The following is a 288,358-nucleotide window of genomic DNA, read 5'->3' on the forward strand; positions in this document are numbered from 1 at the left end:
CCACAAAATATTAGATTTTGCTGGATAAACATCCTCTGACAGAAAAATTCTTACTTTGGATGCAGTCTAGATTGCGTACGAGAGTAGCTTGAGTCTAAGGAGTGCTTTTTTTTCCTCTGAAGACATGACTTTGGCACCCCATAGTGAAAATTCAGATTTTATTCTATTAAATCTAAGCCGGAGAGGGAGGGTCACAGTCAGAGGCAGCTGCCCAGTGCAAAGTGCCTCTATTATCAGCTCTCCAGAAGCCCCGAGTAGCGTTCGTGGCCCTGGATGTCCAAAAGGGAACCCAGCTATGGGATTAATACTTCTCAGTGTTAGCAATAAACAAGCCTAACAGCCAAATATCAAGTGCTTAGACAGCAGTTGGCAGATCTGAGCCCCTACACCATTTCTTCATGAACCTTCATCATGGAAAACCCCATGCCTACCGGGAAAACTGCAGGTAGGTACAATATAGAGGTTGAAAGATGAGAGGATTCTCTAGATGGTAAATTACTCTCTGCTCCAACACTTTAGCAAGTGGCAACATTCCTGCCTGGACTTCTTGTTTGTTCGAATTCCTGGCCAAGAGCTACTGTTTAGCAGCTGAGCTATCTTTGTGGGTAATGGGTAGAAATTGCCTAAATTCAGTTAATAAGAACTGTAATTCACTAGCATTCATATGCTCACTGCCAAAAAGATGAAAAACAAATCAGCTTACACAGCACAATGAGTATAAAGGCAACCTGGTAATTGTGTTACTTATTATTTACATCACATTAAGAAAACCCTTAAAATTATTATTGGTTCACTCTCAAAATCCCTCATTTCAGTAATAAGGTGTACCATGGCATATAAAAAAGAAATCTGTGACAGATTATTAAAGTGTTCTCTCAGATACTGGAACTATTCGTGTTTAATCCAAACTAACATACTGAGTATCACTGATACTCTTGTTCAAGGAATTTTTACATCTTGTATTAACTATACTTATGTATGTATGTATGGTTTATGTTGTAGATCATCTCTGCTACTACCAGAAATGAGAGGGCCAGCATCACCTATACTGAGATTCCGGCATTTAGAAAATTTCAGATAAAATACTCCACTTTTTTCACAAATGGCAGAACATCTAAATGCTTAAGGTAACCTGGAACATTTTGAAAAAAAATAAGGCAACACTCGTGGAATTCAAACTTAAGACTTGAAACCAAAAGCACAAACCTGAAAATTTGCATATTTGCAACTGGAAAAATTCTTGTGCCCTCCACAATATTCTGTAAGAAAACTGCCAAGTTTGTGCAAGAGAGAAACCAATGGGAATACACTGAACAGCAGTAAGGGTCTTCAAAGAAACCAAGAATCTAAATGCAAAAACATTTTATGGGAGGAAAAACTAAAAACCATTTGTCCCAGTTCTTCAAAGAATCTCCTTGCACTGCTTAAATCTACCTTATAGGATAATACGTTGAAACCATGGTATAGGCAATTTCCAAGAGAGTAGGATGAAAAAAATTACCGCTCATTAATGCAGAAAACACAACTTACGTGAACAGACAAGCAGGGAGCAATCTTGAGGCCCAGCACCAACAGTATGAGATGCTTCAGAAGGTGGAAGAAGTTTGAATGTGGACAAGTGTAGAATAGGCTGACTCTCGCTGAGAAAGTAAGTATTCAAAGTGGTAAATGCATGAGAAGTTTAACTTAGCCCAGGTACTAGAGCTGCCAGCATCCTTCAAAGGTGGGTCAAAACGCCGAGTCTGTTTTGCCAAACACTTTGACATCTTTTTTGTAAATTTGAGAAAATATTACCGAGGGCATTTACATTTTCCTTCTGCATACTTTTGATGCATGCTTTTCCTTACTCATCTGCCCCTACATTTAAGAGCAATTTCAAATTTCTCATTGTATCACAGACTCCGAAGTGATTTTGATCCCTTCCGTTATGTGCAATTACTTTTCTGCTATATCCTTCTTGAACTGAAAACATTTTAGATTTTTCTTCCTGTTTTTGTTGTTACTTTGCTGAAATGAAAGACTACATAACACACACAGAATCAGCCACCCAGTACTAGACTGCCTGCCTGATGGTGTTGACTGTGGCCCAGACAACCTGATGTGAGCGGTTTGTTGCGTGTTGTTTTGAGCTGTGCAAAATGAAGATAACTCCAGGTTGAAAAGGCACCCCGAGTCCCTGCACTGCCGGGATGTACTGTGTTTGGTACTGGAAGGACGGAGATCAACACGACCCACGAGCCAACCTGTACCTTGCAGCAGCCAGAGAGGTGCTCTGAAGACAGTCAGTGCTGAAGATGGGTGGGCACAATCCAGCAAGGGGGCAGCTGACTCCAGGGCTCTGCGGGAACTCTGATGCATGGAAAATTTAGGACCTGTATCTTTTAATGGGGAAGGAAGTTAAGGCCCCAATCTGCAAACACTTGCACGCAGGCTTATTTTTAGACCTATGTAGTACTTCACATCTTGAAGTCACTAGATGTGTTTATGCGCAGAAAATATTACCTATCTCACAGCCTTCATCAGTGGCCCTTCATCAGCTTGCGGCCACTGGAAGGAGAGGAGCCAACACAACAGCCTGCCCAGGCTGAAGAAACTTCAAGTTTCCAGTGTCAAAATCTCTTACAACTGACGAAGGCAACAGTAAGATATTCAGAAAACTGGCCTAGGGAGGTACTGAGGAACAACTTCCCCAGCCTAGCAGAAATGATGGAAAATACTGAATGGTACCACTTCGCACATACATGAATGAGATAACACTTTAAGAGAGAAACACTGGTTATTATCACTTAAAACATATATAGGGTTACACTTTTTCACAAAAATGGACAAATATTAAGAATGAAAGACAACACTAAGGACAAGGCACAATTAAATTGAGCATCTCTATGATAAAATATTCTGAAAGATAATATTTTAATGAGCTCACATAATTAATCAGTGTGACTATGTTACAATAAAATATACATTCCTCAGAGACTAATGTCTTATATTCACCGTTTCAGAAGTCAGAGTCCCCTGTTCTTAGACTCATCATAGCAATGCTATAAGCAGTTGGGCAAAATCATAACTTTCTACAGGTGGAATACCTCTTATTAATTCAAACCACTTTTCATAGCTGTTAATAAACACAGTTCTCGTAGGTGCAGTTTACAGAATCTCAGTGATTTTCAGCCTTTTACTTAAAGACTGAATCTTGCAATAAAATCAATATACCATCATGGTCAACATATCTCCCAACATGCGTTTTGTTGTAGAAGAAGGGAACCATAGGAAGCCCAAACCCTATTTCCACTAGAGTTACTTACTACCAGTCAGTCATGAAATGTTTGTTGCTGTTGTAGTCTTCCACAATAACTTAAAAGCACACCTACATTAAAAAAGTTTGTTGATAGTTTTACTGTACAAACTCTCTTATAGCTTAGTAGATACAGCCTATATCAATCTATGCTGGTAAAGTTTTTATGTAGTTCTATTTAGCAAAACACCCCTCCTCAGACAAGGACAACTTCCATGCTGAAATTGCTGCACCTCCTCAAGACTTTTTCCAGTGTAGCGAAGTCATTAAAAAACAAAAAAATATCCCAGTCTTAAATACTGTACCTGCAAAAAACCCCCGCTTGACCACAATAAAACCTTTTCCAGGGAGAATTCAAAGCAAAACCATATAGCAATCTTTAAAAATGCCATTTTCCCTTTCAACATTTTGCGTTAGCTTTACAGCTGGACTACAGGTTGATAAAAGAAATGATTTACACTGCGTCTTTTCAGACTGAACACACACACTGCCCTTAGGTATGGGACTCTACTGTAGGTAACTCAGTTATGCAATTGCTGTGTGCTAACTATGCCACCACTTCTGAAAACGCTGCTAGGGATGGAAGTCTAATTAAAAAGTCTCTTGATTTTAGAGTATGAGGGAAGGGATCCTCATTTATGATATGCCTTTACTGCCCTGGGAGCATGGGGAGAGGGAAAGTAAACCAAAGGCTGTGTGAGAGTTCTCTTTGGAGGAACAGTTTTGGAGAACTGCTTGAAGAGAAAGCACAAAGTCCTGTCACAGTTATCAAAGTGTACACATACTTAAAGAGTGAAGGGAACTTGTATTTAAACGCCTCAGAAGAATACGATAATACAAGTACTGCAAACATCCTAAATGAGGCATTTCCTGACATCGTGGTGTAACCTTTTCAGATGGATAATAATAACCTAGAAAAGTACTAATAAAAAGGTACATATAAGGTAGTATAGTAGCTTTAGCATAATATGCATCTGCTCAGTACAAGATATTAGCAACCTTAATTATATTTTCAGAAACAGCATGTTTTTTACTCCCCTGTGCAGTAACGATGTTATCGATCAGGGCACTTTGAAGAAAAGAACATACAAACCCCATGAAGAACAGTCTATTTATTTTATTTCATCTTGCATTTGTGCTGTTAAAGCAAAGCATTCTACACATATTATTTAGCTATTTACTGCCGTTCTACACCCATCATTGACCTAATTGCAGAAAGACAAATGCAGGGACAAACTTGTTAAAATGAGCATATTGATAACGCTTCTCTGACTTCGACAAATATTTATTTAAAAATAAGATACTGCTCATGGGTTTCTTTTATTAACAGTTAATGGCTCAATTCACAGAACTTTGAGACACCATGGAACATGTAGCAAAATGCAATGCTGATAATACATAATGTCTCCTCACCAAACATTCTGCAGAGGAAGAATATTATGGTAACAGCTGAGCTACTGGTTAATAAAACACCTAGATGGAAAGAATCTGACAAGTGATTGACGGTAACTTTTAGATACAAGATGATCCCATATTTATTTATATAGGCAAAAAAACCTTCAGTGTCACAACTATTAAGAATTATTATCTGAAAAACTTGCATATGTATTTTAAAATAACATGTGCCAGCTTTACAGTAGGTATCATGGTATGATTGTAAGTTAGGTATGAGGAGGACCTGAAGAAAAAACCCCAATAAATCCAAGTACTTTGCCCTGTTTCAAAGGCAACTAACATTGCAACAGCTCAAAAAAGAAAAAAATACAATTAATTCTTGTTTTGTTTCTTAACACTAGTTTTAACTGTGCAAAAATCACACTACTGGAGTATCTTTTAAAACCACTCCTACGACATGTGGAAAAACAGAAATAAAATGATACTGTGAGTCAGAATGGGAATTCTAGAGCAACAAAAAAAATCTCTTTAAACTCTAAAGTATGTTAATAAATCAATTTGTTCTACAGCTTCTAACAGGTAACACTGACTGTCAGCTGTGGCATCTATGAGAATACCTGCTGGAAAACAGACAAACTATATCTATCGCTATATCAAAATCAATTTGACTATTCTTAATGTCTAATAGTTTCTCACTAATGGAGTATTTTAAAACAAAAAGTTGTAAGATTTCCAATCAGACTAAGTAGTTCTTCCACTATGGCTGTTTACTAGGCTGGCTGCTTCACTGTATCTGTCTGTATGCATGGATGAATGAAGAGTTGAATGGACTAAAGAGTTTTTCTCTCAACATGTATCCATTATTTCCCTCTCATCTTTTTAAAACAGAAAACTTTTTCAAGTACTTTCGGAGCTGCAGACTGATTTCTTCAGAATCTACTGCTACGGTAAATTGCACAGAAATACTTCAAACAAGTGCTATATGTGCTGTACTTAGAATTTCCAGCCCAAGATATGTAGGGGTTGTAACCAAAGCAAAACAATGGATTTTAATAGGGAATGAACATTCCTTTACATATTTGCAAACAAAGCTAGAACAACCAGAACTTAAAGATTCACTTTCACAATTTAAATTTTAAAAATTATTTGAAGGAATTTTTGATTGTGGTGTACAACACAAAGAGCTCTTTAGAATTCCCTTGCTCTCAATAGCACACTGCATAGCAAGAACCGAAGCATGCCAGGTAAATTCGTTATTGTAAATAATGCTTATACAAGTGGGCACCTCTGCTAGCCGCAGAATTTCAGGCTCTCAGCCCTTTGCAATTATGTGGCCCTGAAATCCTTTGGATATGGAATGTTTTTAACTCAGTTTAGTTGTGCAAGAGATAATTGAAGTGGGAAACACACGTTATGCTATGCCCCAGAACCTTTCAATAAAAAGCGTTATGTGTTGATTAAAATCCCAAGTCTGTTTAAAATGTCTTGCTATTTCAAAAAGCAAAGCCACACAATCATATCAAGTATTTAAACAGCAATAAATAGTTCTCCTGAAACTCAGAGAACATGCATTCAGCTATCATTAAAAACAGTATCAAGTACCAAAGTTTTACTCGGCACTACATGTACGGTGAAACCATGTTCCCAAACCAACAGTACTCACAGTGGAAAGCACAAACATTTCTTTTAAGCAAACTCAATGCTATAATGCTGCTACTTTTTTTCCTAGTATTAATTTTTCTGGAAAAACAGGTGAAGTTGAAAGAAAAAGTAATAAAAGCACTTAAAATTCATCACTGTATTTCACAGTCACATCAAGGAAGCTGTGTTCTTTTTGTTCTAAGGAAATATCTTTGCAAGCATCTGGAAGTAAGTATTTTTCTCTGCAGTTTGGGAGCAGAGGAAGAGAAAGATCCTCCTCTCAAAGAAAAAAGAAAGACTGGAGAATCAAATCCTGTTACCTCTGCAGTGAGGGTAAATATTGCCGGCTACTCCAGGGGTGGGAGGGGAGGGAGGCAGGATTTTCTCCTTAGTCCACCTGAACAACAGTTTCCTTCAGCCCTATCATTTAATTTTAAAGTGGAATTTGTTTTATACGGCAGACCAATAAGTACCCTAGGAGCTTGATTGGTTGGTGCTTAATGAAATTGCTTCTGCTGACATTAGATACATTAGGATACTGATTAAAACACTTAATGATCCCTCTTGATTTTAAATTGCTAGCTTAGATTTGTGAGATGCCATCAAAGTACCTTTTTCCTTCCTTTCCTTCACCCTAATCCTGCTCCTCCTTGCCCTTTTTCTGTCCATGATCCTTAAGGGTTGTGGCTCACTGGCACCAGCATGATCACAAACCCAATGGTAACATGTTGAACACTGCATTGTTTAAAACATGCCAAACCCCAGAATATAAACACTGAAAAGGCAGTCGTCTTTAAAATACAATTTCCTGGTTCAAAGCTCAAACTGTTCTTAAAAGTAGAAACACTGAGGATTATTAATATAAAGGGAAAGCCAAGTCAGAATAATCTTTAACTTTTTAAAATATTTGATGAAAAAAGATCATCCCGTAAATGTGAAAACAAGTATAAAAGCTTTACTTTTGAGCTTGAATGTGGAAGACAGTGATACATTGCCAGATAAACATGTTGGAATGGCATCCTACCAAAAGAAAGCCATTTTTCATGCTCTTATACAAAACTGCACCCCATATCACCTTCCAGTGGGAAATGTGTACACCTTATGGGCAAAATGTCATCTTTTAACAATCAAATATTGTTAATCGCTAGAAACACCAGGTTTGGAAACTTTGCCTGAAAAGGGGAAAAACACAACAGCTGTAGAAAGTTCCATTTTCCTTGACAAATTCTTATCAAGACTCTCGAGATGAAATCATACTTACAAAAAAAAATAAATTTGCTTATATACTAAAACCTGCTGGGTTAGAAGCTTTCATGAAAAAAGGTGAATATACTGAATTTTATGCTTAATACAAACTTTAAGACCAGAGAAAATAAAAAAGTAGAAGTTTTTGTACATTTTAGCACCATTATAAAGTCAGACTCGAATGCCAGTTGTGTCACTGTGGCTGCACCTTGCAGCTGGTGTAGCTAATGTGAAGCACATCGACTTCCATCATCCCGGAGAGAGGAATAACTGGATTTGCTGATCACAACAAATAATATGTTTGCCATTTTTCCTTTTTTTTTTTTTTTTTTTTTTTTTTTCTCCTTTCAAAATTAATTCTAGGCTTTATTTTTATTGGGCAGCCAGAGTGCATTTCTGTCAGCTAAATCCAAGTCCAAGTCCTTTTGGTCTCTGGACAGCTCGTATCGGCTCTGCCATCCCTTTGCCGTCTGGTCCAAGGCCCGTGCCAGGGGTCCAGCCCATACTCTGAAGCATTCTGTTTCCAATGTTGTTTTCTGGGATTGGTTGGGTGTTTTCACCTACAAACCCTGAGATTAAAGAAACACACAGCATTAATCAGCGCTGCCCGCCATGTGGAGAAGAGCAGGATAATCTCCCTTAAAGCCTTAAACCTTCTTATTCTCCTAATTCACCTAACAGGTTGCTAGAACGGGCTGTTTTTGCACATGTTGACCTTATATGCATGACTGCATATGAATCTAAATAATACAGTCTTAAGCTCTGCTTTATTTTTGATGTTTTTAAAGACTCATTCAGTTTTTAAGTATGAAATACTGTCACAAATCTTTTTTACACCAATATAGTGGATTCTACATTTCCATCAAAGAACACACATCACCTGCACAAGTCCACCAAAACACCAATACAAGGCAAGATTACCTGAATTTCTTGTCCTATACAGTCACATCATATTAACATGACCATTTCTCCATTCTTAGCAATACTTATCAATGCTTAAGATCTCATTCAGTAAAACACAATTTTCTGATTAAACAGTTATAGCTGTTACAGAAACAGTACAGACAAGTGGTCTAGTATTCCAAATTCAGCTACACCTTTACTCAGTTTCTCTTTTACTGATCATGTAAGAGAGAGTTGATATATCCAAGTCTACTTTCGGTATTTTCAATACCATTAAGTGTTTATACACTTTTCTCTCTGTACCATCAGGATGTCTGAGAAAAGCTGCACACATACTGCAGAAAAGATCATCAAGATTGCAAGTGTTAATGTAACAGATGCATTTTTTCAGTAACAGATTATTTTTTTTTCCATGAATGTGTCATAAAAAAAGAAAGTGAAGTCAAGTAACAAAGCTGTTCCCCCCGCCATCCACCAAACTCCTCAAGATAGAATTTGGAGGTGAAGCACGGATAAGCCTTCCCATACAAAACCATCCTGCATAAGGGATATAAATGATATTTATTTAAACAATCCGCATTGAAACTTATCAAGTTACATCATACAAGATTTTAAAAAGCTGAAGTTTTTGAACTAACACAAGCAGTTGCATGTAGGCAGCTGGATTTTGTTTTCAGCTTTGTTCAGCATCTCCCACCCCCGCTGACAAAAGAACAAAAAAAGAACCCCAACATGTGCCCAGCTTCAAATATTCTCTGTTTAACATTGTACCTGTTTATTCTGGACTGCTACTTTTTGAAAAATACTGCAGGAGGAGACTGTGTTTTTGGAGAGTACAATGTCTTCAATCAAGAGTTTACCATTGATGAGCAGCTGGCTCATGATTATATTACCTTACTAAAGAAGAACACAATAAAAGTTGAACATGCACTTCTGAAAAGCTTCAATTATCACACATATACAAAAAAAGCAAAGCCCCACAGTGGAAACTGCATACACATAAGTTCAAAATGAGAGGTGCACATTAAAAAACTCATGATAGTGATGATGAATTTATAGTACTCCAGCATTATCCACCACAGATCTGTTCATATTCAGTAAAACGCTGGCTACATAAAAGGTAGACAGCTTTCTAGTATCTCAGCTCCTCAGACAAAGAAAAAGGGAAATGCATTGAGAGAAGGCATCCTTTAATACTGGTTTGAAGCTATGCTTAATGCTAGGCTTAAAATAAAGGCTTTTAAGTCAGCAGCCTCCGGTCCCCAAGAGGGTTCCTCTTGAACTGACCAGCACAAAATTCAATGTCCAAGACTTCTTTTCTTTTCAGGCCCCCACAGGCAGAGGCAATTTTCATACAGATGAGTCCCTGACACTGCCTGGCATACACAACACAGGCTTTGCAACCTTCTTAGTTATACTTTCTAGCTCAAAAAAAAAAAAAAAAAAAGGGGGAAAGAAAAAAGGCTACTGTTCAACAAAAGTTCTGGTAAACCTCACAGGTAAAACCCTGGAATTGTGTTTTGGTCCACTTTTCACAACAAGTGATGGTAAGAAATGAAGCATCACTTCAATGAATGCCTGTGGAATAATTAAGGGGGAAACTTAGAAGAAAGATCCAACAGCTCCACCAAGCAGGAAAGAGCAAGGCTAAGAGTATATTTTGTGACATCTAGATATCTAAAATATTAAAGTATTCATAATGCTGCTTAGGCAAAGCCAGCAATGCTGCTGGAATGGTATGCAAGGCATAGCCTGAGACAACGTAAACAGCTTTTTCGTTAGTGTATTTGGGGGAAAACCCCCCAAAGCTTTTCTTCTAATACATGTACCATTCTATATGAATTTCAATTCTCAAAAACAGCCAGAGCAACCTCACAAAAAGAGATACGTGAAAGAACAATTTGTACCCTGATGTGGTTTTTAGTACATCGATGTTTCTATTTTTGATACTTTCTGAAGTAGCTTGATGGTGTTTTTTTTTTTTTTCTGTGACTGACAGGATAATTGGAGTATTTTGTTTTTAAAGACATACAAGTCCTTCTAGAATGTATACTGTAACTATTTTTCCCTCCACTAACACCTTGCGTTAGAAGACAAACCTCTCCTGAACAGTTTGTTTTATTCTCAGATGTCACCAGATTAAAAAAAAAAACAACTACAAGAAACCACCACAATCTTGACTTCACAACCCACTTTTGGGCAATCAAACAACATATGCTGTCCAAAGGATGATGTGTTTGGAGGCTTTTTATTGCAGCAAGAATAAGGCAAAAGCAAAACCTGACCCAACTTGCTTATATTACTAATCGACTAATTACTGAATTAAATGTGAATATGGATAGCTTTTAATTCTGAAAAATATTTAATATATGCAGGCCACTCTTTTGCAGTACAGTCAGTTTTTATATGAATGCTATCTATATCTGTCTTTAATATTTCTGCAGTTTTCACTCATTGCTTGAAAAAATTATCTGTAATGCAACATATTTTACTTGACTCAGAAGAATATGGATAGTGGCATTGCCATCTTCCTCCACTCCACGTCCCTTCAGCATTTGGGGGAAAAAAAAAAATTTGCATTGCTGATTGACTGCATGACGGGAGAGACCTCTTAAAAATCATGCTACACTGTGTGCTATTCCCCCGACCCCCATTCTTGTGCTTTGGGCTTTTATTTTCTAATTAAAAGCAGTAATTGTCCTTGCAATATTCATCTTCAAGTTCAGTTTGTAATTCATGCCTACGGCACACTTCTTGGAGTAGCCAGTAGGGCCTGTTAGGCAGCACGGTCCAAGCACGCTGGCCTTGGAAACAGCTGCGCTACCTGTGGGACGTGTTCAGCCTCGACCCACCCAGGAGCAAGAGCAAAATCAACTCAATTGCGCCGTCCCACAAAAAACAAATACGGAAAATTGGGCTAAGAAAAAAAGTGGGGATGCATTTTTCTAAGTTTATTGCCATCTGAAGCTTTGTGGGGTTCCAGGAGTTACGAGGAAGTCTCTGTACTAATAATTAGTAGGAATCTCCTGTGCAGAGCCTTTTTACTCTATAGACTGAAAATGTTTTTAGCAACTGTTAACAACTTGGCTCTTGATCTACCAGATGAGTAGTCCTGCAGCAGAAGTGGCTGCCGTTACACAAGCGAGGAGCAAACACCGAGGAACAGTAACTTGCTTGAACAGACAGCACTGTAAAATACCCTCACTTATGTTCCTTCCCTTTGCCATACTGCCAGCTGAAATAATAAAGGCCAATCCTCAAATGTTTGTGTATATGAATAAACACACTACAAGGTGTACACATATTATGCATATGACCTTACATACATGGAACATGGAACCTATGAGCAGAAAGAGGCAAAACTGGGAAGGGGAAAACAAAACCTCATCACATTAGTTTAATTTTGGTATGATATTTATTATGGCATTAAAGGCAGGTTTCAATGAAAAATAAAGGTAAGTAATCTTTTCTTAACAGCTGTTGAGACAGGTATGTCCTGGTTAAAGAGTACACTAGTATTCAGTGCCATACCCTTGATTTTACAGTGATTGCCATGAATTAATTTAATTCCATCTGTAAGCTAAAATCAGATCAGAGGTCTAATGCTGCTGCAGGCTCCACATCTGTTTAATCATTTTTGGATACAACAGCTTGCAAAAGTTCAGGTTTTAAATTCGCTTCATATTTAAGAAACAATGTTACACCACTGCACATCATCTTCAGCAAGAAACAAATGAGCCTCTGCACAGTTTTGATCTGACAGATCCATTTTGTTTGCAAAATGCTTCTAAAGACTAAAAGCTCATCATTTAAGTTATCATTTATTACAGAATAATAAAGGAACTGTGACCCCACAAACCATACTGTGACAATATTTATTTGTATGGTCCAATTGCTGGATGAGACCAACATCAAGCATGTTTGGTTTATATTGGGGTGAATAAAATCAGAATACAGCCGGGTTCAATCTCTTCAATAACACTTGTTTAAGAAAATGTTGGTTTTTTTTTTTTTTTTTTTTTTTTTTTTTTTCCCTTCCCCCCAGCTGTAAGAAACAAATGAAGGCATATTGAAGTAATTTCATCTCCGGCCACCGAACTATTTTTGATGTTAAGAAAACGGGTTTTTAAACAGTTCTGAAGAAAATGACACTGTACATAAATATAGCCTTGGCCTTTCATCTTTCTTTTATATGATTAAGACTTGTGAGCAGAACAGCAATGCCTTTGCAGACCATACCACAACTATTATTTCCTCTTCTATCGCTCCCAGCAGCCTTAAATCCTTTAAATCCTTTCCTAGAAGGATCTCTCTTTGCTTGGGTAATTTTTGCAATACATGGCCTGCTAACCCTTACCCCCTACCCTGGATCTCACTTATGTCTATCACAGCAGAGTCAGTCTTTCTACTTCAAATCTTCCAAGGAGCATTGTGGATGGTAATTCACTTGCGTAATTGGCTCAAGAGATGAAAATCTTGTATCTGCCTCTCTTAGCCACTAATCTATCCAGCTGACTGCAAGCCTAATTGGCAGCTTGTTTAGTAATTTGGCTCCTAAAGTGTTGTATTGATGTTGGATAAACAGCCAATGGAAGGAGAAACGATACATGCTGCTTTACTTTAAAAGCCAGTGCACTTTCCCCCTCATTTTCTGAAAGCATTTAATATTCCATCTATTCTTTTTCTTTTCTGACTCCTCACTAGGCAGATGAGCTTGGAACAGTAGGGACTGATCCTGATACATAAGACAATTTTACAAGGAATGTAATTAGAATAACACACTGCTGTAGCATATCTTTTTATGCCAGCTCTAAGTAGCAAAATGGGAATCAGACTGCCTAGATGCTTACATTAAAACTGTTTTGGATAATTGCGTGCTCAACATTGTGAGCATAGCCAACAGCCATATTGTGATTTTTAAAATCAGTACCTGCAGTTGTTTTCAAAATTCAGTATGCTGTGGCTGTATATCTAAAAAAAAAAAAGTTACAAAAATCCTACATTACTTAGCTAAATATTTGAAATTGCATTTTTACACCAGACTTTCATATATATTCCTCACACCAAGCTATTTAAGATTGTGTCTAAAGAATAACCTTAGAATGATTATAGTTCAAGTGAGCCTGCTTGCATTGTATTTTACCCTAGCTAGCAGAGAGAGAGAAATAGTAGAGAGGACAGAGCTACGGCTTCAGCAGGCGTTGGAAATCTCAGTGTTTACCCACACCCACTATTAAAGCAATAGTCGCGGAATGGCAGCATGGGCAAATGCATTCTTTCTTGCAGCTCAGACCCTAGATTTAAATCTGTTTTCAACTGTCCTGAATATATAAACATAAATCCATGAACTGATGAAAATTGAGACACCGAACTTTAGGGTCAGCTGGTCACCCAGCATCACTTGAACATGGATCTGCAGGTGCTCTGCTCCTGCCATGCTTTACTGCACTGCACTGTGTGTAAAGTGTAACTTCACGCCCGTTCAGTCTCTGCTACTATTAAAATTGGTTGGGAAGAGTTGGAATTACTAGATTCCCATTTATCCCTCTGTAAGGGGAATCTCTTGAATACCCAAGACTGTCTTTTCACTTGGCTCCAGAGGAGGTCAGTTTTACGCCTGCCACCGGACGGCATTTAGGAAGAAGCACTCTCACAGGGGACCATTCCAAAGTTCTCCTCAAACCCCTGGAAACTCGGCAAATTGCTCCCTTCTGATAAGCATTCCCTGACTTTTACAAAAAGGCTTGTAACCTTATACTGAAAGCCACAGGGAAAGGATTTAAATCACAGTAATACTCTCAAAACGGACAGCACAGTTGTTAATTTCAGCAGAAAGATTGAGGATTAAACTGATACTAGGCCCAGGCACACCATGGTAGCTCTATCTGACCCTAACTCAAGTTGGGATGGATTGCCAGGACACTGGAGATGTGCCTATTGCCTATTCTCTGCCTGTACGGTTGGAGTATTCCCTTCTGTCAAATTATCTTAATTTAAAGATGAAGACTAACTCATTAAAACCAGGCAAATATATCTGCATATTTTTTACTATGGGCTAAATAACCATTTGCCTATTTATTTATGCAAACAATGCCCACTGTGATCCCTCTGTTAGTAATGAAGGCATCAGAACACAAATCTTACTTACCACATTAGCACTGGCAGTGTCAATCTATAGGCTGAAAGGTAAACTTCTTTTACAATCAATAAATCCAAATTTCCTCTGACTGTAGAGGAAATCAAAAGCAAAAATTTTCTTTATGAAATCCACAGTATAACAGGTATCTACAACAGCTTTTATCAGAAACCTTTCTACTGATTGCGAAGCTTTTATAGAAAGATAGAAAACAGAAATCCAAACTTGCCTGTACTGAAAACCTGGTCAATTAATTTTATATTCTCACATCATGAAAATATTTTCTCACATCTTAAACAGTTAGTTTTACTCCTCTGAAGTGGTAAAAAAACCTTCTGCATAAAGCTATCAGGTTTATGCATAGGTGGCCTTTCTTATTCAAAAATAAATTACACGCTATCAAACCTTTGAGAAAAGTGACTTTTGCATAATCTATAGCAGGGCCTATTTGCAGCAGCGCTTCCTATACCCTCAGGAGAAAGTAAAACTAGCCACCATCCACTGAGAGGTTGTTACGGAGAGCTGGGAATAGAAGTTAGATTGACTGGGGAAAAACTAGACATATTTCCTCCTTGCACATTTTAATTCCCAAACTTTCTCTGGTTAACAAATGTCCTTTGGTATTACCAATCTAAACCACACTGTCAGAAATATCAGGTACTGCTTTTACTGGTTGAGTTCTAGGAAAACTGCACAATGTACATCAGCCCTTCTGAAAAAGGTGACGCTTCTAACAAACTGCATCCAAAATGAAGGCAGCTCCTCTCTGTGGGGAACCACTTCATTATGGCATCTGGTAGAGAATGAGCAGAATTTCCAGAGCACATAACTGATCTGGAGGATGAGTCTCCCTGCTGACACCTCTCAGTTTCATTCAAAACCATTCCTCAAGTATACAACCATCTAATGAGACATACCTTTGGAACTGGAAAAAAAATGCCTGGTTTAGCTTCTTTTGAGCAGCAATTTCGTATATATTAAGGATGCTCTCAGTGGTGATATTCTCTGTTAAGCTGGTTTATAATTCTTGACAGCAAAGTCCAAAAAAATTAATAGAATCACAGAATGTCTCAAGCTGGAAGGGAACCATGAAGATCAAGTCCAGCTCCCAATGGAGGCAATGTGAATGCTTTCCACAACCAGGAACAGCTACCTTAGGAAACACTCCTAGAGTAAGTTGAGGAATTATTTTTGAACCTTCCGTATTTCAGAAGACAACAGCATTTAGAAAAGACTGGCAGAGTCATCTATCAACCTCAAGGCTGACTTTATATTGGCTATGTGTACAGCCTGAAGAATACTGTCTTCTCTCTAGATCACAAGAAATCCATCAGCAAATTCTCAGTATAAGCTTGGCTCTTGTCGTATTGTGGATCTTTTCTTCTGAACTTTGTTACTGAGCTCTCCTCATTACTCTGGAATTTACATGCAAGGGGTCCCACCTGAACCAATGACCTCAAGCTCAACATGGAAGGCCTTTTGCTCTGAAGGGACAGCAGCTTCCAACGCTGGATGGCACCCTGTGATCTTTCCATTTTTGAACTGCTTTAGTGAGACAATATGGTTGGAAAAACAAAGAAACAAAAAGGGGTCCCTAGAATTTAATCTGCTGCAGAAACCAACGAAAGAAAAAAGTATCCATAGGCTGGATGATCAAGCAGATATACCGCGTGCGCCAGAAAGGACTTTGGTAGACTAAGGATAACAAGTGGTGCAACGCAACAAGGGAAAGCATTCACAACACATGCCAGTGTCAGACTGTCCTGTGACAAGGGATTTCTGTCTATGGAGTTGTAACATTTAGTAGATAGAAAAGCAGGGAACCCAGCCAAAAAGAAAATAGGCATATAACAGTTCGTCTAGAGTTTTGGAAATTTACTGCCAGTTCACCCAAGTACACAAAAGTCTACCCTTTCACTGCAACTGTCTAAGTTGACCTTCACCACAAACTTAGCCTCAGCACCCTCTGTTATCACAGTGTAATCACAATCCTTTTCAAATCATCATTTTGGTACTGCAGATATTCAGGTCTGATTTTTAATCACTGACATATTAAGCATCAGCAAAATAGTTTGCTTAGCTGTTCTGCTGGCAATTTTTAAAAAGGAATGAAAACATGTACCCTTTTGATTACCTTGTTAAAGTGAGTCATGATGGCATTATAGCAGTGCTCAGTATTTCTGCTGTAATTAAGAATCTGTCATATTTTTCATTAAAACACATTCTTTAAAATGAGACTTTTAACTTGGTCATTTCAATCAGTACCAGCCTGAAGTGTAGCATGCAACATGCCAACTAGATAAAGAAAATGACATCTGAAATTTGCTTTTGCAAAATAGAAGTATCAAAGTCCCCATAACATGCACAGTAAATTTATACATTTTATATGCACACTCTCTTTTGTATTTTAAGTACACCATAGCTTTCTCTTTTTGAAGTTACTTTTTGCAGGTTTTCCATGCTGCTCCAAACTGTAAACCATGCTATGTAAGCAACAGAGCAAAGATTGTTTCCAAATAGAAATAAATAGCCATTTACAAGGCACGCAAGTAAAACTTAAATTTTTTTGTTCTGAATCAAACTCCCTATGTTCTGAAAATTAAGTTATTAACATCCCACTGATGTGAAGCAGAATTTCATGTTTTTTCTTCCAACATTTAAGATTTAGAGGTTTTTTATTAAAAAAGAAATCTAAAAGATCTTGGGGATTTAACAGAAGCTGATTGAGAAAAAAAGCTTGTACAGAAGAAGATGGAGAGTCAATAGGAAAGGAACTGGGGTAAACATATTCGGTGTATGAACATGGCTTCTAAAATTCTGTAGCATCTGCTGGTTTGATACGAGACGTAAACTAGGTAATCTGACTGAAATTACTGTAAATATTCCCAATGTGTCTGTTTCAAATAGTAGTAATACTTTGCAGAGAATGACCTTTCTCTTGCATGCAAATTTTGTTGTTGTTTTTTTGTTATTATTTTCATTAATGCTGGACCCAGTTTTTCTAGGGCTAGTTCTGTGAGAATGAATTAGTTTGTCTAAGAGGTTTTTATACAAACTTGAGGGTACTGTATTGCTGCAATGAAATATGTCAGGGTGTCACGTGAAATAGCTCTACCACTCAGGTAGTCAAAGAGGGCATAAAGTCATTGAGAATGACCTGGTCCCAAATCTGACTAGAATCACTGAAATAATACTGGTTTCATGGAAAGAAGCTGTGCAAAATGTAGGTATTTATAATGTATGACACCTAATTCTTCAAAGAAATCACAGTAAGGAAAGAATTTTTACTAGTATCTTTTTTTAGTCAATAAACTAATTAACTATCCAGGTTCACAACACACAGATGGAGCTATATCAAGCATCCATAAACCAGAAAATTTATCTTAGTAGAAAAGGCAGAATAGGACACTCCTGCCTCAGTACTGTCAGCTCCTAACAATCTGTACCTATATTATCTCCCATTTTCTTCACTGCTTTTCAACACAGCTTTTCTTCACCTTTACAAATGACATTTCTGAAACTATAAAATGCTCTGTGCTGCTCAAACTTTCTTGCTTCAATAGTTCCTCATCGCTGTACAAGTAAATCTACATCCTTTGTTACTAATATACACAAACCTATTGGTATGTGACTTTGACTCCAGGCTGAGAACAGACTATAAATTTAGAAATCAATATCTAACTCTATCAATATTCATTTTACTTTTTCAATACAAAATACAAAGGTGAAAGAGCAGTAAATAAGCTGGAGTACTGAAATAAATTGGGTGTTCTTGTCACAATTAATAAATGTTTAACCAATAACACTGCTTGCTACAGAAGTCTGCGGCTTTGTAAGGTGTCTGAAAGTAGCAGGTGCTACCCTTGTGAGACTCAAAACCAGAGAACACGTTTCGATACCTCATTAGGATCACCAGTCCTTCTCTTCAGTACTACTGAAGCTAAACGTATAAATGACCATTTCTCAACACTGTGCATAGTGCTACAGGAATTTAATATAATGTATTTCTTTCACATTTCTGAACAATGCAATTTATTCAAAAAATGCAGACGGGATTTTTTTTTTTTCAATGGATTGGCTCATAGTTGGTAAAACTTTGCTTATTTGCAACACATACAGCTCAAGAAAATGTTCGCAATTAATGACTCATTTAGAGACAGCCTTTCAGATTTCACTATGATGTTAAGTATGTCAATTACTAACAATGCCTTTTTCATTTCCAACTTCTGTTCCTGTAAATACGCAACTTTTGCCTTTTTTTTATTTCAAGAAAAAATTTTACAAATTCTTCTATATAAAATCTAGTTCTTCTGTTCCTATACCTCAGCTAATACTGAAAGAATAATCAAATGGTGATCTTTCTTCTTAATGAAATTTCCAAATGTATTTCCCTTCTAAAAGGAAACCTGTCATAAAATGTTATGAAATACTGACAAAGACAAACAAGGAATGCGATGGATAAACAGCAGTTCAGCTGTAGGAGGGTTAGCTTTTGTGAAAACTTACAATTTATAATATGTTATGCATTACCTACACATATCTGTAAGTTTACTCAGAAGTTTACCAAAGTTTCCATTTGCATACAAATTTACAATGATGAAACGTAGAAAAAACCTTTTATAAGACCACATAAATAATTCTCAGTCCTCCTGCCCAGATCAAAATTGAAAATATTACCTTGAACTTGAAAAACCCCACATAGTAGTTAAAAAGGCATGTCACATAACAGCGTTAGCCACTGTTATTCTCTGTTGCTCTCCGCGTAAAGGCAAACTTTGGGGGCAAAACAATCTCTAAATCTGTGAATATATAGACACGTAACTTTGAATGACCACATAATGTATTTGCCTTAGTATCAAAATATTGGCTTTGCAAAGTTACGCAGAGGAGCCAGCTTATAAAATAAAATACTGAACGCTGAAAGCCCAAGATAAAATGAATAATAAAATTAATTTCATGATACTTCATCCCCTCTCAGTACAAAATGACATCCTCTAGTACTTGAAAGTTGTGAAGTGAAAATCACCTTGTAGAAATAATGATATTATTCTCTCTTCAGCTATTAAGTATTTTTCTTTCTCACTTCACATATGTTCAGAGTCTTAGAAACTGACCCATACATTCTCTTTTTCCATATTGCTGCCACTAAGGTGCTCTTATAACATTTTAAATGTTATTCTAGGTCTGTTTCTGCCACTGAGCTTTGAAACAAAGACTTTTCAGGAGGGGGTATTCAGCTGGAATACAAATACTAGGCTTCTCTAAAGACATCTATTTGAAGAACAGTATATGTTGCATATGTTACTATAGTAATTGATATACGACTAGGACATGCAATCCAGATTTCCATATTAACAATATATAAAAAGCCTCACACCAGCACACACGCAATCTAATCCTTCCAGTACGCACGTATATAATTAAAACAACAAACTGATGAGGGTCCTATAAATCACTGCTAAGTATTGAAAAAGTCATTTTCCAGCTGTGACATCAGCAGAATGCATCCAGGGCTGTGACCTCGCATCTGTAAAATTCAGAAATGTGCTTCCAAGTGCCTCCTATATAATCTACAGCACTACTTTTAAAGCTGTGTTTCACAGCCTTATCTCCACATTTTCAATTGTTTGCCCAAGTATTCACATCCTATCTTTATTGTGCAGGGTATTTATAGTATTCATATGCATTCCTCACAGAAAAAAAAAAAGTTGCCTCATGGCTTCTACCTTGTAAGGCTTGAACAGACATAAGCGGTAATCTTCACTGTCTACAGTTCTCAGTATATGAAAAAAGATTTATTCTCTTTAAAGAATGGTGTGCAACAAAGGACTAGAAATTGGAAATATTTGGGGGAGAATTAGGAGACCCTAGTTATTTCCTAATCTCTATTAATAAATAAGGATAGGACACATCTGAAGTTATACGGGAAGTTACTGAATTTATGAAGCATTTCCTCAGGTCGCTGACCTACTGCTTTGTATTTAGAGATTTAACATCTTGTATTTTGTGTTCTGTCCCAGGGAAATTGGTTACCTGTGGGTCCTGGCAGGGGAGCAGCTTTCCTTCTCCGTTTGATGTCTCCCATGCACAAGGATCCTAAATGTACGCTGGTTTGCCTGCAAGTAATTATAGGAGAAAACTATTAACAAAGGAAGAAAACCGCCAAATACACAGCTTGTATAATCTGAACCTATATCAAAACATTCTCAACCAAGATGAAACTGCACCGTCGAGCCACCAATCTTGTTTATATCGAAGCATAATTATGTTTGTTGACAAGTGCTCAGTATCTAAATGCAGCATCATAAATTGTTGCCGGAATGAATAATATAAAGGGAATGCTTCTTAATTTTCAAAACCGGCAATCTTTGTAGCTCAACATAAAACAAACTCGCTGTTGCTCCTGACAGGAAAATAGCTAAGATTAATTATCTAAAGAGATCACAATACTCCTGGTAGGTTATCAATTGGCTAGTAATGCCTGACTGTCAGAACAACGTTTATTACATGAAAAGTATTATATTTTTTTTTTTTAAAGGTAACATGAAGAATGAATCAGAAAACACAAAACAGTAAACTCTTCAAAGTTGCGTGAAATAAACTTATAGCACAGCAATTTATCCTTTTCTAAGTCACTGGCAGGTTGTGATAATGGTAACATGAAAGCATACTATCTGGTATACTCATTAAACAATTATGACCTTACACCTGGAGACTGGAAAATCAGTGGATCTGCAGAGGATGGCAAACAAGCAAATCTTAGTGCATTAAAGCCAGGTATCAGAAGTCAGGTACCACAGAAAAGGATAAATTTGGAATTTCCAAATATTGGATTTTGGAATATAAAAAGTCTTAAAGGACAATTATATTTATTATTTTTCTTAAAGCAATGTGCGGTGCCTGTGGAATAGATTATACGTAGCTGGCATTTTTCTGGAAAGAACTAGAACAGAAGGGGGAAAAATGCAGCAATTTCTACACTTTACAATTTTAATCTGTCTCCATAAATGTTGCTGAGAAGTATGATTCTTGCCACAGAAATGTAGTGAATTTTGATAAAAATACAAGTTGAGGATTAAATCTGACTGTCTGCTGTAGCATAGTAACACTGTCACTCATGGGATCTGGTTTCAGTGTGGATATATGACTTGTCCTTTACTGCATTTATAAACTTTTAAAAGCTCTGCTGCTTCTAAATGAATAACAAATAGTCATATAATGTTGAGAGACCTCCGATCTGCTCAATAATGTAAAAGAGTGACAACGCTTTGATGAAAAAGACAATGTACAATCCTCTACACACTTCTTCTAGAACGTTAAAGTAAATTAGCAAGTACCAGAACGTTTTCATTCAAACTGTAAAATTTTCCAAGAAATTTAAGTTTCACACAGACGTGTAATGTAACGTCCCCCAGTGAACGCTTATTTCAAGAGTTATTTCTTTTTGTTTTAAACCAGACATTTTCCTTGCAAGCCTTCCAAGTTGAAATTGTGCCCTATTCTAACATCTGGAAACTAAAACACTGTTGAACTGGTACATTAACATGGTGATAAATTTCAGTGATAAATTTAGAAATAAATCAAAAAATGTAATCCTTTGATAACTGATTGTACAATAAAGGAAATTTGTATTTAAATATAATATGGGGAAAATTATTAGAGCAAAAATATTTAGGATATGTTTAATCATTAATAGATCAATGGTTAATGTTGATATTGAACACACAGAATAAGTTGTGTGGTAAATTATACGTTAAAAAGCATGCAGCTCTCCGGTTTCTCTTCCGAATGAAAAAGGGACAAAGTCTCTAGGAATACAAGTAGGATGAAAGATAAAAATTAATAAAGTCAGGCAATTGAACCTGAAGACCTGAGCCACAGCAGTAACAGCTAGCAGCATTTGAGTTATTTTACCCAGAATTGATTATCTGTTACACTACATTGAGATATCTAAATTATTGATCTGTAAGATTATGGTACTGGGGTCTCCCCACTTTTCCTCCAGGCACACCGAATGGAGTTGCAACAAATAACAATAAGTAAGGACTACTTTGTTATTGTTGTCACCCTTCATGTAGAACATAGCAGTTACTTTTTAATTTAAAATCAATGAGTGTCTGAAAGGCAGCCTTGTTCCTTCAGCATAAATGAATCATTCGCCTTTGCTGAGCACAACCACCTGATCACCAGCCAAGGTGAGAGTGGGTATTTCTTTGTTATCGTTGAAAATTCTGTACACCACAAATAAATAACAATATGTCAGAGCACTAATTAAGCTTTGTCAAACCTAATTTTACGGCCACTACCATCAAACATTAAGCTAACTCATGATGCTGAAGTAGCATTTGCTTTCACCAGGTCTTAACATTTGATATGTGCTGCCCATGTAGATCATAGCAAAAAACCCCACAAAATCAAACAACAAAACAGCAACAAAAAAAGGCAAGCTTTTTAATTTTTTTTTTTTTTTTTGAGGAAAAGACAGAAACTATCACTGCTCTGGAACTGGCAGGTTAGACAAAATAAGTAGTATTCTGAAGCTGCACAGTACATTTTGAAACGTTTGTAACGGGGGTATTATAAAGCAGTGAGAACTCTGACCCTCAATCAGGCTGAGTTTGGCATTATGTTTCTTAGCATTAAATCAGAAAAGCGTGGATTACAGAAAAACAGCAAGCTATTTGCCTGACTTCTCTCTACTTACCCCTAGCTTGCTTCCAGCTATCATTTATAAATAGTGCTCTGGAGGGAAGCTAGGCATTTTATTAGGGAAAAAAATAAAACTTGTTAAGACCACCTTGCCTGAAAACTTGGCTTTTGACGTGCTGGTGACAGGCACTGGAGCAAGCAGTGTCAAATGGAATAATTTTTAAGGAAAGACAACAGGAACTTGTCGCCTCATTTTATGCATTTACAAATAGAGGCTTTTCAGAGTATTAGGCCTAGTTAAAGCTGCCCTCTGGATAAAAAGTGTTCCCAAGCAGCCTCAGACAAGCTTGGGAGACAAACAGATGTGACTATGGTCCCTGGCGTTTGGCAAGAACACTCACTGTCAATACAAAAGATATGAGCATGGACAGGGCATCAGCTGCACCACGGCCGAGCAGGCCTGCAAGTGCCATAGCGGCGGCAAAGTTGGGGCAGGGGGAATCGGAGGGCTGCAAAAGCCCGGCTGGTGTGAACTTAGGCTAGCATGCCAAGAATTGTTGTTGTTGCTGTTGTGTCATGCCTCAGCGTATTAAAACAAAAACACTGGAAAAGCCACTGTCAATTTTTATTTGTTTTCCATCTTGCACGGTGTTTAGAGTCTCCTTTTTACATGGTAAATAGCCTCAAAACCGGAGGCAGACAGGGAAGGCAGCAACTAAACCCAACAACTACATATTAATAAATAAATAAATAAAATAAAACATAATAAACAATAAAAATAGTTTTGATACAGCAAATACTTTTATAGAAGCAATGACATGCAAAGCAATTCACAAGCGTCTATGCACGCTTCTGACAAACATTCATTCTGACAGAAATTTTGTTATCTCCTCCTTAAATATTTAGTCTCCCTATCACTTCTTTTTTCAAGGCAATTGCCCTTACTATGGTAACATGCCTGAATTGTCTCTAAGCTCCTCAAACATTTCTATCCATGCTTACACAACACAATGTCTTTTACTGTAATTTTCATAGCTTAGTAAGGAATATTTTTTGATGAGTGCCTTTTCTGCAGTTACAAATGTTCGCTTCTCCAGGGCATTTGTAATAGGCTATGTCGGATTTTTATCTGCCCTGACCTTTGCAGCCGATGGACCATTTGGTCACATTCCCCAAATAAACATCTTGTTCTGCAGGGGAACCTACAGCAGCGCTGCTTTAATTGCAATTCACCTTCTGAGCAACTGAGCACACAAAGTGGTTCCTAACTCTTTCACTAGTAGTTACCAGCCCTGCACTATCGAGTTCCAAGTTCACCAGTCCAGCCACTGGTGATAATACCATGGAACGGGTGCAGAATGGCAGATACTCTCTGGTTTATTACATGCTTCTGTAATCACTGTCATCCCATGTGTAAAAAAGATGAAAACAAAACCTCAAATGCCCAGAACCCCACGAAAATGCAAGAACCCCCCTATCTCCCAAATTAAAAAACCCTATTTCAATTCAGCAATTTTTCCAGTCTCTTCAGAAAGATGCAACGAAGCCATTAGTCTTGCAGGCACCAATACAACAGCCTAAACTAGCGAGACTGTCTCATCTCACTTGGGGGAACCCTGGGTACTAGTGTATTCGATACACAAAGTTTGCATGTGTATTTTATATCCTTGTAACAACACGTCCATTGGTCACTTCACTTTGTCTGCCGCCAGCAGCTGTCCCTTTCCTTGCAAGCTGCAATGCTTTACTTGGTGTCAGTGCAGTTGCTTTTGTTTGTGCACTGTAATCGTGCCAACGGTTACAACATCATTGAAGGCAAACTTAATTTTATCTCTTAGTATATTTAGCGTCAAACCACTTACCAGATGACACTACAACATTGCTCAGATTGCTTGTAAGCAATGGAGGTGATGGCTTTATGTTCTGGTTGTGGCAAAACCGTTAGTAATCAGTACTTTCATGCAAAGGCAGACGTGGAAGAATGCGTGTTTTTTGTTTAACAATATTTATTAAATTTCTGTACTCTAACTTGGAAAATCCTGTATGTTTTTGAGAAGAAAGAATGTTTTCAAGAAGACAGATTTCTATTTCATAATTAGATGAACCAGTAATGATCAATACCTGCATAACCCTTATATTCCAATTAACACCTCTCTCACCTGAGGAACAAATCCACAGTAAATAGCGACACACACCGTTCTGCCACAGTATCAATGCATTCCTGCAGATGGCTGTAGAACTCTGCAAGTTTATCACCACTGAATGCTTCAGCTAATGAAGAGGTTTGATAAAAGTTTGTAAGTGAACTTTCTGCGCAAGAGATTACAATAAGGCAAGAGCTGACTGCTTTGCAATTTAGAAGGGACCCAAGAGAATTATTTTGAAGGGGAAATCAAACTGTCAGTTCTCTGTCTTAAAATATAGGTACAGAATAGATTTAAATACGGATATGATTGAAGAAAAAATGCAGAAGACCACAACTCACCATAAGCTTGAAATGACTGGACAATTTCTTATAAACTGAAATTGAGTAGGGAGTGTGTGAAGCAATGTTCAGAGTAGCAGTTAAAAATGAAAAAAACACAACTCACAATTGCATAACACAGAAGCAAGCCAATAAAATAAAAAAAAATAATTGAATGTGTAGAATAGCTCAACTTCATAAAAATCAAAGAATAATCTGAGCAGATTTTCCATTATTTAAGTACCTTTTACAGAAAAGTATCACAGAAATAGTTCTTATATCCTTACACAGGATGGACCTGTAGTGCAGATTCTCTCATTTCTTACATGGTTTAAAATGCAGACACCAGTTATCTGGTGGCCCAAGGAACTGCATCCATTAGCATTGCTTAAGTAAGGGAGCCTGGATGAACTTTAACTCCTACTATACATTCCTAAATGTCCAGAAGTGGCAGACAATGGCTTCAAAAGCATCCAGGTCCATGGAACAGTTTATGATCCCCTTAGACATAAACACCATCAAAAACCTGTGGTTTTTATATATATATTTTTAAACATCCAATCATCTTATTAGCTAATCAGATAAGATGAACACAAAATTCTACACTTCTATTAGACTGATTCTCCAGAAGTATGGACTTAATCAAAAGCTATCAATTCAAATACAGATACTACACACTTGGTGCTGTAAATACGGGAAGACTCTTCTGTGTTATCTGGGTATAACATACACTTCTAATCTTTGCCTCTGGCACATATCTTAATATAACCACAGAAAAGATGCGTGATGATTTCATAGTATTACACTGAAATGTGCAAGGCACGTTTGTTTTTGAGGATAAATATATGAAAAGCAATGGCTAAGGAATTTTGTAAGGAGAGATCTCCTCTTTCCCTTGTAGCACACAGCTTGGCCAGAACACGGACACAGCCTCTGGTCTCCATCTGAATGCCCAGAGAACAGTAACACACGTGGTAAGGCATGTGCCCTGTGGACAGTTAGGGGAGGGATGGCTCCTTAACTGTTCTGAAGAAGGTACCTACGTTCTTTTGCTTTCTAAAATATGCACAGTGCATGTGCACTTCCAGGAGATGCACAAGACACTACTTTGAGGTCAAAGCTTCTGGGGAGTAAATGAAGGCAGTTAAAAATGAACAAAACAGGTGCTTTAAGAATGAAAATTTGGATTCCACATCTTAGTATTACGATAGAGGGCAATCTTGAAAAACTATCCAGCAATGTTTGTTAAGAACATTTGAGATGAACCTCACTCAGTACAAGTTTACTTGACTTTAGATCAAATCCACGTCTGAAATTTATTTTGTTACAGAGACATTACATGCACGTGTGCCTGGTGGCAACCTGGGAAGTCAGTATACTAAGTGTCTACAACAAAGCTGCCGAGACAGATGCATTCTTGGTGAACACTTCCTCACCTGAGCGTTTTCTCCAGAAAAAAAAACCAAACCAAAAAAACTTTTGATAATGGGACACAGAGATCATATGCTTAGACTGTACATAAGGGTACCTCTACTTCCATGAAACCCTCTCAAGTGAATTGTGGAAATTTTCACAGCTTTTACGGAATCCTCAAAAGCAGCGTTGGTGATACACAGCATCAGGAGACAGATTCCTGGAAATCAGAAACTTAATCTCTTTTGATATTTCGCTTGATTTTTTTTTTTAATGTGTGAAGTAATTCAGAAATTCATACATCTTCCCTCATGCTAACTTTCTGCAGGTTGTAGAAAGAACCACCCCCACCCCATGCAACACTAGAATGTTGGCGGTGTTGAAAGGATTATCTCTTGTCAAGGAGTGGTAGACCAGTACTGCTGCAAACGAGTCTTGTCTATAAACTAAAATCTTTATGGAAACTTTTCATTCAGTGCTAAAGAACTGGCAATATAATAATGAAATATAATGCATATGCAGCATATATATTAGTTTTTAATGATTATGAAGATGAATATGTATTTCTTCTTGGTATCACTTCTCAGACATTCAGGTGCAATCAGTTCCACACTTGATACCTTCACACCCTTTACAAACAGTAAAGCTTTTCTTCAGACTTTTCTGAAGAATGACATCATCGATACAACAGATTGCTTCATCTGCCACCACAAGTGTGAAAACCACCATTACATTTAACCGGAAGAGCTATGCATTTTATTTTCCTTTTATTAAAACTTAAACAGATGTGATGAAACCATGCAACTCTACTGAACTCCTTTCATACTATGCCAATCTGTTCACAATGTAACTTTAAACATAAGGGTGACATACCTGTATTACTGGAAGTCCTAGTGTAATCCTATTATGAGGTGAACACGATCTTCCCCGGCCCCATCAGATTACCTCATCACCTAACACTATATCCTAATACGTTCTTCTCCTTTATCTTTTTCAGCACTTTTAAGTGTCATTCAGACACAGCAGTAGTCCAAAATTTACCTGACCCCTACATACTGACACATTCAACTCCACACTGGCATAATTTTAGCAAACACAATGGAAAGTAAAAACTTACATCACTACATATGTTTTGACATCCAATCTCAAGTCACTTACGTACTTTATTTGTGAATTGAGTCTCTCAGATATTTTTTTGTAGCAGAGGCCTACTGCCCTCAGAAAGGATAATGCATTGTTTTTTCTTGTTTCTAATTAGTAATTTAAGCATATGTTCAGCATTTAACTCTAAATGTTTGCCTTTTCCCCAAGCTCTAAGACAGCTGTCCAAGATGTGAATGCCAGAAAACATTTAAATATCAACATCTGTTGAATTATGTTAATTTAGTGTAATATAATTGGGCATGAGTTGGAATTGATCAAAAGTATATGAATTACACAAAGGCAAATCCAAACCAGTATCTTGGTGTACAAATAAGTCACCAAGGAACACTGAGGGCACAAACCCAAAAAATCCACTTCTGTTAAAAATGAAGTAGCTAAATCCTACAGTTTTCTTCAAGAAATGACATGATTCCATATTTTCGAGACAGAAAATGAATATACTCATTCAGAATATAAACTTTATACTAATTCCGAATATTTTAAATATTTTTGACAGCAAGTTCCGTTATTGTTTTGTGTCAAGCAACACCCAATACAAACAATTCTCATAATCACGTAATGGTGAAATGTAGTTAGAAAATAGGTTGCAGTAACAGAATACCATCCTGTTACAGGACAATATTATTTGCTTTAGAATTTGTGAAACATTCTTTAGCTTCTCCTTCATCTTGCAACAACACTGTTGATATCCAAGAGATATAGGCCCCGATCCAGCTTTGAAGTGATTTGGAAAATACCTTTATGACTTGACTTGAGCAATAACCATGGGCTTGAACAGACATTTTAATGGAAGGACTCAATAAGTTTACTCAGCTATATTATTTCTTCCAGATACTTCTGGATACATACTTGTTTACTACAAATGACATTAATTAAATAAACTCATTGCAGGACAAATATATTTTGTTGAAAAGACTTCGAAAAACACCTCTTAGAGTTCTGGATTACACTTATATGGAGTTAGGGTAAAATATGGAGAACAGTAGCATCATATTAAAAATCCTTTCCTTTTAAAACAGGTACGGAACAAGAAGCAACACTAAAAATCTAAATATCTAATATAACAGCTCAAAAATGGAAGAAAGAAAATGTTTTATTGGGTTGGAAGCACTCAATACTCAACCTGTATGCCAGTTTATTTACCTCTGTGCTGGTAAAGGGCGCAAGCATGGCCAACTGGAATGAATGCCATCCACCCGACCAATAATTCAATTAATGCAGAAAAACACCCAGCACAATGTTATGTTTTTTAATCAGTCATTCAGACCTAGATCTCGACCAGTGATCCAGAAGCTTTTTGTCATATAACAATCATTGTGGTCAGTCCTTAACCTACTGCCTTCCAATAGGTTCCAAGAAAACAGCAGCTCTGCAGCTGGACCCCAGCATCATTCTCCTCCTTAGCCCCTTTCACTTCCCAATTTTTAATACTATGCTTGAGAAACAACTCTTCAAAACATATTTTCTGGCCAAGTTAGTACAGTTGTAATTCAGTCAAGAAACTGATGAACAAAGACACAATGGTATGCAAGTTGGAAAAAAAGTAATTACTAAAGCTGAGACTGAAAATTAAGCAAATAGTGCTTCCTAACACTGCACTCATTCCCCACAGTAACTTCATGCAACTCTGTTGAGTACAAGGGGTCTGCATGTGTAGGAGTGAATACAAAAATGGACTTTCTAATAACAAAGGAGAGAAGTAAGAGATAATTAAAGAAAAAATGACTTTTATTTGGTCCTTTTTAATTTTGAAATTCTTTAATAGCAAAACCTTATGTCTTTCTGCTCTATGTTATTAATTAGCAATATCAACACTTTAAAAACATGCATAAAAAGTAAGAGGAGAATGGCAAAACTAATTCCAAAATCAAAAAATCAGTGGACTGAACAGTGTCTTTTGCTTCCTTTTGGCTAGGACTGTATCTGAGTCTTAGTTTCCAGAAAGGCTGAAATGTATTGCTACAATAAATGATCACAATTTCAAAATATCAAGAAAGAAAATAAACATAAAAATTTTAAGTAATTTGAAACAAACTACTCAGATTTTCTTCTGAACTTCCTTTCCTTACACAAAACCACAGTCTGGATAGAAGCCAGCATGCCTATGCCTCAGTTTTAGTGAACATGCATCACTGGATGCTGATTTACTTATATGAGGACCAGGGATCCCTTGAAGATTAGTAGGAAACTGGTGTAAAAATGGCACAAACAGTTTAACTCACAAAAAGAACTGGAAGAATCAAACCCACCCTTCCTTCACAGATGGGTATTCATCATTATGCCTGTGGTATGTAGCATTCATGTGCCTGTGTGGTGAACCACGCAGAGAAAATCCAAATTTCTCATGGTGGGGGAAGATGCTGGGACAACTGAGCAGTGGAAAAACAGGTGGAAAACCCCCTCTTTCGCTTGCAATGCTGCTTAACAGCAGGTTAAGCAGTTTGTGGAACTTACAGTGGAAGTTACAGCGCATAGCTCTTGCTTAAACAGCAGGAAGAGTCTTCACGCCTCTGAAGCCCAAAATAACTTCACCCTTGTCCTGTTAGCATTTTAACTGGTAAGCTGAGACAAGCAAAGCTTGAGCTCTGGAGCACAAACTTGAGTAAAAATGAAAGTCTAATGCAGTTAAGCCTAAGAAACAAGCGTACCATGTGCTAAAATTCAGGTACTTGAAAATGAGAAATCTGCTATCAATTTATTCAAGGGAAAATTCAATCCACTTGGTACATCAGGAGGATCCAGAAGTACATAATGTCTGGAGGTTGTGTGATTTACTTTAATATATATATATATATTTAAAATCAGAATTAACCAACTTTCTGTTAATTAACATACTCATGTGTACCTGGAATTTAATTTTAAATGACAAATTTTCAGTATCATTTAGCAGCTTACATATGTACAATATTACAAAGTGTATTAGATTTTAGTGCAGTAACAACAAAATTCAGCTTGTGGCTTTGTACTTAATTAGCTTTGCGTTAAAGATGCAATGAAACTCCTCAGATCATATGGAAAAATGTATTTTCAAAACAGAGCATGGTCTCTGCAAATTTTCTGCTACTTTGTAACTTCTAATATTCATTTAATCAATGGATACTTTAAAACTACCCACAAACCGAGGCTTGAAGATTTCCATAAAATTAAAAGCATCACATACTAGCTACATTTTGAAATAACAATCAAACTGTTGTCGCCCCATCCCCCTCTCCCAAATGAAAATCTTTTTGGGACCTTAAAAATAAGGCTGTAGTATAAAAAACTCAATCAGGAATGGCCTTTTCCAAAATGGCACCATCTTTTATTCTTCCCAGAGAAAAAAAAAAAAACAACCAACTACCAAACTGATGGAATAATGTTGTCCCTGAGGGTGACAGCAAGGGAGGAAAGCAATGTGTCCTCAAACATTCACATAATTTAATCTGGAACTGCAAATATTATTAGGCACCAATCATAACAGTAGAGTTACTGCTTCATGGCACTCCAAAGAGGAGATAAAACTGCTTAGTTGTTAATTTCTAATGATGTAAACACATTTGGATTTTAGCATTATATCTGAATCTCCTGCATTATTAGCTCTGGGGTTACAAGATGTTAACTCACTACCTTGAATAATTTTACACTTGATTTAAAGGCTGTGTTTAAATATTACTTTCTTTTAAAGTATTTTTGCTGAGAATACGTGTTCATGAGATGGCAGAAGTGAATCACCTAGTAAAACCGCTATGCATTCCTCAGCTTTACTGCAGTGTAAATGCATGCATGTTTGCATGCGTAATTTTCAAAAACTGGCTGAATTTACCTCCTCTGGTATTGTAATTTCATTCCGCAAAAGCCACATTAAACAATTACAGTTCTTGTAATTAACCAGTAGTCTAATGTACAGTTTTCTTATCCCGATCCATTAACAGCTGCTCAAAAAATGTAGTAATTAATGGTTTCATTTATTTTTGGCAAACCTGCAACTCAACAAATAGTTTTGTATCTGCTGCAAATTAGGACTCTTTCCCAAACAACAGATGACACGGTGGGAAAGAGGGAGCAGGCAGAATCCTTGCACATCCTTGTCTCTTTATAAGATCAAATAAAGAGCAGCTGTAATGCGATTTGTCACATCTGTGTAAAAAAGTGCCATGATCCGTATCATTAAATGAAAATGAACAAGTGCTGTAAAATAGGGGTTTCCCTTCCAAACTGAGGAGGACATAAAGTTCCGCATCAAACTAAAACAGTAACATGCTTTTGAAAAAGGTCTCATCAGGTCTGGTGGTGTTTTTCCTCTTAGAATCTTTCTGTAAATGTGATTCCCAGAGAATACTTGGTTACAAAAAATGAAATTACTGGAGAGTCACCCTCTTGTACCAACACAAGGCACATACTTAAACACGACTGAGACCAATGAGGGAAAGGAGGGAAAAGAGACAGTTGCAGCAAACATGGAGAAGTTATGACTGATGCTCAGGGGTTTTATTGACACTTATCACCATTTAGTAGCATCTGACATATTTCCTTTATGGAACCCATCTACTACTTCCAGAGCCTGCTTTCCTGAACGCCTCCTCCACATGTGCAAAGACCCATATTTCAGCCTGTGCTGTTCGCCATGGCAGGAGAAGACTTCAAAGACTTCTTGCCAGCTCAAAATAGAGCAGCAACAGGTGACCACTGGATGACTGGCACACAGGCCTCTGGCCACATTATAGAAAGTTGAATAGGTGGCTTCTGCTGATGTTTAAAGAAATATCAAGGTACTACCTCTTCCCTCAAGCTATGGTCTGCTTTGCAGCCACAGGAGATGACTAACTAGTTCATACTATGCTGCTGCTACATTGACTAACTTGTTAACACAACATTAGTTAGCTAGTTGAAACCTACCTTGTGTAATTCTACTCTACCTTGAAATCACTTTTATGAGCATGACTTCTTTCAAGCCACGACTGAACTGCATAAAAATTACAAACAGCTATTTTTTTTTCTTTAAAAGATTTGGGAGAGCATAGAGCTCTTCACATTTGCATGTGAAAAGCCAACACAGAATTATCAAGATATGACCAAAAAAAATATTGGTAAGCAGTACAAATTTGGGCACTATTTTCTTTGCAGTTTCTCAATTCATGTGTGCGCTGAATTCCACTTACAGTACAGTAAGAAAAAAAAAAGTAGATAAAATAATTAATGCTATTTAACAGCAACACACTGTAAAATAAATACGACACAAGACCATTAAGTATAGTAACGGAAATAATTACACACAGAAACCCAGAATGGCTGGGGTTGGAAGGGACCTCTGGAGATCATCTAGTACAACCCCTGCTAAAGCAGGTTCCCCTCGGGCAGGTTGTACAGAGTGTGTCCAGGTGGGTTTTGAGTGTCTCCAGACAAGAAGACAGCCTCTCTGGGCAGCCTTTTCCAGTTCTGTGAAGTTTAACTTATTCTATAAACTGTAAATTTAACACAACTTTAACGTATTCCATAGTCTGCTGTTTTCCCAATCTGCAAAAATCTGTCATTTCTAGATTATGGCATAAATTAACTAGTTATGGCATTGACTGTATGAACAAAGGCAAAATATTAACTTGCGTTAAGTATTCTGGTTATTCTGTCAAATGAGGATAAAAGTACTTCCTAACTTCATAAAGGTATTCTGAGGATAAATGCATTCAATATTAATAGACAGGCAGACATGGTGTGATGGAGGTCCCCCATATATTTAACGATATAATCACACATTCAAAATCATGTTATAGCAGCTCAGCAAAACCCTTCAACGCTGTCTCCATTGCTGACCAAAAGAATCTCTCAGCCCTGGGGAGACTTCTTGAGGTAGAACTCATTTTTATAAAATCTTACAAAGGTGACTTAAGAAAACTGCTTTACCTTATGACGGGAGCAGGGAAACCAGGAGCGCGTGATCAGCTCCGGCAGCTCAGCTGCCAAGCAGCAACTTGTTAACTCGCCATAACTCAATCATGTTCAATTGTTTGCCCACAGCCTCGGGCTACAGACAGACATTTGGTCTGCTAACAACTGCGCCAGATGAAGACATTACTATCCCAAGCTATTTGTTATCACACATCTGCTGGAGATTATCATCTCCACAGCTCTGCTGGAGGAAGAAATCATGTGAGCACTCCTTAATATGGCTCGTACAAAACCAGCCAATTTAATTTAAATAGGTGAGTTGAGCTAACCAGGCTGGTTTTGCCCAAAGCATGTTAAAAAGTGCAGACAAAACCCCTTTCTTTACTGGCAAAAAGAGCACAGGATGGAAACAAGCAGCTGGAAGAATTAACAACTTGGTGTGGCTGAACTGGGGAGGGAACTGTTCCTGTCCTAATGCAGAGAGACAAGGTAGAGAACTTTTTCAAGGCTATACAGGAGAAATAAATGTAGCTTCTAAACCAGTATTGTTTAATAATGTTTATATAGTTTAAATAATTAACGGGGAAACTATGTCTTTGTAGATTAAAGCTTATCTGTAAAGGTAGCTTAAAACATATATCTATGTAAATACACTGAATACAGAAGATCACATGTTGAACTGTATCAGGTTCTAAGTTTTGTGGTGCAGGACTGTTTCCCTCCTTAACATTTGGTTCGCGAGTAGCCATATCAACAGTTCTCAACAACCTACTTATCTTGCCACTAGTACAAGTTCGTGTTAGTTTATATAGAGTTGGCTCATTATTATAGATTTTGACAGAAGACACCCAATACAAGCAGCCCAGGAAAGCAAAGCTCACCCAAAGAGTATCAGTATTATTCCACTACGAAGACACAGCTGCAGACCACTGCCATGCTTAGAGCTCCTCACCTTTTTGATGTATTTACAGAGTAAATTATTCCACAAGTCACTGATCTAATGTAGCATGGGTATTTACATATTGTCTACATGCTGAGACAAGAACTGTGTTCAGTCATCCAAAAGGGGTAAGAAAAGTCAAGGCAAGCACAGAAGAAGCTGTGGGTACGTACACCTTGTATACACACGAAAAACTGAAGAAAGGTCTTCCAGAACAGCAAACAAAAAAGATAGACCCACAATAACAAATACAGTTGCATGATAACTATACCAAGAAAGACACAGAGAAATTCAGTCTTGCAAAAAAAGCAGATTAAACTGTATTCTGGAAAAGCACAATAATTTTATACAATGTCCAGTACTTAGGCACAGCTGCTGTTCTATCACTGCATTATAGCAATGAACAGTAAGAATACAAGGTCCCAGCCATTACTTTTCGTCTGCCTTTTTTTAAGGGGCTCCTGAATTACCTTTATGTGTCAGCTCCAATAGTTTAACACGTGCAAGCACCAATTTAGAGCCCATTTTCAAAAGCTTTAGACTTTCAGGTGTGAGTAAACACTTTCATTCAACAGAAGATTTAACTGCATATGCATACTGTGCACTGAAATAATGACAGATTTACTACAGTGTTACTTCACTCTGTAACTTAACCTTGTAACATTTGGTTGGTACCACTGTAGTTTACTGGGTTTTAAACTGTTTGTGCACATGCAAAAGTCTAAAGGACAGATTTCCATTTTAAGATTTCATACACATTTGCAGCTAAGGTGACGTTCACCATTTCGTTAACTCTGTGAGCAATATTTGCTATTAATTTGTCATGCTAATAATTTCTGTAAGTACCTTGTCAAGCAGAAACCTTTTCCTTCTCTGTACTATCTGGTGAAACTAAGATTAACCCTTTTGGTAGAAGTGATAATTGGAAATTATGTCATAACAAAATCAGCCTTCAGTATTAACTACAGATAAATCTGATATACGTCACTATGCACCACAAATTTTATTTGTAAGGAACAGAATACCAGAGGAATTCTCCTGAATCAAACGAGGATAGGTACTATGAACATATGAGGAGATGAAAAAAAAAAAAAAAATATATATATATATATAATGTCATGTGTTGTTCCTATATATCTGAAATTCAGTGTCTATTTTGGTTGTAACAGCTTTTGATAAATAGCAAAATATTAGGTTATAGAACACAGAAACTATAGGAAGAAAGTAGTCACCAGGAATGCTATTGGCCTGACAGAGAACAAGTTTGCACGTTGTACAAATTAAATTCTTATTTTCAGCAGCTAAACTGTAGCAAGGACATTAAAATTTGTTCAATATGCCTTGATATTTTAAGATAGCAGATGGCCTGTTAAAAATATCATTTTCATAGAAGTTTGAGAATTTCTCAAGTAATTTTAAGGAACTAACAATAAAAGTTTCTGTGGTAGGCAAAGAAAATGGTGGTTTTCTGAAAAAGCACAAATAATTTTGAAATAACCTATCTAGAGGGAAAAGCCTTTGAAAACAAAGATGATGGTACCAGGAGATGTTAGCAGGTGAACCTGCTCTTTTTAGTGTATTACAGCATGATAATATACTGTAGATTTATGTACATCATAATAATGGTTTATGTAAGTCGTTCTTTAATATTACAGGTATTTTACGGAAAATGCCAGTTTTCAGTCTTGGATTTGCCACCTATTGCTTCTACACAACCCTGGCCAGATGTTGATTGGGATAACAATCTAACAACATACTGCTGATTGGACATGAAGAGAGGTTGAAGATCACTTCAAGTATTTAACACTATTTTAAAAATCTGTTCTAACTGCTTCTGTAGGTAGCCATCACTTCACAAGAGCATCACTAGTCAGAATAATAAACACACAAGTTATGATTCTGCATTCCTCAGACACCAATTTACATTGCTACAGTATAAAAAAGATCCTAAAATGACTTTAAATATAATCTGTTTCTTAATGCTCACTTTATATCTACTTTATACTCTCAGTTTCATCTAAGCAGCCTGATAGTAAGAGTGCATTTATGGTGAAAATTCATATCCAACGTGAACTTATTCTAAAATTCTGAGCAAAAATATGATTTAACAAATGTGCTCTCCAGAAGACATATGCAGAAATTTTCAAAGTTTTTTTGCTTAATATAAAAGGATTAATAGACAAAGATAACCACAATTTCTGAATGCAATGCACCTGGATAACTGACGGTTGACAGCATATAACCAGAAGTTGCATACAATCAAATAGAATCATCTTTAATATGCATGTTTTTGAAAGAAGTGCTCCTTTCCCTTTCTATCCAGGTATTCCGTCAAAAATATTCAACAATATTGAAAACTTATTTCAGGATGATAACATACATACTAAAAGACTGATCACATATATACTAAAAGACTGCCTGAAAGACAACTGTCTCACTCAAAGCCACAGTATTACATGACCATATAAATTGATTACCGCTATTTGAAAAAAGTAATTTGATAGCACGTTGCCTAATTTACAGAACAACTCAAAAATTGTGTAAGGTGGTTGTACATAGTCAGGGCAACATTTTTTGTAGTTTCTCATTTAGAAAAAAAACAGACCCTAGAATTAAAATAATTATTTAGCAGAGTATATTCAACAGGTATCATGTACATTAAAAACCCTCTAGGAACAGACTCCTAGACCAGTGCCCATCCGTTCAGTGTTGATTTTTTTGTCTTTTGAAGGGGAGGGAAAAAAGCTGGAGGATAGAACTAGATTTGTTTTTTAGTAAGTCCTCACAATGAAATTTTTATTGTCAAAATACAATATAAGAACAACTTAAGTGATACAGTATTTGAGTTTTCTTCTTGATTTCAAAAGCATGTAGGCATAACGGTCGTTTTATATATTTTCAGAACTTAACTCACATGCCAGAAGCACTTTGGCATCCATTTAATTCTGATGTTTACTAAAGAGATTAAGTTTAGTGAGTATAGTTGGATATAGTCACCAATACAGTCTAACACTCATATTTTAGGCAAAGGTTATGCATGTAAAAGAAATTCTTGCAAGTAAATCACAAAAAACCAGAAGACCTCTGAAAATACCGCAAAAGAATGGTGGTGTCATTTTTTACATAAAAAATTGAGAGTTAAGAAATCAACACACTCATAAACAGTATTAATGACAGCTGCAGCATTAACTTACCTACTAGCTGTTTTTACAGAGCTGTTCTTCTTGTGTCCTCTCTCCGATCGGTTTGTCTCGCAACAGCTGAAGCTATTGAAAAAAAAAGTGTTCAGAACAGTCTCACAAGCAATACCTTTATTTGCTTTTTAGAAATCTTATCCTGACAATGCCATTTCTTTCTGTCTTGAGTAATCTTTCAATAGTTTTCATCCAAGACTCTAAAAGACATGGACATTAATAGAATTTTACAATAAAAGTCAATATTTCAAGATATATCCACCAATTTAAAATTCCTAAATAATTGAAAAATGTAAAAATGAAAGCATGCTCAAAGCAGATTAGAAAGACATGCAATTCACAATTTCATAATTAACTTACCTGTATAATTTTATAATTTTCACAATATCAATTTTCAAAATTGTTTAATGAAAAGTGCTGGAGAACACTTAAGTTATGAAAAACTACTCAGGTTGGCACTTGTATCTAAGCAGTTATGACACAGTTACACTATTCTAAGCCCCAGGAGCTTTTGTAATTTTGAAAATTGCAGAATGAACAAACCCATGGTATTAAACCTTCCTATAACAGGAATAATGAAGGACTCATTTAACTGAAACAGTGACTCAGCTTCTGGAACAAGCTCTGATTTACTCCATTTATCTTTAGAGAAATAACTTTTTCATTCAGGCTATCTCCAATACTCAGAAATCTGTTTCCAGCATTTTGGTATTTGTCAGGATGAGTAAAGTAGCAATAACAGTAACAAACGACTGTCAAAAAGTTGCACTAAAGAAAACTAGACAGTATTAAACAATGGAACTGTTTCCTGAAATTAATCATATATTGAAGAAAGCATAGAACAAAAGACTGTTTAGAAACAGACCACAGATAAATGGCTCTAACAGTCACAAACAAACACACGTAAACATCCACTGGAAATTAGGAAATTATGAACATTATGACTTGGCCAACCACACCTTAATGTTGTACCTGAGCACAGACTCCACAAAATGACACTATCTAGAATAACACTTCATTAATTTGTCCCCCAACTGTCTGTAGCTTGCTTCTTGTATAAGGAACGCTCCCTGTCATTTCAACCATCTAGTTCTCAGATGCAGTAAAACAGCAGAGTCTGGTTTCAAAAGGCAACCTGAAGGATACATAACGGTAGGTCACCTTATTCTGATGCATTTTCGCAAAATACTTTATCATTTTCTTAACGTCAGTGAATCAGAGCACTTACAAGTCACATTTAAATGTAGCCACAGTTTTTACCCGCATGACATTCATACAATGTGTATCTATTTCATGGTCAAGCTAAGGAGAACAGTCTCACTGTTATCAGTATTCACTTGCTGGTAAGTAAACTGTAGTTATAGCATGTACAAACACAGATCACCTGCCAGACCTTAAATCTGGCAAGTTAGTTACATGTGTTCTAACAAAAAAACCTTCAACTCCAGAAATCATTTAAAAGACAAAGTAGTAAACTCATGCAACCAATAGTTATGCACTACAGATCTTAACAAATTTAGTGAGAATTTTATAGGCTGTCAAAATCATCACAGTTACATTGCACCATCACTCTAAACTCCTTTACTTGTCTAAAAAAAACCCAAAGAACTCATTATGGGCCAGTAACACCTATATTACATGGTAACATTAGCTTTACTTCAAAATACATTAGTAATCTCTAAGTTATAAATACAGTGAACTTCAGATAAGCTCTGAAAACACAGGTCTTAAGAAATATGAAATAAACACAGAAAATTTAAAATTAATTCAAATCTACTATTATCTGTGAAAAATGAATTAACTTGTCCTTATATTCCAGCTAAGCAGACTTTTTTCACACTGTATGTGGAATGGATATTGCCAGTATCTATGATGCAGATTGATGTATTTCTCAGCATGGAAATTTCCATAGTGTTTTAAGCTTATAATCTTTTAAAGAAGTAAACGATACATCTTCAGTTAACTATTATGTTATGCGAGACAATCAAGGGTATTAAAAAATCCAATATAAAAAAAAATAATCAGTCAAACTCATTCTAACGTAGCAAATTTGACTACTTAGAGCATCAAAATTTCAGCAATAGGATAAAGATTAGCCCAGGAGAACTTTTTATCATGATTAATTAAGACAAAGCATGGTCATATTTGAAAAGCTCTTTGTTACGTGTTTCTTCTACTAGGAAATGTGTTTCAAAATGATGAGTTAAATGCGAATTATATAAAGCCATCTATTTGGATGTTATGTGTCAGTCAGTTTACTGTAACATGTTAGAAGTTCACAATTTACAGCTAAAACTGTACTATGTTCTGGCAGTTTTGGGTAAATAACATCACTTTTGAGAGACTGAGCTTGCTCTGGAATTCAAAAGAAGGGGGAGAGGACATGAAAGAGTATTTCCTTTCTGATATCAACTGATATTTCAACTATGACTTATTGGAGCTACAAGTGTTCATGATGGATCATCCTCAGATGAACCTTCCAAAGATTCTACAGATCTTGTTTCCTTTTGAAGATTGAAATCTGTTCAAGTTTGTAAATGTACTAGTGAACTGGCATAGATCTAATTAAATCAACTACATTGTATCCATTTTTAGCAACTTAAAAAACATACTATGGAACTTTAGTCTTAAATTCCAATGCATTGATGGTATATTCAACTACTTTTACTGAATAGTCCAAGTTAACTATATATTGATGAAATGAAACCAAATTTATTTTCACATTTTTTTATAGTTCTTGGACAGTATGCTCTGTTTAGACCCTTACTACCATCCATAAGGAAAGGTATTCCTCCATGTCAGAAGACAAGCTAAAGGAGTAAGTGTCATGTCGCTAATCAAATATTAAACGTTCCCTCAACCACATCTCTAGGCTTGGACCTCCTAGGGTAGGGGCTCAACAGACAAACTAGTGGAATATTTTCACCAATATCTGCACCATGATGGAGATTTAACAGTTCCTTTTTTACTGCTGTGGTGAAATGCAGAAAAATGGAATTGAAGTCCTTCCTGCAGAAGCCTACCTGCTCTCGTCACTGCTCTGTACTTCTTGATTTTGTAAGTTAAACGCTTTGCTTTCCAGCGTTTTGAGACACACAACATTTGGAGATACTAGGATTAACAAAATCATTATTAATAATAATAATAATCAGACTTTCCATTTAACCTGTTAAAACTCAAAGATAATTTAACTGAAATTAAATGAGTAATTAAAGATTTTTAATTAAGGGACCTTTTTGAAATGCACTGCTGTTAATGTATTTCCTTACAAGAAAATATGAAATCATACCTGCTTTGTTTATATTTTCTTAAAACATTAGCCCACTACCTCTGGAGCAGAGGTAGTTAAATTCCTTTATACATCTCAAGTAAACTGTTCTTAATCAAAGCAGTTCTTACCTGGCTATGTTCCTTCCTAGCCCCAGGGCTAAACCAGTGGCTGTGGGAGAAAAAGAAAAGTTTAACAATATAACTAACAAAGCACATGCTGTCATATGACCAGTCTGTGCGTGCTTTTGGGTATTTTATTGTCTGCCAGGAAAATACAGCCTTTGGCGATGCTTTATTTTAATGGGATATTTTTATTGAACTCTCTAAGTATGTAACAGTTTTGAAAGAATGCACCACAAATTTCGCTTCTGAGCAGCTATTGGCTTTATAGGCAATTATATTTTGTCAAACAAGCTAAAATAATATATAAGTGATAGCATTTTAATATACTGTAATGTATGTGCTATAAATAAAAGTAAATCCATATTTAGTACTGAAGTGTTACATATTAATGATTATAGCTGAAAAGATTTTTAAGTACTGTGGGCTACCTGGTAGTTGTTAGTGCATTACTGCACAGGCTGAGGTCTGAGTTTGAATCTAAAGTGAAATCCAAAGTCCATAAATGCAATGACTTCTTATCTCCATACACTTGTACAACTTTGAGTATTGGCAGCCTTATTTCATAGAGGTGAGAATTTTGACCAAGACATTGACATGCAGGGACAAGAACTCACGACGTGACTTTTCCCTCAGTAGCAGTAAAAGCATATTAATACTGGTTCACACACACACTGTGAGCACACAGAACTGAATTACCATCTGAATGTAGCTGTAGTAAGCATTATACAAACCTGGGGCAAATCTTGATACTTGCAAATACAAAGAAGGAAAAACAATTAAAACAAGGGGGAGCTGATATTACATATAGTACTTACATATTACTCACATAAACAAGCAGTAGGTTTTAGGCAAAGCATAAAATAATTCCATCCATTATAATATTGCACAAAACGGCCATCACATTACCTGCTATTATGTTTGTGAATTCCTCTGGAAGTGTAACCAAAGATTATAAGCTTAATCTAGTCACGCTTTTTCATATGTAGTTCAAATATTTTTTTCCCTACAGCAGCCATATGACACTCAAATTTTTACTTCAATTAATAAACTGAGAAGAAGCAAATTCAATAGAATTGTCAGGTTTAAATGACTTTTGTTGTTTTTTAAAAGTCACAAATCTGAAAATTTTGTGGCTTTTTGTCACTTTTTGTGAGTTTGCTGCTGAGCAGTCAACCCTGTAATTCTTGCATACAAGACCAGCTGTCACCAAAACCTGTATACTCCTAACTCCTTTTTCTAATTTTAAGTTGAGTAAGGAAAAGAATGACAGCAATAAAGTTAAAAGTATACCTTGGGATAAGGTAGACATTTATATATTTTGGACATGAGATGTTTATCAACTGCACGGAACAGTTCAAAAGTCTGAGGAAAAGGGGGGAGATCTCATGCACACACAACTTTGATGTTGGCAGCATGTGAAAAGAAAAAACATCACATTTGCAAGTGACCCAGCAAATATGGTCACAAACATCCAGAAGCTGATAAAGACAAGAAATATAATGGGTTAGATCTAAATTCCACAAAAACGAGTGTCTTGTCTCTGAGCAGTGTCAACAGCAAACACTCAAGGAGGAGCAGCAAACTGGGGTATTTTCCTCCACATAAATTCTGCTGCTTTGTGGCAAATTAGTGGATTACAGACTAAATTATTAGTAAAACATATTTCTATTGAAAAAAAAAAAATCAAACTAATTTGAATACGTCTCGTACTTAAGCATTAAAACCCCTTCATAAAGAATAAGATCTTGTAACGGGAAAGTGATATTCATATCACACTGATTTTTAGGATTTTGTCCATTTGCTTTAGTATTATTTGATTACTTGTTTTTTTTTAATAAAAAAACCCCCATAAAATACCAGCTGAATTACTGTAGGGTAGAAGTAACATAGAATCAAAACCTCTTTAGTTAACACACATGCTAGCAAGTTATGGGCTGCAAGAGAAGTGGATTAGTAGCATAAAACAGTTTATACTGAGGATCTGATTTATGTAGCATATTCGGCAAATTTTGTTTCAAGCTGTGCATGCTACATCTATTAGCAGTTAGACACAGAAATGTATCCCCAAATATTTGATATCTAGCCTTAAGAAGTGTAGCATTTTAGTAAAGCATATACTTAGCAGTTTAATAAAAATAAATTTACAAAGCACTGAACTTCATGGTTCCTTAAGAAACATAAAATTAATTACAAAGGATTATAAATATTATTATTGAAGATCATTACGTAACTGAGCTGAGGCTCTCTTATCACATTTGTACAGTTGCAAAAATGTGGCCTTGGGGCAGAGGTAGTACTGTAAGGCAAACAATAATAAAAAGTTATAACTCCCATCACTGACACTCACTCATGGTGAAGAGAATCCTGGGACAAGTGAACCGTTTTCCTGCTACCGCCTGGTCCTGGAGTTATCTAATGCGAAAAAGTAGGGGGGGGGGAAAGAGTTAGAATAATGAGGCAGCATACACACAGAGTGATTGTTTATTAAGAAAATTTATCACCAATACTAAATACAAAATACAGACCGTACACTAGACACAGTAAATGCAATCAGCAATATCTGCAATTTTGAAGTAAAGTCCGAGTGCAGAAAGTGCTATACAAGATCTACCGAAATCATTTAAGTGTAATCCTGATTGGATGTCAGACATCAGACATTTACAGATGCCAGGGGCTCAAGTTACTTTTGAAAAATCCATGAAGCACTTTATCTCCAAAAAATGAAAGTTAGATGTTTTGAAAATCATATTCAACATACTATCCTTATTTATGGATAATACAGCAATGAATGTATTCAAAAATGCTCCCCATCTTTGTATCCCAACACAAAACTTTTGAAATTCACGTTGATGTGGGATAGAAAGCAAAGATAAAATAGGCTTTACCACACTGTACTGCAGTGCTTGCCTAGTGCTTTATACGTACCAAAACCACACATAATATGCTCAATTTAAGAATGATCTTAAGAATGCAGGACAGCACATGCCCAGTTCTGCACATGATGATATTCTGGTATTGCTCAAGAATGCATTCAAAGAGCTTTATTTTATTTTTTGTTTTAAGAACCTGCTTAATTTTCTGCACATGTAGACAGCTAAAAGCAGAAGAACAAGAGACCACCCTGACGAAACTCATGCTTGAAGAACCAGAGCAGAAGACACACTTTTCCTGTTTCAAAGATTGCAAGGCCAAGTTTTCAGTTCTTTGCAGATAGTTTTATAGTCAGTAGATGACCAGAAGCAGGAATGAAATCAGATGTTCTGCCAGTTTTGAAAGCAGGCCACAAAACCTCAATGATAACACATTTATATGGTTCAGGCTTGCCAAAAATACATAAGCAAAAGATTCACAGATAAAAGGGGCCTACTCGTTACTAAAACAACGCACTCATTAAAGAGTACTATCCCTATTCATCTGGTGTCACAATGGAGAAAAGCCAGGGCAGTTGGAGCTCCAAGTCTGGAAAACTCTTGAAAGCACACACACTGAATAATTTGAAAGCTCTACGATGGTTGAAGTACTTGACCAAAATCTGTTTCTTTGGCCTGAAGAATGATGTCACTAAGGGCTGAACTGAGAAACCCTAAAGCGTTGTCACTCTTCTGGCTGATGGCAGCTGAGAAGAACTGGCTATACTTTACCGCAGAAAAACGTATGCAGACATCCAAGTCCCTAGTAGAGGAAACCATGGCAGCTACGTGGGGGAACAGCACCTAGTGCTTTATCCACGTTCGGAATTCCCTGTTTTACCGGTCGTATTGAAGCCTGACAGAGCCACATGCTAAACAATAAACCAGCGACCAAACGTTACTTTTTCAATGTCATAGTTCACCTAATAATAAGGGCAAGAAATGTCAATTCACAAAGACGCAGCTAGAAATACAAACAAGTATTTTAATATGTCATTTCCAAATTTCAAGATTAATACGTAAACTGTTACTTTAACACTGTAAGTAAACATGTAGCTCGGCTCTTGAGAGTTACATCCCGCATTAATCTCAAAATGAGGTTTTCATGCTATTCCAGTGGGTATCCCTGGAATATAGTAATCCATTTTCTACACTCTGGCTATAAGAAAAGCCGACTGTGCCTATGTCATGCTTTGTTAGAGGTTCATGATCACATTATCTCATGGTGGACCTGACACTTTTATTCAGTTTACAGTATGTTCAGTGTACAGGCAACTTATTTCCTTTGCCAGGGCTGCTGACAACCTTTTCCACACTATATTAATCTTGTTTACAGACTTTATCTTGGTACAAATATCAGAAAACTGAACTTTTTATCTCCGGGAGAAAATAAACAACATGTTGACAGAAGCAAAAGCTATTTTCTGGACCAAAATTGGTTGTTTACCTGTAGCCATACTTATGGAAACAAGTTTAAGCTTCCAGCTTACTCAAAATACATAATCTCAAATTTAATAAGCATGGAAACTTCAAGAAAAATCACTTGATAAATTGCCAGTTTTAAAATATATAAACTACAGAAGCATGTTTTTCCACTAATTTGTAAGAGACTATGAACTTGCTTGGAATACAGTTACAACTGATCACAAAGTACACTGCTCAGGTTTCTCTTGCACACCCCCAGACAGCTGCAGTAGTCGCAAAATATTTATAAAACCAAACTCATAATGCATGCTTATAGATTCTCTGAATAAAACTGAATGCTGATTATTGTAAGATTCACAATATGTTAATGCAAATGAATTCCTATTTGCAAAACTTACCTAGGGTGTAAAAAGCCAGAGACCCTATTGCCCATCTTTATCTGCCAGCTCACAGTTAGAAAAATATACTCCAAAGATCTGCTGACTCGCTACAGAAGACAGCGCCAACTGCTCCAGAAAGCGGCAGCAGATTGCAAGACACTAAAATAAAAATAAATACCCTCTCAACTGTTCAGATTCTTTATTCATGCAAAAAAACCTCCAAAAAGCGTAATTATCTAGAATTGCTTTAGGTGATGAAATACCAGTGCACAAGAAGAATTCGGGGGTAAAGTAAGTACTACCTTCCCGTTTGGAAACAGCACTGAAGGTTTGCACAAGTAAGACTTGGTTGGGTTTTTTTTCCCTCTTTTCCTTCACAGTTGAATGTATGCTGGCACGCATGTCAGCGCACACACGTGTATCAGGGAATCTGAACTGCTGTGATGAGTGTTCAGAAATCTAACAGATCAGGCCTCTTTTAAGCTTTAAGTTCATTCATTAACATCGCTCCTCTTGGTAACGGTCAATTCTTACACACTATTAAACATCTCCCTTATATATACCAAGAGTGTTAGTTTTTAACTAATTTGTATGCTAAATTAGCTGTGCGTACTTAATTTCGGAGCTGACACTGTAGAGTTAGCACTGACGGCTACGGTCCTTAATGGCTCTTAGCCACAGGGGTGAAGGTGCCCAGGACTAAGCCATCTGAGAAAAGACACTGGAATTGAAATGGGCTTGTCTTCCTTCTCGTCAAATTCTCCTTGCCTATGTCTGATGTCTTTATGTTACCGCTCCCTCTGAAAAAGAGAGGGAGGGTGCACCTTCTCTTTTTTTGTAGCAAGCACCTGAGCCATGGGCAAGTTAAAGTGCAATCTGAAAAAGCATGCTTTGATAACAAGTGCTGTAGACCACTTTTGCCACATACTTCGCAGGAAAAACATGCAGCAGGTGTTTTTCTAATAATATAAATACAATAGTTTGGGTTTTTTTCCCAAATCTTTTGAAGGATAAACCTTTGGAAATGATGTCATGGCACACTATAGCTCATATAGACACAAACAGAATTCTGCCTTCAAAAGTTCATTTCTATGAGACATGAAAAGGCCTAGGAAACGCCCAATAACCTCTTTCAAGCTTTTTAGCAGTATATTTAATAGTCTGTGTTTCTAGAACTTGTACTACCCCATAACTGAACATAACCATACTGGAACATAGGTAACTATAATATAAAAATTGGAAGTATTTCTATTTCCTCTATTTAAGAATATCTGCTTTTTAAAAGTTTACTAGATGTAGCAAATGACTAGGAATGATGTCTTAGAGGATGAGGAACAATATCAACCTTCAAAAAGTACAAAAGAACTACCACAGGTCTTCACACAGCCCAACTGAGTTGCAATCTGTCCTGTGGCTTAGTTGCATAAAGCAGAAAATAAGTAGGAGTGTAAAGGGAAACCAGGGAAACCTTTGACCCTCCTTGCTTGTCAGCTTCCTCCTGTGCAAAGTCTCCCCAGCAACACATTGCCCAAGAGATACCGTAATCTACAATTGATTTAACTGTTTTAATATGAATAAACTTTAGGGTTATCTTTGGAACTCTTTAATTTCTTCCGGCTGCAAGTCCTTTTACTATTGCTTGAATAAGACAAGGTGGTGGTGGCTGCATACTGTTTAGAGGGTCCCTGAAACACAGGTATTACAACTCAGAGAAAAAGGAATCCTGTTTTGCAAAGATTGCTTTGCCTGAGAAATTGTGACCTATACTGATAAGACACAGTAAAATAGAAAAGTATTCAAGACCAAGGAGTTTTGCATCAAAATACACAACATAGTACACTGCTGCCTGAGATACCACATACCACAAACTTCAGAAGTGATACATGGAAACACAGTGGGATTAAACAGAAAAAGGACAAGAGAGGATTTCACTCTGCAGCAACGTCGAGCACAGCAACTGTTGTTAAGTGCTAATAATATAAAAAGACTATTTCATTTGGAAGGGATCTGCAATGAACGTTTAGTCCAACAGCCTGTGTGATTCAGGGCTGACCAAAAGTTAAAGCATGTTATTAAGGGTGATACAGATGTACGGATGTGTTCCAAACACAGTACTTTCTTAATACTTAAAATGCATACCCAGCTATACCTCTTTTCCCTTATTTTTCCCCATGCTATCACACAATCAAGTGAACAAGTACACTTCCTCTTTATGTTTAGCTTAGGAAATAACATTTTTGAAAAAATACAGATTGTGTCCTATTCATAATTGTACCTCAGCTATGTTTTCCATTACTGAAAAAATAAATTTCTTAAATTTCAAGTGATTTTTAAATACGAAAAATGACACTTTTGTATTTTAAATTGGATTTTATGCCAAATAATCCATAGCACATGCAGCGAAAAAGACATTACCAAGCTCGTGTTTTACAGGATGCTGTTTCCTCGCTATGATTTGGTAGACTTGGCAGTGTTAGGTTTATGCTTGGACTCAATGATATTACAGGTCTTTTCCAATCTATATAATTTTGATGTGTTTAAAGAATCCACATAAATAATTATGGAAGCATTTGACTTGAATGCTTAACTTAGCCATCACGGCATGTCACATTCATAGTATGCAAACGCAGTAAAACCGCGGCAAAATTTTGCTGAACGCTAGTTGCACAAATGAGCTAACCACTTTTCTAAATGAAAGAATATGTTCCTTTTTCCACTCTATAAATTAACTGCTATGATCAACAACAGATTAATACATGTGAAAAGTAATTATACTAAAAAAATCTTTAAAATTCCAGAAGAAGAAAACATACTTTTTTCTGGGTTCACATATTTGTAGTATGTTTCCCTAAAAACACTATATTGACAAATACAATTTGAAAAGTTCAGTAGCAAACCTGATTTTTTCAGGCAGCATTTTCCACAAAACAAGTTGTCCAAAACAAAGCGCAACTAAAATGATATCCTGGACGACAGGATTTTGCACTAGAAATTACAGCATCACAATGGCACTCCCATAAGTCACAGTTCTGTAATTGCCAATTTATAGGAAATTAAATCAAACTGTATTAAAGGGAAGAGATAGAGAAAAATGTATTCTTTATGTATTATTGCGCTGATTACAAGCTATTTTTCATAATTTCAGACATCAATTTGTTATCACTCATTTTATACCCTTCTTCACTAGAAGTATTGGGAAGCACCTACACTAAACAAAGCTCTGGATTTAAAATACATCTTTAAAAAAACCACAGATACAAATTCTTTTACTTGGAGCAAAATAAAAATCTAAGAAAATAAAACCAGCTTTCACAGTATACATTACTGAATCATTGCCATAACCCTAGCTTGACACTACCATCACATTTTTATTCCCTCTAGAAGCGCACTCTTGCTGAAGGGCCCAAACTGACCATTCCAGAGAAGCATCTCTTTAATGTACAGGTTAACTTTACACGATGCTCAGTCAAACTCAGCGAAGTCTTCATGAAGACATGGTTCACTGGCACAATAGTTCTGTTCCAGTTTCTTGCTACTCTAATTTTAATTCTTGAAAATCGGCCCCTTACTAACACAGTGTTGCAAAAATCAATGGATCATTGCCATTCTGCTTGCAAAATATACGCAAGTGATAAGGAAGGAGCAAAACCTCGAGAAAAATAGGTCAAAAGACAAGGACTTTAATCCTAAAGCAAACACACATCTCCCTGTACATGTGTTACTGTTTTCTCTTAGTAACAACAAAGAAAAAAAGACCTACGCACCCTAGGTAAAATGTGAATCACTAAGTTTCTTGGAGTTAAAATATATGTTCCAGTTCCTCAATCTCTCCAGTGGTTTCACACACTGTTAAGAGTTTTCTCTAAATTTCCTTTCACACAACTGATCAGAATATGTTTCTCTCTTCATATATGGTTTTCAATTGAATGATTAACAGATAGAAAAAAACCCACTATCGTATCAGAGATTAAAAGGTGGAAAGTGCTATTAAACACAGCTCCTTCAGGAAAAGATGGAAAATTTTCTGACTTACAAAAGCAGAACAATGAATTTCTCTGTAAATCTTCGCTGTTACACAATTTTTCTCTGCTTTTATAGTAACATGAATTTGAAATTAAATAATTATAAATTTTAAACAAAAAAGACTTTTGTAAAGTGACTGGCCTGGGCATAAAGTTTTTTGTTTGTTTTAAAGGGTAACACTAGCAGAAAATACTACAGACTATGCTTTGTCCTAAATCTTTGTCAAAGGGACAAGCTTTTATATACTGTAGAATAGGTAACACAATAAGTGTGATGATGCACTGTGATGATATACATCAGTGCATACATGCTGCCTTTACGTATGTGATATGGTGATGCCGGAACAGCTATTAAAGCAGAGAAAATAAGTACTCGTGTATCATGTTAAAAAAAAAAAAAAAAATTATATGGTGTCTGGAGAAAGTATCAGGTAAAATGAAACGTGTAAGTGTCCCATCTGTAAGGAGGTCAGTAAGAAAGCTGCTTTTGAGATAACTAATATTTAATATGAAATACTACTATGTGGCACCATTGCCAAAACAGCAGCTCACAGCACTGCAACAAACTGGCTGATTTGTAAGTCTCAAGAAGAAATATAAACCAGATTTTATTTTGTTTTTAGTTAAACCTGGTGGTAAAAGGCAAATGTAAGATCCTCAGGATGGCATTAACACACCACACAGCACCGCCTTTTCACTTTTTATATTAGGAAAGGGAAAATCTTCCGGACAGTTGTCTGAACTGTATTAGTTATGGCAAAAAAACCCCACAAAACAATGGCGAAAATTTTGCTACCTCACTAGTCTGTAAATAACAATATTCAAGAAATTTTATTTAAATGCAACCAATTTTTCCTTAGTACATAGAGCTACTAATTAAATGCTGCAGGAATATACTGCGTATAAAAAAAGTCTCTATTATGATGGTTTAGCTGTCTCTTTTATTCTAGGGTGAAAGCTTCACTAAGTCAACAGGATTTTGATTTCAGTAGTGCTGGGACTGTATCCTTATGAGTTAAGTATGATCTAAAATGCAGAAATAATATTTTTACTTGTAAAATTATCGTCACTAAGTGAAGTTACCCACACGGCAATACAGACAGTAGGAAGGAGCGAGGCAGCGATTAGGATACCAGCCTTGCCCTGGGAGATGCAGGTTCAACTCCTCACTCTGCTGCAGGCTTGCTGTTTTGACTTTTGGTCAGTTGTTTTCTGCAGCTCAGTTCCTCGTTTGAGAAAAACGTGAAAAACAGACAAACAAGACCCTCCTGCCCTTCCCTCAGCAAAGTAATCTGTAATACTTTTCCCTTACTTCATTAAAGTAAGGTAATATAAAGACAGTACAGATTGTACCAACAACAAAGGATGTCATCAAAAAACATTTTCTTTAAGACTGCTTGAGGTATACTACTGAAGGTGATTTTTATTCCTGCTGCCATGGGACTTATTACAGGAAACAGAAAAAAGTCAATATTAAATGCATTTACATACATAAGCAGAATTACTCATAACAGAACTCTGTGCAGGTACAAGTCATACTATGACAGTTCGTGGCAGCACAAGGTTTCTCAGAGCGGATTAAAAAAACCAACCCTGCACACAAACCCCCCATTTTCAAATGACTGCCCAGCTTCAGTAGCAAGCTATGAGTGGCCTCTACTGGCTGACCAAAGGCTACAGAAGTCACTAAGCTTTTGCTATGAGTAACAACCGTGGTTATCAGCTGCGTGAAGAAATGCTAACAGAAAGAGCATGTTCGTCAGTGCTAAATAATTCACTTATGCTATGGCTAAAACTGACGGCAAACATGAGATGAATGATACAATAGACAGTGAGAAAAACCACGTCTAATACCGGTGATCCCAAGACCTGTCGATATCTAGACTGTAAATATATACATGCAAAAGTCCATTTTCCAAAAGCTGATAAAGGAATTCAACAGTATATATATACTGTGGTAGCTCTGAAGGTGGAAACAAACCTGAAACTCAAGCAGTTTATAATTTGTTTCTACATTTTGTATGAAGACTGAATTACCTCAATTATGGTATCACTGGTTTGATTTAGACGTGCAATTAGGAAGCCTATTGCGTCATCTGAGAAGGTATGAAACCAGAGACAATCTAATTATTCTTCTCATAAATGTGCAACAAATTTGTCCTTTTTTTTTATTTATAAATATATTTATAAATAAATTTCTTATTTATAAAATTAAAACCAGTAAAATACAGAATAATAAAAAATGAAAAACCTGAAGTATGGAAGTGTGTCTATTGCCACAAAGCCGATCTACAATTTCCTCAAAGTACATAAAAAATTACATTTTTATTAAAAGAATAAACCATAATTAATTTGTTAACACACAATAATTGTGGACAGCATAACTTGAAGAGGAGAGTAAAAGCTGTCCAAAACACGGAAAAAATACTTATTAGATTTATCATGCAGTATCTCTGTTCAAATAAAAAATGATTAGATAAACAAAATAGCACCAGTAGCAAGGAAGTAATTATTTTACTTCACCTTTCTTTGCTATAGGAATATGTACCTGATTTGCCATTCTCCCACATTTTAATTGTACCCTATCAAGAAGGATTATTGTAAAACATAAGTGACTACTGATGCCAAAAGGTGACTGCCTTCAGAAGCAGCCGTACGGTGCTCACACCGCGCTGTACTGTGTGAGATTTCCAGCTCCTGTTCTGAATTCTGCCCCATTCCGGAGTTCTACCTCATTTCAGAATTCAGTCCCATTATCTCCACCGCTCAAAACTGTTCACAGGGTTATCTAGCTGACATAGAAGATAACCCTCCGTCTCACTAGACACCACTGGGATATGACATGCTGACCCACGGTAAGCCCTGATTATTAGCTTGAAACATACACCGTATAAATGGAGCTTCGAGCCAAATAACTTGTTAAAAAGTATTTTCATTTTACTCTTACATTAAAACTAATTTTAAACATGCTGACATCAGTTCCATTAATCTACGTAGCCATGAACATATTTAAACACGTTAATGTTAGATTGTTACTATTATCCATAACCAGATGAAAAATGCTATGATTAGAATGCAAACTGCAAGTAATGCCTTTTTCTTTTCAAAAGGGAAAGGGATTTTAGTTTAATAAATTATAGCTAAATGAAAAACAAATGGCCAGCCGCTGCAATTAAAGAGAATGCCCCATTTTCTGCATTGCACTGCAGGCCACAGTGTTATCTTACTGATGGAAGGCTCACAGCCGATGGTACAGCGAGGTCCCATTCTTTCCATCCCATCTTTTCCACACCACTACGCTTCCAGCGACTGGGAGAGCAGTTTGGATTAGCAGCCCCAGACAGAGGTAGGCAGAAGCGACCTGCTCGGCTAAGTCTCCCTCTCGGCTGGGATGTTTTCCTATCATAGCACCCGCAGCTCTGCGCAGTCTTGAAGTCTTCAACCAGTCAAGTTTCATTTGCATGAAAACCTCGTTACCTTTTGTTTTTCACAGGGGCACCCAACGAGCTATATCACAGCCTGGGAAACACAAGCCAGACAGCATCTAAACTATTTTCAGGAGAATGTGACAAGAGGAAGACTAGGCACAAGGGGATGCAGATAGCAGCATACTAACAGCCTCCCACATGAAGAAAATAACTCAGGTATCAGAAAATTTTGGTTTAAAACATTACACTTTGGTAATATCTGGGATAAAATACCTTTTAAAATTTGTACAGTTTGATCAGTAACAGACCTTACAAAATTTACATACTTGAACTGCTAAAATAAAATTACCTTTTCCCCTTCAGGTTAGGCAACATATAAATAATTAGTGGCCACAAAACAATTTTCCTGCATTTCAAGTGAAATTCTCACCAGAAGGTGGTGAAACAGCAGGAAAAAGGCTTTAGGGGAGTTTCAGGTACAAAGCTGGCCAGTTTCACTGTTGACAGTATTATGTACACACATGACACTTCTCATTACTTTGCGCTTGCCTGTACACACATGTACACCGGGCAAGCTTGCACAATTGGTAGATTTTAGAAATCCTTTATTTCCCACTTTTTTCTCTGCAATCTGAACTTCTAGCGCCTAACTATAACCATTGTTCCAAATTGTAAATGCCAGCAGAGATAAACATAAGCAAGCTGGAAGCTCAGAAATCAACTTTTCATTGGGTACTTTTAAGGTCAAGCTAAATTCAGGCTTAAGATAACTTTTTTTTTTCTCCCTAAGCAAAATGATTTAGAAAAAAAGTAAGTTTTAAGATACGTCACAATAAATATATTTTTTCCTAGCAGGACATTCTCAAGCTTTTCCATCATCTTGCCTTCAAATATCAAATGTAAATAATTCATGACTTCTATTACAGAAGAAATGGAAACAAGTAGGTTCTAATAGGGAAGAAAAAAAAAAAGTGGGAATTCCACTCATACATTTTAAAAGAAACTGTCAAGCTTGTTAGGCTTGATAGCAGTCCCACACTGGAATATCAAACATATCAAACACATGACATTTCAAAACTAACATAATGTAGATACTAAAGATGTATCCTACCAAAAGCTCATGAATGGATTCTGCAAAGCCACCATTAACTTTGATTGGAAGACTAAACTGTATTATCTTACTCTCAAAATCCCTCCTTATCAGTAAGAGTGTTCCAAGGTTCTCTTTGTACGATATCAAGCCCTACATAATGGAAAACATCACAGTGCACTCTTAAGGGCGAGCCCATAGTTCCTTATAGTAATTTACATTTGTAATGCATTAAAATGATAGCCATCCCCAAACACTATTCATAAAGGAAGGCAAAGCCTGTGGTCTAGGAGCAGAACGCAGCTTCTCTCCGCTATCCACTCCTCCAGCAAGATGAAATACCATTGCTGTGTGTTGTCCTGGCACACAACGTGCATTTCCTTGGTAGTTTTATGCTATTTTGTTCATGGGGGAAAGACCGTTCACTTTCCCCTAATGTCTCTGGCTGCATCAATTTTATTTTTTTGGCCAGATCCGCAATAGTAAGTTTTGGTCTCTATGTAACACTTTAGCTGCCTCAGGCTTCTGAAATTCCTGATAAAACCATGTATAGGCAACTTTTGGCTACCAAATGCATAACCCTCTACGTATGAAGCATCGTGGTAGAGATAAAGACAAGAGGAGTAACTGGCTTGTTGGGTCCTGACTACACAGGGAATCCAGTAAAGAACACTTTTCTCTCTGTTGTATTTTATGTGTTTCAGGGCACAGAGAGCAACATCATTTTTTCACATGCAAAGCTGTAAAGCACATTTTGCCAGGTCCTGGAGAAGACTGACTTTCCACCCACCTTGGGTAGAGACCATACTTCACAGAATCACAGCCTGTGGCTATCAGCAACTCCTTGCAAAATGATAAGGGAATTTTAAGCAGCCCTTGAGGAGTGAGAAAGTTATTTTCCCTGTTACTAAGGGAGGAAAAAAAATCAGGAGAAGCCAAAAAGAGGGTCTTTGTCACAGAGAAGATCTTGAACCAAATACTGACATTTTACATTTATATGTATATGTTATTCCAGACACACAGAGTTAATTTAGTCCCTAATAAAGACAAATTGACCTAAAAGCTTACCACTTAGATGTATAAGAGCACGATGTAACTCACCAAGAAAACAGCCAAGGTGAGATGGAAGGAGAAGAGTATGGACATGGAAATACATTGCATCCAGCTATGAGTGACAGCCTTGGTGCTCAAAATTTCTACATGTCCGGAAGTTTTCAGAGACTATTTCTGGGTCAATCTGATGGTCTCCAAGATGCAAACTTCACTTTCAGTCAAGGGAAGTATTTTCACTACCAGTACAAAAAGTAAGCATTCTTCTATGGGATGCTGGAATACATATTTGATTTTAGTTTGGGAAGGAAGAGGAAAATGAGCAAAAATGAAAGGAGAAGGTACCATGTGTAGAGAATATCATAAAAGTATTTTTGTATGTGGAAAAGCACACCTTCACAGAATTCTACTGCAAGATAAAACCCAAGAATCTGCTGAAAGATAATAGTGACTATCCCTTCAAGAAATGGTGCTTGGGGAATTGTGTGAATCTCTCTGCTTTGTTCAAAGCTTGAAGACACCAGCTTAATATAACCTGACTCATCTTCTTCCCATCCCCAAGATGGTTGAATAAACACTACCAACACAAAGCCTCGCTGAACCCACCACTTGCCATTCAAGTCGGTTGTAGTGTGATCCTGGGCACAATTTATAAAGTGAGTTATTAAGTTTGCATTTCATTTGCTGCCAATGCCTGTCTGTGATTGCTTAATAAACACAAGTTTCTGGATCAGTACCTTTTATTTAGCTGCTGAAGCAATACTATGATGATGGGCTATTCCATTTCCTACCAAACACCTAGACTTTATACTGTACCAGAATGGAGGCTGAATTAAGAGCACCCAGCATGTTATAGGCCTGGTTTGGTTTGCAGGTAGGTTTAACACTAGAAAGTGTGGTAAGCTCCCAACTGTTAATAAGATGCTCAGATTTCTCCTAGAAAAATGAAAATTGCTGTTCAAGACAAAGCTCATTTATTTTGTTAATAACTGGATACCAACAGGGTAAATGTTGCATTCCACAAGCTTAACTGGAAACAGTGAATTTAAGAGGAGTGAGAGAAAATAAAAAGCTCAAGTAATGGATACCATCCCCCCCCAAAAAAACCAAAACACAACAAACCTCAACCAACAACCAAACAAACTCAAAACAAAAAAACCCAACAAACTGGCACACTTGTAACTTTGGTTGAATCTCTAAAGAAATTGCATTTGGTGGCAGCATTCAAGAAACTGTATATATTGGCAGAAAGCACTGTTGTGTATATCATACCCTCGATAGCATTAAATTGTGCAGGTGGCCGAGAAAAAAAAATTATGGAAAGAGCCATCTGAATTTGGCATTACGACCCACAAATATTTAAGTAGCACAGAAGAAAATACATATTGAGTTATTTTAAAAAAATAACTTTAAAAGTCATAAACACATAGTGATATATTAATTAGGAAGAATGGTGTTGGCAAGAAATTCACGTTCGCTGAAAAGGTGCTGTAAGTGCCATGAAATATCTGGGAACGTTTTCAAGTTCTTCCTGCATATAGCCACGTGCTGAGGAAAATAATCAACTGAACAAAGAATACGTACAGAAAATTCTGGAAAGTTATCAAAGCAGTTTGTATTCAAAAGCAATGATTCGGCTTACTATTAAATCAGAGGTCGTCTGTCCGATACTGCATCAAAAGATGGGAACTACTGAGGAAGTGCCTGTTCCTTGGGGTGGTGGGGAAGTGGTACTAGCTGCATGGTTCAAGATGCCTTCTTGGAAAAGCAACAGACACAACAATCCTTAGGAAAAAAAGTCTTAGTAACTCTGAAATCGAGTGACACAGGCATACTTGACCTACTCCAGTTTTGTCTAGCTCATCCTTAACCTCAACTAAATCAGGTTCAAACAATATTAAGTGTCCTGAACCTTGAAAATTTCCTATTCACCCAAGCTGATACACAAAGAAATGCTGTTTTTTTTAAAGACACCATTAAAAATACTTAACTCCTTCCACACCTAAATAGTTTACCTGAATCTCTGGTGCCAGGGTAAAAGCAGCAGGTAAATTCCTATTCCCACAAGACAAACCTTTGCAGAAATATCTTTGACTTCAGTCCACTACATTTTTATTTCCTGCTTTTTCTTGCAGACCTGTGAGATCAGCTTTGAAAGTTTCTCCTCTAACGAAAGTCTTACTTTATCATAAGATACGGGGAAAGAACTATGGTTTTAATTCATTCAAAGTGAAAGCCTATCAGCTCCAGAAGTTTTCATACCAAACTACTTAAGACAGATTTTTGTGGCTAAAATTAACAAAAGTATATTTCCCATTTGTACTGTAGCCTAAAATTTCTGAAGTTACTTCCTATAATTTTGTATGGTCCACTGTTATAGCACCATTTAACCCTGATGAACTATTCCTCTTTCCTGTTGTGGGACTTTTCCACGCCCCTTGAATTCTTTGAACGGACTTCACCTTTATGGCAAGAGTTTATAGTGTGAAAAAACAGTTCTAATAAAAGGCAACATAAGCAAAGAATGCATTTCAGTGCTCTTGATTGATTCAAGAATTACATACCACTGTATTTTGTGAAACCTAAATATTGATGCAATTTCTGCCCTTTAAAAATATTTAAGGGGAATATTATCTCCAAGGTTTAGTTTTAGAAGTCAAATGATACACGTATGAACAGACAACAGCAGAGGAAAAAATCCTTGATACCTGAAAACAGATATGACATGCTTCCAGATCATCCTTAGGCAACCGGAGTATGTTTTATTCATTACACCATCAGACTTAACATTCCAAAATTTACAAGACCTAGGTAGGGGAGAAAGGGGTGGGACGACCAATGGTTTCTGTAGGTATATCTGCATTAACAGAGTTTTTCAAAATATATTACACGCTTGTAAATTACTGCAGTTTAAAAACAGGAGCAATGTTCTAAATCCAAACATTTCAGTGCCTGTCTCCTTCTACGTGACATCAGTCAACCACCAACGAATGCCTCCGTGGCAGAAGAACAGACCTAGCCTCCCCACGAATAACACTTTCTGCACAACGTGCCTAAGGATTCTGATCTATGGAGAAGTAATTGCCCTTTTTTTCCATTATACAAGCGGCTACCTATGCTTTTGGTTTCTATTATATTTATTTTTTAAACCGGGTACAATACTGTGAGAGATTTGTGACAGGGTTTCAAAATTACTACTGATGAAACCAAGTAAAATATTACAAATAAAAATCCTCAATAAAGAAACTTGAGGCTTAGGTTCAGTGTTAGCCCCTCATCGCCCCCCAGTTAAACACAATTCTGGAAAAGCAGCTCCTAGAAGTTGAAGTTTTCACAGTTCCTTGGGAATCCTCATGAAAGTAAACGACTAACAACATCTGAGCTGAAAAATCTCACCCCTAATAAAACAGAGCTCTTTCCTTCCAACTTCCGAACACATTTCTTGACATAGCAAAAACAAACTTGCAGACAACCGTGCAAATAACAAAATGTGTGGTTGACTAAAAAGATCTAGCAAAACCAAACAAAAGCCCTGCTAATTCCCCCAAAGCTGCAGCCATTCATTTTAATGGAGCACTTAGGTTCTCGCTAGATGTCTAAAAGGGGAATAAATACCGGAGATGAGACAATATGCCTCACGATTGTTTTGAAAGTTTGCTGACTTCAGAATCCATAAAACTTCAGGCTGATTAGGACAGGATGTACTTACTTTGCAAGCATTAAAACAGTCCTCATCTATTATTGAATCATCACTTGAATTCAGCTCATAGAAGTGAAGATCTAGAGTTTAAAACATGAAGTTTTAAAGATGCCACACAGCAGCAGAACAATAGGATGGGTAATCTTTAAGCCCTCTGGAAATGGAAAGCCCGAGGAACCCTAAGGGTCAACGTCATTTTTACTTCGTGCTATACACATCTTAAAAGCTGGATTTTTCTTAATATACACAAAATGCATTCTCACTGAGAGTATTTAGTATTTCTCAGCCATATAACTCAGATACATAAATAAAAATGTCTCATTTGACAGTAAGCTCCCAAATCAAACATTGTTGGAGGTCTTAAACATACCTGTACGCACTTCTTCAGGGCTAGAGCAAATATTAACTTTGTTTTCTGAAGTCTGCCCTGCCTGCTGACTGTTCGGAGTGACTTCAGTCCAGATTGCTGCAGCCCATGTGTCAAACAAGCCTTTTTCTGTATCAGAAATGGTATTTCATTTCCACTTGTCCCCTCTTTTTAATAGAATCATTTGGGGATATAGTTGTGACATCAGCACATTCCCGACCAAAGCGTTTTCTGATGAAACAATTCAGTATATTTTCCTTAACAGGAAACTAAAAATCAAATAAATCGTTAACAAATGTACTGGGTGCATCGTCACTGTAGCATTTCTGCTTGTACTAAGTTAAGGGTCAGAATGCGCCCATGTAAAGACAACAAACGTCTTGTTTTAGAGACAGCTTTGTGCACCACTGCATGGCACACTGTTTGTAGACCTGCTATCACTACCTGACGAGCAGGTATGGACTTGCATTCACTGAATTTAATTACCTTACACTTACACTAAATATAACGTTTCTTCCAAACCAGAGTAGAAATACTTTTAAGTAGTAAATTATGTGTCTCGCACATTGACACCTCAGACTAAGCCTATGAAACTGCCAAATCAGACGTTTTAAAGTGTAAAAGTGTAAGTTGCACTTATTTGACAAAATCTCCTCTTTTAGCATTTCACAAGAAAGTGAATGCTGCTGCAGAGACTCTGTACAGATACAGATACTGTACAGATACACTTCCAGCTCTATTAGTTCCAATTTCTTTTATTTACTTTTCTGAAGGGACTAGCCTTTCAGCTAGTATAAATATGAACACTAAATGAGCTACAATTAATTAATTGATAAACCTACCATCCTTCTCCTAGCTGAGGAGCCAGTTCTAAAATGTACACTCATAAATATTTATGTTTCCAGGACAGTAAACTTCAAATAAGCTTGAAAAAGGAAATGTTAAAATCCAGAATACCGCATGTCTCCTTCCATATTGCTAGACTGTAACATTTGTATTAAACAGTTAATTATCTCATGGTGAGAAAAGGCTCATTGGCTTCCATTTTCAAAGCAGTTATATATATATTTAAACTATAAGCATCTTTTGGTTCTTCATCAAGAACAGACTGCTAGATATTTGAAAAGGGCAGCTGCCACATTGTTCCCTGGGTGCAACACAACGGCAGGTCAAACTTTTGTTCCTCTTGTCCTACAAACAATTTTCAAGCCCATGTTCAATAAATAAATTTGGTCTCAGCACTCCCAATCAGGGCTGCACAATCCCCTCAGTAGCAGACCTATGATAAATGGACTTATTTTCCCAAATCAAACACTTGAATTTAAATTCAGATGAGTTAATGCAAAGGTCAACATTGTAATCAGTTCTTTTGATCTTTATAGAATTTCTAGAGTAATACATAATAAATCTGAAACAAGGCAATTTGCAGCTCTGTATGTGTGGCTGGTAATAAAAATCTTAACGATTAGAGCCTTTATGTACTTAGGGAACGTTTTATAGTAATAGCTATAGTGAGAGCCTCAATGCATGGGGAATGATGGCAATAGATAACACTGAAAGACATGATTGCTTGATTCTTTATATAGTTTATACAGTATGTATAGATTATACATTATAAATTAAAGCACAATGTATCTGAAGAGTCTCCCAATGTTTTTCAAATATTCTATTCTGGATTTGTATCCTCCACAAAATATGGCCTTGATAAAAACATGTGAAATTAATCTCGTATTTTGAGAATTTTATTGTTTCACATACTAGTATGTTACTTCAGCTAAGAAAAGCACAAATGAAAATGTTTTGCACAAGTGTGTGTGTCTTGATGTCTTTTTGATAGAGGAAGATTCATTTTCTTGGAAGTATATATTTAGAAGTACATTATGTCACATCTCCCATGCACAAATAAAAGGTTATTAGACAAAATTTATTCCAATTAAAACCAGAAACATGTACTAGGAGTAGATTTCAATGTCACCAGTCATATGAGGAAATTCTTAAAATCAAAAGGGTAAAAACTGATTTTTTGAAAATAATCCCTTAATTTTAAAGTTTTCTTGATAACAATCTTAGAACTACCTAATCACTAAAAGCCGTAAAAACATCTTCCTTTGCAATACTGATAAAATGAGACATTTAAGAACTGGTGTCAGAGTACACCTTCCATAAACATGCAATTATGTAGTAGAGTGAATACAGGCTATAATTTAGGAACTGCAGAAAGATTACTTCTTCTGGAAAACCAAGACTAAGTAACTGTCAGCAATGACTGCGCAGGAAGGACCAAGAGTTCACCCACGGAAACAGTGACTGAAGATCCCACTATCAGGGCAGATCAGTTGTCCACATCTATTCCGTGAAGTTGAGATATACAAAAAATAGATCGCTTGTTTACTTTTCCTATTCAAAAGTCTCCTGTTCTCACAGAACACATACACGATCTCCAGCAAAAATAGAATTATTCTTAATCTCACTCCAAATTCATTTAGGTGTTAATTATACAACTACCATCACACAGAAGCATTACTGACATTAAACTGCGTTCATGAAAAACCAGTAAGGCTTATTGCTGGGTTTTGGGTGCAAAACACCATCTCTTTCTAATAAACACAGTACACGACAGTGATCCTCTTGGCATGCTTGGAAGAACGTCTTAAGCCTCATCAACCGAGATAACACAACTGTTTTAAGGTGAATACACTTGCTGCATCATAGAGGGGTTATGAAGTACATCTAAGCCTATAGAATTCTCTAAAGAATCCGACTTGATACTGCATGACAGGTCTATTAAAAGTTATCATTAGTCAAAAATCAATACACCACCTAGTATATATATAATGGATTAAAATCACAGCTGATCATCTTCAGCAATAATTACATATGGGGAATCTTCTTCCAATAGACATATTCCTAGAGGCACTCCACAGGAGTCTGACAGAGATACTAAACAGCAAAAAGCTAAGAATGCAAAATTGGTAAAAAAAACCCAGTAGGTAAGAGCAGCTGGCATGCAGGCAATGTAAAAGAAAGATGCTATCATGGCAAGTATAGACAGATCAGTTTTCACAGCTCAAGCTGTCCTTTTGAAAGCGGCTGCTGGGTTTTGGTGACTCAATTATTCCGTTAAACTCCCATCTCCCCTCCTTGGAAAATACTGGTTTATCAAAACTCTGTTCCAGGGGATGGACTGACATTTGTAAAACTGTCACAGTGAAAGCTTTCTCCAGTCTTTCACTGCCATTTCTTATAAAAACCAGAGGAAACCATGTGCTACAAAACAACCAGTAATGTCACGAAGTGGACACCTTCTGGGAACACATCACCTGAACAGTGGTGATAAGATATGAGGAACCAAAGTCCTAACTCACAGATCGTACTGGTGGCTTAGTATGAACAAGACAGAGGAAAAGCATGACATACAGGACTTCAAAGAGAGTAAGTTACTACAAAGAAAAGCACATAAATTCTCACCTATGATTATTACAGCAATAAGGTCAAGACTGCAAGAAGGTGGATTTAGACCAAAAACAATTTTCCTAGGATAAGATCATGGACCGCTGGAGCAAAACGCATCGGGTGGCCCAAGGATGGAGATTCTTCGGCTTTATAGAAAAACACCCAAGAAGCGACCTTGTGGTTTTGAAACAGAAGGCAAGTGACAATACAAGCAAGTATGACTGAAGACCACATCCTCATACTGGAGGAACTGCCTTTGCTTTTGGTGTTAAAGTGACAGTTTGACTGCATCCATATTAAAGATACCTGAAGAACCACAAGGCAGCACGATGAAATTGTCATCTTAGTACCTTGTATACAGAGCTACACGGCACAAGAAAAAAAAACAACTAACAACAAACTCATATAAATTTCCCAAAAGCAAGGTGAGAATCTTAAAACACATTTTTTAAGTCAGATACCTTGCTGTACTGGATTGTTGGCTACAAAAATAGATCTGGAAGGATCTTAAAGAAAAGCACCTCAAGTCTGAAAAGATTGGGAAAGGGAAGGCAGTGGAAGGATGATACTGCAAAGACATTTGGCTACAAAAACAATCTTCCTAACCACATTCTAGATGTATATAAACAGGCAAGAATTATGTCAAGGCTAGACAAGAAACTGTAACTGAAAATACAGAAAGATGGGAGCCTGAGCAAAAGATTAAAACTGTGTAGAAAAGACAGAAAAAAAAAAGAGGCTGTTTCTTAGCAAGACAGCCAAATAACACGATTTAGAACGAAAGCTAAGGCAAACTGACACACACTATTGACTGATATGACAAAGGCTGGGAGCATTCTCCACACTGATTAAATAAGGGAGTGCCATATATATTTAAAAAAAAAAAAAAGAAAAAAGAAAAAAAGAAAAAAAAAGATAGCCCAGATGGGATACTGGAATATTAGAGGTGAGAGTGAAGGACTGTGTGATGTGGGGATAAAGAGAAGTTATGGATAATGTCTGGTTATAAAAACTTGTTTTATTTGTGCTTTGCTATAACAATTAAAACCCCAATACTGTATACCACATTCTTTCTACTATTCCATCTGCTGGTATATACCAATTTTGTCTTTAGCTATACCATCATGAATATTTCTCTCAGTCAACCATTTTCTTATTTCTGTTCAAACCAAGACCGCCACAATAGTATACCATCATTTTCCTGGTAAATACATGTGTTTTAAACAAAACTATGTTTGTAAAATGCTAGCTACAAACTTGCTTTCAGCTGGCAGATTAGAGCTACACACCCCCCACCCCACCCCCCCACCCCCCCCCAATATGCAACTATAATTTAGTAATTAAACATTTTGGGACTATAATTAGTGCAAATACATATAACTTGATAAGGAGGAAATATAATAATTAAGATGTGCAATTATACAATTATCATGTGTAATTACACAGGCTTTCTAGAAACTTTGCTTGAAATGATGAAAGACCATGTTATGAGATTCCAGTTTCACAATTTATCTTGTGGATTACATCCAAATAACCAGTTCATATCAGAGATTTAAATGATGGAATGTTTTTCCTCTAGAAATACCTGTCTGCAAAAGCAAACAGTTAAAATGACAGGCCAGTCATGCAATTAAAAAGCTCTGCAATAATACCTGAATTAAGAGTCTGAGCTTCATAGTGTAACTGTATTTTCAAGAGAGTTTCTGGTGCAGAAATGCTCATATTATAAAAGGTGCTTTTGCTCTCCCATATTAAAGAAAAACTAAGTTGAGCTGCAACACATCTGTACCAAATGGGCCAAATGAAGCATGACCATAAGTTTCCATCTATTCTTTGGTTACCATTATTTGTTTTTTTAAAATATAAGCACAACTGGGATAAAAAACCCAAACAAAGCAGGAGTACACCTGTTTCAAGATTCTTGAATAGCCATGATAGTTACAATGTTTCAAATACCTGCACAAAGTTGTTTTTGTTTTGGAACAGCTGAAAAAATGGAAACAATTGTTGCAAGTTTTAAGAGGGTGAATGAAAACATCTCTCCTCCTGCTGAGAGCAGACTGGAAAGACCCTGCCAGAAACTGCTGCCAGTGTAATTTCTGTCACGAAACAGGTTTCTACAAACAAAATTATGAATTCTTACAGTTTTCTTGTACTAATGCTTTACACACTAAAAGCTCTGCTGTTGAAAAAACCCCAGGGAATTGAAGCTGCAGAAGAGAGAAAAAACACCACTGCGGTCCAAGCAATAAACACATCAGTGCCAGCACCGGTGCTGGGCTCACGGCCAGTGCCAGCACCTCACATGCAGGATTTCAGAACCCATCACTGCAGTACCCCCATTCCACCATACCAACAAGAAAACTTAACCACAAACTAAATGCATTCACCGATTCTATTTATAAAGAGTACTATAGTCCAGATTTCTAAGAGCAAGTTAATGATAGAGTATCAGTAGAGGTCTGTGTGGGTGGGTTTTTCTTTTTTCTTTTCTTTTTTTATTGTTTTGTTTTGTTTTTTTGTTTTGTTTTGTTTTTAATAGAAAACCTAGCCAGATAACCAACCTGAAGAAGGTAGAGGCTTATTACAGCACTTGCTACAGGAAAGCTTGAAACTCCTTTAAAGGTATTAATCCAGACGACCCTTCTCTCACAAATGAGGTCTGAAGCGTGCTCAAAGTTCTGTTGGAAAAGAACTTCGTAATTTCTTCCTGCCCAAGCGTCACACCTCCATGACCCTAAGCCAGCTCTTTTGCAGCTACACAGTCACTTTCTAATTCTTGAATTAGTGTACAAAATCACAGTATTTATGAAAAAGTATTTTTTTTTTTACTGAAGGATAAATTAAAAACATGTATAGACAGTCCTATATGTAGATTCACACATTATAACAGCCAGTCACTGGAGAAACTGCAGAAGTAACTCTAGAAGGGAAAATCTAGGAGTTCAACCAACAGCACACGTTCTTGCTTGTTTTGCTTCTTGCCCCCAAGTCCTGCTTTGCGCTGTGCTCAGTGACACACCGACAGCGGGAGAACGGTGCCCATACGGCACGGTAAGCTGCTCGCTGCAGAGATGCAAAACAAGGGTAGAAGAGCTTTGCTAGTAGAGATGGGCCATGAGCCTAGAGCCTGCACCCGCCCTGTTCTGTACGATGAATGGTAAGGAGTGACGCAAAGAACAGGTGATGCTCCTGCCACACCACCACCGGCGTTGCTTCCCAGGACAGCTATGCAGCTTTAGGTAAGCGTCTCATGAGACGGCTCTGAAATCTAAGTTTGCTGTCAGGAAAGGAACCTGCCTACAGCCCTGTCCCAAATGCCTAAATTCTGCAAGGAAAACTGTTTCAGTTGCATCTCTGTTTGCTAATTGTGTGTATTTCTGCATGGGACTTATTTGTGGCCTGATGGTGAAATGCCCAATGACCTACACATGCACTGAATATAGAATGGAACAAATGATTTTTAAAAAATTATTTCTATTTTCCTTTATCAAACAGAAACCAGCAGAATATTTACTGAAGTGTAGTTTATAGGCATTTACATCTTTTGAGTCTTGCTATCCTCTTAGTAGTAAATCCCTTAATCTACTAAACAGTGCAATTGAGATTTAGTACACATCGAAAACGAAGACACCAAAATGGAAAAAAATTTGGGAATGACGAGAACTATCCTTCTTCAAATGTAATTTAATTTTAATATCTCTCAGTGCTTCAGTTTGGTTGGACATAGTCCTTAAGAAGCACAGGTATATGGAGAAACATTTTTATAACAATTTTTTTAAGGTAAGTATTAGACAACATTAACAAATGTTATTTAACTACTAGTGTTTACATCACTTTACAGTTCCCAGTCACTGTCAAAAAATTCTCGATATCACCTGCACAATATTTGCTACATCAGTTCCTACAGGGAAGAAAAAAAAGCACTTTAAAAAACCCTTTTATTTCTTCCAATTTAGTTGCATTCAGTGACTAGTCTCCAAATTCTTCAATTCTTCCCATTCTATTTTACTATCCTCCCTTTGTTTTTCCCACACTAGTCCCCTGATATCCTCCCTCTTCTTTCAATTCATGCTCTCACATCCAAACCCCAACCCAATCCTACCAAGATGCAACAGGAATAAAAACCACCTATTGCAAACACAATACTGTTTCAATACCTTGTGACTGAAGTAGTGATACCGTGTGAGATAATATTTTTGTTTCCTGCTTCTGCTAGTCGTAAGTATTTAACACTCTAAAGCTCCCTAAGGTCTTGGATTACTTTTATTTTCTACTTCTGTATTGCCCAGCCCAATGAGAACCTGAAGCTTTGGGGTCTTACAATGCTCATGCTCATCATTAATTAGTTTACTCGCTAAAAATTTCCAGATGTAATTGACAATTTGCAGACAGAATACACACAAGAAATATCTTACTACTGTTAAAAAGAAAAAGCACAGCACCACCCTGACACCATGCTAGACACGGTGATGAATTCAGCTTACACAAAACTAAATAGTACTCTAAAACACCTGCCTTGGGAGCCTGTGTATGGGGGTAGCATCCACATCCAACAGAGGATTTCAGCTGGACAATGATGAAAAGTCCATATGTTACAGTGCCACCATAAATTATGTTAGAACGTATGGTCAGGCCACAGAGGGGCTCCAAAAATAGGTTAGAAACAGCTCTCTGACTGAAAACAAATTGCCTAAATTCCAATATGAGAAAACAGTGTTCTTGACATATATTTTCATGTGACTACCGCTGTTTCGAGCTAAGCCTATAGAGATAGAATACAATATGCTGCTACTTTAAATTTGGAAGTTGTTATTCCATCAAGACACTAAAATGCAGAGAAATCTGCATGGGTCTGACGCCTCCAGGCTTCAAGATTTATTATAAAATAAAAAAATAATGAATGATCGTATGTCAGTTGGCCTGGACATCAGCTATTGAACCTGCATTATAGACTTTTAATCATCAGAGACATTTAAATGTTTGTAAAATAACTTATTATCACACAGCTGAGGCATGTATAAAGTGTAACACTTTTGAAATATAAACAAAAGAACATACAAGCTAGAATTATATTCTCCCATTGCAGTTAATACTTTTAAAATTAAAAGAACACCTGACTCCACATATCTATAATGCATCACTTCACAACTCTGAATCTTTTAAAGCCAGGATTAAGCTTTGTAAGAACCTACCGTGAATGCAAAATAAGACAGCTTTACAGAAGAAACTGCTGTTAAGCAGCTTGCAATCCAGATACTATAAAATTCTAACCTCTAATAAAATCGCCTTCATTTTAAAATGATGACATCCGATGGAATTTTTTTCTTGCAACTATCTTAAAAGAGAAGTACAAAACAAATATACAAAGTGCAATTATATTGACTTCATAAATTAATATTCAATAATCTCAATTGTCTTCTGTTGAAGAAGTGCTATACCTCTAAGGCGGTGGGGAATCAATCTGGGATTCGCTGATTAACATGTTATGCTGATTAATCCTATGATCTCATTGAAAAGTCTAAAGATCAAACGAATATTAGATAAGCTGCCACGTTAAGCTAAGCACTATTCAGTTTTCACATTTTATTTCTGGCATACAACATTTTTTGGAATAATCCTTCATGCTTGTCTGATAAATATATTTAAAAGCTACACATGTGATGCAAACCCAGCAGAGTTGTACTTGGTAGAGAAAAGTATCAAGTTAAGATGCATTAAGACAATTAGGATTTATAGTAATTACAAGAAACTTGCCAGGGGCTAAGTAACCCTGCTACTATTTATGATGTTTTTGCATTTTCACCAATTTGTGTGTTATTTTGATATTTTCAAGTAGTCTAAACATGCTACTAGGAAAAAACAGACAAACCTCTCCACTGTGCATGCATTTCTAAATCTTTTTGCATTACAAAAGTTTTCAATAACTTGGCTTTGACTGGTCTAACTTGACTTCCTGACTAGAGACGTAAAAAGCTCTGTTAATGTAAAGATCACTCCTTAGGATCACCCTTGGCTAAGGTAAAACAGAAGCTTGAAATAAATGAAAAATTTAGTTATTTTAATTGCCATTGCTGTACCAAACAGCACAAAGCCATATTGTCCCACAGCATGAAGTGATCAGATATCTGCCCAAAATGATGGACAGCTCTGGCCCAGTGAACAGGCAAAAAAATCCCATTTACTCTCTGCCAGATGGGACCTACTGGACGCTTCAGCGCAAACAACTCATCCTTCTTCAGACCTTCTTGTCCGACTCTTGAGCTAGCTCCAGCTGATAATGATGGATATCAAGGCTACAGTAAAGTGGGTGACAACAGCAGCCTTGTTAAAACTGCCAGTCTTTCAGTCTTGTCATTATTACACATTGAAGATTTATTTGAGTTTATTGCTGTGCACCCGGTCTAGCCATTTACAATTCATCACCTACTACAGAAGGTTCAAGATAGTGGCCATAGCTATAATTGCCACCTCCACCTGCTTCTGGAAATTATGAGGTCAGCAGCTAGGGCAGCCCAGCACCCACAGCCAGTCCCCACGAGCACCTGCAGTGAATACCACCAGTGTTACTTCTGGTACCATTACCTTGGACATTCTGGAATGCCAGGTTTTGTTTGTACTTACATATACACATGCTTCAGTGTCCCTGAAGTTCTAATTCTGTAACAGCATAATAAAACTTTACACTTGCTTCATAATCCAGTGAGACAGTGTCCTAAGTCTTCTATATTTGTAAACTAATATTTATTTTATGTATCTATAAAGAATTAATGTTATCTTAAGTACAATACTTTTCAAACAGGCTTTCTGAGTACAAAACAGCACGATGTGCAATGTGCTAATGTTAAACAAATCTAAAACAAGTAACTTAAAATAATTCCATATAAAGAACCATGTACTTTTACCATGGGTTTCTTACTGCATAAAATATCTTAAAAGTGGAAACCGGTTACTCACCGCTGAAGTTTTCTTCGGTATTGGTAAATACTCAAGCAGACAAATGCTGCCTTGAGACCACCACTGGCTCCTCACCAGCTCCTCCATCCCCACTACACCTACTGAAGTGTTTTCTGGTTTTATTACAATACTGTCAATACCGACTTCTTTTTCATTATTAGAACAACTACCTTTATCTAGAGTGAAAATCTTGTGAAACGTTATAGTCTATTAGCAATCGAGGATATATTATTAAGAAAACCCACCAATTTCTCTAACGTCCACAATATTCTAAAACCCCTAAAACTCAATATATGGAAACCAAAAGTAATGCTTTGCTGTTCATTGCAGGCAGTCATTTAAGATGGAAGGGAACAAGTCAAGGTTTTAGTCAAGTGGGTTCGTGAAGGAAAAAAAATTAAAATTCTGTTCAGGCTTAAGCTGGGCTGAAGGTCATCAGTAAAGAGGGTTAACTAGGACCACACAGTAAGTAGTAAATAAACACCGCAGAAATGCTTCTACCTAGAAGTCATTCAAAAGGTGCAGCTTTCAACACATAAAAATAAAATGTAAGTCTGACCTGGTTAATGGTTACGTATGCTACTTAAACCTGAGAAAGGAAGTTTTCTGGTATTGTTAGATCAGTAGCATCCTTTCAGTTCTTACGTTAGCTATATTGCATGAGGGAGAACCGTGTTATATTTACGCAGAATTTCATAAGTAGAAACTTACTATACGCTCTCAGATTTATGAAACCATCACATGAACATTGAGGTTATTAAAAAAATAGTTCAGGATTCAAGTCAGTCATTAAAAAGGTATTTTCCAACAAAGTCTCATACAGAAGTGCAAACATACACCAAATGATTAAATTATTCAGAACTCAACATGACCCAGCATTATTAAAATATCACTGATGGATTTGCACATTTCACTTTCAAGTAACTCCTTTCATCCAGGAGAAGCTCTCTGATTATTTTTTCCCACCCTTCCCCTGATGTCAGACAAGCAAGAGACAGAGAATTGTCTTGGAGTAATTTCTTCTTTTAAGCAGCATCATTTAATTTCCAAATGCAGAACTACCTAATAAAGTAAAATGATTTAAGGTCTCCATCACGAGGTTTCCAATAAAGAGGAGTACCTTTTCCTATACTACACAAATTTCCTACACAAATAGTCTGGAAAAGCATGTCAGTGTAAGAAAATACTGAAGCACTTTTCAGGTTTTTAATCTCAAAGCAAAGCTTTATTCTGCTATTCCCTAGTATAAAGTAAAATACGAGACTGCTTATTTAACAGATTTGCATCATTATTTCACTTTTTTAGAAGCCAAGTCAGGGCTGAACTTCATCATGTGCGATGAAGGAGTAAATCTACATAAAAAATAAAAATACATATTTAGCTTGAATAGAAGATGTGAGAAACAAAGTGTATATTTGCTTTGAATCCTGAATACATATGGGGTTTCAGCAAACATGAGGGTCTCTCATGTTATTTAACTCCAATCAGCAATAAGCTATGATGTTTCATTTTTGAAATGTATTTAATGCAACCCCAAACGTCTGGCTTTTCATTTTACAATTTAAAATATTTTAGTATTTCAGATTTGTTACAAAATACCTTTTAGACTATAATCAACCCCCTGGTAAGAGTCTGACATTACAAAAGTCATTACAACGGCATCAAACTTTCCAGGTTCCACTTAAGTACAAGTGGTATCCACAAGGGGAAAGTGTAATCAATACACTGAGATCATTTCAGACTAGATTCTTTGTCAAATACATTGCATCCAGTTTATGAACGGTATTTCCAAATAACGCAAGGAATCTATGAAGAGTTGCAAAAATATTGTTTTTTCCAGGATTAGTGTCAGATCTTTAAAGTTCTCTTTTTCCAAATATGTTCTCAAGGCTCATCTCACACATTGCTTCTGTAGCTCAGCACGTTTGGGCAGGAACATGGAAATCCAGGTTCCTTTACATTAATGTAATGTAAAAAATCCTTTACATTACTGTAATGCAAAATGAACTGTTTATATTTTAGTTTTGCAAATGTAGCTACAGTCAAAAAATGCAGAGCTCTTGAAAGGAGACTGCATTACATCTGTTAAAGCAAAGACCGAGCAGACCAAGAAAAAGCAGCAGGCCAAATGGCATTAGCCTTTCGTTCTGCACTGACAGAGTGAATTGGCCTCTTGGTAAAGAGAGGTAGTGGGGCATTTATTTGACACAGCATCCTTGGGCATAAAGAAAAGCTTTCAATTTAGGTTATTTGTTAAATTAGACATTTATTAACAAAAATTATTCAGCAGCATTTCCAATAGACAAGAAACTCAACAGAAAACTTAACATATTAATGGGCCAGATTATGGAATGCCTTCTCATTCATAATGATCAAGAAGCATGAAAAAGTGACTAGTACATGTGTGTCTGTACTTTAAATAAAGGGATGGCAAGTAAAAAGATGTCAAGAATCTGAGAGGAAGAATTAATTCTGAAAAATATAAATAAAATAGTGACAGAAATGCAATGCTACAAATTACTAAAATAGCTTTAAAAAGTTTTTTATGCCTTAATTTGACATGTGATAAAAATCATCACTTAAAAAAGATAACATTATTTGCAAATTGAGCAAGAGGACCTGATGATAGCTATATATAATCAGTTGTCACCTTGCAGCTCAATTAGCCCTCATGTAAAAATGAGGCATGTAAGAAGAAATGAGGTTTTGACATTATCTCTGCCAGCAAGATAATTACACAGCCTTCATTTAACAGTAGGGCAACACTACTGTAGCAACAAATTAACTCAGCTCCATTTGCAATTCATGGTGTGTTTTCTCATTTAATACCATTTGTCTTACCCCAAGTGAATGTTTCCATCAGTTTTCTCCAGCATAGCAAAATACTCTTTGACTTCATACATTACATCACCAACTACTTTAGTTCCAGTAACTTTCAGAAAGCTGTATAAATTTGATTAAGTGATTCTGCCCTCCCCCAGTTTTAACTAAACCATTCTTTTTCTGGTTTACAGCCAAATAATACAGCAGGTGCTTTTGGATTTAATGAGCAAGGAACTGATTCCATTCCACGTTCATTTCATTCCTGTAGTTGACACCAAAAGCCTCAATTTCCTTCATTTTTATGACAAATACATGAATACACATGTATCTGTTATAAGCCCAAAGGAAACTTTACCAGCGTTGGTAACTAAAATGATACACGCTGCTTAATGGAAGCATTATTAAATAGAACAAGTTTGAGCATAAAACTGAGAGTCCAATTAAACCCAGCTTGTTATATCTGTCTTGTTAATGTTCAGAAAACACGCACACAAAGGATTTTATTTTTTTTTTTAAATGCAAGCATCTTCTTAAACAACCCTAAGCAAGGGACTGTGGGGCAGAACTAACTTCCCACAAACCTGGATGTATGCTAAGCTAAATCTTCTAGTCTTAGCGTAATGCTTGCCTGCTCACAAGAATAGTTAATGTTTGACTAGAGCTCTGGAGACCGCCTTAGTACATGTACTAAAGATTCCTGTAGAGACCCTAAGAGCACCCTTCCTGGCAGCAGTCAGCTAGCTCTACATGTAGATTTTGAAGTTTGCAGAATAATCAACAGGCACCTCCTGGTGGCTTCACTGCCAACTAAGCAGAAGGTAACATAAATGTCTGAAAATTACCGTACTTTATGGCCTAGGAAAGTGTTTATGTACTATTAGATCCTGTTTTGTAAATACTTTAATTGCTAGTCATCTTTAAAATGTACACAATTGTTAAATCCTTTTCTGAAGCAACATCAATAGCTTAAAGTCTTCTAAATCTTTCAAAATCCCCATCTTCTAAAGGAAGGTCCAGTCTGAATTGGGATGTCAATAACACTGAAACTGGAAAACGCACAAGTGTCTGTCCTATGTTATTTAGCAATAAATGAAGAAATTAGTTACTGATTTCCATAGCTGATTTGTTAGCATCTTCACTTTCTTCCTCAAAACCACTCCTCCATGGTAATAAAAGAAGATTTTTCATTAGTTATGCAAAACTCCAAGATGACCTACAACTTCTTGATCTTCCTAAGAATTCTTACTATAAAAGCCTAAAAACTGCTACAGCTACTATTGTACTGACAAATACAGAGAGGAGGTAGTAGGGGATCGTCCATCACAGTGACAATCCATCACAAAAACAACCCACCCAGAACATGTAGGCCTAAAAACTTAAAACGGTCACTACAGCTAGTATGAATGGCCAAGTTTCTCAAAAGTAAGTTCATTCTTTGTCTACTTAGGAAACGCAGGGCTATTCCCTCAGCATCAATAAACAAATTTTGAAGAGAAGATATGCGTTGGTTTTAATCACATACTGTAAAAGATTAGCTGCTTTTTGCACCAGTTGTAGGTCTGTTATCATTCCCATCATATTGAAAGCTTATCCAACAGATGCCCTCCTCTTACCCTCCAGTGGTTCTTTGTGCACTCAAGATTAACACACTAACACAATGTTTTCCTGCATTAACCAGCATGAGATATTTGGAGGAGTCTTTGTTGCCATAAAATAAGGAAAGTTGCATTAAAGGCATCTAAATTGCATTCAATTGCAAGGAACAAGAGCAAAATACGGTGCCAGCACTTTGTGTAAGGTATTCCATGCAAAAGCTAATTAAAGGGTTTGAAAAACGGTATTATAGATACTCTTTTGAAACTTTACTTCATTTAAAATTGGCTACCAATGATATGCTGAATGTCACCTTTTTCCTAGTAAGAAAGAACAACCTCTCTGATAATAATCTAAACCACTTCAAAAAGCATAACCAGTTTTTTTCTTAAAGTATTTAACAAAAATGAACTCTGTTCTTGTCAGAGCAAAGCAACAACTATTTTCCAAATTAATTAAATAGAATAACAGATAGAACTGACACATAGATGATTTATCTAACTAAAGTTCACAAGATATATTTAGCCTATAGTAAAAGAAAGGGTGTCACTTTTTGTTACATGATTCCAAGGTGACTGCTTATATCGTGAACTGCTAGGCTAATTCTAGCCTGAGCACAAATCTGTCTTTTATTTCATAATTAATTCTCAGTGTCAAAACCAGTAGATGTCTTTTTTTGCATCAACGTACTCTGTCTGTTAATTATACCACCATTAAAATCAGGCTTGAAAACAAAATAATGTTGCAACAGTATGAAAACACACGAAGAAATTTCTGAAGGCAATTCAGAATTCAGGCTCAAGCAAGCAAATAAGCAGTGAGCTCCTAAACTTGCTCCCTCAACTTCACAGAAACTTTGGTTTCTTTTAACACAATAACTGAAAAAAGTATGCTCAAAATGAAATTGGTTTGGTCATGCTGGTAATGTGTAAACCAAATGGTGTTTTACATATGCAAGAATTGTATTTTACATCATTTCTCAAAATACTTGTATACAGAATGCAGAACCTCTACCAACAGAGACAAACGTGTTAGGGGTAGAGTGGTGACAGGAGCTAACAGTAGTGCTTTGGATCACTCTTTGAAAGTCCCACTATCTCTGCAAGGGCTTCAGTTAAGAGCTGAGGCTCCAAAATTAAATTCTTATGAGTCAGACCCCATGAAACAGCTTTTCCAGAACCAGCTCCATCACTGCTGTTAGTCACCATCTCCAATGCCATTAATAGAACACGGCTGTGCACATCACACAAGAACCTGGACTTCCCTATGAAACACACATTCTCCCTGAACTTTCTGCTATGTAGAAATCCTCGGAGAAACTGAAGTCTTCCTGTGTGCTCAGCACGTTGGTCCTGGGCTCTGCCTGTCTGAAATGGGAAGTAATTTCAGTACCACAGTCAGAATTCTCTGAACAGCATTTCAGCTGATTTCTGTTGCAGCTGAATCAAATGGAGGGGGTCCGCCTTCAGCAGCTACTCACAGCATCTGTTGGCTTTACACCAAGCTAGGTCCACACTCTAGAGGATGCTTAGCTCTGCAACCTGAAAAACTGAGGTAGCTGAGGTCCTGCAGTCCAGAACATCCATGCTAGTACCTCTCATATATGCCCATCTTCCATTTGCTAGCTTTCATCTAACACTGATCCCAACTCCTTCCCTGAAACCTCACCCAGACATCTCAATACTAATATAGTTCTGAAAGAACAAAACAAAACCCAGACTGTCTGCTCCTTGTCCCTGTTTTCAAAACCTTTTATAACCCTACAAAACTGTGACCAGCAGTGATAGATTTCCCACTCTCCCTCCTTGCCTGCTGTTCTCATTTTAGGCAAAAGTTTAGGTTTCAGATTCAAAGATTACAGGATTATTTCAATTCTACCACCAATATTACAAAATCTTATTCAAGCCTTTATCATTTTTCATGCCACATACACATTTCCCCCTGTTTTCTCTCATGCCATCTCCTTCTTCCTTGTTATGGAGACCAGATTCTGCAATTTTTTTTTTTTTTTTTTTTTTTAATGCTCCTAGCATTAGCATTTCTTTGACTTCGTCCTGTCTCTTGTGCACAGAACATTTTTCATCAACTCATCTGTACAGCTTTCACCCTTCCTCCAGTTAATTCCCTTTGGAAGACCCTCATCTGCCATGCCGCCCATGGGAAATCCAGCTGATTTATACTGACAAGTTAATTAAAAAAAAAATCAGCTTATTCTTATTTACCAGCCAACAGTCAAATACCCTGCTATACTGTTTCCCTCAATCTCCTTTGCATGTATATTTTTATCTCCTTGTGGCAGGGACAGTGTTTTTTTACATTTGGAAAGTACCTATTACTTTGTGAAAAGGAAAGAAAAAGAAAAAAGTACAAGCATGTGACAAGTCCACAAGGAACAAAATTCCCAAGCTGTAAGCATGTTAGAAGTGACTAATGAACTTCTCCAAATAAAACAGTAAAAGTTTGATCTGCCAATGTTTTTGCTTTCTTTCATTCAACTGTTATCTTTTCTAGATTAGGCTAGGTCTAGCCTTGCTCTGGAATGCAAAAAAATTTTTTTAGCAGAACCACCTAAGTTCTGGAGAGGCGAAATAAGTTATTAATCTACCCTTTCCTAAGTTCCTCTTATATTGCATGCCACCTTCCACCAGCTGTGCCATTTCTGGGATAGAGTGAGCTGATTCAACCCACTGAAATGCGAGGGGAGGGATGGTGCAAGCAAGTGGACAAATTCAAGCTGAGCAATTTCAGTAAAACACTGAAATATTCTACTACGTGGAAAGGAGCAGGATCAACTGATAACATGCGTTCTCTTACACTCTCCTTTAGGGACTGCAAACTGCTAAACCAGTTCAGATGTTCCATTTAACTTCTCCTTAATATACTGAATAAATTGTTAATCTTCAGGGTGCTAGTAGGGGAAGAGTAAGGTAGAAGATCAAGTTCTTTACTGAAACAAGGGCCATACTCCTGAATAAACCTTGAACAAGAGGGAAATAGAATCCAACAGCCAACAAGCTGTATATATTAGGAAAACACCCAACAAAACATTTCCTTAAAGAATGACATTACTAAATAAGTTTGGATGAATCATCATAGTGTAAGTTGTAATATTTTTTTTACACTACTGACATTAAGTCAAAAAGCCTTTTAACTGTTTTATTATTTGAAACAATATTTGGTAACTTTTTAAAGGACCTCATGCATACTAAAAATATTCCATAGAATATACCAACAGAAAGATATTTTATAATAAAACAAAGGCTACCCTTTAAAAACATTTAGTAATTTCTTGACTTGCTTGTAATAAGGAAATACACTTATGTATATTTTAAGTGTTTGGTTGTTCTCTTGTAGCCTTAGTTACATTCTCCTGTCCATCTGACAACTGGTTGGCTAAAATTATTTTAACAAGGGAGTTGAATGCATATTAAAAGAAAATATAATTAGAAAACTATGATCTTTGGCAGTTCCCAAACAGGATCTTAGGATGGGATCATTGGCTGAAAGCAATTAACAATTCAGGTGGGAAGAAACATCAGGAGGTCTCTAGTCCAATACCCGGCGCTCCTCAGCCCTGAGGTTAAACTAGGTCATTGAGGCTTTCTTCAGCAGAGTCTTGAAAACTGCCAAAGATGCAGACTACACAGCCTTCTGGGCAACACCTTCCATTGCTCAGCTGCGCTCATGATGAAGTAAGACACTGCCTCCAATCTGAATTCTCAGCTAGTTAGATAAATAAAATGTATTTTGGTCTTCCAGGCAAAATGATTAATGAGAGGAAAATGCAACTGAAATGAGACTGGTATGCTGATGGTAAAAGAAGCTAGTAAAACATTTTTTTAATTAAAACTGTACCACAGTCATATCCAGATTTTTCTTTGGACAAGATTGTTATGAGTTTCAGGTTAACAACAAAAATAATTTCAAAATACTCTTGTTTATCATTACTTGCCGTATTCATATCCCAGCGTGATTAACACTCAGACTATCAGATACTATTAATGCAGAGAACAGCAACATTGAATGATTCACCTGAGTTTAAGAACAATGATTTATTTCATATTTTTCCTTAAACGGGGGAACAGAGTTCAGCCACTCCCTCCAAACCAGTAGATGATATCCTTACTTTACACAAAAATGATGCTCTATTACTATACAGTGTCTGTGCACGTCTACAGTGGAATGGCAGCATGTTTCCTTCAGGCAGCAATGGTCTATTAAAGCCAAAGTCACACTGGTTACAAGAATTACCTTGTTGGACCAATGAATATGATTATACCTTTTATTGCATAGATAAAAAATTTCAAGTTCCACTTGTTTATACATCAAGTATTAACTGTTACTACACGTACAACATAATCAAATGAAAATACTTAGCATAACACAGCATTACTTCAAGAAACAGTATGCAATTTTACTTCCAGCAAAGCAGTTCCTATTGTTTTGTAGACTAAAAGAACGTTTCCATAAGCACATTTCAGATACTGAGCGAGATGCTCAGAAAGCATAGTAATTTTGGGACCTACCTATACTTTAAAGTGGATGTCAAAGACATGCATGGCTCGGCGCCAAGAAACCTAATACTGAAGATAACTTCCCTGCTAAACAGCAAATGCTGTTTTGGAGGTTTTCTTCTCATGCCTGCCCCTTTCTGCTTTCTACTTATCATTCATGCAGAAACATTAAGAGGACAAGCTACTACATTAGACAGAGAAGTGTTAATGGCTGATTTCACTGTAATTGGTCAACAGCTTCACAAAGCGAAGGTTTTGTACGTTTTGGACAGAGGATAAAAAGACAGAGCTTTCATAAGGCAGCCAGCCAGGTTGTAGACTCTGGCTGGTTAACATTCTTTGCTGATTTAACAGTGGTAATTCCCAGGATAGGCATTGCTTCTGATGTAGGACTACCAAAGCACTTGAATTTAAATGTTTCCCTGTAAAATTTAAGCACTTGGTCAAGTGCATAAATCTCTATCAAGAGACTGCAAGCACCCTTTCAATATTGAGTATTAATCAGTTAGCCAAAAGACTAAGTGAGATTAAGTCTCTGCCAAAACTGGTTCTTAACCACTCAATTAAATCTGACATGCTTTAAGAGACAAAAGGTGTTTAATCAGTTGTTACGGGTTTTTCTGACAGCTTGAGCATATGCAGTCTACTTTGTTCTTACTCAAGTCAATACCAAAAACTTGTGCCATGTTGCTTCAAGGCCATGAAAGGCAAAACAAGGCTGACTTCCCATGTCCAGACTGGATACACTTGGGTGCCCAAAACAAATACGAGGCTTCAGGTAATAGGTAATAGAAAAGACAAAACTAAGCGTATGGGTATCAGAAAGATTATCATTAGCCCATCAAACCTAGACAGGTTTCTAAACTACACAGAGCCTTATTTTTCAATTTTAACTTACATAATCAAAACCTAAAGGTAAAAACCCCACTAGGAAACTGTCTGTCCTAAATGACTCAGTATTGCTAAAAAGAGCTGTCCCACAGCCCCCCTTGCCCACCGGCTGTCAGCTTCACATTCCTTGGAGTTGGTGTTTCTGACCTTCTCCAGATCACTTCCAGTTCACTAAAAAGATCAGAAAGTTAACCGCAAAAGTCTGGGTTTCCCCACCCCCACGTCCTGTTTTGGTGAATTGAGGCAGCTCAGAAATGAGTCTTATAATTCAGAGCTGTGGCAAGCTGTAGGGGAGGAAGCAGATGGCCTGGAGCAGGTAAGACATGGGGTTAAGAAGCTACGACAGTGTTAAAGAAAGAGCAAGAAACGAGGAGGCAAGCCAGTTCCTTCTGGTGGCAGGGGCAGGAAACCAGTGGATCAACTCAGCCACCCTGGAGCCCTTACGTTTCAAATTTGCAGAGATGTTTTCCTAAGTCTTAGGAACCCAAAACATCCATTTCAATTCTCATCAACTGGAGACTGAAATAACTTTGAAAATCTCAAACAAGCGATATTTTGTTTCCTTCAAGCTCCTGACATAATTCAGATAATGCATCGCACCTGAAAGAGGCTTACTGAATTTGTGTGTGACCAACTACAGTTCAGTAAACAATTCACATGCAGAACTGCCTCCCTTTACATCAAATGAATTGCATTATAACGGAATGAGTGTGATACTTGAAAGAATTGCTTACAATTGCACATACAAGAGAAGAAGATAGCTAAGTCTAAATTAAGATGTTAGCTATGAAGTTTCCAATAGGACCTTGACATGACTGTTGACCTACTCATGACATGATCACACCAGTAAGGATTTGGAATTCTATTAGTATTACCAGAGGAAAAAAGTCAAGGAGTCATCAGGAAAACAAATCTATATCTGCTACTCCATCAGCCAATTACTGTTGTTAAAGTGGAATTAGATGAGTATTGACAATGCGAAGGGGATAAGGATTAAGCAGATGACAGAGTATACAGCTAGCATTGCTGTTGTGGTTTTTTTTTTTATTATTTTTTTCCCCCTACAGAAAGCCTGAAAAAAAATAAGATGGGAAAGGAATATACTATACAGAATACAGTATTATAACTCTGATCATGTCCTGAAGTAGCACTTACATACATTAGTCTTGCAGCCAATCACAAAACCAGGCCAAATGCTAAATAGTGTTGGAGTCCGCTAAGGCAAGAGTATGGCGTGACATTAACTTGAAAACTCACTTCAACCTCAATTATCTGAATGTCATGAAGTAATGCAATTAAACGTTTAGTTCTTGAGAACTATTTTAATGTAATAAATGAAACCATAAACATTTCTCAGGTAAATGTAGCAGTCTTCAAAGTCAGTGTTCTTTTGTCATTTAGAAGTTAACTTCATAGCCTATTTGTAAACCTTTTTAAATACCCCAGTAATGTAAAAAAGGGAAAACCTGGAATTCTTACTGATTATTTATTTTGATTGATAGAGTTATCAGGCTGCAACCTGGCTTTATCGTCGGCTACAATCATCACTGATTTCTTTATAAACACAGACTCAAAAGGTAGAGTGTATTTCCATATGGAATAACATACAAAAACTTGGCAACCAAGTTCATAGACATACAACTTCCTTAGTATAAGATAAGGGACTTAAGTCAGTGTAAATGAAGCTAATAATGAGGTTAATGAAGTTGTAATTGTATTTTACTGAGGATGCTAGTACTACTGACAAATATGGCAAATCCCCTGGACAGGTTGTGTCAAATTCCCTTTTGAATCAAACACATCTCCTGAATGCCGCTATTTTTAAATAGTGAAAAATATTTGTTTCCAGCAAAAGTATTAAATTTCTGTGGAATTTTCTCCAAGATCAGCAGTACTGAACCATGAGCTCTGTTTCTATGCAAAACAAAGGAAGAAACTTATATTCAAGCAACTTAGTAACACTGTATTAGTTAATTTGTTTATTTGGTCCAAATAAACACTAAGGATGGCAGGTTACATAGTACAATGTAAGAGGAAATTAGAAGGAATGAAATCACTGAATTTCTAGAAATTAATATTTGAAGTGAGAGATAAAAATGATAGTATGAAGATGCATGCACAAAATTTATTTCATTTAATATTTATTAATGCTCATAGATGTAAATGTGCTTCATGTACAGTTCAAATCCAAAGAATTAGTATACTTACTACTTTTTCTGTTCTGTGCTTCACATGACTAAACCTAGCAAAGAGCCGATTCCTACTCTGGGCTACCAAAAAGCATGCCTGCTTCCTCCTTGACCAATCACTCCTGGAACTCAAGGGACCTGCCCTTCTTGAAAATTTGCCAAGAATTTTCTTGGCATTATCTTTTATCAGTACCTCAGGGAAATTTAACCTTAGACTCTATTAAAATAGGAAAACACAACTTTTGAGATTATTCAGAAAAAAACAAAAGCAAGACTTAAAAGGTCATTACAGCCACAGGTCTAGCCACATAAAAGAAAATACCTCAGTATGGCTTCTATTACTAAAAAAGCTTCAAGTACAATGAACTGAAATATAAATAACATTGCCTAAAATCATTAAGGATAACAGAGAATACTGATTACTAAACATAACTGAACTGCCAGCAAATCAATAAAATCAGTGCTTCTGAAGTTTCTATTCTAACTCTCTCTACCTGTGCATCATGAATTCTGGATAAAAATAAAAGGAAACTGGAAACAAAACAAGCAACTCCAACTGGTTTCTTATGGTTTTACACCTGACATTTAATTGAGGTCTAACAAAGGCACAAATGCTGATCAAATGATGAAGCATTTATAAGGTTACTCCCACATGGGCTTCTTTTATGTTAATAACTGAGTTTATGCCAAAAGCCTTTCCTCAAGGGAATTAATAAATTTAGGTTTGTCACCTCAGCCTGGCTACTTCTTTTCAAGAAACTTAAAGTATTTCATAATCCCTTACATCTGAATGACTGTCAAATTTAAGTGGATTGTCAAATTAACTAGGAATTACCTGAAGATATTGGAATGAGACAGGAAGGAAGAAAAATCTGATGATAGCTCACCTCAGTTCCACAGAAAACCCAGGTAAAGGCAAGAAAAAAATTGGTTTTCTACTAGAGTGACAAAGGACAACACACTCCTCCTCCCCAACAAAACATTTATTTTACTGGAAAAAATAAAGGTACCAACACCATAGAGTATGCCTTCAGAAAAGATGCTACACAATTCTACTTATGCATTTCAATTCATCATCATCAAAGAGTCTAAGATACCTAGGAGTTCCAATTAATGTGATTTGCAGAGACAGAGAAACCTGTTGAATTTTTTTTCTAAGTTACATTGTCTCTATGGATATGAAGCAGCTCTGGTATAATTTTTTTTTTTTTTTGCCTGTGTACAGAGCAAATGCTACAGACTCAAAGCATGATTACATGTTCCACTGATGCAAGGCTTTGGCAATCACTATCAGCTTAGTCCTGAACACAGAAACTATGTACCTAATTTCCAGAAGTTTCTCTACAACTTTGCTGACAAACATAGCTCAAATGAAGATTTTTCAAAAGCCCATGAAACTGTTTCTACAATTTTCCTTTTCTTCCTATGACTTCAATTAAAACGAAGTAGCTGCTATCTTAATCTGTTCTTTCAACTTGCTGCAAGTATTCAGATAAAAAATTACTACAGTTTTTAGATATTTGCTTTTAAAACTTCAGTAACATGCATGTTTAATACCAATAAATACATAACAGCCAGACCATATTAACAGAGAATTTTGACCTTTTAAAAGCGGGGAAAAAAAAAAAAAAATGACTGCCAGTTTCTTCTTCAGCAGAAAAAAAAAACCCTACTTGCATTCATCACTACCAAAGAATCTCTCTGTGATTTTCTAGAGTTTAAGCAACTGGAACGACAGTATTTCAAACCAAAACACACATCATCACTTTTTGGGAAACTGGTCAGTCCCCAGGTGGACCTACCTGGCATTTGGAAAGATTTATATGAACTTACTATATGAACTAAGTATATGGACAAAAAAAAGGCTGTAACCCACAATCCTCCTTTTATTTGCACCAGATTGATGTTGCACTAGCGAACGTTATGTCCAGCTTTACATCTCATCTCCTCTTCACATCAGCAATCAGCAGAATAGGCTGAGCAGATACACAGATACAGACACAGAAATTTTAACAAAGTTAGAGAATGCCTCTTGTAGCCCATCAACTACTACACACTTGTTCATTTGCTTACTTATGGACAAATCAAGCAGTTTAACCTTCAGGTGCAAGAACACAAAGGAGAGAGAAGCAGTAATATTATTTGCATTGGTAAATCTTGTACATATATTCTAAAAGCAAATTACTATTGCACAAGCAGCTGGCTGATGACAAGAAGTGGACAAGAGATAACTATATTGCCATGTCAAAAAAAGTATAGAACTAACATTTTACTTGAGCACTTACAGTAAAAGCAGTCATTTTGAGAATTCATTACTATTACACTACCATTAAGCTTAAGAGCTCTGAAGACCATTTTAAGATTTTTATGTATTAAAAAAAATCCTAACCTTAGGCAGAATTTTCATATTTAAGTACTTGTTAGGAGTTGAAAACTCAGAAAAAAACCAAACTTAAGAAGGGTCACATTTGAATGACTGCAATTTTGTATGAATCCACAGCGCAACTGGCTGCATCTTTTCTCAGTTAGGGGACACTACAAATACCTGTAACAGTGATTGAGAGTAAAGGGCAAAAGAGCAAGATCACACAAACAAGCAACATGCAGAAATACAAACTTAAACCAATCCACTAAGTGTAACCTGCCTTGCCAGATCTTTTTTAACTTACTGGAAAAGTTGTTCTACTTAATATTGACAAAAGATGTATAAATCAATACATTTGGAACAAGCGATGTATTTTAATTTAAAATGTTCAAACTGAAGCAGTAAATCTAAGCACTTAGCACATACAAATCAGAGAGGTCTTCTTGCTGGGTACTTTTGACACTATAAGACAAGATGTATGCAAAGCTCAGACACAAGTAACAACAAAAATAAACTTTTTGAAAAATGTACTAGCTAAAAATATGAACATGTTGAAATGAACTCTTATTACTGTTGGCTCGAATTTACCCAATGAAGTCAAGGAAAGGACACCATGGAAAAACTATACCAAAACTCTCTGAGTACGTCTGTTTTGCAATCCGCTCCACGTATTTGCTACTGTCATAAAGTTCAGACCCAGGCAGTTTTCAGTAAAATGAATGTCAGAAGGAGAAAAGAAAAAGAGGAAAAAACCAGCTCTAAAAGTCTCAAGTGTAAGTAGTCTCCTCATTTCTTTCCTATGGTATAATACTGCCCCCACACATTCTCCCCATGCAACTTCAAAACCACCTTGCTACCTTTCCTAAACTTAGTCTTTTAGATGTACTAAGTGTAACAAACTTCCAGTAAAAACTTACAAATCTAAAATCCATTATGTCAATTTCACATTTTAACATGGACTAAAGAATGCCATACAGAGAAAAAAACAGCAGCAGCTTTTTTTTCTTTTTTAATTTAAAACACATACTATGGTAAAATTAAGAGTCTCTACATCAGCAAAATATACTCTTAGCAAATTCAAAATAAAAGCTTGTGGGAAATCATTAATAAAAGGGGATGAGGGAGGAATCTATTAGCTATGTATCGAAAGAGTAATTATTTAAGGAGAAAGAGCAGGCAAGCTGGAACAGTCTTAAAGAACCTCTTAAGTTAAAGAAGTGTTAATTAATATATTCCATAACAGTTATTTGTGATTCTCATTTTGTGCTCTTTATCACTGAAAGGTAATTGTGATAAAGGGAGATAAACCATTCTTAACCAAAAAAAAATCTGTAGAGATTATTTCAGCAATGAAATCATTAGTCTTAAATGTATAAAGTTATAATTGCTTATTTTAGAAACAATGATATCACCTTCATTACATACCACTTGTCCAGACTAAAATTTTTCTTGGCAGTGCTACTACCCCTCTTTATGTTTGCCCTATTTGCTATAGCCTAGCATATAACCAAAGTTTCTGCTGTTTCTGCAAACGAATTCATCAAGTTTGGAGTAATTTGCAATTGGACTACAACTTCGATCATGACAAATTAATGCTAATAAGGCTAACTGTTCATTCACCATGATGCTATACCAAATTTGCGATGACTGGTAAAAGACTGACTATTATTTTACTTGTAAATACAGTAAAGAACATTAGAATCAAGAGCCAGTACTAAATCCTTCAAACTGGATTTCAGTAATTGGGATCTTAGGATGAGTGAGAAAATTTTCCTCTTTTCTCTTCCTCTCCATTTCCTGTAAACACTGACGAGTAGCATGTTCATTTCCAGTAACTAACTCCTACCTGAAGTTAAAATCTAAATACATAAACACTCATAAATGGCTCCTGGGATATGGTTGTGGGTAAGAAAATAAACAGGTTTTTTAAGAATTGCCTCTAAACCCCACGGGAATGTGCAAACCCCAAAATAAAATATTATAATAATCAAATCACAGTATTTCCAACTGCTGTAACTGCCCAGCAAGCTGACCTGGTATCCTTTAACATGACTGAGAGGTGTGTTTAAGATATCATGATTGTTCTTTAAAAACATTTCTCATACGGCATTTTAAGTTGAAGACTCAAGAAAGAACACATCATATTCTTGCCACTGAACGTGAAGAACATCAGAAGCATACTGAAAGCAACTGCAACATCTTCCTGATTATTTAGGTTCTATCTTCAAAACCAGCTTTCTCTCTCAGCCCACACACCCGTCCCATAACAGAAGTTTTGCTGTACTTCGTGTAGAGGAAGAAATCTGACCCTTCCTGGTAAGCTGCCAAGGATTTTTATAAAAGTATTAAGAATTTTCCACTTTGAATGCAAGAGGGTTGCTGGTTACAATACTGCAATCCATGTAAATCCCTTTGGCTGGGATGAATGTCTTGAATTGGTCTCTGAAGTCCAGAGCTCCTAATGCTCCAAAGTAGCTACAGTGTCAACACATGGCCAGGCAAAGTCTGCTGGTGCTTTTCAGTCTCTGCCGTTTACCGCTCTTTAATGGATGGCGATGTCTAAGTAAGCATTAGGCTTACTGTGATAAACTGATTTATTGAAACTACTACCAAACCCAGTACAAACAATGCTGGTCAAGAAGGAAATTATGATTGTAAAGAATACTGACAGAAGACCCAAAGAGAAAATGCCACAAAAACGCTGAAGACAAGACAGGAAGAGAAAATGTCATGAAATGTTTGTGGGAAATGAGACTCCAGGAAACAATATATCTGGCACTACAGCAGGTGGCCTTCCCTCTGTTTCCTCTTCCAGACCTGCCTCTGCAGTGATACTAAGAGGTAGTCCGAGGCAGGACTGATGCAAGAGAAAACAGGGTGGTTCTGGCTTATTTTGTCTTAAACAAGACAGTAAAGCAGAACATTTTTAGCTCATATTTGGACAACAGAGAGCTCTTAACATTCTTACCAAATATAGGAAGATTAATGGTCTGTGGTCACGTACCGCGTGCCTCCGTGCAGTGGGTTACATGATGGGAAATAGAGCACGATGGAGGCTGCTGCGCCAGTCCTTTATGCCGTGCCTCTCCGAACGCTTGCCCCCGCTAGCATGCACGTGTCCACTGAGGCCTAAGGAACGTTACACAGATTTTCTGCAGTTTCTGGAATTCATACATCTAAACCAGGTAGAGAGGCGCCCAACTGGCCAAGTCTGACAATTCAGACAGAATGCCAGGGGTGGGAAGAAAGCACAGCACCTCACTGGAAACACAGGCAATACTGACACGACAGCACGAAGAATCAGACTGCTAGAAATAAAAGCCTCGAGCACAAAGATTTGACAAGACTGTTCTTCATTGTTTTACAAGATAAATATTGCAGGATTTTAATTGTTTTTAGTAAATTAAATAATACTTATTTAATAAATTACTTAAGCACAGAGAAACACTTTGCATTTGTTTTGGCAACACGGACTATCATCTGAATAACAAGCAAAGAATAACCTTTTACCATACCCCCATTTTAAAATTCCTTTATTTAATAAATATGCATCTTTCTGCTACATGCTCTACATCAAAGATCTTCCCTTGCTCTTCTTAAAGCCCATGCACTATAAACCCTATTCTGCGTCACCGATTTTAAATTTCATCTATAAAAGTCATTTTACATATACTACAAATAACAATACATGCCCCGGTTTGAATATTAAAGCTGTAATTCAATTTCAAGGTTCTTCTGACAGTATTCCAGTATCACTTTTTTCAAGATGCTACTTGAATCCTTTTCAGTAAATTCACAAACTACCACAAATCAATAGCTTAAAAGCAGATATATTGCATGAACAACTTCACTAGGTCTTATTGCTCTCCATTCAAACAGTACTGAGAAGTTGGTCCTGTAATATAATAGAAATTAACAAAAATAAACAGTTAAAATGAATAACAAAGTTACATGATCCCATGTTCATAATCCATAACCCGCACACATTCTCCACAACTTGCTATGTATTTTCTTCTTGCATTCCTCTCAAACGGGAGGGCATTATTAGCTATTACAGAGATATGAAGACCCACAGACACGTAAACCCAGATTTACAGTGTTAACTCCACCCAAGACTCCATTCCTTAGATTTTATTAGCTTTAATTTCTCAGAGATACCTAAAGAATAGAAAATACTAGGCTCAGACTGGAAGAAACTGATGAAGTCTAGCCTTTATGAATCTGGATTACAGTCTCAAAAGAGACTTTTTCCTCTATAAAGCATGAGATTTTATCAGTATAGTCACTGCTGGAAGATTATGTAACATACAATCACAAGAGGTATAGTGAGCATATTTACTAAAACTATAGAATTTTCTACACTGAAGTCATAGCTTTTTTAAAAGCTAACCACTGTACTTGGAAATTTACTTACTTTCTCCTTGTTAAGAAACAAACCAGTAGCATAGAATTTGCACTGCTTTCTTAAAGTGTGATTAGTATTAGTAATTATGTACATTAAACATAGCTTTTATCCAAGCACACAAGAGTTTTTGTATTAGTTATGTACTCAGTTTTCAGTTCTAATTTTAACTCCTCCAAGGCATTTTATTGAAGCATATAGTTTGTCTAAGTAACCTTAGCAATAAACAAATGAAAAACAAACAAAAAACCCATCGGTAACTTTTCTCACCCTCTCCATTTCCTCAAGTTTCTCTCTGTACCGCTGTAAGGACCTACATATACAAACCCAAACCAAGGCTATCTACCCTGTATCGGGCACAGCTGGCCAGCAGTTTGGCAGCTGGAGGGAAGACTGCAGGGGTGACCTGCACAGGAGGTGCCCAGGGGCTGCTCTGTGCCAGTCACAGTCGGTACCATTTGGCTCCATGATGGATGAAATGGACCCACTGTGCACCAAAATGGAACCAGAGGAGTCCCTGGTGCTTCCACAAAAGCGTTTAGGAATGGGATGCAAAACTCAGAAGGAGATATGCACAGGAGAATACAGAGGGAAATGTCAGAAGAGGACAGATGTTTAACAGAGGAGACACAAGAGCTGATACTGGGAGAGAAGAGATGTGTGAACAGGCGCACAAGCGAGAAACAAGACAAACAGGAGGGCAGACAGTACAGCAGAACTGCTGAAGCAAATGAGCCACCCAAGGAAGGGCTGGAGACAAGACCGAGGAGGAGGTACAACCCCGAAGGGACTGGAGCTGGTAGGGCAACCTGTGCCAGAGCAATTTGGTAAGAAACAAACAGCAGCAAAAGAAAAGGAACCACAATGCACCGACTCCCATCCCACCGAGGGGACTGGAGATCAAAAAGCAGGGAGGAGAGGTGTCTGGAGCCAAGGCAAGGTGGGTTTGTTTAAGTGTTTGAATGTTTCTGGTTTTCAGCACCAGGATCAGCAATCAAAAGGTTGTTAAATGGCAATAAATTAAAGTGATTGACATTCCCTGGCTTGAAGCTGTGTTTTGGCCCACAACACACCCCTAAGCAAGAAAGCTGCCAGTCTTAAAAACAGATAGTTAAGTTTATCCTGGGACCACGGAATTTAGTAAATATACACATATACTTAATACTATATCCTTTATGCTAACCCAGAGCTTTATCACTGTTAAGACAGTTTACTATTGTTTTTTCCATAAAAATAATTGTTCTACTCGTGCTTTCACAAAATATTTTTTTTAGCATGGCTTTCTGAGAAAAAGGAAACGCGCATAATTATCTGCAACTTTTGACCTCCTAGCACACTCCCTCACACTAGCTTTTAAGCCCATTAGCAAATTTCAGCTGGCTCTAAAAGGAGAGATGTCATAAAAATAAGTTTGCATTTGCGACACCTAATGGGCAGGAACACCCAAACCAGCACCCTCTCTCCAGTGAGACATCAGCACCAACTCAGCCAGCTCACACGTGGAGCCTGGAAAAATTCACATCACATGCTGCCTCTTTACAAATTTGCAGTTAGGAGTTATGAGGGTTGTATGCATGTAGATATGAAAAAGGAAACTTTGGGCATCAATGGGAACAGAGGAAAAAACCGAAGTAAAAAAAAAAAGGAAGGGGGAGCTAAGGTTACTGCTGCTAAAGGATTTTTTAAAAGTGGCAGCTGGCAGAAATACTTAAGAAACTAGAGTTCTCTGTGATGGTCAAGAAGAATTTTATTTGCTAATTGCATTTTATATATTGTCAACAGGCATTTTGTTATACCTTCAACCTGTTAACCATGGATGTTCAGAGTCTGCTGTGTGAAATTAACACAGTAAATATATGCATTTCATTTTTTGAAAGTCCTAGAAACAGCACCCATTCTTCCTGTCCACAAAAACAAGTCATTGTTTCCCAGTGTAAATAAAAATACATATGGAATTCGGAAACATCCACAGCCAGGAGAGCACACCAATTGATCAATACCTGGCCAGAACATCTCTCAGCAAGAGAAAGACACACAAAGATCATAAGCAAAGGACAGGTGTTAATTCATAGCTTTTAGGTCAGCTTGCTTCACTTGGAAGCTAAACAAATTAAAACAAAGCACACAGCAAAACACTGGGACAATCCCAAAGGGGTTCTGCTGCATATGACAAAATCTGATGGTAATGCCTGCCAACAATGCTATCTAACCTCGAGTGCTTTCAAATCAGCCACTGCCACACAGTAGGTGAGACCCTGCCATACTCGGGAGATCCTTGACCAGGTGTAATTGGCACCAAGAGAATTAACAAGGATTCCAGTTCTGGATTATCACTGTTGCAAGAGAAAACTTAAAGTGCCTGCGGTTTGCCAGCCTTCTCCAAATTCTTCTTGAGAGACAAGTTCTGAAGGGTATAGGTGCTGATGCTCAAACAGCAACAAGCAATATCAGGCCACACACCACCTAGGTGATACTAAACAACGTTGGACACATGGCTCGAAAGGACTGATAAATACAAAGCACACAGCCACGCAAACTCAGCATGATGTACAAACCTAGACAAGAACCACCACCTTCCTCAGAACACTCGGAGTCAGATGATGTGCGTTAAGGAAAACGTACAAAGCTTTAAAGAGTCTGCTCTGAGAGAAACTGTGCCAGGCATTTTGCCAAAGGACAGATCATTAATGGTTTCAACAATCTCCCCTCGGAGAGGGGGCTGCCAAGACAAATCCTCTTAGTTATACTAGAAAGGTTAAGTGAGGTCAAAAAGACCCACCTCTCCCCAGCTGTGGGCACTTCACCAGTTTGATAATTTTGATAAAGAAATAAATGAATGCTTTAGGTGTTTACAATTAATTAGCCTTATGCCAGCAGAGTTTCTAATAACTGGTATTATACTTGGGTCTGTGTCTGCTTTGATTAGCTCTCTTAACAGCCGACCAGCTCTGTCACCCTACTGGAATAATCTATTTTGCGCAAGTCAAGGCCATTTGCAACCTCTGGGCTATGTATGTGCTGACAGCACGGCTGGCCACTTCCAGCTCCTCCAGCAAGACAGCAAAAAAACTGAAGGGGACACCAGATGTACCTGAATCTCCAGGCAGTTTTCTATCTCCCTTTAGGTTAAGGTAGACAAGAGAGCCTGTGTATTTTCTTCTGAAGGCATAACAAACAGGTGCACTCAGTAACTCACTTCGAAAGCCACAGGCAGCACGGTGGACAATACCTCAAGGATATTACTTACCTTCCAAAGCAGAGTGTCTAAACATTAATCTGTTCCCTAAACACTGCCATGCACAGGAGGCAAGAATTAATGTCCTTTCAAGAATAATACTTTTACAGTTGATCTTCATGGCAACAAAGGAATAACTGAAAATTGAACAGTATCGTAACGTTTAGTATCCTATCAGAATAGCCATGAGTACTCAGCGCTATTCACTCAAACACATTCTTCACAGTGCAATGTTCCCATTTCATTTCTTTTGAGATTAAGTTTCTTTGCCTTACTAATTTAATGGAAGAACTGTAGAAGAAAAACATCCCAAAAATACAGAACTTTTGGACATAAAAACCCCAGCATTAACTGAAAGGTCACCATTTTCTCTCAAAGAGTAACAAAGAGTACATCACTAGTCTGCAATAATCTTGGATAGTTTTTCTAGAATTTTAGTGAAACCTCTCTTTGAACTCTACGTATCTTCTACTCTCGCCACCACTACATGGTAACCTGGCAGACTACAGATACAATGGATGAAATCTAACACAATATAGTAGTTTCAGATCTATTAACCTATCATTAAAAGAACGCTGAATGGTTAACAATCTACTCTAAGGTCTCACAACCTCTCAGCACGTCACCACAACTAAAAGCAGGCAGTTATACTGAAGCTTTCCATGTTCATGAGATTTTGAGTCTGCTGCATACTAAGACTGCTCAACAACTCTGACCATAACACTTGCAGTAGTAATTCCCCTGAAATAAGCAAGTAATGTACAAACTTCCCTCCACAGAAAAAAACCCAAAATAATCCCCCTGACCAAAACCTTGAAAAAACACCCAAGCAGCCAGGCAGACTGTTTTTTAGAAAACACCTTTCCCACCCCATAACATCTGAAAGAAAGAATATTATAATGGAACATCTGGAGTGCCACTGGAGTTTGCTGCTAATGGGTTATATTGACTCTGCTTATGTTTTGCCACTTTGTGTTGCTGTACTGTACATGTCTCAACTTTTTTTTTTTTTTTAAATTGTGCTCACTATAGGACAGTCTTCTGATGTTGAAGAAAACACATCTGCACTGAAAAGATAAGAGAATTCTTTTCCATACAACACATGCACGTTCTGAAACAAAAAAAATCTTGGCAAATAGTAACATCTACGAAAGGATAGTACAATGAAGTACTGAGAAAATTATGTTTTGAAGTTAGATTTAACATAAAGTGAAAATGATCAAGTTTTTCTGATATGGCAGTTGTTCCTTTTCGGCGTTTATTTACAACCTTGTGTCAGTTTACTCCATTAAACATTCCTTAAATAAACTACACTTACTGACGCTTTGCTAGCTTCTTCCCTCTCATACACTGCTTCCAAACACGAAGAACGTGGCAAAAAAGCAGAGTTACTCTTCCTACAGATCATGCATCCTCAGGCTGTTGGTTGCAAATGCTCCTTTCAAAGGTAACGTCTTTCTAGATCTTGCCAATTATTAGTACTAGTTAGGTGACCTCCACCGCCCCATGGCAGTGACACATACATATTCAAAGCAATTAGAACAGACAAAGTATTTACAACAATTTGCTAAAGGACAAAATGAACATACACTATAACTGTTAGGTTCTTCCTCTAATTCTGTGGGTAGCTTACCTTCCTCACGCAGGCTATTGTCCTATAGAGTACATACCTCAGGGTTAAGAGTCCTAAGAACATTCTAGACAGATCTGTGTAATTGCTCGAAACTCAGCTTTGTTGCAAGCGTTTTTGACTATTTTTGTAACACACGCTATTATAACTGGAAATAAGAGTCATACTGGGTAGTACTGATTTTGACATTTTGAAGAGGCAATCTTTACCCAACTTAAAAGAATTTTCTAAATACACACATTGTGATATATGCACCCCTTAATAAGTACTCTGATTACCAGACTGCTATTTGTACACAATTAGAGTAAGGCTTAACGAATATATAATAGACTTCCATATAAAAATAAGAAATTAACTTCAGAGAGAGAGGGAGACGTGAACATATTGACACTATTTTTAGATGAGCAGGTAAGACCCGTAATTAAAGCCTGATCTTTGCCTAAGAAAACATCTGTTTTCTTCACTGTGTAATTAGTAAAATTAATGAATTCCAATCCATCCACACAAATGATTTTTTTAACTCCGAAATCAATCACTTTAAAACCCAAGATGCCTTCAGCTACACAAATTGGCTAATAAGTGATACTGTAGATCAAGTTCAAATTATGAATGTAATTTTCTTCATAGTTATGTTCAAAACATTTTCTAGCCCTCTCCCTCTATTCTGCCAACACTGACATTTATGTTATTAAGAAAACAGATCTGTGGCTAAGAAATCTGATATGGCTACATAATAGATTAATACGTAATTCTTGTCAGAAAACTGACTAACAGATCACACTGTTGAACTAGATCAGAACAGGAAATAAGCTTATTCAGAGATTTTGTAAAAAATTAAGACTATCCCTCTCTGACATATTTTATTATATACAGAGCAGGAAACTGCTGAACAGTGAACACAATTTCACCACGCAGATTAGGAGATCAATCATTAGAGGAAGTGATGAAAAATTCCTTTTAAAATATTTCCTTCTTAAGAAAGTGTTACTCCTAAGAATGCGAAGGGGCAGATGAACACATTTGAAGGGGTTAGCCCTGGATAGTCACAGCCACGACAAAGAACGGGAAACACAGTATGCTTTAGCATGCTCCAGTACTATTACTGTCTCCCTGCCATAAAGGGACAACAAAAAGAGGTCTCTTATCATACCCTGCATGGTCACAGCTGGATTCTAATCCAAAAGGGCAATTCCGATCATCCATACCAAAAATCTTTGGCCAAAACCTATGTATCTGTTCATTTGCTGTAATTGTTTCGATCTTCCTCTTTGAATCAGGGAGACGTGCAGGAGAAAACCAGCTAACAAGCTCATAAGTACTTGTTTTATGAATCTGGCCCTCAGTCAAGAAGTTGCAGTGAAAAGTCTTTTAATCACCTTCTGATCAGAATTTACTGGATTGTATCTAAGTTCAAGGGTATTAAAATGTGCAAAGGAGACTATGAAAAAATGGCTAGGTTATAGATTTTAACTTCTTAACTAGAAAATTGACTCAAAATAGATTTTCTAATTTACAATGAATCAAAAGAAAAAACATTAGACCATAGCAAAAGTGGCACAAATGTATCAAAAAGCAAATGAATAAACATTTGAAAAGATTTATTATTAGAAATTGTAATAAATTTTGGAAAGATGAATCGATTTTAGTTAAAAGGTATAACTGACAATTTATTGGGCGGGAAGATGCATTATTTTCCAATTGTTATCCACCTACAGTAAAACTGATTTGTGTCCTATTGTATTTTATGGAAAAGGAGAGAGCAACTTTCAGTGATTTAGATTAAATGTATTAATCATAACCAAGCACTGTGAACTATATATCTACTATTAAAGAAGATTTTTGACATTTAATTCTGTAGCAATATTTTGGCTCTGTACCACTCTTCCTAAATCCAATTCCTGCTACAGTTGGCAGATTTCTCCCTTTTAATTTTATGGGGCTTAAAGTAGCATTTAACCACCCATGCGGTAAATAATGCAGGATTAGAAATATTTAGTGTTTTGTTTCCCTTTGAAGAGTACTAATCCATCAACCCCCAAATATTTTTAAAACATTTTCCACATTCTAGTAATATTTAATGTAAGATTCAGTAAAGCATCCTATGCAAATAAAGTTGTTTTACTGAAACAAAAAAAATCACATTAAACCCTAAAGAAAATATGCATATACATCACTGACATAGGGGTATTCATTGTATAAAGATATCAGTTTCTGTACAAAGAAAACTTTAATAAATCCTTCAGAGTTTTTAAATATTATATATGATGTGACTATTACATACTTTATTCCCAATAATCTGACAAAAGATAAATTTCCTGAACAAGGGAAAACAGTATGTTTATATGTTTTACAATATTTATGTCCAACTTAACACTGAAATGCTAATTTTTATTTATGCAAAAACCTCCCTCACTTTCATGCAGTCATTTCCCATCTTTCCCTTAAGTGCTATATTGTACTGCACGGGAAAGCTGCTTTATGGTAACTTCTAACAGACAATGTTCTTAAAGTTATTCCAGGTACTGCAAATTGTCTTAAATTGCCTTAGACCTGCGCCAATGATTAGATTCCAGATTTTGAAAACACATCAACAAAAGAGAGAAAGCAGCATGGCAACTAATTCTCAATTGCCATATGCATGCTTTCTTCTTGAAAGCAGAACAGCATGACATAAAACAGGAAAAAGATTTCTTTTCCTCTACTTTGACTATATTCTACAGAGAAAAAAACTCGCAAGCTACTGTAAACCTAGTATCTGTTTAGGTCTTTGTAACATTAAGTCTTTTAGAACTAAGCATTCCAACAGGAAGGGGCCAGGGAGAAGGGGAAAAGGCGTATATTTTATCTAATGCTTTTTAAAGTGAATTTCACAGGCATTTAAAAAAACCCCAAACATCTATAGCAGGACAGCTGCAACAGAGTTTGCCCATCAGCCCACAGTAAGAAAAAGACTGCCTAAATAAACAGTTTTCAGTTCTCTGAACTGAGGGTAAGCTTCTTCCTCGACCTTTAAAACCATAATCTGCAGGAGTGTGAAGTCAAGGTTGAGAAACAAAAGAGTAAGAAAGTTATTCTCATTCTTGTGAATGCAGGTTTTAAAACCACCCGTCAAACAAGGGGCTGAAGTGAATAGCGAGACAAGGAAAAACAAACCACAGCAAAAAGATCATCAGAAGCAATAGTTTGCTGAATCAAATTGCAAGGGGCTGTGTGGAACAGATTTTGAACAGTTATCAGAACTGTTGGACTGCAAAAGTTCACTTGATCAGTTACAACAGTTTACACTTCACATGGCAAAGAGACAAAAAAAGCAGCTGCTGTGTCCTAACTGAAGGGACAGTAATTAAAAGGCAAGGGCCAACAGCCTGTTGAACAACTCTAGTTGGAAGTGTGCTGATGGCTAAACTTTTTTTTGTTGTCCTCTTTTTCTGATATATATGTCATGTCATTCAGGAATTGGACAAATGATTTAGGTGCACACAAACCAGAAAGATCACAATGTTTTGGAAAGATCATACCAACATTACATGTAAGGTTTTCCACCGCATCAAGAGATCACCAAACAGGGCTGCTTCAAGTTTTCCTGTGACTCGCATCACAACTCACAGCATTATTAATTTATTGATTGCCTTCAAGAAATGACCTTTCCATTCTAGAATTGCTTGTTACCATTAAAGTTAGCATTTCAGTCTCTGATACTGGATGAACATGTTTAAGAAAGTATTCACTTGTGCAACTCCTTCAATTTGAAGATGTCAGAAACACATTAAACAAAGCCTACAGTTCTGGAAAGAAAGGTCTTACCTGCATTCAGTTACATGTTCACTTGCTGTAAACACCACACTATAACGATCAGAACTGGCAGACCCCTGAGAAGTTTTGAGTACTTTCTTCCCTCCTCAAAACCACACTCTCAGTATGCACATTCGATTTTCTTATTTCAAGAATCAAAATGGTAGCAAACGTGCCATTTCCCAGCTAAGTCACTGGTAAGTTAGGCTACAACAACCGTGGTTCGCTCCACTTCTTTATGGTTCTTTTTAACAGGTTATAGAACATTGTCTTTACATCTGACTAACTAAAGTCACAGTAATCAAACAGAATGGCAGAGAAGTACCACTTCATTCCTGTATTATATCTCACATTACAAAAGCAGCAGAACAATTTTCTTGTGCGATTCCATTTCAACCCAATGCATCATGTGTGTTTGCTACTTTATTTTCGGTGCTGTATTTTGAAGTTATTTTATATACACATCTCCATGACAAATTGCTGGAGAGGGCACTAAAGATCCAGTTGAATTCACTATTTTTACAGTTGCTTCTTACTCGGGGTACAAGCCATATGAACTCAGAACGTATACAGAACCCCACCACCACCATTTTACGTTGTGGTTTATATTTTTGCTTTTGTTATAAATCAAACAAGATTAAAACATTTTAATTTCCCATCTGTGCCTCATAGTAATGATTTGAAAGATAAACTGCCAAATGATATTGATCACTTCTCAGACAAGAATATTTTTAATATGTATTCTATAAAGCTAGAACAGAGCTAGCAAACAAACGAGTGCATCTGAGTATAAAGCGTGTATCTCTGAACAAATCTAGGTGGTTAGTATTAATAGAGTTAATCTAGATGTCTAAGAGATAGGCTTAGTACTTCCATCAGGTATCTAAAGGGCCACTGTTTTCCCTACAGATGGCCACCGTATGAAACGTGACTGAAAAACCAGACGGATTATTTTCAAGTTCCATCTATTGGTAGCTCTCATTCTTCCACACCACCTATTCTAGGCAAAAGGACAAAGTTTCCTATGGAGTGGAAAACCTACTCCTGTGAATAAGTTACTATGGTTTGAACTAGCAAGAAACTTCTAACAGTTTAGGAGCTGCATCTGATCTTGTACTTGCCTTCCGTTATAAAAATGCTAAACAGTGTGCTAGCTGAAATCACTGTCATGATTTACTTGATGCTTATGATGCTACTACAACACGAGATGCTGCTCATCAGCTAAGCCATGGTATCTGTGCATGTGTTCCTTGCCTATTACACATACGACTTTCTGCCTATTCTCAGCATTAAATGATCAACTCCCCCATCAAGCTCAGTACAAGGAAATAAAACTCCTAACTTGTCTCCGGATACAAGATGCTGTTATACCATTAATCCTCCAAAACACTGCCACTGAGGCGTCAAGAAGTTTGTAGAAGAGACACGACTGAGTGAAATTTTTGCAGAAAAGATACTAAACCCAATTACATTTTAAGATAAAATATTCTCATTAGAAACTGCACTGAAATATAAAAGATCAAAAGAACTAGTATGGACTTAGGAAGTCAAAACAAGCAAATTCCAAATGTCTGCAGAAGAAGCATTTCACACAGTCAGACACCAGAAAGGGGGATTTCTTTGTGATAAGCGCAGAAAACACAAAGAATAATTATGCTGCCTCATATTTTCAAGTCAGAGGTTTTAAAAATCATTATTATCTGCGAGGAGTGCTGCAAAACTGTATTAAATGTGTTTTCAAGACAGTCACTAAGTGAAGAATAAAAGGGGTAGTATTATGCTATTTGCCCTGGTTTAAAAGCAAACTTAAGTGAAATGGTAGATGACTACCATTTGAGCGGTTGGGTTAAGGTGAACTACAAGGAATACTGCTCAGACTAACAGTTCATAGCACTTGTCACCATGAATAAACCACAAATTCATTTAAAAAATAAGCAGTGCATTTGGCATTTCCAAAACTAACGCTGGAGGGCAACTATTTTGCTGAAGTGGAATGCTGGTTTTGACACTATATTTGAAATAAGAGTCCAAGAAAAGAGACTGCATCATCACATTCACTTTAGCTAGACACAAGTCAGTCTTTGACATTTTAAAGGTGTGCTTTGATCCTCACAGCAGGTGAAACATACCAAGAAAAAAACACTGTGAGCTCTGTTCCACAGAGTATCTTGTAGGTATAACTAGTGAAACAGCTATCTTTGTTTTGTCAATAAGCTACAGTTGTGACCTCTACCAGCTATTAATTCCTTGCTGCATTTCAACTATTACCTTTTTTCTTGATCGGCATACGTTTCATAAGAGTGAAACTAGGACACACCCAATTCGAGACTACATACTAATGTACAAGGTAGGTGATATAGAAGAAACAAATAAACCAAACACATGCTTACCTTCACCAGTTAGTGCCTTTAAAGCTATCAAAAATTAGCTGAGCATCTCTCTAGCTATTTTAGTTAAAGCAGGGAAGTTTTACACTTAGGTGACAGAACTAGTAACAAAACTGACCGACCTTAGATTTTCTGAAATCTAAACACTGGGTATTTGAGTCACTTGTAATTCCTTTTTGGCTAGTGAACTGCAGTTCCAAATGAGACAGAAAAGCTGTGTAGTATTTGTGCCTGTTTACTGGTTTGTTGACACAAAGATGATCACAGATTTTCATTAGACAACTACAAGTGACACAAAAACCACTGTTGGTTAAAACAAACATAGGTTGTAAGGCAGACTTTACTAAACCATTCAGATCTCATAAACGATAGGTAGAGTTCAGAATACTTTGTACCAATGACAACTACACTGACAAAACTGATTAATTCTAGTGTTCGGCCTTGAACAATCACAATATTTAAGTGTGCCTTAAGTACGGGTACCACCACTGGTACTACCAGTAATGGCAGCCACTTTGAGAAATACTGACCTACTCTAAAAAAGGGTACAGGTATAATTATGATGCTTTTGATTAGTAAGTATGCTAAGCTGTTAACAGAAGTCACTAAGAAGCTTCTAATCTTCCATCAGGTGCTTACCACAAGAGGTGGAACAAATTATATTAAGCCTGCATCATTGAAAGCTTTAGCAAAAATGCACTTCAAAATTAATTTGTGGGAAAAAAAAAAGAAAAAAAAGAACTTCTTACTATGCAAAATACATAGCAGGTATAAGAACAGTAAGCAGTTCTCCCAAAAAATATTAGATACATGAAGTTAAGAACATCACAGATAACATCATCCCCAATATTTATGCTCCATTTTTGAAACCTACACTGTTTATAATGGGTTTTGGAATTGACAGAAGCTTTTCGTTTTTCCCCTTTTCTCATAAATTAAACTTATTTCACCATGTCTAAGTTCTGAAGTCCAGAAGAGTGCCATTTGATTCATTCCTTGGGAAAATTGTAGCATTTTTGCCAATAGTGACTGAACACTGGAAGAATTGAAGGTGGGGCCTAAACTGCCATCCCAGCAGCACATCCTCTGCTAACAAACTGAATTTTCCTGCCTGAAATCTGTATCTGCAGGAAGCACATGACTGCAGGAAACCACCCACTCCTCCAGAAAGTTTTTCCCTCTATGGTGTAAAACTAAAGTACTGAGTTAACTAAAGTGAGGATAAAAGAGCATAACTTACTCACTACATTTTGCATAAGCAGATACAAAGTTAAGACAATTACAAACAAGAAAAAATTTTGAAAAAATAAGAGGAAAAACACAGCAAGAAATGCTTTAAATAGGTGAAAATATTTTTGGTGACAGAAAATCTTAATAACCCCCCCCCCCTACAAAACCCAAAAGCCCCTAACTTCCTACCCACTAAAAGGAAAATTCATTTGCAGCTTTAGCAGCATAAGCTTTCCAAATGTCGTCCTCAGACCCAGAGGCCTAATATTCCTGATCCTGAACAAGTGGAAAGTCTGGAATCCAACAAGACTTTCATTTTGTTAACAGGCATCATATAATACCACTCATATTTCCACAGAGTCTGACATAGACACTATCACTCCAAATGATAGAAGTCATTAAGTGAATAAAAATAATTAAACCCCCCCACACACATTATTTCACGCACCTCACTGAAACTGACTGGTGTTTTATCTGACTGTATGCCACACATCCAATGTAAAAGAATCCTCTGCAACACCAAATCAACTTTACCTTGAGAAACAGTGTTTTTCCCAAAGTTGCAATGCATCCACTGATACTGTAAAAACAACACCCAACTTACTCCAAGGGAACATGCCTTAGATCTGTAACAAGGTTTCTTACCTAGTACTGTTTCATTCAATTTCCAAAATATTTTGACAAGCAAAATCCTGAAAACACCTAGCTGTTTCTTCAGTTACAAAGCACTTAGAAAGCAGAAACATTTGGTTTGATTTTACATTTTGAAAGCAGTTAACAAAAAGCTCAATACATCTTTTCTCCTCACATCAATAGAGGAGTAGTTATCTGACAACAACTTTTTTGCAAAAAGCTCTTTTATCTTTGAACTTCTGAAAAACTGTCACAGGATTTGACAGAAATACCCAAACACCTTCAGATAATGTCTCAGAAATGTAACTTTCATTTTTTATGTACTTTTTGAATAATTACAACTAGGTATAGTCAAGCTCAATAGTGTAACTGTGCAAAAGGAAAAAAAAGAAAAATCTATCCTAGGACTGCAAGACTTAAAATAGCCTGTCTTTAATATCATGAAATCAAATGCCATGACACAGAGGTGATGGAAAAATTGGCAGAGCTGAAAGAAAGCATCCTTTTCACTGGTCGTGTTTTTTACACTTTAGGCCAGTGAAATCACTTCCAGCTTCCAGCCCAGCCAGGGAACCAAAGCAGGAAAAGACGACACACAAGAGTCCTCAAACAAAACCCTACAGTGTCTCTCCCTGTCTCAGGGAAGGAACTCCATAACCGCACAAGGAACAGCTAACAGCAGCACTGATTTTTAAAACCTTCAATTATTTATATGGAGGAGTTGTGAACAAAAGTGAAATTTTTCAGTCATCGAGTACTAAGCTGGGCAAAATATTTTGAAGGAAATGAAGAAGTAGTCATGTTCTTCAGCTGCTGTAATTATTAACTCTTTATTTTCTTTAATTAGGGTTTTTGTGAGCTCCCCAGGAATCCATCTGAGCTAAGTACAGTGGCCTTATATATTGAAGGTAAACAGTTCACCTAGTATTCTGCATTATAGAAATGCATCTTCACATTTCCAATGCATCTAAAATGTCAGATTTCTGATTTTATTCTGCTACATACCAAAGTTTCATATATAAATGTTGGAAAGGTCAGAGATATAGTCATAGATAAATAATGTGCAAGTTATAAACACATACAGAAAAAAGACTGGACGGAAAAAGCATTCCTCCTAAGAAATCAGCATTTCATTCACAGAACACTACTAAATTGTTTAAATTTTGTGTTACAAAAGAATGTGGGGGTTGGGAATAATTGATCGGGTCATATATAACTGCAAAGTTCAACCAAGCACAGCTAAGATTTCAGGCAATATACCTTGTTAGAGTACTTTAAATACTGGTATGGTATGAAAGTACATGTATCTGATTATAATTACAAAGTTGCTGCTAGCAACTTCACACAGGCAGGATCAAAAGCACAGTGTATTAGAAAAGTCAGAAGTTTTTCTATTTGTTTTCAAACAAAGTTCTTTTACAAATGATGCTGCCACTAAAAGCAATGAAGACTTGAGAAACCAGCATTATCATTGTATGCCAAAATATACGACTGATAAACTATTTAATTAGGGATACCATAAAAAACATGCCTATCACAAGCTGTACAATCCAAAGCATATAACCCCGTTGTGATCAATTTATTTTTTCTTCCATTTTCTTGCTGAGTTTTTTCAGCTGTTATCTGCTGTATGACACCACATTCAAACTGCACATTGCTTTAGGTGAGGATTTTCATAGTATCTGCATGCTAGGTTTTTACTTCTCTTGCTCGTCCAGTGTTATATGATCATTAAAAAAGTATTTTGACTCTAAGGCAGTACACTTGATGACAGAAAGACCCATGAGTTTGTTCAAATTAAGCAACTCATCAATGAAATGCAGGCAGAGCATCTGGACAGAATCTGAGTGCCAGCTGTGGCTACTTCAAGTTAAAGTTCACTAACTGGCCCATAAAATGCAGCATTCTTCCTCTGATTCTCAGCTCCCGCTGCTTCTGGAAACCGTGGTGTGAAAATAACATAAGCTGGCAGTTTCCTCAGTATATAGCAAGTAATAATCACACTCTTAGCCTGATGTTTCTCTTACAAGAAAACACCCAAACACTTGGGCTTGAAATCCATTTTGACAGAGGATGATGATGATGTAGCAAGGTATTATAGCTATTAATTCTGCTTTCCCTAAACCACTAATCTCTTCAAGGCTTTGCTAGCTGCTATAATTGTGAACCTTCAACTAAACTTTCCAAAAAAGTTAAAACACACATTGACTGTATGCAAAGGGCTAACCATATACTCACATCTCCTAGATACAGGATATAGTGCGTGCCTTTTAGGTAGTGTATCTCAGTAGGAAACTCCATTTTTTACTTTTTCTCCCTTTAAAGTCTGTGTAAAAGCAGTGATACAGACATCAGACTCCTTGCTGTTAAAAAAAGAATTAATTCACAACACAACTGTTCAATGAGTTCAGTCAGCAGTGTTCTCTCCTCAGGATATTAATCTTTCTAAAAGCATTCTTGCTCCTCTTCACTGTTACCATCTAATAGCAGTAATTACTTCTTGTTCTGTGTTATCAGATGTCACAGGTATTAAATGACTTTTTTTTTTTTTCCTGTCATTGGATTGAAGTATCTAAAAAAGATTTTCTTTAAGAAGCAATCACTGACAAAAGGAAGCACATGAGCTCTGGCTTATATAGCTATGTTTGCAAAGACTGATGCAGCAGATGTGCCCACAAACATAAATAGTCATTAAGGTGGTCAAAAAACTGCATCTGAAGAGCCAACTGCACATCCATTCTATATATGCATTCCTGCCTAAACATAGTGGCTTAGAAGGTACACTCACACATCAACCTTGCTTCACAACACTAAGATATATTTAATAACTGGAGGTAACTGAATTATCAGTTTTTAGTAGATCAGCTTACGTTTTTGTTACAAAGGGAACTATGATCCCATCTTTATATATGAGATATCATGACTGGAAGACAAAATGGGCTCCTAAGGACAATCCAGAAAGCGTAGCAGAAAATAAACATTAGGATTTTTTATTGTATATACGCATTCACAGTATATCTTCATCAATTGAAATTTAATCACCTTTTTACAATTTAGAAGAAAAGGCAGTTTTTAGGGTAGTTAAGCCATGTATCATCAATACCATGAAGCTAACCTATCAGTTATAATAGCTCCTATAAAATACCAGAGTGAAATTGCAATAAGCCTAGAAAATGGGCTACAAATCCCAGATATGCTCAAGCAAGCACTGAACCAAAAATAAAAATAGGTAGATAGGAAACCAAGAACTAGATAGCATTCATCTAATTCACAACCACTAGCAGCAGAGATCACAGGCCAAGGTTTTAAGGAATCTTATTCAGCTCCAAATGGAAATTATTGGACAGGGGCTTTAATTATAAAAACCCTTCCCTTTCAGAACGAGTTAAATTCTAACAATCTCATTCTATTCTCTGGTTATATAATAGCTCTTACATTTCTCAGAAGCACCTTATTTTGTTTAGGCAAATTAAAATTTGAAAACATACAATGTTCTCAAATAATAAAGAACATCGAGGTTGCAGTATTTATCATGCTGGAATATGTTTATTACACACTGAGAAAGAGTCTCCCACATTCTCCTTCTCTTCCAAACACTGTTCTGATAAAGTTTTCACTGTGCTACAATGAATACATTTTAACATTGTAATTTAAAAAGTCAAAATTCTCTTCTCATGCCCTCCTCCAATGAAGAAATTCTTAAAAATTCATTAGAACCTTGTCTTAGAAAAAAAGCTATGGGAAAATCCAATTATTAGACTGTACAAGAATGCAAGGACAGTTGGATTTTTTCCTTCACTTATAAAACACTGCTCCTAGAGCTGAAGGCACTAAAACACCCCAAACATCTTTCATTTGTAGTCGCAGCCTTAAAACGGACCCAGTCTGAAGGAATGCATGATGTCTATGACAAGTGCATTGCTAACTTGTTTTAAATTTTTTTAATATACCCTTTCCCCAATCACATAGAAATTAAGCAAACAAAAGAGCATAAGGTCAGATTTTTCAAAGCAGACTTTGGAGAGGAAAAAAAAAAAAAAGAGAAAAGTCAGAACTGTACCACAATCCATCCTAGAATGCTTTCAGTTTTAGAAAAAACTTAAAACAGTATCAGACTGCTTCTACCATTCAAGTACACGCAAGTATTCCATTACAATAAAATTGCAGTGGGAAGAGCCTAACTACCAAAAAAAGCAGACGCAGAATATCAGGCAGCAGTGGCAATGTAGTCTTAGCATTTCATTAGCTATCTACAACATTAGGAAACACGCATGAGAGGAATATGCTTTTTTTACAAAAAAAACCCCATAAAACTCTTGAGAATAGTGTATGTAAGCTTACAATAATAAAGGCACCTACCAATGCATTCTGATTTCCTGAAGCCTTTTTTATGTTTCTTGCTGGCATTCCATGAAGATGACTAAATCTACTCTGGAAACCTACAAAAAAGAAGTACAAATTGATTTAAGAATATGTCCTATACCACGTAACCAATAAAATCAAACTTTACATACCAATCTATTAATCTGACTTTAGTTAAACAAAACCATCTTAATATTGTCAAACATTGTATTGGTAGAAACAAAGTGCACAGAATGGGCAAAATAGGGAAAGGCTAAGTTGTCATGAAAATGAACATTTCTGTACTGTCACATACTGCCATCCCGGTTCTATGCACAGTTACCTGCACAAGCAGAGCATACTGAACTACAGTAGGAGTGATTTTTGTGTCACTTACAACTTTGTTAGTACTAGAAAATGTTAAATCTGGTGAATATGCAGAGATCTAGTCCTCAGAAACAATTCCAAGCACCTGGAAAATAAGCCTCACAAAAAAATTCAGTACTTTCTGTGTGCAGAGTAGTTTAAAAGTGATTTGACCACTGCTCACACAAGAGATCTGTATTTGAATGTGAAAGGTGATCCTTGTGGCAGAGGGAAGGTACAACAGAATTCTTTGGCAGCTGAGGTCTGACAACTTCAGCCCTTAGACAAGCGTGGGTTCCTAGCTGTAAATGCAATCTAACATTGGTACAACTTACCACTGGATACACTGGGATCCACAGGTGACTAAAGTATTTTAAAGAAGAATAAAAAAAATAGTTTCTAAGTTACAATCTCAATCCTAGTGCTAATGGAACCCCTCCCTCTTCACTACAAACAATAAGGCCTGGCCATAAAGCAAAGCAGATGGTCACACTAGCCTTTCCAGCCTTTGAATTAATGAACTTCCACAGAATTTCTGAACATTACCACAGTGGACAGGAACAAAATGAAATACAAAAATGCACTTTAAATCATACTTAAGAATCCTCTATGCAGACACTGAGACAACAAATAAAAAGGGTAGGCTAATCAAAATGAGCCAAGCTTTACACTGACTTTAATAACTGACTTTTTGATTTATTTCTCTCTAATGATATCTTAAAAATCACAGTTCAAGGAAACAACCTGCTAACTCCAAGATCTTGTTAACATTTTACATACTCTGTATAATCCAGAGATCTCTTTCTACTGTACCCAAGTGATTCTACAGTTTGCATTTGCTTGATTACTACTTACCTCTCCTCCCTGAACGGGACATAAGAGGGAAAGTACCAGTTAAGATACTTTCAAAGACTGGATCAGGCAATTCTCTCTCCAGTTCTGTGGAGTCTTCTTGTTCCCACCATGGAATGACCCCCGTAATTCCACATGCTCCACCAGATTCATTTTCATGAAACCAGTCACTCTGCTCATCATCACCTGTGTGAGGCCAGCCAGTATCCCCCACAAGCCCCCCCAAAAAAACAGGGAGGAGCAGAAGAGAGAAAAATCAGATGTTACCATCAATAAACACTCTGACAGAACAATTATTTTTTTCTTTATAGCTGCGTAACAATTACTCATATATAGCAGTTCTATTTGGAAAACGTTTCTCAGTAGCATGACAAGCACTGCTATCAATGAAACCACATAAAATGTAATGTTTTAAAACCAATTTACAATACTGAAAAACAATAATAAACTAGTTAAACCTTTGGCAATAACCGCAGGGAAATCCATTTAAGTTACTGCACTTTACATATTAACAAAAAACAAGCCTTAATCTCCTGCAGGGAATTAAAAGGTATAAAACTGTGAAACTAGTTCTTTGCAGCTGATAATGGTATATAATTAGCTTAATTTCATGATTTGTATGGCTAGTAAAAGGGGAAAACAATCATGAACAGATGTGACTAAATGAAGTTAATCTGATTAAGTTCATTTAGAAATAAGTTTTGAAAAAGTTGATTTTAAATGAAAACTGACAGTATCGTGTGATTGAGAATTATACTGCATTATAACACAAAGCTGGTCATTTTTACTGACAATATTTATAGATGTAGTATTTAAATACTTGGATTTAAAGTCAAAAGTAAGACTAGACTGAAAATCTGATCTTAAACACACTGGCAACTAAGAATAGTTACTTTTGTTTTGAAACACAGTCTTTTATACAAACATGGTAGTTTACAGAGATCAGAAAATATCTTCATAAGACATCGAAAATTTCCTTTCCTACACCCCAAAATTAGATTTCAAAGTATGTGTTGTATATTTTAATTCTACTTCAACTTATCCAAACTATGCCTCACTATTTCTGCATATAAATTATTTGGCATTTTTTAATCAGGCAGAACTAACCAAGACAATGCAAGATTTTATTAGACACAATTTTCAAGAACAAAAAGCATTTGTGTAAAATTTCATTGCCGCTCAACCTCACAATGGGAAAACACAAATAATGAAAATGCAAGCCAGAATTTGAGGGAAAATAACTCCAAATAAATCATTGCAATGAAAAGAATACTTCAAGACCAAGCACAGGTGAAAATGGCTGTAAACATTCATCAGGACAAGTACTTCAAGAAAATATAGAATAATTAAGGCCCCTCACCGGTCACTTGCAGGTGAAATGTGATCCTTATATCTTTAATGATCACTGTTAAAACCAAAATTAACAGAGGCTAGGAAACAGGGAACTTTAGATGGAGGAAAGGGAAAACAAAGGTGGAAAGTGATACACAGGTCCAAATAAGATTTAGTTTTCTTTGCATTCCTGAAGCATTTCAGATTACTCTCCACATTTAATCTAATCCTCATTTATAGGTTTGCCATTCCACAAAGGTGTTCACCGTTAATTCTTTCCTCATTTCATTACAGGCAGGTATAGTTCTTTGGAAGATGTCTAAGAGTGCTGAACAGAGACACTGGTGGTGGTGGAGGAAGAACCACACCTTTTCATTAGACTGATCTGTGGTTCAGAATTAAGTTTGAACTCCTTTGTTTTGATTTTCCAAACATTTATGTAGACAAACTTTGTCTGAATATTTTCTCATGAGACCTCTAGACACCTTGACTAATAAGAAATACTATCAAGAACTCAAAAGAAGTCCTGTTACAGATAATTCAGCTATGAAAGCAAGAACAGAACTCTGAGATTGGGTTTCACAATCGGCTTGAGGACAGAAGCCTGTAAGAAGTACATAATGCAGTCTTGGAAGAAAGCACTAGAATTTAAGACTGGGTTGGTGGACTGCAGCATAAGGCAAACAGTGGCTATGGAAGGAAACTTGTATCTTCATTTATATGCACAAAAAGAGTTATCTGTGAAAAAATACAAAATTGATTTTCCTTTTTATGCGGTAAGAATATTATTATGTTAAGCAACTACCCGTTAAGGTATCTTATCTGTTCTGTTATTATACACTTCCCTAAGCACTTATGTTGCTTACTGCCAAAAGCAGACTTATGATCTAAACCTGGTAGGCTTTCCTCGTGTGACACCAGCATCCAGTATACCTGTCTTTTAGCTTCCTTGTTTGTGCACTTCTAACAGCTCTGAATCCTCCGACTACTTCAATCATATTACCACCTTGAGGTGAACATAAGCCTATTACTACTACTCTTATCCAGGTGACAGCACCCACAGGCATTTTGTCTTCTAGTTGCTCCACCTTGAAGGGATGCCACTTACAAATGGGGTCAGGGAAGACCACTGCATTTAATAAATTCCTGACTTCGTATGTATAGGCAATGTAACACAGAGGCCTCCCCGCTCAACAGTTTGGTAACCAAATACTTGTTTTTAATCTACTTAATTTGCAGCTCTCAAAAGGCAACACAGTATCCACAGCAAATATGAACTCAGGAGAATTACAAATTCAAAGCAACATTTCTGACTTCACAATACTTGAAAAGATTCACTACTGTCCTTTCCTATTAGGGATGCTGATTCAGCACAAGATTACAGCAAAGTACTGCATTCTTCCAAGCTACAGAAAAGGTAAAACAACCTCCAGATGTCCAGAAACTGATCACCAAGCCCAAGCATTCTCCCAGCCACACATTTAAAATACAACAAACTTGTTTGTGGGTAATGCCAGTGCTTGAAGGAATTACTTCAAAGCAATTTACATTCAATTATTACTGTACTGATCGCTACCAAAAAAACCCCAGAATCAATTTAAGGCTCAGAAATGTCAACTTCAATTCTAAAATTTCAAGGCATTCAGTTCCTGGCTCTATTTATTTGTAAGCTTTCCCCTCCCCCTAATTACTGTTTTCCTAATTTTCACTCTATATTATTGAGTCTACATATTTATCTAATTACTACTCTTTCATGTTAAATTACTTGCCTTCCTCTTTAAAGAATTGTAGAAAGTGATTTATGTGGGCTTCTTAGGATTTCTCTATAAACACAGACCCCATCTGCATCACCATCAGTTTCACATTCAGAATAGCTTCACGTGAATCTTATTTTAGCTAAAGCAATGCAGGATGATAAGGCTTTCCACTGCACACAAATAAAGAGTTTTCCCCTCTCTTCCTAGTTTTCTTTTATTTCAAAATGGCTAGACTACCCTCCAAAGAAGTCATATATGTGTACACGTGCTTGCCTATAACAACTACAACCTACTTTGAGAGGCTACCACAAAAAGAGTTCAGCATCAGTGTCCTATAAACACCACTTGATACTGTGCTGCTCCATCATCCACACAGAGAGCAATAGCACATAGCCTGTAAATATCCTAGGATGCTAGTCTCATTTCCATGACCAGTGTACCTCTTTCTAGGTAAAAAAAACCCACCATCCCTCTATTAACAGCTGTAATGATCATTTGGAGACATCAGAAGATTCACTGTAACACATACAAGCAGTTTCAGGAAAGCACAAGCTTAAGTTACCTAGTCCACAGAGGTACGTTGCATCTCGCTCTCAGTGCTCTGCAGCGCTGCCTTGGCAAAAGGGATAGCAGGACACCACGCAACTGAAGCAGCTAGCTCTTTTGATTCAAGCCTGAAAACTTCACATGAAGGCCTCCTCCCACCCCTCCTGTCCAATGTAATAACAAACTCTGCTCTTGAGCAGGACGATTGTACAGGTGTGCTGTTAACAAATTAGGATGTCACGTGATCTCAGCTTTATGTTCACCTCTGTGATCCACATGCAATATTTAGGATTTCAACTATTCAGGTTGTATACAACAACTTCATGTTATTTCTTTTTCACCTGCAAAGACTATAAAATAATTAACCACAACAATTCAAGACTGGTGTGATTACACTTAGCATTGCATGCTCCATTTCTTTATACAGGCACAACGGCACTCTGACAACCTGCAGCTGCTGAGATGCTATATGAAGTCTAAATTAGTTTCTCGCTAGAGAAGACATAAGGATGGAATTCTCATATACTGAATCAGTAGTGGGTCATCTTCATAAAGGACACAGTAATGAATATATGTTTAATCATAAAACAATGAACAGCTATCTTTAAAAGCTTAACCACATCCACAGTGGAACTCTGACATTCCCTGACCTTCTCCAATTTTAACTGTTTAACACTTTATTAATATAATTTTCCTTCCTTCTTGCTTCGATCTTAAAGGACATTTCAAGTGCTGCATGTCATGATTTAAGAGGCCTTAAGACAACTTTGAATTTCCCCATGTGTACTAGTAGGTGTAGATGGACTAAGAATGAAGAATATGTTTTATTTGCCATCCCTTACACTACAGAATTCATTAAAGAATATACTTGCAATTGGACTTTGTTTTTCCCCCCAAACAGCAACAACATCAACCAGTGTTTGAGTAATATTACAATTTTGTTAACACTGTGTTGAAAGCTTAACTTACTTTATAAGTGCCTTTCAACTTCCAAAGTCCCTTTAAACTGCAGGTGATCCTACTAGCTTGGCCTATAATAGAGTTGTATTATAGGTCGCAATGTAAGATTAGACCTTTTGTTTCAAAACTCTTCTTGCAAAAGTTTCTACACTGGGCGTAACACTGCTTATCATTAATGTTTTTAATAACTGAAAAACAGACATTTATGAAAATACTATTAGGAACAAAGGAAGGAGTATGAAGAAAGGAAAGTCGTAAGGATTTCTCATACATAAGCTTCAGCCACTGTTTAGTACTTTCAATTACTTTGTTGGCAGGTTCTCCCACCACCATACTCAAGGGCTTGACACTTCCATAGGATTCTGTTTTTATATATTAACCATATAAAGTCCCAAAAGAATATTTTAACTTTATTAAATCTTGCCCCAAAGTTTACCAATTTACAAACCTCTGGAAAAAAAATACAACCCATAAGAAGTCACTGGAGGTTTGTTCAGCAGCTATCTTCTTCACTGACTGTACTTGCAATGAGTATTTTTCATGATCTGTGAGCTTTTGCTGGCTAACTGTACAGGGTATGCAATGTTTCACAGAAGAAATACATTTGCCACAGTGGGATTGCAAAAACATCGAGTACCAATTACTTCTGCCGGAAAGTAATATGACAGTGGGATAAAGCACAGCAAGAGAGCCGCTGTTGCCCTCTCACAGAACCTAACGTAAGCACTTGGGTAACTTGGAAAAGGAGGACAAGCACGGCTAGGCTCATATGAGGACTTCATGGGAACAAAACAGATCAAACAAAAAAGCCATGAGACTAGAACAGAGGCAGGCTGGAAAGGAAAAGGGTATAGAGTTTTTTTTTTTAAAAAGTGTTAATGGCACAGCACATATTTGAAGTTGAACATAGGATTTTCAAGTCTCAGCAATTTTCTTTTATCATAGCAATTGATGGCAATTAAAATATATCTAGCAATTAACCCACTGCTACCCCCAATTACAGCTACACCTGGTTTTCTTGAATCAAATTATGAAAGTCAAAACTCTTCCAAGAGTCTATGAACAGCAGAGTACAGTTACTGTGATGGAATTTAATTCCATTTGCTTTCTGAAATGATTTTGGAAAAATATTAGAAGTTGCAAGGTCAGGCACTCCAGAGTTCAGAACTAAATACTCAACTATTTAACTGGCCAACTGCTTGAAGAAATTGCTGATTTAGATCACTTTCTCTTCTAGAATGTCTGTTCCATAGTATCAATATGCTTTGGGAATTAATTAGGGTTTTACAAAGAGTATTTGTCTCATAAATGAGATATGGTTCTTAATCCCAGAGACACAAAATGAACAAATGTTGCCCTGGAGAACAGGATCTTCTTGTCCTCTGCTACCCAAACTTCTGAATGATGGCAGGCACATCGTTTAAACTAAGTATTTTATCAGGCGGCATTAATCTCTGGTTCTCCACTTGACTTAGCAGAAACCTGAAGTCAGAAGTGCAGAAAATTTGAACTACAAATGAGGTCAAGATGCTGATGTTCTGAATATATATCCTGGAGGAGGGACACTGAGAAGACAGGAATCTGAGTCTAGCTTTTAAAACTGGACAAGAAAATCAGCCAGTTTTTCTCTTAATACATTTTTCATCCTGTCCTCTTCCAGCTTTGTTTCCCTCACCTAGGCTTTTCCTTTGTTTTTATGAGATTTATTTTCTCCTTCCTTAATTCTCTTTCTTTCTTTGTCTCAGTACAGCTATAAATTGAAGATAAAATAACCTCATCTTACTTCATAAGGCAGTACAAAGATAAAAATTACTAGTGCTTTCTTTAGGGGGGGAATAAATGTTATTAGAAAATAAACAATTTTGGTTTTGCAGTAGGATCTCTTATAGTACTTTCACGGAAAAGTCTTCACAAAATCAAAGCTATAATGCAATCTAAGAACATTTGAGATCCAGTGTGAAGCTAATGGTCTTCTGATCATACCCACCAAATTAGTCCAAAACAGCGATTAAAAAATGTTTTGTCCCGAAACCATCCTTCTGAAGTTTAATTATTGTTGTTCTTTTTATTTATATTTAAGAATATGATTTCAGGTCTAATGCTTTCTGCTTGAAAATTGCAGTCAAACTGAATCAAGGTTCAAAAAATATCAAGCAGTCAAAAATAAGAACTGCAGATCTACAGTAAAGAACCGACACTAAAAAGGTAACGCCACACCAATGGAAGACCACTGTTGTTCACCGATATCTCCCTTTTTCTCCTCCCACAAAACATTTAAGAAAAACAGAAAGTAACTGAGACATTTTCAAACATATTATTCAAAGATTTAAATTAGTTTAGGATTTAAGGACAAAAATATTCATAGAAATACATTGGAAGGGTACTTAAAGGCATGCAATTATTAAATATGGTAGGTCACGTTACATAAAAATACAGAGGACAAATGTTTTAAAAATTGCAAGTCCAAAGAGAAATTCATATAGGGAAGTAAAAGCAAATCTTTTTGACGCGTCATATTGAAATACTTAAAGTACTGAAATATTGGAGTCAAAAGATTGATCTAAACTTCCAAGAGAGCCTAAATTCTTCAAAAAAAGCTATGTGTTAGCACAACTGACAACAGATACTCAGACTGGGAGGTTACAGTTTATGTAACACAAGTTACCATTGAGCAAGGATGGTAACACCGCTGTTCAAAGTCTGAAAAATTATCTCCCTACTGTACCATTAACATAGAAGATTAAAAAAAAAAAAACAGAAGAGACTGAATTATACATTAGAAAGAGAAAAAGGCAAACAATATTCCTTCAACCTAGATCTGTGGAATGGGCCAGGATTTGTTTTCTTGCACGCACAGGTAGTCTGTGGCAAACAGCATACAGAAACGATGTCCATTACCGTTAACTTAGAACTGCCAACAGAAAAGCAAGTCTTAATTACCTGAAAGACTATTTTTTGCCCCATTTTTGTATACTGTCAAAGACAGCGAGTTCCTAGTCTATGAGCTGGGCACGAAGATGCTAGCATAATACAGGTGAATGTGTTGCAATAAACACTAAATCTGAAAAAAAAATCTTGTATTTCCACCCTCAACAGCTTTATTACATAAAACCACGTAAGAACAGTACGCATAGTAAAAGAAAATTTTCAATCTTCAATGCATTTTATATTAAAGAATTTTCAGAGGGGAAAGACTTTAAACTGCATGCATCTTCTAATCTCAGTCTTAGACTCCTGAAAAAATTGTTTGAAACTACTTTTCAAACAAACTACTTAATGAAAAAGAACTATAAAACCCTGCAGTATCAACTTGGAAGAAAGAAAAAAGCCACCTCAAAAACAGTTTGAGAAGCAGTACTACGATCACAGAGTCCTGTCTGAAAATTGGTGCAACCAAAGGATTAAAACTTGGTATAGATGATCTTTTGGAGATGCTCAAGTTGTAAATAAGTTTATTATATTAGAGAGATCGCTTCTCAAGACAGCGTTTGACTAAGTCATGGATTCAGGACATCCTCCGGTAACATTTCAAAAAACCAAGAAAGCAAGCTATACTTAACTCATTAAAATAGTAATAGCAACTGAAATATAGTAATTAACCTATGAAATAAGTTGTAACGCTTACAGAATTTCAACTGATGTGGTTTGAGGGGTGGAGAAGGGAAAGATTGTTTCAATACCTTGTCTTCCCTCATCATTGGTAAACAAACCAGCATCACTGCTGCTCAGACTGCTGGATTCACTGTAAGAAGAAAAAGAAAGAAACAGATCAAAAGAACAATTGATCTTTCAGTCGTAAAATTTTAAGGAGACAAGGCTGTGCTCAGATTGAACTTAAGCCCAACAGAGATTGGAAAAAAAATAGGATGATTTTTTTTAATCAAACTGCAAATATCCTAGTTCCATTAACTACAAAGCATATTATTTTTGGCACATAAAACCACAGGAATCTAATGGTACCCTGACAGTAAGCCAGATGTGACTGCAACGAGGTGCTGACACAATTGATGCATTTTATTATCTGCTTCCATCAAATGTTCACTGCTTCCTTCTTATGCTGTGCAATTCAGGTTGATCCTGGAACACCACTGCTCAATAAAATAGGAAAAGTCTCAATCAAAAGCAGCCTAAGCCTTCCTTCAGTACATGAAATATGAGAGTCTGAAAATCAAACTACCTTTCTCAAAATCATTTGCAAACATTCTGGAAAAGGCGTTGCTTCATGACATACTACTTGGGAATAAAGAACAAAGTTTATATCAAATGTAGCCAATTAGACTAAAATAAAGGTCACCCTGAAGGAAGTAAGTACAAACAATGATCATAACAAAAAAAAAAAGGTACAGTTTACTTTTTTTGTGACTTTCATCACAGCCTTAAAATTAAAATGTGTGTATACAACATCAACGCACTTCTAATTTTGAAAAAAGGTAAAGTATTTTGTTCTTTGCTGCATACACACTCTTACAAAATATATTCTACACCTCTAAATAGTAAAACAGACTTGTCTTTTAATAACACAGCTCACAATTTGGTGAGTTTCATGTGAAAGGATTTTTTTCAAACTATTTATTTCATTTTTTGTCAGCAGAGTAGCTCTGCTAAGTAATATTCTCAACAAAATTTAGCTACATTTTACTTATGCTGAGAGGTAGAACAATTTGAAAAAAGTAAATCGCATCTGTTCACCGCACAAATCCAGGTACAAGTTAAAAATGCTGTGGTTATTCTCCATGTCACATTCAAACTACTTAAAAGAACTCGACCTGTTTACCTTTCTATACTTGTTCATATCAAAACACATACAACAATCCTGTATTTGAGTTCAACTTGTCTCAATTATTTTTACTTTCTAATAATGAATTAGCTTTACTTTTATTTCTAAATAACTAGTACACTTAGGAAAATTATTTCCTTTAAAATGGTAATTTCTCAAAAATAAGCCTCAATTTTTTAAAGCTTGTACTATGATTTACATAAAATTAGTCTAATTCTTATTTAATTATAAGCATGTGTTTGCCTTTTGTACCTTCCTTTGGGAGGCATCCCAAGTATGGTACCAGGAGACAAAGCAGTGACTATTTTTTTTTAATAAATATATGTATATACACACACAGAGCTCTGTGTTTGAAGAGTGTGTTCTTAATCTTTGCTGTATCATCTGCTTATCCGTATTCTTACTGTATAAGCAATACTTATACCATCTTTTATACATAATATAATCAGAACAGACTTAGGCACTTGCACAGTTGCCCCAAGCAGAAGAAAGATGACAGGCATGCAATGACAATGGAATCATCTTTCATAAGTGAGACGAAAACTTGAACTTCCTAACATTGCGAATGCTAGCAACCTCCCTCTAGCAAGCATCCCATCATCATTTTAATTACAAATACAACACTTAAATTAAAATAATGGCTTTACTGTTCTTACATTGCATTGTGCACAATTTTACTTCACACATCTCAAAGAAAAAACATCCTGTTTTCACAGGTTCTTCCTGTCCATTTACCTGGAGTTTTTTGTCTTGTTTAATTGTACTTTTTTTAAAAAAAAAAAGTTAGGAAATCCTTTCAACCTTAGTATTTTAGCCACTTTCCCTATCAAAATTTCCAATTTTGAGAACAGTGTACTATTTTTTAAAAAAAATATTTTAAATGTGCAATAATTCTTACTGAATGACTAGCCAGTTCATGAAAACACAACCATTTGAAAGTCTGAAAATTACACATAATAATGTTTTGTTGGTGCTTTTTTGTGCTTTTTTGTTTTTGTGTTTGTTTGGTTTTGTTTTTTTTTTAAAAAAAAATTGAACCGTAACAGCAGCGTATCCATGGCAGCCACTGTTCTCAGGCCACAGTCAAATAGGGCAGGGATTACAGCCATGGTAATTGCTACATGGCAGTCATTTCACTGAAAAAATTCAAAACCTCTGGAATTAATAAATTAATATCGAAGTACCTGAAAGCTGTTACAAATTTATTTCCAGTTTTAATATGATTTTGCACTGTATGTTGCCAATTCCTTTGTTTTGCAACAAGATTTCTCCTTCCAGCAAGACTTCCAGGAAAAAGAAAAAAGCCACAGATTCCTTTTAGTCCTATAATAAGAGTATGCAAGCAAAAACTTGGAAGGAACAGCTCTACTATCCCCAAGAAACTTTCACAGCTTGCTTTATGCATGTGGAAACAAAGAAATTATTTTATTATTAGTTATTACTACTAGTCAACTGTCCCATACCTTGATTTCATGTGAGACTTGTGACCTTTGTTTACCCACCAAGCCTGTGCCCAAGGAATGACCAGCCACTGGCAGGTCAGCGGGTGGCCATCTCCAAGTTCCACTGCTGCTCTCTTTCAAGAAGAGCAATTGAAATTTTTCCTCTTGTCACTTAAACAATTGCCACAGCTTGGAGAAATCAAGCACCATCTAGAAGTCCATGCACTGCCAAATTTGGCTGAACCGGGCCAAGGAGCTAAGCACTGAGGACAAGGGAGAATGAGCAAAGGAGAGGCTCTGATCATGGAAGTAATTTCCAGCACCCAAACCCAACCGCACAGGAATTAATCTTTGGGATCATTCAGATGTTGACATTTTAAGAGCTTGAAGATTCCTCCTACTGCTCCTGAATGCTCACTTAAAATCTGGTGGTTGTTGTTGTGTTTGGTGTTAGAAAACACACAGATAAAAGACTACAAAAGAAATGTCATTTAGCATTTTTAATGGGCACTTCAAAAAAATATATATGTTATTTTAAAGTAATTTCATGTATACACTGAAGACTTTTCCTCACAGTTTAGATCCAAGCAGTTTAATTCCCATTAAAAACTATTGGTTTTGTTCTCTTTTTACAAACTCAACTTCTAACAAAGACCCTCATCTTTTGAATAATAAAACTGTATGCACACAAACATACAAAATTAAAGAACTTTTGCACACATTTTCTTTCCCTCTCTTCCAGTGAGTGCTGCTGAAGCATGAGTCTTATCCAAGCTGCTTTTTTAGCTCTCCAGATCCTGCAAAGTCTTACAAAAGTCATGTTCCCTTTTAAAATCTCAACTTTTACTTTAAGGACATACTCTTAGGAACAATTTGCTAGTTGAGTCCAATTGTTCTGGCTGAACCATCTCAAGCAATAGAGGCAATTGCATTTCAGTAAAGTTAGATTAATTAACATTATTCACATACAGAATATTCAGATACAGTATGCACCCGAGAGGCTTACATATGGTGGATTTCTAATCATGTTATGGAATGCAAATTTTCTAATTCAGTGGTTCCCAAACTTTTTGGCACAGTAAACCACTGCAAGAAATTTGGTGGGATGACAGACCATCACTCTGAACATGGAGAGGAATGACAGATATATGCATGAGCAGAAAACACTATGAAGATGAGAATGGTTTTAAAGGCCATTTATTGGGGCCAGAGACAAACATTTCAAGTATGATTTACAAAACAACATCATTTGGTGTAACAAAACATTAAGCACTTTGAAGAGGAAGATGAATTTTTAAATGGATAATGTTTCTTTTGTGAAAATATAAAAAGGTATTCAGACTAACTGGAAGTAGCAGTTTGGGGAGTCTACAAGAGGATTTTCATATTTATCACTCTTCTCTCCATCCAAAAATTAGCTAAGGAATTTTTGAGTTGGAGAATTGTTACCCTTGTAGCATAACATAAAATCTTTTATAAATAAAAAAAAGTGACAAGACCACGGACATATGATAAACTATGCAATGGTTCCTAGTTCCAAGGAAATGTTTAATCATCTGTCTTTAGGTATCAAAAGTAGGGGAACAGATTCCCAGTATCATCAAAGAGTGAAGTTTTCTAAAGGCTGTCTGACAACACGCTCCTGTCTTGAATGTCAGTGAGATGTCTGAAGTTACACTGACCACCCTGAAGGGTTGCTTCTGCTCTAGTAATTAAGACATTAGGAACAATCTTTAAGACTCAGGATTCATTCAGCTCTTTCAGCTTCTTACTGCTTGCAGGTGAGGGACAAGTCTAAAAAGTAATATGACTTAGAAAAACTTCTGCAACAATAACTAGTTAGTCACTTTCCAATACTGCTGTTATTACAGTAACCGATCTGCCTGCTCTGGTCAAAGCACCTGGGTACTCTGCATCTCAATTCTACCTCTCCAGTAAGGAAAAGGCTTAAGAGTTTATAGATAAAATGCCTACAGAAAAACCAGAGATACTAGTGCTGTCAAGCAACTGACCAAAATTACATGTTTTAATATAACTGTTTCTTGTTGACAGTTCTGCATTCAGAACCAGGTACATGAAATAAACATAATCAAGTTTACCAGGCCCTGCAGGTAACATCCCTAGTGTATGGTGGAAAAATGACTTACACCTTACTGTGTTGTCAAAACAGAACTTTGGAAACAATTACCATTGTAGTATGACTGCTGTCTGGAATGGATGGATGAGGTGTACTGCCCAAAGGGTCATCATTCCCCCATTTTTTTAATGGTAAGCTCAGGTGTTTCTGAACTGTAAATTGGTTTTTGCATTTCGTAAATGATGTATATCCTTGGCAACCTGCAGACTTTTTATGCCCATGACACATAAGAACATACTGTCTAAATGGTGACTCTAAACACTGACAACCTTTCTGATGAATAGAGATAACAATCAAAGCACCAATGTCTAGAAATTGGAAAAACACTTAATTTTTGTCCGAGAACTGTCACCAGTTGAAATACCTTGAAAAAACCCCCATATTCATTATTTGTATATTGTGTTATTCTTAATCTTGAAACAATTAGAAAGCAGCATTTCAAGAAACTGTTTTCATGGTTATTCCTCTGCTACATGACACTATTTTATGCTGAACTCCTTAATCTGAGCAACTCAATATATTAGCACATGTAAAAAGTTTAAGAGTAACTTGTTAAAACACGATACTATTGATGCATTTTAACTCTGGAATTAAAGAAAAAAATCCAAAGATTCCCAATACAAGCAACAGTAATAAAACCAAACAAATATTATCCAATGCTTCTGTAAAAAGGAAGAGAAAGAATAACCTGTCACTCATGTTCTCATCTGAGCCTTTTTGCTCCTCATACTCCATTTTGTCCTTAGTTGCCTGGTTCACTTCTTCATTTTCTATAACTACTCCTTCATCCAAGATTTCCGGTCCTTGTCGAGCTGCAGCTACTTTTCTTTTTTTCACTTTGCTCTTGGAAAACTCTTGGTGTTGGTATGATTTATTGTTATTGTCCATTTCTTGATCTCTGCTGTTATCCTGCTGTTGAGTTACTGTCAGTGCATTAGAGACTTCTGACGGCAGATCTATTGCCATCCGTTTTACCTTTCTTCTCCTGCGCAAAGTTCTGTTTCCCAAACTGTCAACAGCCAAGTCTGGTTCATGCCACAGAGGTCTCTTGCCCCTGATATTATTTAGGTTTGAGGAAGGCCTACGTTTAGCAACCAACAACTGGTCATCAGAGTCACTATGGTCTTTCTTATTAGCATGATTCTCCCTGTAGTCTTTGTTTGATTCCTCTAAACTGGAATCAGAACCTTCACTTAAGCAGTGACCAGTCTCCCAGGGATGATGGGTCGTAAATGAACGTCTTTTGCGTCCCCTCCTTTTCCTTGCCTGTCGCTTTAGAAGACACGACACACTTCGAGAATGATCTCCAGTATCAGCAAAACCTCCTCTGGCTTGCTCTGAACTTTCTTCTAGTGCTGAGACCAGATCATGAACCAGTTCCTCCATAGTCCTACTGAAATGCCTGCATATTTCAAGGAAAAACACACACACAAGAAACCAACAAATGAATCTGAGGTGTTAAGCATAAACTCTATAAACATTTTACCTGGAAAAATCATTTTAGTCACTTTAGGCAAGGTAGTCTTAATGTCCATCCTATAAACACTATTCTGCTGAAAGACAAAGCCTTGCCAACCAGTCCTGTGCAACTCGCAACACATCAGCATACATTCCATTTAAATGGTATCTTCTCAAATCTCTGTCTTGGAAAGAAGGGTGGGTGGGTGTGCGTATGCATCCATCCCTCCCATTTGTTTTTGATCTCACTATTTTTATTCGGTTATAATTCACCTCATCATGTTTTTATGATTTTCAGGGATTCCACAGGGTGAAAGCATCAACAGAGACCATTCACTCTAACTGCAGGCAGGGAACACATTTAAAATTTATGAATGGGAAATGAAATGCATAATATACCTCCTTGATAGTATATTAGAGAGCTCTGTTTAAAAGTTGTCATTATGATAAAATATTTTTAAGGATAATTATCTCCTGATGCTGCCTAAATGCCAAAATGAAGTTAAGACAGCAATTCTTTGATAATATATGACTTTTTTTTCTAATAGTGACTAATTCTGTCTTTCCAAATGGCTGATATGTTTGATTTTTTAAAAAAATATTGATTCTGTGGAGTGATATTAAGTTGAGAGAATACCCTGCTATAGGTAATTCTAGAGTATTAAATGCAAAGTTTCCTACCACGTGTAGGCACTCACATCCATAGAATCACACGCTTGTGTAGAGAAAAGTATCCCTAAACACACACAGTGTCTGATTAAGGCCTTACCCTTTTATGTTTTGCTCCTTCCTCCTCCAATTTCACTAGCATTTATCATGTCTTTAACTCCATATTCTTCAGTAAGTTCACCCATGCATTACATGAACGTAATTACGAAAAGAAGAGACATTAAATGATTGCTGCTGAACTCTAATCCTTCCCTGAAGGCTATGAACCTTCTCTGTAACCACAGCAATAGATTCTCACATCAAAGCATCAGAAGATCCCATTTGGTGAGGTAAAGCAGAGAATAACATTCATGCTGTTTACTACATTACACCAACTGATAAACATGAAGACACTCAGTAAATTGTGTAGAGGACGTTTAAAAGCAAGACTCTTCACTTTGTTTTACAATATAAATTGACAAAATAATTATCAAACAGTTCTCTGCCCATACCAGTAGAGTTGAAGATGTAGAGAAAATCTGGACACGTAGCACAGAGGTTCCCTCTCTCACCACAGACTTCAGCGTTAAAGGTTAATGGTGATGGCTGAATGGACAGTCATGACCACACAGTATACAAATTTTAAATATTAATGGGGGAAGAGCACGTTTAAGAAGAAATCCAAGCTGGTTATGAAATATGCCACCTAAAAAAATTTATATTTTCTCCTTTTAAGCCATTTTCAGAAATACTGATTTTTAACATTTCAATTGCAAGATCACCAAAAGCACAGGTTGTGGTAGAAACACAAGATCGTTTTGAATTCCTTGTGTCACTTGCATTCATTCCTCATACCTCTTTTCTGTCCTGCTGTAATCTCTAGTCCTATTACTCCCTCTTAACCTAAGATTTTCTTTGGTTCTTAGTACAGCAGAATCATCATATTACCTTGTAAGGGGGCAGACAGCTCTGGAAGAATGCTACACTTTCTCCTTAATCCATTTGGTTCACAAGAATCAAAGCCTCCATAATCACACAAAAATACTTCTCAGAAGCAATAGACCTACGCAGTAGGAAAAGCATTTCAAATGAGGCAACTGTTTTCAAAACATTCAGAGAGAAAGAAAAGTGGAAGCCAATTAACACAAATTACTTTGAGACACGTGGCATCAATATTATTTTAAACTAATTCTTTCTTTGAGGTTTTGAAGTTTCAGTTACTGCTGAGTTTCAGGGGCATGTGGGGGTTTTGTTCAGTTTTTCCTTGTTTTTTTTTTTTGGTGGGTTTTTTTTTTGTTGTTGTTGTTTTGTTTGTCTAAGAATTTCAACCACCAGTAGAGACAAATCCAGGTATATTTGTACAGGGCTTCTATGCATGATGCTTAAATAGATATATTAACCCATGTTTTTCAGTAGCTATAACTGCACAATCGGTAGGGTACTAGCCCCTTTAGCCCATGAAGACAGCTATCCTTGCAGGTGTGCATAGGAGAAATGAGATGCCCTTGAGATCTGCACTAATATAACTGGAGTCATAGGATGCAAACAAACTCCAGCGCATTTATTTGGGTTAATTTGAGACATCAACTCCCCCAGCTGCCAGTCCAGCCCTTCTGCCACAGGCTTTGATACTTACATCGAACTGACCGAAGTGGAGGTGAACTAGTAGGCTTAAACCTGCATTTAGCTCAAAATGAACAGACTGCTGCTAACTTGTCAGAATATGAAGATACATAATCTCTTGCAGACTATTCTGCTAGTGTCCCTGCAGCACAAAGCAAAAGGAGACTGGAAGACAGGGACACTAATACCACAGTTTATGATTAATTTGTTCAATTCAGTGGCCCTAATCCATATGAATAACTATATCGCTAAAATCAATGTAGCTCCTAGAGTGGACGTACCAATTTGCTCCATGTAATGGCATAAGTATGGTGGCAAAGTTGCCTTAGTTCTATGAAATACTTCAAGATCAAACACAATATATCCAGCTTGCACTTATATATCTGATCTACACTTGTCTTGAATCCCCCACAAAACGCTCTCAATACAGATGGTGCCAGATCAAAAGATGAAACTGAAGAAGAGTGAACACCCTTAACTGTTTTTGAAGTAAAGGGATAATACGATTCTTAAAAAGCCCTGAGCTGTAAAGGCACTTAATTTCCATCAGACTATGACTTTGAATCTTTTGCACTCCTGCAATTAATCTTTTCTATTGAATTATCAAGTCTCTTCATTGCAACTCCTGAACTTAGATCTGTACAGGGCAGCGACCTTGTTTACCCTGAAAATTACAGCCAACTGCATTACCTTTGAAACAAATCAGACAAATTAATATTATAATTACTTCAACATGTTTCCTTAGAATGATTATGAGAATTATTTGATCAGTTTGGGACAGTGGAAGATCCTTTGTAATAGACTGAGAATACAACACACATACTACTTCAGCTTTTTATTCACATTGCACTTTCAACATGCCAGTGTTCCACATTAAAACTCCTTTTCCTGGAGGTCCAAGAAATCTCTTCTGATTAATTTTATTGGAGCTCTGATTTCTCTTGCTATAATTAAAGAAAAAAACCCGAAGATCATGCCAACAGCAACCAGATAGAATGGTTAATCTGAAACCTGTCTCCAAAATTCAGGAGTATATTTCTATTACAGCATTATCAAATCAGTGTTGCAACTTTCTCCATTTTTCACAGCCAGCTGTCAAGCTTGTATTCCAAATCCATTAAGTAATTTTAATCATCATCACAGATGTTACTGTAACAAAAATATTTGCATTTGAAATAGGTTGAAAAATAACTACAAGTAGTATTAAAGACATTACCAGTGACTATCAACTGCATTCAGTAAGATGAGAAATTTCAAAGGTTGTAATAAGGAATGTAGAACAACATACCGAGGCACATAAAAAAACAGGCTGAGCCATAGTTTAGCATGACTCACATAAGGCTATAAAACTGCTGTTACAGCAACAGCCCACAGCTAGCAATAAACTGTAAAGTCTTCGCTAGGAGAAGATTCTGCTTTACTATAAAAAAAAAATAAAAATCTAGTTTGCCTGCACTGACCTTTACATTTATCTGAAGCTATTTTAATGTAGTTCACCAAAGGCTGACCCATTTCCTCTCTAATCCTTACGAGAATATACCATAAAAGTACTGTTGCAGGAAACAGTATAACTGCTTTCACCTACTCCAAAACAGTTCACACAGCTTCTGCTCAGTATTTATATTCATATTGAAACTCCTAATGGAAATAATGGGCACTTGCTTTTTTCAGTGAAAAATCAAGTAGCATTTTTGTTTGCTTCCCACCTAAAGCACGTAACAATACAGAGCTCTGACTGCTCACAAAATATTTAACACATGCTGACAGGAAAGCTCATTTACTTGCACAACTCATAATGACAGGCAGTATCTTTTACTAAACCAACAGCTGCATTTACATTCTAGTTCTACACCTCTTCCTGTTAGATATGGGGTTTCTTGCAGCTAAAGTTATGTTGCATCTGTGTCTCATCAATTCTGATTTTTGCTGCCTTCACAACCCAACTTGATCACAAGCTAATAGCACAAGAAAAATCAAGTAGTTCCTTGAACAGTGGGATTATAAAACCTGGCTTTCTATAATCTTTTCCCATACGGATTCTCTGATGTCTTGTAAAACAGCTGTATTCACAGTGTACCTTTATCTTCAGACAGGTACTAATTTAAATCCCAGTTCTCCACCTCTGAAGTTATTTTCACAAAGCCTTAGAAACGTTAGTTTTCAGACCTCAGCTTTATTGTTGAATGTGACTGAAATTTGGATTGAACAGGTGCAAGTATTTGGGAGAGAGCAGCAGATGATAAATCTCACCACCTTGCCTGAAGAATTTACAGATTCAAAAAAAGAGAAGTATCCGAGTTCATGGGATGCACAAAGGAGAAAGCAAAATGGAGCAACACAACTTAGTTAAAGGTATTAAAAAGCTAGCAAAAGATTATGATAGATTAGGAAATAACCAATAAACCTACGTTACATAGAAGCTTATAGCATACAGAAACAGAAGTCGCACCCAGATTATTTAAATTTGCTTGTCATCAAACAGCCATCACCAAGAGGAGGACACAAAGTATCCAATTCCAAGTCCACATCTACTGATGTCCTTAGGCATTGTCCATTGGACAGCCACCTACACAAAGCTACAAAATGACCAAAATGCACTCTACCCCACACCAATCATTGCGGGGGGGGCATAACAGCTACCTACCGAGAATCCCCATACTCTTCCACTTCTGAGGACCCTGCCCAGTGCTTCCTGTAAAGACTAAGAGCCAACACACTGGCAACACATTCAAAGCAAATCTGACACACAGCCCAAAGAAACTTAACACAAACGTGATGTTTATACTACAGTTTTAAAATGTGACAGTGTCAGAACAGAAACTTACAGAAATCATATGTCAGAAAACATAATTATTTTGAGTTCCATATAAGATAGTGTGAACAGCTATAAAAATTGAGGGTTCTTGAAACGTCAGGATATTATGTTGGAGCAGGTCTTTATCCGAAAAAGGGAAAAACAAACCCAGAATTCCCAGGCTATTTCTCATCTTCAAGGTACACCAACTCTCCTATTTCGCAGTCAGTTACATGTGTATGTAAGTCAGTTTCACAAAGCAATAAAAGTATAGAAGTTTTTTAAAAAATGCAAGTCATTGTTCTATAATTAAAGACACAATGCTGGAAATGCCTATGAACTCTTTTTTTATATCAAACGTAGGGTACCCATACATTTAATTGCATACAATTACTAGCAACATTTTATTCCTCCAATCATATACTACACAACTATTCTTAGTATCAACTCTGTATTCAAGAAACTTCCTTAGACAGGTTTTGGAATTTCCTTACACTTGTCCTATACAACAAAAAGTTATTAGTATTTGAGGAATGATGGAATTTTATTAATTATGTTGCTGACCCCCCTAAAAATTAGGGCCAGGCAAACTTGCAATAAGTACATCTGACTTTCCTACAGTTGCTGCATATCTAAGAAGGCTCAACAATAAACACTATCAAGTCTACTCATATTTTAGAGTGAAAAAGGTTCAGTACAGAGCAATGGTATACAGTCAGAAAGATGCTGACAAGAACTGCATTTAATAAAGCTCTAACACAAATGAATTGGTCAGCCAGAAATGAGATTTGGAGCAATTTATCATGAGGGGCAGCAATTCTTACAATCCCATTGCTGCCATTTACTGATATGCTTGCCCTTTTCAGAAGTATGACTTAATTAATTAATTGTCAAGGTGGAGAATCACATGAACTGTCAAATGATGGTAATATACTACAGCACCGAAGTCATTACCAAAAGAATCAGAGTGCCCAGTAAGTACCCAAAATGCAAACTATTCCTAAACTGTCACATGTATTCACAACATAAATGAGAAACATTCAGCTTCAGAGGAGCTTTACCACCCAAAGTGAACACTCTTACCCTGTGGCTGTTCTCAATCCACTCCCTTCTTTAGGGTCTTAATGTTTTTAGAAAGCACATGTTCTTAATTTTCTATATCAAGCATTAGACACTGAAAAAAGTACTTTTCTGCATCTCACTCAAACAGGTTTCCTTTGACAGTCAGCTTCTGAAATAACTTATGTAAAAGAAAAGGGAGTGACTGAGTAGTAGTCAAAATTTTTAACAAGTCTTCCTTCAGAACTGCTAAACTAACAATCCTATAGATCAGATCTCACTAATTCTATCTGTACTGAATTCCTCCGGGCAGTGTATTTGCACAAGCAAAATCATTAATGCCTCACAACAATTACAGAAGAATATGCCAAATTCCCACACCCTGTATTGCTGAACACTATTTTTGAAGCCTCTGGAACTAAATTTACATGCATACAAGACAGTATAATTTAAGGGAAATGACAGGTCAAATGTATAATGAAAACTTTCTCAGAGTACAGATACAAGTTTGGAATGTCTTAGGCAATGTTTCTACCATATACAGCATCAGTAGACAAAAATACTTCTGCCACTAAAGTATACCTTATACTCTGAAATGTTCTGAATTATACCAACAGAAGTTAGATTTACACCAGGCAAATCTGCATATCTAGCAATACCAGCAAACAACTTCTAGCAAATAAATCACTCTTTGGAAGTTTTCTCATTTAGAAAAACGTAAAGAAGCCATGAAAATACCGACTAGAAATAAGTGGTGGTATCAGCAGAAGTGGAGAATGAATGGAGTTTCCTGTGTAAGAAAACAAAAGTGCTAAGCCTTTCTCTTCCTCCTCTTCCCCAACTCCAGAAAAGAAACAAATCAAAACATAGAAGAGAATCTATTCCAGATCTGGGAACTCTACAAGTAGGTATCTGCATACATAACATAGTTCCTAAAAAAAGCCTCAGGGCCTCAAATTATCAACATTCAAGAAAAAAAACCCAACAAACAAAACCTCACCATGCTCCTCCTCACTTCCATTAATAAAAATGAATGAACTAGAAGTTACACACATCAGTTGATACCTATGATATCACAAAATAGCTAACATTTAATGAAAGAAACAAAAGGCTTCCCTGCTAGTTGTTTGGGCCATCTTGCTTTCACCAAGTTTCTCTGGTCCCAGTCTTCATATCTCTATGGCCTATTAACAAAACTCACTTTTCCCTTTTTCTATTCTGTCAGTTTCCCCTCTTCACAGTTCTACAATAAAAACAATAGGGACCTTTGGGGTTGCTATGCTTGTATATGGAGTTACAAAAAGCAGTAAATCTGTGAACTCTGCCAGAGCAGAACTACCCAGACTGTCCTTGCCCACTGGCTACAGCTGCACTTGTTGATTCTTGGTTTGCAACAGAACAGCTCCAGAGCAGCAACCACATGTAAATGGATGTTTCTGCAACATACACTGCAAAGGGTTTTAGCCTTGCAGGATCTACCACAATTAGAAAAACCCAAATCCACACAAAAAACTAAATAAGCCTGTGACAAAAGTTTTCATCTATTATTTGCCTGCCGTCCTTTTTTAGCAACGAGAGGAAGTTTGCCCCTCCAGCCCACTGCTCACTCACCAAGGCAGCGACCCACTGAGACGTGCCAGTGGCACCCTGCCAGGCCTCCAGCTCCGTCCCCGAGGTGGCCTTGGGCGCAGAGGAAAGCACCAACGCCTCTTCCCCCACGCACCGGGCAGCAGCGGGGGCGCAGGCCGGGAGAGGCCTGGCAGCCCGCCGGGCACCGCCGGGCAGCGGGGAGGGCCGGCCGCAGCGGGGGCTGCACTTCCCCCACGTCTCCAAATCCCTCACAGGGCGCGGAGATGGGGTTCCTGACCCCCACCCCCAAACACCGGCCCCGCGACAGTGCAGGGGCGGCGGAGACGCCCCCCTCCCGGCCCCGCGGAGCGGCCCCGGCGCCCCCCGGTCCACCGGGCCTGGGCTTACCAGCTCTTTCTCGCCGCCTGAGCTCGGGTCGGGGTAGGTTCAGCGACCCGGAACATGAACCCGGCGCCTCCCCCGGCCGCTCCCCAGGGAGGCTGGCGCCACTTCGCAGAGACTGAGCCGAGGAGAGGCGGGGCGGGGGCCGGCGGTAGCGCCGGGGACCAGCGGGCGAGGGCCGGGAGGGGAGGACGCGGGCGGCCAACGCTGCTCCTCAGTCCCCCATGATGAGAGCCCGGAAGCAGCTGCGGCACCGGGAGGAAGTAGGACGCCACCACCTGGACTCTTCCCCTCCATCTCCCGACCGCTGCCCAGGGGCGCCGCGTCCCCTCCGGCACTCCCCGCCTGGGCTCCGCTTCCGTCCCGGTCCAGCTCCGCCGGGCTCCCGCTGCCGCCGGTGCTCTGCTGTTCCCTGCCGGCAGGACTGCGGTGGAGGGGGCCACCCCCGCGGCCGCGCGGAGTGGTACGGTCCCGTTGCCATGGTGGCGGCGTCGGGCGGGCGGGTAGGAGGGAGGAAGCATGGCCGCCCTGGCCCGGCTTCAGGCGAGGCTATCGGGGCTGCGGGAGGAGTATTTCCGTAGGAACAGGTAACTGGGTCATGCCGGTGGTGGGGCGGGACGCACCCCCTCATGCAGGGCTGGGGCTGGAGCTGGCGGGGCGGGCAGCCCCCCGGCTTCCCCGTCAACGAGATAGGGGCGCTCCTGCGGGAAACGCTTTAGCTTTGAAACCCCTGCTGAGAGCACCCTCCTCCTCGCCCCCAGGGCCTGCCAGAGTGCTCTGGGGAGGCCTGATGCATAGTTCCTTTAAGGGGGCCCTATATGCCCTGCAAACAGCGGCCTGCTCATCCCCTGCCCCTGCCAGCCTGCTACCCTGCACCGGCCGGGCGGTTTGCGCTGCTGGGTTTTCTGACTGCTAAAGATGATGGTGGTCAACTTTTCCCGGATCAAATTTTAAGAAATAAAATGTTTTAAGACCTGTGTTAAGATTGTATAGATCTGTCCTGTAAACCCTTTTTATTCAACTGTGTTGTTGCTGCTGCTGTACATCTAATGCTAATACTCAAACAGGAAAAAAAAAAGAAGCATATTTAGCATCGTTGCAGTGTTTGTGTTTTTTTCTTTCTTCACTACTCTAATGAGTCATTTGGTTTAGAATCTAATTACGGCATCATTAGCATCAATAACAAGGCTCCCGAACACAGCTAAAAGTTACATGGAGTTCAGGTCCTGCCTGCATATGAAGCGCTCTGCGTCCCTGTTCTTTCCCTGGGATTTGGCTGGTGCTGCTGTGGCTGTAAACACCGCCGTTCCCTAAACTAGCATCAGTTATGGGAGACTCCACTTGTATTTTGCTTATTTCAGGTTAAAAAGAGCAGGCTGAGCCAGACATGGAAATCCATTGGAGGGCAGCATGCTTGATGTTCGGGGATTTGGGATTTTTTGGCAGAGCTTTCAAAAAATGAATTGTTTCCCTTTTAAGAAGAGGCTATAATCCATCAGTTTCTTGAAATTCAGTTTTTCAGCTAAGAATTTAAATGAGAGGCTTCCAACAGTCCAGCTCAGCAACTGAAGAGGTAGCTGATCAGTAATCTGATCTTTATTCTTTAAGGTGAAAATCTCCAACTGCTTCAACACAGCTGCTGGTAAAATCCTGAAACGAATCAGAATATCTTGTTTAGAGATTTTGGTAGATCCTTATTTAACTTTTAAACTTAAGAAATAAGTTTTGGGCATTAATGCGCATCAAATTTGCAGTGGTCTTTGAAGTATTTTTGAAGCATTTGTATTTTGAAGTCAGACAACATCTTTTAATTTCCCTTTCAGAACTATGCTTTATCCACATAATGTAATAGTGCCCTCAAAAATGCCAAATCTGAGATGCTGTGGGCGCACGAGTCAGTGTAATCTGTGCAGTCACTCATCATTCACAACCAGATTCAGGGCATTCAGACAAAAATACATGATACTGTAAAGAAAGTGGTTACTTACTCTGTGAAGTCAGTATTCTGCAGTGAAGTACCAGATTCCTCAAAGGATCTGAGTTGATCTGAAACATCAGAAGGTGCAAAAGAATGTAAATTACCAAGTATTTACCTTTTTTTTGTATGAGTTACCCTGTTTGCAAATAACTTCTAAGGGTAAGACCTGAAGGATTTAGTTCCAGGTGTGTCAAACACATTTTAAGACAAAAGAAAAATGTTTCTTTCTTCACCTATCTGTCAAGACCCAAAAGCAGAATTCTGTAGAACATCTACAACACACAGACTCCCCGGAGCAGCTTGACTTAAAGCCACCCTGGTACAAACTAAGGACTCTTTGCAGGAGGCATGGTAATTGAAGTGCTTTGAAGTAAATCCCAGAATCAGAATAGTTTATCTTTGAAAATGCATTTACTATTTTAGGACTTTACACCTGTTCCATTAAAAATTAGGGCAGACTGATGACTGTAAGATCTTGCCTGTTGGTTGTGGTTAGGCAGGTTTACCTGATCTGGATAATGTTCTTCAGATCTTAATAATCTTCCTGTCGTGCTTTATGCAGAACTGTTCATGTCAGAGGTATGTGGTCTCCTAAACTGACTTTTTAGGGAAAGCACCTTTCTGGGAAGGACTTGCCCAATGATGGCACAATACAAAAATACCATAAGCCTGCACCTCAAGAAATACCCTGTCAACATAAGCATTAGAATATACAGGATCTGCTAGTGCATTCTCTTAAGTGTTAAACAATACTATCACTTACTCATTCAAGAACCTACTTTTATTTACTGTAACATCTGTATGTCACGTGCTGACCTTGAGCATGCCTTTTTAACATTCAGTGAAGTCTTTGAGAGGTATCTGTGATTCTAAAAGCTTAATTCAGACAGTATGGCAACTATGCCATCTGATCAGAAGGGCAGATACCAGCTTGAGCAATTTACACCTCTAACCACTTATTCTGCTGGCAAGGCCAGTTGAAAGTGTTTGTGGAACTGTACTGTGAGAAAAACAGTTGTTGTTGGTCTGCTTCAATAAACTTTACAAGGACTTCTAAACTGACTTGGCCAAGCAAGACAGAATGCCAACTAAAAAACCTTACAGGGGGTAATAGAGGTGAAGGCTTCTGCTTTTCCAGAAGCAGACTGCTGCCATTGCCAAGTGGGTAGCACTGGTTTTGGAGCTGTCACCTCTGACACAACCTGTCCCACATCTCCTTTTCCAGGCTGCAACTGCGGCTGCCTGTCCAGGGTGAAATCACTCATACCCTTGTAATCAAAATCATTTACCTCTAGGTAAAAGTGTTCTGGAGGTGTCTGCTTCTTATGAAGTCTAGGAAGCTGCACAGGAAAGACACGAGGAAGCTCTCTAGCATAAACGCCAGCTTTAGCATCAACTTGTTTTGTGGTCTTAGGTAAAAGAAGTCTGTTTTCCACAGTTTCCAGGTACTAGACAGGTCTGATGCATGTGAGATGATGATGAAAATTTGGGCCCACTTAATGTGATTTGAGAGCACATGCTGCACTGGATGATGTAAAATGATGGAGCTAATGCTTCTTGATCTCTGGTAGTAAATCTGTGTTTCGTTTTTCAAGAAATATAATGAGGATAATCCTAATTTATCAGATAAAAATTCATCTTGTGTATACTTACTGAGGCAATTAATGTTGACACAACACTTTGTTAGGAGAGTTAACTGATATCAAATAGTTAAGAAAACTAACTAATAGTGAATGAATTATTCTTTTGTGGCAGGTATAATAGATTAAACTACCTGGTAAATATGTTCCTAATAAAAATGGGGTAGCAAAAAGTCCATGAAGATTAAAATGTAGTTTTAAGTTCAAAGACTTGGCAGCTATTGACATTTTGAAACAAACAAAAAATAAATTAAAGCTAGAGGTGATCTCATAGCTGAGTTCCACCCCTCAGCATTGAAACTCATCACAGTGATTTTTCCTGAATTCTCTGAAATCTCTTCCAGATTCATATATTTCTTTAACTGCAACAGTAAGACATATTTAGAAGAAGTTTTCTGCTTTGGTACTAAAATACCATGCTGAACAAGTATTACTACTTTTATATTTTCAGATCTGTAGATGAATACAGAAAAATAGAGTACAAAGCTGCTGTCAAAATTCAGAGCTGGTTTCGAGGATGCAGAGTCCGAGCCTATCTGAGGTATTATACTAAGCCTATCTTAATCTGTATGTCAATCTTGACTTCTTTCCCAAAATTTCTCATGGTATTACTTGATTTTAATAAAATTAGAGCATTTGGGAAAAAAGCCACAACCCCACGTTATTCTGCTTTTAAATAGAATGTAACATATAAGCTGTGGCACTGTAAGAAATAATTTTTGATTTTCAGAACTGCATACAATTAAAATGGCATGATGCTAGTAAGTAGCATGGAAATAATACATCTTCAGAATAGATAGAGTATTGTTTTAAGAAATATTGGCATGACTTTAAAAAAAAAGGTGTCCCTCAGGCTGTTTGCAGAGACTTTTCTTATCTCTGTTATTCTGTCTGATACAGAAGGATTCTCTAGTGAGTGTAAGGTAACTGGACTCTTATTGTAGAAAATTAAGTTCTACTGCTGGATTTGACCAGTCCATTTTTTAAAAAAATAGATCTTCTTTTACCTAATTTTCTCCATTTATAAAACAGAGATCACATGCAATTACTTTGTTCTGTAAAACGCTATATCAGCATTGTTACAAGTTTTTTTGAAACACTGTGGTTGGTCCCTTCTCCCAGGAGGCCCCGAGATATTTTTTTTTATGATCATAAGCCCAATTGGTCAAACTCATGTGCTCAATTTTCTGTATCTTCATAAAAATTAAGGCTGTGAGGGAGAGGGACTGTTACATCTTCTAGTTTGACCTCTTGCCTGTTGCAAATCATTATGTATCATCCGGACATACTATATCAAGTATAAAGAATTACTAGGTTAAATAACATTAATCACTTAATGGACACTATTTCCCTCATAAAAAGGCTACAGCCATTATGTGCACTTGTTAAAAAAAGCATGGGTAATGTGTTTTCCATTGCTGGTTCAAGTGTGTTGTCACAGGATCCAGCCATCACATGCAAGTGTCCAGCAGGCAGGCAAACCTGGTATTTCCACCCTCCAAGGAGTATCAGCCATGCCATCAATGTCAAAAGCCCCAAAGACAGAGGATTGGTTAGTGCTTCTCCGTTTCCAGCACGAGTAACAACAGCGTGCTGCAGAAGGAAGTGAAAACCCAAGTGTCTTTACCAATCTATTCTGTAGGAAAATCTCATTCACATGCACATTTGTGTTTAGTAATGACCAATGTAAGAAGAACAATGTAGTTGGAACGAACATGGTAGAAGAACTAAATCAGCTAAGTGTAGAAGAGGTTTGTGTCTGCAGCTGTGTACAGAGTGATTCTACTCAGTGTCCTCTTTCCGAAGATGGATGTGGTGTCTGCCTTAGAAGCACAGGCTCAATATAACCAGTTGTCAGTGTTCTGAATTAATCTCTCATTTAGGTCCTTTGAATTACCTGCTGGAAAATACTGCCTCCACTGAGTGACTTAAGCTGTACTGCAAGGCTTCTAAATTTGATGTCCATTGTTAGGTGGTATGAATGCTCCCCTATATAGCTTTTTCTAAGCAGTCCCAAAGTAATGATTGCATTAATTTCTGCAAAACTGATGTGCGACATCAATTATGGAATTTTTATTAGCATAATAAAGTGTATTTATATATATATATATAGTAAGGACAGAGTAAACGTTTGCTTACAATTAAGCTAGGTGTAATTTTATAAAAGCAAAAAAGTAGTCTAAAAATTCCAGATGTCTGTGGGTTTTGTCAAATATTTTAAAATTGTAAAGCTATGAAAGTGTTGCATGTGACTGAAAAAAATTCTGAACTGCTCAGATATGTTGGTTGAAACCATCCATGAAAATACAATCACCCATCATGCAAACTACATTCGTAAGCCTTTCATTAAACTTTTGTAATGATAACTGAAATAGTATACAGGTAAATTTGCAGTAATCTGTTTTTTCCAAAAGCAAAGTATATGAGTCTATATAAATATATGTATATATTGGTTTGTAAGTGTGTATGTGTGTACATATGTATATGTGCATACGTGTATAAAATAGTCTGCAGTGGCCATCTGTTTGGAGTAAGTATGGATAATGTACTATACATTATTTTTAATATTAGGAAAAAATAAAGTTATATTGTAAAGTCTCAATAATAAATTTTTAAATGTATTTTATTTTAGATATCTGAGAAAAATGACAATTGTTATACAGAAGTGGTGGAGAGGTTATCGAAGCAGAAGATACTTCAGAAAAATGGTGAAGGTAGAAAACTATTTTTTAAAGTTTTGGTTATTTATAAAATATATATGAAGCAATTCATTCACTCATCTTGAAATTAAAAAGCTGAAACTTGGTCCTTTATACACACAGACACATACTTAACTTTACTATCATGAAAAGCACCATTAATTTCAGTAAGCCTACTCATAATGGTCAAGTTAAGTCAGTGTTTAAGTGTTTGCAGCTCTGGAGTATTAGTCCCCAAACCAGCAATGAGATCTGCTCATGCAGAAGCCTGCCCACATGATGCTAATTGCAGGACTGGAGCTTTTCAAGATGCTTGTTTTCCTGGCAGAACTTTTAATTCTGAAAATAAAAGAAGCCAATGTGTCTACACATCGGTGTTCTATGTTTTAGTGGTTTAAATTTCTTACTTAATGAACCTTGAAGTACTTGAGGTTTTGCCTTAAGGCACACAGCAGATCACAGTCAATCTAATTCCCTTGACTTACTTGAAGATAGCAAAAGTGTATGATAGCCCACAAGCTAATACCTCTGTTAACAGGTTTAGGAGATTAAAAAGAAACTAATTTGCCTTTAACATAAAACAATTAATTTTTTAATATGTAGTTTGCTTCACTAATTTATCAATTTATGTTAATATTTTACAATAATTTTGAACTTGTTAGTCACTTATTCTTTATTATTTTGTTAAAGTTAAATTGTGTTTCAGTCAAAACAGACAAGTCAAGAAAAAGAAAAAAAATGAGCCATAATAACTCATTTATTACAGGCTAAAGTCCATATTTCCTGCTAAACTATGTTTTCTAGTAGCAGGACTTGTGTGCCTGAAAGCTTGTCTATTTTCCCCCCTTATTTATCAGTAATCTTATTAAAGATTTCATCTCTTCTAACTTACCTGGCTTAAATAATAAATTATGAGTCATCCTTTCAGGCTATGTTTTTCAATCTATCTTCTAAAACACTAGGTTTTCTATATATAGGGCAGATAGCTGCATGGTTGGATTGGGTTCTGCTTTAAAAAAATGAGACTTGAGTTGAATATTGTCCCTGAGTTTAGGGAAGGTTTGTTTAATCTATAAATGCTTCTGTAGAATAAGAAAGACATCATGATGTCAATGCATGTTAAAATTTGCTAATTAAAAGAAAGAATCTGTGATCAAATACTGTAATGGCTTGCACGGAGAGTGCAAGCTGTTCTTGTAGAGTCTTCAACCTTTGAGATATTCAAAACTCATCTGAATGAGGCCCTGTACAACTTGCTGTAATTGACCCTGCTTTGAGTACTGGTTTGGAGCTCCAGAGGCTCCTGCTAATCGCAATTGTTGTATGCATCTATGAAATTGGAGGTCTTTTACCTGTTTGCTTTATTACTTCTTTCTTCTTTTGCCCTCTCTTAAAAAACACTTTGTCAGTTCCATTTTGAGACGGTCTTTCAAATTCGCACAGGTTTCTGCAATAACCAAGCTGAGATGGCATTACAAAACACCCTCAGCTTTTCATTCTTGAAATATATTTCTGAAAAAGAAAATTTAAAAAAGCTTTAACCAATAAATCCTGGTTCATATGTAGTTCTTCAAATAGACATAACTGACAAGCCCTTGCCAACTCTCAAGTCTGTGGAAAATGCAGAACAAAAAATTGTGCAAGCCCACGCTTAATACATTCTAAATTGGACCATGAATTCATCCAGCTTCTGGATTCCAGTACATATCCAATATTAGTCAGGGCTCTAGAGAAACAGTATCTCATCAGCAAGCTTACAAATTGTACAGCAATCAGCACAGAAAGCCACCTTTTTCCCTCAAATACTTCATTTTGTGCTTGCTGTCTGTTTGACTGGAAAGGACTAAATAGGACAGCTGGGTTGGAAGCTAACCTCAAACTCATACGAAGTAGCAGACAAAAAGGCACCTTTTTCTCCCTTCAGACCGCTGTATTCAGTATTATATGTTTTAGGGTAGGCTTAAATATAAAGTTCAAGTTCATTTCCTATATTCATTGTTATACTATCTTTACTTATCAATGGCTGAATTTGGCATATTTTAAAAAGAAACAAAAATCTCCTCAGTAGCTTAATGCAACTTTTAAATTAAAGATCAGTTAATGTTTACATTGAACTCTTGCTAATAACTGTTGTAATGATTCCTGATTATGAAACACAATGATACGTTTGACACTGGTCACTTTAAAATTTGTCCGCTGATAATGATTGGATTGGTATCTGCTGCCAGCAAACAAGGCAAAGCATATGCACAAAATACCCATGATTACTTGATAATAAATCATTTTAATGATTATATTCAAAATTGTGAAATGTGAGTGGTACTGATGCGGAAAATAAAGGCTGAGGCTCATCAGATTGGCTGTCCATATGTGCATTACTACTAGTATTTCATTTGTTACTCCTCTAGTGCCTTTTCCTTTGATTGTTAAAATATATATTACATTTAAAAAACCCCTATTGATGGTGTTTATATGACTAAACTTATGTGCCTTCCTATATTCTAAATATAGGTGCTTTGATATAAAGCTTTGTTTCCTAATATTAATCTCAAAGTAAAATTAAGAACTGCACTCTGATCGTTTTCTTAATAGCTTAGTTACATTGGTTGTACTGGGTTCTTAAAGTCTTGCATAACATGCAGGAAAGTATGAATTTTAAAACCAGGCAAGCACCAGAAAAAGTAGGCAAACTGTACATCACTGTTTCTTTTTACAATATTTCTCAAACTCAAGAAATCACTTGTTAAAGCAAAGGGAATTGTTACATGTCATTATATGAAGTCGGCATGCATGATGGCTGTATTTTCAGCTCGCTTTGGAAGAAAGTGCAGTTGAAAAAAGCAAATATTTTCTGTGCTATAGTTTTGTGTGCTATAGTTTGACACCACCCTAAATAGTTTAGCTTCAGCTTAGTAACTGGTTTTAAATTGGCCCAGTCCTACAGGAATTGGGCAAATGCCTATTTGCTCTATCTAAAAAAAAAAAAAAAGGTGCCTGTTCCCAACTTAGACCACCATGTGTTGGTTCCTTCTTTCATTCTACTCATAATCAAATTTCTGGTTCTTCTTTGAATTTGTCATTTTGTATTACCTGTTTAAAGAAAAAGAGAATGCCAATCAGGATCAGATCATATTTGTAGATCCCCAAACATGTTTTTTAAACAGAAAAGGAGAAAGTAGTACAACAGTTTATAAACAAAAGGCTTCAAATATATTTTGGAATCATAGACTTACAAGTAAACTAGTAGAGACCTGTATATTAACATCATCAGTGGCAGATCCAAAGACTTCATGGTTCAGAACTGGAGGTGGTGCATGTGGGTGAGATTGCAAGATAATTCTTCCCAGAGAGTCCACCTTGCCACGTAACCTTGGAATTGGCACCCAGTGAAAAAATGAGAGGCAGTGCAATGGGCACAAGCTGAAATGCAGGAAATTCCACATAAGCTTAAGAAAAGGGTCTGCTGGACAAGAAGGCCCCAGTTCAGGAAAGAATCTTTCATTTACTAGGAAAGCACTTAAATACAGACTGGGATTGAAGCACTAAATTATGGCTATGCTTTTGTGAATAGCGATGAACACATTCTCCATCACTTGTAATAGCAGAACTAGCACCTATTATTCTAAGCAGGGTTAGAAAACAGAGGGCAAATCTATTTGCAAAAGAACCTAGATGGTGACACAGGCTTTGGCTTTTGCCACAAGGATAAAGCTGTAAGACAGTTATATGACCAGTTCTGCATTTGGCTGACTTGTAATTTAGAACAACGTTGAGTAAAAGCAGGAATGTGTAATTTCCTTTTTGTTGGGAGTGACCTTGTTAAGTAGTGGTAGGGTAAGGCCTGGATTCCTTACACCTAAGTGAGGTTTGCAGGTTAGGGCCCTAGTTGCCATCAACGGTCTTCGTAAAGAGCAGGCAGAGATGCAATTACAGAGCTCTTCAGTACTTTGCCAAGCTCGGAGGGAAAGTGGTCCCACTGTCTTTCAGTATTGATGATAGAGAGAGCATAATGATGTTAGGTCTCCAATTTAGGTTCTTCAGTGAAATGGGATGGATTCAGACTTCAGTGCTCACAGGCTTCAAATATGAGAAGAATAAAAAAAAAGGTATAAGGTTGTTTAGTTTAATCATTGATGGACAGAAATCTGATGATCATTTTTAAGTTTAAGAATTTCCATCAAAAACGTACTTTGTCTATCTGGTGGTGCGGCAGCTCTCACATTCCATTCCAAAGAAAAAAAAGATGAGCTGCAAAGCAAAATTGTATCAATTTAATCAGACACTTTAGGCATATACTTAGGTCTGGCAACCATTATTTCCTTCCAGTGTTAGCTATCTAGTTAGTATCGCTCAGAAAACATTTATTGATAAAAAAGGGGAGATAAGTCCAGTATTTATTCTATTTCATACCTTTGGGGCAGAGATCCCCTCATATATATATATATATATATGTGTGTGTGTGTGTACGTGTGTGTGTGTGTGTGTGTGTATACATCTACACTCATACGTGAAACTTTTTTGAAATTTCACAGTCCTGCATTTTTCTTTCGCGTAAGAAATATCTTTTCCACTGTTTCCATTATTAGTAGATTGGTATGATATTAAAGTGAGCATTTTAAATGCACCTTAATTAAACTGCAGGAATTATGCCTTGCTTAATGTAATGAAGAAAGAGAATTTAAAATGAAGTAGCATCATTGTGTTCATTTGTAAATAACATATTGCAGCCAACTGTTTCTTAATTGCCCAGACTGTTGATAAATAATCCAGTCCTGCTGCTCTCCACAGACAATTTGCTTTGGATCAGACTAGGCAATTCAAATAACACTAATTACAGTGAAACCCTTTTATAGTGAATTCCTGTTTGCCATGGGGGAGAAAATCACTATATCAGGGGAAAGCACTTTTGCCTTTGATTTGTGTCTAAAACATGAGAAACACATAAAAGCTGCATGTTGTGCTAAATAAAGGACATACTCTTGCATTCAAAGTACTTATATTTTACTTTTTATGATACAATTGTGAATTATGTTCATTTTGCATTTGTAATTAGAGGGCGGAACAGATGTGAAAGCTTAGTTTAAAGTGATGTATCCATTAAAATAACCTATGCTGCCAAGTGATTGCTTAGTATAATAGGGGATTCGTTCACTATGAGAGGAATTCTACTTTATTGGAAGGAAACCAGGACTACAGGAAATGTTTTCTATATCAGGGGATTCACTGTAACATGGTATCATTGTATTTATGATTTTATGATGTTAAAATGAATATTAAATGAAACAAAATTCCCAAGGATTACTCGGGAGGCAGCTAAGTACATAACATTTAGTACAGATGGTTGGAAGGCACAATTTTGCTCCATCACTGCATCCGTATCCTTGAACGATTTCGACTGAAGACAGCATTTCTTTGAATTTTTCATTAAACCAGACGTCTTGAAATATGAATTCCTTTTATGTTTCTGTGAGTTTTGGCTAAAAGAACCCCAGTGAATAAATCATACAATACTGCGTGTCACCACCACTTGTGAATATTTCTGCTTTGTTATTCTACTCTCAGTAGAGCACCATTGATTATCAAACTCAGCGGAGAGCATTTTATGATCATATATCTCCATTAGCTCCTAGTTTGACTACCATAGATTTTTCTGGTTAAGCCTGCATTATGTATTAGGAAGCCTATCTCTTCAATACAAAGTTTGATTTTATTCTCTCTAAGCCTAGAACTCTTATTATGTATTATGTATAAAGATTCTTATCTTTTATATGTAAAAATAGGAGCACTGTCTTTGTGTAACTGAAATATATGCCATCTTTTTTTTTCCTTGATTCACAGACAGCATATTTTATTATGAAGATGAATTTCTACAATGAAATGGCTGTCAGGGTAAATATTTCTTCACTTGTTAAACAAATGAAAAGTCAATTGTGCTCCGAATTTGCTTTTAATAAAATGAGCAAACCAGAATAATATACACTTGATTGATATGCTGATGGCAACAGCGGGAAATAGTACATAGTTAAAAATTAAAGTTACAGTCAGTAGTCTGGGTTGTATTTGAAAACTGTAGCTGAATTTAAGGCATGTGTCTTGCCCAATTTAAATGTTCATTGTACCTTACCATATGTGATACTGATAAAACCCCCAAACATTCTATCTGTGAGTATTCCTATAAATGTAGACATCTATTTACAATTCTGACAAATGATAGGGCTTTGATGTTTGTTGATGTGGCTGTGCTTTTTCTTTTGTTAGTACATGACATTTGAGATATTGAATCTCCGAAGAGTTACTCAGAAAGCACAAGACAATTTCATTGCCTAAACATAGAGATGGAACTGCACTGATCTCAGTGATGATATTATGAGTGAATTTTGCTAGATGAAGAAGAGTATAGACAGTCTTTGAACCTTAATAAATATATATAAAATGAAGTTTGTTATGGGGAAAAGTGCAAAATATACTTAACTAGAAATTAGCATTTCTTTCCTGAACTTGGAACTGTACTTAAACAAATACGTGAAACAAATATGGGAAGGACATGAGATAATTCTTGGAATGAAATCTTTCTATCTTACTTAATGCTTTTATTTTCTGGAATAGACCTACCTTACTTTAAAGGCCTATATGATTTTAGGCAAGGCATCTTACCTTTTGAATTCTAGCAAATATAGGAATGTGGTGGGGATGGAGAGTAACCCAAGGAAACTCCTGTAAAGTAGGAAGATTCTCAGAATGGATTTTAATTTTATGACCTTTCTCATTCCAGAATAGCCCAGACTGAAGAGATGTGTTCCCACCAGTTTTTTGACTTGGTGCTGGTTCTCTCAAAGGCACAAAATAGAATCTTACTTTTGGTGCATGTTAGAGAGCTGAAGGTGTTTAACAGCAGTCTAATTCCTCAGAAATGCACCTTTTTTCCTCCCCCCCCCCCCCCCCCCCTCCCCCCGGTTTGTTCCTTAGCTAGTTTTAAAATATTCTACAGGGGATAAATGCTGTATACTCATAGAGCTGTAATGAGTGAGAAAACACAAGATGCAAGCCAGCTCTTAAAAGTTGGCTGTGTACTTTTAGAAGGCATTTGAAGACTAAATTTCAGAGGTAATTATGTATTCTAGTCAAATGGAGTTTTGCATTTGGTCTTTCATTTTTAAAAGAAATTGAATGTGTTCCCATTCATTTGTAATGGAAATATAATGTTGAATCATTAGGTGATATAAATCTTCAAAGTACCATTTTTTCAGTCATGTCCTTTTCTTTAATGGAAATTTAAATCAGTAGGAAACAATAGAACAGATCTTTCTTTAGTTGCAAATGTCAGAATCTGATTTTCCTCTATCAAAATCTTGTGCACCCATACCTGCAGAGCAGATTTAAGATGCTACCATTCTGAAACACTGAGTGTTTTTTTTTTTTTTGCTTTCATCTGTTGTTCGAAGAACTAACAAGATCCAGGACAACAGACGATTAGGCCTGTTGAGTTTCTGCACAGAAGATAATGTGGCTACACTTTAGGTTTCCTAAGCCACCTGTGCCTCATATTCACCCATTGCGAGCTTGATTCATGATTAATAATCTTCAGTGTTCTGAAAATATAATAATAACTGTGTATGATTTTCTACTTAATCATTGGTTTTGCCTCATAGTATCATTACAATTGCAGTTTATATTCAGTGATAAGAAAGGCACTTTCAATTTTGGCAATTCAAGTAACGCTGAAGGCATAGACATGCTCGTACTTTTGAAGCCGGTCTACATCTCTGCCTGCCTGGTTTGTGTTTAGTTGTAACCAGAACTATCAGTTTCACCTTTTAAAATTAAATCAGATTACTTGTTTTAATCAATTTCAGTTTTGAGTACTAGGTCAGAATATGATTCTCTCCCTTAAAAGATTTAAAGTTGCTATAAATTTTCAGCAGCAAAAGTAATCCTATGGAAAAAAATATTTCCATGAGCAGATGGCTTTTGATATATCAAGGTTTTGCCATTTGTTTTAGTGCTTAAAATAAACATTATTTATAAGACCACTTACATTTTGATGTTACTTAATGAGGAATATGCATCATTGATTTGACTAGCTTAAGAGGTCATTTAGAACTTGCCCGTTAACAAGCTGTAATCTGCTGAGCACACAATGACTTTGTTTAAAATTATCTGTTCAGTGCTGATCAATGACAATAATTGTTTTGTACCAATCACTGTTGAAACTTGCTAATTACTTTGAAGGGCATACACACTTGTCTCTCTTTTTTCAAGAATTTTTTAAACAATCACCTTGGAATTAAGAAGAAATATAGTCATACTACATTGTACTTCCTTATAAAAGCAAATATTCAGAACTTTCACATTGAAAATAGGAACGTCATCAGAAGCTTTGTGTAAAATGTTCTTTTCCAAGAAGATTAGTCTTCAGTTTTGTGATCTCTGACATTCGGTATGAGGGAAGCAGTAATCTAGCATAAACTAATTTGAGACATAATGCAGTTTTTCTTACTTATGTTTCATTCAGTTGTAATCAGTGAGGTCATTCTGAACAGAAAGTGGTGTAAATAAAGGTAGAATGTGGCATTTAATTGGTACTCCTAGCCCATTGGAGATAATTATAGCTTTTTACAATTTGAGTCTTTTGTCTTTCAGTTTGAGTTTTGATCCTTTAACCTAGAAATATCTAGTCTACATTTATAACTGTGAGGTGAAGACTGTCAGAAAGAGTTTCAAAGGGACCGTAATCCTGCATTAATGAGCACACAGCTATATGGGAGCCAAGTTGCTCTTGTTGGGAAATTTTGAAGCCAAACAGAAAAACAAAGCTAAGATCCTTATTCACATGCAAAAGATTTTGCTTAATCCCAGATCTCTGAAGAATACTCGTTCTTTGCTCTTTCTCTATCCCTTTTTAACCCAATAAGCTTGTGTGTGAGAAAGTGGAGTTGCAAAGAATATGAAATTTACTATAACCTAGTGCAAAGAATCATGTCTAGTGCTTAACCTTTCTTGTTCCCATGTTCAGCTGCTCACTTAGCTATTATTTATACATATTATAACGATGTATACATGTCCAAAATCCTTTTTATTCAAAAAACCCACCCAAAATAAACAACACAACACGTAAAAGAAAATGCCAACTTAAAATTAATTTTGAGCCTTATTTGAGAAGAGAGGAAGATACATGGTGATGCACAAAGGGGAAACAGAAGAATGTGTTAACACTAGAAGGTTATATCCTCTTATTCCTAATAGCTTTAGTGCATCATTTTATTTTCTTGGTGACACATTACTCAAAGACTTATTGAAAACTTCCCTGTGGTACTTATTCTCTTGTTAAATCTCACGTAAAGAGATAACCACAACTCTACCACAAAGTGCCATCAGTTGAGACCAAACACTAGTTTTAACTTTAAGGAATAGTGTCTTGGATTTTGTGGTTGCAAAATGGTACCAAAGACAAAGTGTGAAACCATGCGACACTACGTTCATTAGTCTTCTTATAGTTAGCTCTAGCGCATCACTCTTTTCCGCTCAGGAAACAGCAGGAGATGGAAAAATTGCAATAACTGTTGACAGTTATCACAGACAGCGGTTCAGAAGTGAACTGCAGGGGAACTGGAATGACTAGAGAGAATTTTGCCTGTTACTGAAGACTCTTACTCCCAAGACTTGATGATACAGACTCTGAAGTCACAGCGTGCAAAGGTTGATTGACAGTGTGGGCAACGGGCAGCTTTTTTTTCCTTGCCTTCTTCCTGAATCAAACACCACAAACCATTGCACTCTTTTCTTTTTTTAAATGTTTCTTTGGAATAAGAGAGGGTAATAAAAAAGCCAACACCACAAACACATGGATTGCACTCCATTTACCAAGTCATCCCTTGGTTCTGGAAAGAGAAGCATTGGTGTAAAGGAAAAAAAAACCATTCCCTTTAGATACACTGAAGAGCTAAGTTGAAAAGTCCAGTGGGCAGAGGCCCACAGGAAAAGGAGGGCTCTTGGCAAATTACAACATTCTTCTCTTCAATGCACTTAGTGAAAGGTAGTAGCTTCTCACTTTGGAGATGTTTCTGGATCATAAGACCTCAGTCGTCTTGCTTTTTTAATGTGGATTCTGCCTTTCAGCTGTTATGTCTCTTAAGATTTCAAAGCTGTAAAGGTTAAAAAGATGGACGTTGGAGCAGGACTGAAGGTAATGCAGACTGGAAGAGATTAATATAGAAATGTATTTAAAAGAAAGGGAGACAAAATGAAAGGAAGGAAGTAAAGAATATTTTTGCAGGAAGATAAGTAAGTTCAAGGTTGGAAGAATCTAAAGAAGAGGAGCTAGACCCTGAGACCAGAGGAAAAAAATCATTAATCTATTTTTCAGATGTATTGATCTAGAATACACTGACCTCTTACAGGAAAGAAAATGCGGAGTGAGAGCAGCCCTCAGCATGACTGAACAGAGCAAGTTGCATCTTTCACCTGTACATGTCGTGGCATAGGGATAGATCTGGCTAACAAAGGGGCAGTACTGATAAATTTTTGCCTAATTAGTACTTACTTTCCCTTCCCACAAAACAGATAGCCAGTAAACCTGTAATCATGTCAGCAACATCATGATTAGAAATGTTAAGTATCAGAGAAGGTGTAAGTGGTTTTGTTGAAATAAATTTTGGGGGAAAGTTGAGCTAGACTAAGTCTTTTTTTCCCCTCTCTCTCTTTTTTTTCCCCCAACCGATGCCTTTTAAAGTGCACCAGAATATGAATTCTTTCTGGTGGAGGATGCTACCTGATTTCTGTTCTTAATGCAACTTTAGGACTAGCTACAGATAAAGAGGTTTCGTTTTCCAGTTTAAGCTTTTATCTGTTATGCAGGAGGAATAGTATTTTGTGAGATTATAATTAACATGCAACAAATAAAGATGCATCACTTAGATTGCAGATGAAAGGACTGCAATTGGTAAATGATGGTTCCAGAAAGCCTGAGAAGTTCACTTACTGAGAAGGCTTCTATTCAGTTTAACTTGTATCCACAGCACAAAGGTAGCGTGTGACAGAAGATACTGGCGAGGTGGTGACTCAGTAGGGAGCGCATGTTGTACCTGAGAAAAGGCACCAATTCTCTTGTCTGCTTTTTTACCATTCTTACACGGAGCAATGCCACTGGCAGCAGCAGACATTTCTTTTCATTGTCACACCACAATATAACCAGTGGTTTAAAACTTGATATTATTTTTTTTTAATTTTAGCAATTAATAGTAAATTCATATCACCATTTAACTACAATATGTTGTCCTACCCTCACTTTTTCTGTGAAACATATTGGTGCTTCTACTTTATAAGACTTTTAAGGAAACCATATTATTTGGGAAATACAACAGATACTTGATATGCATCCAAACTTTTGATTTGAAATATACTAAGCAAATATTTATTTCCTCTAGATTCAGAAAAGATGGCGAGGCTATTATGTTCGGAAGTATATCCATAATTATTATGCACTGAAGAAATACCTGGAAGCCATTTCTGTGAATAACGAGATTATCAGGTAAGGATAAAAACTCCATGTGGTAAAGCATTAATTTCCTCTGCTTTTATTTGTAAAATGTTTATGGCACCAACTAAACTATTTGAGTGTAATTCCCCTCTATGATCGAGTATATATATTAGTCATTATTCTTTTTATCCTAGGTCTGTGCACATTGTGCCACATTCTGTTCTCATTTACACTGTTTCAAGTTCAGAATGATTTCTTTGAATTAATTAGATGTACTCTGTGAGTGCATACCAGTTTAATAAAACTGATTTTGGCTCTTCACCTATGCTCAGAACTCATAGGTTATTATGCCCTAAATATGGCTTGTTGAACTAGATTATTTTTTTTCCCAGCATACACAAGCTGAAAAAAAATTATTTTCATAGTTTGTTTTGAAAATTGATTATTGACAATGAAAAAAAGTGCAGATTTGGATCTAAATTACATGCATGAGCCTTACTATGAATATTAATTGTGAGATACTCATGTGGATATAGTGAAGCAGATTCTTTTCATAGTTACAGAAGAGATTCATTTGCCTGTTATTCTGGCTAGAACTGTTGGTGCTTTATTTTTTTTATTATAAATATAATAAACGATATGTATTTGAATAATATATAAAATACATATTATCATAAATATATATTATTATAAATAACTTATTATTTATGTTTCTACTCTATTTCTCCTATCCATCCCTTATCTTTCCCTGTACTTAAGTTGGAAGCTCTCTAAAATAAAGGCAATTATTTCCCTCTAGCACATTTGATGTCCTGATCCATGACTATTTCTTCAGATAACACTGGAAACACAGAATACTGGGTGACCGTGATCATTACTTTCTCATTGCAAGTGAAAGGTGTTGGACAAAATCCTTGCAGTTTTTGCTGTTCAGAAAACCTGAGACAAACCTTTGCTTTCTGAGCTGTGGGAATATAAGGGAATCTAGTGAAAAAGTATTTCTGGAAGTCTTACCTAGATCACATGGCAAAGACAGTTTAGCCAGGAGGCTGTTAAAAAACCAGCATGTACAAGTTATAGGGGGTGTGGGGTGGGGGGAAGAATTAGCCAACTTCTTTGGAAGCTGCTTATTAGTTTATATTGTTTTTCCATAGTTATAGCTGATGCTACATTCTCTTTGTCATAACATTATAACTCATGCATTACATTTTCATATATAATGAAGCATGCTAATAACCGCCTACCTCTAGTATCTCATTACTTTTCATTTAAATATATTCTATGCAGAAAGTTAGATCATCACTCAGCAAAATCAAACTTAAAAAAATCTGTCATCTCTTGTATAGCACATTCTTGTTCTGAAATACTTGAAATATGTGCTCTTCTTGAAAAGGTAGAATTCTAGGAAGACTAAATGAAATCTTGGAAAGTAAATGAAGACATAACTTTTCTGATTTAAAATGAATATAACTGGATAAACTGCAGAAACACAACCTGCTTCTCTGTTCATAATAGTTCTGTTGCTCTTCTCCATTCCCTGACTAAGCCTGCAACAAGACTCATAATTTGTCAGTTAGGTTGACTTTTGATGTGTGTGAATAGAAGAAGATAGCAAGTGGTATTCCGGCTGTACTGAACAGAAATTGATTAGAGCTTTGCATTTTATTTCCCCATACCCACAATAGATCTCTGTTGTGTACATCTAACTTTGGAGGACTACAAAAATGATTTGCCTTTCAGTACTTTGCCATGTTCATCAAATTCCCTGGTATTGTTTCCAGGTCATTAAAAAACTTTAAACCTATGCATCAAGTAGGTATTTAATCAAGAAATAATTTTGTGATGTTTTTCTTTAACAGGTAAGGTGAGCACTATGACTCAGGTATATCAAAATGTGTCCAAGTGTCTGTGTGAGCTCTTACCTGGCAACTGATATATTGATACTCTGCTAATTTGAGTTCTGTCTTCCTGAGTTCACAGAAATGTATGTGTTTCAGGTGAAAAATTCCATGTTTTGGATTTTAAAAAGTTTAAAATTAGTTTTTGTGCAAATTTGGTCAAATGGATCATACAATTTAATTTTTAAAAAGGCATCAGTTCTCAAGTGCAGTCAAGAATCACTGTAGTAATCTCTTTATACTGGGGTATGTTTGAAAACTAATATGTATATTATCTTCAACATTCTTTGCATGAAATCTAACATGTTTAGTGAAGATCAGGTGAAAACCCTCAGCCAAACAGATTTTTCCTGTCATTGGGCTAAGTTGCTGCCAACTACTTTGGCCCCAAGGTGGCTTATTGTGTTTCTTTATAGGAATAGTGAACAAGGTGGAGGAGAGATTCTCTCTATATTTTCATCAGCCATGACATCAAATGTGGGAGTATACAAGCTCATTGTCCATAAACATTTTTACATGTATGAAATTATTGCAATTGTGCATTGTAAAAAACACCAGGAATTGCCTGAATAGAGTGCATTTATGAGATGCTGGGTTTTATTCCAGCATCAGCACTATGGAAATTTGCATGTTAGTGGACAGAGCCACTAATATACTTGTGCACTCAGATTCGTCTGGCTTTGTTTCACAATCTAGAACACCATGAAACAATGCAACATGATACATGAAGTAATACATTTTTTTCTTATTTTTCTTACAGCTGTATTCATCAGAATATATGCATTAATGCAGTGTCAGTTTTAGTAAAGAACCAATTTTGTTCACAAATGGCAATACAACCACAGTAAAACAGAAACTGCTTTGAGGAACTCCAGGGTGGTATAACACCCCACCCTCCAAAAAACCACAACCACCCCCCCAACAAAATACACACTAGAAGTTTATAATTTCAAAAGTTTATTTAAATTGTATTCTTTCTGGAATTATGATGTAATTCTGTGTAGGGTATGTATGGTTCTCAGTATTACCTTCTAGAATAATGCTGACAGATTTTTTATTTATCAACTACTTCAAATCACATTGCAGGTCCTTCTGAGATATGTTTTTACCTCTTGGTCTCCAGAATTGGGAGTTGTGCTGTATTTTCTTCCCTTTCATTAAGGAGCTATCAAATTACCACTCACCTGTTTCTAAGAGAAACTTCAAAGGAAATTGCCATGAAACTTTGGTCATTCTGTTAGTTTCTTATGAGTATGTTGTAGGAGTTATTGAACATAGTTTGTTTCCCGCTCTCTCCTCATTCACCCTATTTTTCTTAAATACAAGACACATCCCTTACTAAGGGGTTTTCTTAACCAGTAGCCACATCTTTACCATTCAGCTTTAATACAAGCCGTCCTTATTTAATAGCTGCCCTCATTTAGTAGCCAGACCTTTATCATTTGCTTTACTGTGAAAACCCCAGGAGAAAGTAAACTTAATAGAAGCTGCCCCAGTTTAAAGCCATAGAGGGATGTAATTAAGTTTAACAGAAATTGATTTAACAGAAATTGACCTAAAATATAATTAAATAATAATAGTCATGTTATGTGTGAGTTTCCACTCACTTAGCAGACTTCTTATCCTAACTTAAGGCACTGTTTTTATATGAACTGTCAGTTTAGCTCCCAGACTGACTGAAGAGCATGTGGGCTTTCCTCCAGCATTCCCGTTACCTCCCACTGCTACAGAACCAACAGGTGTGGCGTCTGCTGGTGTCCCCTGTAGAGTCTATAGTAGTTAAGTTGAGAAGTGATTCAAAGAATCCCTAGACAGATGTCCACAGAATGACTTTGAACCCTGAACTCCATCTACATAAGGACATACTCAGATTTTTCTTGACATTTGTGCAGTTTAGCCTCAGTGTAATGGTGAAATGGGTTCATTAGTCCTGAATTCTGGTTTTCCTACAAGATTTAGGAAGTTCTAAACCAACCGAGTAGGAAACCTGTTTTTAAATATTTATTTTACAAAATTGTGTTATTTAGATTTTAGTAATAAAACTTCTTCTATAACATCCATTTGTATTAGAATAAATACCCCCCCCCCCCACTGTATTCTAAGTATGGATTTGTTGGGTGCTTGTTTATATAAATGCATGTGTTAAAATAATTTCCATTACTTTTCAGTGAAGTTAGCGTATTTAATTTTAAGGGGAAATATCTTGTTTTGAAACATTCTTAAAGCTGCCTTTAACATCTGTAAGAGCTGGCAGAATGGTTACAAGGGGAAATATGCCAAAAGCAATTAGCATAGGCTATAACTCCATATGATGCATTAGAATTTTGTTTTATGTGAAACAGTTTCTAATCCATGATAAGCAAATGGACATCACTTCACATAAATTAGCATGCTGGTGCCATTATATCAGAAGAATTTATGGATGATGTCAGTTGCCCAACTGTGTGATTAACTTGCGGTTCTTTGACTAAGGTTATCTACAGGCTGGCCTTTAAACTACAGTAAAGCAACTTTGCTGTATGTCAGGTGTGCAAGTGGAGATAAGATTTTGGGATGTAGTGCTCCATTTATTGATGAATGGCACCATTTAAATTTTTCCCTAGGTGCAGAACTCAGTAAGACAGCAGTACCAGAAAGCCAAGAAAGCAGTGGCGAAGTACTGGTATTGGGGTTGTTGTGCAATCCAGGCAGCTTTCTTGGTTAATGAACACACACTGACTTAAAGGTAGCAAACTATGACCTGAGTCTAGCTTTAGCAAGCATCATAGTGTGCATAAATACTGTTATGATCATAAATCATGAATCTCACACACTTAAAAGATTGATGCCAAATTCTTCTTTCCATTGTTGTTGGCTTTAGTAGTGAGTGGCCCTGAAGAGTGTGACTTTAATCCAAGTTCCATTAGCAGGTTTAGTATCACAGTCATCATTAAAGCTTTTTGGTCTTTAAGAAATGTCAGGGAAATAGAAAATGCAAAGTGATAAAATCACTTCCTAGGCAATATGTACATTCACAATGCCTTTGTGCAGTCTGATTTTTTATAATCTTAATGAACAGTGAAATACAGTACTGTTACATGTTGCTGGTGATCTAATCCAGTGTTTAGCTTTTCTGCAAATATGCCCGAGCATGTAGTACTGAAAAAAGTAAAAGTATGTAGCTTATTCTTAATTACTAGAGCAATACTAAGGTCTATTTACTTTTACCAGAAGTACTTTGCTTCTTAAAGCTTCTGAGGCATTGCTGTTTTCCATGAAGAGGTCTTGAAATTAATCATCTGTTGTCATAGTAATATGAGGAGAACTTTCTCAGCCTCCATCTCTCTGTTCCTTTCTGGTAAAGATAAGTCCAGGTGCTGGCCATTTTCTCAAGTGTCAAAGTGTTTTGAAGAATGTATATATTGTCTTATAATTCAATTAAAATGTTCCTCCTCATTGACTGCAGAAGCAATTGATTCTGTAGTCTATTTTCAATTAGTGCCAAATCCTTTCAGACAGCTCCTTGGAATTCTTGCAACAATAAAACCCTCATTTTTGTAATGTTGTCTTTCACTTGATGTTTAATTAACTAATTTATCTTCAACCATCTTCTTTTCCTTGTCTTCAAAGATATCTAGAGGAAATACATTAAGCTTTTTAACGTATTTACCTGTAATTAGAATTTTCTGAATGTAAACTTATCCTGTTGGCTTTCTTTGGGAGCCACAGAAATAGAAGCAAGTGCCAAATATGCTTTCTTTTATTTAAATTTTGAGTGGTAGGGCACATAATCTGACACATCTGTGCCTTTTCCAGAGGAGTTTAGATATAACTGCTGGATCTTGTAGGAAACAGAGCTGTAATCCACTGAGGATCCCAGAGTACTTCCATAGCTCCAAACGTGATGTTGTTAGGATGAGTAAGACTTAAAAAACGCATTATTTCATTCTTCTCTGTGATTTGACCTAGTTCCCATTGAACAATATTAAGATGGTCATATTAAGTGGGAGTTAGACCAGCTTAAAGGGATTCACATCTGGTTAAAATATTCCCTACAGTTATGTATTTTGTGATGGTTGTTCCTTCTTAAACATGTTGTCCATAAATCCAGCTTTCTTCACATGTTCCGAGCATAAAAACCCTCTTTGACAAGTCAGTCCATTTTTAGGTCTTTTCCTACATATTAATACAGTTTCATTTACATATATGCTTGTATACGGCATATATGCTTATATACCTGTAGGCTTTTAATAATGAATTTTACAAACCAAGACATTTTAGATGGACTTTTTGTCTTTTTAGTTTGTCCATGAAATTGTAATGGATTGGGTAAAGCTATAAAGCAGGCAATACCCTGTTTTAACTCCATAGGAAAGCACTTTCTGAATGCAGTGAGGCTAAGGTAGGAACCGTTACGATTACACAGTAAGCTGAATTTCCAATGCAGATTCAGCTAGACATACCTCAAGTGCTTTATTCTTTCTATACATGTCTGTCTTGAGCAAGTGGTGAAAACAATCTTGGCCATGTTTTCAGCTAGCTCTGTGTAATGTAGAACAACTTTTGCAGATACACATGAATATCATATTTAAAATAAGTAACTGATTAGATTGTAATCTTTAAAGATCGAAGGCTGTATTTTCTCATGTATTTTTGTATAGCACTAAACACACCATTAGGAGTAACTGTTTAAACATTATGCTTTATTTTACTGGTATCCAAAGGAAAATTTTTAATCTGAGTGAGTAGAAAGAAATTTGAGATCCTTGCATTCCCTCATTGAACAAAATAGTCTGGTGTAGCTGATTACTTTTGGTGAAGGTGGAATAGAACAGGTGTGACAACATAGCATTATATATATCTATATCTATATCTATATATAAAAACAGTTATACCTGTGAGCTTTGAAGGCACTGTAGTGTCTGAATAGATTTTTTATTTTTAAATAGGTCAGTTAGAATTATTGACAGCTAATAAATTTTTTTTCTGCAGATAAAGACTAACTAATCTTAGCATTATATATTGTCTTATATAGACAGATTTCACAGTCTTATATTTTGTCTGAAGCAGGATCTTCACTGTGAAATAAGTAGAAAAGGGGAAGCGGTACAGTTCCGTTAAGCCCTAACATATCATTGACTGTCAGGTAGGTCTTGTTATGCTGTCCATCCTCATTTAACTATCCCACAAGATCTCTTAATGAAGTTAAGCCCCAAGTTCACTCCAGTAATTCTGTGGCAAGAGTTTGTGCAATGTAACAATTCATCACTTGTCAGGAAGGCACTTTTAGTTTATACATTTAATAAGGGCATCCTCTAGCTTGGTTAATTAGAAGTGAACAGTTTGCATATTTACTAAATGCAGAGTGTCATTGCCACCACGGCCTATTGCCTACATGAATTATTTCTCTATCTGCAATAAACAGCTGGGTAATTATTACTGCCATAATCAGATAAATTCCCTCTGTAAGGCTTTTCTTACATGGCAATTCTTTGAACTCATCCAAAGCTGAACAAAATTTATGAACTCCAGCAGCTAGGCCACTTTTTCATAGTGTAGTGTCCCTGTTCCCTATTTCAAGGACATGTAGAGTATCATAAATATTGTGTAAATTAGGAGGATAAATATGATTACCTAAAGATTACATATTAATAAACTTGATTTTCAAAATATAATTTTCAGGTTGTAACTGATTACATTATAGCAGTTCTGTTTTATCTAATTGTAGAGACATGACAGGCCATCTATATACAGGCTATACTAGGTTATCAAGGAAGAGCTGTAGCACTTGAAGACTAAAGACTCATGAAAAACTATATAAATATTTTTCATGTGCCTTTTGGAGAACCAGTCATTTCAGCTGTTTAGGTCATTAGAATTATGACAAATTTTATGTGCCATTTATTCAACTCACTTAAAGCAGTTCTTTTGTCATTAAAACGAGGTGATAGTTCTTTTTGGTGTGCAATTTTCAGTTTAATAATGAAGCATAAAATTTCAATGCACAAATTTATGTGTTACATTAGAAGATTAGATATTTCTTTTATTTGTAGAAGCAATTTGTATACAAACGATTATGTAACTAAGCTTGCTCTATACTATCCAAATATTCCAGCTCATATGTGGGTATATCTGCAGACACATCAGTGAGTACTTAATTTACACATGCAGTTTTTCCAGAATGTGCTGGAATGTAGCCTATTCTTGAGTTCTCCAAAGAAACAAAAGAAAATCAAAATACATGTGTCAAATTTTTTTGAATTAATGCACAACAGTCCGTTTGATTTAACACAAGGGGTTTTTATCATAATGTAAGATACAGTGTTTGAGTGCAACTAGAAAATTGCCATTAGCTGCTCACACACTTTGTAACTCCTTATTAAGTAAGTAGCTTACCTCAGTTTAGCAAAATGCTCAGAGACAGCAGGAATCTTAAGGCAAACCAAACTAAGTAAGTGTTCTTTGGCACTGCCTTATCTAATGGACGTCTTTTGAGGCTAGACTGCCTTTCTCATTTCCCATTTATGAGGGAGAAATAGCGACTACAGTGGTGAAGATCTTTAAAAAGAGCCGCACTACTGTTGTGTTTTGTTATTAGAAGTGTGGTATATATGCCTTGCATTTTTGCAAGTTCATGATCTGATTTTTGACTTGAGTATTTGAAGGCTTATTGATCTTTCCTTGACATTTCAGATTTTTTAATGGTGGAAAGTTATGGTCCTTCCCTTTATATTGATGTATCTTGTAATATCCCATGAAGTGTCATGGAATTGCATGAGATGCAAAGCATCACACAGTCTCTCATAACCACTTCTCTTTTTGTTTTAAAAGAAAAATGTCTGAAATGAAAAAAAGGGGTTTAAGAATAAGAAAGAACTCATAGTCCCATTTAATTATTTTTTTAACTTTCTAGACCATTATAAATAGACCCTTCTGTTATCTAAGACGAGTTAGTTCTCTTAATTACTGACTCAGAGAAGAGAATGGAAAAACTAATTGTCTTCTATTTTTACAGTCTAGAAGAGTAATGAGGAATGAAAAAAACAGTGTTGGTTTTTTTGTTCTATGATACTCAAAATAATGTTATTCTGAATCAGATGGTCTAGTCTGACTTCAGATCTATCACCGATATAATATTTATCAATAAAAAATTACAGATATAACAATATCTGTAAAAAGCCAATTAAATTTTGGCTGAACAACCTAGTCTTGATTTAAGAACATAAAAAGATAGAAAATACCCTTTTTATTCTACTATAGGAGTTAATTACCTTTGGTGTTCAAAGTATGTCCCATATTTCCCCATTGAAATAGTTTCATTTTATCTTTGAACCGTTGCTTCTTGTTATGTCCTCCTCTGCTAGACTGAAAACTCCTTTATTATTCAGAATCCATACATGAATCTAGCTATCTTTTAGTTTTCGTTGTACCAAACTTAAGCAATGGAGGTCATTGCAAGATGTCTCTCTGCTTAAAATAATTTTAGTGACCATTTTGGACACTTTCAATCATCTTTTAAAATACTGTCAGCATCAGAACTCCACACAGTTAAGGTGTGTAAGAAATTAAAAAAAAAATAATTCCTTCTAATGTGTTGTCAGTTTATGCATTGATTTATATACCTTTTCATCACAGTATCATAAAAAAAGCTTCATCTCTCTGAATGCTACTAGGAATAACCCCTTTAAAAGCTATAGTCCCCCATACTGCGTGCATGATTTTTTTAAAGCAGTGCACAACTTTTACTTATTATTATCCCCTTTTGAAATTCTTCAGACTCTTCACCTTGTAGGGATAATTACATGAATGCATTAAGTTGTTTATCCTTGACAGTGAGGCTAAATCACAATGTTTTACCTTGAACTTCATAGTTCCTACTGCCTTCAAACCGAATCCACACAACAAAGTATTTCAAGAAAGCAACATCTGCCACCTCTTTTCCTCAAGCAGGCTATTCTTGTCCAATTAACTAGCTGATTGCAAATGTTTTGATCTTTCAGCTTACATGACACACAAAATGATGCAGCACTCATAAGCTTACTTGTATTTGGGGGTGGGCAGCCTCTCCACCATCTAGCATTGTGCTTGGCTACTCAAGAAGGGATCTAGTACTCAAATCAGAAAGTTAAATGCTCAGGTGTAGGCAATAGAATCTAAATGTTGGATGTATTCCTTAGGCATGAAGAATTGGATACCTAAATCTATAATTTAATGTAGCCTGGTTTATACGGTAGAACCCAAATTTCAGAGAATAAACTTTAATTCTGAGTGTAATTTCTTGCATGCCATCCTAAAAAAAGCCTGATTTTTTTGGGTTATTGATGCCTTCAAAGTTTTCAAGACAGTAAGAGATAAGATTTCCTAGCACTTCTGAAAATTGGGATCTAGTTGATAATTTTAGTTTGGCAATTAGCCACTTCTGTGAAATCACATACTTACAAGTAGCACTGCAGTATTTAAAAATGCGTCAGATCTCTCCCAAAATAATTGCATTTGCTATATAAAAGATGTACTAATTTGCTGTGTCTTTCATAATGTTTTATGCTTCATTAAAAATGACATCATAGACGCTCAAGTGGTAACACCATTCCATGAATACAGAATTTGAGAAAACCATCAGGTACCGTGAAAATTACTACGAAGTTGTGAGATTTGGCATTAGTGCTCAGCTATACGTAATGGGTCAATACATAAAAACTCTGCCTGCCTTGCCATTGTAAAACCTGATTAATGTGAACGAAGCATACCATTTTATTTGGAAACATATGCAGACTTTTACATGAAAGTAAGTGAAAAATGTGAGTTAGGGAGTAGGTCTCAGTCAAACTGTTTCATAACACCCTGAGAAGGAAAATCAACTTAGCTGATGACCTTTAGAAGTTGTAATGTCATGTTTGCTTTCTAAATCACATAATGTTGAATATTGTAAATGTTGCCAAGTACCATATATTAAAGTAAAAGGAATACAGATATGTCTACATTGTCCTGCACTGCAGCAGAGAGATAACAGTTAGCTTAAATGAGTTCATTCTAGTACTGGGAACAGCTTAACTGTAGCAAAACATAGCAGTGTGCTTTCCTCTAGTTATTACTGCGCAGATGGTAGCATATATAGTCTTCTGGGAATTGCAGTGCCAAAAGATAACAGATACTTTACATGACATTCACTAGAAAACTTTCAATGGTATTTGGCCGTGGTAGACATCCTCTTTATATGTTGCTGGAAAAATTAAGAACAGGACTGCTGTCCTAGCAGCTTAGCAGTGACACTGTGCTAGAAATGATCACTGCTGCTAAATTGCTATCAGCATAATTTGTGTTAGGGCTCTGTTATCCGTTCTGGGCCAGATCAGCTTTGTTACCACAAATACTAATTTCACTGTTTAAGCTAATCAGTAAGGCTGATTTTCCATGGAGGTGTAAATAGCAAACAGACATGGAGTAAAAATATTTTTCCTGCTATGGTCAGCTTTACTAGTATAGACCTGAGCATAAATAATCTTGAACCACTGTACTTGCATCCAGTTCCTCAGTCAACAGAAGCTTCGGTGTTGTAGTTACTCTTATGCACATCCGTAAAGGGTGGGTTTTGCAGTTTAATGAAATCAAAATAGTTAAGTAACAAAACATCATTTAAATTGGGCTTTTTACAAAAAATATTTTTAACTTCACAGAATTCTGTGCTGCAAATGGAGTATCAAGTAAATTCATTTTAAGGAATTATACACACAAAGGAAAAATGTTTTGACCAATAAGTTGCATATATCCAGAAAATGGAAAAATTTGAAAATATTATATATTACCAAAAAAGTAGTTTTTAAATAGATGTGAGTAAATACACTGTATGAGTTGTTATTGAAAACTTAATAAAAAGGTTCTGTACAATGGATTAGGGAAAATACTCCCTTTTTATTTATAAACTGGCTCTGCAATCAGTATTTTGAAAAGCTGTTGCACTTTCTTGAGTAACTGTGCAGCAGTGGAAATTGGAAGGATAAGAAAGACGTATCAGTCTGTTCCTTCCTATCGTCTGGTACATGCTGTGTCCTGATCTCCTGATCTGCACAAGGTATTCATTCACTGTATGCCCTTCACTGCTATGTTCATCACATTTCCTGCGTAGTATATTGATCACATTGTGGACCTTGACATTTGAACTCGTATGTCACTTAATTCCATTGGCAGTGTGCACTACGTGACTAAGGAAGGATGGGCACAGTATGTTCTACTATGCACAAATTATAATGGGATGTTAAAGTGTTATTAATTTCTTTCTGTAAAATTAATAAGAATAGAAACTGTAGGGGTTTTTTGCATGCTTACATACTAGCTTTATTTATTTTTGTTTTTTTCATCCTAAGGAGTCAAATTAGTTTCCTATTCACTGCACTGCAATGACAGAGCAGTAGCATTCTTCCAGATTTTGAAGGGAGTGTTGTGATTAAGTTTTTGAATGGGTTGATGTAAACATTCACATTTAAAACTAGTAAGAATTTTGGGCACACATTTGTGATGGGTCTCCTAGGCAGTAAGATTACCTTGTACAACTAATAATTGACTGCCTCTTAGACCATGTTTCACTGCAACTTGAGATCAAACAGTTTGGCCAAGGGATTCTGTCAGGATACACACAGAAGTATACATCACGGTAGAGAGGAGTAAGGGGGTTACAGAGCTGCTGTAGTCTGTTCAGTAAATTTGAACAGGTTCATTCAAAAAGTCAGGAAAAAGTTGAGGATGATCAAGCTATCTGATGTTACGTAGCTAAGTATGTAGTATGTATGTTCTGTTAAAACTGTGCCTTTAAAGTACAGAGCTCTCCAAACTATTTTTACATCCTAGGCTAGTCTGTACATATATTTCATTTTTTCCCAAATATAATAGATTAAGTCAAATGATATTACCATGGCAGGTCATATTGCATTCTCGCCTACACCAATGTAATGTGAAATCAAGTGGCATGCAGTGGTGTATCAGAAGTATTGTCCAACTAATTTCATTTTCAATTCCATATTCTGTATTTGAGGAGGTAGGATGATATATAGTTGGGAAGGTAAAATCGATTTAGGTTATCTTCTTTTATGCTAAGGTTGCCTACTGCCTGTGTAGCAGAAATTTTATGATTTGGGGTCTGAATTGTTTAAAATCACAATAACTTTATACACTTTCTGGGTACTCTAGGCAACTATACTAATTATTGATTTTCTCAGATGCCCTTTACTTTAGTTCATATTATAATTTTATGGTTATCTGGTCAAAGGAACATAGAATGCCAGTGAAAATGCAAACAGAATGCAATAGTTTGATAAAGTTCAATAAATGTAGGTCAGTATGAATTTGTAAGACGATGAAGTTCTATGCAGAATTATTAAAATCTGTATATTACTGAAATAATCACTTGAAGACCTTTCCAAAAGTGCCAGGAACAATATTATATGTGTATTTTTAACCTTTATACAGACAGCAGGAGCACTGTCAACTGAATTTGCATCTCATATCTTGAACCGACACCACTGCATACTGCATATGCTTACTGCATAATGAAGTATCAGAATAACAATAAGTTACCTTGTCATATGAAAATGTTTTATTTTCAAATTGTATAAAGCAATAATTTTATCATTTACAAATCAATAGCTACTTCACCTATTTGCTACACAAGATAATTTTTAATTCTGGGCTTTGAGCACACATATTGGTAACCCTATGCCTATTTTCAATTACATGAAACATTCTCTATGACAAGTAAAACACACTTTGTGTTACCCAGTATATTCATTGTTTTAACAAAATAAAAATGCATCCTAAGCCTGTGCTAATAGATTTTGACATTCTTCTGATTTGTTGAACAATTTTAGATCATGATAAGACATTATGTTTGTCAAAACTTACACATATTTAATCTACAAAGAAATTCCATAAAAATCTGTGTGGGAGAACTCTGGATTAAGCCTATATGGGAATCCAGGTTTGCAGGAAGATGCAGCAGATGCTGTTAATATACTGAGATAAACTTTAATGTAATGAAAAGATTATGTGCTAAAAAAATTACCCACTTTTTCAGTTTTAACAGTTTAATAAGCAGTACTATTCCAACTATGAGCCATGCTACAGACAAATCATTTATAAAAATAGAACAAGATTATTAATTAACCTAAAACATGTTTTGCATTTACAGAACTCTTTTTTTTTTCCCAAAAAATTGATGAAGCTTTAAAAATACAGGCCAAACAATTTGTGCGTATTCAATTGTCCCACTTCACAATGAACCATGAAAAGTTCATCCAGAAGCAAATTTGGTCCAAAGTCCACACAGTATCTTGCATCACATTTAGTATTCATAATATCACACAGTTCCATGAAAATATTGCTTATTATTGCTCAATCAACCTAAGATATGTGTAGACAAAGAGAAGGCTGGCAGTCAGTGTAAGGGTTTAATCTGAAGATACTGAATTTCAAAAATTTTTCAATTTACTTTAATGGAATTTGGATTTATTTTCTCTGGGAAGACATACATGTAGAAGGTCATGAGCATGAAACTTCTCAATGAACACATTTACATGTAAGGTGTCTGGAAGTCTAACTGTGTTTGGAAGTCTAAAGTTATGTCTTCAGTATCACTTGTACACATTATTGTGTATGGTAACAGTGAAGCCACCTGCACGGTGTGTAACATGTTAGTATTAATCTGCTAATGTGTGAAAAATTATACACGTATCCAACTACTTTTCGATTCTCTGCTTTTGTTGCTCCTATGAAATTCTTGAAAGTATGGTAAAAGGGATGAAAGTTTCAGGTTCAAATAGCTTTAAAATAAATCTATGTTTATGCTAAAGCATCTATGCTTCCCAGTCAAGCAATGTTTGGACTACTACATACTCCTGATTTTGTACTGCTTCTCAGGAGACAATCAGCTTGGGAGCTACTATCCCTGAGACAGAATTATCTGCATGTTCTGTACAACTGTGCAGAGCGGTATAACGCAGGATGGAAATATTTTAGCACAACTGTCAAAATGTGTAGGCTGCCAAAGTATGTTAAAAATTATTTGTAACTGCTTAAAAAAATCCCTCAAGCTTTTAAAAAGATTATGGTACAGCATTGGTAAGGATGTGTGATAAGCAGGAAGGATCATGATGATTTGGATGATAGTACTGTTTGAAAAGATCATGAATTACATTCAGCTTCAACAAGCATTTTAGACTTCATTTAATTTCAGGAAATAATGATTATTAATCATTCATTCAAAGTAATCTGGTAAATTCAGACAAATGACAATGGGAAACATTTTGCATCCCACTATCATTACATCTGTAATACAAATTTATATTTTTATCATTATTTGAGGGTTTTCATCACCAGTTGTGTTCTAAATAATAGAGCTCCCATATCTGTTGTTGGGAAGAAGTACATGAGTATATAAGAACATGAATAAGCGGCAGTAATATGTTGATAGACATTTCATCAGTTCTAGATAGTGGTACTAAAGCTGAATAGAGGGCTCTGTAATCAAAAAGGAACAAGAAATAGTATTAAGTATGTAAAACACTGATCATACACTCTGATTTTGAAGGTAAAGTGGCATAAAATAAAAGAACAAAGTCGATACTATATGCATTGTCTCTTTATCCATTTGTTTATGATTGATTGATATAGAACAAAGAGTTTCCAAGTAAAAATGTTGATGTACCTACATGCAGTGACTCTGAAATCTGTACCTTAAGGACAAAGAAAGGTCGCCAATCTCTACAACTCCTAGTTCTTTGTCAAAAATGGACACAGTTAATGAGGTTTGTTTGGTACAGCACAAATTCCCAGACACAGATAGAGATCCTTTCAATGGAAACAAATTTGTTTGGCTTTACCAGGTTACTTAGCGATTAATAATAGCCTTGAGATGCAGGTCAGAAAGGTCATCGTCCCCGCTTGCCAACACAATCTAAAATGTGCAGCTAGTCCGGCTCTGCAGGCTTTGAGGCCCCAAAATGCTATGCATAAAGTAAAACAGGCTATTTTCCAACTTCTTTTTTCATATTAATAAGCAATTTTCAAGAGAAGGGTGGCAAAATGGGGGCCATGCCACTCTAAGTAATTCATTTATTTTGCAATTTAATCTTATGTTGGAAAAAATTACACTGCTGCAAAAGCATAGCATGGTGATTTTTAAACGTCAATGTGCTTCATAAGTAACCTTGTATGAAATATTGTATTACAGCCTTTAACAGTAAACTGCAACAAAAAATATTTCCAGAGATTGAAACAGACCTATACATCTTTTCTGATCTTTAATTTATTTCCTTTTCATTCTATTTTTGTTACATTTTAAATAAACCATATTTAATTACTTAATATTGTACTTATTTTAGTTGATAAAAACTTGAAAGATACCATCAAACAAATAAAAATTCTTCATTGCAATTGTATTTAAGAATGTGATTTCATAGTGTTTGTACTTATAAAGCAATTACTGCTCTTTCACGTATTTTGATGAGCTAATTTAATATTATGATAATTAAAATATGAAGAAAAAGTCTGAGTCACAGTCTCAAAAACACTTTCAGGAGCAGTATGACTTTCCCATGGGATTATTCATATCAGCAAACTTATCCATGTGCATATTTTGACAGGATTTGACCCTTGTCCTGGAGTGTCTTATTTGTTACTCATTGAAACAACTGAGACTCTTAATGTGAACCTCTCTAAATGATCTGTTTTGCTGGAGTTTTTGAGTTATCCATATATGTGAATAGTATCTTTTTCTTTGCTTTTTGTTTTATCATATACATGCATGCTTAAAAAAATGAAAACTAGAATTTACTCATTTAATGACCTCTTAAACAATCTAAATGCCTGATTGAGTATGCTCAGTGTCTTTGGCACACAGGTTATTTTGAACTAGCCACTTCTTAGTAACAAAAATAACAGTTGTTAATCACACTAACCTTTTTTAACTGGGTCAAAAAAATTCCATACATGTGCACTATGCACAATAGCATGGAATTTTGTTTCATATAGAACATTAATTCACTCCACGGTTTGTGTAATTTATGGCAAGCCTGGCTTTATGAAAAAAAGCCATTGAGGGGGAAATCTACACCCATTTTCTGTTAAAGTTTTCTTCTAAACATTCAGTTAAGATCATTAGTTTTCTCCATTCTTTGAGAGCTAGCGTTGGGTACAGTTCCTTATTTCTTTTACAATGAAAGCATTTTGCATAACCTATTGAATACACGGACCCACCCATTTAGATGACACTGTGTGTTTGCAAACCTTGGTCATGAGTAGCTCATAAGGCAATTACATTTTGTTTTTTTTGTGGTGACTGGACCGTTGCTGTCAGACCAGGGTAGGAAGTAACCTGTGCAAGAAGCCTAGTGCTATGGAAACTCCTTTCAAGGACATTGCAAGCGTAAAAGGTTTACATCCAGTTCTTCTCTCTGCCTATATTCTCAGCCTTACAAAAGGCTCAAGGATCTAGAAGTGAATACCAACTCTTACCCTGTGTCTGCTGTCCTCTCTCATTCCATAAGGTCTCCCCTGTTTGCAGATCAGAAGGAGGTGTTGCTAGGCCTTGGCTGAAATATGTGAACCACTTTTATTTTACAACCATTTGAAACAAAATCACTAAATTATAACTTCTGCTTAGAGACATTCAAACTAAAATAATGCTTGAAGGCAAAAAAAAGCACATTGAAGAATACTATTTTATCAGGCTATAGAAATATGTAGGTTGACATATTCTTCAGTACAGTAAGCCATATGAACTAATATACTATTCATAGTTTTTATCACTTTAATCCTATTTCTTCAGTTATATCCATGTAGAATGCTGCTGCTGAGGAATTTAACTGTAATTTTGCATTCCGGTGGTGTCACTGTACCGCTAATACATAACAGCAGAACACCATGAAGCTATACAAGGGTTAAAGTAAAATAAACCATTAGCACATCTTTTATTGTTGTAATGCTATTAGCAGATTTATTTCATTGCAGGAGTGAACTCCAAAAGTACACAGAAATGAAGGAAAATGAAGAGAAAAGGAAAGACCTAGAAAAGAAGGAAAAGGAAAAGCAATACCAAGCCCGAAAGATGCATTACCTCCTTAGCACTGAGCAGGTTGGTGTACCTGTCCCTGACAGCTCATGCAAACCACTTGGGCCCCCAGCCTGACAGAGATAAACTAGCAGGCTGAATGGGACATGACTTGTTGAAAAGATATCACAAAGACACTACTTCGAGTTCAATTTAGTGCTTTTCTATAGGCAAGAGCAGGTACCATGACTATTCTGTGACAGTAGCTTCACAGAGGCAGCATCAGCACTGCTGGCAGAAAGAGTCCAAGTCAGCAGTTTGATCTGCCACTGTGATAACACAACATGAAGGGCATAACCTCGCTTTAAAAACTCATTTTGACTGGCTTATTGTTGTGTTGTTGCACTTGTCAAGAACTAACAAGTTATTAAGCTGAGAAGGGATTTCATTTTTTTTCCTTTTTTTAATTGAGCTAATGCTTGGATTGGTGCTGTGTTCTGCTTGTTTTTAGGATAGATTGTAAATCCAGGTTTTCAGCTAAAGCTTTTCCTAGAACTGCCTGAATCAGCTTATTTAGTGTGATTGTTTTCACATAGAAATGCCTCATAAATTTTAAATATTTACTGATTCATTTGTTTTAAATTGATAAAAGTGGTAGATTTTTTCAAGCTTTCTTATGTAAGCTGCTTTACAGACAGGTGAATATGGCAGTACATCTCTCTTAAACAAAATTGATATGATTGGTAAAGCTTGTGGGTTTCTTTTTTTTAGTCCCTTTTTGTGAACTTTTGTAAAAAAAATAAATGTTTGGTGACTGCTTGTTCTTCATATGAATAAGGAATTAACATGCAATCAGGGTACGCTAGTGCAAAGGAAGTGCTTGGTTTTCATAGGTTCTTAATGATAATCTGTCTGTAAAAACTGCTAATTCTAAAGAACGCAGGAAAAACACCATGACACTTAGTGGCAAAATGTTTAGTCTTTCCCTCTGTCTGGGAATAACCTGTGACCTATCAAATAAATAGAAATATAGTTTAATTAACTGGATATCAGTTAATGAAAACGCAATCTGTAAATCGAATTTAAGTAATTTTATTTGCAGGAAAAAGCATTGTAAAATATTAGCAAAAAATATGGGGTTTTTTTCTGAGTGGCTTTTAGACAGGGGAGCTAGTTAATAACTGAAATTAGCTCACAATAATTGATTTGTCCAGATGTAGATCTAGAATATTAAGAATAATTGTGCAGTATTTTTATATTGTTTTATACTGTAGAAAATTGGGAATTCTTGTTTTGAACAGAGCAATTTATGTAAAGAAATGCATACACATAAATATGTGTAGTTGGAGTACAAAAATTGTCTGGTTAGATGCATTGAGCGACCTGTGGTCTAAAAAGATTTTAGTCAACTTAGTTCAGTTCTGATGAGACTAGTTTAGCAAGCCTTAACATGTTTTTAAGGAATGGCAAGTAGCGCCTTATTTCAGCCATCCGCCTGGAGGACTTCTGGTAGAGGGCAGCAGTAACTATTATGTTCTGATGAATTCAGGTTTCTAATTTTACAAAATTAGAATTTAGCTAGCAGCATTTTGCAGAACAAAAATATGTTTGTTTTTGCTTGCTGAGACATTTTGTGAATAGTGGGACTCAGAGCCCACAGAATTTTTCCTTTATCACAGGTCTGTGCTCCAAGAACCATCTTCTTTTTTGCAGGTAACATTTTGAAACATGAATGAGTGTAAATCAATGCAACACCTACAGACAAACTAAAAACCAGCAAAGACATATATGAACTACTTATAGCAGTCAAAGTCTGTATTCCACAATTGCACATAATTATAGAATTTGTTATCTTGCTAAGGTACTGGGCAAATTGTTTCAGTGCAGAATTTACTGGTTTGGTGCTCTGACATTTTACTCTCTATACACCTGGTCTTCTGATCTGACTACAGCTGCGTCTTGCTGTCTTCAAAGGACAGTTAATTGCATTACTGAGCAAGGTCCATTCATGTCTCAGTAGAAACAGGCAGCAAAAGTCAACACTTTTGGGTGAGTTAAGGAAAAACCATAATTTGTAAGCAGCAGGCATAGCAAATGAAAAGAGGGTTGGTGAGCTGGACTTACTGTAGAGTCATGTATTGACTAAAGCCAAATAAGTTATAGAGATGATCTGCTAAAGTTTGCAACAATCTCCTTGCCTTCCTGCCAAGCATAATGAGGTGCAATGATGGAGCTGAGCCACCTCATGCATCAAGGCTGCAGGTGTTCAGGCAGGTTATACGGACAGCATTGCAAAATCTGTATTTGCAACAATTGTTTCAAATATATCCTATAGTTTTGAATCTTTTTGTTTTACTACAGGCAAAAAGGGCGAGAAAAGGGTATTTGCTTTCTGACAGAAGGGAATTAAGAAGTTGTAGCTCCTCAGTCTTAGTAAAGAAAGGCATGGCAAGTTCCATTCTCTACTCCCTATGAGCTGAAGCTCAGAAACCCATCTCAGAAGCATGTTACAGATTGAACAGGGAGATGGTCCAACACTGTAGCATTGTACAACACAGCAGATGCAGTGATCCTTTCTGGCCTTAAATCTATGAATCCTTTATTGATTGCAGAATTTGCTCTTCTTATTCCACAGATTTTATATATATGTACATATATATATATATATATATATATATATATATAAAAGGTTGGACCCATTCCTAATTGCTAGCATTGTTTTACATTTCAAAAAGTAAAACTTAAGAATGCTAGCTAGTGTCATGAATGTACAGGGCTGTCTTGTATGTATATAATAGCATGGCCTGTGATGAAGTCAGTGTGTTTTTTCTTTTTCTGGAATTAACTTGCTATTCAAATATTTATTTCTTCCGTAAACTGTTACCTTTATAAAGAAAAAAAGAAAAAAAAAAAAGAGGAAGAAATGAATATCAAACTGAGAATTAGTATGCATTATTTCTTGTTAGTGGTACCAGGTACATACACATGGTCTTATATAGACAGATGTGAGCTTGCTTTGATTACTTTCCAAGCCAATCTGGAGCTATAACATGGGGTTGAACCCAAACTAATTAGCCCTGTTGAGAGCCACGGTATATTAGCTCAAGAATTAATGCAGTTACACAGCTCCTGGTCAGCTCAAAATATGGGCAGAGTAAGTGTGTGCATGCTTTAAACTCAAGAACAAGGAGTTTGATCTGCCTAAAAAATATTATATAGGCATACCTACATGTAAGTTGTTTTGCCTGCATTTCCCCACTTTTTGGGGAGAGGGAGGTATGTTATTGAGTATCATTGCTATGAAACTGACATTCGGGGAAATCATTGGGTGATAAAAAATGTTTGGTATTATACTGTACAGTTTTCTTATATACTTTGCACACAGTTGACTGAGTGTATTTTGCCAGAGAAACTTACCCAAATATGACCATTTCCCATTGCTACTTGTAGAAATACATAGCACTTACACAAAAATTTTAATCCACATAAAACTAAGCAGTTCATTTGAATAAAAGGATGTTAGTATTTAAGAAAGTTAAACATGTTAGAATGTGTAATCAATAACTACTAACAGTAGTAATGTTATTTTGCTCTTAATAATACATATTAGTAATGTAATTATTGACTTTTTTTTTGGTGAAAGTACAGTGTTATGCATCCTGCGAACTTCAAAACACAGTTTTTTGCTTTACTAAAACCCATCTACATATTTTTTTCTGTAGACCAGTAATATCCATGTGACACAAATTTAACTGTATTTGTAGGCATGAGTGGCCCTGAAAAAAGAAAGTAAATTTTTATTTTATTTAAATTAAGTTCGTTGCCAAATAATGTCTGGAGAAATAAAGCATGAGCTCTTAAACTTCGTGCTTATGAAATACTGAGATTTTAATCAACTTGCTATATATGCCAGCAGTATCAGTAACTGGTCAAGTAACATCTTATAAACATGAGCTTCTTTTCTTTGAAGGAAATTTCTCCTTCAAAATTATAAAAAAACCATAACAGTGAAGTCCATGCCCTTCTTATCATGTGCTAAGTTATCTTGTCTGCTCCACTTACTGGTTGCTTGTTGCAAGAGATTCCACTGTAAAATACTGCAAGAAATAAATCTGTGAGGTGACAACTGTCAGGCTTCCAAACTAAATTCCATTTTAAAACCAAGATTCTCTATATTTCAGATTTTAAAATTTATATATATAAAACAATGTTTTCCTTGTCTGTTTTTATCCTTGAGTCATAACTTCTGACTTCATGATTAACATGATAAAAATGGCAGTACATATTTAACAAACCTTTGCGTTTGTTAAGAATATTTCTTGTCATTTCATATTGGTAACACAATAGAAATGAGTACAGATTTTTTTTTTCATTTTTTAATCCATTTTATCATGAACTGCATTGTAATTTCTTATTGAGACATGAAACTTGTTAATTAAGTTTTTATTTTTAGTCCGTAATCACAGTATGCTATTTCCACTATAGTGGTAATGATTCCTTTTTTTTCAGTTGTCATTAATACATGAACTACTTATTAAATGTGTTTTTTTGTTATAAACAGGTTTACCTATGTAGATTGCACTTCTATACCCCTTTCCGTATTAACAAAATTCACTATAATTGAACAGGTTCTTACTTCTGCTCCATCATATTGGCAAGGCTGACATTTGTAGTAAGGGCCACCCTCGGCAGAGCGCTGGCAAACAGCATTTAAAGTAAATGAAAGACAGAATCACTGAATACACGGATGGCACTTTGTGGGGGTGGGTATGAAGAGCCCACATGTGTTGGAACATGTGGTTGCACGATTCCAGTCGTTGGCATTTCCAGCCTGCCAAGAAATTTTGAGGTTGGTCTTTGTCTTACAATGATGATTAGAATTAGGTATAACAGACTAAATCCAAAGATCCGGTACCAGCCCAGAATGCAGGCCTGTATCGTGTTAAGTATCTGCTGACAGAGCAAGCAGCAACGCTGGGGGGAGTGTGAGTGAGAGCAAGTGTGTCAGCTCTGCCAGCCCTAGTGTTGCTGCCCAGGTGAAGGACCTGCAAGTCCACAGTGTGGTGGGGAGCAGAAGGCAGTGGTAACCGAAAGGAACCAGAGCAGAAGTGGTAGAAGGAGCAGAGTGGTGTGTGCCTTGTAAAGTCGTTGAGATCAGGAAAAGATTCCCACAGAAACAGTCTTCAGAGTGCCAGAGCTGAAAAGCCTTTTCTATTACAGTTTCTCCTGTCACTGAGGAAAGGGTTGGAGAATCAGCAGAGCAACTGATATTTACCCTTTATGTTTATTTCCCATATAGCAAACAGTACTGGGTGAGGTTAAAGAGAACGTGAATTCTCTTTCCTCCAGCTTTCTTCTGTTTCTAAACAAATAAACCACTTTACCTTTTGTCAAGAGAAAATGAATGTACGACTAGTCCAGAAAGCCAAAGTTCTTTGTGATATCATGTCTAAGAAAGCTTGAGAGCTTTGTCACACAATTACAAAATCTACTTTGACATTATTGAGAATGTGATGTTATACATGCATCACTTAAGCTTATCATTGCTCTGGCTGGTGGACTGAGTCCCAGCCTCATTTCCGAACCTGAACTCCTGCTCTGTGATAAATCATGCTGACATTAGATGAGCTAATACTGGTCCTCTGTTCTGGGGGATCTCCTGTTCTATCTGAAGGCTTTAACTATTGAGAACTTGAGAAGAATTAATCATGCAGTTGTGTGTGTATGCCTACTCTTGGGTTTTATACACCATCCTGTCTTTGACAATGGCCAACCGCATGTGCCCAGGGAAGACAAATAAAATGGGGCAATGGAACAGTATAATGACATGCCAAGAATACTCTGCAGTTTCCAGCCATCGGTAGTTGAAGGATTTTTAGTTTTTTGGTGTACAGCTTTCCATTTTTGGATTATTAAGTTGTTCACTTTTTGCCTCTGTATTGCTCCAATTCCTGCCTCTCTTAATACTCAGAGAAGGAATAACCTAAACAGAGAGAGAGTATGGTAAGAGATCTAGGTCTATCCACAACAGCAGCTCTCAAATTCTGCTTCCTTGGAAGACCAAGTTCACTCATTCTTCTTGCAGTATTGTTTTGCAGCATACTCATTTCACATCATATACTGTCTCTGCTATTCCATCACAGGAGAATATGCAACTGTGAAGTGCCTTGCCCTTTCTCACAATTTGGAGAGGTTCTGCAGATTGCGTCTTCCACTCCAAGTGACACTAAAGTCCATCACTTTTCAACCCTCTTTAGCAGGGTGACAATTTCTCGTGATACCCTTTGGCAGTTTGTGAACAATACTGTTCATAAGCTCTTAGGCGGTTTAGAGTTGCAAGAGAAGAACAAAGCCCATGTGTAATAATAGGCCCTTTCTGTTGTAGAAGTTACAAAATCTATGACATTTCTTTTAGTAATTGCCCATAACAAGACACGAGTTATCTTTTTGAGTTGCAGTAGTTCCTTCAGTTTTCAGTGCCCGCTTGAGTGTGTCACCGTCTCGCTGTTGAGTCAAGGCTGATGTGTTTAGATATGTGGCCCATGTATAGTCGCATTGAACTAATGCGTTGGAAAGGATTACTTGTAGGATTATGATAGCTGGTGCTGTAAAATAAGGAAGCGTTTTTAACTGAAATGGTCTTGACTGAGATAACCCTTTCTAGGGAGACAGAAACATGAAAATATAACTCTTTAACAGTTTAGCACTATAGAAAACAACCCCCCCCACTTTAAGAATAATGTTCTGTGAGGAGGAAGGAGATGTTAGCATCAAGTAGCAGTGAAAAGTTCCAATTTCAGCAATGAGAACCAAGTTTTTAAATTCTTGCTCTCTCTGTGTAACACCCATACTCTATAAGCAATTCCACTTTAAGATAATGGGAGTTGCTTTGCAAACTTCTGTTAACTCTGGATTAAGGCTTTTGAGTATAAAGATAGCAAAAATGTGCCCCAATGCTACTTTTCAGCTTTTGTTTTTCAGACCAGTTTTGTTTTTATCCTCTGTAGTTATTATAGAACTCAAATTTATATCAATTGCATCAGTCATTATTTTGTGTTTGTCAGTTCATAGAGTAAAATACTTTAAATTCAAACTCTGTTCAATGCTAAGGTATTTTTATTGCATTTTTCTTGTCAAAAGAGATGTTAATTCATAAACATTACACTGACTGCGTGTTCCCCCTTTATACACTATTGGAAATCAGGAGTTAACTCTATTGAAGTTACTGCACTCACATCAGGCGTAAATGTTCTAAGTGAGTAGAAAAGACAAGCCACAGAATCCTTCCTGGAGCAGGGTAATGAATATTCAGAAGGCACAACCGATTAATATGCTTCTAACCTAATGTGCTGTCCTGTAAGAACTTGAAAAACAATTGGTCTGAAATGACACTGTTTGACACCCACACTGTCTCTGGGCACCTGACAGTTTTATTCTTATAAAGGTGAGGGCTCAGTGGATAAAGCTCTGGCCTTTGATCTTCAGATCCACAGTTTAAGAGACAAGGCTGCAAGTTTGGTCATTTGAGCTTAGTCCCGAGTGAACAGTGCACATCACAAAATGGTTATACATAATTTGTTACTATTGGCAGTGTCTGTTCAGGAAAGGCCAAGGACTGAGCTAGCATGAAGAATGAATTAGCTCTTACCTTTTACATTTTATTTCCTCCCTCTTTACTGTTGTAATTTTATTATCCTGTCTCTAAAACATTCAGGGAAGAAATTATCATTCATTATAAGTACTAATACTTCCTGAAGATGAACTAAAATGGTTAATTTTTTTTTTAATGTAGGTACCCCAATCACTGATCATCCCCACCTATCCATGGATGTTTAATATCCACTCATCGCATCTCTGCCAAGAAGTCAGATATTTCTGAGTAGTTTCCCAAGCTTGTACCATAAAAAAAATCCCATTTAAATTCAAGAGGAAAGAGTGAGCTCTCCTAGCTCTCAGGCAGGCTAGCAGCCTACATTTAAATAGCATTAGTATATTAAGCATTTCATGCTGCAGTGTTCTGTTTTTATAAAAATATTTTCCAAAGGATGCTCAATTTGCATGAAATCCTTCTTACAGTACTTGTGACAGGTATGTTTGAGCAGCCAGCCCTCCACGTTGGAAGCCAGATGTATCAGTCTATTCACAGGTACTCACTGTAGGAAAATCATTCAGCTGTTGTGCCTCATGGGGCACTATACACACAACCTCAGCTCACTTGCAAGGAATCTCAGTTAATGTTGCTTAATGTTTCTGTCAAAAAGAAGGACAAAGTAAGGTAAACTGAAAGCAGCCAGTAACTGAGCTGTTTGTGATTCTGGAAGACGTTGTACCTGAACAAAGAAAAATGCTTATGTCTAGAAGATTAGTTCCACTAGGTCTGAATTCCAAAACTGAGCTTGAAGTGATTTGCACATACAATCAAAAATCTTCAGTTCTCTTAGAATTTGAGTCCAGCTCTTGCCCTTTGGGATTACTTATCCTGGGAATACTCAGTATCATGGTGATGTAAAAAGAAGGCAAGTACTGGAAGCCAACATCCTCCAGAACCTGCCTGGTGCACACTCTGCCAAAACCATCTAGAGACCATGTTTACAACTTTAGTAGATTTTCCAGTTTTCCTCATATCCTTTTCAATCACCCTTTCTTTTTCTCTGGGAAGGGGTGATTGTCTCCCTGGAGAGGGCAAGTACAATCAAAGCCAAAACTAAGATGGCAATGATCTTCATGCCCAGAAAAGGGTAGCTCCGTATGATTAGGGAGCGATGGGAAGAGGATGGGAAGGTGCTATCTGCTGATACCATAACCTGTCTCCTGTAGGAAACAGATGGCTATGTACAATTTCAGATTTATTTCTTCCCATACACTCTTCTCCTAAGTCTCATTCTAGCACTACTTGTAAGTGAAAGTGCTTCCAACAGAAATCAGTAATTTCTCCCTTTGCCACACTTCCCAGAAAACAAGATCTTGACATCCTATTTTTTAAAGATAGTGAGTGAAAGAACTTAAAAATAGAAAAAATGTAATAATTTTAGGCATGTTCTGTGGCAGTATTGCAAACTATTTTTCCTGAGGACTGCTTATTGTAAAATCATGTCAGTGTGTTTGCTAAGTGGATAACTGTGCGAAAGAAATGAGAAGGATTTTTACACTGAAAGATCATCTGTCATTAGAAAGAGCTTAAGACACAAAAGGCTGTAAAGTTTCAGTGCTGTTTTGTGATTGATCCTATGCAAGCTCAGTTTTTAAAGGCATATACATGTAGACACGGCAATATTCCTCCGAGCTTCTTCTAAATAGCTTGTTTCTAGCCGTGTCATTCATACTAAGCATATGTTATTATAGCGTAGTGGCATCTCCGCACCTACCATGCATTACAGCATTTAGCATCTCCGCATCTAGCATTAGTCATTTAAAAATCCAATAGCTAGAAGGTCCTTAAACTGTCTTTTTCAGCATCTGAATTACATAATCACTATCTGTGTGGATTTTTTTCTAGACAACAAACTTCTTGCTCAACTCCTGTGGGTAGGATTAATGGCAGAGTTTAAAGGACAAGCTGTGTGATCTATCAAAAGTGTACATGCTGAGATCTTAGAAAAACATGACCACATTTTGTGTATTACTGTCAATTGGGGTGGCAAAAGGTTGGATTGCTGCAGGGTCAGAAAACTGATAAGAGTGGGTTATATATTGAATGCTGGCTTTGTGCGTGATGTGGTATGCATGTTTAAAAAAAGATCTACGTTACAGGGAAATTGCAATGTAGTGCAAATATCAGCTAAATAGCTCACACACAGAGCCACATTCACACACACTTGCATAGAGCGGAACTCCAGTGACATTCCTGAAATTGTTACTGGGATAAATTTAGTTGATGAGTAGTAGTCCATCTGGTGTTTATACAAGTTAGATGTGATGTATGGTCTTGCTGAGGTAATTTTTGAAACTATTATATCAGAAGAAGTACATGCTAAATAAGACATAAGTGCGTAAGAAGGGGGAGGTTAGGAATGGCATGAGAAGTCGTGAAGATAAAATACTGTACATTTCTCAACAGCAACCCTTCCTGTTGATTAAGAAGTGGCACTGATGGTATCCTTGCTTTAATGAGACTTCAAGATGAGTGATGTACACACCAATTCTTTTGTTTTTCAGCTCTTAGGCAAGCGAATAGTATAATGGTAAAGTTCTTTCATTAACTTGCACAGTTTATTCAATATTCAGTGCTTTTGTTTAGTATCTAATATATACTGTTAATTTGGGAATTGTGTCTGTCCTGCAACGGACATGATGAAAACTGTGTATCTTCCCCCATCTATTGTGCTCTTTGCTTCCAGTTTTTCTATTGCAACAATCTTTTAATAAAAACTTTATCTTTTAATTTTTTCTTATTAAATCACTCTTTTCTACTCATTTCTGACTACCTTTACTAATCTGATGAACATGGTTCTGTTCCCTCTTCTTTATTCTTTCCTGTATACGATGCTGACTGTTCATTAAACCTTAACCTCATTGTTGGTCTCATTGAAGATTGCTTTGTTAAACATACTGCCACTTTTCAAGTTCTTAGTCATTGTTTCAACCTATAGGTTTACTACAGTAAATTGTTTAATAAATCTATCAGACCTTATGTCTGTAGGGGAAGATTCACATGTAAGCACAATGCAGCAGACATAAGAAACAATGAAAAGCCATGAATTGTTGCATTGTTTAGTTGCACATATGTATTTTTGGAAAAGTTAATGAATTCTCTTTTTAGCAATTTCCTTAAGAAAGGAAATTTCCTTATATTTTTTATCTCTATCTGTTAAGAAGGGCTTCTGTCTTCTGATACATTGTAGGTAACTTCTGGTGTTACAAATTCAAAGATGCTACATGGTATAATTACAAGGATTTTTCTCAATCCAGTGAGAAAAGGAAGGAATTTTGAGCTGATTTTTTTTTTACAAAGCTAATCTTTTCCATTATGACAATGACAGTAGATGAAATTTTAAAGATGTAAATAGTATCACACATTTAAATAAGTGTTTTAAGTCTCTGAAAACTTCTCACAAGCATAAATAATTTTAGCCTGAAAATAACTCTGTGAATTAAGGAAATACTGTGTGTGTGTTCACACGCAGTTATGGAGACATGGAAGAATAAAATCACCTTCAGAGGATATTCTTCAGACTAAGCTCTTTAATTCCCATTCATAGAGTGGTTGTAGAAACAGGTTGGTTTGCAGAGATTCCTGGAATTTATACAGGATCCCATACTGACCCCAGAACTTCTTAAAGAAAAAAGGATAACATTTCCCATTCCTATTTTTAAAACAAAGTCATCAAGCAAGTTAAAATGTATTTTTCTGCTTCTTTTGGAATCAGAAGTCAAATGAGAAGTCAGTAAGAGAACTTTGAATGCTCTTTGTTTTGTGCCTTCATCATAAGAGTTCTGTTTCCTGTGCCATCGCTCCCTCATTCAAGTTATTATCCCTGATCTAGTCAAGTCATCGAGAGCCTGTGTCAGAATTATGTTTGACAGAGTAAGACTTGGTCAGGGAGACAATCAACGAAAGGTGGATGTGTTTTTGAGCTGCCTCTGCATTTGCTGGGCTGCCTGTGTTTTGGATGTTGTGCCACAATGATCCATGCATTGAACTAAGAGTTTGTTTCTCTTTTGTCTTGTTGCCTAAATACCCAGGCAGTTGGTACCTGTTTGGAAACTCAATTACAGTTTTGTTTCCTGCAATTGAACTTAGTGCCTATGCAGGTTTAAAGGTTGATTTTATGGTCGGTGGCCAAGATACTGGACATGAATGTTTCCTTAACACCTCATTGTATAGTCCATAAAGTTGCAGCCTGGTATACTTATAAAAGTGCATTTAAAACATGATTGCACTATTATTTTGATATCAAGCAAACATTTCACAGATGAAAAGGACTGACCCAAGCTTTACAATCTGAAGACAGAATAACAATAATTAATGCTTTTATTACTCTGTTTAAACAGAATATATATTAAGCAGAAGACAGGTAATTAATCCCACTTGAAAGAATATATGCTACTCATCACTCATTTATGTATTCTTCAGTCTCTGCATAAAAGCAGTATCTCAAACAATGCTAAAATACCTTAGCTACAGTAACAGGCTAGGTCCTTCAGTTCTTATTTAGATGAAATTCCGGAGACTATACCTTTACAAGGATTACAGGATCAGGCCTAAGGAGTAGCATTAGCTCAGTGAGAACTGAACCTCCACTTATAAAGTTGGGTGACATTTTTCCCATTGTCAGCCATGGTAAGGAAATTTTATCTCAAATTGAAATGCTAAACCATCTTATGGTATTTTTCCCATATCTGAATGAAGTTTGCACTATATTTCTTAAGCTTTAATATAAAAAAAATTCATATTAGTTTAAAACCCACAGATTATTCCTAGTAGAATACATTCTAAGGTGGCTTAAATATTTTGATGTTTCAAGTTTGAGACATAGTTTTATTATACTTGTTGCTAGAACAGTATTTACAGAATTTTTATAAATGGCTCTTTCCCCAATACATTTCATATTAAAGATATTATCCTTTTATTTTCACATCGTATTCTACTTATCGAGAAATTTTACATTCCTTTTCTTTTACGGACATGGTTACGGCATCATATAAACATATTTTTTCCTTGTGAATCATTAATGTTTTAAGGTATTTCTTTTATAAGGTATTTCTTTTACCTCCTAGAGAAACTATATCTGGGGATTAACAAGATTGTTCACTGGAATTCATGTGGAAGCATAACTGCAGTAGCTGAGGAATGATCATGTTTCCTTTTAGTTCGCAGCAAGAGTAATTGAATGTTGAATATCTTACTAAACGCTGGACTGTGACAGTGTGTTAACACTCCGACTATCTCCTAACAGCAGGGCAATTATTTGCTGAGTGGGATTTTTATAAATCCCCTGGCAGTAGTATGTCCTGATAATTATGATGAAGTGCACTGGTCAGTGTTGATTCAGCAATCCCATCTCTAGCAAATATTTCATTCACAGCTCTCCTTCATGCTTTTACTTTTATGGCTTTTAAAGATCTCTTACCTCTCCTCTCAGCTTGCTTAGTTTTTTACAAATTACAATGGAGTAAAAAAAAGGATTTTCAAGCTAAGTCTCTACTTTGTTGAAGTCTTTTCCTTCTCATTTAACTCCTCATTAAAAGACCAGAGTGAAAATGTAGGACTTTATTTAGGTTCTTACTGTGACAATCACTGGCAAAAGCTTCCTCCCTCAAAACTATTTTTCTCAAGATTAAATGACTGTTAAATGAAACGTATTCATGATATATGTTGATTATTTCAGTCTTTTGGAGCTGATATGGAAAAGTAATTAAAATAGAACATACCTTTATTATTGTTTAGTTAAATTACAGTAAAAGATATTTTAAAGATTTGAGGATATACTTTCTATCAACTTCATGCTTACATTTGATCTTCAGCTCAACTTCTTCAATTTTTAATTTTGCATGTGTGTAATTATTTGCAGTGCAGTAGCTACACTGTATCTATTAGGGCATATTTTGTTTGTAATTTTACATGTAGACTTTAAAAGCTCAGTCAAGAAATAAGAATAAGAAATTAATTCATAAATAACAATTGCAGCATCTAAAATGGTTCACATTTTATTACAGCACTTGGGATCACTGATCTTTTCTGTGGAAGTATCCAGCATAATCAACACAGCCTTGTCTTTCCCTTTGTACCTGCACCTTTTTCTTCCCTTTCTTCCTTCTTTCCTTCTATTTCTTTTGCTGCTGCCTTCCTTCATAGATTAGCTTTCAAGGCAAGCTCCTTAATAATTTCTTTGTTGTATTCTGGGAAAAAACAGTTAAGTCTTTCTCTCCATATGGAAACAGGAAAAAACAAAAATAGATACTCTACAGCATAGAGTAGATTTAGGATTAGAGGTGGAAGCAATACACAAATACATAAACCCCCGAAATCTTTTCTTTGCTAATGTTCATTAAATTAATATTTGTTTTCTTATGATTTTTTTCTTTCTTTATATGTGACCATTAATTATAAAGATAAGAAAATGATTGGTAGGAAACTAAATGATAGAGTGTTAGAAATGCAAAATGATTCAAAATATTAATGTAATGCTAAGGATGACTGGGTAACAAATGGTACATTTGCCAGTACGCTTGACCTGACACAATTAATATTCCAGGTCATGCTTGGGTTTCCATGATGGAGGGTCTGAGGCAGAGAATTCTAGGGGAAAAATATATCTATTGTATAACTCATTTCTCTCTCTCTCTCTCTCTTTTTTTTTTTTTTTATTTTCCCTGACGAGTCAGAACCACAGTCTTAAAAAAAAAAATAAATAATCTGTGCTTTCACACCTCATTTGCCGTATTCACCACTGGGCCACCATTCACCAGAAGGGCCTGATGGAGGGAGGTCAGTAAGAAGCTATTAGCAGAGTCCCCTCCTGAGATTTCTTTGGTCTTATTGAGGTGGAAGTTAGCATGACAGTACTGCAAATAACTCAGTTGTAGGTTTTTTAACAGTTAGCACAGATTTCCCCACAGTGTTTGTCACTTTAGGAAATTGTTCCTGGAAATGAAGTCCCAGAAAGCTGGCTTTGACAGCATCCCTTCTTAGTTGTGAAGAATATGGGTACAGAAAAAAGTCATTCTCCCTGCAGACAAGAGGTGCTTTTTGTAATATATGATAATATTTTGGAGGGAACATATTTTCTTACAGGCTAAAAGTGGAGGAAATATTGAAATCAAGAGTATGAGGTAATATCTCAAGACAGATACTTTTCTACCATTGAAAATGCAGTATTAACTACAATGGTCTGTAGTTGAGAGAATATTGTCATGAAGTAGGGAAAGGATGAAGTAATGCTTTTAACACATTGTACTGGTCTCAAGAAGATATGCAAATTTATGAAGCACCAAAGGCTCTGATCCTCCAGATTCTTAGATTTCTGCAGACTGCCAGCTCCCTGCAGAGGACAGAGTGAATAGGGCATTCATTCTGCGCACAGCACATGTGCAAGATATTACAAAAATAAGCCTCTGATTCACAGAGATATTTAAAAATGAATGGAACCGATTTTGCTAGAGATTGATCTGAACTGGAAAGTAGAATCAAACTCATCTTCTTGTCTTTCCTACCAAACTTTGCCAGTTTTAAATCTAGGCCTAAAAACTTAGCACAAACCTTAGGGAATTTAGTATTAATTATTAATATTAATTTGATCTGTCTAGATACTAACTCTGCTGATTGTTCTGCTGTCTGTCTGGTTGAATACTTGAACATATGTAATTAAAATATAAAGTAATTAACAAAGATTGCTTGAAAAATTGTTATTTAAAAATGCACTTCATAATAAATTTTGACCCTGATCTTACAAAAAGTTTCAATTGTAGAAAAAACATCAACTTTTAAAATGTCCAGCTGGCCTCACTAAAATTCCAAATCCAGTTTCGTAGTTAGTACACTATCTATATGTGTATCTATATCTGATAGTATGTGGAAAAAAACCAACTAAAGGTGGCTCTTTGTTAAGACACCTTTTCAGCAATAATAATTTACAAGACACCAAATCAGTTCCCTCATCTATTATGGCTAATTTGGGTTTCATTAAAAGTGCTAAAAGCCAATCCTATTTGTGCACCTTGAGATATTCAGTAACATTTCAGTGTTTGAACCCTTTTTCTACAGCCAAACATTTAAAGAAAGAAAGATCAAGCAGAATATATGTAGTATCTCAATAAAGATTGCAAAATGCAGACAGCCATTGTATTTGTGGAGCCATTTATACTTGCTCCAAGTATGACTAACAGAAGCAATGCCATTTCTTAGAGGCCAGACAGCACATCAGTTTAAAGTTATTCCTGCCTGTATTTCTTTAGACAAAAAAATGTTTAAATTATTTAAGACCATGTGGTTTTCCACTTTGGGGAAACAAAAAACAAAACCTGTGCTATTGGCATTGAAATAATCTTTTTTTTTTTTTTTGTTAAAATTTTCTACCCAATTTGCTCTTTGTCCTTTTCTTAAAATTTATTATATTTTTTAAAGAGAAGGCTTAACAAGGGGGATAAATTTTGGGCAAATGCAGGATGTGCTACAGATCAACAAATCCATACCCATCAACTTCAGAGTTGTTATGCCATAGTGGTTTATTGCGGATCATCCTGATCCTCAGTGATGCACATGGAGATGTTTTTCTTCTGGAAAACGTTTACATTTTCAGTGATTTTGCAGGTGTCTCTGAAATATGTGTTTCACAGACATCCCATGAGAGAGCAGTATCCCTCCAGCCAGCTGGGGACCCTGCTGACTCATGGCATGGCTAGAACGCAGTGTGCACATTAGGTGGGATACAGCAGCTGAATGTGGGTGGCATAGCAATGGGTGGAAGGATGAAGTAGCAATACAGTGAGTAGTTCAGTGACATGTCAAAAAAGGTAGTCACAGGCAATCACTTTTCTATTTTACTGTCATCAGTGGAGTGAAGGCAAAAATTAATTGATCAGTATGTAGGCAGATCCAATGGCCATGGTAGGACTAATGAGTGAAGAGCCATAATGACCATGGCATAGAGATGGTTTGTATGATCTAATTTGATTTAATTTGTGTGGAAGACCTTGACTGTGGCATTTTATATTTGAGAATAACTTGTGTAACAAGTGTATAAGTGTAACTGCCGTCAATAATTGTGGAACAGTGCAATAGTGCCCGAGACAACACATGCAACTTGTGTTTCTGTAGCACTTCCAAGTCACCGACTTGTAGGCAAAAATGTACTGGACTGAGAAGACAATTGCAATAGGACAGTGTATGAAATGCTACAAAAATAGTAACAGCATTAGGAGAATTCGTAACTTTATGAGATGTTTAGGTGAGTAAGAGCCAGACTTGTAGAACCAAACTGTTACGATGCAGCTGGATTTTGCAGATTGTGCAGATGTACCTGCAGTTTCCCCTTCAGTCCAGTGATTCTCCTTGCCTGCTATTTGAAGCATGGATCCCTGCCCTTTTACTTTGGCATCCCAAAGAGCCGAAGGAACTACCAGTGGTTGTCTGGCATACATATGTTTCTACTGCTCATCCATTCGTGTCCTCTTTCCCATTACACATTTAGACTGATAGTGTAGTGAAATAGTTTATAGGGTTGGCGCTAAGAGGGGAACATGTAACAGTGGCCCAAAATAAATCGTTATTAGGGCCAGATCACTTACAGAGTTGAAGAATACAGCCCATAACATGTTGACTAGCCCAACAATATTTTGAATAATCTACCGTCTCTGAATATTTTTGTCCATTAAACAATAAGTATTATATGACCCTTATTTAACTGTTTTGACACAAGAAATTGGAACTTCCCAGTAGAATATGTTAATGAAAAATGCATTAGAGCTAATTGGGGAGTGTTCAGTCCTCTCAGCCCCAAGAGATTAATACTTTATGAGGAGGCTGATGCTCTACTTTGTTTTCTCATGATCCTCAGCAGTGTTCTAAAGGAGAAATGCAAGATTTTAAAAACTTACTCTTTTCCTTACCTTTCCCCACATCACAAAGCTAATTTCTTTTCCTACTATTTTTATTCAATACTTCTTAGCACTTAAAGTTACCGTAAAAGGAAAGGACAGTATATTGTAACCGAGCATATTACTTTAAAAGTCTTAAGAATACTCTGAGTATACTGTGGTAAAAAATATAATTATCCTTAAAGCAATTCAGTATCTTTAAATTAATTTTTTCCAGGTGTATTTTAAGCATGTATCATCTGTTTTATAGGAGATTTAGTGGCTCTGTGCAATATGGTACAGGAATTCTCGTGTTTAACAATTCATAATTAATTCAGTAAACTCACATATGTCTATTTGTTTATGTGCAACTGATAAAATCCCTACATTTATAAGAATGAATTGGGAACAGTGTCACATAATTTTGATTTGCCAGATATTCACAGATTGTTAATTACATAGGTTGCTAGTTCAGAATTTGAAATGTGTGCTTTATATTAGTAATTGTTATATTAGATTACCCTAGTGATGCAATTAATGCTGTATCCTGAAAAAATGAAATATAAAATTCAATGAATAACGAATCTTTTGGTTTAATTCACAATTCAGAGCTTCTTTTCTAAATTTTTGTTTTTCACAAGTTTTATACTATTAAAACTAAATAAATTTGAATTGTTAAAGGACTTTAATGTGAACATTTTGTTGGAAAAAAGCAATTTACTGTTTTTTGGTATTCCATAAATTTTCTTGTATTTCCCCTTAAATAATCACTCAGTTTTACTTTTAAAAATGCTGCAGGTGCCACTGTCTTACTCCACATTGTAAGTCAACTAGCACAGAGTTTAAAGGGACAAGAGTTATGTTCCCTTGCATAAGCATTTATTTTACTCTCTAAATATGTGTTTGGAAATAATACGTAATATATTTTTGTGTCTATTGTGTATAGGAATATAAATTGGAATTTCAATTAAACTTTAAATTTCAAACCAACTGTAATAGTTTGCCTTTAAAACTAGGTGCAAATTTGTACACAAATATTTTTTTAAGGGAAAACTGGCGTGTTTCTTTGGCTCCTGCTATGGAAGGTGGAATACTGAATGTGACTGAAAAAATCATGGGTTTGAGGTACAGGAAACTCTTCCTCCCATAAAATTGAAGTTACCCTCACGTGAAAGGCTGACACCCAGATTATACATTGCATTATCCTATTCAAACCCTTTTGTAACTGTAATGCAATGTCCAGAGATGCATTTAAAGTATAGATTTATCCCATGCCAGTTAGAAACTTTGTGCAGAACTGTATATTATGTAGGGGGTTTTTAGATTAGTTTGATTTATAGATGCAAGAATAAGTTCTGAATAGTTGAAGCCAAAGATAACATCACCTTCTGTTCAGATTGCAGGCATCTACAATTCACCGTTCAGAAAATCCCCGGATCCAATGGAACTGCTGCTACGGAAATCGAAGCCCTTGAGCCACAGACGGCAGCAAACAAAAAGTCCCTTTGCCTGTGAGCTCCATGACTGGCCAACTTGTAAAAGGCCTCCGAGCTTCTCTATGGCACAGCCTCTGCCGTGTATTGGCAGGCAGAAACCTCAGGTAACATTTTTCAGTGTCTCTGAGGCAGCTTTTGTTCATATCTTTAACCACAGCTTATTATAGAATATCTCAAGTTGGATCACCAAGTCAAAAAATCCCTTTTGTGGGTTTGTTTCTTTTATATAGGTCTAGCACTTGCATTCAGAATATAAGGTCTTTGAAACACGTTTGTCTTAAAGAAAAAGAAACTTAGGTGGTATGTAAAAACAGGGTAATATGATCTTTTATACTTTACTTTTGCCCTTTGGGGAAAAAAATGTCTTTTCCAATATTTCAAATGGAAGACCTGATACAAATGAATGCCAGTATCATGATTCATTAAAGGTAGAAGTAATAATTTCCAATTTTAAATCAGTAAAAAAGAAGGAGAAATGAAAGGTAATAGGACAAATTAGCCAGTTGTGATAACTTTTTCCTCTTTTTGCAGTTGTTTTCCATATGAAGACCAGGAGACATCTTCTCAGTATAGAACAGTTCCTGCTCTTTTGTGTCCACTAGCTGTGTGTCAACTTTCATTACAAAAATTTCTAGTTTGTTCTGCATCACAGCCAAGTTGCCCAGCTCCCATTCTTAACTGTCATAGTCTCAATTTTAATTTCAGCTGATGGCAACATATGTTGCAGATAGCTTTTTTCTCTTCTATAAAGTAATGGATATCTCTGAGATAATGCATCAGAGAGAACATCCCACAAGACGGCAAAATAGCTTTTGACACCTTATTGTCAAAACCTGCTGAGAATATGCCCAATATGCACAGCAGACAGACTTTTGAGACCTTTGTGTTTCTCGCTTGATGACAATACAATGACACGTAGCTTTCGCCAGTAAATGCCTGATACAGTTACTTTTGGTATAATATTCTGTTTTACCCTCTATTCTGAAGAATTTTTCAGTTTCCCAATCTACTGAACCTTCTACTTACCTCACACATATGCTTTCAGTGCTGGTTTGACTGTGAATGACCACGGTGTCTACAGAACTTCTTACGCTGTTTTTTTTATTTTTTTACTCCATCCTAAATTTTCTCATCCATATTTTGCTTAGAAAGACAATACTTCTAAATGGGTCCTTCTCAGTAACTTTTATGGAAGCTAGCAGAAATTAAACAGCAATGACAAGCAATAAGCAATGTATAATACATTTTTATTGGTATTTTACTCCTCTGAATTGATATGGTTATTTTCACTATATTATTACAGCCCTTGGTAGAGGTGATCTGAACACAATCTTAAGTTTGAACTACTGCTGGGTTCAAACTATGTGTACCACACTATCTGCCACATTTTGCCTGTGGCTTATTAATTGCATCCACATTGTTCTTCAGCGGGGATGGCTGTGGGCATACTTTCTAACTTCCACACAAGAGGCTTTTCTCACCTTTATGTCACAACTGACTTGTCCATAGCAGGATGAGTCTCTGCCAGTGGTGTGACATGAAGGCAAAGGCAATTGCATTAAAGAACAAGAAGATGCACAACACCTCTGGAGAAGTGGAGGTGAGCCACACAGAGATCTACACTGCTTGTAACAGTAAGGATCAACTTCAGGGCAGTTCTCCACCTTCATCCTTGCCTCCTTATGTTCTCCCTACCTTGACTGCTTGAGCTTCCTCATTGAATGAATTAATTGACTCACATTAGAATCGAGACAAAGTGTGAGCCCATCAGTTGGGGTGGTCAGGGAGTTTGGAGATGAGATAAATATGACATTATAGCTTTACCTTGTGGCACCAAAGGGGCTATGGCAGTCCTTCAGTGGGTTGTGACTGAATGCACTGTCTCTCAGGATGGAGGGGAAGATTTTGCCTAGAGGACATAGTACAGGAATCATGCTCTTAAATAAAGAGGGAACTCAGAGGTTTTCCAGTTGAGTTGCATTTACAAAACTGCTTTGCTGTATAGTAAGTATCTTACAAGCTTCTGTTTGGATTTGGAATATTTTATAGACCTTTCTAAGTTCAGACGCACTCACAGCAGTGGTGCACAGATAGCCTTTTAGAACAAACCAGAAGAGTTCTGTTTATTTTCTGCACCTCAAAGAGGGAATTTACTATATAATACTTTAATCCTTTCAGCACCCTGGGATGTACACTGTGGGGTAAATTTTCAAAGCACAGCGCGTGGATTTAGCTGCGCGACTCTTATTGATGTTAATGGGAGTCACACGGCTAAATCCCTGCACAACACTTGGACAATTTAGGGTTGTATGTCTAAGAAAAGGACACTGGTCTGAGCTGATGAAACAGCTGGAAATGAAAACCCATCAGAACACATCATCCTGCAGGTTGTCTGGTGTGACAATAAGGAATTTAATTACTAGATATACTTGTGTCCTACTTGTCTGTGGTAACACTTTTTGGCACCAAGCTTCTTTTCCTAGTACCTAGAGTCACTGTGAGTCGCTTGTTACTTCACTGTTCTTTCAGGTATCTAAAGTTTGTATTGCCCATAGAGTTAGATATTTTATATGAGCATGTCAATTATATATGTTTGAAGGAACAGAAATCTACCATCTTTCAGCTTCTCTTAGGAAAATGGGTATTTAGCATTTTATAGGTAAGCACTGTGTGTGTAAGATAGAGTATTTAAAAGAAAAGTTTTAATGATACTTATGCATCAGTTAGATCTATCATTTTTATTACTGAGTTAACTAGAATTACAGTTTGATGGTAACACAGATAATGCTAAAATTAGTCATCTATTCATTAAAAGGCATTAATAACAGAAAGGACATTGCCATTTTTAGGGGATTTTTTGCATGCTGTTAGCTGTTCTGGAATGGGGGCAGTGAAGATTGTGTAATTTCATGTAGATCATAATCTTTATCATGAGTTTCTGATTTTATGCTAAAGTAGTAAGAATGCTGATCTACTAACCTTTATTTGGGAGTCCAATCAGTAGTGAGAAGATTTATGCTACCCAGTACAAATCCCAAACATAGACCATAGGGCTGTGTGAGTTGCTTTCAGGGTGCAAGCTCTTGGTTGACTCCCTCCCTTCCTGCCCTAGCCTAACTTCCTCAGGAAGATCTCCGTTTTGAAGCAGGATGCCTGAAATGCTTGCAGGCACTGCCAGTTTGAAAACATTTGTAAGCACCGTTCTACCACACATTCCACAAATCTTAAAGTTAAACTTGTAAAATGGAAATAGGTAAATGGATTTTTTAGAGGCCTTGTCATCTTGGATATATTTCTTATGTGCCTATTGCTAGGTAAGCTTCTTCAAATACATGATTCAGAGGAATGGAAAGATCTGCAGGGAATGTTTAGAATTTCCTAGTATTCTAACACATATACCATTAATGATGGCTTGAGAGACCTTTGCTTAGTTAACGCTCTTTCCTTCCCTCCTTCCATGCATAGCTGGACTCTATTAATTTCATTTAAACTATGGATTGAGAAAGCATTAGAAGGTCTTAGAAATTAAAGATGGAAAAAACACCTTGCTTGGATATCTGATTTGGCCCTTACCCTGGTGGAATATGAGTCAATATTTTACAGTGAAGAAGAAATACAATATTCTGACAGACTGTTTTCTAAAAGCCAACACATTTATCTTGATATTATTTGATAATAGTATACTCCTTTCTTCTTTCCTCCATGGATCCACTTGATGCAAATGTCGTCCAAAAAAAATATTCATTCTTTATTATAAATTTTAAACTTTTTTAATATCTCAATCACCAGATTATGTATTAGTTGAACATTACCTACTAGTTTTAATGACCTGTTCTAGTATTGATTATTCTCTCACAGGTGATAATTCTTTCCAGTCTGTTTTTAAACTTACCATGGTCATATTAGATGAACTTTTTTTAATGCAGACTTAGAAAATAGAAGCAAGAAAATATCTGCAAGGAGTGCAAATATTATGCTCATTTGCTTACTAGGACCTTTAAAAAGATCTCCGAATCATGGTGCTGTGCCTTTAAAAAGAAAAGTTCCGATAAAAATCCATTAACTACTTTCAAATATAGCAATCCTCCTGTCCAGCTGTGAAAAGTACTAGATGATACTTATTTGCCATTTGTGTTATTTACGGTCCATGACTTTTATGGTAACTGGTTCCTATTATTGGTTTCTATTAATGTAAAACATAAGTGAACATAAATGAGGCGTGAATCATTTCTTTTTATTAGCCCCACAGTCTTCACTCAGTGCTTGCAGTAACTCCAGCTGTGACTTGTTAGTGATAACCTATTTAAAGAAGGATATCTTTTAAGAATAAAGGCTGTGATTAGGATTCTTTGTTCGTAGTTTCAGAAGGTTTCACTAGTTCATTGCAGGATCAACAATGATGAAAATAAAACAAAAATCAATTAGCAACACTTCTAAATCCAGAGTTGCTACTGAACTGTCCTGAGCGTAACATGGCACTAATTATACTTTGTGTAAGTTCTTGCTGGTTAGTACCAAAAGTGAGATGTAGGAGATGTCACTTTGACAGCACAGGAAAGGACTTCCTGCTGATATTTATTTGTGTTGTTAAATGGAAGATACTGATCTGATCAGTTATTAAACAATGTACTCTGGAGAAAAAGATATATATGTGTATATAGGGAGAGACTTGTCAAAGAATTATGAGATTGCATTTTTTTTTTTTTTAAGAATAATGAAGTTAATGTGGAATTAGACTTTTCAAAAATGGACTATTCACCTATATTATAGAAGTAATTTGTATCAGTTGTATTAGAAGAATTGTATCGTAACTCATGTATTAAGTTCCTTTCCAGGCAGCTTTATAGTTAAATTGAAAAGAGCATGTTAAGGTAAAACATTGTTTATACTCTGAAAAGGAAAAAACTTAAGCTTTCTGCTTCAGCAGCGTCTAGATAAAGTTAATACTTGTGTATCAGATTTTATTTCACCAATATTTTTTTCTATGGAAAAACTAAGTTTTCCTAATCAGCTCTAACAATGTATTGTTTGAAAATAATAAAACATTTTTAGTCGTTAAATAAATCTGGAGTGCACATATCTCATTCTCTCTTTGGAGCTTTAGAGCATTTTATCAACCTTTATGTTATCTTTAACTCTGTCAAAATGAACTGCCTTAATTATTTTGGAAGAAAATTCTTCCTACACTTCCCAGACATTCTGTGTCCTCTTTCATCAATTGTCATGAATAAAAGAAGGAAAGAAAAGAACTGTAACCCTACAATAAAACACTTACGTTATCCTATACCTTTCAGGGGCCTTTCCGCGATCCTGCTGAAGTATTGCGGCAGCGCTACAAGCCTTTGGAACCAACCTTGCGAGTGGCAGCATCAATCAGTTCACCACTAGAGAAGGCCAGAGAGGAAATGAAAAGGGAGGAATGGAGAAACCGTGTACATGACAATGAGTAAGTCCTTTGGTTTTTCTTATATTTTTATGAGAATGTTTTCTTTATTCCGTTGCTTTCTGAAACCTTCCATGCCTGACAAAATGAAATGTCGAACGTGACAGCTTACTAGCAAACATTCTGTGTACATACTTCTAAATTCTGTGTCCTTAGATTATAAACTGTTCAGGGCAGAGACCCTATCTTGTAATTGTGTGACATGTGCCATCCATATCTATGAATCTATAGAAGAACTTGTAATAATAATAATAATATGTGCTGCAACAGATGGGTATAATGGGAAATGAGAAAACAAATGCAGATCATATTTTGCCACATGCACCTTGCCAAGGAAAAAATACTGCTCGAGTGTTTGTATTCAGGGAGCTGACAGACTATGGGAGGAAAAAATGGTGCTGCATGCCAATGAGACTTGCTTTCTCTCCCAGTAGACTACCAAAGCTCTCTTGGAAGGGGAGGGAGCATATGCTGCACTTGTTAGAACATGATGCAAAAACTGTAATCATCTTTGAAGCAGTTCAGTTTCCTAAACCGTAGCATCTGCAATAGTGTCAGACGGGCCAGTTCTTTTCCATACGATCCCAAATACAGATGTAATCCATCCCAAAAGATATAAGGCTTCTGTCCCTAAAGATTTAAGGCTCTTGCCAAAATATTTTCAAGTTTTTTCTTATCATGACGGAACTCTTTTGTCCAGTCATAATAAAAGCCTGTTAAATCACCTGCTCTGACTTTGTAGTTAACTAGAAAAAATGGATGTCAACTTTTCCCCTGAGATCACTGCTCTTGGCAATCCTTTGACACTTTAATAGCAGAATTCAGGACAGAAAGGAGTCACTTTTCCTCATGAACAACCTGTGATCCACTGATTCACTGGGACACGATGCTTTGCTATCTTTCATCTGTTTCAAGATTTTCTATCAGTTCCAAGTTGCCATGTGTCAGCTTCAGGTCTGGGGCTTAAGAATCCCGAATGAATTGCGTTTTCATGGTTTGGCTTTTATGTTTTTGTTGTTGGATCATTTTTTTCACATTTTCCCTGATTTCATATTAACAGTGGCTTAAAATGGAAATTCTACTAAAAACCAGTTTTGAAATAAAGAAAAATCTCTTCATTCGGTTACTTTTCCCCTTCTAGGCAATGTTATTTTTACATTCGGTGCCAAAAATGAGATATAGTACTTTTTATTCTATTCATTCCATAAACATAACTGAGTTAAGTTACAAGTAGAAAGGTACTTCTGTTTTCTATTTCCCTCTAGTCTTTCATTTATTGGGGTGAAGTGGAAGCAGCTTAACTTTCACATCTCAGCTTAAATCTGGGCCTTTTTTTGTTATTAACTTTTATTTCTTGCTTCTGCCAGTGAAACTTAAAAAGAAAAAAACCCACCCACTAGGTAATAATTAATGTTCTACCTCTCATTTAAGGTATTCTTTTTACTGAGTAAGTTTTGACTGATGAATTCCAAGTAAGAATGGATTATATCCTTCGTTTATAGGCATGACTATATTGCCCGGTCTTTATTTGATGAGGTTTACCCCAGACATCACGTATCAACAGTTTCAGAAGGTCAGATCTTGTAATAAATATTTCCCTGACTCTCTTCAGTGAGTGAACTGTGAAGCTTTGCTCTCATACAGTTTAAATTTGGAGTCTCCAACTTTGACAGCTATTAATTGAGCAGGGGTCTTTATTTACCTTATGGGTAAGGAAGCGTTTAGTGCCATCCTTAATGCACAGAAGCAATGTCCTAACACCAATGATTCTCAGCTTCATGCATGCTAAATGCATAGTGTATTATACTTTTTCGGGCTGTGATCATTCCGTTTGTGCTTCATATTCAACCAACCGTGCAAGGGTCACATCTGTAACCTTGAAAAGGTGATGACAGAGTTGCAGGTCATCATCAGAACCAACACTCACTAGTAATGCTGCAGCCGCTGCGTGGGATGTCAGCCTCTAGGGAGGAGTCAGCAAAGGGTTACTTAGATTCTACAGTAGTTTTTTCTCAGCAGTGTCTATTATGAATTGACAAATTTCTGTCTTTTTCTATGTAATTGTGTACTTTGGGACTGTATTTCTTCCTGGTAGTGCTTCCTATGCTGATTATTCTTCTATTTTAGAAAATAAGGAGAGAATGGAAGTGTGTGGCATTTGTTGAGAAAGCTTGTGTTTGCATAAAATGAAAAACTGAATCCTTGATCTGAATGTTTCTAGAATGAGTATTGTGTGATATCTCATAAGATAGAAAAATCGTTGCTGTATACCTGCAATTTCCAACAACATTCAGAATTTCCACTCACCTCTGATTATCTTTAAAGGGGTAATATGTTTTCTTTAAGTGCTTCAAGCTCTAAGAAAGTTTTTACTTCTGATAAAATGCAAAAATAATTGAGAAAGCTGTGGGAGAGTTTGGGGCAGGTGGAAGCAGTATGAATGAAAGCAAGAGAGAATGTTGTGCTTACTTAAAGCAACTGCTGGAATTTCCTGTTTCGTAATGAAGGAGCAACTGGGTAATCTAGCCTAATAAGAATGATACCTTTTTCTCGTGTAATTGAAGCTGTTACTGCTTTATTGTGCTATTTTTCATACAAATGAAGTGATTTCCCCCTCCTCTTGGAGAGGAATGACAATTGCACTCCTTCGGGATGGCCACTTAATAAACTAGTGTCTAGTTTGAGGCACCAACTGCTGGATCCAGCAGATTTAGATCACTAAGCATGAAAAGTTCTTTACAGAGTTGCATGCAGCTGCATGCTGGCATAATTTTCCAAAGAACAAAGATGTAAATTATGTTCATTCATTTTGCTGAAATCTGTCTCACATAGCATGCCTCGTGCTTCAAAGTCTACTATTAAACATCTTTATAAAAGTCAACATACATCAGAGTGAGTTGCAATATGGTGACAGGATAGGGATAAACCTGCAATAGTATAAGGCTGAGGTTTCCTGATTTATTGTCGTCTTCTGGTGTGACATCAGGCAAGTCATCTCAGCTTCTGGCTACGTCTGTGCTCCATGCTGCCCTGGAGGCAGCCAAGCTAGTCCTGAGCACGCTGGTTCACTTGTGTGCAGCAGAGTGCAATGTTTGCACGCCCTGCCTCTCAGTGCGATGTGAACAATGCAGCACCAAGCTTCTCCTGGGCTTATTCTCAGCCAGCTGGTGCTTTCCTTTAGAACCAGCTTAGGTGCTTCTGTTCTGTGCAGTGCTGTGCACGAAAGGTACGCTCACAGCGAAGTTGATGAGCTAAACGAACTCTATACTTGGAGAGCATCAGTGTCATGAGCTGCCTGGTATTAATGGTAATAAAATTGAAAAAGCAAGCCACTTTGATTAGATTTAGTATTTTTAAAAAAGTCGTTTAATTTCTACATTTACAAGAACTTTTACTGTATTTCTGATTTATCTGCAGTGAAAATGGCTACTATATTTTATGTCATACAAGTAGAACAAATCTGAAAACTTTTTAAAAATCATGCTTAGTTTTTCATATGCTTTGCAACTTCATCCATTTGCATATTTTCCGGACTGTTATTGTATTATGATAAACAGGGATTATCATATATTTTCAGATAATGTTTTCTTAACAATTCAACTTCTATTTGTAACTCTTCCATTTATTTTAATTACTAGCACAGTGTGCAACATTTATTAATCAGCAGAGTCTTTTTAAGTTAAAATACTAAATTAGCTAACCCCATTAACACAGAATACTCCAAACAAGCAGTAATAGGAGAGGTAGTTACTGTGCAAATCGTATTATACATGCGGGTGCTCTAGGGCACAGTTAAGCATGATTACCCTCTTTTGATCCAGTATTCCTCTGCTTCTTCCAGCTAATTTCCACTGGAAATTTACAAAGTAGCGCCTTCATTTTTCCATCTTAATTTTTCTAATGAAGTTCTGGTACTTTATAACACTGGGGATGCAGATAATAAGTCTGTGTATAATTAAGAAGTTCCGGAATTTGCTGCAGAAGAGATCTCTTTTACTTCCTACAAGAACTAAACTATACTTTTCTTTGCCACTTCACAGTATCTCAGACAGGGGTTAAACAATAACGGAGAGAGGATTCTTAGATTTACTGACATTGGGATAAAAGTGATAGCTTATTGAAAAAATATGTATTTAAAATATTATAGACAATATCTGTAATAATGCACCCAAAATAAGTTTCTTATGACAAAAATATTCTGGTAATGGTAATCTGACTAGATATGTTGAGTGAAATAGTCTATCTTTATTTTTGTAAATAACACTTTGATTTTAATATGCATTCATAATGAACTAAATAACGGGTGCCCTGCTGCAGTTGTTTTGCTGTGGAAAACCATTGTGCTTCTTCCTTTGTTCCCCGAGTGAAAAGATAGACATAGTTGGATCTGAAGAACAAATTATTTGAGGTATAACCCAAATTTGAAAGCTTAAAATTAATTTCATGTTTTATTTAAAGAAAAAAAAAGAAAAGATAAAGATTCAGAGCTTTTGGATAGAGAAACATAGTTTGTTCAGAGCTAATTGTTCATGGTCTTTGAAAAGATATTAAATTGTTTTATTTGAATTGGATCAAGACAGCAAGGAATTTACTTGCTGTTGCTTAGAACCATTTTAGATAAAAATTTAACACTCACATCTAGAGTTAAGATTTTGGTAGTATTTTTACTACTACATTACAAAAATGTATGGTACATACAAATATTATGAACGTTTGAAGAACTGTGTGAGCAGAATATTCCTTCTAGTTCTCTGGTTTTAATATTTCTTATTGTGCCCTGGTAGTGCAGCACGTACAGCAGTGTGGCAGTAGATCTACTGCCTGTTCTTTCTCAGAAGCCTGTGTAAAGTTTGAAGCATTTCCGATATCAGTATTACATGCTTGCACTGGGGGGATTTTGCCCCTTGGGCAGGTCCTGAAGGACCACTCTGCTTTTCTGCTGCCATTTAAATTCAAGAAAAAGTTAATGCCTCTGAACTATGTCCTGCTGGTGGGTACCACATAGCATTGGGATGCTGCTGCCCAGCAGTAAATGATGGACCTGACAAATCCTCCTTCCTGTCCATGCGGCTGCTCTCTCCTCTCGCAGTGCCGTAGATGTTACCCCCAGTACCGACTGCTGCTTCTATTGTCTCGGTTGATCCAACTGGAAAGCCTTCAGTGTCTAAAATGCCTCTTCCATGCCCTGTCACAATAGTGAGAGCTATTACATAAAAGAGACAGAATGGAGGAAGGAGATGGTAGGTGAGCAATGCAGGAAGAAAGATCATGAAAATGTGGGGAAAAGAAGGTTTAGAAAGATGAAATTAATACTAGCAAGGAGATGCAGGATAGATTGAGTCAAGGGAGAGAGAAAGCAACTTTTATTTTTGTTAACAACAAAGAGCTAGGGTATCTTTTGAAATGTAAGTACACACCGCTAGCAGCTGTCAGGTCTGGGATTGGCTGCTAAGTGAAGGCTTCTAGGTATTTTTACGTTAATTACTTTCAACATAGTGTGGTCCTGGTGACAGTGCAGCTCGCCTTCATTACCAGCGATGCTGCCAGCTTTGGTCCTGGTCCTCCCTCGGGTTGTCTATGTGTAATACTATTTGCAGAACCTGAGATAGTTTCCCATTTTTGGTTCCAACTCTTTCTGCCTGTCTTGAATGTATCGTTTGGCATATCTCTCATTCAAGCTTTTGTGGTGGGTGAAATGAAATATTTTTTTATTTTTAAATATATTTCTGTAGGGAAAGTTCACCTCCCATTAAATCATCAACTTTTGGAAAGCCTCAGCTTACACTGACTATGTTTTATGGCACGCTGTAACATCTATACAGAATTTAGTTCTTTGAACCTGCTACTTTTGTCTCGTCATCTTTACTGAAAACCTTCAAGAATTTCTGAATTTGCACTTAAATCACAAGGAAAACCTGAAAATCAGATGTAAGAATCCTGAAAGTGAGCTTTTTGTGGAAAAAAAACTATTGAGGTCTAAACCTGTCAGTTGATAATGGTACCATACCATTTCCTGTATTTAATTTTCTTCTCCTTCCATCACTCTCTTCTGTCACATTCAGAGCACATACTGTCATTAATTTGGGGAAAAGCAGTGTCAGGTGTATACACAGAGATACAGAACACAATACCATTACTGAAGTGTTTTGCAGTGCTGTTGCTTTTTAATGTTATTATTGGTTGTGGGGGTATATTGACTTCTGTATGACTCCCATTAATTTGGTTACCCTACTTAACACAAAATTATTTTAATGATCTTTTTAATTACTTATTCACACACAGTAATGAAAACTTTACTTGCTTGCAACAGACATTGAATTTGCAAGCATACGATCCTTTCTTGTAGTTAGATTGCTATTGCTATAAGGATCAGCCCACCTGGCTCTGACAGCAGAATTATAGACAGAAGGAAAAAAAAAAAAAAGAAAATTTGTTCTTTAGGCTGTTTTATACCATTATCCCTATTATATTTTCGATGTTCTTTCATTTCAATTTTAATATTTTTTATCGTTCAGTGTTCTCCCTCAAAAATTCATAGTTGATTTAATATTTTTTTACTCAGCCAGACATACATTCCAGGTTGTATGGCACATACTTCAGTTAATGATCTTAAAAGAGGTACACAGCAGAATGCTGAAGATCACATTTGTGCTAAACTACATGTAGAACATACTGTTGTGTCTGAACTGTTACAACAGATGTACACTTTTTGTTTGGAATCATAGTAGAACATAGATTACTCTGAGTATTCATTTACTAAAAAGACAAAGATTAACTGATCCACACTAATATCAAAATGTCTATGTAGGAAATTTTGTAGGGAAAACTATAATAATTTACTTTTTTACTTTCCTCAATATTTTTTTTTTGCCATTTTGTGTATAAATTTTATAGACATAGTATTCGTATTAAATTATGAATGCTATGGCTCAACTGAATTCTATGCATATATGGGCAAATCCCTAAACTGCTAGCCTTGTCTTCTCAGCTATCCAATCCCCTGAGAAAGCCAATTTTCTTTCATGTCTGAACAAAAGAAAAATGTACTATTAAAATGCAATTCAGAAGTGATAAAAACTGCAAGTGGAGCAGCCGGCTCGCAGCACCTTCGATGTATTCTCTGGGACACTGGGGCCACATTAATTTTTGTGTGTGTACGATGTCCATCCCATGTGCAAATTAGCATTACAAGTACCATAATCTGTCATGTGAGAGTGTCCTTTCCCATGAGTATACACATGATACTGTAGCTTTGTATAATTTAAAAGTCTGCTAACTCAGTGTTTTTCTTTCGCTAACTTTACATGACATCTGTTTGTGGTACTTGATAGAATAAATTGATATAGCTGGCAAGATTCTGAAATAGTTTCTTTTTATGAAGTGGAAAGAAAGGAAGTTAATTTAAGAAAACAAATGTTCAAGCAGCTGCTGATAGATCAGTTAGTCCAAATAAATAATTTTCCGAATCTGTATCAGCTGAGAGAGAAAGAAAGGTATTTTGATGCCTGTCTTTATCAAACACTTGTTTAACTGTCTAACTCCTCTAGGGACTCTGGATTCTGAAAAGCTTTCAACTAGGAAAGGTTTTAATTAACTACACCTGTTGTCATGGCAGTTAAAATGATGTTTTAAACTTCTGAAGCACATTTTTCTAATTTTAATGTATAATATTTTTTCCTGCAATTGTAGAATAAAGAATGCATGTTGCTTTTTCAGAATACCAGCAATAGCAAGCTTAATTCACAAGGTTTTACCCCATACTAAAAGGTACTTTTTTGCTCTCATAACTCTCTTGAAAACTGAAATAGGTGGAACAAATACATCGTTACAGGGTCTCTTGTGGATCCTTTATATATAAGATGTTTTTCACCTTCCTCCATATGGTTTACTATGGAACCTACCCAGAAAACCTGTCGCTGTCCATGAGAGTTAGGGACATGCATCTGAAAACCTCTTCCATGCCCAAAGCAGGCAGCTGGAGCTTCACTGTTCAGTGGCAGTACACAAGCAGGGAGTCCACCATCAGTACGACCAAAAGCAAAATAAAAGGCTCCAAAAGATTGCTAATTAGGACATAATTATAACTTCAGAGTAAAGTACACAATTTGTGTATTCAGAAGAAATCACTTCTTTGATTTGTGGTCTGCCAATATAGGAAAGTCGACAGTACTCTTTGTGTAAGTTTCTATTCTGCTAAAAGAGAGTATGGTTTATTTAGCTTTGATTAGCAAATATCAAAGGATGCATACCTAGTTTAAGGTACAGGGGCGTTCTTTATTGTGCAAATTTGCCTTGGGTTATGCTTGTACTGCCGGCATGCTTGAAAAGTTTCCATCCTGATGGAACGATCAGGTTGAGGTTGTACGTTTGGGGCTTATGTGATCTGTAAAGTGGATGCAAAGTTCTCTAGGAAGGAGCAATGTCCTTATGTGTGGGGCCACCTGAGGCTTGAAGTGTCGGCGTGCAGATCCCAGCAAACTGAACCCTGCTCGTTCTTCACATCACACCAACTGGTAGTGCAAATACAGCCAAGGTAATAGTCTAGTAATGCAAGTGGACCCAGTTATATCTTCTTACAGAAAATCTTCATTTTATCCTGTTGAAACTCTGTATCTTTTTGCTCCAAATTTAATTTAAAAGCAGCTGTAGGAGAAATTGCAGAAATCCTCTCACAGTACCAAGGGGGAGCATTAAGAAGGCCGTGGAAAATAACAGGAACATGTTTCCATGTCAGGAACATGTGTCCATGTCACCTCCTGTTGCATTGATACCTACGATTTACATCAATCCTGTGGCATTTAGAGTAGAGCATAACTGATATTAAAATATTGCTGAATTTCAGATTTCTGCCGTTTTCTTCGTATCATAAAAATGAGAAGTATGACCCATCAATTCACCGGTCAGGCAAATATGGCCAAGAAGCTTATGGAATTAAACACTTCCGAGAAGTACAGCCTAAGAAGTGGGTAACAGACAAGGTAAGTCGCTGCAAAAATTAAAGAACGGTTTAGTTTTTTTAAATTGTTATTGTGTTAGAACTAAGTGAATTTGGGCCTGATCCAGAGATCATGGAATCCAATGGGAATCTTTCTAGCATGTTATAAAATCACGTACTTAGAGCTGATGTGATGTCAGATTTCCTCGACTCTCTTTCTGGTAAGTTCAGTTTAAGGAAATTCAATACCTCTCCCACCTTACAAGGTAAGGATTTAAAAGCCTGCTGAAGTACAGCTTTGGTTATATAAGTTTTGCAAAGTTCTATCTGTATTGCCCTTTCTGATTTAAGAGAGATCTCATATTTACTCTTGCACATTAAGATAAACCTTCAGAAAATTATGGCAAAGCCTGATTACAACCAACAAAGAATTTTACTGCTTACATTCTTTGGAAAAATTCTAAAAAGTGAATAGCTGTTTTTATTTCAAGATAGTTTCATTAAACTGCCTGCTTTGTCAGGAGCATCTCATATATTTCTGGTTTTGTAGTGCTACAAGAGGTAATTTTCCTCAGAACATGTTCTAACATGAGTTTGTGTAATGTTTGCATTACTTCTATTTCCATTAAGTATCATAATCATATTAAGATTTCCCAGTACAAGGAAGATAATGGACTTGGTAGAGAGTGAAGCACAGAGTCACGAAGATAGTTAAGGGAATGGAGCATCTTTTGTAGCAGGAGAGGCTGAGAGAACTGGAACCCTTGAGTCTGGATAAGAGAAGGCTCAGGGGACATGGTAGCAACGTATATAAACACCTGATAGGAGGGAATGAAGAAGGAGTCAGACTCCTCTGAGATTCAGTAGTGTGACAGGACAAGAGGCAATAGACATAAACTGAAATGTGTGAAATTTGAAATTCCATCTGAATGTGAGAAAACACTCTTTTCTTTTTGCTGTGAGGGTGACAGAACACTGGCACAGGTTACCCAAAGAGACTGTGGGCTCTACATCCTTAGAGGTTTTCAAACCTCAAGCGGACATGGACCTGAGCAACCTAGTCCAGCTGAGTACGGGTGCTGGACTAGATGATCTCAAGAGGTCTATTCCAACCTAAACAATTCTGGGATTTTGTGAAATATCATTACTTATTTCCCTGAAGGTAACTTAACCTTTCTAATATATAACAAGGTCCAAGAAGTCTTAGTTTGAGAAGTAATATTTTTTACAAGAACTCTTTCTCAAAACTTTAAGCTTTACAAGTGAGCTCAGAGTAAAATTTTGGTATTTTAACATACATTAATTTAATCTTATTGCAAATACAGGCACAAAGTTCAACATTCAGACAAAAAGATCTGAATTTGTCTTTCAAAAGCAATGAGTGGAGGATGCGAGTGGCTGCATAAGTATGATATATAAAAAAAATTTAAAAGTTCTTATTGGTGGTACTCATCTTGTCCTGTAGTCCTTAGTAGTTCTTGTTCAGGCTCGGATGATGGCATCAAACAATGTAAAGATATTTATATTGTATATCATATTGCACATATATAGTATTAAATAAATTATGTGCTTAGCTGAAACAACTAAACTCACTTGTGATCTTGGATAGATTTCAACCTAAGTCTCTGGAGGTGAATAGCTGTATACATTAACCCAACATGACATACAGCCTTCCAACCCCAATTCTAAATCAATATGAAGCTTCAATTAGGAGCCGCTTACCCAAACAGAGAGATAAGTGTAGAAAAGAGCTATTTATGACCTACCTGCTGCTTTAATGGGTCATTATTATCAGAAAAAAACCACAACAAAAAACCAAGCCAAAAAAACTCCACCTCCTCACTATATTTTTATGAAAAGGGTCCTATAGGCAGGTGTGAGGTCATACTTTCATAACTATTAAATTTGAAAGAACTCTCTGTCACTTTCTTATTTCTAAACTGTATTAAAACTATATATCTGTGCTATGAACAAAATTATCCTGTTCAATGAATCACAAGGCTAAAGGGCATGTATCGAAATACTACCAAAAAAATTTCCAATTTTTGCTTAACACTTGGTCTGCTAAACATAGCCCTCCTTTGAGTTTCCCGTGAGATGATATTTTAGTGGATGCAACTTCTCTTACCACCTGAATAACTGATAACCCTGCCAGGATGTATATTCAGCTTCTGACAGTGTGTACTAGAGAAGTTTCTTTTATCATTGTTGGTAAGACAAACTACTGTGTAAGTTCTTCCAAGGAGTCAGTTCCATGGTCAGTGGATCAGTGACCCCACTCTGTTGCTGAGGTATTATTTAATATTGGCTGATATTAGCTGGCTTTTTTTAAAGCTATGTATAAAAAATTTTCCCTGTGTATGTTCATGAGCATGTCCTATGGTTGTATTTTCATGTGTTTAGAAGTATGCATTTTAATTCAAGTCACAAAAAGATTAGTATGTAAATTATATAATTACTTTAGAAGCAAAATGAACAACAATGAAAAATATTGCCGTGTTATATTTCTTCTGGAAAATGAAAGGGTATTAGCATAGACTTCCTCTAAACATAATAATTACCATATCTATGTGAGGAAAAGTGAATAGTTCTTCTTTTCATCTAATTATAATCAGAAAAATTTTATCTCATTCCATTTATGTTTCAAAGAAGTTTCTGAGTTAAGGGGAAAACTATTGTATTCTAATTCTTCATTAAAAATAAACAAGAAGTGGAAATACTATACCTCTAGCAAAACTAAATCTAGTTAGCTTACCCAGTTGTAAATCACTACAAAAATAAAAATGCTTACATATTTTAAGTTTAGTATCATATGTCTAAATACCTTGGAATGCCTTTGACAGGATTTATGTGAGACCTATCAATAAAAAAAAACTTACCAGTCAGTATGAATTTAACGTACAATGATAGGTTCCAGTGTAGCTGGGCAGTCAAGGCATCAAATACACCAACTATAATCTTTCAGTTGTCAAAACACTCACATATGTTTGTATTTACTGAGGCAGAAATGATAGCTTACAGCCTTTAATCGGTATTGGAATTAGTTTGCATATGCATTTTAGAAAACTGACTTTAATGACAGCATTTAATGTTTTCTTATTTGCAAAATTCAGTAAGTGACATTTTAAGATGTTCCTTCCTGATAGATTCTTCCCTCTGATGCCTTATTATAGGTGAATTACAGTACGACTGCATCACTGTTTCATTATTTGCACAGGCATTTTGGCCCTAAACAGAATTTTATTATCTACAAAGCATAAAAATACCCAGTACTGCAAAGAATTAATTTGGAGAACCTAAGCATATTGCACAGAACATAAAGTTGACCTTTACCGTCTACAGCTTTTGGAATGGAGTGGGATGTGGAACACATCATAGATTTAATGTGGCACAACGCTGTCTGCAGAAACTTGGGTGGGACTGTGACTGCCTGCCCATTGCACCCGATGATTGAATCTGCTGTCACCAGCATCCTGATAATAATGAACATTCAGCTTAACGACCGTGATTATGATTATCATAATTGATGTGCAAGTGCAGTGTGTGGGGATCATTACAGCTGAACTGTACAGCAGAGAAACATGCCTTAGTTATGGATAATTTTACTTTCATGCATTGATTGGGATAAAATATGCCTTTCAAGTTCAACAGGCCAGCTTGATATAATTTTAGGAAGATTTCTACATGTATGAATTGATTATTACGAGCTTCCTGCAAAACAGTCATTCTATTCTAGCTGTTTGTTTTGAATTGTTCCATTCCATTAATAACGGGAAATAATTAAATAGTTAGATGTTGTCAAGTGGAAATCACTTATAGAGTACTGCCAGCATTAATCAAGTATCAAATTCAAATATTTCTGATTGGCATGGCCTCGCCTAGGCTAGGAAAAATAGCCCTTGTAATTCACCACCGATGCAATTCTGGTTTTGGTGGAGTAGCTGTAGTCACCACTACTGGCATTTTCACACTGTATTGCATAGCCATTAGAGCCAGCAATAGTTGTTCCTTATATACATTATATCACTTCCATCTTTGTCACCAGAGGCAGAGAATAACAGGCTCATCTTCAGCCAGTGTAGATAAAGGCACCATCGACAGCTTCAGTTGATTTTGTTGGACAGGGATTGCCTTCAGCTGAAGTTGCAGAAGTATTTAATTAAATCATAACATGTATAACAGATAAACAACGTGTGTACCTTTTTAAGCCAGAGTTTATACAAAGAACGTTATGATGTAAGTATAATGCAAAATATAAAGTTTCATTGATTTACACTAGGTGTAAATCTGGCTTTTTGTCCAAGAACTGGCAGAAATTTCTGATCTGGCATAAGAGAGATAACAGACTGTGGAAAAAATTCTTGGTCTTTGACTTGCTTTCTACAACAAAGAAGATCGTAAGGATCAAATCTCTGTGACTGTCTCAACTGCATAATGCCTCTCACATGACTTTGCTAACTTTGGACTTTCTGTGATGAAAAAGAGAGTCCCCCCTGTGTGTCCAAGGATGGTATGCTGTTTTATAGAGTCTGTGGCCTCTGAAAATTCAATAGCCTCGGTGGTTTTCATTGTTGCTCACATTATGGCCCAAGTGGACTCACGTAATCAGGTAGGGCTCTAATAACCAGATATGTGGGAAGAGGTCCACAAGGAGAACCTCATATGGCCTGAAAATGTCAGTGCCTTAGAAAGTGAGTGTGACTTTTCTTCATGGCCATGGCCAACCCATTTTCTTCTGCATTCTTCTAAGACCACTGTGTCCTGCAGTTCCACAGCAAAAAGTTACCTTTTAATAGTATTAATGTGAGGGAAAAATAGGGCAGGGAGGGGAGAAATGATTTCTGTTTGAAAATTAGTTTCAACCCTTGTAGGACCGACAGCATACTCACAGCGATCATGTCTCTAGTGGATCATGTCATTATGTGGCAGAATTGTTTGATACACTATTCATGCTTTTCCATGCCTGAATATACTGAAATTTATTCGAATTTTACCTTAACTTCATTTTTCCTAGCCTTGCAGTGACTGGACTTGGGATAGGTATGATGTATGTGTGAAGCTTTAAACTTTTTCTCTCTCTGATTGGGACTCTAGGACTTTTTAAAAAAGGATTTTGCTTCTTTTCATTCAAATTAGGAAAAAAAGATTAAACAAGCATGTTTTCTTATACAGTGTGATATTAGGCAATGAACCTGCATCTGTACTATCAACTTTATGACATGTTTTAAAGCTTTCAAGGCCATATTTACTTGTGTGCCTTGTGACAGGAGTCATTAATATACAAGGAGAAGAGCTAGCACGTATTTTGAGTACCAGGTTCTTAGCTCCCCAATCCAACTGCAATGTGTTTTCCTAGGCAATGCAGAGCTGGCATAATGAGGCAGCCAGAAGTGACTCTGTTGTAGGGGAATTATTAGATGATCTGTAAGAGTTTGCTTGTTACACTACTGGTTTCCTCATGAGCCATGTCAGGGATAATAAAGGTTGTTGCCAAAGTGTGCTGCACTCCAGCAATCCCCGGCCGATGACATGGCTCCTGTGTGATTATTACTGCTGGTATGACTTGATGTATCTATTCAGACGCTCCAAATGGACCCTTAGTTTGAGTTATCCACTATCTGTTTCCAAGGTAAGACTGCTTTCTGTCACTTTTCTTCCTATCCTGAGTCCTGCAACAAACCAAATAATTGAAACCCAAGGATCTGGTCCTACAGCACTACATCCTATACTATTAATGGAAAGCCTGTCCTTTGTAGCATATATTTTCTGCACTCAGAACACTCATTGTGAGTCAAAAGACTGCTGTGTCTTCATGTGAAGATCAGCTTGAGTAATTCCCTGCCTCCACTTAAGGCAATTCCCACAGCAACATTACACTTAAGAACTGTGAGCTCCTTGGAGCCCAGGTGTTTGGCTACCTGGTTAGATAGTACAAAAAAAGAGCAGTGTTTTTCAACATTAATATCATAAAGCAGCTTAATAAGCAAATGGTCTCTGAAACTGGGTAACAAGACATGGCTTAAAGTCACTTTTGCAACTTTTACTTCTGAATTTTATACTTTTTTTTTTTTTTTATTAAATTGTCGTGGTTTAACCCTGGCTAGCAACCAAGCACCACGCAGCCGTTCACTCACTCCCCCTCACCCAGAGGGGTGCGGCGGAGAATCAGAAAGGATGTAAATGCAAAATTCGAGGGTTGAGATAAGAACAATTTAATAAGTAAAGCAAAAGTCACGCATGCTAGCAAAGCGAAATAAGGAATTAATTCACTACTTCCCATGGGCAGGCAGGTGTTCAGCCATCTCCAGGGAAGCAGGGCTCCATCACGCATAATGGTTACTCAAGAAGACAAATGCTATAAAGCCGAATGTCCCCCCCTTCCTTCTTCTTCCCCCAGTTTATATACTGAGCATGGCATTTTATGGTATGGAATATCCCTCTGGCCAGTTCGGGTCAGCTGTCCTGGCTGTGTCCCCTCCCAGTTTCCAGTGTCCCTCCAGCCTGCTCACTGGTAGGGCCCAAGAAACCAAAGAGCCCTTGACAGTATAAGCACTACTTAGCAAGGACTGAAAACATCAGTGTGTTACCAACATTATTCTCCCACCAAACCCAAAACACAGCACTGCACCAGCAACTAAGAAGAAAATTAACTCTATCCCAGCTGAAACCAGGACATAAATGTCATAACATACTGTTGAGAAGGAAATATATTAAAAAATGCAGGAGAAATGTATTTAAAAAGGCAGACGTTACCTCTCATTCACAGTACTAGAATGATATATCTCTCATTGTAAGATGCACCCATTCAGTCTTCCAGGAAAGTAAATGACACTTTCAGCTTTTGACAGTTGACATAATGATCTTTCCAGATTCCTTACGGAATGACTGTATTGTATTTACAGAAATACGTTTTGTTGTGAAGATTGCTGTCAGTGCTCCCACTGGAAAAGTTCTTGAACTGTAGATTGTTTCCTTTGAGAAAATCCTTAAGGTCACCACTGCTGGGCTGCCTTTGAAAAATGCTACTATTGATATATGCAATGCTGATGATTATGAACTATCAGGAATCTTTCAAATTATTTTCTTAGATGTAGAAGGAAGGTAAACGCTGTGAAGCAAGGTAAAACATACAAAATGTATCCCTGGCTTTAAGTGCAGAAAAGTCTGTGGGTAACTGGAAGGCTGAAAAGCAAGGCTGAAAAAACTTTCTGGTGAAGGTTACTGGTGAGTTACGGGTCTGATTTTGAAAGAATGCTACAAAGTAGTGACTGGGAAGAGTCAAACCATTCAGTTATTTGCATAAGAAAAGATACTGTCATGACTTGTCTAATCAAATCCATTCTAGTGGTTATTTGTAAGGGTTTGTCGGCAGCTAGTTGAATATCTTATAAAACGTGATTTTCAGTTCTGTAATTTCTCAACGGGAAAATGCAGTCCCTTGATGATGATCCAAGGCTTTGAAGAATAAATTGATTCGAAAGAGAAAATTAGATGGTACTTATTATACTGTCTAACTAGCAATCCTGTGTCATTTGTCTGTTGGATGATAAATGTCTTGCTTTGCCTACCTTCCTCATTTAATAATGTAACTTGTATGCTAGTGGCATACAAGAAAATCTTGCTTTTTAGTAAGAGCTAACTTTAACCAATATTTCTTTGAGGGAGATACATGCATGTTTTAACGTTCTAAATAATTCCCATTGTACACATTGCTTAAACATTTTAAAGCCTCATGTTTAATCACAAGCACTTTAGAAATAAACTATCTTGACCAATTCCTTTAGCACATGCTTAGAGTACATTACAGTAACTTGTGGCACAGCTTTTAATGAAAAAAAAAAATAAAAAAAACCCAGCTGAGCAGGAAACAGTAGAGTTTGAAGTTATACCTAATTTGTTTTGTTTATATTGGGTTTAGGTTTTCACTGTTTGGAAATTATTTTGTTGGAATGGAAAATTCTTGCACTAAACTGGGAAGTGCTTGGCCTTGCCTTTTGATGATGGTTTTGGATGGGCTGTTCAGCATTCTTGGAATTGATTTGTTTATAAATCTGCCAAACATAATGTATTTCAGCCCAATTCAGTTTGCCATAATATTAAATTAAAAAGGCTATATTTTGAAGTCACTTAAAATTCTTTATGGAACATATCTGCAAAAGCAAACTACTTATTATTTGATAGTACTCACCTAGACCATGTTTGTGCTGGTTAAATAGAGTTGAAATGAAAGTAACAGAAAGCTTTTCACCATCCTCTAAGAAATATGTGGTCCATATAACAGTTGAAAAATGCAGGTATAAGAACTGATCCTCAGTGCCTAGCATAACTGAGATATATCCATTGAGCTAGGCTAATCTGTGTCAGGTAAGGATCTGGCTCATAGTGCGTATAATCAATATGTAGATAAATGTTATTTAGAAACAATGTTCTAGGAAAAATGGTGTTACCCATTTTCACAGAAAAATAGACATTTTTAAATCTCATGTTTTAATACACGTTGCCGGTCTCTTCTTGCGACCGATACGCTTAAGACTACAGAATGCTACATCTTAAAATAATGCCTGAATGACATGTTACACTGACCCATTACAGTTGAACAGTTCTATAATTTGTAGTGCTATTAATACCTATAGCTGTTCTGGATGGATTCTAAGAGGTTATGCCAGGTATCTGCTCAAGCTGAGAGAAACGCTGCAAGTTTTTGTTGTTTCGATGATCTCTCCAGAAAGCAAAAGTAGATTATTCTCTGAGCAGTAGGAATTCAGTGCAGTAAAGTGGATTTTAGAGTAATCTACATTCCCTGAATAGGAAAAATTACAGTAAAAGATAGCTTTGTGCACTTATGTGGAGTGAATGAGAGACTGTAAGTAATACAGACTGCTTGTTCTCTTAATGGCTTGATGTGAGCAGCTACTGCTTCTTTCTTTAAAATTTATATCATGAATCAACTCTGAACTCAACTACTCCATTTTAAATAGTACTATGATATTCACTTTGCAATACACTTCAGTGTTTATTCATTTAATGCAATGAACGAGTTGGTTTCAACATGCCCTTTATAAACTCAGGTTAAAAGGATGTTCCACCATGATAGAGATAAGAAACTATATTCTTTCTTCTCTTACAGTTTTTGTTGATCTCAGCATAAAATATGTAGGGAAACTGAAAGGCATATCCACATAAGGAGTTATTTATGAGTAGGTGTATTACCATGTGTTAATATTCTAGAATGAGAGTTATGGAATTATTCAGGAATAACCTTTCCACTTCAAATTCAGACTTCACTTCCATTTAAATAACCTTACAAGCTTTGAGTTAATGTACATAGGTAATAACACCTAAAGTAAAGGGGATAAGATATAAGGGCTGTGATGCACACAGTATCTGTTTCACAACTGTATTGGTTTTGTTTTCCATAATGAGACTGTTGGAGTAGGAATTTACATTTTGACTGCGATAATAGGAACCGATAATATTCCCAGCCAGCAGCTTTGAGACAGTTAGGATCTCTCACCTGTAGTTGTATAAAGGAATGACAGCCTAAGTGGTAAGTGCTGATCATTAGCAACTGAATAACCCTCTTTTTAAAGTATAACTTGTTAGATATCAGAGTCTCAGACATGGGGGGTGGGGGGAAGAAAAAGAAAAAGAGAAACTATACAAACATTGCATATTAACTGACTTTGTACACTAATGCGAAGCTGCTTGATTGAGCAGTGTAGTGTCAACCATGTCTTTCTTCTAATGCTAAAAGTAATGCACATAGACAGAGTGACAATCAGAGTACAGCCTCCCATCAGCTGTAATTAATCTTTTAGTTAACAGAGACTAGAAAAGCTTCTCATCAGCCTCTTCTGAAGTCTGAGGCACCCTGTTTTTTGATGTTTGCATTCTGAGTAAAATTGTCCCCACCAGTTCTAACAAATTGAAACACCAGGCTAATTATGGCAGCTAATGAAGTGTGTGGAATGGTCACAGCTTGTCGTGAAACTGTTCCTTCAGCTCAGATTAGAGTTTCATCAATCACTTTTTTAAACTGATCCAGAATTGCTTCTGCCCAGTGCTTGGCATTTTTAATGCTGTTTCTGTAATTGGTTTTTTCCCCAAAGCTTAGGCTATTTTTTGAAATATTACATTCTCAGGACAGGACTTACAAACTCCAGTTTATAAAAAAACATTTCATTATCGCCTCTATCAGCTGATCAAGTGCTAGAAAGCCAATAAAAGAAGCAGAAATATAAAATTTGATATATTGCTTTTAATCCAGCTAAAGGTAGCAATAAAGCATATACACATATATGTATATGAATCATTATTACTGTGGGCTGGATGTATACTGCAATCTCATGAGACATGGTTTGTGGGCTGGATGGTTCAAATCCCACTGAAGGACCTAAATGAAATGAATGAGTTGGTCTTAGCTTATTTCCTAGTGGATTGTGGTCCTCCATATATCACTCAAAGAGTTTGGCATGATTTGTAGTTTTTGCAGATGCCCAAGCCTTTGGCAGGAGGAAGACCAAAATGTGTTGCTGTTTAAAGAATTTCCACACTGCAGGTCAAATCCAAAGTCCTTAAGAGAAGTATGGAAAAGTTTACAGTATAACTTATATTGCTGTCAATGAATAAATTAGCATATAAAGCATTGTAAAAATTCCCAGTTCCTGTTCATTTATAAGATATAATAGTACTCAGCTATACATTGAAAGTTCTGCATAGACATTAAAGACATAGATGTTAAAGGAAGTCTAAGGCTAAACTCTTTCCTCAACATGGACAACTGAGTGTAGAATTTCGTTTGGATGTTATCCAGCTGAAAAATGAAATAAACTTTTGCTTATGTACTGCCATAGAATATGTTTGCACAAGCTGTTACGTTTAGTATATATAACTGGTATTCATATCAGAACCAAGACTGCATGATTTTAGGTTTTGAAGTGTTCAACAATCTGCTGCTTAAATTTGTGCTAATACAAGTAATCCGTTTCATTTTTCTGAACACTGTTGAATCTGAAACAATGTCTGGCTATAAATATCAGCTGTTCTGCTCCCCCAGAGTTTCTTAATCAGCAACGGTTTGACAGAACTAGCTTCATGTCAATGCCAAAACAAATCTGTGGCCCCCGAGTGACTAACCTGTGTTGTTGATGCTGTTCCTGAACTGTATCAAAGAACCGGTGGATATACACAGGGGGAAAAGTGCCACTGAAAGATGAAGAAAAACATGACACACAAAGAAGATGCTATCATATATGAATAAATACAGACAGGAAAAATAGCAATAGGTATTAGCCTAAAAGCTGTTGTTCCAGTTTTATCCATTAGTGAGAGTGTTTGTGGAGACTGGATAGGAGCTGAGTAGTTTTTCTGGTGTTAGCTGATCTCCAAAGCAGGCTGCCTGCAAAATGAGAAAGGCCTTTTCCTGTTCGATCATTTCAATCTCTTCTGAAGGCAGCACATATTTACAAAACAGAAAAGCTGATTTTCTCTTTAGCTTTCATCACTTTTAGGGCACATTGCTGACTCATGTTTAGCTCATCACCCACCAGGACCCCCAGGTTCTCTTCTGCAGAGCTACCACCCAGCCTGTCAGCCTCCAGCCTCCTCTGTTCCAGGGTTAATCTGTGCCAGGTGATTTTGTCCATTTTGTGAGGTTCTGTCAGGCCATTCCTCTAGCCTGTCTACACCACTCTGATAGCCCTCAACTGTATTGGTGGCACCCTTAGTTTGGTGTTGTCCATGGTCTTGATGGGAGTGCATTCCATCGCCACCTCCCAGGCCACTGATGAAGGTATTATACAAAACAGGTCCCCAGATAGCACCTGAGGAAATACATTTGTACCCAGGTTCCAGTTAGCATACAAATCATTCATTGCTACCCTTTGAACCTGATACTCCAGACATCTATTAGTCTGCACATCTAGGCTATAATTTACCAACTTGGCTAAAAAGATTCTCTGGGAGATTGTATTGAAAGCATTGCCAAAGCTCAGCCAGCATCCACTGTTCTCCTTTGATCTGCGTATCTAGTCGTTTCATCACAGAAAGCAATCAGGTTTGAAACCATCATCCAGAACAATGTCAAACCAAATGAAATCTAACTGAAGTACTAGTTTTGCTACATATGCCTAATACAATGCAATCAATGTGCTTTTATTTATTTATTTATTTATCAATTCTAAATAATTGCATCTTTTTTTTTAAACAGATACAAGTTAACCTGATAAAGATAACAAATATTTTTGGGATTTCAACTCAGTTTTTCCTTCTTGTGTCCTAGTGGCATGATTTTAGCAAGTTAGGCATAGATGCAACTTGATCTTGGCAGGGTAAACATTTTCTGGCTTTAGTCCAGCAGGTTAAAAGTGGTTCTGAGTTTGTCTTGGCAGTCCACACTTGGCAGCAGCTTCTTTTCAGCTGGAAAGAGAATGTGGTGGTTGAACAGATTAGACAACGAAAGGAGCAGTTTATAAATGGTGTAAGTCAAGATACTTATCCCTAAGTACATTATTTCCTAATACAAGTCCTGTTGCTAGCAGAGTGTGGGTGATGGACAGGCCAAGGAGTTGGTTTAAAAATATGAGTGCCATGATAAAAATGTCATTTACTTTTGCATCAGATGCTTTTGGGGCTCTTTATATTTTTCTGTACGCAGGAATGTATTGTTAGGCAGAGCTCCACCTCAGATTTAATAACTTCATAAAAGTTTTTTTAAAAAAAACACAAAACTATGTATTACTCACCAGTGTTTCACACTTGAAGATGTTATTTATATGTCTTAATTAAATTAAGTAGAACATCTACTATCTTCTTCAAAAATATTTTCTTAAAATACCCTGCAAGAAGTAGACATTTGCATGACAATAGCAAATAAACACCTCTTGGGATTCTGAACACCTACTGAACTATTTCAACTGCACATTTGTTTTTTAGCTCAGATTCAGTAAAGTTCAAGGGTATCCAAGTATGAAATAGCTTGTGGAGAAATTCACATTGGTTTCTTAATTTAATTTACTTGTAAAAAAAAGGCTACATTAGTTGAAAAAATAGAATATTATCTTTGGAAATTTTGGTTTAAATACAGACATTCAGAACAGAATTTGGGTAACGTTGTTTCATAACACTGACTGAAGTATGGTACAGCATGCACTGTAACTTTATGTGTGGCAAACTATACTTTTAATACTGATACTGGCTCTGAATATGTCTAAAAGTACCTGAGAAGTGTACTAAAGGTGATTTGTTCTTCTTCAGTGGATTAGCTTTATACACGTAAATAGATTCATCATCTGAACAGTTATTTATAAAGGAGAATATATTTCTTTTTAAAGCATTACAAAGCTAGTACATGTTTGGGAGGGAGGACCAGACAGTGTCTGGCTTGCAAGATCATCAATAAATGGAATAAATGGACTTAGAGGGTACAGCTGGGAATTCTGCCCTTCTTCCCCTTGGGCAACCACAACGACTGCAGGGTACTAAGCAAATGTAACAAATGCAAATTTGAACCACAAATCTTCATTGCTGGTTATATTACACATGACAAAAAAGACAGGCTAGTTTCAGAGCCCAGGTTAATTTTAGAGGGGCCATACTTACGGGAAAAGGTAATTCACTGGACCAAATCCTTCCCCTTTTTTCCTTTGTCCTTCCTTGCATGAAACTTCCATCAAAGCCAAGAGACTATTTGCCTTTGCTTGTGAGGAAGCACTGAAAGAGTTGACACATTTGTAATCCTTAATGAACACAGCTATTGCAAAATATCTGATTTGTTTAGAAATATTTGTACTCTCCTTGTACAATGGTTTAAACTATTGTGTTTTCAAAAGCATCTTTATTTCCTGTCATGTCATAGCTTAATTTGTGCAGTTTTGGAAGGTTGCAGTGAAATACGCTTTTGTTCCATTCTCCAAACTGCTTCTAACCATGCAGGAGCAGAAATAGGCTCTTTTCAAAGCTAGAAGACATCTTCTCTCACCATGCACGGATGAGGACAAGAAGTTTTAGAGCTTGACTTGTGTTAGCCAGTTATCTCCGCTTATCTCCAAAGAACAGATTGACTTAGCAGCTGAACTAAGAAAGCAAACTTCATTGAGCACGGATTTGTAGCAGAATGCTTCCTTCTCAGGATTTTAGGGAAAGGGAGGAATAGAGTTATCATTTCCATGTTGGGCTGTCACAGAGGAGCACACACTGCTGTGCTGCTTGCACTGGACATGCCATGCAGGAAGTATCTAAACCTGTGTGATTATCAGGTCAGTGGTTTTTCAAATTCATGAACCATAATTAGAAATCTTTCATAATTTCTAGCAAGCACTCTTTGGGTTTGGTTGCCTCATTTATAATCCAAAAGATTAAATGTGTAAGAGTCAGTGATAGTTAGAAATCTCCATGAAAATTTAAGTGTAATAATACTGAAATGTTTGTTACATAAATTAAATTGCAATTAATGTTTTCTCTTTCTGTTTGGAAGATAGGATATTAAAATCGTGTTGTTAGACTTCCTACTGTGAACATAATTTCCTGATTTTTTTTTTTACAACACATTATCATAATGTCAATAGAAGACTAAAACTAACAAGTAGAAAAAACTTGCCTGATGTAAGCATAACACAGTAGGTTATAAAGTTTCCTTTTATGATGACTATACAATACCATTTTATTTTAAGATCTAATAGCAAGTTGATTCAAAGGGTAAGGCTTGCACTTAACGAAGTCATTAAAGCAAGTAGAAAATTGCCTTCTACCATAGCCACCCAGTCTTTTTAAATCAAAGAGTTTTATTGTTGTTGGTGATGTTTGCATTTGCAGGAGGTAATTAGGGAATGACTTAGACATCACACCCAGAGTCCTCAAGCTTGTCAAGAAGAACCATAAACTTCACTTGCCAAAAGAAAAAAAAAAAAAAAAAAAAGCAAGCAGCCAGTTTAGGTGGCAAATTGCAGAGAACAGAAGGGAACAGGGTCATCAAATTTTAGGTCAGTCTGACCACCGCTGTGCTGATCCACAATATGGAGCAGCTCATAAAGTCTTCGTGGAAGTGCAGGTTTTTTCAATGCACTTACTCAAAAGAGCAAAATTTAGAGGTTTTAGAATTGGTAGCAGTAGCAGACAGTTAAAGGAGGAGATAGCTGATGGCTCCTTGTCCTTGTCCTCCGCATTGCACTGGCAAGCTGGATGGGGAAAGGTGTCATTGTACCCACTTCGTCACAGCAGTGGTCACTGTCCTGTCGCTCAGGAGCTGCGATTAGGCATGCTTTTCCCTGGAAGTCAATACCTCCTCCTGACACAATGAGATCCAGCCCCTAAGGCACGAGCCAGGCTTTTGTTATTATCTCTTATTTGAAGGGGCTAGTTGACCCAATTGGTAAACACATTAGCTTTTCAATTTTATAGCCTGAAGTCATAGAAGACCTATTCCTCGGTTTTGGATATTTCTCCACGGCGGAAAGCAAAATCGGCAGTCTGTGCCCACCAGCCACAAAAACGGAGTTATGCCAAACAACTGTGTCCTGAACTTTATGGCTAATTAGCTGCTGAAGCTGTGCCCAAGAAATAGGTTCTTTTGCCCATGGGAAGAAGTGTGTAGCCATTATTAATGTCCCAGCTCATATCCCTCCATAGGTCTTACGAGCAAACCTGCTTAAAGAGACTAAATGTACAACAGGGAATTAAAAATTGAGGTACCCCTTTCACTGAGTGAAATATTGTAAACTTGTTTCACTGGGGCCAGGATTGGTGTCAATGTACTTTGTGTGAAAAGTGCAATAGAAGCATTAGTATTTGACAGCCCTGGTTGAAATAAGTGAAATTAATGGAGCTCTTTTCATATACGACAAGGCCATGGCACCCCTTTCATGCTGCTTACAGACAGAGAAAAGTCAATACTTTTTTATTACTTGATGCTGACCTACATTCTGCACTACAAGTGCCAGGCCCACTAATTGGTTTCAGTTGTGAGAAAAGTTTGCCCCAAAGAAATACTGGAGCAGATAAATCAATCTTTTTTAGGGCAGCTTAGTGGGTTTTGAGCACTTGAAATGACATTTGTGTTGTATTGACAGAATGGATTGTTACACTCATTTTGTCATGTCAGAAGGCCCTGTACTAGTTGGAAGTACTGTTAACCAGTATTGATAAATTTGCTAAGAATAAGTTAGCTGGATCAACGTTTTACTGGTATAACAGCTTGCCATTTCTGGTTTGCTTCCTTGTTAGAGACCTCTGTGGCTATTAATAGGTCAGGAGGCTTGCTATGACAGCTCAATTTAAAACTCGAATTTTACTATTACGACCATTAGGATCATAAGGAATACTTAAATATGACCACTTAGTATTAAACAGAGGGGGTTGTGGACTATGGCTGTACAGCGCCACTTGGCAGTACTGCCTGGTTTTCCGATGAGGTGTGCAAATGAGGGGTGTCCCAGCTTTGTGGGGAAAGCAAGTGGTGGGCTTACCCTGCACTAGCAATGTAACTGCTGCGTGGACTGTTATGCAGAATTTGGCATTGCCTCCTCTAAAATCTTGATGTGTACCTGTGGATGTTGATTTCAGGCTAAAGAAAAGTGAGTTTTGTTCCCCATTTCGTTCAGCAGCATGAAGATAGTACTAGGATTCGAGCAGCTGTGCCCACTTTTCCTTCTGCCATTGATTTTTAACAGATGTTACCTACAGTAGTAGGTCTCTATAGGAGCAAAAAATAATTCCAGCACTACAAAAAAGTTTTTTTATGAGATACAGACCTTTTGTGGATTGGTTTAGTTTTTGCACAGCACATGGTGTCATGTGCTGACATTGTGCAATTATAGAGTGTCTTCAGTATTGTTAGATTGTCTCGGAAGAGGACTTTGCGCTCAGACAAATCTACATGCATTCAACCTAATGCAACTTTAATCTTCATTTATGCAACCAAACCTCTCTTTATGCAACAAAATGAAATTTTGTCATTATAGAGAAAGACTGCAAAGCTGTAAATTAGGTATCATAAGTGTATTGTTCCAAGTTTATCACATGCTTAACAGCTTCATAATTATTATGGACTTGATAGATTTGCTATAGGAAATTACCTGAAGTGTGTCTGCAGAAGCTGAGAATAAATGGTCATAATGGTACTTTCTGGCTGCTGTCGGCCTATTCTTGCTTTGGTCTGAAGCACCTGACTTTCTAAATCATTACGTTTCCAAGAAGATACTTAATTGTAATTCCTATCTCATTCCAAAGTGCATTTTAATATTACAGGAAATCGTACAATACTCTCAAAATTGAAAAGAAACAAAGTTAGTGCACATTTATCACTAGAACATGAGGGAATGCATTCTTGAAGGCCTTCAAGCTGATGCGTTGGTCCATGAGGTCTTGTTGGTTTGCCGTTGTTACCTGTACATCGTCTGTATTTATGTATGTCTGCCTATTCTGATGTAAAATCTCTTGAGAATTTGCTTTAATAATAGCATTCCAAAGATAAGCTGCGAGCATTTAGCAAGTCTAATCCACGACATCAGAGTGTGCTGATTGAGCCGAATCTTTGGTGGCTTTATGTCACCTTTGTTGACTTCATTGTTTAGAACTGATGAGCACACGTGACAGTCAAGTAGTCAAATATATCAAAAGGGTCCGTAGGTCTTGTTGAGCTCTGTCAGTTGAACTTGAGTCAATTATGATTTACCAGGGTGAAAGGAGTCAAAGCTTGACAAGGTTAAAAAGGAAGTGTTATATTAACTTTGTTTCGGAGTTTAAAAATAGGTCTTGGGCCTGAGAATTAGAGGTTTCTGGTGCTGAGAATTATACAGAATGATTGAAGAAAGCATTGTGGAAAAACTCCATAAAGCTCAGCTCCATGCTGCTCTGATCCTGAGACCGCAAAACTGTAGGGTCAGTCCCACCAATATGTGGGAGTTTGTATTTATAAGCGAATTCATTCCAGCTACCAGCAATGAGGGAATAACAGTGAAAAGAATTTTGAAGAAGCCTGTTTTTCTACACTCACAATTGTTGTTCTTGCAACTTCAAAAGGATTATTTACATACCTTCATACATCCTAGACTATGCAGCAATCAGCTTAAAATCAAGAAGATCCTGGCAGTCTACCAGAACCCACCAGCAGTGCATTGCAGTGCTTCACTGCACGATTTAACTTACATTTCACCATCAAATTAGGTAGATGTGAGAACCCAGCTTCCATTTCCTTTGCCTTTGTGGCACAGACACCCTTCAGTGCTGTGAGGTGCATCTTGCAAGGCCACGTGGTGTTTTCAGGCTGTACTTTCTCATACCTGATTAAAATCAAAGTCTTCAACTACAGAAATGCCTGGGGTTCTTTTCTCAAAAATATATTTATATTTTATATGCATACTGTGCGACATTTATCTGGTGCACATTCTAAACTTCTTTGATTAGCCTAACCGTAAAGGCAGCAACACTTTTATTTATCCATCAGGCTATGTGATGTTTCCTAAATGTGGTCAAACATAACTGCTGTCGTCATAATCGGAGCCAGTTGTTTAAATGCTCAGTTGTGAGTATCTAGTGAAATAGCTTTAAATAACAAGATAAACAGTACAGCTGCCAACCCAAAGTAATCTTACACCGAGGGGGCGTGTGGCACAGAAAATTTCCTCTTTGTCATTTTGATTTGAGTTTGAAGCTGGACCTGGGCTTAGTTCCAGCTCAAAAAACTGTTCACTTCAAAGGCTCCTAAATTGTCCCAAGGAGCTAATTTTGGCAGCCAATTGTTTTTGTTTGGCTAGGCATCCTAATAGCAAAAGCCGTCTGCTCCAGCAAATGAAGACTTCTTCAGTGCTCAGACTTCCTATTCCTGATTTTATCCTGATGTGTGTGGGGGGTACACTTTTACTGGTTTCCCTGTCTCACCCCAAGTTCACTGCTTTTTTTGTTAAACTGTACCTAACCGTCCTGCATGTAATACTTCCTATTTTCAAAATAAAGGATCCTGTCTTCTGCTCTGAATTACTGCTTAATCCTAAATTACAGCTGTATTATCTATTTGCTTTCTCGGCAACTAGAGCTGGGTTTTTTTCCATTCCCCTGAACAATATTAGCCTGGTGGATTTACTGAATAAAATACATGTAGCTTCACTTTCAAAGGGAACTATTTGCAGTTATGCTGGAGTTATAACAATATTTATTATAATAATTACATGGACAACTTTTCCTGCAGTAAGAAGGTGCTTGTGATGCCAAGTACACCATGAAAATTAAAAAAACTGTGCTGTTTTTAAAGTATAATAGGAAAATATGCAAATAAGCTTTCTTGGGTAAGAAATTGGGCAGTACAAGGCATAGAGAAACATTAAAAATTAAATCCTGTGAACAGTTAAGAATGGGGCAGTACTCACTTCCACACCACACAGAGAGTATGTCGTTTTGCGTCTGTATGTCTACCTTGCTATTTTAAGATTTACGCACCACAATGTTGGAGGAATCATAGCAAATAAATTGAAGTATGAGATGTAAGAAATGATGTGGTCACGGTCTGGCAATGCACACTGCAGAAGAAAGGCAGGCAGGCCATGGCAGTGTTTGCAAGAAGCTTACCAGAAGTTGTAGTTGTCCTGTTTATGAAGATTCAGCTAAACTATGGTCTGTGAAGTAGCTATATCTAAATTAGCCACGGAATGATAATTCTGCTTCATGTCATTTTTCAGAAAAAAAGTTTTCATTCTTTTCAAGAGAAAACAAAACTTTTCAAATTGTGAAGTGTGTTGAAAAGGTAAAAAATTTAGCTTTCATTCACCCAAGCACTTTCACAGAGCATCATGTTGATGATAGAAAACAGCAGAAAGTGTTCAGACCAACTTCTTTCGTCGAAGTTAATCAACACATCCTAGAAAGCTGGTAATTCGTCTGTGGCATGTTACTTTCTGAAAGGGAAAACAATTTTAATGCAAAACAAACATTTTGTATTGATGACACTATTCCCTGTATTTCTAGGGTCAAAGAAAATAATTTTATTAAGAATGCTTTAAAATCTTGATCTGAAACACCACAGACTTGCTCATTTAGCATGAGTGTTTATTAGTAAGTAGCTAAATCAAAATACTCTTTAGAATACTTAGATTATTTTACTTTCTTGTTTGTTGGCTGTATTTAGATTGTGCTCTCAGGTCACAGGTTGACTGACATTTCTCTCTTATTCAATTTAGCTTTGTAAGCATTTTCATTTTAAAAAAAATGAATGCACTTTTCCTGGAAAAAACATGTTCAGGAATCACCCTGCTTGTATTTTTTCTACCGGAACACCTAATAATTTTGTGGCTACTAATACTTATTGATATATATTCATTTTATTACCATTTCTCATGGAGCTGGTTTACTATCCATGTTTGAATGTTAACCAAGGTAGAAAAGTTAAAATATTGCAAGGATATTTTGCTGCCTTTAACCTACCTGGTTGCCAAGGAGGAGAATAAGATTTTGTATCCCATGATTTGCAAAAGACTATAAATTCATTTTTGGAGCAGGAAATATTTGCAGTGCCTATAGTCATTTAGAGTTTGAAATACATATTTGCTTGCAGTTAAATCAATCAGTCCTTGTGCTCTTCTTCAAAGTAATATACATATAATGAAAAAAATGTATGCCTCTATACACTATTTTGCATCATTTACATTCTAATTCATATGATGAAATGTAACTAGAAGACAATATTTAGAGCTCTAAAATACCTATTAAAAAAAACACTGAACCTGTAAAACTGTGAAAGCCAACTTAACACTTTTTTTGTCTCTCTTATTTCTTTAGGACTTTCGAACAGTGTTACCATCGATTGTTCTCTTCGAAAAGTTTGGGAAAACTTATTCCAGAACTGGTCAAATAGTGTAAACTAGACTGTATAAGACACCTGATAAGTAATCAATAAATGTATTTCAGCAAATGCACAGCAGTATGTTGATGGAGTGTCCCATAAAGTACTCTTTCTGTAAAGCAATGTATACTGTGTCTGAAGTAGTCTTAATTGGTTTTGCTTGATCTTTAAGCAATACAGCTTCCAAGATTTATATTATTTATTTTTTTAAAAAAAAAAATAATAAAAAATATTATCTTAGGAAAATGGTTTCTGAAATTGCTATATTTTCTGTAATGTAAATCCTTTAGGATACAGAACTAGAGTAATTAAGTAACAGACTTGGAATCATGTTTGTTTATTACAGATTTGTAAACGAGTTTAACACTTCAAAAAGAAAAAAAGTTTAAAAGTTACATCTACGTTGTTTTTTCTCACAACTATAAATGGATCTGGTTCATCATTGTTGTTCATCATTTTCAGTGTTAATATACATCCTTTTTGGATACTGATCCATCTCTTCAGAAGGACAGGATAGGCTCTTTACACGGAAGATACTATTTTATATACTTTTAGCACTTCCTTGGGTGACATAACATCAGCGTGGAAAAAAGAAAGTTCTAACAATATATACACCTTATTATTAGATCGTTTTTTCTATAGTCACTTGATTTCCTTTCTCAGTAGCTGTGTATTTACTCCTAGTGCCATGTTATGTGGGTACATAACCATGTCGTGCTTGGCAAAGAGGAACACATTTGATCACACAAAACTGGTATTGCTGTGTTCACTAGCACGCAATCCTGCAAAATATCGAGTATCTTCAAAGCCCATTAGCTTCAAAAGACAAACAATTCAGTGTCATGGGAAGACTTCAGCATTTCTTAAGAGCAAATTGTAAGCTAATTCTTAAAATCATGAGTGAATTTTTACAGGAGTTTTGTGCTGAATCTGCTAGGATACCATGTTTGCTTTTCACATCATTTGACTATATTTGAATCAAATGTATCTGTTCATCTGTTGCTCAATGGTAGGCTTTTTATTACTGAATTTTGTTATGTGATTCTTTTTTCCCCTACAAATATGCAGAAAACCTCCATGAGATGTCTGTGTGAATACTTTCTGGAGTCACAAAATTCACTTCTGCGGTTTTCAACTGTTAGCCTACGTGAAAAAAGTTTTACTGCTGTCATACATCAGAGTAAAAGCACTTTCAGTTCCATTACAGTAGGTTATGGGTGCAGGCAGCGGGCTGTACTGTTGTTACTTTTTGTAGTTTGTCATTTTCAAGCTTTGAATAGTTTATTCTTCTGCATGTCAATGAGAAATTAACTTTGGGAAGTGAGAAGCAGCCAGCTCAGTGGCTGGGTCTCCCCTGTAAGATTTAATCTGACCAAATGTATCAGAGTGCTTTAGATGTTCATGGAAGGGATTGAACATGAAACGCTTGTGCAAAACTGTTGATGAATAAAGATGCCACAGTAATTTTTATATGTGAGAGTTATCTATTTGATTGCTTCAGCTTTAAGGTAGTTCATCCCAGTAATTCACCCTGTGTTGCCTCTTTAACTTCGTACCATAGTTTCCCATCAGTCCGATTAGAAATGCCTTTATCAGATTAATCTTTCTTTCTCTTTCTCTTTCTTCCTTTCAGTCTCTGTGACCCCAAGACAAAAGGAAGCCTACTATGCAGCCCGTACTGCACTGGCAGTAGTGCCCATAGCTAAGGGTCTGGAGCACAGATGGAGGTTAAAACCAACACTTCTAATTTTAATCTTTTGATGCATACACGCTTTTCCTCCTCTTAAGAAAAAAACCCCAACTTTTCCATTTGTAAGCCGCTAGGTACTTGCCAGAAACCTTCTTACATGAAAACAGATCTGTTAATTTTATTAGATAAATAAATACCCACAAAATTAATAAAGTATTAACCGTATTGCCTGCCAGGTTTGGGTTTTGGGGTTCTTTTACCAATTAAGTTTCATAGGGAATCAATACTTTTCTTTAACTGGAGCTCACACAGAATTTATGTCATTTGTGGGCATATATCATCCAAATCATTTTGTGTGGCCACACTATAATCCCAGAACCCTTCAATTTCTCATTAAATACATTCAGCACTTATGCAGTACATTTATACAAACTATTTGATAATTATTCTAGTGAGACCTTTACCAATTCTTCCATTAAGTATAGACTTTTTATTATTTTTATTACTCTCTTAAACTGCATATAAACACATGCAGAGAGTCAACAGAGGATTAGCTTGAATATATTTTGAAACAGAAAAACATGTCAAACTGCTTCAGATAGATTTTTACCTTTTTTTTTTTTTTTTTTTTTTTTTTTAGTTTTAATTCCCAATCAGATGCTGCAGAGTCCAGGAACCTTTGTAAGCATGGACTAGGGAACCTGCCCCTACATTTTTTCTACCTATGGATGAGGCTGACAGAGAAAACTCTCAGTATTAAAAGGAACTGCTAGTAAAAATATCCCAGTTTTGGGATACCTTCGGCATGTTGTACTCCCTTGATTACAAAAGCTCAGAATGTATAATATAGCGCAGAGAACACCAGTAGGTTTTTATTATGTAGAGGAACTGGACATCAGGAATCATTCAAAAATAACTTGGAAGTGAATGCTAGCAACTCTGCAGTATATAGGAAAGGAGATAAAAGATAAACTTTAGCCCTGTGGTGGACCTAATTTCTGTAACTCTGGGATAGACTACCACTTCCTTTGGTAACCCTCTGTGGCAAGCAAGCGAATGTGTCTGTCTGGCAAAGAAAGTTTTTCTGCTGTCTTGTTTAAATAAAAAATGTTTGCATGTAGCAAACTTAACAGTTTTTATCTAAAGCCAGTTAAAGATAAAATGTTGATTTTTTTTTTTTTGGCAATAATATAGTGAACAAGACAGTAAGGATCTTGATGAAGTCATTAAGTAACCAGTCTATCACTATAAACACTAAGTGACTGTGTGATTTTACTTTACTCCTGTTTATCTTTCTTATTGATATAGTTTACCTTATCAATTTTAGTTATCAAATTACTCTTTGTAATATATTTGGAGTAATGTATTTTTAATATTCTATTTACTGTAGGCTTTCCTTATTTATAAAATTGTTGTTTTATAACATTCCAATAATGAATGGTGTGTACTTTAGAGAAGGGTTTTCTCTCTTATAGGGGATGGTACAATCTGTTCTCACAGTACAAAATCTTAACACACAGAATGGGTATAGATAAGGGCATCGGGAAAGGAACGCTGAAAATTTGAAATGGACTCATGGATCTTGATGACTCTGAACTTATGTAGCCTCTTAGAAATGTAGTTAGCTATGACATTTAGCAAACTACTCCCAGCAGTATCTAAAAATCTAAAAGAATCACTGTAATGCCAGAGAAATAGACAAACATAAGAAACTGTTTATCAGTCTTCAGAAAAAGAGGCATAATTACCCGAATTGTCCCATTAAATGTATTTCAGTCAATTGTAGTTGAACAAAAGCGAACAGTAGAATGTATATAGCCAAACTCTACCAAAGCAACCTCATTGCTGTTCTCTGCGATAACAAAATATGGCCTTCAGCGAGGCATGCACGATCCTTGCTTTTCAGCCACAGGAACAGACATATTTTTTGTGATTGGGACTGGTTTAGTCCACATGTACAGAGGAAAAAAATTACTGTTGGGTTTTTTCATACTCATGGTTGAAGAGGCTTATGGAACACCTTTAGGAAGCTGTAGTTACTGGAAAGAACCTGTCATACTAGCTCACTAGTAGAGTATCTCTAGCATGTCACTTAGAGATCTTTGTTTAATGTATAAAAAGTCTGGAACATCATACTTTGATGTCTACCGATATCTGAACACATTGTATAGATAGCAGATCTTGAAAGAGTCAAATAATAATGTTATTTATTTCTATATCAGATATGCTGGCCTACATGCCAAGCACTAAGGATTCAAAGCCTCTGTGCTACTGGCCAACGATCTTTGTGTTTAACCACCACTGCGGATCACAGCACTCATAAAAAGGATTCACGCGAAGACATTAAAATGGAAGAGCAATGTGCTAGAAGTTGCTCACAACATCTCGCATCATGAGATTCAGGGCTATTAGAAAATGTCTGGTAACTTCTTACCAAATCTATCCTTTGTTACTCAGAGGATTAAGGATCTTTCAGTGTTGCTGCCCAATAATTTTGTTTGACTCCTACATAGCTGATGTTGTAAACACAGAAAAATATCTTAATTTAGGTAATTTAAGAACTGCCTTCTGGGCAGATCCAAGATGTTCTCAACGCTTGCCAGAGAAAACATTTAGCTTGTAATGCCCTCTAGAGGCAAGATGGCTATAGTAGCGTTGACCACGGCTTTACTCCACACTTTCTGGTCCAACTGTGATGCTGTCGCTTTCAAGGAACCGCTTTTTTTTTTTTTTTTTCCTTTTCTTTTCTTTTTTGTTTTCCTTTTTCTTTTATTTTCTCTCTCTCTCTTTTTTTTTTTTTTTTTTTTTTTTTTTTTTTTTTTTTTTAACCGTATAAGAGCAGAGGTCTTAGAACCGTTAAGGGCTCTGCAGTTGATCTAGATGCCTCATTCTTGACTTGTACTGAAGCGGTCTCAGCTGACATGTGGCCATACTTAAACTGCAAAGCAAGATGGTCATGCTTGTAGACAATAATGGAATTAGACATACCGATGCTTGACATTGAATAAGACTCTGAAAGCATCAAAATTAAAAAAGATTGCTAGACGTTTACAGTTATTTCAAAGGATGTGTTTGCAGCATGTCTTTCATAAATCCTCGGTCCTCAGTTTACTGAATGTAGAAGTTCTGCGTAGTTGGCTTTGTTAGAAAGATGAGGAGCTCTGCCTTTTACTGGTGGCCATGGGCTCCTATACTGGGAATAGCAGAGGCTGAAAAGCTGAGGATGTGCATAATTCCTTAATTTTAAAACCTGGATTACCCGAATACAACAGAAACACTGAACCACAAAGGAGTCACATCCATGCAATCAGCAATGGAATTTCAGCCTTGAAGCTTTTATTTGTCTGAACTGTATTTGTAAAACTTTTTTTTTTTTTGTGAATTTTCTTTCCTGTGTTGACAAAGGTTTCTGGTATGCCTGGAAGAATGTCAACAAAGAAGCTCAGACAATGCAAAGCTGGCTTGGCTTTGTATTCTTCCATCTTTCAATAGTTCAGCTCATTAATGAGAAAATCATCTGGCTGCTGGCACAATCAGATACAGTCACTTATCAGTACATTGAGTTCAGTTTATAGTACTCCGATTCATATTCATGATCAGAGGATGCAGTGGAGCAATTCATTAGTGCACTGCTGCATTAAGCATTCACTGCCAAAATGTGGCATAGTGAGAGTTTGCATTAAACCGCTTCCTTTGAGAATCTTTTGGTCAAGAAATTCCCAAGTGCAGAAATCTGTTGAGGTAAATCACTCGGGCACTTCAAGGAAAACATTGAGACTCAAATGTTATATAACATTTAGTTAAAAAAAATCCATTCACTGGTGCTATTGTATGTGTGACATGATTGCTCTCAAATACAAGTTTAGATTATTGTAGTGGCTAATAACATGTATAATCTAGATTAGAATTATCCCACACTGAATCCTCTTTCTTACTCTTAATTATGCTGTCTAATGAAAGGTGAGATTTTTTTTGTTTTGGGTCAAGGTATTCAACATCAAAACCCCAGCCTTCTCCATTCTGTGTGTTTGCTCATGGTACAAACAGGGGGCACTTGCAATTGCAGTCTGAGCTACTCAGTGGTAAGAGAGGAGCAGAAAGAAACAAAGACAGAATGGAAGTAGAACTGTAAACTAGTGATCACTCATACATAAGCAAAATAGGTGCTAAACTTTCTTTTCATGTGCCCTTAATGTAACTCCTCTCCCTTGATCGAGATTACTCTTGTTTTTTCTCACTGGTATTTTGACCAAAATCTGGGCCAGTGGATCGCTGCTAAGAGGAGAATATATGCATAATTTGTAAAAAATACGAAACAGACTGCCCATACTTTGTTTTGCATGTTTTTGCAGCAATAATAATCACACATATACCTAATAGTTTTGAATAAGAATGTGTAGTGAGCTGTGTTTCAGACACTGACCAAACAGCCTCTGACATGGGTCTCCCATTACTTCAGAAGATAATGTCTGGCTTCATTTTTCCTGTTTTCCAAAGCTGTGTGCCAGATGCTAGGTGAGACTCCCGTGTGCCTGCTAGGAATTGGTCACCCTCTCGATTTTTTTTTTTCTGTGCTTGATCTTTGCTTTTTTGCTTCCACTTGTTCTGTTTTCCCTGCAACACAGGATACCTACCTCTGGTTTATGCTAATAGCAACATAAAAAAGCCTTGTCAGAAACTAGTTAAAGATCAATTGGGAGAAAAAAAGCTCAAATCTTTGAGAAATTTGTGCCTGTAGGATTTCTTTCTCTCTTAAGCTTCTGTATCTTCTCCACTGCAAAGTGTTGCCATCTGCAGATGAGGCAAGAATTAGTTTGCCATCTATCTTTTGCTCTGGACAACAGAGCAATTGGGTACTCTGAAGCAGTCAGTGTGGCTTTTAAACAACACCTAAACATTTCTTTGGAACAGAAAGGTCCTTCCTATTTCCTCACAGTTCCCTGAACACATATATGACAATGCCATAAACATGAACATTTTGCAACCATTGGCCTGACTGAACAGTTTGTATCTTAATCTCATTCAGAATATATCAATGTATGTAACGATGGGTATATTTTGTAAAACTAAAACTTCATCCTTAAGTCCTCCTTAGTCCAGATCATTACTTAAACTACCCGTATTGCTAGGCTCTGTTTCCAGAGTCATTTACAGCCAGTACAACCAGCTACAACTACTGAAGTGTGTAGTCGTTCCAGTGCTAAACCAGATGCCAAGAGCACTAGACTGTGTATCTAAAAACTTGTCCAGCTCTCTGCCCATCCCCTTTTTGGGGGAGTCTGTTGCGAGGACGGACACTGTTACGGTTTCACAAGAGGGTTCGTGTGCCCAGTTCAGAACCGAGACCCTTCTTGCCACTACTGCTGCACAGATCTAAAGGAAAAAGAAATTAAAAAGGGGGCAGTGCAAGTTTAATAACCGGGGCAAACAAGCAAAGAAAGTAGTGACTTGAAGAAACATAGAAACAATCTTCCCCATGAAATCTAACTAATGACATTTATGGCAATTATTGGGAACGCTTTATCTAGGCCTCAAACAGGAAAAAGAAAAGAAAAAACTATTCTGGGCAAGGGCATGAGTCACGCTGCTTTGTGCAAGCCAGTGATGGCAGCCGCTCGCCATCGACGGCGCAGTGACCCAGAGCCGTGTCTCTGTGGTGAAGAACAAACTGGAAATTCATTGTTGCCCCCGAGAAGGCAGGAATTCTGACTGAGGCCACTTTTCGTGTAGGTGCTTGGTACCACAGCTCCTGCAACTTGTTAGTTCATCACTTGTAGTCTAATGACAGTTGAAGAGGATGACGGTGACAGACAGCTGTGTCTGTAAGCATCAAGAGAGAGCTTATGTTTGACCTAGTTCTGGAAATGATTAACACATGATTTAGCTCTCATTCATTTCTATTCATGGTCATATATATCACAGCTGTTGCTGAACACCAAGAATCAGGAAAGGTTTTTGATGACTTTATACTTTACAAATGCATACTCAAATGGTGAGAACTGGCCATTTACATTAACGAGATATTTTTCCTGTTAAAAAATCAGAATATTTTCTCCTGTTGCTCTGAAGTTTTTGTTTCCTTTAACCATCAGCTTATTCTAGTAATGTGAAAACAGTGATGGTGTATGTCATTTCTTATAAAATATATCCATCTGCTTATTTAATTCTTCACAGCTACTATACATTAAGATGAGACTACATATGTTATAACAAGTATAACTACAATATTTAAGAGGCTTGAAGACTTCCAAGTGTAAGTCTCCTTTTTTAATATTATATTTTTACAGTGAAGAATGCATGATTATTCCTCCAGCATAATCGTAGCTAAAAGGACAAGGTGCTTTACTGCATTGATGATGTTTAATCCGCTTACGACTGTCTCATAACAAAGAAAAAAATTATAAATCTATGGCCAACTGGGAACTTCACAGTGCCACAATAGTTCCACATGTATGCACTTAGAAATTCATAGCTTTGTTAGAGGTAGCATGTAGTAGGTGATTTTGCTGCTCGGTAGCAACCTGGTAGATCACGGTGTCTGGACTGGGAAAGGATCTCCACTGGCTGGAAAGATTTCCGGCAGGTTTACTCGTTTGTCCTGAAGAAGGCAACACGGCACGCTGTGCAAACATAGCCCTTCTGTGAGAAGCTTTTAGAAGCTCTGAGTAAGGGCAGGCACGTGTGAGGTTTTGTATGCTAACATTTTGTTAGAGTTCACAGAATATTCAAATTTTTGCAGATCTCTCCCACATTATTACCTTCTGGGATCCCCAGCAGTGAAGTGTGTAAAATCTGGCTCTTTCAGGTATCTCTGTTGCTGTTTCCTATCATTTTCATCCACTTGTCTGGCTCTTCTTTGATAATGACTGCTCCAAATACCAGCAGATTTTGATAGGACTTGCTCACCTCTCACTGGTCTTTGCTTCCAATCTTCATGCATCTGGCTGATACAGACAAACTCGTAAAGGTTCAGATGCAAAAGATTTTCAAAGCTGCTCTAGCTGAAGGCCTTCAAGCTTGAAAAATGTGTTCTTTCATCAGAGGTTTTTTTAAAAGCAGATAAAGAATTGGCAAAGAAAGTAAGGGTAGTTTTTTACAGAGCTTATTGTATTGACATGGGTTAAAGAAATTGTTCTGACAATTTAAGAAATTAGAAAAATTGAAACTTCTGTTTCATATCGTAAATGTTTACTAAGTGTTTTGGTTTTGTTATACATATATTTTCTCAAAGCCCAGCAGTTACCCAGAATTAATATTTTTTTAAAAATCTGGCTTTACGTCCATTTGGGAAGAAAATAACAATATCTGTGCCAATGATTCTTAAGAATTCTTCTTTCTAAGGAATCTCAGATTCTATTATAAACATGAAAAAATCATTTAAACGGCTGAAATTTGAAAGGCTTAGATTTGCTCCTCATTATGTATACATAAAGATAGGTTGAGAGAAGATTCACCTTGAACAAGTCACTACCAAACGTCCTGCTGAGCCTGAAAACTAGTAGGCTGCCTCAGTTTTCACACTGATAAAAGGAAACTGGCTAGGCTGTTTTTTCAAAATATGTTAATAAACTGGCTCTTCAGAGCAAGAACACATTTAGCTGATACATCTGTTACTCAGATTGTCGCACAGAATTAGAAAATAAAATAGTAAGTATTTTATTGCTATCTAGAAGTTAGAAGCAAGGACTAGGGAAATAGGTCTTGGCACTTTCTATGCAGAATTTAGAAGTCTTAGAAACGACTGAGTCATCTCTGATAAAAGAAGGTGATTAAAGAAGGCAAAAGGATTTGTAGAGGACTCAAAATTTTAAAAATTCAAAAAGTGGCTTTACAAGAGAGATTTAAAATTCACAGAAATGCTCTCCTGGTGATATCCAACAGGTGGATTTAGAATATTTGTCCTAATCCAAATGCGCCTGGGGTGTAAAAGCACTTACAAGTAAGTGAAAAGCAAAACAAAAAGGTATAGTTTGAAATGGCATTCAGAGGACACCAATCCACTGCCAAAATATGTCTATAGAGACCATTCACTACTTAGTTGCTTTGTATGCATATCTCTTCAGTTCTTCTCAACTTCGGTACAGATGACTTTGTACTCTAAAACACAGGTGGAAGACGATTTGTACTCTAAAATACATAGAAAGTGTAGGCAGCATAGCTCCATATTTCAATAAGCATTAGAAGTTTGTCTGCCAGAGCAGAGCCTTGCACAATAGGCAGTGCAACGGTTTAATTCAGAAGAGACCAATGTAAGAGCCTGCAATTGTGTGTGGCTCCCAAGCAACTTTGGGCAGAAAGTATGTCTTCCTCCCTGGGAGGGGGACTGTGATGGGGCACCAAGCTGAAGGGGGAACTAAATTGCCAGCTGAGGAGGGAAGTCAGTCAGAAGAGCGATGGGGTTTGACACTGGTCAAGGTCCCAGCTGTGGGCCTAACCCAACTTGGGTTACTGGGACTATTCAGAGGCTGCTTGTTACCACTTGTTTTGAACCACTCGCTCCTGGGACCTCAGAGGTAGGAGGTATATGTTTTATAGCTCTCTGTCACAAAGCCTTTGATGGGTTGCTGAAAGTGTTGGCAAAATTGGATATTCTTACACTTTTTTATCTTTGACAGAGCTGACTTTAAAAACTACACCTAAACAACGAAGTTATAGAAAGTGAAAAGTTATTTCTATGTCATCGACTGGAATTAGAAGCTGAAAGTAATCTATTCATCCTTGCGAGGCTAGTGATGTCCCTTCTGATGATGAAGCCTCATTGTATTTGTTACTCAGTGATGGATTGTAAGAGATACAATGTGTATTTTCACGTGTCAAAGAAAAGGATTGTGTTGATCTTTTTCCAAAATAAAAAGTCGCACTATTGGTGCCCAAATAATCCAAATCTTTATTTAGGGACCTGAAGTGGAACCTATCAGAAAAGAGGAAGGTGTGGAGCTGAACAAATTTTTGTTCCCATCTCTGTCTGTTCCATCGAAAACTATAGCAGAGAGCCTCAAGAAAAGAGCTAGTCTTCCCTTGATCACAATTTATATCATTTCTCAAAAAAAGATCAGGCAGGAAAAGTAGTGATGCATGTCTGATATTGATGGAAAGCAAGTATGTACCTCATCCATTGGAAACATTGATCAAGGCCACTTCGCTCTTTTTTAATGACGGCCCCGTAAATCTGCCAGTATCAATGAAAGTCACTGTTATCTACTCGAGGGTCAAAATAGCTGCGCTAAGGAAGTTAAGTCATAGCTAATGGTTCTTTGCTTCGGGAGCCAAATTGTCATGCTTACCTCTTCCAAAACTTTCTTTCTGCCTTTTTTTTTTTCTTTTTTTTTTTTTCTTGTTTGTTTGGGATTTTTTTTTATTTATTTTGAAACAACACAGAAACAAAACCAGGACTCATAAAAAAAGAGGAAGAAATGCCACATACCCATGGTAATTTTAGTGAAGTGGTTTTAATGTTCAAAGGTTTTTTGCACATCTTTTGTCTCCACAGGTTTCAGTCAAGAAGGATGAGAACCCAAGAGTATGTGGCATTTTTTCTGTGCGTACAGGCTATTGACTGGCAAACAAGCTTGAATAAAAAAAGGCCTGGAAAAGTGATATTCCTGTTAAATGTCAATGTATAGTTTGAGGTTCAAGGTCAAATTAGAAATCAGATTTAAATTCAACAGCAATAAAACCTTACAAGTTATTCTGATCAAAATGCTGTGGAAGATGTTCTCTTCACCCTGATCTTCACCAGTGATGGACAGAAATCAATGGCTGACCCAAAATTTTATATGGACAGTAATCATAGGATCTTTTTAGTATCACTCAACCTAAACCAGAGCAGAAAGATGGGACTGAATCTAGAATGGTAAAATAAGCATCTGTTGCCAGTTAGGTGGTTGGGTGTGACTGTCCCATAACTACTTTATGTCTTCTTTAAGTAATAGGCTGAGGGCAGAAGCTAAGACGAAGTGTCTGCTATGGCTGAAACAGAACCCAGATCACAGGGGCTTCAACCAGAAGGACACTATGAATACAGAGTATGGGAAGAGGACTGGGAAATCTAGTCCTCTGGAAGTATGGTCATTTTAAAAAGTCACCTTATAACCACAGCTGGGGAAGAATTACAACTGCCAAAATTCCCACTTGCAAAACATACTGTACTTTGTTCAGTAAATCAAGGCATTTGATTTACCTACTGAACAAAGTCAAGGAGGTGCAAGACACCGTATGTAGGTTGCTAAGGGGATACGAAGGAAAGAAGCAGCAGGTGGGACTGAGCTCATCCTAGCTCACAAACTGTGTTTAAACACGTGGGCTTGTTCTGCACTGCTGCACTGTCTGCCAGCAGCCCAGTTCCACAGCTCCCAGTATTACACCTTTGTCAGGGACTCCTCCGCAATACCTGGGGCAGGCTGAAGAATATTTCTTGGGAATTCCAGCATAAAAACAGGGATTACTATTTCAGTGTTTTGTACTAAATATGTTCAGGATTGAGGTATATCCTCAGTGGAACACTTCACCTCACACAACGGGAAGCAATAAACAATTCTTCTGCAAAGAGATGTTGAGAACATTTTGAAAAGTGAATTTGCTTATTATTTGCCTCAAGAATATCGAAGACATTCTCTAGACAGATCTGACTGTATTTCAGCTATCTTGGCAATGAAATCCCTCCTTAGCCTTTCCCCAGCACACATTCCTGTGTAATATGTATGTGAATCTCAGAAACAGATGGAGTATACTTTACCCAGAATCTAATCCTAGTGAGGTAGAGAGGCCAGATGGTCTCACTTTCCAAATGAAAACTTTCAGAGACTCTTTAAAATAAGCAAAGATTTTATTAACAATGATGGCTGGATATAGTGTAATACACAGAGAAGATTAATTAGAAACCCTAATTAAATGTAGCAGTGCAAAAGAACCAGAGGACTATTTGGCATCAAACAGCTTTTGAAGATTCTTGTTGAAACCTGGAGTCTTCAGCATGGCTGAGCCGCAAAACAAACAACAGAAAAGCAGAAACAATGAGATTTACTAAAAGGTGCCAGACTCAATTCTACATGCAATCATTTCCTGTATTTTTTTATAGAATCATAGGAAAGAGGGCTGAAAGGAACCTTTAGAGGTCGTCTAGTTCATCCCCCTACCCCAAGGCAAGATCAGCTATACCTAAATCATTCCTGACAGATGTTTGTCTAACCTGTTCTCATAAAGCTCCGATCACGGAGATTCCAAAACATCCCTAGGCAATCTATTCTGGTGTTTAACTATCCTTGTTGTTTGAAAGTTTTTCCTAATGTTTAACTCTAAATCACCATTGCTTTTTTGTTCTTTTGTTCTATCGATGAAGGACGTGGAGAAAAGTTTATTCCTTTTTTTTTTTTTTAAACCAGGTGCCTGTTACAAATAGGAATATCACTCCTGTTTCCCTGCTATTGTTTTCTTTTTTTTTTTTTTTTTTTTTTCTTCTTAGACCAAGCAATCCCAGTTCTTTCATTTTCTTCCCATTTAGACTTCTGATCATTTGGTTTCCCTTTATTAGGACTACATGCCTCTCAGTGGCATCACATCAGAAACAACGTTGTAGCTGCACTCTTAGTTGTGCTCAGCAGAACAAAAGGACTGTATCATGTGTTATGGACAACATTCCTGTTACGTATCCTCGTGGGAGGCTTGCTTCTTTTCTAAGCTTTGACTTTGTTGTTTTGTGCTAAATTCATGTTCCTTTCCTACAGAACTCTTTCCTAACCTCTCATTTCCAGGTTGGTTTTAGTAGAGGTTGACTGAATATATTGAAGAAGGGATTCCATTCCTGTTTTTCATTGCAGACAACTGCAGAAAAAGAATATTTATTTGCATGAAGACATCATCGTGCCCCCCAAGCAAATGAGGTGAAAGAGTCAGTTTTCTTTGGCCTGTTAAAGGAATGTACATCTGGAAGTAATGTTTTAATTCTCAGACATATGGAGTGGGGAGCTTGAGGATACAAGTGTCACACATCACTTCTCCCTGTAAATTCTGTGCTCATATCTCTGGCTCGCAGCAGGAATTCTTGTGGATCATGGACAGTAACCAGGAAAGCGTTGCCACGTTTTCATAGCGTCCTCACCGCTAGGCTGTTACTTAGTTGATTAGTTGACAATACAACCCTACAAGGTTGTACTATCTTACTAAAACCAGTTCGTATCTTCAAGAGGTGACCAGCATACTTAGGTAATGCCTCCTCCTGCTCCCACCCACCAAGCGTGCTCCTACCTCAGCTCCCTAGGAAAATGCTGCAGTGAAGTATCGTAGGCAAGCACAAGAAGAGGCATCTGGACCCCGACTGTTGTGGAGGTTTGCTGAGACAAACACAAGTTTATAGCTCACAGAAAAGGGAACAGATGTGCAGATTCAAGGAATTTTATCCCCCCAAATGCTGCAGTCGCAGCTAAAGAAGAAGTAAAAATAGATGCAGTTGTAGGAGCAGCAGCAATGGCAAGGACTAATGCTGAAAGGGTGCAGTGAGGGAGGAGAGGACAACTTGTCATAGGAGCAAGGATAAGTGAGGAGGGCATTAATTATGGACTGCCCTGAATAGTGACAGCACCCAAACTGCCTCTCTCAACAAGTTTCCTCTTTTGTAGTTTCCCAGCATCAGCTGCATACCACCCTTTCCCACTACCAGTGTGCAGCACATATGGCTGCCTTGCAAGAATCACACAAATCATCTAGTAAGTTCATTTTTATTAGTAGCTTCTGCTTAATTAAGGGATGCATCATGCTTCATCAATCAGCTTCTGTGCATGCGAGTTGGTCTCAGCCACTCTGCTGATTCAAACTCCAAGCAGATACAGTTCTTGTGCTGTACACAAGAGCCTGGCTAGCTTGACTTTGGGGAGCCAGGGGCAGAACTGTGTCCCTGACCATTAAAGGGAAGTTTCATACCACAGCTATGGCAATGGTAGCTCCATAATGACTTTCTGCTATTGTGCACTGAAAGATTGATGCAAAAAGCTGTTGTGCAGAAAATTGTTAGTGTTAAGGCAGTGAAAAGCACAGTTACAGATTGAAAGCTGTTGTTTATGAACATACACTTTTTTTATCTTTCTGTTTTTTAAAGAAACCCATAAAATTAGCTTCTGGGGTCACCACAGGTTTACACTGGTGATTTCCAGCCCTGTAGGCAGAGGTGCTCTTTGGGCAGGTGTGGCTAATGCAGCCCAGCACAGTGCCAAACAGAGATGGTATGGGCAGAGTATAGCTTTACTTCCCAGAATGGGCACGTGAACCTACACAAGTATACATATCTACAAGTGCTGCATCTAGCTAGCCTGGGGTTGGCTTGGGATCTCTTCATGGTGCTGCACAGTGAGATGTGTATGTAATTACAGATAATCACATTCCCTGGTCTTTCAGTTAATGATAAAAAGGGCTGTCTGTTATCACCAGTCCATTACTGGCTCTGGAATAATGCTCATAGCAGCAACTCAGTGAATTACTTTTTATTTGCTTAATAACATTAAAGGCGTAATTGGTCAGATAGAAGCTTTGCAGTTTAGCTCTTCCATTGCAACCTCTTTCATGATCTCAGACCCACTTTTCCTAGATTCCTTCTGTGCAGGAAAGGTTAATTCTGCTGAATTATACCAAAAACTCTTTCGCGGTTTTGCTGCTGGAAAGCTTCATTAAGAAGTGGAACCTACCAAAACCCAGCTCACAGCCAAATCAAATTTGACTTCAGTCTTCTGATGTGAAAAACCAGTGCATTAACCCGTCACAATATCTAACCCTTAAACTTCTTAATAAATGGTTAGCTGAATGTAAGTAACACCATAACATACATGTAAGCTACTTCATCTGAAATACACAGGTCATCATTTTCCTCTGCAATTTTCATGGTAGCTTATCCTTTACATATTTTATTATTAATTTTTATGATAGCTATTAAAGGCCTTCAGATGCTTTATGGATTGCTTGTGAAATAGTGTATGTACAGTATATATGGTTTTTAATAGTGCAATTAAGGTAGATGCAATAGCTGTACTATATTATTATATACAACTCTGCAATTAATACATCGTAAATGCTGCAAAAGGTATATATGACTTTTACTTCTGCAATGCATATATAAAAGCATATATTTTGTTTTATTTTTTTTTTAAACATTCAGCAGAAAGTAAGAAAAAATATAATTTCTCAAAATGCCTCTCACTTACATTGCAGGCACCTGCAAATTCAGAAGTTCATCCCAGCCTAGTTAAAGACGGGTGTTTTGTTACTGGCATCACCAGTCCTGACTCAAGATGGGGACTATCCTGTCCTTTTCTCATTCTGCAATATAATAACAAGAGTTAGTGACTCTGGAAAGTAATGCCAACACGTGTTAGTGCCAGAGGCTATTACTCAGTTTGGGTGAGAAGTTGCACACAGAATTTATACATCCTACACAGGACACAGAACCACATGTGGTTTTGTAGACATCCTCCACATTGGGATCTACTGGAAACTGACTATTTCAGTCAAATTTATTTTCAAGGAAATAAATCTGTGAACCAGATGATATGGAGCTGTAGACTGCTGACCTCTGTTAGGTAGAATTGAGACCATTCATTGTTCCTAAAGGAACAGTGATGAAAATTATTGCCTAACCATCATAAATTAGCGACAAGCAGCATACCCTTTCCCCACATTTTGTTTTGATGTGTTGTATTGGCCCCAGAGCTAGAGAATCCTACTTGGAAAAAGAGAACAAGCCATTTCTGAGCTTCACTACACATCTCTGTAAATGGATTTCCCAATAGCTATGAATTTTAGGCTGTTCCTATTTGGCTGATATGATATCTGGGACTATTCCATACTCTGAATCTCAAGGGGGAAGAGAGCTGCGCTTTCAAAACTGCATTTAAGAAAAATGAAAGAGTAAGACCCAACCTTTATTCTTTCATCATCTACCAGTTACTAAACTAGGATTGCTCAACAGTCCTTAGGAGCAACTTGGCACTACACAGACTTGAACTGACCTTATTTCCCAAACACCTGTGATTAGAAGGGACCCTTCACACATGTTCCTCACACCGTAAATAGAGTAAAGATTCACTTTACACCTTAGCTCACTTCCTTAAATCTGCTAGCCCGTGAGGTGGAGAGGAAGGAGAGAAACCAGGCTACAGACTGGGAAGGACAGCCCAAAGTACTTCATATAATTTCCTTTCATCTGTTTGGTTCACTTTTCACAGTGGGCCTGTGAAAATAACAATGAAGATTTGTCAGCAATCCTGCTCAAGTTTAGTTCAGGTTGTTGGGAAGCAGCCGAAGTTACAATGGCATCAAAACCTTTTGGAAAGACTATTCTGACCTTGCAAAAATTTCTTGTGAGCCACAGCTTTGGGGAGCAGATCACAGAAAGGGAGGTGCTGTGACAGAAGCACAGGCAGATTTTTTTCCCCCCTTAGACCACTCTCTGATACACCTTGAAGGCTGCACTGCCAGTCAGTGAGACCTGGATAGGCTGGAGAGTTGGGCAGAGAGACACCTCATGAAGTTCAACCAAGGCAAGTGTAGGGTCCTGCCCCTGGGGAGGGACGACCCCACGCACCAGCACAGCTGGGGCTGCCCTGCTGGGAGGCAGCTCTGCGGAGCAGGACCTGGGAGTGCTGGCGGGCAGCAGGTTGCCCGTGAGCCAGCAGTGTGCCCTGGTGGCCCAGAAGGCCGGTGGGATCCTGGGGTGCATTGGGAGCAGCGTGGCCAGCAGGGCGAGGGGGGTGACCCTCCCCCTCTACTCTGCCTGGTGAGGCCACACCTGCAGTGCTGTGCCCAGTGCTGGGCTGCCCAGGTCAAGGGAGACGGGGAGCTACTGGAGAGGGTCCAGCGGGGGCTGTGAAGATGATGAGGGGGCTGGAGCATCTCCCTGCTGAGGAAAGGCTGAGAGCGCTGGGGCTGTTCAGCCTGGAGAAGGCTGAGGGGGATCTTATCACTGCATACAAATGTCTTCAGGGCGAGTGTCAAGGGGACGGGGCCAGGCTCTGTTCAGTGGTGCCCAGCGACAGGACAAGGGGCAACGGGCACAGACTGCAACACAAGAAATTCCTTCTGAATATGGGGAAGAACTTCTTTACCTTGAAGGTGGCAGAGCCCTGGCACAGGCTGCCCAGAGAGGCTGGGGAATCTCCTGCTCTGGAGACATTTAAAACCCGCCTGGATGTGACTCTGTGCAACCTGCTCGAGGGGAACTGCTTCAGCAGGTGTTGGACTAGATGATCTCCAGAGGTCTCCCAACCGCAACCATTCTGTGATTCTCCTATACATTTCTCCTTGATTCCCTTATCCATCACTTCATTGACATACTTACAAGTACATAATCAGAACAAAACTAGAGCTCTCAGACGGATTCCTCCCACATTGTGAGGGAATTCTGGTTTTGATCAAGTTCTGGACCCAATTACTGTATTTAGTTTATCAACAAATAGATCAATCAGTAGGTAAATCCAGCAAAGGAATCATTCTTAACTACTTGATATTAATGCACATTAAGGCCTTTGCTTTCAGGCTGCGTTTAATTGCAGGGTGTGCTTAGGTCTTTCTGCTGAAATACGACTAATCTAATCCAGGGAAAAGAGCAAACCCCTGGAATAAAGTACACATTCCCAAATGACCAACTGATGCATTTTGCCAGGGAATCAAGCTCGACATGTAGGGATGGAGAACAAGTTCCCTTAATCTATGGCTTACTAGCGGTTTCTAAGTGATTCTGGCTGTGTCGATATATTTGTTCACAGCTCTACTTGTGTTAATGAATTGAACATAATGAAACTTACAGCATGTCACAAGCTTCCTTTGGCAACTTTAGTAGGTTGCTTAAGCAACAGGTCCTAAGTGTTGCTTAAACTTCTCTACACTTCCTGTTGTAGGAAAGGTCGGTGGAAACTTGGAGCCAGCAGCTTTAACATTAATAGCTGGAGCAGACAAAGCCTATAAATCATGGTATATGAACTGTAACAACCATATTACAACATGCCAAATAGCTAACTGCAGAATCACCTGAAACCACCCTGGGAGGATGCGAAGATAGAAGAAGATAGGTAGAAGAAGATGACCACTTAGCAAGTCCTTATTGACAAAAGAGCAAACAAATGAAACCAATAAGAAGTAAGAAGACCCTACACCTTAATATTGCTCTTGGTCAGAATTCTTGCATGAGGGGTGAGGAACTTTGATTGTAAGGGTGTAATTGCCCAGGGTTTTCTTTCTTTGGGGTCCTTCTTTGGAGGCACCCAGCTTGAACTGTAGTGCTATTAATAAAAAGTTCTTTCATAAAGGAATCTATCTTTCGGCTTATGCGGAAACCTAGAGTCGAACCTGTTATGAAGATTACACCTATCAGCCACCATAACATTCCACACACAAAAGCTCATCTGAATTCTGAAATTTGTCTTGAAACCCAGCTTTGCCATGTCTGCAACATGAAAGGGGGGAGCATGTGAAGTGTTCTTACTTAAAAGTGGAGTGTTTCATTCATTTTTCACCAGTTATTTTGCTGGGATGATAAATAACTTATTGTTCATATACACACAGCTGGGAGCGACAAGTCCTTTCATCTACCTCCACTGAGGTTTTTAAAGTCATCCTCTGTTTGGCTACTCCTTAAGTATTTAAAGAATTGTAATAATTCATGCATTTTCCAAGCCATTTCATTTTGATCTGTCTTGGAAAAACCTTAGACAGTGAAAATGTTATATATTCTTCATCCTAGAACTCGATCTCCTTGCTGCACATACAAATCTTTTACAATCAATAATTAAACAGTATTAACAAATAGCAAGGTATTATGCATTCTTTTCTAAGTTATATCATCGCTAAAAATTTACCCTTAAACTTGTATCTTATTCTCATGTTTTTCTTCATGTTAAAACTGTTCTTAACATGTACAGAATTTGCTATTTTTAATTTAAAAATGTAATCAAGAAATGATGCCTATTCACTCTTTAATGGTAACATTCTCATTTGTTGAAGGACCTATACAGGATCTATAGTCCCAGCTGAAAAAAATGATAGTATATATATGTTGTTTTTTAATCAATAGACTATATTTATAAAAACACAATTGATTCTCTTTCAGTGTTTTCATAATAGCACGAAGCATTGTAGGAATTACTGATGGTGCAGAACATTATTAGGTGCACACAGCATGATGCCTGCACTGTTTTCACAATGTAATTTTTAAAGAAACTCCAGCAAACTAAACTCTTCTGATTCAGCACTAGATAAAAATATGGAACAAATAAAACCATCTAGCAGAAATGTTGCCTCCAGCACAAATGACTGGATCTCATTAATACCCACGCAGTTATCTGTGGACCACAAAAAATACATCTCTCTGTATTAGCTAGCACAGATACCTCCATGCAGTACTGCATTTAGGTTGTACAGGCATGCACAGAGTATTTTCTGGTTAAATTAACCTGTGTCAGGTTCTTAGGGTTATGTTTTTCTTTCTTGTGCATTCATATCTAACCTGATGGTCAGCCTTATTTTCAGCATCTGTCTTAATAAAAATTTCGTGGTGAACCTCAGGTCAAAGAATTTCTGCTTTGAATATTTTCATTATTACACTATGCTTTGTGGACCAAGCACTAGCAAACCCCCAGTGCAACTTAACCTTTTTTCAGTACTGGGAGAAGGCCGGGTATCATCTTAAGTGATTAGATAAGCACAACACAATCAAACTTGTAGGATACACACGTACCATGTATGTGTCACAGACGTTCATGTGATAAATTGCACAGACCATGTGGTAAATTGCAGCTTGCGCTTTTGACTGCCTCATCTACCCTCTGCTTACTAATCCATCTCCACTGGGACCACTTCTATCATTTAAAAGATCTGATCAACATCAAATAGCTCCCTTAAAAACCCCACAAAACAACCTGCCACTATACATAAAGCAGGTTTATCTACCCATAGTAAATGCTGGATATATCAGCAACCTTCAGCTAACCCATTTCATGTCATTTTAAAGGGCCATAAATGGCAAAAAAAGAGTGGAACACTATATGGAAAGGCCTTACCACAGCTCTTAACAGAGATCTTACTGCCCCTGAAAAAATCCATATGGTGGAACTAAAAGGTGAGGTCAGGCTCCCAGCATAGTCCAGGAATAGTACTTGGTACTGAAAAAAACCCCAAACAACATGGTTTAACCCCAGCTGGCAACGAAGCACCACACAGCTGCTCACTCCCTCCCCCCACCTCAGTGGGATGGGGGAGAGAATCAGGAGGGTAAAAGTGAGAAAACTTACGGGTTAAGATAAAGACAGTTTAGTGGGACAGAAAAGGAAGGTAATAATAATAGGAGAATTAAAATATACAAAGCAAGCGATGCACGATGCAATTGGTCACCACTGGCCGACCGATGCCCAGCCAGCTCCCAAGCAGTGGCCCCTCACCAGCTTTGCCCCCGGTTTATATACTGAGGATGATGTCATATGGTATGGAATATCCCTCTGGCCAGTTTGGGTCAGCTGCTTTGGCTGTGGCCTCTCCCAGATTTGTGTGCCCCTCCAGCCTTCTCGCTGGCAGGGCATGAGAAGCTGAAAAGTCTTTGACTTAGTATAAACACTCCTTGGAAAGAACCAGAAACATCCGTGTGTTATCAATGTAATTCTCATACTAAATCCAAACCACAACACTGGACCAGCTACTAAGAAGGAAATTGACTATCCCAAACAAAACTGGAACATAGAAAAACAAACAAACCAACCAAACCAAAACAAATACAAAACTCCAACCCAAAACAAAAACAAAAACAGGAAAAAAAAAAGGAAGAAAATTTACCACCTCTCTCCTTCTCTAATCTACCCACATCCACAGGCGTTCTATAAACTCTCAAAATCCTAAATCAGAAAATAATCTGACATCTGATGCAATATTGAGACTGATACACTAATTCCACACGGTTAGATTAATCCATTAATCATTGCTAAAAATAACTGCGTATGTACCTAAATTAGCTGGATCTTTCTTATGGGAATCAAAGAAGAATAAAAGGCTTTAAAAAAAATAAAAGTAATTCCTGTGGATGATAATTAGCATTGTATTTAAACACTCATTCTTACACTGCTGCTTTCCCTTGAAAAAAAGCAAAGCAATATCCTCATATTCACTGAACATGGTATTAGCACCTCAGAACTGCACTGCTCTGGAGCCCAGACTTAATTAAATAACAACATTAGAATCAGACAATATATCAAGGTTATAAACCAGAGCACTAACCTTCTGGAGGGGAGAGATTCTCAGCTTTCCAACGGAAACAGGATTTTGTATCTATATTTGGAAGGTCCTGGGAGAACAAACTTTAGCATCAGCATAAATTAAGTACAGAGAAAGTAATTTAAGTATGGTTAGCCTCTTCTTCCTGTCTGTGCCTTGGTTCACAACTAGAGCTCCCAAGCATACAGTGGTAGTGCTGCCACAGCTGATAACAGCACCAAAACGAAAGCAGGCTGATTTATGGGAGCTTTGGGTCAGGGCCTCAATAGCTGCAGCTGGTGGCTGGTCTTTAGGAAGGGACATCACCTGAGTTTCAGCTTCAGCTCAGGGTTCTTGCTGCTTTCTTCTTTCCCCTCACTACTCGATTTCAGGTTCAGTGGTGCTGACAGCCTCTGGTTCCAGAGCTCACCCTGACACCAAGGACATTTCTTGATGTACTGTGGCTACTCCAAAAATGTGCATCTCCATAAGAAGAAAGCTGAACGTAGGCTGATGCCTAACAGAAGGAGGAACTCTCTTTTCTGAAATATACCTATACCAGCAGCCCACTGCCCTTTAGAGCAGCAAGGTCTGTTCGCAGAGGAAGCTGCTGTAAAAAGCAGGCAGAGTCCTTCTGCATGTGGAGAGAGACTGTAAGGATTAGACCCTAAGTGTTTAACTGAGGGGAGATTGTCTGGCGTGCTAACCCTGCTTGTTTGGCAAAACCCAAGGAAGTACTACAAATTAGACAAGTAATCAATAGCATTCAGATTTCCAAGAGAACAACATAGGATAGAAACCTCAAACTCATTTAGTTGTATTGCTGGAAAGCTTCCCTCTATTCCAAATTATAAAATGCTTATTATAGTTTTGTAAAATATATTAGTAATTTAATTGCAACTGTTTTTTCTAAAAAGAAGATAAAGCATTGTTATTAAATTTTCATGCAAACTATTATGCATGGAGTAACTCATTATGAAAGAACTATTATATTTCCAGAGTCAATACTTGAAAGGTTAATAGCACTTCGTTGAAACAAAGGTTGAAAGGTCTGAAGATACATAGTGGAAGCCTGGCTAAACAACAAATAGGGGAGGATGAGCTAATGGTTCGCAGTGATCTGTAGTGTGAATGAGCCAGAAGGAATGAAGAATTATAGAAAGGTACAGCAAAGTACAACAGGGGCTAATGGAATGAAAATAAGAAATGTAAAATTTAGGCTGAGCACATCAGGAAAAAGTTCTTATTGGAAAAAAGATTATTAGATGGCCAAACAGCCTCACAAATATATATGCTGGAAATGCTGAAATTCTCTGAAAGAGTTAAAGTGAATTTACATACAATACCATAGTGGAAAGAGCAATGTCAGGATTTGTGCCAAGGAAAAGGTCTCAGCTTACAGTTGCCTGGTTTCAGCTCCTCATTGCATCATCCTGAGACTGCAGTGGAAGCACCATGATGTAAGCGGGAAGAAGAGAAGTAGCTGCTGAAAGAAAAAAATCCACATTTGCGTAGGTTTTGTGCCTTTGTAAAAAAAAAAGCATTTAAACTGAAAAGGCCCACCTTCACAGTCACCAGAACAGTATGTGAATTACACAAATGTGGCCCCGACCAGTCTGTGGGGATAGGAATTCCACAAATAACTGCCTTCAGTTCCTCATCAGTGAGTTTCCAGGCTGAAACTCAGTCTCAGTCTGTTTAACCAAATTTGATGATATCAGGTCAATTTTTCCTTAGCTGAAAGGCCTCACAATCTTTACATGCATCCAGGCTGGGGTAACTGCCTAATGGCATTATTTTGTTGTGGGAAAAGGTATCCTTTTTGATGTAGAAGTTACTTTATAACCAAACTTTATGGAAACCAAACTTCTGGAAAAGATCTTTTCAATGTATACATACAGTAGGATTACTTTATAACCAAAGTTTTTCCTTCCTGATAGCAACATTTGCTCATTCCAACTTACTCATTCCAGTCCTGCCACTAAAAACCCTATGCTAATTAACAGGGTACTTGTGGACACCTCAGCTAATACTGTTGCTAACCCTACCTAGCAGTGTCACTTACTAAGAACAGCCTGCTTGGGCTCAGATATACAGCATATCCGCCAAGGACGAACCCAGCTCTATGTGAGGTTGCAGATACTGGGGAACTGATTGAAAGAACTGAAACTATTTTGAGATTGGCAGAGGGGTAAGAGCTGAAGAGCTGAAGGAGGATGGACAGTACAGTGGTGGATGACTCTTTAGCTCTTTAGCAGCTTCACGTGTGATCATGTGCAAAAGCAATTTATTCCTTTGGCAAATGGGAAAATTTTTTCTTTGGATTAAGAATTGTTGGTTCCATCAACAGAGGTTAATCCTAAAGATATATTTCCAAAGCACATGCGCATATATCTACACACACAGCTATGGAAGCTGTTGAGGAAAACTTGTCACTGCTTGTTTCAAGAAGCAGCATTACAGGCAAAATGCAGAAGAGGCAGAAGAGTCACCAGCACCATTCTTCAGTCAGCAAACTAACCCAATTCAAATAACAGCCTAGATTTTTTTTTTATTATTTTTTTTTTTAAAGTCAAAAGGGAATAACAGTGCTGCTACCAAAGTTAATTCTTCACAGTGGTTCAAGTCAGTAAATAAGAAGTAGGAGTTGTATGACCACCTGCCAGTATGTAGTGTCCCAAAATCTACTTCCACATACAGACTTGAGAATCCAACTATTTTCAGTGCATATAGGTGTGATTCTAACATGTTGTATTGGCTAACTTGAAAAACTGTTAAACGGACTGTCCAATTCTGCTCAAGATTTTATTGTTTGAAAACAACATAGTAGGACAACAGCGATCCTGCTTGGGGGTGTTCATGTTTCCTCTGCCTGGTTTGATTTCTGCCTTTAGTGTGAAGAGAGGCAGTGTGAGTTTGAACTGATATGAAGTTAGAAAACATGGATGTCTGATGACTGGCCACTTTCATATCTGCCATAAAGGATTTTGATGCTTACATTTTTTTTGAACATCGCCTTCTTAGTTATTGAATCCCTAATACTACTACTATTTTGATATCAGGGTACTTGACCATGTAATATAGTGATAAAATCACTCTGAAGTTAACTAGACTTCTTGATTCTAGATCCTAATGTCCCCTGTTGCAAACTATGGACAGCTGTAGAGTTAAATTTGTCATGAAAGGATTGAAAAAGTATTGTATGGTGTTTTTCTTGTTGAAAAAGAATGAAATTCCAGTATATCAGTCAAGTGACTTACCTTATAAGAAGAAAACTAGTAATTACTATAAAACCAAATAATTAGATTCCATTAGCTTGCAAATATACACATCTATGGCAAAATCACCCTTCTTATTTTTAAATAGTAATACTCCATCTAATATTGACTACATCATTATTAGACTGGAACTAATAGTATCTCATCACTTTTAGGGAATTATCTGACTGGTGTTATGCATTCTGTTGTATTTTGAGAACAGAAACATCCCCAACTTGTTTGCAACTAAGTATAGTTATCCTTTATGCTTGTATTCAGGAAGGATCTTTTCATAGAGACTGGTGATTATCCTTCAACTTAAAAATTATTATCCCTTACCTTTATGGAACCTAACGCACATCAGAAATGAACCTGACACCACTCTGCTCTTGAATGATATTCCTCAATTATTTTAAGAATGAAGTCTACCGCTAGAAAAATTATAAATTATAGAATTCTCCCACTCCCAAGTTTACTTTGATTCTGTGCAAATTTGCCAGAATGAAAAGATTACATCTTTAAAATAATCAGGTGAAAAAAAAGTACATTGGGGTTTTTTAAATTAAAATATTTCTTTTGACGAAGGGATTAGTCTAAGTTTGCACACTCAGTGTAATTAGTGCATATGGTCCAGCTGTGAAGAAATAGCTGAGGACTTCTAACTTATTATTAATTAGGCTCATTAAAATGCAAGTAAGAGAACGATGCCTAGATAAACAATACCTTATGTCATAAAGTCATTACTTGACAAGAGCTAGTCTTGCTAACAGAAGTCATTACTGATATTTTAAAGGAGCTTTTTTTTTTAGACTCCATGGGTGCCAGTTAACTACTTTTGACTGACATCAAGGACAGACATGCAAAGCTGTAAGGAGCCAGCCGTACAGCACAGCAATTCTTTTCACATCATTTCAAAATATGTCTGGTGGAGGTCAAAGGTTGACAACCAAATGACAGGCCTTCTTCAATTGCTGTGGTGTCACAGCAGGAGTGTGTCAGGGAAATTTTCCTGGGCCCCTCTGTGAATTTTTACATGTTCACATTTCTTTCCTTGTCTTGTAAGTGGGACAGGATTGGCAGATTTGTGATTAACACCTCAGAAGGAGAAGTGTAGACACCGTCCCAGGTTGGGAGCTCATGGTAACTGCAGCTAATAATCAAAAGGTTCTCCTTCCACATTAGCACAGTACAAGAGACCAGCATTTTATTTGTGTTCATTTGTATTAGAAAAGGGATGTGAGATTAGCAAGGGCTTTAACTGTATACATTGGTAGGACTTACGGCATGTCTTGCTATCAGCACATCTCCCAGTGGTATTAGCGTAATGAAAATTGTCCTCTAGACAAAGAAGAAAAAAAGTTCTTTTTATTAAATACCAATAAACCAGACACTAACTGCTTTCGGAGTTTTATAAATGTTTCCCTTTCTTTAAAGCTGATGCCTGCTCACTTACAAATAACTCTACTGCTACAGCCTCCACTCTTAATGCATCAAAAGCTGCTATTGACAGGTGCTGAAATGAGGGTCTACCTTTAACACAGGGTCAATTGATAAGTGCCTGACCTGGACTTTTGACTGACATGAAGAGCTGTCAGGCAATGTGCATCATTCTAAGTGGTGAGTAAGCACTGAAGAGGTCTGAGTCATTGCTATGTTTGGTAAAATATCTTGTGATAGAAAGAAGAGGTGAGAACCAAGTTGCGAGACAGTTGGAATGCAAGGAATGTAATTCTACTTGGATTTGGACAATTAAAGACTGACTAATGAAAGACTTCCCGTTATCTGTTTACCATCCCTTTAAATTGTTCTCTTGGTGAACAAATAAAAAAAAAATACCCTGAGTGTATCTGTGAACCACTGTAGATGCCAAAGTACTTCTTTATCTTGCTCTGTCTCAGACAATGTGCGTGCTTTGTACCATCCTTGCTTCCCATAGTTATCAAGCTTAAAGCTTCCCCCAAAACAGGTAAGTTTGGATCCTTGGCGCTATTTTTCAGCATGTATTTCACCAGGTATTACAGCTCTTAGTTATCAACCATATCTATGGTTAGATGTAGAAACAGGTATTTCACCACTGGAAATTATATGTAATATGGAACTGTAAGCAAGTACAGAAATGCCTGGGAGATACAATGAATTAAGCAGCTGAGACAAATGGGTAGATCTACATCTCCATATATGTATTTGCCATTGAAATGGAATATTGCAAACCCAAGACTCTGAGATATATTACAAACCCAGGAAAGAGATGTGTGCTACAGGTGGACAGTCAGCATTCACATGTGAAACTACTCTTCATGGCTTTAAGAAAAGATAACCATATCCTCTTCAAGCAGATGCAGGAATATCACGGAAGGCAGCTTCCGTCTTTGTTCGCATCCTGAATTTGCAAGTGTTCTGCTATACTTCAAATAGGAAAAACAGCTTTTCTCTAACCACTGGAAACTCTCATGAACTTTAACATATCCTGCCCAGTAGAATGACATCTATTTTCATTTCAGAATAAGGAGAAGACTTCAAAAAGTAGGCACGACCATCTGGGCTTATTATACCGTTGTTTCCTCTTTCAGTACAGGTGGAAAAAAGTTGTGGACAGAACAGATAATGAAGTACAATTAATTTGAAGATTAAAGTGAAGATTTCCAGCTGAAGATATCACCAAACCCATGCAATTAGTGCAAATCAAGACAAATTCTATTCAAACCATATGATAAATTTTTATGATTAAATTCTAAGCATATGAGAGAAAGTCTTAATCTTATCCAGTGTAATTATGTATCTTCTCTCTACTCTAATACCTATTGCCATTTTCTACAGGGTACAGGACAGATACTAAGTACGTGCAAAGTAAAAAACTACCCACTTTCATACTCAAGAATCTAGAAAAATCTCACAAAACTACCAATTCCTGAAATGTACCCTTTTTTTTAACATAGTCCAATATACGTCTAGATGAACCTTCCCACCATCTTTTGGACAATGTGAGTGTGCACATGATTGCACATAACGTGTGGCTAGTGACAAAATCTGTAGTCCAAGCAATAACGGCCTTTATAGGTCATAACCTGCATGTTAACTAAGTTGCTCATGAAATTGTTATCTAACAGGTTTATCTCAGCACCCATTAGACCATGTGTAGAGTACTCCATCTTGGCTTGGGGGCCTTCAGCACAAGACCCTATGACCTGTGAACCAACTTCTTGGATAGAAGATCTAAACGGTTGCTATGTGTGTGTGAAACAAAAGACAAAAAACTGGGGGACACACTTGATCTTTCCACATGGGCAAGAGCAAGTGCAGCCTCACAGGCTGCTTTTGAATCCATCACCAACCACCTGGCCTGGAGGTGTCATGAGTGGTCAAATCTGTTCTAGCAGCTGGGACTTTGTTTTCTTATACACACACACCGACATGTATTTATAAGTACATACCTTGCTTGCTGCAGCAGAACAAATAATTTCATTGAAAAAATGGGTAATGAATTGTCATTAATCTATCATATTCTTAATGTATTAATTGCTGAAAATAGTCCCTCTGAGATCAGTTCATGATGCATAACTAACCTTTAGTTTTCATGAAGAGTTTAATTTGAAGATTTGGTAGTAAAATCAGAGTGCATTGATTAGTTTTGATGTCTGTTACAGGGTCCAGTTGTGAAGGAGAACACTAATTTTAGAGAAAAAAATTCTGCTTTTCTAGAATATTTCAATTATTCACTCAAAATAAGTTGCTTGCATACATAAACTAATTCACAAGCTCATCTGAGCAAACATGCACATAAATAAAGTTAAATCTCTTTTTTTCCCAAAAAAATCATTTTTCCTCAATATTTTGTCTTCATCTAGGTGCAGTGTTATTCTACTGTTGTAATTCTACATGTACCTTAAAGCTGTCCAAAGGCTTGACAAAAGCTGGAGTATGATTAAGGCAAATAAACTGTGGCATGTGAAAAGCCAGCTTCCTTGTATGCTTTATAAATACTTGTACGCTATATAAATATAGATACAATATATAAATCGTGTATGTACAAAGGATAAAAGTAAAAACAGAAGAAGTAGTGATCGTCATCAGTGCCACGAGAGCTTGCAAGGATTGAGTATCAGCTTGTTCTCATTCAGCTATGCTAGTAGTATTTTTGGAAATACTTCCACAAATATCTTCCTCTCTACTTCAGGCGATCAGAAATACAAAGTGGAGATAAGGATTGCTGTACAACAGCTGCAGCGAGTCCTGACTGAACAAATGCTGAAATAATTAAAAATGGTAGCACTGTGGAAAATGCATCACGGGAGGCCAGACCAGTCTTGGCAGAAATGGCTGTAGCACAGCTACCTACAAATTAAAATACCGCCCGGCTGTATTTTTGAGCTAACCACTGATATCTGGGTATGGCTGGCAAGAAGCTCAAAGAGACGTGTATTTTACGGCTGTGTTTTTGCTGCGGTGGAGTGGCCACACTGGCCACACGTGAGGCGGCAAGCGCGCGGCTGAGCATGGCGGGTGGTGTGCCGTGCAGCCGCTTCCTCCCCGGCCTGCAGGGCCCTTGCAGCGGGCGGGAGATGCCTTGCCCTCCATTTCAATGCTGCGAGCATCCTCCATGACCTTCCCTCTCCCTTCCCAGCGCACGCTGACACATCCAGCCTAAATTTGCGTCTCACATCACCTCAGGATACTCATGGCTAATTTCATTATTTTGGAGAGAAAATGCAAATGAAGCCAGACAGCTGGTGCTTTCCTCATGGCGAGGAGTGATGGAGGGGCCCGAGGCCTACCTCATCAGAGGCTCTCATACCCGTCTGCTCAGACAGGCCCTGGCGGGAGGAGAGCGGGGAGGCTGCGGGAGCAGCGGGAACAGATGGCAGGGAAGGTAGGAAGATGGAGAAGCAAGAGGGGCCAGAGTCGTTCGGAGGAAGAGGTAGTGTCAGTTACCTGTGGGCTGATGCAGCCTTACAGGACAGTTCTGTATCTCTCAGCCTCCCCTGCTTTGCAAGATTATTTTTTTTTTTAATTCACAGGGGATGTGAAAAGCAGTTGCCAGTTAGGTGCTGCACAGCATCCTTAAATTCAGGATATATTAGAGTCTGTTAATACTGCTCCAAACCAACAAGGGCCTCAGCTAGCTCTTAATGCTGCCTGATTGACTGCTAACGCCTCCTAAAAATAGTATAACCTCCTAAAAATAGTATAACTGTAGCTCCAGTGGGTTTGGAGGTTGTTTTTTAAATTCCCTTTCAAAAGTAGGTAAAGACTTAAAAAATACACACACACCCCTCAGCGCACAAGACAGGGAGAGTCTTTAAATCAATTTCTCCAATTATTCATGGAAGAAGGAAGGGAAAATAAAATCATGCCTGTAAAAATCTGTCAAAACTTTATCTGATAAAGCACCTTTAAAAGAGGTCTGCAAGAGTAATGCCACTCAGCACAAACTGACCATCATTTCACAGCAGTTCAGACCAGCTTGTAAGAACACATTTCATGGAAATGTTTTCTGACATCTAAAAAGGTAACGAGACCAGGGGCATTTCAGTTGGTAGGAATTTTTATATACTATTTTATTATCATTATTATTGTTTTTAGTGAAGTTGACTCTGGACACATCTGAAATCTTTCATTCAGCATGCCTGCAGGCAAATAGCAAATGTAGAACTTTAATACATTAAAACAGTCTTGAGAGGTGGGCCCATGAGAACTTCATGAAGTTCAGCAAGGCCAAGCGCAAGGTCCTGCACCTGGGTCAGGCCAATCCCAAGCATAAACACAGACTGTGCAGAGAATGGATTGAGAGCAGCCCTGAGGAGCAGGATTTGGGGGTGCTGGTGGACAAGAAGCTCAACATGACCCAGCAATGTCTGCTTGCAGCCCAGAAAGCCAACTGAATCCTGGGCTGCATCAAAATAAGCGCAGCCCGCAGGTCAAGGGAGGTGATTCTCCCCATCTGCCCAGCTCTCATGAATCCCCACCTGGAGTGCTGCGTTCAGCTCTGGGGCTCCCAGCATAAGAAGGACATGGACCTGGTGGAGTGAGTCCAGAGGAGGGGCAGGAAGATGCTCAGAGGGCTGAAGCACCTCTCCTATGAAGACAGGCTGAGAGAGTTGGGGTTGTTCAGCCTGGAGAAGGCTCTGAGGAGACCTTACAGCGGCCTGCCAGTACCTAAAGGAGGTACGAGAAAGCTGGAGAGGGACTTTTTACAAGGGCATGTCGTGATAGGACAAGAGGGAATGGCTTGAAGCTGAAAGAGGGTAGGTTTAGATTAGATCTAAGGAAGAAATTCTTTGTGATGAGGGTGGTGAGGCACTGGCACAGGTTACCCAGAGCAGCTGTGGGTGCCCCATCCCTGGCAGTGCTCAAGGCCAGGCTGGATGGGGCTCTGAGCAACCTGGTCTAGTGGAAGGTGTCCCTGCCCATGGCAGTGGGTTTGGAACTAGATGGTCTTTAAAGTCCCTTCAGACCCAAATCATTCTATGATTCCATGATTAATTGGAAAGGTAGGTACTTTCAGGGGAGCAGATCTCTCCACTCCCCACACCCACTCCTACCGCCCTACAAGTATAAGTAGATCTTTTTAACAAAATAATAAAATAAAAATATATTTGAAGCTGTTAAGGTGAATAACTGGTTACTGAAACATTTTAACAAATTATCATGACTTCAACTCTATCCTATGTTAATAAAAACCCAAACCACGGACCGCTCTATATCTACAACAGAGTTCTCTTAGATCCCTCTGTTTAATGATTATTCCAGCTCTGGTTAGAAGTTGTAATAATATATTGATAATTGATTTATTATCGATAAGGTAATCTTTGATCCATTAGACGAGTAAACAGAAGGTCAGTATTATCACCAAAGCAGATTCATAGACTTAAGAAGAGATGACTGGTGCTCTGCTAACAGACCTAATAACTGGTGTTTGGCAACACAACTAATAACACAGAATTCAAGAGATTTGGTTCCCAGTACTTTTTAGATACAGATCTGAAGTTAAACTGCTACCACAAACCTTGTGGTCGTCAGCTCAGAAATACGCAGGGAAATACAAGTTTTAGATTCTGTTTGGCATGGGGCGCAAAGGGCTGTTGAGGGCTGTTACTGGAGAACTCTCCCACTTCTTTCCTCCCTCTTCCCCACCCCTCACTGACATCCATACAAAGCCAGCCAGCTTTCTATCCATCTGATTTGTATTACTTGTCCATCTCTTCTGTGACAGTATTCTCAAACTTGTGGGCTATGTGCCTCCTCTATTCCTCCAAATTTCTTGTTCTATCTCTTTCCACACAAGGTTATCCAATACCTTCCCACCGTTCCTTCCTTTTGGCTACCTAAGCTGATGGGCGCAAGGAATCCTCCTTGGGATGCTGCCTGCACTGTTTTTCCCTCAGATGCTGCATGTCTCCTCTCACATCCCTAAGCATATTACTTGGGAGTTCTCTTTATCCTTGCCTAACTTTTGCAGATCTTTAACTTTGGTGCTTAGTCACCACAGCATTTTTCTCTATGCTTTTCCTCTAAATGCTCTGCCAACCTCTATGCTGAAAAATAAATCTGTCACATATTGTCCAAATAAAATCTTGGATCTGTGATTTCCCTTTGTGTGTGTTTGGTTAAATTTACCATGAAGAAAAAACCAAACCTTATCATGTTTTCTGACATATGAGTTCCTATCCAGACCTCCTTGCTTCCTTTGACTTGCTATCATCAGTTGTTCTGGTGCATGTCTTGGGCATTTTCTTCAAAACAACCTAGATAGAAGCCTGTGTTTAAGACTTGAAGGTATTTATTGTGTAACACCTCCATGACATAGATTTTCATGTCAATCTATATAAAGATAACTCTTGGATAGTATCTGCTCACTTCACATCCTGATTATTGCAACATCATTTTCTCTGTTGCATCAGATTCCTCATTTATACTCACTTCCAGAATCTTTCTGTAAATTGTCCATCATCTTCTGATAAGTAGAAATCTGATTCCGACATCTGATCAGTTTGGACTGCCATTTTTCATTAAAGACTCACATTTCCCTGTCTTTGTAGTTCTCATTTGCTGCAACAACAGAAACACAATGATTAGATGTTGGATGTATGTACACTGTAAGCTCTCATATGGGCTGAGGATGCCCTATTTCTTAGTCTGTATTTCCCTTTTGCTTTGTCTGTATCCACATTTTGTCACTAATTCCTATGTTGAGATTGGGAAATTTGAGAGCAGACTCTTTTAATCCATGTGTTCCTAGGCAGTAGAAGAGCTCCTAAGTAAAACCAACTCCATTGAGCTATGCTAATGGAAAAAAGCATAACACCAAAAGCTGAGCTCAGAGAAATATGCAATTGTGCTCATGCATCTGCTAGTTGATATAAGAAAATTGTGGAAAACATCAGAAGAAGCCTAGTCTTCTGGGTGGGTTACTCTCCCCCTATCCAACTGACTCCTCCTTTACATGAAATAATTACAGGCCTCCCCGGGAAAAGAAGTGGGATTTTCCAGCTCAGAGATTATTCATCAGAATAAGGGTCCTCCGTGAGTCAGATTTCAAGTATCGATTATGAATTTCAATTATAAAGTCACTAAAAAGAGAGGAAAACTTACCAAAGAACAGAGGAATACATCTGACAGGACCTAGTCATTATATAGTTACCGATATGTTTAAATCTTGCCAAACAGGAAGCAGTTTTGGGCAGGAGCATCAACAGAGTGGTAAATACTGCAGCAACACTCCTGGTAGACACAGGGGCATGTCAGCTCCAAGAAGAAATGAGCTGTATTAGCAATCCCTTTGCCAGCTCCCGGTGAGGCTGAGCGTAGCAAAGCCCTGTGAGAGAGACACTAGCTGAAGACTAAAAGTTTTTTTAATCTGATCTGTTCTACACTTCCAGCTGTGCAAATAACGCTCACACTGGACCATGCTGACAGATTTTCACTGCTTCTTGTTCTGGACATAGCTTAACAGACTCGCTGTATCTCTGCATAGCCCTGCATTATAAGATGTAGGATAATACTGGGCACTGAAGATTATAGCTCCCTAAGGAGTTGTGAATATTCTTTTTTTTTTTTTTTTAAAAAAAAAAGACACTCCAGAGTTAGAAATATTTTCTTTTTAAATGTCTTCATTCAGGAATAGGGTCAAAGTCACACTTGATGATCAATCAGGTTTTTATTGATTAAGCAAACAAATGATCTGTTAACATCCCTAAGATACTTATCAGCTTAAATTTTTTTAATCAAAGAGACACTCTGTTTAGCCATCAGCATTTACAAAAGCAGCAGCACAGACATGTCAAGTTCAACATGTTTTCATTCTGTGCTACCAAGCTCAGCAGTTAGACTGTTCATTAATTTCCCCTTCTCCTCAATACACCGTCTGTGCACCTTATTTATATTCACCTGCTGCCAATTTAACAACCTGAAGAGGCACACCTGCAGTGGCAACAGCTTCTATGTTACTGTTGCTGGACTCCATGTTTTAGTTGCTTTTAAGGTTATCTCTGCTGTAGAGCTCTTTCTGTCTTAATGCCTGGTTTACTTGAAACCCATGCTGGCTACACAGCCAGCTCGTTTGGCTCATTGCAATTTGCACTCAAGCGTGAGTTGGCTCCTCAGGTTTTGTCAACATTGCACAACATTTTACCTTCTGATTTCACTTAACGTGTTTTTATGTCAAGAAACAAACTCTCCCACAGTGTCTGAAATAGAGGGTGCTTGCTCTGAAACAGGAAACAGACCTTCTCTTGAAGCACAGAGCTGTGGATATTTAAGTTCAAATTAGGTTTGCAGCCCCTCCCCTCCATGTGGGGTCCATGTAATCTAAAATGTATGACAAACGTGGCGCTGAACGTGCTGTGTTTACTCTGCAAAGAGCCTTTCATTTTGAAGATTGAGCAGGAAAGGGGAACTAACACACTCATCAGCTCTTGCTCTGTCTCTTTGGAGCTCCAGCAGAAACCAAGGGCTCTGGAAAGGTAGTCCTCTTCCTTCAGCTGAATCCAAGGTTCAATCTTTTTGACACTATATATAGCCCATGGCCCAAAGGCAGAATTCCTGTCTTCCAGCAGGAGCACATGCCGCAGCGCTAGAAAAGGGAAGGGGCTGATCATGTCTGTGCAAGTGTTATGTACCAGCAGCAGTTACTCCTGTGTGAGCAGGGCTCCGTTACAGTGGGTGTGACTTCTTGTTCACAAATTCACAGGCCTGAATATCACATGACGCTTCAAAGATCAGGTTAACATAATAATTAGCAAACATAATTTCTTTTGTCAATAAGTCCTACTCACAGAGAAGAGGCCTCTAACCCTATGTGTAGCAGAAACTCATAAATGGCAGTCTTTACTCATGATGGCACTTTGGGATGCGAAAGAAAGAATACACAATACACACTGGTTGCAGCCCTTGGATGGAAACTGTAAGATGTGGATTTAATTCATTACATGTGACTCCCCTGTTTTTTAGACTGTTGGGTACTCAGAGGTGGGTAAGGGTGTCCTCAGTCTTCCCAGTGGCACGTGACAGCCGACAAAAGCACAGCAGGAGGGTGACTAGTGTGTCATTGTAGCTGCATGTGCCGTGTGAGGCCTAGTTCAAAGTTCTGGCCTTTACACACAGGCAAACTTTATTTTCCTCAAACTTTGTCGATGAAATCCCATAGTCCAGTGAAGTAGAAACAAAAATCCCATTCCCTTAAATGAAATCAGGATTACTCCAGGCCCTGATATAGTAGCATGCAATCAAAAGGGTTGTTGAAATTCATGAAGCCTACAACTTGTACAGGTCACAGAAAAAAGATTTATAGTTAAAGTGCTCGCAGTTATGAACCTGGCCTGAGTGTGATGTTCTTGGAAATATGATACAGAATGATCCCTCTTGGAAAACAGTTTTATAATCATCAGATTTCCTTCTACATAATTCAGATTTTTAAATCAAGTGATGAAAGGGTAGAGCTGCACCACACAGTGCACCACATAAATATCCTGTCACAGGATATTTATGAAAATACAGGGAAAAAGTCTTTAAATACTTATCTATGAAATAGTAGTTAGAAGAATATGTTCTGAGATTGCTTCTAATTTTACAGACAAGCAAATCTTCCTCATTTAACAAGGAGTGTTTATACTGTAGGCACATGAGAGAAATCTAGGAAGTAACCAGTGGTATGTTGGTTTTGAGCTTCTGTGACATTCAGATTTTCATTTAAGGCAGAGATTTCATATTAGTTTCTATTTTAATTATTTCTTTTGAACTACTTTATAAGGAAGGTGTGATACAGAGCAGTGGCTTTCTCAGTGTGGTATTGACTTACCTACATAACACCCCTGCATACTCCACATCTACCAGTGCCAGTAACCAGTAAACGCGTCAGAGAATTCAGGCTGTTTGAACTGTTTCTTTCTTCTCTCTAACTGTACAGCACATGATGCAGAGGCAGTTTAGCAATGAGTGAACTAACTTTAGCCGTATGAGAAATCCCACGGAAGTTGATGGAACTGCTTGCATGCTTATCATTAAGCCATGCTTTAATACCTGGTTGTAATGAGATATCAGTTATCACTATTCCTCATACACAGGGCTCAAGGAAAAAAAAACTACAATGAAAGACAAGATGAAAACTTTGTGTATCAAGACATACTGACTTCATCCAGCTCTCCAGTGTCACAGTCTATCAGGAATCAAGACTGAGAAGCTTTTGTCCAGAGGAACGCTGGACATAATTTTCTGCCCTAGCAGCGATAATTTTCATGAAGAAGCCAAAATTCTGCAGAGGGGAAAGGAGAACTTCAAGAAGCTGGTGATGTTTGGAGTCATAAAGGCATTTGAAATGATGAATAAAGTCCATAGAGAAACAGATTAGTGGATGGGTGACATCAGTCACAGGAGGTGATACGAAGTGGTGTGGTCATATGAGTTAGATGGATCATGAAGGCTAGTTCTGCACTTCATCTTTTGTCCTCTCCAAGGTATTATTCAAATATAATTTCTTTGTACATTGTGTGACATTTACTAAGATTTTAAAAACAGTGTCTTTGAGCATTAGCCTATGAGAAATGATCCTGACCAATACAGACAGTCATTTCCATAAGGCATATTGTTGCTTTAATCTCATGTAAATATTGGAAATTTTGATTTATCTACTAGAGTGAGGTTTTATTGTATCTTACACACTATGCCCAATCTGTAGATGATTTAGGTAAAAGCTTTGCTAATTTGACTAGGAATGTAACTTTTAAAGTAATTAAGTTATTAGAACTGCTGTTTTAAGCAGGATTGTGCTTTCCCATTTTTGAAAAAAACACAGCCAGAAACAGACTTCTTCAGGTCTGTAGAGCTTAGCCGACACCCAGTTATAGTGGTTTCAACCGAATTCCCACTAAATTAGTTTATTTCGTGTTAAAACTGTGCCAGAACAGACTACAAGAAAATATTTAGACACCGTCAGCATTAGGCACTAATTCTATAGAAGTAAATAGCAAGACCACTCTGCTCTTGAGAGCAGCAGAGGACTAATTAATTTCCTAAATGTACAGCATACAAATGCTGAAAAACAAAATAGAAGAGAACAAGAAAGCTAGAGGATAAAGTGTATCTAACCATATATATCAAAACTACCTTTAGAGCTGAAGGATGCTTCAGCTGGAGGATTCAATAAAAGACTAAAACTAATATCAGTTTTTAAACACATTTTTAAAACATTCTAGAAACAGAGGCTTTCATCCAGAAAACCCTCAAGCATTGCTCTGTGCTCAATAAATACAGCAATACAAGAATATTAACAACTATCCAAAATTAACTTTCTCTGAATTCCTTTCACCACAACTCTCTGGTGTCTAAAATCTGCATTCTGTTTTGACCGCTGTATGAAAACTGGGATTTGATATCTCATTCATAGCCCAGCTGTGCATGAACTCTGTTTAGTGCAAAGCTTTGCAAAAAGAAAAAAACCCCCATATCTTATTTGACCATGAACTTTAGATGATCTAGTTAGCGTTACTGTCAAGCATCCCGCGGTCTTTTTGAAAAGCAGGACTTGTCCATGTTGCCCTCTGGACAACTTCAGTGGGATTGAAGCACTAGCAAGAGCCATCAAACTGCCTGACAGCTTGTCACCAGTGAGACTCCATTAATTTACACACATTTTCCACTGTTTGGCATTTACCATGATAACTCTTTTCTTTCCAAGCAGCTCCTGTTTGCATTTAACACTCGGGTTAATTTTCATCAGAGTTTAAATTTAGCCATCAGTTATTTCAGGGGAGCTGTCAGCCAACATATGGAGAAAAAAAATCCTTCTGAATTTATAATAAAGTGGAATCTGTTGAATGTGAAACAAAAACCAACTGCAATATACTGCAAGGCCCCGATGGGGGGACCAGGGTCAGCAAAGAATAGCAGAGTGGATTAGTTGTTCTATTCACCAGAGTGGCATCTGAGCACCTCAGGAGCTTCTTGATATATCAAAAAATGATGGAAAGACACAGTTCAATTTGTCCCCCTTTTATAAAGGATAATTAACCTGTCAGTCTTGCTACTTTAACAACTTCATTAAATTGGAGCAGAAATGGGTGCAGGGAGCCCCTGTCTTTTTCCAAAATGAGCACAGGGCACTTGTTTAAATGGTTGAATAGCCACCTTCTTCCATCTTCCTCCCCCCTAGAACAAAATGATGCTTTTTTGGTTTATTTGTGTTTTATTTTCAGCCGGAATTGAACACCTTTCCTTAAAATATAGAACCAGGCTGCTTCCTATACAGCCAACACTAGGAATCTTTTTAACTCCAAAGGATGAAAATAATCAGGTATGCAAACAAGGGAGGAAAACTGTGATGGAGCTTACAGACTTGTTATGCTGTTCAGAGTTCAAGCATAACATGATGCTTCTCAGAGATGAGATGGCTTTCCTAGATAAGCCAGAAGGAAACAAACAAAACTCCTATTTTCTTCTGAAGAAAATGCAAACTTCACGGTTTATGTTCTGAACTGGGTTAAAAATGCTATCTGTAAATTGAAAAGTCTCCAGGCAATTTTAACTAAATGGAAACATCACATGAATGTGTACACTTCTGGAAGATGTGCTTAAGATTTCATAAATAATTATACTTACAAATAAATAACTTGATACTGACTGAATTACTGGTCAATCTGGAAAGCTCCAACGGGTATGTGTATAGTATGTAGTTCTGTAAGACATTTTTTGCAAATTTTCCTCTCCAGAGCAATTGCATCTGCACAAAAGTATTAAAGATATCAGAGGGAAACTATTTCCCAGAATATCAGCTTTTGTAACAACAGAAAGAGTGAATATCCACTGTAATCTTACAATTTAGAAATTGAACTTTTTCTTGGTGATTACTCAGAGAAGCCTTCTGGTATTACAAGAAAAACTAGACCCTTGTGCCTAGTTCTGTTTAAAGAATCTCCTTGGTTTTATCCAGAAACTAAACTTTATGTAATGTTACCAAATCTTCAGATGGAAACAAAGACATAGATTCATTTATTGCAGGTGAGACTACAATAAGTAAGACTGCAAGAATTTAATCATAATTTAAAATTATAAATTAATGAAGTTAAATATTTATTTAGTTGTGGCTTGGGTTTTTTTGCTTGTTTTGTTGGGTTTTTTTAGGTTTTGCTAGTTTACTTGTTTGGTTTTAAATGCTGTTACATGTTCCACCTCATGAATAAAACTCCATGGTCAACATGAACAGAATCTCAGCTTCTTAACAAACCAAAAGGAACATAATTGGAAATTATTGCCACCAAAAATTCTCTGTAAGAATAGTAAAACTTCTTCTTACTTGCATTAATTATTTTTATGGAGTGTTTTGGTATCTTTTAATCATAAGTGACCTACTAATGAAATAATGTGATTGCTCTCTAATTCTGTATCTGCAAGACCCATAATTGCATCAGAGAGTATTTTCAGCTTACTTTTACTATTCCATTTTTGGAAATGTTTACAGATTTGAAACTACATTTAAAAGTCACTTCAATTTTACTGTTTTTAATTTACATTTAAAAATTCAGGCACAGAGACTGAAGATATTAATGTACCAGAGAACATTAATGTTTGCATTGGACTTGCATTTTAACTAGTTAAATACACACAGTTTGCCACAAACATGAACAAAAACATAGTTAAAAAATAGGATATTAATATTCTCAATCTTATGATAATGTGGAACTAAATTCCTATCAATTTGAGGTTTGAGAAGTGTTAATCCACAGAACATTATAAGAAATTTATTTGTACTTTGAGTAATGAAGAAGTTCAATTTTCCATAATGTAGTGAACTCTATTTTTTAGCAAAAAAGCAACTGCATACTGACAAACTGAAATCTGAATTTAAACAGTCCAGTGTCAGGAATCTATTTCATAAAACACATGCTTGATTGTCTCTCCACTTACAAGTCATAACTTTATGAATTAATAAAAGGCTAAAAATTTCCTTTACGCATCTGTTATCTTTTCCAGGTTTATTTATTACATTTTTTAAAGGAGATTATCTGGTGGACTTCAAGCCTTCACTATATGAATAAAAAACTTGCAGCCCCAAACTTAATGCAGTATTTGATTTGGCATACTTTGCATCATTCCAACATAGACCACTGTCTACCTGCATTTGTACATAAAATTAAAAGCGTGATAGTCTCTTCCACAGTGTTACTGTGAGAGTCAGAATGAAATTCAAAATGGCAACTGCTCTTGCCACTGGTGGTTTTCCAACTTGTACACTGCTTCAAAAATTGGGGTTGCAGACATGGAATGTCAGTATTTCACCAGAGCACTGACATCCCACTTTTTTATACAACTTGTCATGTTTGTTAGCTTTTTCTTTTAAAGAAAAGCCCAGGGGCCAGAAAGAGAGGAAGAATCCTGCGCTCTGTTAGATGCATAAGCAAGGCTAGCAGAAGAGGCATAGCAGTCAGGAAAGAAAATGACTCAAATTCCTTGTGAAATAATGTTGGAAGATTGGAAATGTTATGAAGGCAACAGAAAGGAAAAGCTATCAGTCAGGACCTATTGGACATTCGCTGAAAGTAAATAAAGTACAGCAGGTGTAAAGTTTGAGAACCTGTTAGGTAGATCTTGCTCTGTATTTGAAGCATAAGGGAGAGCCTCATGGTAAGGTTTCTATAATTAAAACATATGAATTTGGTGCCTAATTAATAAAAAAGTATGGATGTGTAGAAATACATGGAGAGATGTGTGTGCATGTGGATATAAATCACTGTTTACATAAATAACTTCATTTCCCTTCCATTCTCCAGCACACTTTCTCTCTTTACATGCTCAGATTTGATGATTGAAGGTACTTTATGTTATTTTTCAGGTCATAATCTTACTTGATTGTAGTTCCAGTCTAAATTTGAACCTCCTTTAAAAGATCTCCTATAAGAAAATACTCGTACCAACGCAGTTTAGCAATGTGAGACATTTTAGCATTCATTAAAAAAGTTTTTATGAATGTCTAAAATGGGAGAAAAAATAATATGATGGCTGGTAATAGGAAAGCAAGGAAGCTCAGCTAGCTGTGGATCAAAACCAGACACAGATACCAGTATGGCCCTTCATGTTTAATGAAATGTTTAAATTGACTTAGATTTAATCACTATAATTTATACACTTTAAAATCATGCGTCAGCTATTCAGTAGCTGTAGTATCTTTAGAAACGCCAGAAATATTTTTCTTTAATGATTATATTTTAATTTGCAATTGTTTTGTTCCAACACTGAAACAAGGAAGTCAATTAAAAGAGAATAAGAAAAATAACACTAATATTCCAATATTTTGAATGGCTTTTAAGGTTCACCAGCAAAGGCCATGTAACCATATAAAAATGACACCATATTAACACGTGGGTGATTCGGAGTTACATTAACATATCAGAACTGTAGGTCATGTCAGTTCTGGGCCAAATTGAAAAATCTTAGCTGATGTTATCTTTCAACTGTAGTTTCCATGTCCCTCTTACTCCAGTGTTCTACTCAGCAACATAAAATAAAGACTTAGGAGTATTTAATACAGTAAGGCTTGGAGAACAGAATCTGGAATCACATCAAAGCTTTGGCTATCATTCCTTCTCTGGAGAGAAAAAACAAAAGTAATTTATTCTCTCAATCTGGAAACAGCCAGATTGTTCCAGTGGTGATTGTTGTCATAAAATTTCGATCCAGAGGAAACTCAGTGGTAAATCTCAGAGAATACAGTAGTGTGGGTATATTTGGTACCATTTCATCCTATGTCACACATAAGTTTTTCTTAAAGTAAATACTAACCAATATGTTCTGACTTGATCTTCCATTTAAATGACTCTTAATTTCAATTAAATGCCAGATTCAAATACGGATTCTTTTTGTCTTTTAGGACCTTTCCATACTTCCATACTCACACTTCCCTACTTCCAAGCTCCTTCCCAAAGCAAGTTGCATCAGATGAACTCTCCAGCAGAGACTCAATTAAGTGTGAGTCTAGTTATAAATCAGTAAGTTGAATAGACAGAAGTAAGTGAAGAGATATGCAAGACCTGCAAACTGTCTCATCCATCCTTCTGGCATCACAATACCAAACCTAAATTTTTTTTCTCCAAGATAGTTTTAAAAGACCTATTACATGATTCCCACCACTTCCCTTTTGCATACTTAGACTAAACTTTCTCCCTCTTAATGGTTCCCTGTAATATTTACACCACCTTTATCACACCTTTGCTCTTTTATCCCTTCTTCTTTCTGCCACTTTGGTGGTTTTTCCTGGCTTCCGCTTGAAATGAACCTAAGATGAGACTAGTGGTATTGGACTTTGACTAGTTGAGGTCTGAGTGAAGTTTAATCCTGGGACAGACTGCAGCGGAGGGGAATAGGAGGGTTACTTTGGGCTTCCAGTGTCAAAAACCAGCACCAGCTATACTGTATTTTTGTTAGCATCCCATCCTGTCATAGTCAGCCTCAATTTTAGTTCAGATTGTTCTGGACTGTCCTGTAGCTTGAATGTGATTTATTTTCTCTTCCTGTGAAAAATTATTCACAGTTTGAGCTGGGATAGGTATGAAAAGGAACTTGCCATGGGTTGATCTGAGTGCAAAAGAAATACTGTTTCATCAAGTTTCACAAAGGAAAGACTACCAGATTGTTTTCAAAAATATAGCCTAGATTGGTTTCTAAATAAGATATGATCCTCCTCTTTATGTTTTTGTCAAGTGCTCTCAGTTTTCTTTGTAGGAAAAAATACATTTTGCATCTTTTTCCATTGCATTTCCTCCTTCCATTCTTGTATCCACAAGTACAAGTACTTGAAAATCTTCAGAAAACTTGTGTACAGGGGGAAATACTCTTCATTTTTTTTTAAAAAAAGAATCCAAGCCGCACATATGTAAGCCACCCCTAGGACTGCAGAACAAAGAATGAAGTTTGCATTTAGAGTAGTTGATAAGTAAGATGCAGTCACAGATAAGAAAAGAAGGTGTAACAGCCTATCTGCAGGCTTCACTTTTCTCAGGGAGCTTAGAGTTTACTTGGACAGTGCACCAAATCAAACACCTGAGAACCTGAGGGAGGTGACAGCTCTCCATTGCTTAAAGAAAGCACTATAAGCATTTTTGTAACAGATTTTGGACATGATATTTTTAGGGTGTAAAGGGCAAATATTTGAATAGTTCATGGTCTTCTGACTCTCTTACTTTTAATGAGCATGGAATAGTTAGAAATAATTATTTGGTAATTGTCAGGTTTTTGTCCACCGTAGCATGAAATTCTGTTGTGATGAGCATGACAAAAAATAATCATCTACTATCAAGCCTGAGGTTCTGCAGCTGCAAAAAAGAGCAGTCTCATGAAATAAGCAGTCCCATAAAATGTCAGTGATGCTACTCACTGGAGAAAGATTGCAGCATCACAACCTTACACAGCCATCTAAAGCAATAATGTGATGCTATAACAAAACAAAGTAGACAGTATAGATGGGAATGACAGCCCCAGTATAAATTCAATCCCTTACTTCCAAGTGTAAAACTGACTTTCTCGTTGATTCTGTTTTTGAACACACATGAATGCTTGCTTTTATTATTTTGTGGATGTGTACACCTGTAGTGTATACAGTATTTTTGCTAGTAAGCACTACAGAAAGGCCTTTTATATTTTTAAAGTATTAATTTTTCCATTTGAATGCTTTTTCAGTGTTGGGGACTCTTATTTTAGCAATCATCTATCCACAGATTCCAGTTGTTGGTTTATTACACCTACTCAGGCAGGTGCAGTCATTTTGTTACAGTTAAGGAAAAACCATTTTTTTATTGATATGTTACGTCTCAAATACAGGGCAAATAAAACCTCTCCTTTGATAAAATGATTTTACATGACAGATTTTTATTAAAAGTGCTGTTTACAGCTGTGATTTATTGCAAGCAGTGAAAATAATAAAAAAAAGCAACTGGATATTTATGCAGAAAAAAGCATTTATATCCCAAACTGCATTTAAGATTCAACTGGTATTTTAGTGATTGATGTATGTGCATGCATGTAATACAGGTCCTTTTGTAAGCAAGCTGGTAATATGGAACTGAAAACTTTATTTTCCAGCTAAACAAATAAGCAATCCCCCTCAAAATTCATTTTTCCCTACTCTGCATCCTAATATAGGATAGGCAAAATAAAGATGCCTGATGTTAGAACAGTTCACTCAGCACTCAGCAGAGTTTTGGCTGCAGGGATGGAAGGAGTTGAGATAAATAAAGGAACCTCACGGGCCACTGACAAAACTGGAAGGGTGGAGATGGTCTTTTGGATTACCCACTGGTCACATAATTGGAAGGACACCACAGTTCAGTTCCCTTCCCTGGATTGCTTTAGAAGCCCACCCCCTTCACTGAACTCCCTGACCTCCAGGCTGAGCTCCTGTGTTTTCTGTCATGTAAATATTCTGGTATACTATCTTAAATAATCAAGTTTTGGTGGGAAAAAAGAACCCATCCTGGATTTATCCAGGATGCACTGACTGTATTTAAAAAAGTCTGTTATCTTGCATCACTGACTTAGAAATGGAGGAGTGAAAGAGTGGGGCCTGGCCTGAACATAGACAGTAAGATTATCCTACTACTTGCAAAATTCCGGATTAATCTTTTTGTGAGAAGGAATTCTGGAGCTGTACTCTACAAAAGGGAGACAGCTGGCTTGCCTTTAGTTGGCTCTTTCTAGGGCTCTGCTGCTAATGCTTAGAAGACAGTGGGTGGCTTAACTAATGACAGGAGTATCTGTACAACTCTCCTTCATAGAATGGAGTTAGTCAGACTGAATGACAAGAAATTGAAGTTTTCAGCCTAAGTGCTTTGCTTGTAGCCACTTTGGCCAAGCTACATAGTCAGGATTAGGAAGGCTGTGTCATGTGCCAAAATAAAATCACGAAGTGGTCAGAAGCACATTACAATGTGCGTTTTCAAAAGTTTTTGAACTGCAGTACTCAGACACACCACCAGCAATTTAATCCTTACTATCTGCTTTTCTGAAGGCTACATCAAACCTATTATGTTGCTTTAAGATGACAGTTTCTCTAGGTTTAGACAGGTAAAGGAACTCCTGAGTAGCTATCAAAACAGGTTCAGGCTCCCTGATGAAGTGGAGCACACTGCTGTGCTGGGTCCTTTATGTACATAAAGGACTATATGCTTTTGAATCAGGGAATATCTAAGTAAATACTGTATATCTATACACCAATTTATAAGAAAGAAAAAAAATAGCAACTTGGTATAAGGGAAGTAGTTGAAACATACCCTGTTTCAGTGTACATCACATAGCTGTGAAGTGTTATTTCTTACTTACAAATCATTAATAGTTACATGCATAAAACCTACCCCTTAGCTCCTCTTAGACAGGAAGATGCTCAATGCTCAAAGCTATTTTCAGTTAATTCTGGATTCATTTCTATCTCTGAACACTTTACAAAATTGAAAATCTATATAGGAATATATGCTTTTGGAGAAGATAAAATCAAGCAACTCTAGGTAGATGTCCTGGGAATTAGAGGCAGTAGGTCAGATACAGAGGCTTTTCTAATTCATATGCCCCAATGGTGTTCAACAGATCAGCCTCTGAAGCAGTGTTCTTCTCAGAGAGCCCTCTTGTCTGGTTTGCGAAAAACTGCAGTAAAAATGGAGGATAGGGTAAAGCATCTCAAATTACTCAATCGATCAAATATTTTTATTTCCTCTGCCAAATGAAATCTGTGAGCCCTGTAATTTTGTTCTCTGCAATTAACTCACCTCAAGAAAAAAAGCACAACAAGGAGTTAACAGTTCATTCTGGAGCATCTTCACTGCATTTCTTACATAGAACTTAATACAGGGCAGACAATTTACAAAAAGGTTACTTTAACTTATTCCCTTGCTATTACACTTGTTAGCACTACAAGGCAATACATATTTGACATATTTGTATTCCGCTACATCAGATTTCTTTCTTCAGCAGCTAGTACCTGGATATTTATGCTGTGCACTGATCTTCTAACTGTGAGTGCATCTAAATATAAAGAGTTGAATAAATTTTAATAACATTCATAATTTTAACTGTGCACACAGTTACAGTTGTAGTTAACTGTGTGTACACAGTTAAAATTATGAATACTATTAAAATTTATTCAACTCTTTATATTTATATGAAAGTCTATTAAAAATCTACCCCCGACAAATGAATGCTGTGTCCCAGGTAACCTGATGCTTCGTATTTCCTAATATTGCCGCTGCCTCCATTTGCTGACAGAAGTAATCTACACACAATAGATTAAGTCACATATTTCAGAAACCACCTCTGTCTTCCTGAGTGTGCAACCCACTATGTCTGTGTATGGGGAGGCTCCAGGAAAGGCACCTGTGGTGAGGAATGAATATTCTAATGTTTCTGAACCTTTTGGTGAAGGTGAAGGGGGCTTGTTGAAAACATTGCTGTGAGCAGATGGACCCCTGAAACCATCTGCTATCGAAGCAACTAAATGTTCAATGATGCATTACGAAATTATTTAGCTCTCAAAGAGCCTGAAAGTAGTTAGTAATGATGGCATCTGTACTGAGAGCAAACAACCTATTTATATATGATCTATCACTTCATAAACCATTTGGAGACCATCTTTCCTTAAAGCAGCAGTAGTCTTGTTGACTCTCAGAGTAAAATACTGAGTTGCATGCGATAACTTCTAAAATCCCAGCTAGTTCATTTTCTGCTCTTATAAGAACACACTCTTTGCTGGTACATGCTGGAATGCAATCTTTGTTTTGGACAGAAAGCATAGCAGTATGTGCTAGAGCTACTCTCTGTATCAGTGCACAAACATAACAAATCCTGGTAAAAAAAAATAATGTAATGTGTTTGCTCACTTTAAACCAATTTAGGATCTTACCTTTTTCTTTCCTGTGAAACGGTTCATCCCGTTTAGTAGTATCAGTAAAGTAATAGGCATTTAGGAATCAAGGCTTCCAAATATGAATTAATTTTTCTTTACTTAGATGATTCTTGTACATTATATAGTTACCATGGGAACTATTAAAACTTATTTGTGTGAATTTAGTTCTGTTCCCTGTATGTAGTCAACTGCTTACTAAATATGTAAAGATATTATACGCTGTATCATAGATGTTGTTGCACCTGAAAAACACTGTATTTTAATTTTGTTTCACATATTTCTACAAATAATGAGCTTTAGATGAATATTTATGCCAACCTAAGCGATAGCACATTGCTAATTTGTCAAAGCAGAGGAAGTTACCTTTTTTGTTCATTTTCTTTCAAAATTGCCATACATATCTAGAAACTTGCTTAAAATAATGATGTCTACTCTGAAAGCTCTTTCAGCTATGTAAGAAACCTGGATTTCAAGAAAAACTCTGAATGTAAATATGAGTAAATGCAGCACCAATTTTTAAACAGAAATCCCCATTAATATCAACAGTGACTCCTTATCAGTTCTTCTGGTCTAATATCTTTGTTAGGATCACACAGGTTATTTTAATTCTTTATTTGGAAGTGCTGATATCAAAGAAGATTTTGCCCAAGGAGAGACATCAGCTTAATGTGCAAACCATAATTAAGTAGATTTGGTAGGGCATAACTATGGCATGGACAAGGCACTTCACAAGCATGGACTGTCCTATTCCCAAAGCTTTCCCCGAGGCAAAATTTTGCCCCCTGCAGTGGAAAAGACACATTTCTAATCCTGGCACTTTGAAGCACAGATACGACTGACCATCTTCAGCTGTGTCAAGAGGATTTCTTAGCCTACTCACACACTTACTGACTTGGAGCCTTCCTCAGAAACTGCTTCATCCTCCCAGCTCAGAGTAGCCCCTACCTGCAACCACCACCTCCCTTTGGATGCTTGCCAGCCTTAGGATGGCACTGCTTAAACTGCAAGTTCGGTATCTAGCAGAGATGTAGTAAATATGAGCAACCTGAAGCATTGTCATTAAAATATGTGCAAATACTATGCAGAGGCAAACCAGCTCCTACTTACTCCCATGGCATGTGCTCCTCGCAGAGGCCACACACTGAGTATTCATGATTCAGCTCTGCATAAAGCCTTTGCCATGTGGTTGCATTTCCAGAAAGCAGTTTACTATATTCATGTTTAAAGAAAGCAAACCTTGCTCAGCACAATTTAAGCCTAAGCCAAATTTTCAGGGTGGAACAAACACTTTAGTCCCAAATGTTTTGCTGAAGTGCAGCAATGTGGACCATTGCAAGCTCAGAGTTTATATTTATGTGTCCTTTCAGGTAAACTTCTGCTTTTTAAATTAAAAACATTTAGAAAAGGTGTTATTAAACTGCTGTAATGTTCAAAGTTGTTATAAACTGAATGTGGCAGAACAGAAATTCAACCCTTACAGCCTTTGGAAACGTGAGCATGTGAGAAAGGGAGGACAAGGCAAAATATTTTCTTTAAATTGCTCCTCTTCTTTGTCATAGAATTAAACTGTAAAGGTTTGTAAGAGTCTAAGTGTTTGATCAAATACTCTCCACACTCTCCTGTTCTTCTCTGCAGACTTCAGGCATACTTGACATGGAGGCTGCAGTGTGAGTGGGACTGAAAGAAAAATTGCCCCCCTGATAGCTACACGCACCACAAAAATTACAGGACTGAAACAAAAGGCTGGTGTGTCTGGCTGACACGCTATATCCCTTTCCTCTCTACCACCTGTCAATCAATCACCAGTCAATCACAGAAAGCCACAATCAGCCACTTAATGACAGCCAGATGGCATCTACTTCTCATGAACTGTACTCCTGAAGTCATACTTGCTCCCTGTAACTAGCAGCATTTCCTATCCAGGGTAGTAATGAGGTGTTTTTTGTATTCAGACGAAGCTGTAATGCCTCGCACCTCTGACAGGACACCCCTGTGAACAGAATACATGCTCTGCCAGAGGCATTGTTTTGCTTTAGCAAAAGAATCAATGCTGCTTTAGAAACGCTGATACTCCCCCACTCCGCAGCTGCACGTATCCCTCAAACTTTGATCAAGGAGAGGTCCACCGGTTTGTGAATAAGAATTGTGAATAACACGGACATTTTAGTAGGCATTCATTCTGCCTCCCTTATTTCTCTGCAGTCCTGACATAGGGAAGGAATCCATACGGAGCCCAACGTGATCTTCTTCACATCCGTTTACCAATGATTTCAACCTTGACCCAAAGGGAACACTTCTTCTGGAAGTGACAGGTAATTTAGGTTTCTTGCTTAGTTCTGGGGCTCTCTTGTGGTGAATTATGTATAGTGCTTCTGTGATATGGACCTTTGTCCATGAAGGACCAAGCCAAGGCTGTTAAACTTCTTTTAAAGGCATTTTATCCATAAACACCAAGCAGTCATGAGGGGTCTTTGCAATAAAAAAATTCTGCCTTGGCACCAAATGACAAACTCGGCTTTGAAGTGACCAAGTTTGGGCCTGTCCGCCATGCAGCTCGATCAGGCCTTGCTTACAAGGGGTTTTACCGAACCGAGTAGAGCTGGAGGCTTCTTGCTGGTGTGTGAGGGCTATCCTGTTACTGCATTCCAATGGGTACATTTCAGTCACTGAGCTGAAATTGCAACTTGCCCTCCAATGATAAAAAATCTTCTATGAGTAGCATACACTCTACGAGGAGATTTATCTATGGCCAGATTGGCAAAACACGGTTCTGGTCTGTGAATTTTAGCCTGGGATGGCCACTACTGGCCAGCTTTTCAGCATCCAGTAGCTCTCACCCCCTGTATTACAAACTGCTTGGTATTAGCTCTGTACAGCTGAGGAAGGTAGAAGTTGTTTTTTTAGGGAGGATTAAGTACAGATTGGATGACTTGTAAGCATTGCATCGGTACAACCCGTTCCATGGGACCTTTAGAAGTGTACAGGCTCTTTACTCACTAGAAAGTAACTATGTTTGCTGCTTAACAACGCAAAACTAGTTTATTCAGAGTTTGTCCTGCTCAGGCACATCCCTCCAACATACTCTCCACCCACTTCAGGATATCTTCCAGCTTTATCAGGCAGGAAGGCACAAGACCCTCACATGAAGATTCCTCCCTTTACTGCTTCTGTGCTTACATTTGTTGCCATACCAAAGACACATCAGTGTTAGATGTACATATTTTTTCTTGGCAATTTCAGATGCTTCTCCCTCAGAAATCTTGGAGGTAGATACCTTGCAACTCAAGGACGGGCAGATTTTATCCATTAAAGATGGGATGTAAATAGACACAACCTTCCACAACATCCCCCCTCCCCACATATACATACATTTTCAGCCCTGTTTCTGGAGCGCAGACAGAGAATCTCATTAGGAATCTAATATAATAAGGGCATGTAGATACTGGGGTTGGGGGTGGAAATCAGATTAGCTTCATTACTTTATTCTGCACCTCGCAGCGCTTCTGCCAGTGGACAATTGCATTAGATCAGAGAGGAGATCAAAAGGCAAAAACTCCCCAGAAATACTGCTGCTCATTGTCTGAGACAGGAATGGGAAAATTGTGCTGTTGGAGGACACAGACCCACGGTAGATACCAGACACTTTTGGGAAGGGCAGTAATTTTTTTCTTTAAAGTTGTTTGATACCTTTGCCTGTTGAACTTTGTTTGAAAGGCCAGTCTAGAGTCTGATACGTAAAGACATGGAAACTACGCAACCTGTCCGAGCATATGCAAGTGGGCACCAAAGAGCCAGGAGGGAGATGGTACTCTGAGTGCCAGACATGTCCTCCCTGCGGAGCTCTGATGCCTCAGTCACTGTTACCTTTTCCACAGGCACTTTTCTTCTGGACACCTTTCAGTTTTGGGCATGGGAGCAACAGCTCATCTGCGTGACCTGCTTCAGCAATGGTAACCTGACAAAGGAATATAAGGGAAAGTATCCTACTTGCCATATGAAAAATTAACAGCCTAGACCAGTTCAGTACCCTCCTGCAGCAGTATTCCTGCACCAATTCTGAGTGTGCACAGTGACCACAGAGGCAATTTGACCAGCTACCCCAAGTTGCTTCAGTCCAGTGAAGGTCTAACATAGTTCCTTCAGTCCTCAGAGCGAAGCCCTGAATCCCATCTCATCCCATATCACACCTTGCCTGGCAGTCACAGAAAGTGAGCTGGATAGGACCTTTTGGCACAAGAACTGCCATGTCTTCAGGGAAATACTTTAACATGCTCCTGAGTTGCACTGAGGGACCAGTCAGTGCAGATCGTTGCTGTTGTCAACAAAGAGGGGATATTATTTTCATTAACTTGTAATCCACACCTCTAACTTCCCTTTAAAGAAGTAAATTCCAGACATCTGAACCTTTATCAGGGAGAAAATGAGAAAGACTGACTTAGACCGAAACAGGGCAAGAAGTTCCTGGAGCTCAGCCAGGACAGGTAAGCCATGCTAGTTCTGTCCAGAGTGCTGGATGCATTGTCAAATCCCGAAGCATTGCTACTGTGGTATTTTTTCATTTGCTAGCATTACACACATTTTTTATGCAGTTGGTGCTGTTTTTTCTTCCACTGCCGTTTTCTTTTTCATTACTCCTTACAGAAGCCCTGTAATTTAAACAAAACCAAGAAACGCTGCATGCTAACTGCTACTGCTGTGAAAAACAGGTTACTCTTTACATATCACATAAAGGAATATAAAAGGAAAACAAAGTGTTGAGATGTAGGCTAGTAAACTAGAAATTTGAGGTGGAATATATATCTTATATTAGAAGCTAGGTGTTGCTTATGAAAAGAACTTGTACACAAGTAAAAGCACTATTAACCATGTAATGCTCACAGGATCAGCTTACTGCTACTGTCATACAGTTTGTGAAAGTCTTACAGGATTGTTGAAATCTGTCATAATTTCTCCAATATTTAATCAAATGTCAAATTCAGGAGCATTTTTCCTACAAATACAGAATCTTTTCATGCTCCAAGTTGTGGTTCATTGTCTAATATTCTTCAGTTTGCAACTAAAAGGATGAAATTCTAAATCTATAAAACCCGAAAAGTGTTGTCTACATGAATGAACAGATCATACCCTTTACCATTTATGCTTATTGAGATTGTAAGTTTCTCCAAAACAGAAAAGCCATACAATATTTCATAGGTCATGTCAAGTTCACACAGGCGGCAAAAATACTCGATAATTTGAGAACATAAGTGAACATATACTATGGTATTCAAGTGTCCTTTTGCCTCATATTCCATGCCTTTCAATACAATTTAACCTAATCCAGAAAATCTACCCTAATTTCAAAATAAGTATGCTTGCTTAGAAGGTATGCCCATCCAGCAAGTACCCAGAAAGATCATCTATTTGGCCCTTATGTTTATTCCTGTCAAATTTATCTTCTATTGAGAAATTAGAGTTCAGCTACTATTGTAGAAGTACTGCTATTAAAGGTAAACCAGTGAAGATTTTATCACCATGGGTGAAACATACATCTGCTTCTTCAACAAAGACATTTGCGAATGACAGAGAAACAGAAGGTATCAGAAAAACACGGCAAGAAAAAACCTGGGCACTCAGGGGTGAGAAGAGACTAAACAAAGACAAGATGCTTGAGGCAGTCAATAACACGAATACTCCAACAATAATGACAGCAATAGGAAGTTTTTTCAAGCTGTTTCTTCGCAAGTGTGTACAGAAAAATCTATATTGTGAATTTTACTGACAGGGGTATCTTTTTTATATATTCTTCTATATTTTCAGAATTCTAATGAAAAGCATGCTCTAGGGTTTTCACAGACATCAGTACTTGTGTACTTTACCTCTTCCCTAACAATACCAATCAAACAGAAAATATTTTCCCTGAATTCTCCTCATGTGCCCTTCTCTCTCTTTTTTTTTTTTTTTTAAAAGCATATTGCAAATACCTGCATTTACCTATGTGTTAACTTCTGAACTGCCAGAAAGGGCTTGAAGGCAAGATGTACTGACAAGGAGAATTCCTGTCTTAAAAGCTCAAGTCATTGGGCGCCTTTAATTAAAAATTGTATTGATTTTTTCCATTGCTTTTAATGACAGGCAGTAGTCTGTGACTTCCATTGTTAGCCATTGACAGTTTAAGTGGTGAAACAAAGGGCACTTATACAGCACTTAGTGCAAAATTATGACTGATTAAAAAGGCATTTGTCATGGTAACAGCATCTGCTTAGACTTTGCAAATTTTTAAATGCACTCTTGCACAAAGTGTGTAGGAAGGTGTGGTACATGCAAATCTTCATAGCTATGTCCCTCAGCAATTTAAATACATTATTAAAGTGCCATGTGAATCACATTTTTTAAGCAGTTACTAGTTTCTCACAACATTTGCTTAAAGAAGTTTGAGCTCTGCTAAAGTTTCGGTGTTTGACCACAAAGGGAAATGTAGTAGAAATCTAGACATCTCTGTTCAAACATTTTAGACATTACATATCTCAGAAAAAATGCAGAGCTCTTATTTAAGTTGGATTAAAACCAATTAACTCACAATTTTACTACCTCTATTTTCCTGTCTTTTCAAAGGCAGGCTCCTGCCTTCAGATGTGTCAAGGGTGCTTAGCATACCAAGGTGCAGATAGTCAGCATAGTTAAATCACTGTAGCTCAATTGCTGTCAACAGACCACAGTTACTAGCATCCAAAGATCAGTCTAATGCAGATACAAGGAGAATTCAAAAAATAATCTAACTCTATTAATCAGTAACACTTATCACAACTAATAACAGTCATATTGCAGTTCACATACAAATATCTACAGAAAATGCACCGATATTCACTGTGTACCGCAAAGCTGAAAGTGATCTGAGGAATCTGAAGGACACTGAGTATAGAAATGACAGTGGGTGGAACTTCAATATTGCCCTCAGGCCAGCATCAAATGGGGCAACCAAGCAGTCTAGAGTCTTATACATGTATACATAGAAGGTTTTGTATTTGTTAATTGCTTTAAAGGAAGCTCCAATTACATATTGTACACCATTTCCTTTGCATTGTTAGTTGGAGAGTTAGTTGCATTTCCTGGAGACATCTACCCGCCATAATCTGAGCCTAAAAATTATTCCAGATATGGCTGGTGTATTTTGGACTAATTCCTCTCCCTTTGTGCAGAAATAATTGGGAAACATTTACTGAGGAAGATCCACTGCCATGAACACATCTGAGATTTTTTCCTGCCTACCTTGTCCCTGGTCTTGTCTGACGGCTGTTTCTAAACTGTCATTTTTAATGGTCTTTGATCAAACTCGAGAAAAGTGCTTTTCCCATAAATCTATGTCCATGTATATATTTCATAAATCTGTGATAAGTTTACTCTTGACATGGTAAAAGTGTCCTCCTATTTTTATTTTGTTATTCCTTTTTCCTAGGTTTCACCTTTCCCTCTCCGGGGAGGACCACTGCACTATTGGGCACCTTCTCAACCTTTATTTGACCTCAACTTCTCCAGTAGCCTAATTTTTGAGGAAGGAAAGTTAGTCTTGTAACTCAAGAACTTGAACAAGACAGTAAGAGAGAACACTATTAGCCAAAAAGCACAATTATTCTTGTGCTGATAGTGTGATAGCAGAGTATATACAGTCAGTATATAACCTCTGATAAGACAATATTAGCCCTTTAAAATTCCAGTAAAATGAATTTGAGCCAACCAAGACTACTTGTACTAAATCAGCACTTCATGCGATGCTAACACTGAGGTTTTGATTTCTAGTCAATCACTCTAAAGTCAGTCTTATTCTACAGATTGTTGGTTTGAAATTCATCTTCATTAATGTAGAGATACATAGACCAGAAAGATGTTTTCTCACCACAGTCAAAGACCTTCTTTAAGATTATTTCTAAAAATATTGCATTTCCTTTTTCTTACAGAAGTTACAGCTAGAAATTAATTCAGCTCCTTCCTTTGTTGCTTTTTTTTTTTTTTTTTTTTTTTGAGTGCCCGATAACAGTAGTAAATTGTTAACAACTCTGAATCCATGAAAAGGATGGAGGTGAAAAATCCAAATAGCCAGTGGACACCACATTCATTTGTTAGCAATGAAGGCTTGGTCAGGTCCAGAAATATTTGGTTCCATTCTAACATCTGGAAATGTTTTCTTACTGTTTTTTCCCCAAAGCTGATTCCTGAGGACATTTTTATTGGGCTCCAGCCCTCAGACAATTTACCTGCCAAAGTCTCTGCCGATTACAAGGAACTGAAATCCTGCAGTTTGTAGCTCTCTCAAAGGTGGGTGCATTCCTATTCCTGACAAGAAGACCAGCCTTGACAATTCCAGTTTAGGTATGGCTTCTCAGTGGCGTGCTTTTTAACAATTTCCAAAATACAGAAGATATTTTCTCTCTATTAATTGAAATAGCTGAATTATTTTGACTGCAGTTTTCTGAAGCTTTTCCTGAGCTTTTAGTTGTTTGTAACGAAGTCGAATGTTACCATTTAATGAGTAACAACTGTAATATTTGCTGTAGTTCTAAATAACTAAATACTGACTTTTGAAAGTATTAGCAAGTGTAATACCAAGTAGCCACAGCTGATTCCCCTGCAGCTTGCAAGAGAGTGTTGCCTGGAAGTTTTCTGGAGATTTTGGCCTAGATTTTAACTTAATGGCAACTGACTTACATGACATAAAAATTCGTAAGATATGGAACTCAGCAAATGAATCCTTTGTAAGTGAACTGTAATTATGTATATTTTGTATGTGGTGAAGAAACTAACCATGTAAATTATGACAGCTAATTATATACAGCTCTCCTGGGCATTAGTATCACTCTCCCTGACAGCATACTCCTCTTTAAGGTTTTTCCTTCTTTGTATATAGGCTACTATTTCTGCACATTCCTTAAGGGAATTATGCTGTTACCTTTGCACTGGTTAAATGAAAACTAAATGTTTTTATCACAGAAATCCTCAGTGTAATCTAACTAATTTCTCTGTTATTGTGCTAATAAGTCAAATCCGGCTCTTCTTACTGGTGTCAAGCCAAACTAATTCCGCTGATTTCCATGAAGTTGCTATGGATTTACACATGCAAAGCTGTCAGCAGATATTTGGCTGCTGGTTTTGCTCCCCTGAGAGAGCTGGAGATTACAGCCTGTAGAAGGAACAGTGAGTAACACTGGGTCAGCCCAGGGCCTGCCATGGAGGGGGTGGGCAGAACACCACATGGGAGGAATCTGAGGAAAGCAAACCCCTTAAAATCTTTCCTAGAAGAATTCCCTCCAACTTCTTCCAGCTTGAAGAAGGGGGGAAGTGTGTGTGGGGGGAGGTGGGAAGGAGGGCAATTCAGGGATGAAGATGGTCTCCACAAATACCTAACATGCAAGAGGTTCTGACAAAATTGATCAGTATGTCAGACTACTTTTGAAAGCATCTCCAGAGATATTGCCTGTGGGTGACCAGAGCCATTTTGATCTCTGCATCTTTGGAGCACTGTTACTTTCAAAAGCTGCTCTGACCCTTTCACAGTCAACTTTCTCTTGACTCTTCATCGAAGGTATGCAGAAGAGTCTACTCTGGCAAGGATTACATAAGAAATAAAGACAACACATAGTGCAGTACTTGTCTTTAGATTTGCTGTGAGCTTCAAAGATAAAGGCTAGGATTATGCTCACTCTCTCCCCTCTGCTGTCACCTTATTGAATTTCTGAAACTGGACTGAGAGAGAGATATAAGGATGTGACTTACCTATATGACTCAATCGTCAAATATTGCTCATGGCTGGAGTACCCTTTCTAAGCTAATTCTGGCAGCCAGCTTCCTCTCATCATTATTTTTGTGATCCACAGAGAAAAATATCTGCATTGAAGCATTTGCTAAACAGCCCTAACTGGAAATACACTGAGAGTGTAGTGTATGGTTCAGTCCTTTACATGATTCTGAACCTTACCATGTTGCAATAACACATATTTGATATAACTGACTAGTACCGTGTGCGGCAGCAATAGAATGGATATGAATATACATAAATACATCCGGAGGCTGTCTTCTGGAGGCCATGCAGCTTCTAAGATCACTTGTCAGAGACCGTGCACCACTAATAGTTTTTCTGTTAGTGTTCCTCTGATTCCTCTCCTTGAGCCCCAGAGCCATGTGGGGAACGCAGACACATTGTCTTATTCGTGCTAGAAATGCAACAAAATATATTTACCTTTTAACAAATCCCATGGTAAAAAGAAAACAACAAGTCTGCACTTCTTTAAGCAGCAAATTGGTTCAGTATTTCCGCTGCAGTAAAGGATCAGTGATCTAGCTTCATTTTCTCCCCTGATCCCAAAGCCACTGCTGAGCTTCCCAGGCCGCCTGTTCTCTTCTTACATGCAGTGCCAAATCCTGCCTTGAGTGTCTTTCATTCAGAACTGCCTCCTGACCCTATTGCTTTCCAGAAGGCAACTCTGGTGGTGCAGTTCTTCCATTCGCTCTTATTTCTACAGTCCTGATAATTGCACACTTTGTATGTAAGATGTGGCAAAACCTTTTAAAGTGCTGACCAGGTTCAATAATTATTTGCCTCAGAAACTCCTTCTTCTTTTCATACACACACATATGTTCTTACCTCATACCCACACCCCCATTTTTCTTCGCAGATTATCTCATTAAGCAGCCATCAGTCCTGTGAGTCCTAAGATGTTTGCCAAGGTCACACAGGTAGTTTTCAGCCGAGTCAGGAGTAGTTCCCATCTCCCAATTCCCAGCCCTATGCTCTGGCTACAATTTCATTGGAGTGATTTGTACACATATGAACAAACTGTGCATCTTAAAAATGAATACAACTGGGTTTGTTCATTACAGACTATAACTCCTTCATGGTTTATTTCATCTTACACATGGAGCAGCCTTTACTACAGAAGATAAAAGTAACTTCTTTATTTCAGAAAAAAATATTAAAACTAGGATTTCTCCTCCCTGACATTATCTGAAACAGTGGTAAGGATATATTTTAATTGTTGTTGTCGTGCTTTACCAGCAATCTCAGTGGATATAAATCAACATTGTTTCTCAGGTTCCAATGGAGTTACACCAGATTATATTGGCTCAGACCTACCCAGAATTTTAATGTGGCATTGTCCCTTGAAAAAAACCCAAAAATTAGATGACTACTTAAAGACATCAATTAATCCTAGACTTCAGGATATACTATATATTTAGGGAAGGTAAGAAAAGGTATTTTAAAATTACAGGAAATCTGAAAATGGCAGGAGCTGGATTTCTTGTATGTAATAAAATACTAGGGAGAGAAATGCATGGGTTTTACAGTAAATGCTTTGGTTTGTGTATAACAGTATTTCAGATTAATTATCTTTGATGTCTGCATCTTTTTTTGTTTTCTGTGAAGAAGATTTGTTGGCTCTGTGGCATTCATTGCAAACACAGGTGTCTTGGAAAACCTGCAGGTGTTCACCCTCCTCATCTTATTCTAGTCCCTATGGGTATGGAGGGAGGGAGGGAGGGAGGGAAACTTACCTCACCAGAAAAATGTTTTCTGCATGACCTTGAAAATAATGTCTAAAGCTCTGAAGCATGTGATTATGCCTTGGCATGTGAGCAGTACTTGGCCAATATATGACCTAAATGTGGTTTTCAAGTACAGATACTGGGCTTTTCCTTTTGTGTTTGTGTTTATTTGTTAAGCTTATTGCTTTGCTTATGGTAGAAAAGGGATTTGCACATGTATCAGTCACTGATATCTCACTTCTCTAATCAGGGAAGATTTCCTATACCAGCTCATCCCTTGGCTATTACAGAAAAAATCTAGTACAGACATAGAAGAAGAAGTCTGGAAACTTGACCTCTATTTTACTTCCTTTGGACCATCCTTATTTTGTCTTGATGTCCCTGTACAGACAGCAAAGGAAGCTTTGTGCAGAAAGAGAAAAAGCTTCCTTCCCCTTCTCCACTTATCAAAGCCCTTTGGGCAAGTAGAAACAGAATAGACAAGTTTAGCTGCTCAAACACTGAATTAGGATGATAGCTGAGAAGAAGGCTAACCCATGAAGGTGTGACAAAATTCAGGTGAGGCAGCAGAAGACAAAATCCATCTGATTTTTCTTGTACTGTCTCTCTTGCGCGTCTTTCTATCAGGCACCAGGTCTTCCTCTGAGCGCTGCATGATTCAGAAGAGATAGGTGCTGGCAGCAGGTGAGGAGCAGGGTCACAGAGACCTGGGTGACTCGTGGGATGTGGACACCCCAGAGAGCGCTGCCCGTCTGGGGCAGAAAGAGGAAGATTCCTTTCAGAGCGTGGCTAATGACCTGCAGAGGAGCTGCACAGCAGTCATTTCACAGATACGATGGCAGGTCACTGCGACAGATGTTCCCAACATATGTGGAGAATTAATTACCCACTAGTAAACAAAATCTGTGATGCGGAGAGTCATTTTGTCCAAATTTCTTTCGATTTTGCTGTTATTAGGAGCTTAATTTTTCTTGATCAGCCAGACCCTCTTGAATTAAAGTGTTCCTTAATGGGCTGTACTGAACATTTTCTGAAGTGAAGTGTGGAGGGAAAGGGGCAAGGAGGGGGTCGGCGGAGATGAGTTTAGCTGGAAGAGTTGATTGTGAAGCTGTACCACAGTGAGTGATTAGTCAATTATTTGATTAAAAGGTTGGATGCCAGTCATATGTTTTTTTAGAAAAAAAAAAAATCTAATTGTTAACTTGCATTCAACAGCTTTTATGCTCAATTTAAGAACATCCAGTAGAATGTCTGGACCTTCTGGGGAAAGGATAATATTTTGAGAGAAAGAGCTTTTGGAAAACAGTTTTATTTTCCTTTTCCATCAATATTCTGAATGTGTTAATGTCTCAGGGCCATATTGTGCCATTGATTTTTAAGCAGAACTCCCCATTTAAATCAATGGCAAAATCTGCTTAAAAAAAATCAATGGCATGATATGGCTCCAGGACTTTAGAATGAAATTCTTATATTCATGACCCAGATAACAAATCAGAAGGCCATAAATCCCCTGCTGTTTCTTAAAACTCATTCAGTGCATCAATACTTGTAAACTAAATAGTGCATGGAAATGAACATCCTCTAATAGAAGGATGGTGAAGATCAAAATATTTAGCTATTTTTGGTTGATTGTACTTTCAAAAATTCTCCCCAGTGTTTCAATTCTTGACACGTTGCTTAGGATTTGAGCTCACCTCTCCCTTTTGATCCACAAAAGGTAAATTGAAATCACTGTCCTGCTTAATGTTTCACCATTCTCCAGAATCTGAAATAAATTTCTTCAGGTGTGTCAAACTTTATAGCATGGTTTCCAAATGGAGATGATGAAAGAGAACTCTCTGACACACTGGAATTGGCATACTTTGTAAAACCTTGGGTCCAGAAACAAAATCTATAGTTTAGCTACATTTCTTATCATAATCTGAAATATAAAGGTTCATCACATTATCATGGTCAGATGACAAAAGAAAATAATAAAGTATTAGGAAAGTGAAATCCTTTCCTTTTGGCATTAAGCATTAATACGGTCTTTCAGCACCACTTATTCCTCAATTTGGAAAACCAGAAAGGTTTCTGAGACACATGAACTGCTGCTGAATACCACAAGATGCCTGAATTTCTTAGCAACACTGCCAACCCTCAGGTGCAGAAAGAAGCTCAGGTTCCAGGTACCATTGCACAGCAAAAGAGAAAAGTCAAAGTGCCAGAAATTTGCCAGAAAAGAATAAATGTTCAAGTGAAATTACGGGGCACTAACATCATTATCCAGAAAGAGTAAAGGATGACTGAAGTGCAGTGATTTAGCATCATCTTGATTCTGCTGTGAATTTCAGTTTTAAGTCATTTAGCCTAGCTTTGACAGTTTTATCAATATTATTTTTCTTTATAAATAAGACTTTTTTACTTCATTGCCATTTGCAAAGGACTTTGAGAACTTGTGATAGATTTCCCCATAGAAATCTAAAATGTATTTATCACTTCATTAAAAATAATTAAATCAGGTAAGAAGTTGTACCCACATTCTACTTATTAAGTAACACTTGTATACACGCATACTTTTCAGATGTGAATACGCTTGCATTTGAACTCGAACAGATACTAATGCTGAGGAAGTTATTTTCCCAAAGGTTATCTCTGCCACAGTGTTAAATGGAAGTGTAAGTCCTGTATTGTCAGTAAACCACTCTGCACAAATACCTCCACCCACACCTTTCTTAGGTACTAGGTGCCACAGAGAAAGACATGGACTGAAGGTGAAGTGCTGCAGATAAGCCAATAATGAAGTGTGGGCTGAGGCTCCATGTTTTTAGGGTAGAGATGAAAGCTCAGCTCAGCAGAGCTCACCAGTGAGCTGGACCAGTTAGTTACAGTGCTGGACCAGTCACTCCAAGTTGCTTCAGTGCTGCTTCACCCCCTGGTTACCATCACTTGAACTGGGACATCCGAGAATAGATAAGAATAGATCAAATATATGAGAATAGATCAAAGAGACAACTAACAGAGTGAAGGGATTCATTCAGCAGTTGGAGAGATCTGCGTAGCAGTGCATTTCCCCTCTCTGCAGAGGGGGATTTCAGCTGAGCATTACTTATGCACAGAGCACGGTTACAAAATAGTTCAAATAGGTAAATCAGATAGTATTTGTGTCAGAAACTAATAGTAGATGATTAACGAGCTCCACTACCCCTCAAGTCTATGCAATATGGAAATGCAGGTTTTACTTCAGATGATCCTCACATTCTGAGATTTTATGTGTACGTGAAACACCTATGAAGGACTATCAGTTCACAATGACCTGGCCGTGGATTCTCTACTCCGCTTCCTCTTCTTGGATCAAAAATCTTCACACTACATGCAGAAAACATATTCAGCAGCAGACAGAGAGGTCTAAGTCACAAAATGCTTACGTATGTCAGTGATGAAGAGAGAAAACACACTGCCCAAAACAGGTCTACTTTTTATTTCATTTCTTACACTACTTATTGATTTTCTGACTATTTTTTCTACAGAGCTGACCCATCACAGGAAATGTAGAACTCTCTGAATAAAGGTGCATGACATATAACTACAGCTGGTATTAGTTTTCTGAGACCAGTACTCACATACTGACAGCTGACTTTTATCTAGGTAAAAGCTCTCTATGTTACATGTTTTTCTTTCTTCAATATACTTCCTTTCCTGAAGAGCTGAAGTCCATCTACAGGGAACTGTGCTGAGAGTAACTGAGAAATCTTTTTATTTGAAAATGCGCTTGTGTATGTGTGTGTGCGCAAACCCATTGGTTTTAAATAAGAAAGAAACCGATGGAACTTATATTATTGATATGAAATTACGGTTTATTAATTAAAGTGGAAGTACACATGCATCTAAACAGTAGATCTAAGCTTGCCATTTGTATTTACATGAATCCACTGGATTACTGGAGTGAGGAGGGTCTACTCACCTGGCTATAGGTTATAGGTGTGATCTGCCAATAATCAATTTGATCTGGAATGTGAAGTGGCCCTAAGAGAATTTTCAATGCAATTCACATTCTTTCACAGCTAGGGCTTCACTTCCTAGCTGCCATATTTAGTAGAAAATAAATGTTTAACACATACAAAATCTCATTATTAGTTGGACGCTATTCAGATTACAAAATTAAGAGCTCAGAATTTACCGAACACCAGCATTATTGTTGCCTGCAAAGCTGTATTCACCTCTGAAAGCTTTTCCTCATGACAGAGGATTTTTCCTCTATGATTATTTATTTTTTGACCCTGTTTTCTGCCTTATTAGGCATACAGTAAATAAAGGTTCTATAATATATGGTCAACTTTTAGATGTATGAGTGATATTTAATATAGAATGATATTTCTAAAAAAGCCACCACATGAGTGAAATCCATTTCTGTTGCTATTTGTATTTGATGTGGCACAGCCTAACCTAACCATGATGACATCCAATATATAATTATCAAATAATTCTTAAAGCACGGATTTCAGAGTTATTATCTCAGTAGAAAAGTCATAATATATTAGAATAAAGTTAGTAGACGATTAATTATCTTTGTCCAGAGTCCCTCTCCTGTAGCATTTTATCATGACTCCATTATTCAAAATGCCAGCTAATAATATTAATATGCCTCGCCACATTAGTTCCTAATATTTGCTTACTGTCTGTGAATACAAAAAGAAATTAAATGTTAGATACAACAGCAAACCATCTCAAATACTTCAAACAGAGCAGTGGGGACTTACAGGCCAAAATTATAGAAGAATATTCTTACTTACATAGGTAGTTTCTCTGAATTCTCAGAAAAGTCTCTGATATCAGGCTCGTAGTTCAACAGACAGTGTTATGGACTTCATCTGCATTAATTTATTATTCCTAGCAACAAATGATTAAACCAATTTTCTGATTAGTGAAAACCATGCTTTGTAACTGTCCATGTGAGATCAGAATTTTTAATCACTCTGCGCAGGCTGTAGCAATATGAAGAGCAAGATTAAAAAAAATATTTTATAAGAAATATTTAGCAAATACAATCTAAACCTCATTCAGAGCTGGTATCACTGTGAAGTACCGGTTATTCCATAATTGCACACTTGGAGCTTCTTTGCTACTCTCTTTGAAGCATCTTACTAGCAACAGAGATACTTGACTTAAAATGGCTACTAGTCCTTATCAGTGTGACAGTTACTATGATGCTAAGAACAGATAGACAATAATCATCCTCGCATAACTGGAGCTATGAAAGGAGGAATCAGAGACAATGGAAAGGTTGAGAGGACCAGACCAGATCTCAGGGATTACAGGTATGCCGTGTACTCTCCAACCAATCATGCATTCAGTGTGAGCCTCCAGCCTCACGGTCATTCACACTGCAAATTCATTTGCAGTTACTTGAGCCCCCTCCTGCGTCACCATTCCAGAAAAGTTCTCGTTCACCTCCCTTTATGCTCAGCACCATACGGTACTGCAAAGAGCCAAGCTGCTATTAAAATGTATTTCTGCCTATCGCATCCTGTATGTGGTATGAACGTAGTGGGGTACCACCTAAAGATGATGGGGCCCAAGGTGATCTCTATCACTCCCTGAGCTCTCCTGTGTGAGTTTTCTGCCAGGAAAATCTTCCAGTAGTGGTGTGATTAAGCCGGAGCAGAGCTGGCACAAGCTGGCTTCATAAGAAATGGCAAATGAGCCAGCTCAGATTTACACCACGGAAGGCTACTTATTTCCAGGTCCTGCATGACTGGCTTAGTGGTTTTAGGGTTCGTGCTATGTGTAGTCTGTCTTTTCAAGCTGAGAAGGAAGAAACATCTTGCCCCGCTGTTCTCTGTACTCCTGTCTGTGCCATGTGTATTTGCAAAGCAGGAACAGCTGGTTTGGAGGCACCACTACGCTGGTGACAATAGTACCAAGAATCATATTTGGTAGGACAGCAATCAGTAAGCCTGTGGACTGACATAAACCCAAGTGTTCACAGGAGTCCTTAACCTAAGGTTATGGAAGCCAAAAGCCAGCCCTGGGTTCTGACCTCTGCTTCTTTTAAAGAAGCAGAGAGAGTAAAGAAAAGGGATTGTCTTCTTGGGCTTAACTGTAACCTTGATATCAGGAGCCACGCAGGGAATAACAGGCCAATAAACCACCTCTGGCATGGCACTGTCTCCACTAAGTTATGGTACTTTCATTTAGTTATCCATGTTTTGGGGGTCTGAGAGGCTGAAGGGAGATGCAGATGAGCTGGATAAAGGATACTGGACAAGGGATAAAAGGCTAACTCGTACCTTGGACAGTCTCTGGTGTGTCTCTAACCTTATATGGCACCCAAAGCAGCTGATTGTCCTTTAGTATCTCACCTGTCCATCAATTAACTGACCCATGATTAGACAATGCACAGCACAGGCTTGTCATATCTTCACTCACTGAAAAATCTCCAGGACTGTGTTCATCATAAAGAGTCTTGTTTGAATGTTCTCACAGTTGTTACGTAGACTGTGAGTCCATCAGTGGTAGCAAGGAGAGCTGTAAAGGATTGCACATCTAGGATAGTAGCCACAATGAGTATCAGCTGATCCACACTAAGGTCTGCTAGTTAGCAGTCATAATTTTGCTAATTTTGGAGAATTTTGACAGTCGGCCAGCTATAAGTATGGCCTAGAGTATTCGCCCGGACTAGCAAAGTCCCGTGCACATCTTTTTAGTGTGCAATGGAAGTGATTGTCCACTGCCAGCTGCCTCCTGGCTAAGGCTTGGTTGCTACAATTGTGCTTTGAGACTGGGGATGGCTGGCGCACGATAAACCTGCTGTCTCTGAACAAAGTGCTGGAAGGAGGACTATTTGCTTTCTGGAGTGTTAGGAGAAGTTTAGGTGGGCTAGGTGAGGAATGGTTAAGGAATCAACTAACCCGAGAGTAATAGATCTCGAGTATTCCCTATTAAAGGGAAAATGTATTTGACTTCATCACCTGAAAAATGTGCAAGTACTACTACTGCAGCTCTTAATTTCTCTAGTTAGGTACTGTATAATTAATCTATATGGAAAAGATGCAACTATGTCAGAAGTACACTGGAATTAATCCACTGTTCCTGCAGAAAGGGATCATATTTAGTAGCATTATTGTGTTAATATTCTTTTATAAGGTTGAGCTGTTAAATAGCAATCAAAATTCCAGTTCAAATTGCAGCATTACTGTAAGAAATCATTCTTAAAGAATCTCTTAAAAAATTCCATAAAGAAATTACAGGCAGAAGAGTCTTTCTTTTCTACCCAGTACAAGATGGTCTTTTACATACTTGATCAATGACACTGCCCAGTCCCACTTAAAATGGTACAAGAAAAGTTTGTTCAATAAAACACTCTGCTTAGTTGCCTGGAAATCTTACTCCCAAATTTTACCTGGAGTTGTTTGTGTCTTTGAGTTTTTCTGCTGTAGAAGCAGACAAAATAATTTTGTAAGTAACATGTTTGGTTCTTACTTTCAAATTTCAGTTAGATTGTTCTAGCTTAGCCTATTTTAATTTTTTATTGCTGATAAAAATTTTGTTACAAAACCATAAAAAACCTTGATGTAGCAAACTTCAAAGGAACTGATCGAGAATGTCAGTCTTTTCTGTTCATAATTAAAAAAAAAAAAAAAAAAAAAAAAGAAAGTCTTGGGTTACCTGAAAGGATAAAATAATTTACAGAACAAGTTACCTAATGGTACTACAATTTTCTAATTAGTCGCAGGTTCAAATGATATCAGTATCGGTTTATGCTTCAGGGCATGAACAGCACTGAATTAACTGAATAAACTTATTATAAACTGGTAATTAATGATAATTATAAAATGGAAAGAAGAAGAGTGATATGATTGGCTAATAAGAGTGGTGAGCACTGAAATTAATACAACATAATTTCCTGCTCAGTACATGTTAGCCTTGTAACTAAATTAACATAAGTAATTTTCAAGCATTTTATAAGAAAACTTTATAATTGCAATGAGGCATTATGGAGTATTAGTTCATGCCTAGTTGCATTGATGGTAATCAGCTGGTATTAGTTTATGCTTGATGTGTCGGTTGATTATTACCAATAAATCTAGATGTGAATGAACACATAAAAAAATCTTGTTCAGGGCATAAATAGTCTTTTTCTCCCATATTCTATGCATTTGAATATTTCAATTTTTCAAACACTGATAGGTCTTCTGAGCTAGAAATCAGAGAGAAGAGAACAGCAGCAAACTGATCAAGGTCATTAAGCTAAGTACCATGGCTCCACTAACAAATCTGGAAAAGGAGAGTGATGCTTCTGCCAAATCCTTTCAGAAAAGTGACAACGTGGCACAAGCTCCGTTTGTCAGAAAGTGGAACAAAGTTTTGTACCGTTTTATATTATATATCTCAAACTATTCTTACAAAGCTTTCAAGTACCAAGAGCAAGTATTTCATGAAATGTAAATGACTTATTTGAATATGCTTTTCAGAAGTATGAAGAGATCATTAACTTACTGCTGACCAGCCACCTGAGGTGAGTAGGAGAGAGAGAGCTTAACTGGCCGGGTCACTGCACAGTACTCATAACAGTATTTTTTCCTTAGCGCTTCATTGCAATATTCCATCGACTATGGGTTCAAGTTCCACTATAGTGCTTGAGTCCTGCATATCCTTCTGTAGAACAACAAGAATGATTCAGGTTATCTCTGTGACTATCCTCTCTCCTATAGCATTTCCACAGCCCTGGGAATCTCAGGTTGAGCAGAGGAACAGTCAGTACATTTTTCTGTACTGAAAGGCATGGCTTCTTGGTGCCAAACACATTTTGTCAATTTGTACCAATTTCAGACAGTTGCTACTGCCAAAAACTAAAGACGAATAAAAAGCCCTCTTTAAAACAGACGGACAAAACAGTTCATTTCAATATTTTCCAGATGAGTAACAGATGTTTCAAAGCACATCCTTTCATTTCAGTGCTTTCTATATGAAACTGTTCCTCTTTCAGGAACAATGTTTCACCGAGGAACAAATTTGAACTTTCTTGAAAATAAAATAAAATTAAGAAAAGAAAAGAAAAGAAAAGAAAAGAAAAGAAAAGAAAAGAAAAGAAAAGAAAAGAAAAGAAAAGAAAAGAAAAGAAAAGAAAAAAAAGAAAAGAAAAGAAAAGAAAAGAAAAGAAAAGAAAAGAAAAGAAAAGAAAAGAAAAGA

The 288,358-nt window shown here is 37.1% G+C and overlaps 2 protein-coding genes across 5 annotated transcripts; one reads left to right on the top strand and one right to left on the bottom strand.

Annotated features, from left to right (window-relative positions):
* Positions 1-4,392: 4,392 nt before the first annotated feature.
* GPATCH2 (G-patch domain containing 2) lies at positions 4,393-130,758 on the bottom strand. The gene is given in 11 exon segments (XM_005241858.4): positions 4,393-8,145; positions 20,649-20,731; positions 38,302-38,354; positions 38,356-38,373; positions 41,701-41,740; positions 44,042-44,106; positions 106,519-106,598; positions 107,722-107,904; positions 115,994-116,055; positions 121,358-122,071; positions 130,229-130,758. Coding segments are annotated over 11 exon segments (1,983 nt in total). The 5' UTR covers positions 130,744-130,758; the 3' UTR covers positions 4,393-7,975.
* Positions 130,699-220,348, top strand: SPATA17 (spermatogenesis associated 17). 4 transcript variants are annotated; one of them, XM_055816167.1, is made up of 10 exons: positions 130,699-130,809; positions 134,292-134,381; positions 136,473-136,554; positions 142,378-142,428; positions 147,963-148,066; positions 165,889-166,012; positions 184,839-185,042; positions 190,233-190,384; positions 199,224-199,359; positions 220,080-220,348. In XM_055816167.1, the coding sequence occupies exons 1-10, from the start codon at positions 130,742-130,744 to the stop codon at positions 220,158-220,160; spliced, it is 1,092 nt and encodes a 363-aa protein (XP_055672142.1). In that variant the 5' UTR covers positions 130,699-130,741; the 3' UTR covers positions 220,161-220,348. The 4 variants fall into 4 exon arrangements, with proteins under 4 accessions (XP_055672142.1, XP_055672144.1, XP_055672145.1 ...); XM_055816169.1 differs by lacking the exon at positions 142,378-142,428; XM_055816170.1 differs by lacking the exon at positions 134,292-134,381.
* Positions 220,349-288,358: the final 68,010 nt, after the last annotated feature.

The sequence above is a fragment of the Falco peregrinus genome, chromosome 11, assembly GCF_023634155.1.
Source record: "Falco peregrinus isolate bFalPer1 chromosome 11, bFalPer1.pri, whole genome shotgun sequence".
Lineage (NCBI taxonomy): Eukaryota > Metazoa > Chordata > Aves > Falconiformes > Falconidae > Falco > Falco peregrinus.

What these genes read in the sequence shown, in the direction of transcription:
- SPATA17 (XM_055816167.1), top strand. Translation starts at nt 130,742, where the DNA reads ATGGCCGCCCTGGCCCGGCTTCAGGCGAGGCTATCGGGGCTGCGGGAG. An exon ending in GAGTATTTCCGTAGGAACAG is followed by an intron (nt 130,810 to 134,291) that starts GTAACTGGGTCA and finishes TTATATTTTCAG; the next exon opens with ATCTGTAGATGAATACAGAA. An exon ending in AGAAGTGGGTAACAGACAAG is followed by an intron (nt 199,360 to 220,079) that starts GTAAGTCGCTGC and finishes TTATTTCTTTAG; the next exon opens with GACTTTCGAACAGTGTTACC.